We start from the raw sequence: 273,486 nt of genomic DNA, 5'->3' as shown, positions 1-273,486 counted from the left end.
CTGGAGCCTCCATGCCCTGGCTACTGGCTTTCCCTCCTGCAAGTGGCCACACGCTTCAATTAGGCAAGAGGCTGGCGGGGCTCCAGGATTGAGAGAAGGGGGGGTTGTTCCCCACAAAACCCGGCCAGTGCTGCAGGGACAGGCTGGAGCTTGCCTGGAGTCCCATAGCATAGCTCCTCCAGCGTACGTGTTTTTTTTTTTTCTGCAGCTGGGATGGGTTAAGTGGGGTTTTAGAAGCAGTTTCTTTTCTCTTGGGTGCTTAAAACAACAAGAACTAAAAACCACCCCAGCGAAACAGGCCAGTGACTCTGCAAGGAAGGAAAGATACTGCTCTGCTGATTTATGGGGCTTTTTTTATCTTTATAGGTCACTGCTAGCATTTGTGGAATTGGCCTTGCTGCAGGAAAAACTGGTTTCCAGCTTTCCCGTTAGGAAGAAACTTCTGTGATCGTGTAATTAAAATGCAGGAGAAAAAAAAAAAATCCCAGGGCAGCTGGTTGTGGTGCTCACAGCCGGGTCCTTGGGCGGCTGTGTGTGTCCTCTGCCTTGCTCTGTCCTTGGCTGTGCTGCCTGCAGACTGTGACAGAAAAAAAGTCTTTTTTTTTTTTCTCCTTTTTCTGGTCTTTCTGGCTCATGCACCAGCCTGGGGGAAAAAAAAAAAAATCTACATTTTGACCATGGGAGTGTTTTAATCCATCTTGAGGCAGTTTCCAGTACTTTTTTATCACCTTATCTGAGCTGGTGCTGGTACCAGGCTGGACTCCTGATGCGCTGGGAAGGTTGGGACCGTGACTCCCCCATCCCATAAATGAGGAGTCATGGGTCCAACTCTTATCCCCATTACAGCCCCCTTGCAGCAGGCAGCAGGGCAGCATCTACCTGCAGGGGTTCATCCCGGGGGCCCAGTGTCCCAAGGGATGCCTGAACTTTTTAGGTGGGAAGGAAAAACCTTGCCTCCATGTTTTTGATTATTTTTTTGGATTTTTTTTTCAGTTTCCTCTTTGCTGCCAGGCTGAGAAAGGATGCACCATGCAGACTTAGATATCTAGGGTGGTGATGCTCACTCAGGATGGAGGGAAAGACCCCCTGCTGTTTGGGGCACCTTGAACCCCAAGCATGGCCATCAGGAAAAAAACCATCACAAATAGCTTTGGTTTTTAGGGATGACTAAAAGGAGGTCCCTGAATGACGTACCCCATGAGGCTCGCCCAGCCTTTCTAGCCCGCCCCCCCTTTGAACCCTGTGGTATGTGAATTTTTGCTGGTGTCAGAGGGTCGGCGGCAGCAAAATCCCTCCCGGTTAAAGGGTGGGAATACCAGTGTGTGCAGCTTGGGATAATTACCAGTTGTCAGCAAAACAATAGTGGCATTGTAGGGAAGGAGCAAAGGGAGAGGGCCCCGGTCCTGAGCGTAATGTTACTTTTCTATTTACGTTGCCATAGTCTTTGCTGAGAAATGGCCCTATTCTCTCTAATCCTCCTCTTCAGGCATGCCTGCTGGATTTTTTTGTGTGGTTTGGTTTTTTTTTTTAACCCTTGTTATCCCAGAAAACAGCTTGCAGACTCATCTTCATGGCTGTGTGCCCGTGGTCTGGCCAGCTTTGCTTTGGGATGCCAGTGCTGGGGACGGTGCCTGGCCATGGCATTGTCCCTGTGCTCAGGAGGGAGCAAACCTGCTCCTGAATTCCCACCTGCATGTGAGCAGGAATCTATTACAGCCATCCTTACTCTTGACATCTGTTACATTATAGATGGTAAACTCTGGTGCATTAATGCTATTTTACTGACATACTTTGCTTTAAAACCAAACAATTTGTTGAAAAAGGGAATAATCGGTCAATTGATGGCTTTTGGTCCCCATCTCCTGCTTGTGCTGGAAACAAGATCTCTTGCCTGGCATGTTCAGTTGTTGGTTGAAAGGGATGTGTTTTCTGGCCCCATCCAGGGCCTGTTGGCTTTCCCTAGTGCTGAAGGAAACTAAGATACCTTCTCTCCACTTGTATGGAGCAGCAAAGTAGCCACTGACAACATTGACCTGTTTGACCCCTTTAATGTCTGCCTCCAGAGGTGCTTGGACTCTCTCAAAAGATCTAAATTTTGCTGCTTAAATACTTTCTGTGCCAGTGGAGACGGAGACTATTATCCTGGCAGGGAGTGGGGGATTTCAGCCTCGACTGACATCAAGTTGTCATCCGTCAACTTAATTTCAAGGTGTTCAACTTACTTTTCTTTAGCACTGGGACATGTGCAGCTGGGTAGGTTCAAGGGCTGGATGACACTTTTCCTATATAAGTGGTCCCTCATTCAGGCTGCTAATGAAGGCATTAAATAGCTTTGATCCCATCCGACCCCAAAGGATCTACTGGGCATCTTATCCCCTTGTATCTGCACCTTGAGGGACCAAAAGCTATGGAGAGGTCTGGCGTGAAGTGTGGTCCCCAACAGACAGCCCTGAGATGGGATGCAATACCAAAGTGGGATGACCAAGCTTGGCTCCCTTATACAGAGGAAACTTTGGAAAGAGCAGGGAAGTGATGCCAAAGTTAGCAGCACAGGCAAACTATTGTCTGAGGAATACAGAGAGGTGGAAGGGCCATGGAGCGAGTGAGGGGTCTTATTACAAGCACAGCCAGGGGCTTTGAGAGGATCCAAGCTAAACAAAGTCCCCTGCGCTTCAGGGGGGCAGCATTGACAAGACTGAGGCTGGTTGGATGAGCAGGAGATTGTAGCTGAAGTCCAAAACCAAAAACCCCTCCCAGATCCCTCTTTTCCATTCCCTAGCAGAATAGTGTTTCTTGCCACCTGGTCCTGCAGCAACCGCAGGAACTTGGATTTTGTTTGCTGCGAGCCGCACTGAAGATGAGGTAACTGAACTGCCGGGTGGGTTTTCCTCACCATAAAGCTGTGGAGAGCCTCTGTAAAGCATCCACAAGCTGTGGCAGTTGCCTCTTGCAGCAGCAGGGACCAGCTAGCAGCACCAGCTCGTGGCAGATGCAGGAAGGATGCTGTGGCATGGCATGGATGCTGTACTGCTCCATCACAGCTTCAGGTACTCCTTTGTTTGGCAGCTCTTCTATGCTTTTTATGGTGAATAGGTTTGTTGTTTTTTTGGGGGGTTGTTTTTTTTTTTTTTCTTTCTGTGCTGGTATTTTCCTCTGCACTAAAGTCCTGAAAAACATCTGGGAATGGGTAAGACCCAGATTTTGTCATGCAGCCTTCTGGTGGAGGGCTACACTCTGGCAGAGCTCCTTGACATCAGCAGCTTAGCATCTTTGAGGCATGGGCAGGGTGTCCTGTGGGCCCTTTCCCAGTCCTTCTTGGTGCCCAGCCCTCTCTGTGGCTTAGAATATGCTCGTGGGAGTCAAGTCCTGATGTTTTGGGCTTCACTGGCTTCTCTGCTGTGTGATGCTGGAAGGCTTTGTTTGAGCTCTGGGGAAATATACCCCGCCTGGGTAGATTGTTGTTCTCTACTTTGCTTTGTGCAAATGAGCAGGTTGTGATGGCACTGAGTCAGCTCACAAACCCTTCATCCTGACCCTGATCTCCCCTCATCCTCTGGTACAGCATCCGTCTACAAGCTGGGATGCCGGGTACACTGGTCTCCCTGTATTTTTAGATAAATAGGTGCCTGAGAATAGGGATGTGGTCCCCAGCTGCAGACCTGCTCAGTTCCTTGCAGAGATGGAAACCGACCCCCACCTCCCATAACTGGGATAGACCCCCCCCCCTCCCGTGCTGCCCAGATGGTGGTGGCTGGCAGGCGCTGCCGGAGCTCCTTCTGCCCTTCGGCTGCGTGCAGGGGCAGGAATGCCAGGAACGCGATTGAAATTCGGGGCTTCTTGGGAGTGTGGCTCCCAGGCTGAACCGGGGCCTTGGTGGGGGGGTGAGGAGGGGGGTGAGTCTTCCCCCTCCAAGGAGCAATTAGTCTGCAAGGTGATTTATTAACGTGGCAGAGAGTGAGTGAGGGGGTCGCATTCCTTCCCTCGCCTCTCCTCACCTTATCTCCTGGTTGCTGATCGGCCCTGGAGGGAGGTGAGTGATGGGAAGCAGAGCTGGTGTGCCGTGTGGAGGCAGGGCAGGGGAGGGGACACCAGTGGTGGGGCTGGGGGCTACAGGTCACATCAAGCTCATCTTGCATTTTAAATACCTCCTTGCACTTTTAAAGACCTCCCTTGGGTTTGACTGTGCCCAGAGGTTGATGGCCCCTATCCACCATCCCCTGGGGTGGCCAGGGGACCTCACAGGGTGGCCAAAGTCACCCCAGCCCCAGTTCCCTGTCCCTGCTGCCTTGTCCTACTGCCCATGTGGATGGGGAAAAGGGGGACACCAGCATCTCTTGGCTGTGCCTTCTCCAGCTTGGGCTCTCAGTCTTCACCAAAGGGTAACAAGTTACAAGGCAAACTCAAGTTGCCTTCAGTGAGACCTGCCCCTTCGCACGCCATTCCCAAGGGGCTTGACCCCCGTGGGTATTTTTAGCCACACTTGGAAGGAAGGCTGTTTGCTTTGTGCTTTGCTTGCACTGCCTGTTGCCATTGCCTGCATAATTTCCCATGATTTCTGACAAAAATACTCCTCAGATGAGCAGGATAGATGCCCTGGCACAGCAGATGCCTCCATCTCTGCTGAGTTCAGGAGTGGGAGGAGGGTGCAGGTAATGGCAGGGGTCTGGGCACTGCCACCCTTCTTACCCCCTGGGGTTATTTGGTGTCTCACTGAGGCAGTCATGACATTTTGACAGTTTATCTTATTGAGGAATTTGCTGGGAGGATGTTTCTGACTCTCCATGAGTAAATGTTTAGGAACACTCTGGTCCCAGGGACTCAGTGGTGTTGCGCAGCCAGAGGCAGAGGAAAATGCTGGCCTGGAGGCAGGTCCCAGCAAACTGGCACCTGCATCATTTTTGGGGCTGTGATGGGTGCTGTCACTCACGTCGGTTTGGCTTCCATGCCTCCTCGTCCTCAGCCCCTGCCTTCCCATCTCCCTGGCTGAGCACCTGTCGATGGGCACATGTCCATGGGTCTCTCCCAGGAGGTTGTCTCTGCATGGGAGGTCAGCAGCTCGGGATGTGGCAATATCCTCGGCATGCGACTCGATGAGGGCCGTTTAATTGTTTGGGCTTTTAGTTGAAGAACGGATTAAAATCCCAAACATCGATAGGATTTATAGATACCATCTGCCACTGACAGTCACTGAATTTTTCTTCTCTGTGCATGTATGGATGGAACAGCAGCAGCAATAACAAGTGCTTGCTCTGCTGCAGTTTTGTGCCTTTTGGAGGTAGATGCTCTCTTGAGCACCCTATGGCAGTGTTGCCGTCACTGATGGTAACCTGGCAAGCTGTTGGCAAGCTGCTGAAGTGAAGCAATGAGGAAAGGTCATGGACCTTCAGTTTGTTTACATCCCAGGGCTGACGCCAGATATCCTTCCTACTGGCCCCAGGGAGGCCATTTCATGGAGTACTCCACAACGAAATGCTGCGTGTGGTCATTGTGGCTGCTCTGAAGGGACTGGGGACAATTCTAATGGTGTCCAAAAGCAAGAGATGATATGCAGCCATCTTGCCTGCAGGCTGGGAGACTTTCCCTCGAAATGTGAGCAGGGGGAGAAAGGAAGTTGGAGGTCATAAATCCCTGCCTGCACCCTGCAAAAACCACTGCCCATTACTGCTTGGATGTCAGTGACCTCTGGGCTCATGGCCAGGATAGGGCACTGGGATGGGTCATCACCTCTGATGGGATGCAGCAAAATGGGTGTCCTGCGCTCTGACCAGCCTGAGGCTCCCTCTGCTGTCCGTTTGCCTGTCTGTCTGTCTGTCTCTGCTTGCTCAGCTCTTTCCTTGGACTGTGGAGGGAGGCTTTGCTGAACTGGGCTGGGGCAGGGTCCCCATCCCCTCCCAAAATGCAGTGGGGAGAGCAACCCAGAGTTGCCCCTGGTGAAAACTCAGGACATGGGTTGGGGACGGAGCACACACTACAAAGCTCAGTACATTCATGGCCAAGTTTGCCATCCCCAGTCGCTGCTGTGGGCTGCTCCCACGGCACAGGGACACACATGGCCTGGTTGCTTGAAATCCACTCATTCGGCTCCACTTTGGCCCCTGGAGAATAACATCGTTATTCTTTAACCATTGGTGTCATGCTGCAGGGCTGCAGGGCTGAAACCTGCATGACAGGCTTTTTTTTCTCTTTTTTACCTCTTGCTTTCCCCCTTTCTCTTGCTTCCCCCCACCGCCTCACTCCTCCCCCCTCCCGCCCCCCCCCAACTTGTCCCCTCTCTCTCTTCTCCTTTTCTTCATCTCTTTTCTTCTGGGACAGGACTGTGAGTCCACAGTGACCAGGGCAACCTCATCCCCCTTTTCTGGAGGGACCAGGTTGCACCAGAAGATGCTGGATGGTGGCAGGAAGACACAGCCATCCTGTTCAGGAGGGAATTAGAATGAGACCGAGGGCCCAATTTTATTTTTAAAGAGGTGCAAGGTTGTGATGAGCTTCCAGCAGCATTCTCTGGAGTGTGCAAAGTGCTTTTTGGGAGTCTTTAGCCTAGAGGAGACTAAAACAAGGGGTTTCCCCTGCTCTGCCAGCAAGTTGGCTGCCATGGCTTCTCTTTGGGGAAATACTTATACAAAATATTTCACTGGCTGGTAATTCCCTGTCCCTGCCTTGTTGCTTGGTTGATGGCAGAGCTGGGCACACTGGGTCAGGATGCTCTAGTGCCACCCATGTCACTGGGCTATCCTCCGAGCCCTTATTTTGGAAATCCCGCTGCTGGGAGGGGGTCAGCAGCACAGCCAGGGTACATGGATACTGTGGCTTGTGGGGACGCCCCAGTCCTGGCTCCTCCCCTGGGAGCTGCCAGCATGGAGTTGTGCAGTGAAATGAAGATCATTGACTTAATGAGGGCTGGCAGCAGCAGCCCTGCGCGTGGGGAGGTCCCGCAGGATTGCTGCTTTGCTTTGGTCTGCTATGATGAGCTGCCTAATCCCAGTGGAAGGGAGAAATGGGAATTTTTTCTGGCTGGGCATCATGTCTGCACACGCTTGGGACACCCCAGCGTGGTGCTACTGCCAAAACCTTCCTGGCTGAGATGAGGCAGCTCACTGGGGCTCGTGATGCTCCCCCATGGCTCTGGGAGCTGTCCTGGTGATTGTGCAGCTCTTGGGTGCTTGGATCCCATCCCCACTGCAGGCTGTCCCCTCACATATCTCCCCCCAGTTTTGGGGAGAAACTGTGGGAACACTGAGCTTTTTCTGTCCTCCCCACCAGTGGGAGAGAAGCAGCAGTCACTGGCATCTGTGTTGGGCGTCCCGAGGACGTGGAGAGGGGATCCCGCACCCTACCAGGATACTGCGCCCTCGCCCCAGGGAAGCATTGCTGGGCGCAGCAGGGTCCCGTCCGAACATGCCAGGAAGGATTGCCAGGCTGGCTCCTTTCATCAGGTTGATGGGAGCACATGAGCTGGGGGGGGGGGGGCATATGGAAACTCTGACATACGGACAAAAACGCATCTCATATTCAATTAGTTGTGGGCTGTTCCACCACATGCGCCCCTAACAACATCAGTCATGGGGCAAGCCTATTAGGAACATCATCCTTGCTGTGCAAGCTACAATTTTAAGGGGAAAACTCACCCATTTCACTTAAAAAGGAGTGTGGGAAATGTTGCATAAAGCGAAATAGACTTCTGAGCATTTGTTTCAGTGCTTTTCCTGAATATTTTAAAACTGGAGCATGGAGAGAGATACATCCCTTCCCACTCCATGTTCTGGGACCACATTCCCACAGACTATGGCTTGCCTGGTCACTCAGCATCCCAGCTTGGAGAGCTGAATTTGTCGCCTCGCCCCCCATCTACCTTCTCAGGAACACTTTTTGAGCCATGAAGGTGACTTGCTTGGTGTCACAGCAAGAGCAGCATGAGGTCCATGGGTGTGCTCAATCCCTGTAGGGGACCGGGGATTAGGTGGTCCCTAGGAACAGGGGTCATCATCTCCAGAGTGGGGCATCACTGACATGGGAAAATGGGAAAGAAGTGGATTTGGGAGGATTTTTTTAAGCTGAGATGAAAAGCAACTGAATTTTGGGGGGCATGGAAGAGTGCCAGAGCTGCTGGGGGGAGATTTTCATCCCAGACTTCAGGAAAACTTGAGTGCTCAAGGCTGTGATTGCTCAGACCTTTGAGACATCACTGGCATATGTTGTTTGTGGCTGGGGGGGATTGCAAGTGTTCCCCTCACTGTCCTGTAACAGCACCTGGGGGGTCCTGGCTCTGTAACCAAGCTGGGAAAGTGGCTTAAAACACTTGACTTTTGGGACTTGTGTTTCCAGCCAGTGGAAATCTTGGAAATGTTTTCTGGAATTTTTTTCCCCTCCTCATTCTGTTTTGCTCTGAGGTTGTAAACTTTTCCTGAGACCTGGAGTGGGGGGACCTGTGTGTCCCACCAAAGCTGGGCATCCGTGGGGACAGTGTCCATTCATGATCCCCCTTCCGCCCCAGGTACGGCTCTAGATGCTGGTAATTTAACCAGAGCCACCAAGAAGGGAGAGAGGATTTAGGATTTTTCTGGGCAGGAAGGAGTTAAAAAGCTGGCAGCAGCAACTGAGATAGGGAACAGGGTGCGTCTGAGGGCTGGCTTGGCTCCCAGAGCTTTGGGGGGCTCAGGTGGGTTCCCAGCAGGACAGCGGGGTCCCTGATGGGCCGTACCGGGTGCTGGGAGGCTGGCGCTGGGAGAGGAGGGCTTGGCGGGGCCGGCGGTGTGGCCGCTCCTCCCACTGCTCCAGTCTGGTTTGAAGGGTGGTGTGCTGGAGCAAGGGAGGAGAGAGCAATGTGAGTGCTCCGAGAGTCCGGCCCAGAAAAAACTCCTGCTTCTTCCCTCCTTTCCTTCCTCTGGCTTCTCCGTTTCATTCTCTGAAGCAACGGGGCTCGTTTTCCCTTCCTTATGGCCCCACCTCGCCTGGGTTTTCTGCTCCTCCTGGCTTGCTGCTTCTCCTCCTCTGAAACGCAGCTTCTGGACTGGATTTGGGGCAGCACAAAGACCATGGGAAGTCCAGCGGCACCCGGCAAGGGAACCACAGCACCAGAACTGCTCACCTCTGAGGCAGCTCCTACCCCCAGCACGTCCTTGGGGACATGGGGTAGCCAGGTGGTGGGAGACATCACCACCCCACAGCCCCAGGATCCAGATCCTGGCACAACAGCACTGGTGGGTGAGGGGACTGTGGCCAAAACCACCGAGCAGTGGGACAGGAATGCTATGGGGCTGGTGGAGAGCACGGCACAGCCAAGCATCGCTCCTCCCCACAGCACGTCACCTGCTCCTGGCCAGGATGTGGCCAGCAGCTCCACCGAGGACTCACAGCTCCTGGCAACAGGGACCACTGAGGACCCACAGCTCCTGGGGACAGGGACCACCGAGGACCCACAGCTTCTGAGGACAGGGACCACTGAGGACCCACAGCTCCTGGGGATGGGGAACACTGAAGACCTGCAGCTCCTGGGGACGGGGACCCCTACAGCAGTGGGGACACGGGTGTCCTTGCAGAGACCAGCAGGTCCCCGGCCAGGTAGTGCCCCTTTTCCTTTCTCACCAGGTGACAGTAACCGTGAGCAGGTGATGTCGCCCCAAGACCCCATGGCACAACCGCCCCGACACCGCCACGGAACATCGCCCGCCCCACAGATCCTGCGGCATGGCACCGGCCACTGGGGGCTGGTGCTGGCTGGCATGAACAGGAGCCAGAGCCCACCTTTGCCTAACAGGAGGGCAGCTAATGGTGTGGATCCTCCTCTTGCCAGTCCTCTCGAATTTGATTTACTAACCGCTGCTACACGACTCTACAGTAGTAGCGGCACAGGGCTAACATCCTTCTTACCTGGACTGATGTTGGCAGACGGCCATTGCCTGCCCATCCCAACACACCTGCCCTTCTGCAGTGTGCTAGGCACAGACCATTTCAGATTACCGAATTACCTCCGCCACAGCAGTGAGGTGGAAATTTGGGCAGCTTTGCATGAGTGGGAGGGGCTGCTTGAATCGCGGTGCCATCGCTACGTGGAGTGGTTTCTCTGCTTGCTCCTGCTCCCTGGGTGTAGCGCCTCTGTCCCTGTAACCCCCCCGCCATGCCAGGGCTTCTGCGAGGCCGTCAGAGACCTGTGTTGGATGCACTTGGCCGGCGGGCGCCTGCCTCTGCCTTGTGATGCTCTCCCTGAGGAGGATGAAGGGTATTCTTGTGTCTTTATTAATGCTTCTGCAGGTAATGTGGCTGGATGATCTCCATGTGTTTGTGTGTGTCTCCCCTCCTCAAACTCCCCCAGGGTTTTAGGTGCTGAGGGATGCTTCTGCCTTGGCTCCATGGGATGTTGCTGAGTCCAAAATCGCTTTCCATCCAGCCTTGGCTGGAGTGGGTTTTGGCTCCTTCCACAAGGCTGAGCATCACCATCCCTTCCTCGGGCTGTTTCACCCCCGGTGAAACACTGTGGCCATCTTAAAAGACGACGTTCCAGTGGCCAGGACAAGAGATGCTCCCTGAGCTCATCATGCTGGCATTTAGGGCTGGTTTGCAGGTGCTGCAGTGCACAACAAACGACTTCGAGGTGTCCATCCCAGGAGCGGAGTGCTTGCAGAGCTGGCAGCTCCCCGCAGGGACAGGGGGAGGACCAGGACCCTGTGACCACCCAACTGCAGCAGCATCTGGGGCCATGGCAGTGAGGAAGCTTCAAGGTGACCCCGTGGCCATGCCCACATGCTTCCCTCTCCCAGAGTGGGCCTTTGCTTTGAGGTTAATTATTTACCTAACAGCTAATGTTTGATCCTCTCCCTGCTTGGCAGGCGGGAGAGGTTACTTCACCTCCAGCTTCACCATTTGGTGGTTGTGACCCTTCTGTATGTCAGCCAGGGACCAAGATGTGCCTCTTTGGTGGTGGGGGGGTGGAAGGAAGGGAGGAGGGGATACTAGCACTCAGAGAAATTCGTATCGGGATATAAGAGCAAGAACGCAGTTTGGGATGAAAGCGGGAGCTCACTGCTCCCCCCGCTGAGCCCTCTGAATGAGACTGTGTTCCTGCGCTGGCCCTCTGTGCCCTCGGGTGATGGCCTGGGGCTGCCGACCAGGAGCAGCGAGACGCCCATTGCCATCAGAGGAGCGATTTAGCAGGGGCCAGTATACAAGGGTCGCACACATGGCATCAAAGCGGCTCTGTTTGCCAGCCGACCCCAGGGCAGCACGGCGGGATCATGGGGATGCTTGATGGGAGGCGCATGCTCCTGGATGGGCAGCATTGGGAAAAGGCAGGGGACATGGGGACTCTGTTGCACCCCATGGAGTAACCTGAGATGCTCCTGCCTGCCGATGGTCCCCTGTATCCCAGCTAGGACAGGATGCGCAAGTCCACACTGGTAGCCACGGCTTGGGCCAGCCAGGAAGGTCATGGCGGAACAGGAAGGTGGCTTGCAACATCCCTGGGGCCTTTCCAATGGCAACAGGAACAAATGGCTGGGTCTCTGTGGCCAGAGGCATCCCCACAGCCATCCTGTGACAGCACTCAGAACAAAACCACTGTGGCCTCTGCCATTTCTGCCTCCCCATGCTCTGGGTGCTCCTGGTTTGCTGCAGGGATGAGGGTTGTGACATTTGGGCTCTGGGTGCCCTTTGGAAAAAGCAGGCATGGCCTGAAAGATTTGGGGTTGAGAAGGGACACTTGGCTTTTGCAGGGGAGCTGCTGTTTGAAGGGATCTCCCCTTACATCCCCCTGCTCCCTAGGCCCCATCCAGCCTCATAGCCCTGGCGTCTGCCTGCTTTGCATGTTGCACCGGGGAAAGATGTGTCCCTGTTTGCTTGGGGAAGCACTGGCACCCAGCTCCCACCCCAGGCTTGGGGGCGAGTGGCATGTTTGGAGAGGAGGGGAGATCTCAGAGCCAGCTGAAATGTGAAGGGGAGTGTGGTTGAAAATTGCATTGTTAACAATAGCCTCTTTCAGCCTGTCCCCCATCATCCTGAGCCCTGGGGGCAGGCGATGGCTTGTCTGGTTGCAGAAATTGCATTGCTGGCTCTTGCACCCGTGCAGACCCCCGTGAGGAAGCGCTGGTTTCCTCTTCCCTTAAAGCTGCTGTGAATCTGGCCTCCTCCAGCCCAAGATAATCTCCATCCCTGCATCCTGGCATTGGCCACAGCCCCCCGCAGGGTGGCTGGAGCGACCGGCGATGGTGCAGCTGGGGACGGAGCAATGGCAGTGAGCTTGTGGGGTGTCCCAAGGGTAGGTGCCAGGCTGGGGGCTCACTGCCAGTCCAGGGGAGCCCTGCTCACTCACCCCATCGTTTTTAGTGTAGGGTTGCACACATCTGGGTGGAAAGGAGTGTTAGGCTCAAAAGGATGCTAGGGTCCAGGATACAGAGGTCCCCACAGCTGATGGGGCAGATGGGCTGCACTGGGCCCTTCCCCTCCAAGCGGGCTGGGGATGCCCCACAGGATAGCCCAATCCAGGTGCAGGGTGGATGAGAGAGTCAGGACAGGCACGACCCCAGGAGGGAGGTTTCCTCCTGGCTGGGTGCTCAGGTTTGGGGTGCCAAGCTTGGGAGGGACTGGGGTCTTGAGGGAGCAGAGTGCGCATGGAGCAGTTTCTGAGCAGCAGGCTCAGGAGAGGATCAACAAGTCTGGGGTCTGGCAGAGAGAAAACTTTCCTCCATTTCCGTGACATTTCTAATGTTGAAATGACCCAGTGGGGACTGCCTGGGTCCGTGTCACAGGGCCGGTGCTGGCATCAGAGCTTGGCAGCAGGGTGAGGCTGGGGATGCTCTGCATGCACAGGTACCCTCAGGCTTTGGAAGAGGCATCCAGGTTTTCATCTCCTCCCACCATCCTAAAACATGTTTTCCTTCCAGGCTGGGCAAGACTGGGCTGATGTCTGTCTTTTTTTTTTTTTTTTTTTTTCCTCTTCTTTTTATTTTTTTAAAGAGCTCTGGAGGACAGTGCCTGGCTCCAGAGTAGGGTGGAGGTTCCTGGCTGGCCCTCCTGGGCTCAACATACCTCTCATAACCCCCTATTACTCACGTGAAACATCAGGGCTGGAATTGGGGACATGGAATTGTCTCAGCTCCTGCTCCTGACTCAGAATGGGGCTGAAATCAGCACTGGCCATCTGTTCCCAGTGCAAGCTATCAGCTGTTTTGGAGCCAAGGTGATTGGATTTCCTTGCTCCCAGGAAACATGGAGTTAAAAAGCACCCGAGGTGCTCGCTCCCATTGAGTTGGCACCCACCCGAGCAGTTGACATAGGAGAGGAGGAATCCAACGCCCGGTGTGTGGGCGATGAGGATGTGCCTGCTGCCAAAACAACGGGAGCTGGCGTACAGAAGGCTGGCTCGCCCCAGCCAGATGTTCAGCTGCGTCGTGTAGGGGAGACCGTCCCGAGCAGAAATTCCCCAAGTGCCTTGAGAAAAAGGAGTCGGGAAAGGAGGCAAGCTCCAAATTGAGATCATCTGGGAAGCTGACAGGCTGCACCGTCTCGAGCTCCGTTCCCAGGGTGTTGCAAGGGGATGGCTCTGATTTATTCCCAGCTGAGGTGACCCCGTGAGCTTGTCCCGGGATGACGTGGGGGGTCACCATGACCCCAGAGCGGGTATGGATGCAACACACTTCCTTGCAGCTCCGTGGCTGTTCAGCATCCTGGTGCTCCAGCAGCATCCCTGATGTCTGCACGGGCATGTTGCTACCATGAGCAAGATCCTTTTGGTTTTATCCCACCTTAGGGATGTCCCAGCTGGAGACCCAATGGCAGGGGATGGGTGGCATTTTGGGAGTCACACTGAAATGGTGTGGTTGGAGCAGCTCAGGGAGCCTGCTGCCTTGACCAGTCCGCAGCCTGAAAGAAAATCCCAGGCCATGGGGAGGGAAAATGGAGAGAGCTGCTGAGGAGCAGTGTTTGGGGGAAGCATGACCAGACGTGTGCCCCCCAGAGGTACCTTGCTGAGAGTGATCATCCTCACCAGGCTGGTTGTGACTGTCCCCTTTCTGTTCCTCTTGCAGAGAACCTGAGCCATGAGGTCAGCCTTCTGGAGCTGATTGGAGATCCCCCACCGGAGGAGATCCTCAAAATTTATGGCCCTGACAACAACCCTGGCTATGTCTTCGGCCCCAATGCCAACACAGGCCAAGTGGCCAGGTACCACCTGCCAAGCCCTTTCTACCGGGACTTTTCCCTCCTGTTCCACATCCAGCCTACCACCCCCCGGGCCGGTGTGCTCTTTGCCATCACGGACTCCTCACAGAGCATCATCTATGTGGGCGTCAAGCTCTCGGAGCTGCGGGCGGGCAAGCAGCAAATCATCTTCTACTACACGGAACCAGGCTCACCCAGCTCATATGCAGCAGCCACCTTCACCGTGCCCACCTTGCTCAACCAGTGGACACGCTTTGCCATCAGCGTGGAGGAGGATGAAGTCATCCTTTACCTGGACTGTGAGGAGCACGAGCGGGTCCGCTTTGAGCGCTCCCCAGATGAGATGGAATTGGAAGATGGCTCTGGGCTCTTTGTTGCTCAGGCTGGAGGAGCTGACCCAGATAAATACCAGGTAAGACCTTAGGTCACTCCAAGGAGCATCTCCAAGAAGCCTGGGTGAGGCTAGAGGGACATGACACCAGTCTGTGCCTGTGGAACCAAAGTCTTTGTCCAGAAGTCAAACCAACAGTCACACTCTGTGTGTGTCCCTGAGGAAGGAGACACTTGAGATGAGGGAAAAGATGCAACCAACTTTATTGTCTTGTGTCTCACCAAAGCAAAGCTCTCAGGTTGGGCTGGCAGGAGATGGGGTTGCACTACAGCAGCCACTGTTGCCCATACCTTTTCCAGCAAACACAAAGAGCCTCTTCAAATCTCCACATTGTTAAAAATACCCAATTCCTTTGATGGATGAGCTGGTTTGGCTGGTAAAATGTCTCTCTTAGCTGGAATAAATGCTTGGACCAGAGCATATCTTTGTTAGCAGACATTGAGTGATATCTGCAGGAAGACTTTGGAAAGCAAGGGGAGGTGATAGCTCAGCCTGTGATTTGAGCATGACATGTTCTAGATAAGGCATATGGGAAGTGTGAGGAAAATGCACAGCTGACATGGAAATCCCCTGTGTTGCTTGAGAAGAAAGTTCAGGATTGCACCTCCAGGTTTCTCCTGTGTTGAGTATGGTTTACCCAGCAACAAAGGCACTGCCAAGTGGAGTGATGCTTTTCACAGGGAGCTTTGCAAAGCACATTTCTGAATTTAAACTTCATGTTGACTAACGAGCAGTGCTGCTGCAGTCCTAGTTAAATGGCTTTGGGCAGGAAAAGCTCCCCCGGGAAGGGGTTAATGATTAATGGGCTAGAGACCAGTTTGCACTGGGATTTGGGTTGATCCCTTGAAGTCTCAAAAAGCAACTTTTTGCTCTTGAAGAGTAGTTTTTTGCTCTTGAACATGCTGGGAGGGCCAGGTCATGGCTGTGGTGAGCTCCTTTCTCCAGCTGGAGAGTGTTTGGCACCATTTGGAAGGCAAAGCAATAGCCCAGAGCAGAGAGAAGCGCTCCTGCCTTTCTAGCAGGTGGTGTTCCTGAACTCTCCTAACACCCGATCCCACCATTGCCCACCCCCGGTTTTCCCGCGGGGCATAGCTGGTCTGAGGGAAGGAGGCTGTCTGCCTTGGCTGGCTGAGAGGGGAGCGGGGAACGTGGGCTCAGACGTCTCCTTGTCATCTGACTGCCTTGTGGTATTTCCATCGCTGACTAGCCCTGACTCGTGTTATCTGGAACTAACGGGGCATCAAGCTGATTAAAGCCTGGCCCTTGGTCAAGCCACAAGATGAGCAGCTTGCGGGCAGCTGGAGGGCTGCTGGTGGGATCTCAGCTGGCAACTGTGCTTCTTTCGGAGTTGCCCTTGTTGTAATGGCATGAAACTTGGAGGAGCAAAGCCTGCAGGTAATGCAGAAGCTCCTGGGAGCAGAGGTCTCAGCTGGGGTCTGGCAGGAGGGTTTGTTTGCCGTTGGATGCATGATAAGACCTGCAATGCTTCTGCCCCTTTACTGAGGCAAACGGGCTGCAAAGGACCCTTATAACCATCCCTCATGCAGATGCCTCAGTTCCGGGCTGGAACCAGATTATTTCTGATGCCTCTGGCAAGCCCCAGAACCAGGAAGGCCAGGCTGCATTTATCAAATCTTGGGCTCTGTGGGGAGGAGAGGGATGGATTAGAGCCAGCTGTCACCAAGACAAGCAGCTGGAGGAGGTCACCTGGGGGGCACTTCCTTGTGGGAGGGATTTTTAAAAATTATATATATAAAAAATATATTTATAATATATTTATCATATATCTACAATATAGTATATTTATAATACGTCATAGCTTGCCTGGCTGAACTGCAACTGCCCATGATTCCTGTTTTCTTAAACCCATTGTGTTTCCTGAGTACAACTCTCTTTCCTGGACATGGTGCACTGTGCTTTCAGGCAGCCCAAATATTATTTTAGGTGTCTTTCCCAGAGAAGAGACACCTAGCAGGAGGTGTCTGCCCTCTCCAAGCTCACTTCCCAACGTGGTTCTCAGCATCTCCCTGCTGGGATCAGAGGGATGGGCAGCATCCCGTCCCAGCAGTATCCCACCCCAGCAGCATCCCCGTGTCCCATCCCAGCAGTGAGGACCTGGGCTGGGATCTGAGATGCACTGGATAACCTCACTCACTGTGGGTGCTGCGGGATTGAGGCTGGTAGCCATGCAACCTCCCCAGCCAAGACGGGGATGCTGCCCTCCTGGGCAGTCCCGGTAGCTCAGTTACAGGGCTTTGTCTAGAGGCAGCATCCTTAGGAAGGAATTTGTGGTGGTTTCTTGTATAAACAAGCAGCTTGGATGTGCACAGTGCTTGCAAAACCCAAATAAATGGTAAGGAAGTATGGATTAGCCTAAGAAACACAAAACCGGGCCTGCAGTGGAATGGGACCTGCCAGACAGGCAGTCTGTGGCTGGGGAATGCTCCAGAGTGAGGAAACAAGGAGCATGGCCAAAAAGGTCCCTGTAAAAGCATTGCTGTCTGGCTAGCCAGATCCTGGCCACTATCTCCACTCAGCTCGCCTGGTGCCAGAGTTTGCACATGGCTTTTTCCCATGAGTTGTCAAGCCATGATGGTGGCACTGGGCACAGGGGCTGCAAGGTTGAAACCTGCAAGTGCTGAGTTATGGATGGATGTGTAGGGGGAGAGCACTCTGCAGCAGATGAGAAAGCCTGATGTACACAGGGCACTCTAGGACGTGGTGGCTGGGTGGCATGGGAGGTCACATCATGCCGCAGGATGGCCTGTGACATGTCTCCATCCGTGGCACATGTCCATTCGTGGCAGCCCTCAGCGTGGTTTCCTTCCAGGGGGTGATTGCTGACTTGAAGCTTCAAGGGGACCCGCAGGCAGCCGAGCGCCAGTGTGAGGAAGAGGAGGATGACGCTGAGGTGAGTGCCAGCAGCTTGGCTAGGGCAGGACAGGAGGCTGCCATCCCCTGCTCCCAGCTCACCCCTTGCCCCTTCTCCCTGGGCAAATGCAGGTCTCTGGCGATTTCGGCAGCGGGGCAGAAGGTGGACACCAACCCTTGGGGAAAGTCAGGGTGAGTAGGTGTCCACAGGCATTTCACTCTCCAACAGGACACCAAGATTTTAGGGATGGGGAGGGCTAAGTGCCCCCCATGGTTGAGATCCTGGGATTCCTGATGGGGTCCTGGCACCTGTCTCTTTTGGGAGGGCACCAGGAGGTGAATAGTGCCATGATGTTCCCTTGTTGTTGGCGCAGGGTGTTCCGGGGCTGGTGGATGCCGTCCCTGTCACCTCTCCCCCCGTGGTGGTGGGCAGTGAGCCGAGGAGCGGTGGGGGTTCCCCACAGCAAGCTGAAAGGACCAGAGTGGAGGAGACACGGCAGGTCTCCACAGGAGGTAATGCTGACAGGTTTCCCCTTCCCCACCATGCCGGCCAGCCCTGAGGCACACCTGTGGGGACACTGTGGGGTGGACATCCCCAAGCATGACTGGGTCCCTTTTCACTTTCCACAGGCACTGGACCCAAAGGTGAAAAAGGGGAGAAGGGTGAACGTGGCCTGAAAGGGGACTCGGGGACTGGTGGCATCATGGGTTCGGGCAGTGTCAAGGGTGACAAGGTGGGTGAGAAAGTACTCCAGGAGCTCGAGGATGCCAGTGACATGTCCGCATTTCACACCTGCTCCTTTCTTTCTGTCCCACAGGGGGAGAAAGGAGAGCTGGGCATTAAGGTAGGCATCACTGGGGGAGCTGGGGCAAAGCCATTCCTTTCTGGGCTGCCACCCCTGGGGACATGCCACCCATCCTGGATCCCTCCTGTCCCCAGGGCAGTGCTGGATTTGGCTACCCAGGCTCCAAGGGCCAGAAAGGGGAACCAGGTGAACCCGGCCTTCCCGGGACCCTCTCACGGCATGCTGATGGCTCGGTGGTGGAGCAGGTCACCGGTCCCCCAGGGCCACCGGGGAAGGATGGAGCCCCTGGCAGGGACGGCGAACCTGTGAGTTGAGCCCCTCACCTCTCGGGTATCCCACTCTCCCCCAACCCCTGACTGCCTGCCTGTACATTGACCTCTCCCCTCTCTGCCATCCCTCCCTAGGGTGATCCTGGCGAGGACGGCAAACCTGTAAGTCGGTAGGGGGATGGTGGGGTTGATGCATGCCAACCACCCCCTTGCCTTGGCACCCTCTGACTCCCGACTGCTCCCCTTTGCAGGGTGATATGGGGCCCCAGGGGTTCCCTGGGACACCAGGGGAGCCCGGTCTGAAGGGGGAGAAGGTGAGTGCTGGTGCCAGTGTAGGGGGACAGCACATGCCACTGCCCCCCTTTCCTCTCACCATCAGCTTGGCTGTGCTCACAAACTGTGCTCTCTCCTCTGTGTCAGGGTGACCCAGGCATGGGACCAAGGGGACCCCCCGGACCACCTGGCCCCCCAGGACCACCAGGACCCTATTCCAAGCATGACAAGCTGGTGGGTGCCCCCTGGGACACAGGGATTTGGCGGGCGGGTATCCATCAAACCACCGAGGTGTGGGATGCTGCCACCAGCCCCCCGGCAGCATCCCTGCACTACTGGGTACCCTAACCCTGCCCGTCAATGCCTGACATCCTCGTGCTTCTCCCCCAGACCTTCATTGACATGGAGGGCTCTGGCTTTGCCGGTGACCTGGAGAGCCTGCGGGTGAGTGCAGGTGGGTGCCTGTCCTGTTGACAAAGAGTGTGGGGATGCGCTCAGCCATTGTCCCCTCCTTCTCTTCTAGGGTCCGCGAGGGCCACCTGGTCCCCCAGGGCCACCCGGCGTGCCTGGTTTGCCGGGAGAGCCAGGACAGTTTGGGATGAACCGCACAGACCTGCCAGGACCCCCAGGGCTGCCAGGCAGGGATGGGATCCCTGGACCCCCAGGGCCAGTGGTAAGTGTATGGGGTGGCCAAGTGGACCCATCCCAGGGCCACCCCGTAGCAGTGGGGCTGTAACTGCCCCCTGTGATGGTGGTGGGCTCAGTGCCCACAAGCTCCGTGGGGTTTCATGACACTGGATCCATCTCATGGGCATTCTGCAGGGTCCTCAGGGTCCTCCTGGAAGAGATGGGGCAGCTGGGCCGTCAGGGCCCAAAGGAGAACAGGTGAGTGTTTCCTATCCCATGTCCCCCAGGAGCATGTCATGGCTTTCCCCCAGGGCACCCCTGGCACATCTCTGGGAGGTCCCAGCTTCCTCCATCCCCAGGCTGGGGAGCATCAACCTGCTCCTGCCTGGAACTGGGCAGCTTCTTTATACCCTCTTCTTCCTGCTCCTCCTCCCCAGGGCGACGTGGGCGACCTTGGCCTCCCCGGTGCACCAGGACCCAAGGTACTGTTGCCTAGGGCAGGTTTCTTGGGGCAGGAGGTGTATCCCATGTGCACTGCAGACTGGAGGCAGGAATGTTGCTTGGGGGGCCACTTGTGCCGGAGTGGAAAGTGCGGTACTGGTATTTGGGTTCCTCCCAGAGCAGAGCAGTGCTGTAGCTCGAGAATGCATAGAGTCACCGAACAACCCCAGGATGCACACAAGGCTCCCGCCACCCTCTCTTTGCTTTGCTCTGGGTGCTGCTGCCTCGGAAAGCAGGCAGGAAAGCTGAGCAGGGTGTTTTGAGGCACAGAAGAGGGTTTTCTTGGGGGATTTTTGGTGCCCACACCCCACCCCATTTCTACGCATCACTCTCCTGCCTGCCTGCTCGAGCTTTTTTCCTCCCCGCATCCCCAAGGGTGGAGGTGAAGGGATTGCTGGGATACACACGCTTGCACTCCCCTCCCTTGGGGACCAGGACTCTCCTTGGGGTAACCCAGCCACTGCAGCCTGAGCTGGGGGCAAGAGCTTCAAGAATTAAGGTTTCTTAATGCTGCCATCACCGAGAGAGTATAGATGGTGTGGCAGCGGATATAAGGACCTATCATGCCGCTCAGAAACCTCTAGCAAAGCGCAAGGGTGCTTGCGAGCATCCCCCCCTCGGCGCTGAGCTCTGCTGCAGCATCAGACAGTGACGTATGCAAAACAATCCGCATTTATGATTTTAGACGAGCCTCTGGTGGCCACCGTGCACATTGCAGGGGGAGCCGGGGCCGTCCAAGGACAGCCAGCACGAAGGATGCCCGAGCTGGGCAATGCCCCTTCCTGCCACTGTCCAGGAGAGAGGGAGCATCCCTGTCCTGCTGTCCTGTCCCAAGGGGCGATTTGGGAATGCGGGAGGGAACGTGTTGCAGCCCGCTTTGCAGGCTCCAGGCAGGGATCCTTGTCACCTTATCTGTCCCCTTGTTTTTCTTGTCACCTTTGCAGGGCAGCAAGGGAGAAACAGGACCAGCAGGAGCCCCTGGAGAAATGGGCTTAGCTGGCCTTCCTGGGCCCATCGGACCTCGTGGGCAGCCGGGACCCCCCGGTCCCCCAGGACCACCAGGGCCAGGCTATGAGGCTGGATTTGTAAGTGATCATCCCTGAGATGAGGAAGTGGGATGAACTGGAGTGGGGCACAGATGTGGCTCAGCCCCTTCTCCCTCTCCACCCCACCTAGGGTGACATGGAGGGCTCGGGGCTGCCATTCACTGCTGGCTCCCCCGGACCACCCGGACCTGAAGGACCACAGGTAGCTCTGCTCTTTCCCCTTCCCTGCCCTCCATCCTGGGCTCCCTGGGGGGACCCTCTGCCATCACATCCCCTGCCATCACCCAACCTTCATGGTGCACTTCTTGTTGCTTGCAGGGGGTGCCGGGACTGCCAGGGGTGAAGGTGAGGACCCCTTCAAACACCTTCCTTGCCCTTTGCTGGACCCAGCCGTAGGAGCCTGGCTCCATCCTTGCGGGATGCTAACAGGCAACCTGTGGGGATGCTCCTGTTCTGACACCTCTTTCCTTGCAGGGGGAGGTCGGCAGCCCTGGGCAGCCTGGCTTGCCAGGACCAAAGGTAGGACCTTGGGGAGACTGTGATGGGCTGTGTGTGAGCACCTGGGTTTGCAGGGAGCTAGGCACCCCTGTGCTCCCCATCCTGAGTCTGTCAGGAGGATGCTCCCTACTGCATCTTGCCCTTTCCTGTATCTCGTTGCAGGGAGATGCTGGTGTACCTGGCATGGACGGCCGCCCTGGCCTGGAGGGCTTCCCCGGACCGCAGGTAGGAGGAGCATCAGCCCCTGCTTTGCAGAAGCCCCCTTGCTCCAGGCAGGGTACCCTTGGTCGCTGCAGGACCACTTGCAGCAGCTTCGTCCCCAGCAGCCAAAATTCACATCCTCCCGATGCCTTCAGCTGTTCCCCTGCTCTGCACTGGGCTCATTGCCTGCCAGGGGTGTCCATGCTGCTTGGGACCCTGTCCCCATTAGCTTGCCTCCCTGCTCGCCACCACCTCCACCCAAAAACATCCAAACCTGGCTCACTGCCTGGATTTTGCGGAGCAGCAGGCAGGAGGGGGTCTCTGCTTGTGAGCCAGGGTCTGGTTGCATGTGGTTCCAAGCAGGAAGCTCACCCCTGCTTGCTCCTCCTTCCAGGGACCCAAAGGTGACAGAGGCAGCCCCGGCGAGAAGGTAAGTGCCACCGGGCTGGGGATGGGGACCGGCTGACAGTGGCCCTGGAGCTGATGGCTTGTGTCTTTCAGGGTGAGCGAGGCCAAGATGGTGTGGGACTGCCTGGCCCCCCTGGTCCACCTGGTCCCCCTGGACAGGTCATTTCTATCTCCAGCGAAGATGTAAGTGATGGCACCTGGCTTCACTGCTGCTGGAGGAAGCTAAAATTGGGGGGGGTGGGCGGGAGGGCCTTCCCAGCACCCATCATGTGGGGGGACTGAGGGAGACTTCTCCAGGAACTATGACCTCTTCAGAGCAAGTATCAGGGTGAAAAATATTGTTTTCTCTCTTTTTCCAGAAGTCTTTGGCAGCTTTGCCTGGTCCCGAAGTAAGTGCTCCCCCCTGCTAGTCACACCCCCTCAGCAGTGCCAGGACGGCACCCAGTTTCTTGGAAAGAGAGGGTGTGCTCTTACAAGCATCTCTGCTTCTCTGCAGGGCAGACCAGGTCACGCTGGCTTCCCGGTGAGTCAGTTGGCAGGGCTGGGGACCACAAGGGTGGCCCCACTGAAAGCTCCAGGCACGCTTTGGTGAAACCTCTGTTTGCTGGTCCTGCCGTGATTTGCTGCAGTGGTGCTGGGGTGGTGGTGATGGAGGCAGGGTCTGCCTTTGGTGGGTCAGGGCTGACGTGGGCTCTGTGCTCCTCCCTGCAGGGCCCAGTGGGACCAAAAGGAGACCGGGGATCATCTGGTCCCCAGGGCTCGCCGGGGTCGAAGGTAACTGCTCTGGGCCACCTCCACTCTGTGGGGTGATCACCTGGTCCCCATCCTGCCTGGCCACCAGGTCCTGGTAGTGATGCCAGTCCCACCATGGGAGGGAGCCTGGTCCTTCCATCTGCCCCTGTGCCTCCTCCTCTCTTACAGGGGGAGAAGGGGGAGCCCGGTGTCATCATCAGCCCCGATGGGACTGTGGTCACTGCAAAGGTGAAAGGAGAAAAGGTGGGTGTGTTGCAGGAACTGGGGGTGCATCCCCATGTGACAGGTGCCAGGTGGTCCCAGTGGTGATGCTCTTTCCCTCTCTGCTGTCCGTAGGGGGAGCCGGGGCTGCGGGGACCAGTGGGACCCTCGGTAAGTCACCAGCACCATACTCCTCAGAGCCCATGGGGAGGGCCAGGACTGATCCAGGGTAGAGGGTATGCTCCCACTCTGAGCACAATCATTCTCTTTTCTCCTCTTTAGGGTCCCCAGGGACGAGCAGGGATGAAGGGAGAGATCGGCTTTCCAGGCAGACCCGTAAGACCTGCTCCTAGTTTGTTTGTCCCCTCGGCCATCGCCTCCTTCACCACATCCCCCCACCCCATTTGCACTACTTGCACCCGTTGAACCCCAAACCCTATTGTGTCCCCAAGGGGTGGGGTGATGCCAACATGTTGGAGGCAATGCCAGGGTGTTGGAGGTGACTCCAGGGCATCAGAGGTGACACCAGGATGTCACCCTGGGTTTGGCAGGGAGACGGGGATGAGGCTCATCTGTGCTGTTCATCCGTAGGGACGTCCCGGTATGAATGGGCTGAAGGGCGACAAGGGTGACCCCGTGGATGTCAGTAGCGTGCTGGGCTTGCGGGTGAGTACTGTTGCAGCCCCCGTGGCTGCTGGTCTGTTAGAGTAGGGGACATACACTGAGGGTCTCCCTGGAGACCTGAATCCCTTTGGCAAAGGGCACATGCCTCCCTCTTTCAGGGACTGGTTGCTCCTCTGGGGCAGGGCATGGTCTCAGTGTGTCCCCCATGGGAACTGTCCACTTTCCCTGACACATCTTTTCTCCCCCCGCAGGGTCCCCCAGGACCCCCAGGGCCCCCAGGGCCCCCTGGGCCACCTGGCAGCATAGTATACGACAGCAGCAATGTGAGTAACAACACGGTTACTGTGATGTGGGTGCTAAGGGCTGGTGACATAGTCCTCCCCCCAGTGCCCCCTGCCTGGCTGGAGGGGATGGAAGGTGTTCTGATGGCATCCTGGCCAGGACTGGCATGTGGGGCTACCATCAGCATCACATTGAGGGAGGGATGCCTGAGGATGCAGCCGCTCTCTCTGCAGCCACTTTCCTTTGCATCCCCACAGGCCTTCAGCGACTCCAGCCATCCTGTGCTGCCAGCCTTCCCTGGTAAGGGGGTGTCCCACTCACAGCTGCCTCAGAGCAGTTCAGGGACACCCAGCAAGGCAGGGCAGGGTGGGGAAGACCCCCTCCATTAAAGCTGGGGCTAGAATGCTGCAGCACTGAGATGGCATCTCTCTGCTGCTCCCCATAGGTTTCCACCAGTTTCCAGGACAGAAGGGAGAGAAAGGTGATGCTGGAGCCCCAGGACCCCCAGGTAGGTGACTGGTCCCCACAGGCAGGTACAGGCGAAGGTGGCTCGTGCCCATCCCAGCTTTCCTCTCTCCTCCTCTCCCTCTCCACAGGCCACTTCCCCTATGACCCGAGTCACTTTGGTGCCAACCTGCGGGTAAGCCCTTTTCCCCCCAACGGCGGCTCATAGGGCTGGTACCCAGCATGATTTGGGGTACTCGGGTGTGCCCCAGCCACTCACTCTAAGGCTGTGCCATCCCGCAGGGTGACAAGGGGGATGCAGGTCCCAAGGGTGAGAAGGGTGAGCCGGGCAGCACCCCGCTCTACGGTCCCAGCGTCTCTGGGCTGCCAGGGCCTCCAGGGCCCCAGGGCTACCCCGGGTTGCCGGTGAGTACCCCATGGCACAGGGGCAAGGGGGGGGGCATGGGAGGGGCAGCATCCCCAGGTGCTTTGCTCCAGGGATGCTCTCTTGAACTGCCTAGGGTCCCAAGGGGGACAGTATTGTTGGGCCACCAGGGCCTCCTGGACCTCAGGGCCCCCCCGGTATCGGATATGAGGGGCGGCAGGGCCCTCCTGGCCCTCCCGGCCCCCCTGGTCCACCCTCCTTCCCAGGTCCCCACAGACAAGGTGAGTACCTGCCCCATTGCATCCGTCCCTGCCACCCTTACATCACTCCCTGCACCCACCATATCCCTCTCCATGCTGCAGCCCACCCCATCTCACCCTTCTCACCCTCCCAGCTATGAGCATTCCTGGACCCCCTGGACCACCAGGACCCCCTGGACCACCAGGCACCAGTGGGATGTCCTTGGGGGTGAGTCAGGGCTCTGGACAGGGGGTTGCCCATGAGCTGGCTGGCCAAGCCCTGAGCCACCCTCCGGGCTCTGCCCCGTAGCTGCGCACCCTGCCAACGTACCAGGTGATGCTGAGTGCTGCGCAGGAGCTGCCCGAGGGCAACCTCGTCTTCCTGACCGACCGGCAAGAGCTCTATGTCCGACTGCGTGGGGGTTTCCGACGGGTGCTGGTGAGTGGGAGGGGGCTGGAGGGGCCCCCCATCTTGGGTTGCACTGCCTGGCCCTAGGGGAGTACAGACTGTACTGCCCTGGGGTTTCGGTGGTGTCTTTTGGCAATGCTTGGGGGTCCCTCCACTCATGTGTGAGGAAGAGGAGAGGGGGACAGCTGGGATATGATGTGTCATGCTGTTGCAGCTGGAGGAGCACACCCTGATCCCCAATTCAGCTCTGGTGAGTTCTCTGTCCCCCATGCCCATCCTCATCCCTATCTCCATTCTCCATCCTCATCCCATCCCCAGCCATCCCAATCCCAACCTTCTCCATCCCCATATCCATCCATATCATCAACCATCTCCATCCCTATTTCCATCCACCCCCAACCTTCTCCATCCCCACCTACAATCATGTCCATCCCTATCCCCAATTATCTTCATCCCCATTTTCATCATCATCCTGGTCCGCACTTGGGAAGCACCAACGCTCAGCCTTTCTCCCCAGGACAACGAGGTGTACGACAAACCGCCCAGCGTCCACTATGCTGGCCCCCAGCCCCCACTCCAGCCCCGCGGACCCCTCCACCCCCTCCGCAACCACAGCCCCCCCCCCACTGCCCGACCCTGGCGTGGGGACGAAGTGGTGGCCAACCAGCATCGCCTGCCCGAGCAACCCCTGCTTCACCACCAGCATGAGCTCCTTAATAGCTACTACATCCACCACCGGCCAGATCCAGCCCCTGTGGCTGCCCACGTGCACCAGGACTTCCAGCCTGCTGTGAGTGCCACATGCCAGCTGAGGGGAGGTGACGATGGTGGTCAAAGTCATGTACCTCAAGCCCTGTTATCCCTTCCTTGGCAGCTTCACCTGGTGGCCCTGAACGCCCCGCTAAGTGGTGGAATGCGCGGCATTCGGGGTGCCGATTTCCAGTGCTTCCAGCAAGCCCGGCAGGTCGGGCTGGCTGGCACCTTCCGTGCCTTCCTCTCCTCCCGCCTGCAGGACCTCTACAGCATCGTGCGCAGGGCTGACCGTGCCACCGTGCCCATCGTCAACCTCCGGGTACGTGCATATCTCCGTCCTCTTTCTGACACCTCGTGAGCTCTGAGGGCTGCAGAGCATCCCCCATCCATCCACGTGGCAGTGTCTGTGAAGCGTCCCCTCCCCAGAGGCAGCTGGGGCTCAGAGCTCCTGTGATGCTCTTGGGGTGCAAGCAGGGCTGACAGACACCCCCCTCCTCTTTTTCCACCCCACCTTACCAGGACGAAGTGCTCTTCAGTAACTGGGAAGCCCTTTTCACGGGCAGCGGGGCCCCACTGCGAGCCGGTGCCCACATCCTCTCCTTTGATGGCCGGGATGTCCTACGGGATGCCGGATGGTGAGTGCAAGATCTAGTGATGGGGAAGGAGGGGAGATGGGGTCTGGACTGTTGGGGGCAGCGACAGACCCCCACCTTTCCCCTTCCCAGGCCACAGAAGAGTGTCTGGCACGGCTCAGATACCAAGGGCCGGCGCTTGCCCGAAAGCTACTGCGAGACGTGGCGGACAGAGGAGCACGCCGTCACCGGCCAGGCTTCCTCACTGGGCTCTGGCAAGCTGTTGGAGCAGGTGGCCAGCAGCTGCCAGCATGCCTTCATCGTCCTCTGCATCGAGAACAGCTTCATGACTGCCGCCAAAAAGTGACACCCTCCCATCCCTGGATACCCCATGTCCCCAGGGAATGTCGAGCCAGAGCCAGCCTGCAGCCTGGCATCCCTGTGGTCTTCAGCCCTCCCCATGCACCTGCCCTTGCCCTGCAGGGTTTTCTTCTCCTGCAGACCTGAAGCCAAAGAGTATCACCATCACCCCTGCCCTGGGTTGGCAGGGGCTCTTATCCCACCTGGGGCAGGGCAGCCATGGGCTGGCTGCCTTCCTCCTCCTCTTGCTCCAATTCTCTTCTAACTCCTAATATTTAACCACTTCAGCTTGCATCCCCCACCTGCTCAGATGGTCTTTTCAGGGTGGCTGGGTGGGAGGATACTCGGCTGGGAGATTTTGGCGTTGCCATGCAATCTGCCATCCCAGAAAGCCTGCAGGGGATTCTCCGACCCCTCACCCAGCCCCGCACTGTCCTCGCTAGGAGCTCGGGTTTGGACCCAAATCCCCACTGCTGAGGGCCACGGGGTTTTCTCCAGCCAAAACCCTGGCATCCCACCCCAGCAAGGGACCGTCCCGTGGTGGTGCCAGGGCTCCCCTTAGATGGTCTCCGTCCTCCCCAGGTAAGGACCATCCCACCCAGTCCCCCATCATCATCTTCACCTCCGCCTCCCAGCCAGCAGCTCGTGAGCCCTGGGGGGGTCTGGTCCCTCCAGCCCCTCCGCACACCCTCGGGACCCCAGGCCATTCCCCCACACCCCAGGGACAGCTACACCCAGGTGAACGCAGGGACTGGGGTGATGGGGTGGCTCTGACACGGGGCAGGCATGCGCTTGGCATGCGTTTACGTACATGTGCGTGTTGAGCACACGTGGTACCGAGGGCAGGCACCGTCATCGCCCCCCTCCCCGTGCCACCTTTGCTGCACAGTAAGGGCCAAGGCACAGCAAAGCTGGTTTGAATTGGTGTGGGCAAATCCAAGGTGCTAAAAAACAAAAAAGAGAAGATAAATCTGTAACTAGCTTTTTATTATTGTATGGAAATTATTACCATAAAAGCTGTGCGAGTCACATGGTCTCTATTTCTTACAGTCTACTGTATTTTGTGTAATTAATGCAATTTAAAGCCTGTGGATCTTTTTTTTTTTTGTCAATTGTGTCCTATAAACCATTTTCTAAAGGCACTGAATAAAGAAATGTTGTCCTCTTGTAGCCTGGCTCTGCACCATGATGGGGAGCTGGTGGCCAGGAGACACCCCGGACCCCATCTCTATCCCTGTGTGGTACCTGGCAGCAGCAGCCATGGGCATCCTGCCCCTGCTCTGGTTGTATCTGGGGCTGAGGTGGGGGGCACAGCCCAGCCCCCATAAAGCAGAAAATTGGTCCTAAGGGGTTGTGTCCTCAACAGGCCGGTGCCAAGGACCGGCAGTGGGACAGGAGACTACGCACGCAGTGATGGTAACGCTCACTTATGGAGCTGAGACCTGGCCACAGTGGTCATGGTGCCGGTGCTCAGGCTTGCACAGCACCTGCCTCCGGGCTCTTCTGTGCTGGCACCTCAGCAGGGAGCTGGCACAGCTCCTTGGCCAAGGCCAGCTCTGCCGCCTGCTTGCGGCGATTGTACCGAATGCCCACACCAACGGCCAACAGCAGGTAGACCACCGCCAGCAGTGTGAAGTAGCCGAAATACACATAAAACTGCAAGAGAGTGGAGAGAGAGAACAACAGTTGCAGTCTCCGCTTCATCCCACAACATTAGGGGACCGCCTCCAACCTAAATGCCCCCCATCCCTACCTGGGGATGCACAGACAAGCCCAAGCCCCTCTTGTCAGCCACGATGATGGTGATGATGGTCTTCAGAACAGTGGCGAAGAAGGTGTTGACCCCGAAGACCAGCGCACAATGCTCTTTGGAGAGGGAGGTAGCGATCTGGAAACTGGGAAAGAGGAGGCCACCAGTGAACCCCTGGTACCAGCCCAGCTGCTGAGGTGGGAGCAGGTCCCCAGGGGTACAACACACATGGCAACAGGCACCAGGAACTGGTAGGAGCCACGGAAGAGGACGTAGGCAGCATAGCACAGCCAGATGTTGCTGGTAGTGTTCATGAGCAGGAGCAGCCCCGCCTGGAAAGCTGTCACCACCCCAATCACCAGCTCTGACCACAACGTCCAGCGGATCTTCACGTAGCCAGCAGCGAAGGAGGCACCAGCCCCTGGGGAGGAGATGAAGGATGATGTGAACACCTCACAGCATGGGAACACCTTGCATCCCCCAACCTAGCAATGCTCATCTTATGTCATCTCATGTCATCTCTCATCTCATCTCCACTGCCAAAACTCCCCCTGCATCCCCAAAAATGTCATGAGGACCACCACTCCCAGGGACGCAGCAGGATGGGGTTGTCCCTCTGCATCCCCGGTATCCCCAGCCATTCCCAGGGGATGCAGCGGGACAGGGGTGTCCCCCTGCATCCACGGTGTCCCCAGCCCAGGCAAGCGTACCCAGCAGCGTGGAGGCAGCGTCCACCCCTCCGTTGTACACTTGGCGGTTGTCCGTGGAGGGGTAGATCTCGTTCCAGAGGATCTGCACGTAGTACAGCATCAAGTAGTAACCGGCTGAGTTGAAGACCCACCACAAGGACCAGAGCTGGAGCTGGGGCTGCTTGGCTAATGCTCCCACCTCCCGCAGCATGCGGCACAGCGCGGCCTCCCGCCAGCCCTGCGTCCCCCCACGGACGTCTCCCCTGGCCATCTTGTCCAGCTCGGTGGGCACAGCCCCATCACCAGCCCCCTCAGGCCGGTTGAAAAAGAGACTGCGCTGGGGCTGCTTGAGGAAAATGGTGAGGATGAGGCCGAAGCTGACGAAGCCCAACGAGACATAGTTGAGGGTGAGGAAGGAGACACCACCCAAGGTAATGCAGAGCTGGCCCAGCACCGAGCTGGTGAAGACGCCCAGGAGGACGGCGGAGCGGGAGTAGCTGGCCATACGCTGGTAGTGTGATGGGGTCACGAGGGAGAAGATGTAGGAGGAGTAGGCGATGCGGGTGGCCATGGTGACACCGTAGAAGAACTCCATCAGCTGCATGGCCAGGACCGAGGTGCCCAACACCAGCAGCAGCCAGATGGAGATGTGGCTCAGGCTCTGCAGCACCAGTACCGGCTTGTAGCGCAGGTAGTCTGTCAGCAGGAAGATGGGCACCAGCATGGCCATGTAGGAGTAGGTCAGCACTGGCGTGATCATGTTGGTCACCTGCCATGCATGCAAGGAGGGGCTGAGCACAGGACATGTCCCTGGGGCTTCCCCCAGCCTGGAGGAACACAGTTTGGGTGGGCACCAGCTGCTCACCCCCATCACGGCACTTCCTCGGGGAGGAATGTGGCCTGTGGCGAGCTCGGATGGGGGCCTGGCTCAGCCTCGGCCCCCTCCCGTGCCGGGAACGCAGCGTTCCCACGGACACAACAGCCTGCCGGGACTGAGGCCAGCGTCCCTTTCTTGGGGACAACAACATGTGGCCCCTCCTCACCTAACCCCATCGTTGCCAGCAGCCCGGCAGTGCACAGCCCTGTGCTCCCCACTGCACCATGCCAGTGTGGGTGGGATGGGATGAGTCTCCTCCTGGCTCGGCACCCCACCGCCATCCCACTGGCTGCCCAATTGGGCAGGGGTCAGGCACAGCCCCCCCAAATTGGTTGCCAACGTGGGCACAAGGTCTTATGTCAGGAAAAGCTGAGCCTGGGCCTTAAGAAACAGAGTGACCTCGCAGCCCACTGAGACAGGTACATGCTGCCAGCTAGACCCATACCACACCACCTTCTCCCCGCCAAAAGCATCCTGTGCATCACTACACGCTCAGGACATGGCATGCCTGCACCCCTCCACACCCGAGGACCGCAGAAGGATGCTCTGACCAGCCCTGGGGTGGTGACCGTGTCCAGAAAGGGGGACATCAGGGGGGACAGGCTGCCCGCGGCTCACCTCTGCCTGTGTGAAGTTCTTGTCAGGCCCCAGGAGACACGGGGTGATGAAGCTCTCCCCAGGCCGGACCTGCGTCATGAAGCCATAGAAGCAGAGGTAGAAGACTTGCAGTTTCCAGCGCTGGTCTGGTACCGTCTCCGACGCTGGTTTTTTGGCGTCGTCATCCTTCTTAGGCATGGCTCCGCTGGCTCTGCAGCAGGATGGTGGCGTTATCCCAGGGACTGTCAGCTAGATGGGCTTTGCCGGGCCAGGCAGCCCCTCTCCGGCCGCAGGCGCTTTCCAACGCATTGAAAGCCACGTCGCTGCAGTTTCTGGGGAGAAAGCAGCATTTGGCACAGGCTCAAATTCCTCCATAATCGCAAGGCAAATAAATACCACTACCTTCTCCCCAGGAGATGTTCTTGCAAGAAGAAAAGCAGCTGCATGTCTCACTGTGCAAAAGCTGGGGGGGCCCATTTAGGGCGGCATTTGTAAATCCCATGTGAAAAAGCCTGGATGCATGAAGGACCCGGCTCTGCGGCTCCTGGGCTCCCACCACCTCCTTTTTCTCCCTTTTAAGAGTCAGTGGGGTTTTAACCCCTCCCCGAAGTGACACTTCCCTCTGAACCAAGTCACTGTGCTGCAGACTCGGAGGCAGAGGGATGCAGGCGCCCAGTGCCAAGGATGCTCTGGAGGAAGATGGCAGTGGTTGCGGGGACTGCACTGGTTGTGAAAGGGAGTTAATGTGCACACTGGGTGCAGGGCCACTCATGTTATACATTAGTTGGGTGGTTGGCAGGACTTTAGCTGAGCCGCAGGCAAGTGACTGCCCTTCGGCTCTCCTCCAGCAGGACACGATGTTCAGGTGGCATCGCCCAGCCTGGGGAGAATGCAAAATGCCATGAGGTTCATGGTCCAGAGGGGGATTAAATGCTCAAATCCTGAGGTTTGGACATAGTTAAGCTGGCAGCGCCGGGGAGGTCCGATTAGCAGTCACGGGATGAGGGCAGGAAGGAATAAGGCCTGGCCCAGGCGTCCTCTCAGTGCTCCTCACTCCCATAAGTCACGAACGGCGCTTTTCGAGCCATAAAAATCCACGTGTGCCAATCCAGGCTGCAGGAGCAAGGTCTAGAAACCTGATTACCCTGCTAATTGCAGGACACCAAATCACAGTCATTAAAAAAGAAGTCCATGGTCCCAGTTCGTGCCCCCCACATCCCTCCATCCTGCGTGGCAAGGCTGGGTGGCTCACCTCTGAAGAACCCCCTCCCAGCCCCTGATAACACAGGCAGCGAATGGGGAAATCCTACGGGATTTCAGCACTGGTGCCTGAGCATCGCCAGAACGTGCACATCCTGGAGCTCACAGCTGGACAAACAGCTTGTACCTCTCAAATAGGTCCCTGGGAAAGGAGGCAGGGATTCAGGGCTCACTCACTGCCAGCCAGCTACTGCCCAGACCCGGTGCCGGTTTGAGTGCTGGATGGAGCTCCACAGCCCTCCCACTGTGCCAGGAAGGGCAAGGGTCAAGGAGCAGGTGCTACAGCTCCCCCCAACACCCACCCAAGCACTGTGCCATGCCCACCCTGGGCCCCTGCCAGCCATGACTGCCTGGACTATGCCCCATCACTCGCTTGTCCCCACGTCGGGCTGTGGATGTGAGCAATCATCACCTCTGCGGGGCAGCCCCTCGCCATGTATGCTGGGACCCCAGGGGGCTGTTTTCCACTCTCTGCTCCAAACATTTTTTGGAAGCAGATGCTCCCCACTTCCCTTTGTGTCTATCCAGGATGGATACGTGTGCTCATGCCTGGCCCAAAGGAAACCATCTGCACGAACCTCAGGATGCAGATCCATGCATCTGCCTCGGTGCCACTGTCCCCAGGAGCACCAGGCTCCTCTAACGCCTGGCATGTGCATTCCCACACATGCAGGGACCCGAGCCTCAAACCCATCTGACCATCCAGGGAGCTGCCACCGCTCAAGGTGAGCAGGCACGAGTCCCAAGGGATGCTCCCAGCTCGGAGCTATTGTCCCTCTGCCCTGGTGCAAACCAGGCAGAGGAGAGGGAGCAGAGCACGGGCGGTTATCACCGTGTGAACCTGGTTATCTCCGGGTTATAGCAGCATGACCTTGACGAGGGATCATGGTCACACTACACAGTTGTCAAGCCAGGGCCACGGGTGCTGAGGGCCATGAGCTCAAGCACAGCTCCTCGGGGAGCCACGGCCACTGAGGCCCGGAGGGGACAGCCCTGGAGGGGATGCTCTCCCCGCAGCCACATGTTGATGGCACAGAATCCAGGTCACCGAAGCACGATGCATTTTGTAGGGAGCTGACAAGCGGGCAGGAGATGGGGGTGTGCGAGCCCCTGGAGCACCTTCCCCAAAACAGGGAGGGAAGCTCCCTAAAGTAGACCCGTGCCCACCGTGTGGGCAACACAGGTACCCCGGGACACCCCACATCCCCGGTACCCCGGGCACCCCAGGGACACCCCAGATCGCCGGTACCCAGGTACCTCAGCACCGGGAGCACCCCAGCAGCCCGTACCCCCCGCAGCCCGGACCGTACCTGGGGGCTGGCGCGCATGGGGGCAGCGGCCCGTACCCGCCCGGGCGCCGTGGGGGGGTCCCGGGGCTCCCCGCGGCCCCGCTGCCGCCGGAGCCGCAGCCGCAACCAACCCAGGAGGAGGAGGAGGAGGAGGAGGAGGGTTTGGGGGGCCCTCGGGAAATGTAGTCGTGCCCCACGTGCGGGGTGACCGCAGGACTACAAGCCCCACAGTGCAGCGGGAGGAAGGAAGGGGAGAAGGAAGCGGAGGAAGAGGAGGAGGAGGAGGAGGAGCTCGACTATCCCCGGGGGCCGGGTCACACCGGCACGTGGTTGTTTGTCTGAGAGGGGGTGTAGTCCCGACCCCCCGAAAGCATCGCCTCTCTGTCCTGCCCTCGCAGCCCGCAGAGTGGGGGGTCAGCTCCCCGCCCATCTGCCGTGGCCTCTGGGCTGCAGGGCCCCGCATCCCCCCACGCTGGCTCTCCAGCACACCGCGGGGGACGCTGCCCACCACCTAAGCTCCCCCCACCAAGTGATTGAACACCTCCTCTTCCCACTCCCCACTGCCCGTAAGCCGCTTGGGTTTATTTCTGCCCCCCAGTTTTTAGAGGGGGGGAGGGAATTTGTTAGAGCCCGGGCTGTGCCACATCCCCGAGGGTCCTGGACGTGCCGCTGCCTGTTGGGCTCGGAGCAAAATCTCCGAAGCCCCTCTTCCCCTCCAGCACAGCCGGCAGCAGCCCCCAAAATGCATTTATGGGGTAAGACCCAAACATCGGGGCAAGGGGGACTGCACCGGTCCCGGAGGCAAGAGCATCTTCAGAGGCAAACTCAGCAGAGGTGGAGACCCTCGAGGATCAAGCCCTGGAGCTGGTGCCCCCACCTCCCAGGAGATGACGCATCTTCTGGGAGCATTTTCTCTCCCTGCCTTTCCTCCCCCTCTCCCAACACTTACCCTGCCAGAAGCAAATGCAACCTGACAGGTCTCAGCTACTCCGCTGAAATATTTATATGTTCCTGCCTGGAAGCGTGGCAGCAGGATCCCAGATGTCCAGGGATTGTCCCAGCCCCCTGCCCAGGGCTGTGAGGGGTCCAGGCAGCCGCACCCCAGCCTGGGGTCTTCCCACCCAGAGGCCTCCCATCCCACTGAGTCCCCCAACCCGATGCAAAGATGCTCACCACCAAACCACTGTGGTAGGGGCTGGACCAGCATTTATTTCACTTGGGGGTTTCTCCTTCTTTTCTCAGCCAAACAGTTAGAGCCTGGGTGTGTCATTTAGGTGGGGGACATCCCAAATCCTTTCTTACATGATGGCATGTTTGCTCCCCGAAGATGTTTCCTCCTTAGGGTGTCCTACCAGGATGGCTTTGACACTGCAGGAGAGCCAGCTCGTATCCCCTCCAGGTGGGCGCTGGTCCTGGGGAGGATGGCGAGACCACAGCAGATGTGGCTCCCTGTGACTCCCAGGCAGGGGAACAGCCCTTGGTGGGACCTGTCTCTCTGTCCCTTGACGATGGCAGGGTTGGGTCCCTTCTTTATGTGTAGCAGATGTGTAGCAGGACCTGGGTGCAGGAGCACCCCAAGGTGCGGGTCAGAGGTGATGCTGTGCACCCGGGCAGTGCTAGCTGCCGGGGTTTGGGGCTGGGGCAGGGGCAGGAACTGGGGCAGAGGAAGAGGCAGGGGCTGGGTAGGGGCAGAGTGGGTTTAGGGGCAGAAACTGGGGCAGAGGAAGAGGCAGGGGCTGGGTAGGGGCAGAGCAGGTTTAGGGGCAGGAACAGGAGCAGGGGCTGGGACAGGAGCTGGGGCACGGGGCTGGGGCAGAGCAGGTTTAGGGACAGGATCAAGGCCAAGGGCTGGCGCAGGGCCAGTGTCAAGGCCTGGTGCTGGGGACCCTGCTTGAGCAGGGACTGGGACATGGGCATGGCCTTGAGCAGGGGCAGGAGCATAGGCAGAGGCTGGGGCCGGGAAGGGACAGGGGCAGGAACTAGGGCTGGGGCAGGGCAGGGACCAGGTCTGGGAAATGGGCAGTGGCTACAACAGAGAAGGGCAGGGACAGGGAAAGGTCAGGGGCTGAAAAGGGCCAGGGGCAGGGGTCTGGGCAGGGGTATGGGCTGGGGCTGCGGCAGGGGCTGGGATCTGTCAGAGGCAATAGCCGAGGTGGGGAAGAGGCCGGGGTAGGCTCAGGGGCAGGGGCAGGGGCGGGAAGGGACGGGGCAGAGCCTGGGGCAGGGGCAGGGCGCGGTGGGGCGGTGCGTCGGGTGGGCCGGGCAGAGCCGGGGGGGCCGGGCAGGGCTGCGGGGCCGGGCAGGACCCACCGCTCGGCTCCAGCTGCCGCCTCCCTCGAAGCGAGCCCCGCCGCGCCCTCCCGGCCCCCAACTGCGCCGCTCCCCTCCTCCTGCCCAGCCCTGCCGGTCCCTGCCCGATCCCTCCCCGCTCTGCACAGCCCGTCGCTCCGTCCCTCAGTCCGTCCGTCCAGGGGCAGGTAGGGGTTTGTCTTCCCTGGGGCGCTGGTTTTTGGGAGGGGGCGGGCTGGCGGGGGGGCCCGGGACGGAGCCTTCGTCCTTCTCCAGCCGGGTCCGTCCTTAGGGCGAGGGGAGGCTGGGTTCCCCCCCGCGGGCACCCGGGTGGTGGCGGGGAGGGGGACGGAGCTCCTCCGACGAGGAAGCGGCTGCCGGTGCAACATCACTCCGGGAACCAGTCCGGGAGCAGGAGGCAAGCACCCTTCGAACGCAGGGTGGCTCTGCAGAGCGATGGTCCCCCGTGTCCCCATCCCGAGGGGCTTCCCCCCCCCCCCCCCCCCCCCCCCCATGCCTTGTCACCTTCCCGGGTGTGTGTTTCTGCGAGGCTGCTGAGAGTTTTCCGTCCCTGACTCCCAGCCCGGGATGCTGTTTGGCTCAGCGGGGGCTGGCCTCTACCAAAACAAGCTCCCTGCGGCCCCGACCCACGAATGGGGGTCCCCAAAGGAGAAGGCTTGCCGAGACCCCCACCCGCCGCTGCAGGGAGAGGTGTGCGTGTGGACAGGTGATGGCAGCGATGCTGTGCAGGCAGCTGGCTTTTGGGTGGTGACTTTAACGCTCGAGCATCCCGCGGTGGCCCACTGTGTCGGTCCAGCAGTTGTTTCTAAGCCCTGGCTCCGGGTATGCCGGTCACCAAGCACCCACCGAGCAGCTCATCAGTGCATCCAGCTGGGGCAGATGCATCCTCCAGATAAGGGCCGGGGGGAGGAAGGGGGCCCAGGCCTCGTTTCTGGAGCTTGCGCCTCCAATCTGCCTCCACAGTTGGGTGAATCATCTCCCGGGAGCCTATTTCCCCAGCTGGGACCTTTCTGTCCTTCCTCTGAAATTGGGCTGGTTCATCAGCATGCGCCTCAAAAGAGCACAGGGTGCCCTGTGCTGGGGTTGTTCCTCCCTCCCCTCTGGAGCTATCACCCCTCCTCACATGGAGCCACTTTGAGAGTGGTAGGATTATTTGGGTATCGACCCTGCGGCAGTGAGCAGCATTTATTGCCCAGTTCATCCTGATGAGTCCCCCTGGGGTCTGGGTGAGGCCTTGCTGAGCCATCCTGGTGAGTGGGGTGTCCATACCACCCTCCTCGCAGCAGCCCAGCCCTGTGAAGCATTCTCTGGCGACCGCTGTGCTGCAGAGCGTCCCCACCCTGGTGCGGATGCTGCATGGCCCCCCGGGAATGGCGCAGAGCCCCACACCACAGAGCGTCCTCCCCCACCTTGTGGCACGGTCAGCCTGGGGACAGATGGGGCAGCTGGGGGCTGTAATGCCCCAGGGGCTCCCATGATGCTGTGGGTGTGGGGTGAAGCCAGGGGCCGCGACCACGCAGCACGGTACAGGCGTCCCAGGCTTTCCCGGCCTGCAGCCGGACGGTGCACGCTCTCCATCCTTGTGAGAGGAGAGAGTGACTGTGCATCCTGAGGGATGCGGTAGCAAAGTGGAGGGTGGTCCTGGTGGGAGATGCACCAACCACTGCTCTGTGCCAAGGTCTTGGAGGAGCTGGGAGGTGGACAGGGGTCCCCCAGGGTGGAGGGGATGGATAGCAGCACCTTGTGCAGACCGGCTCCAGCTGTAAACAAGCAGTCTGGGGATGGAGACCCCCATGGGAGGTGACAAAGGCACCCAAAATCTCTGTGGCCTAGTCCGTGCTTTCTAGGAGCATTTCCACAGTGGCCTCTGGGAGGATGCAAGAGAGAAACCTGTGTTTGGGCTTGCTTTAAATGATGGCGGAGGAGGTGTAGCTCTGCTTTGAAATTCCAAGCAGGCCCATGTAGGTGCCAAAACTGCTGCCAGACACTGCTGGGGTAGGTTGAGCAATGCTCAACCTCTGTGCTGCCTGAGCCCTGGGTCCATGGGACTGTTGTGGGAGGCTCCAGCCCAGGTTAGCGGGTATAATTATAACCCCTGGCTCCTTTTTCTTCTCTTTGCAATGGCCCCGGGAGACCATGGGCTTCTTTTGGGACAGGAGCTGGCCCCCACCCAGCCATTCTTTGTGCCTGCCCCTGAGAAGCTGCACAGTGAGGCTGGGGTGCTGCTGACACCCCTGCGTACGTGATGTCCCTCCCATGGGGCAGAGCCTGGGGAGAGGGAAAAATGTCCTCAGAGCCACCCCCTGCTGCTGCAGGACTTCTGGCAGTGCCCTGCTCTGGCCCCCGGGGGAAGCAGGCACAGTTCAGGCAGCTGCTGGCAGCGCTAATGGCAGCACTTCCTCACGGCTTCGGTGCTCTGCCAGAACCACTGCTTCTCCGCCCTGCTAATTGTGGAGGTGAATTAACGTCACTAAGACATGGCCGGCATCCCGTGTGGTGCCTGCTGGCTGTCCTTCCCTGCGCCAAGGCTGCGGGGACGCTGGAGACGTGCTGGCCTGGGGGACGGCGTTATTGTACCCAGGGTGGACCCTTTGTTCCCAGCCGTGGGACAGTGATACCTGGGGCAGGGACAGGGGCATCCTTCATCTTTCTGCCCCATCCCAGTGCACGGCCATGGGTGGAGGCTCTTGCCTTTCCACACTGCAGAAATAGGTCTGCTTTTCATCAGGTTGGCAGGCAGACTGGTGCTGGCACCTCTCAGATTGTGTGCAGGGAACCCAGAAAGAAGAAAAATTCCCTTTAACACAGAAAGTCCCTCCTCTGGGTGTCCCGAAGGGGCTGTTTTCTGTCGAGGAGGGAATATGGTATTTTTGGGGAAAACACATTGAGACTTGGCACACCAATAAATGGCGAGCCCTTTAGAGGAGCTATGGATGGTTGGTGACTTCCTAAGGAGTCAAAACCCAAACGCTTTCCTCTGAAAATGGCAAAATGAAGTGCTTTGAATTTTTACCTTATTCTTTCGGTTGCTTCTTCCCTTTGCTGAGCCCCAAATTCTGGCCTGTTTGGGCAGGCTTTGTGAGGAGACACACAGAAGAGAAATGCCATTCCCCAGCTGGGGGGAATGTGTTTTAAGCCTCCTTTGATCTGGCAGCAGCCCATCACCAGGGTCTCGTGGTGTGTGCCCCCCCAGCCTTGCCAGGGGAGTACAGATATCATGTCCACCAGCCTGGTGGGCACACATGGTGGGGAAATCCAGCATGGACCAGAGGAAGAGAAAGGGGGGGCCACATGCAAGGGCAACCAGCCAGCATCTCCCAGGAAGGGGTTAATCCTGTAGCTCCGGATCTGGTATCCTATTGCTGGCTGCTTTAGGTAAAAGCTTTTTTGGCTCAGTTTCAAGGGCAGGCTGGAGGATGACTTATGCATCCTCCACCAAGGAGTAAACCCTCTTGTCCAGACTTTCCTAGTCTAAGGTGATGGTTTCCTGAAAATCCAAGTGCCCTGGAGGGCCCCAGTAAGCTGACCCAGGGTTTGGGAAAAGCTGCTTCCCAGCAGTGCTAGGACCTGCTTGTCCTCAGGGAATGGGGGCTGCAGCACCTCTGGCGTGGGTGCTGGGTGATCCCCTGGAGTGGGGACCTGCTGTGGTGGGCATGGGGTGAGTGACCAGCACCAGCACAGCCTGTCCATGCTCAGCTCGAGGTGGGAAGGGAGCAGAGTCTTTTCTTAAAAGCCATTAATGATTATAACTCAAGCAACACATTTGGAAACATAAGCGACGTGCTGCTGCAAGCAGAGGTAGCAAATGCTTGCCTTATTCCTGCCGTTAGCTGCTGCTCATGGAAGGTTTTCTCATCTGCGATGTGCAGCTTTGCTATGTGCATCCTTTGGAGCTCCCCGCAATGTGTTTGCGGTGAACACTGCATGAACATGGGACTCAAAGAAACACCGAACCACAGCCGGCATGGGGCTGGGGGTGCTGCCAGGGGTCTCTGCCTTGAAACCTTGAAACCTTCCCCCTTGTGCACACACATCATGACATGGGGTCTGCACTCCAGGCTCACCCCACCCCGTGACATGGGTTCCCCCCCCCCCCCCGTGTCTCTGGTTGTGACATCTTTGCTCCATCATACTTGCAAGGATTTTGAGGGTTTTGCCACTGGGCAGCCGAGTGCCTTGCTCTGTGTCAGGGCGCGTTGTTTGGAGGATGCTTTCGCCCCGGTGCAGCCTGACTCTTATCCCTTTTGTCTGCAGGGCAAGGGCTGCCCAGCTGGCTGCACTGTCACCTTCCCAACGCCACCAGATGTGCCTCCGAGCCGCGCTGTGCAGGGGACCGGCCCCAGGGGTAAGGAGGCAGGAACGGTCCCACCACAGGTCCAAAGATGCCCAGGGTACTCCAGGCATGACAGTGGCATGTAGAGAGGGTATCTGTGAAACAAAGCCCTTTCCTGTGGAGGTGAAGCTCCATGGGGCAAGCGAGCCTCTCTGCTGTGGTTGCCCGTGGCCACTCCATGAAACGTACCTTGGGAATCCTGGGAAGCTATGAAGCCCAAAGCCAATGGGCAAAATTCACGTGTTTCTGACATCTCATAGCTTTGGGAGAGATTCTCCTGATCTGGCTATGTTGGATGCTTTGTGTTAGGGGAGGAGGATGCCTTGGGGATGCTCAGGGTGAGCTCAGGGGATCCCTGAACTTGTGCTGGGCAAAGGATCTTGTAAAAAACAGGAGGCTGTAATGGGGAGGATGGTGAGTGCATGGTGAGGTATAGAGAAGCAGCCTTGTAGCATCATCAGGGGTTTTAGTGTCTGCTGAAAAATCTACCCATGGGGACCTGTTCAGGCACCTCAATGGTCTGGACAATTCTGTGACTCAGTTTCCCCACCTGAAAAATGTGTTGCCCGTCCGGGGGATTTTGGGCACCAGTGCATGGCAGGGGATGGATGAGGGAGGGCCCTGAGGTTGCCTGTTTTTACTGCACAGACGGGGTGACCATGGTCCCCAGGGACACGCACTGATAGCTCACACTCTCTCTCCGGGAATATTTCCTTACATGTGGACTCTGTGCTGGGGGCCTGGCTCCCCGGGTGAGTGATAAAAGTAATGCTGTGCCATGCTTATGCGTGTTACAGCTCAGCCAGGGCTTAACTGGGCTCTGCCGGTCACCCAAGCACCTTCATCAGAGGACTAGGGTACAAACTGTGCCCAGATGCCATGCATTCCACCCTATATGGTCTCTGTCCTTGCCCTGGGTTGCGGCCTCCTCCTTTCAAGTTTTTATGAGAACTAACATGCCTGTCATCAACAGCTCTCCCTGTCACAGCTAGAAAACACCCCACAGTTTTGCAAGTAGAGCTGACATTATCCGGCAAGATGTTTTTCCCTTGAAAGCATGCAGGAATAGTTTTGCCAGCCCTTAAGCAAGGGAAGAAGGGCAATAATAAGGGAGGGAAGGAAAAAAACCCAACCCAGAAGAACAGATGATGGCACCAAATTTGCTGACCTCCTCACTCTCAGTTGCCTCTGGAGCAGAAGGAAAATTAGTTGGAGGGGGTTGGCTGCTTGCAAATGGCCCCGGGAGCAGGACTGGGCTGTGCAGATCCTGGGGTCTCCTTAGGCTGACCTCTGCTCTGGGATCTTTTTGGCAGAAACACCCTTCTGAAAGGCATGGGGTGGGCTTGGCCATGGGTGATATCGTGGGGAGCTGCTGGTGGCATCTGCTGCTGGGGCTTGGCTCTGGCTTGACTGCTTTGACATCAGCGCATTACATCACTCCTAATCCTTTTAGTGATGGATTTGGAGAGAACATGTTTGGCTGAAGACTTAAACTAGCCCACTCCAATGGACCTAATTCCCATTTTTCCCCAAAGGTGAGGAAGGATGGGGGATTCCACTGTGGATGGTCCATCTCATCCCAGTGGGTGCTCCTAAGGCTTCCTTAACCCACCAAGGACTTCTCATGTGCAGCAAAGCCTCAGCCCTTCATGGCCTGGGAGCACTCTGGAAGTTTTAAGAACTCACCAGATGTGGTTTCCCCCAAGGAGACACCAGCTGCTGGATAGTGCACTTACGGCTTATCTTGCTGTGTCCTAAATGAAATGTCTGCTTTTGGGAAAAAATAGGTCTCCACCAGGTACCCAAGCCCCTGGCGCTGCCTCCTCTGCCCTCAGGTGTGCTGGGGTCCCTCCAAGCATGCTGGATGTTGCTGGCATTTGCTGGAAGAGGGAGGAAAAGGTGAAATACCAAGCTTCCCCCCCCCTTGCCAACCGATTTGTCCTCTAGGAGATTAGTCTTCTTCCCTGGCTTACAGGGGGATTTGCGGCCACTCCATCTGCTTGAGCCCAGCAGGTCAGCGGGTGCCGGGGAGGAGCAGCCAGAGCCCAGCTGCTGTCCCTGCTCCCGGGCATCCCGGGCAAAGCCACCCCTGGGTTTGCACCATGGGCTGGCAATTTCTGGCTATATCTTTAGGAAAGGAGTGAAAAACCCCAGAGCTACGTGGGTGAAAATTGCACTTTCAATGTGGTTTAGACCCGAGGGCGTTTGTTGATGGAGCTGATGGAAACTGTGTGGAGCAATGGCAAGTTTTTTAAGCTGTTGTTGGCTGGTAGGAAGCTTTGAGGATGCTCGAGGAACTCCCCTTCCACCCAGGACAGTCCCAAGGTGATGATTGCCCTGTAAAACCCACTTGACCTCTGGGAAAGAAGGCAGATGGGTGGGGATGAAAGCATCTCAGTGGGGGCTTTCCCAGGTTGACACACAACGTGGCTTTGGGGGTAAGTGAGGGGAGTTTGCTGGCCAGGTTTTCTGGAGAGGAAAACCCGGAGGTGATAGGGGTGATATGGTCCATTGCTCCCCTCTCGTCACCAGGCACCATTTGAAGGTAGTGGAAAGCAAAGAAGCTGGAGGTAAGTTAGGGAACTGCAAATGACAAATGGACTTACAGAGGCTGGATTTATAAGGACTGACTGAACTAGGTTTGTGGAAGCAGCAGGAGGGGGGTGCTGGGTGATGCTGGGGGCCAGGGATTTGCTGAGTGCCATTCTGCTTCCAGGCTGTGGGGACTGTGGGACACAGGAGCCTTTGTCTGTACCCAGATACCAGCCAAGAGCGGGTCTGATGTGCTGCTGGACCCAGGAACATGCTCTCCCCATGCCTTTTCGGCAGGCATAGGGCCATGTGAGACCCTGCCAGACCTCCCCAGGGATGATCCCGTTGGGGCAGCTCTCAGAAAGCACCAGTTTCTCTTCTAACGTGGTAGAAAAATCACAAAGACGGTTGCTCCGGGCAGCAGACAAGATGCTGAGACACCAACACCACCCCCATCCCTCTCACTCACCACTGCGGAGCCCAAGGAAGAGACCAATTTTGGCCCCCCATCTCCATTCTCCTTCCCTTGCCATTTTGCCAGGAATACCAATGGAGGCTGCCAGGTGTCAGCTCTGAAATCTTTTAACTTTACCTCGTCTCCCCAAATGGACAATGTCTCCGCTCATTAGGTACCCGCCCAGGGGGCAGATGTCAGCTTTGCTCATGGCTTTTCTCAGCTCATCTCTGCTGAGACTCTTGACGGCTTCAGAGCGCTCAGGTCCCATCACGTCACGCTGGCTCCTGCCTGCAGGGCTGCCCGCTCTGCTTGCCCGGTGGCTGCGTCGTCCTGGTGGCAGCTCACCTACGGCCCCCCCACCTTGGGCTCACCACCTCCCCCTCCTGAGGAGTGCGGTTTTGAAGGATGTTTTGTTAAAAGGCTGGAAACTAATGGGCACCAGTGGCACACACGTGGCGTGTGTGTGTGTGTGTGTGTGTGTGTGCAGAGCTGGAATTGGTTTTCCTTTCCCAGGCAGTGCCTGGGAGGAGAAGCTATCTCTGAAGTCTGCCCTTTGAGGCTGATGCGTCCCGACAGCTTGTTCACTGGGACATTAAAATCATTGCCTCTCTCTGCGTAAAACACCCAGTAAGGCGGATGATGGGAACACAGGTCAGGGGAGGATCGTTCTCTCCCCTGCGCAATGAGCGATGGCACTGAAAACCTCAAACAGCAGAACAAAGCAGATCCCAGTGGTACAGGGTCTGCTTCACCCCAACTGGATGGGAGTGGGGTCCTCTACAACATGAAGGGGTCCAACAGCCTGGAGGGACAATGCTGATGAAGCCATTTTGCTGAGTTTTCCATCTATAAGGTGTATTATAGCTCAGGAAACTGATGATATGGTGGGGGAACATCCCCATCCATCCCATCCCATCTGGTGCATCCCTCACCAGCTGCACAACACATTTTCCAAAAGAGTTTGAGTTTTCCCTGGTGGGGTGGGGTTGCAGCAAAGGATGAGGACATCTGCAAGCTCTCCATACTCTCCATACTCTCTGCAGACGTTGCACCCCACACAGGTGCCCCATGGTCCCAAACACAGGGCCAAGTGAGATGTCCTATGGGCACAAACATCCAGGTACTCACAGGTGAGGGAGAGCTGAAGTCCATCTTGGCTGGCTGTTTGCAGGAGAGGCAGGCTGGGTGTTGGAGCAGACTTTTTTTTTGCAGGGGAGGTGGTGTGTGGTAGGGGATATGGGAGAACCTGCTGATATTTGGGATGGTAGGATAGGGCAGCCTGCCAGGGTTGTCAGGGGGCTGCTGCTGCATCTCCAGCCCAGAGTAGGCACAGAGATGGGGAGACTATGCGCAAGGCTGCTGAAAATCTGGTTTTGCCTGAGCAAGCTTTGCTTTGGGGGGCCCTTAAAAATGATTCCTGGTGTGATCTGCTGGTTTGGGCTGGGCAGCAGGGCAGTGTGTGAGCTGGACACCCACCAAGGCAGTGCAAGGGACAGTTTCCATGCCTAGGTCCTGCTTTGGATGCCCACAGATGTCCTCAAGAGCAGTGCTCACCAGCTTGCTCTACCTGAGCCAAATTGGGGAAGTTGTCACAGCCACATGGAACTGGGCACAGGACATGGAAGTACCCGTCAGCTCACCTCCGAGGCTGCGCACGAGCAGGGTGCTACATACAGTTTGTTCATCTTTGCATCCTGCTGATGCCAGAGGGTCAAACCCTCCAGAGGATGTTTGTCCATATCTCTGTGATTCCTCCTTACCCACTCAAGACTAAATGCTGTGAAATTTTGAGCCCTGTGGAATGAAGTGGTTGAGCTCTCCAGTGCATGTAGGTGGCATCAAGCTGAGGGTGCTGCCAAGCCCCTGGGGAGTGCTGTATGGGGTACAACACCCTCAGGGCTCTTGGTGCCCCTCTGGCATGAGTTAAAGATGTTGAAATGTCATAGCCTACAAAGGCTGACTTTTGAGGGGACTGGCCATATCAGTGCTTTGGAATTCATTGCATTCTCAGGTTCTTTTATCTAGGAGCAATAGGTGTGGTTTTGCTGGGATCTGGATACCTCTGCTGCTCTGCTCTTCACAAGTGACTCCTTCAGCATCCTGGGTGACCCCTCATGAACACTGCTGATCAAATTTACTAATGGGACCTAGTCCATGAGAGCTAGTGGATGAGCTGGCCATGCAGAGATGGAGCCACGCTTTCCACTGCCATGAATCATAAGGCAGAAAGCTTTTGGTGTGATAAGCTTGCTGGTGTCTTTCTCACAGCACCCGTGTGTGTTTCAGGGGAGAGAAACAACCAGGAAAAAAAGTAATTGACTCCTCTTCTTGTATTGACAGAGCAGACACAAGATGCAGGGTCTTTAGCCGTGCTGGAGTGATGATGGTGAGGATGATAGTCTACCAGCAGATCAAAAAGTTGCTTGTCCATAAGCTTGTGATGCTGTCTTTTAAGAAAATTCCTGACTGCCTTGCATTGGTCACTGATGAGCAAGATACTGCTGTTGGGTGATGTGGGGACACAGACAGCTGCCACAGCCAGGGCCAATTTGGCCACGGTGGATGGCTGCACCTGGCAGAGTTCTTCTGGAAATGGCCCTTCAGGAGGAGTCGAGGGATGCTTAAAGCAGCTGTGGTCAAGACATGCTTGGGAGTCCTGAGGTTTCTGCTTGGAGGCAACTTTGGGATTACTTGGGGTGCACTCATACCCATGATGGAACTGAGGTTGGCCCCAGCACAGCACCAGTCCTCTGGGAAATGCAGGCATGTCCGTACCAGGAGGTGACGTGCACCTTAATCACAGAGAACACCACTTAGGTGTCTAGGCAAGCGTTCAGCTCCTCTGCACAGCTTGACTCACCTGCTCCTGTGCATCTCAGAAGGCCGCAAGACATAGAAACAGAAGTTTTGGAGACTGGCTTACAATTCTATCTGCACCAAACATTCAGAGGAAAAAGCTGTTCTGGAAGCAAAAGTTTCTGTGGGTGGGTGTACATGTGGTGCACAGTGAAAGACGACAGGGTCGTGGGTGGGATCTTACCATTTAGCATGTTGCTGTAAGGGTGGACGGATTGTAACATAACAAGAAGCAGAGCTGCTGGGAGACAGACCAATATTTGATTAAGAAAACTGCTGACAAATTCTTTAATGACACATTTCCTGAATGCTAAGCCTTGTCTTGGGATAAACTCAAACCTATGACCTGGAAGACAAATAAAAGTTTCTTTCCTCATGAATTCACAGGCTGTGGGTCGCTGCTCTGTGCCTGTGTGGGCAGCAGGGAGGCAGGACGTGCCCGTGGGGCTGTGGCAGAGGGGCTTGCCTGCGCTGGCACTGGGGAGAAGGAAGTGGGTTTTCTTGCAACCCCTTGTCTTCCAGCATCCTGGATCCTTGTCTGAGCCCCCTTGTTCATGTGTATTTTGATGAAGCTGGTGCCATGGTCAGTTTTTTCTTCCTTTTCTCAATACTGGAATCAGTGACCAGAAGTTTTTGCTGACTGGCATAAAAAAATTACCAAGGATTCTTCTGCTTGAGGCTGTTTTGTCCTGTTCTCTGGGTTACCTGTGGCCATGGAAGCAGTGCTGGGAGGAGGCTCTTGTGGGTTCCCAGGTAGGGGGACTGGCCAGGCACCCTGGGGTGCTGAGATTTCGTGCTGTCTTCCAGGTCCTCCCCTGCCACCTCAGCTGCTGATCCCCAGCCATCTACCCCGCGAAATCCCTGATCTGCGCCTGCTGTTCCTCCAACGGTGAGTCACAGTTTGGGTTTTCCATCCTTTCCAATTTTTTTCAGCTATTTGGATTTGTTGGGGGGGTTTTTTGTTCCCTCTCTGTTTGTTGAGAGTCCACGAGGAAGGATGTTACGATAGTGACAGTAGGATTTAAAATTTATTTTGCTTGTGTAGGCTCAGTGGAGAGTACTTAAGTGCCTCAGGGTCCATCCTGGGACCTGTCCTGCTTGCAGGTGACACCAGCTGGGGATGTAGTCATTACCTTGGAGGACCTGGCTGCCATTCAGAGAGTCATATAGAGTATTATAGGGAAAAAACATTAATTCTGAGGACAGTTGGTCACTGAGAGAGACTCTATAGTCCCTGTCCTCGGAGGTTTTCAAGCCCCAAAGGGATAAAGCCCTGGACAACCTGCTCTGATCGTAGTGCTGATGATGTTGTGAGCAGCAGGCAGGACCTGAAGACTGACCTCAGGGGGGTCTCAGGGACTCCCCTCCCACTGATGTGCTCCTTCCCATGGCATCAGCCCCTCATGCTCAGGTCGCTGGGGGTAAGTACAGTGGTTGCTGAGTCACCAGGAAGAGGAAGGTTTCCCATTATAATTCACAAGCTGCCCCAGCACATCAAGGCCAAGCAATGAGTGGGGCCTGCAGCTCACCCACCCCACTGCCCAAAAAATATTTTGGGAGATGGAGAGGTTTTTCTGCCCTCTGGCACTCAGCTTATTAACAGCTCAGGCTTCTGGATTGATTTTATTGATGGGTAATGCATGCCCCAGTTAACTAACTGGAAAGAGCAGCAAAAATAAAGCAATAAAAATAATGCTGCACCTATGTCACTGAAACGTGCTGGATTATTTCCACTGAGGTTTGATTTCTGGATGAAGCAGACCCTTGGCTTGTGCTCCCTCTGTGGTGCTCAGAGTTCCCACAGCCAGACCATTGGGCTGTTGGTCACCTGGGAGATCTTGCTGGGGTTGTGTCTGGGGGACCCCCTCCTCCACAGCCCAGCTCTTTAGTTTACTTCCCTTGTTTAATGGATGCTGGAGCAGGACCTGCCCAAATCTGGTCTGAGTGTAGATAAAAATACAGACAGGGCTTTGCTGCCTGCCCCATAACCAACCTGGAGGTGATGCTCCTGAACATTTTGTCCCCCCCAGTACAAACCATGTTTTAATTCTTTCTGAAATTCACTTTTCCTGGACAGTAAGCAGCCTTCGGGTGTCCTTCCTCTGTGCTGTGCCTAACCTCTGCCATGTCCTGGTTTGCAGACTCGTGCTGTGGACTGCTGGTTGCTGCCCTGTGCTCAGCATGCCCTTTTCTGGTGCAACCGGACCCTCCAAGGAATCGCTCTGGAGCTCGAGGCTGGCCTGCAGGGTAAGGTAAGGTGAGCTCAGACACTTTTCCAGTCCCAGGGGTCTTTGCGGATGCACCGTGGTCTCCCTTAGGCTATAAAATGCCTGCAGGGAGGATGTGGTTAGGCTCTACAGAGAGACATACTGCTGGACTGCAGGGACCCAGCTCCTTGTGAGGGGCAATGCTACGGCATGGGCAAAAAAAGGGAAGGGGGTTTTGCTCCCTGCATGGTGCAATCCTGCTAACAGAGCTTCTGTGAGAGGTGTATTTTGCTGCTGGAGGGTCTCTGTGCAAAGGGGTTGGGACAGTCATGCATCCGTGCAGGTGGCCCATCCTGCCGCCGCTGCCCTCATTGCACTCGTCCGCCTGCTTTCCACCACGTTGGTCATAGGGGTCCATTAAAACCAGCTAAAGAGTTAAGCTGGGAAGTGCACAGATGGGGTCATTCTCATCAGCCACTCTGCTTTTGTTACTAAAATAGATTTGCTTTGGCCTGGGGCCATTGTGTTGTCCCAGGCATTGACTATCGCAAATGGACGACGAGGCAACATTTTCCATTAGTGAAGAGGAGAACACGCATCTCTGAGTGAGAAGACAGCTCCATAAAGCAGAAATGTTGTAGCAACAGACAAATCCACCTCTCTTCTCTCCCCTTCCTTTTAAAAGTGTCACTAATTGCTGTTTTCTGCACATAAAACCCTGAGAGACACCAGGCAGAGCAACACCCTATACCTGCAACAAGATGGTGCGTTTTGGGTAAGGGGATGAAGGTTTCTCAGAGGAGCTGTAGGTAACTCACTCAGGTACACTAAGGGTAGAACTTGCCCAAAAACCTGTGAGGAGGCTTGTCCATGATCACTGGTGACGTGGTGGGTACTAGTTACGCCTGATCTTAAGCATGCATCATCTGAGGTTTCTTCCGTCACCGCCTGCGGCTCCTGTGTGCCTCTTACAAACACATCCATCTGTAGAGGGGTTTTTTGGGGGGTGGAGGGAAGCTTTTTTTTTTCCTGCTGGTAGTCTGGAGGCCATGAGCTGAAGGAAGGATGCGCTTCCTGCTTACTGGCATTTCCCTGAGCACACCAGGTCTTGGGGAAGGGGTTCCCATTACCAGCCCCAGGAAAACTGGTCCATGTCCTTGCTGGGAGAGCTGAGTATCCAGCTGGGGACCAAGTCCCCAGACTGTCCTCCCACAAGCACTCTTAAGCCCAGTCTGTCCAGCAAGTGCATTTTGTTGTCTGGCTTTAGTGAAGACACTTTTCTGCAGTAAGTGGTTATTAAAGCATCATTTGGGCGAACATCACGACAACTCACATCTCCCATCTCCTCCAGGGAGGTCTCTGACCTCATTTTTCTGCCTTCACATGCTCCCTGTCCAACATCCCATCCCTTCTCCCAGGCCTGTGCCCTGGCCTCTCTACCACATTTGCAGTCAAGACTGAAGCCTGGTTCCCGGCTCTGAGCAAGCCAGCAGCTTCTGGCTTAAAATGCAAAGCAAGGTGTGGTTTTCATTTTAAATGCTAACCCCTCTTCAAGGCTGTCTTGGACCTCTTGCCCCATGGGACTTCATCCTTAGAACTCAGAGGTGATCCTGTGTGTGTAGTACCATGACTACTTAATAGAAAAACTACAGGTGCGAAGGACACCTGGAAGAGGACCCGGTTTTTGGAGACTACTTGGCACTGGGAGACTGCTGCTGCTCCATCTTGCACCCAGGTGATGTGACGAGTGGTCACTGCTGATGCTGGGGGCCAGAGATGCTGTGAGGTTAGCAGGGGGCTTGGGTGGGAGGTGTCCATGCCAGCAAGGGGAAAAGGCTGTGACACGAGGCTGTGGGGGGTGGGTGGGGACGTGCCCGCCAGTGGCAAACAATTTCCCAGTTTGACCCTTCTGCTTAATCTGAACTTGAAGGTGAATGAGCAAAGCTAGTGGCATCGATCTGGGATGTGGCTGATGAGCGCCATGCCCTGCGGCGGGCTCGGCCCCCAGCATCAGGTCCCTGTCTCACTGGTTTTTTCCTGCCTTTCCTTCACGCCTTTCCAAAGCCATCAGTCAGAGCGGGGCCTGGTGTGGCACCCCAAGCTGCTGACCTTGCTGGGGGCAAGGGGGATGCCATATAGGCACCTGCAGAGAGCTGCCCCACTGCGTGATGGGCTTCTCCCAGCCACGGCTGCCTCTCTACCACTGGTAAGCTTGGTGTCTGCCTACCATCAGCTCAGGGGTGCAGGGAGGCACATACTAAAGGCAAAGACGTCGGTACCAATAAAGCCCATGCTGTGTGCCAGGAGGCATGTTTCTCATAGGTAATGAAGTTGTCTGCCAAGCTGCCTGCTGATTCTCATGACTTGGGTGGTCTGATGTCTTAACAAGCAGCAATGCATTGATGGCATTCAATTCGGACTCAGGTTGCAGGTCAGAATGTAACTTGAAGCATCTCCACACTGCTCTTAAGTCTTTACATAAAATGCCATACGAACTGGCAAATTGTATTTATTTGACCCATTGGGAAACAAACCTGAGTGTAGGTTGGAAACCTAGAATTTACCTTGGCTGATATGTAGAAAGCTTGTTTTTGGGGAAAGAAAGATGATGCGCCTTCCCTCAACATCTTCTGTGCTTTAGCCGCAGATTTTCCACAGCTGAAAATAACAAACCATTTTAATCTAAGTATTGCTTGTTCTGATCTTTTAATCCAGCTTGCTTTCTATTGACAGAGCAGCCTAAAATTATTTCTATGCCTGCCTCTATATTATATAATTATTCAGAAGATTACTTGGGAGCCAGATTTAGCTGGGCATCACTGGGGAAGGATGAGGGGGCTGCAAACAGGGAGCTGTGGGGCTGGAAGATGGGGATGTTCCCTCTCTCCCTTTGCACACTGGCCATCACAAAAGGATGTGGGATGGGAGGGGAAAGCAGCAAGATGAGCACTTTTGGCTGTGTCCATAATTTGCATTTGAGCGTGGCAAGTTTCTCCCTCAGCTTGTATTTGTTGGACTAAAATGCCCCATCATCTGGCTGGTGGATGGAGAAATATGACCCTCCAAGCCGCAGAGGATTTCAGGTGAAACCCTGCACTTCTCTACACCATTTGAGGCATTTTACGGCTGTATTTCTCTTTTTGATAACAGCATGGTAAGACAGTCTGGCCTCAGGAAGGACCTGGAAATAGGGACTGTGCTCCTGATGCTTTCTGTCCCCGTGCAGAGCCATGTGCAGGGGAACAGTCACAAGGGAGAACCAGCAGTCGGGCTGTGTGCCAGATCAGGATGTGGTGGTGATTCCAAGAAGGCGTGGAGGTGGCCAGAGCTGTGTTTTTTCACCAAAGCCCAAGTCTAGCTGGTTCTTCGAGGAGCCTTAGGTGTTATCCTTAGATAAGAAGGGCTTGAGCCCCTGGATAATAGGATGGCTGGGGACAGCTGCTCTGCAGGAATAACATAACTGAAATTCCAGGGCAGATGCCAGAGGTAGATTCACTTAGGACTTTCTGTTGGCAGGGATGACGAACAGGCATATCGCTAGCATGACAAGATGGCACAGTTGAGGGATGTGCCAGGTGGGGACTTAGGTTGCCAGAAAAATGCACCTTCTGACTGGCGTGACACACGGGCTTGAGCTTTGATAGGAAATGCAAGAGGATGTCTTGGGCTCCAAAAATTCCTTTGCCTTTCCCCAACATGAGCGTCCTGAGACTGATGGGCTGGTACCTGCAGTTACCAAGGGAAGGCCAGGATCTGCTTGGCCTGTGGACCATGGCTGGCTGGGATGTGGTGGCTCAGATCTGCTGTCCCCTGGGAAATAGAGAGCTGGGGCAAGGAGGGACCCCCAGCACCTGTCAGAGTTAGACGCTGGGAGCTTGGCTTGTCCTGCCTTGATCCATGGGGCCTTGGGCACCCTTCTGGGGAAGAACATCCCCATAATTGTGCTGCGTTTTAGGTTTAGTGAGTGTCTGTGGGGGAACACTTTGAAATGCCCTTTGAGCCTGGCATGGCCATGTGGTGGTGAGAGCAGGCAATGCCCACCCAGAGCATGCCGTGCTCCCTCCACTGCCCTTGGTCTTTCTTCCAAGAAAGCAGTTTCAGCAGACCCTCTGCCTCCAAAGCAGACTTATCTCTCAGAGAAGCTGGTTGCTGCAACCACTGTGCAATAGCTGGTAAGGCACCAGAGGACAGGATCAGCCTGGGAGAGGTCAGAAGCAATGTAAAGGCACAAGAAAATTTTTTTGGTGATGGAGCAGTTGTAACACATCCCCTTCCTCTGGATTCTGCAGTCCTTCAGCCTGGTCCTTCCCTCCGCTGCTGCTTCCTCTGAGATGGATGGTTTAACACAGTCCATTGCCAGCAGCCAAATGTGCATTGCTATACGCCTTCCTCCCCCCCCAAAAGGCTCCATCCCTGGGGTGGGTGAGCAGGCACTGCTCTGCCGGTACCCTGCTAAAGCATTTCCCAATTTCTCCCTGCACACGGGCAGTGCCCTGGTGCTCGTCTCATACCCAAGCTCCTTTCTCCTTCATGTTGAAAGCGTTGGCTGGTTCACCCTCATCGCCTTGAGGCAACTCGATTTGTTCAGTGGCCTTTAAAAAAATAATAAAAAAAAAAAAAATCAAAGCCCACTGAAATGACAAGAACATCAGCAGTGGGTGCATCCCCCTTTCCAGCAAACTGAGGGATTTGGGAGAAAATAGGTCACATGCTCTTCATCCTGTGCCACGTGGTGGACCTCCCAGGACCAATGAGGTTTGGAGCCCTCTGCGCCGTACGGCGAAAAAAACCACTGGGATTTTTTCCCCCCTAGCATTTTTCATCCTTTCCAAACGTGGAAAGACTGGCCATCTGTCCGGACCCCCCTCACGCCAAATCGGCACTAAAGCAGCTCTTTGGGGAAGGTAAGAAGATTTAAAAGATTGTGTTGGTGGAAGACCACCTGCCGCATGCAACTTTTCCTACCTATGAAAATCAGGGAAGAATCAAGAAATGAGTCGGGTCTGGGGATGCAATGTGGGTTAGAAGAGCTGTGGATGCTTAAGAGCCATCTTAAGTGAATCTCTCGTAGAGGAAATTTAAGTCTGTGTCGGAGAGAGGTGGGATTATGGGAGAAATAGGTGCGCAAGCAAGGGGGTTAGCTTAAGTTAACACCTGCTCCTCAAGTCTCTTCTATATTTGCAATATATTTTTGCCAGATTTGTTTTGCAAAATTGTCATTCTCTTTGTGTGCTTTATTTTGATAAAATTCAGTTTTACCTATGCCTTGTGGCTAAAGCCAAAGAGTGTATCCCTGGGTAGGGAAGCATCCATCTTGGCATTAACCAGAATATTCAGCCATTCCTAATTTACCTGATTTACAGTGCAGGCTTTGGACAGTGTCATTTATGTATGCGCTCAGGTGGGAATAGCACAAATCAAATTGCCTTAAAGAAATTGATACTAAAATAACATAGACGTTAATCACGTCTTAGTCTGGCAATGTAATAAAACCCCTGACCCTGTTTGATTTGATTTTTACCTTTTGGTTCTATTTCCATTAATTTTTTTTCTTGTGCCAGGGAAATTTGATTTGGAGAGAGGAATACCTCTTGTTATGGGGCTCGCTTTGTTTTTTTTTTATTTTGCCTTCAGATATCCATTTTGCTCTGGGTGGCTAAATTATTTCTGATACTGTCATGTTTCTGTTGCATTTTCTTTGGTTACACCATTGCTTTATAAGTAGAATAGTGAAATATTAGTTGCAAAGGTTATAGAGGACTTAAATACTGTTGAACTCAATCCCAAAATATCTTCTCCTTATTATAAAGGGAAAATGTTCTCGGACGTATTTTTCTTGTAATCTGAGTTTTCTGGGATAATGTAATGTTAATATGAACCATATTAGAAAATCTTATTTTATTAGTCAGAAGTCACGTCCAGCTTAAAAATAAACCAGAAACAGTGGAGCAAGGGCGTTGTGTTTAAGTTTCCATAAAATGATTGACCTTTGTTTTGACAGATGCAAAGACAGATGCTAGCCTGCATTTTGATACAGAAACTAAACCCTGAAAACTGGCAGTTTTTCCTGATATCTGGAGTTTTACTTTTAATACAGAATTCCAAATCTCAGACTTTCCCCCTCTTTTATAGATTTATTTATGTAAACATATTTAGTATTCTCAGGTACAAAAGCAAATTTGAAATTCTTTCTTCCTGAGAAATACCTGTAAAAAATGTTATTTTAATCTTGGTTGAATTAAGACAACATTTATTTCTGAAGAAAAACGAACATCTCAGTGGTTAAAAAAGGCTACTGATCAAGACCAAGGGGGAAAAAACCTCTTGAAGTGGTTTCAACATTATTTTAATGTTTATATTGCAGTGAGTGCAAATTCTGCTTTCAAAATGCATTAGAGAAACCGTGGGGTTTTACTACATAGGATCAGAAAATACAAATGTTGTCAGAATCAGTGGCACGGGTTGTGCAGAGCACACCAAGCAAACCACCTCCGCAGTGGCCAGCCCCGATTTGGGGTGGAAGCGGAGGGGACCTGGATGCTTGCACAGGCAGACACTCACCACCTTGCAGGATGCTCTTCTGGGTAACTACCAACGATGCTTTTACCTTTCCTGGTTTGGTGGTCCCAGAACCACTTTTCTCAGGCGATGATTTTTTTTTTCCTCCAAGCTGGACACTGGCTTGGAAAATGGGCATTTTCTGTGTGGCAAGTGGAGCAGGCACCTTGCTGGTGGCACACTGCTGGCCAGTGTGGCTCCCTGTGGCATCAGGGCTCATGCCCAGCACACAGGGAGAAGCTCGATCCCACTGGCGGCGGAGTGCTTGCAGCCCCGGCTCTGATCTGTAGCGAAGAGATGTGTTTGCTTTTGGCGAAGCAGAGGATGCTTTCCCAGCCCTGGGACATGCTGCGCAGGGTGGCACCTCTGGCATCGAGTCCCCGTTCCTGCAGTGTGAGGGTGGGTGGTGGCCTACATGGCTTGAGTTTGCCAGACCTCTGTAGCTGCTTTTTGGACAGCTGAAATGGAAAGTGAATTTAAATGCTTCACAGATGGATGAGGGCTGTCCCCATCCCTGTAGTGAGCTTTTTTCAGCTTCTCAATGAATGCACTCATCCTGGTGCTGCAGTCAAGCACACACACATACCTGGTTTAATTTCTTTATTCTATTTAGGCTTTGCTAAATGAGCTGGTAGCCAGCAGTGGGTGCCAGCGCAGAGCACCCCGCTGGCAGCAGACCTGCTCCACCCCACAGATGCACGGTCTGCCGGAGCTGCTGGGGTACCACCCGTGGCAGAGGCAGGTTGGGAGGTCGGTGGCACATCCCGCCCTGGATTTCAGCAGAGACCCACAGCCCCTGGGGATGGGACTGCTGCAGCAGCCGTGCCCTTGCAACCAGAGTCAGGTTTAGGGACAGGGGTTGTCATGGCCCCTTCCCCAGCAGCCCAGATTCCCAGCCGCGAAAATTCAACAATTCCCTCACCGTTGTGTTTTGCTCAGTGTTTAGACCTGAGGTTACAGAGGACCTACCATGGGGAGAAGGAGAGAGAAGGCAGCTCTCCTTGATTTTAATCGGGGTTGAGGTTTAGCTGAAGTGAAAACAGATCGGGAGTGACAGTTTTGGAGCCTGCTGTCAGGGTCTGAGCGTGGCGCAGCGGCGATCCACCCCCAGCCACCGAGAGCCCCCGTCCTCCTCCTCGCCAGCCAAACCCGGGGAGAGCAACCACCGCTGAGCACAGGATGGGGGCCATGCAGCCCGGCTCCACCGCTGACACGGCTGCCGGGTGGTTTTGTCACACACTGCCCCTGCATCCACCTTCCTTGTGGTACTTTTGGCTGGGAGCAGCATCAGGCAGGACGTGGCCTTGTGGTGGCCACCGAGCATGTATTTACCCCCTGCTAAATCCAGCCCGGTGCAAATGGATGCTTGAAAAAGGAAGGATGGGGTTAGTGCTGCATCCCGACCGAACTGCTTGGTCCTGACAGAGCAATGCCAAGTTGCTTCTCCAGGGCAGGGAGAGACCCCAAGTGTCTCCCTTTCCATGTCTCCCAGCAGTCTCCCATTCCCAAGGAGCACCTATGGCCAGGGTGAAAGTCATGGATTTAGGCTTGTGGAGAAACCCCACAAGCAGAGCACTGCATCCAGCCCTGAGCCCCGTAGGAGCTGGGATTTATGGGGCCAGGCTGGTCATGGCTCCCCTGTCAGTCTCACTTGGTGGCCACACATTTTGCGGGGAGGGGACCAGCAGAATTATACTGTACTTATGTCCCCAGCATGGTGGGGAGTGTGGGCCAGGGAGGAGAATGGGAAGAACTGCCTCTTTCCCCCATGCCTGGATGAAGAGGGGGTAGGACCTGCCCCAGGTGCTTTGACAAGTTCAGTGGCATTTATGAGAGCAGCCCCAAGCCCCCATCTTTCTTACTGTACACAGCATTGGGCTGCCATCTACTTTAAAAAAAGAAATAAATCATCAGCTAAATCTTGTTTTTTGTAGAGACTGAGAATGGGCAAAATAACAGGCTCTTTGCCTGTCTTGACCTGGCACCTCCTGTTTGCCCCTGTGTGCTCTGAGTTGGTCTGTCTGCCTGTCCACTGGCACCTGGACAGTCTCCTCCAGGGCAGCCCATGTGCTGTGAGCCTTGTCCCTGTTTCCAGGGATTAGAGAGAGAGAAATGGAGATGGGATGAGATGCAGTAGATTGCTTCGCTCTCGGGATGAAGGGATTTGTGGACTGTCCCCAGATCAGTAGATTGAAAACAGGGGGAAATTATTGGGATGATGCTGCCTGCAGGATTAAAGCCAGGGCAGGCAGCAGGCTCTGGAGGAGGGGAATGAGGTGGTCATGGATAGGGGGGGCCACAGGATGCCTGCTGCTCTGAACTGTGGGAGATGCTCCTGGTTGCATGCTCATCTGTTTTGGAGGACGCACTGGAAGCAGATGCCCCCCCCCCCCCCCCCCCCTCCCCCGCCCCAGCTCTCCAGGGTGCCTGAAAGGGTGTACAGCATGATGGGCCAAGGTGGAGAGAGGGATGAAGGGACTAGAGCCATGTTCCTGGTGGCTGGGTCAAGAAAAGTAGTGATGGCATGGTTTGGTGCCTGCTCTGGGGGTGCTGAGGCCATGCATGCATCCATACAGCAGTGGTGTAGAAACAGCATGGGCAAAAGTCTTGTGCTGTTTAAGTCCATCCAGCTCTTTTAAGTGAGGGCTGAGTTACCTCCTCAAGGTTATGGTTAAGGCTGTGCAGTCTCTGGCATGGCAGTGGGATAAACATGCCCATTGCTTTCTGCTTTCCCAAGACCCCGAAGGTGCTCTCCTCTCCGCTGCAGCCTCCCCTCCCCATTAAAAGGATGCCAGGAGTGTGCCTGAAGCTCTTTGCAGAGCAGTGCCCTCTTATTTCCAGGCTGCTGGAGGACAAGCCACTTGTCCTCTGAGGCCCACACAGCTCTCCGTGGTCTCTCCTCCTTTATAAACAGCAGGCATGGATGTATGGCTATGAGCATCCGCTTTTTAGACGTCCTTTGGACTTGCCCTGAAAAATGGCCTGTAAAAACTGACACATGGGGGACTGCTATCTGATTGTCTCACTTCTTTATCTCCAGAGGGGTGTCTTTCCAATGCTGGCTGCACTGGCATCCTTTGGACAAGACACGGGTTCTGCGGAGATGATGCATGGCCCTCACAGAGCATCCCTGGGGCATCTGTTGAGGCATCTCCCTGTGCGAGGCAGTGTCTTCTGGGTCCTGTTCCTTAGCCTCTGTCTGGGGGCAAAAAAGGATAAATCGGGTGCATCCCTGAAGCATGACCCACCCTGGGCATAGCTCAGAGTCAAGTTTATGAGTGCAGTTGTCCAACAGATATAAGCTTTATTTGCAAACACGGGAATGTTTGTGAGATTTAAACAATGATGACTGCCAGAATAACATTGTCACCAACAGCACATAGCTGTGGGGAAGCTCTTTTCCAGCACCTGACCTGGATCTTCTTCACTGCAGATTAAGTCCCTCACTCAAGACCATTGCCCTATCTCCCACCACCCACCTCTCCTGCAGAGCCTTGGTTCCTCCAGCCCTTCCCTGTGGGCCATGTTTGCTGATTCCAGGATCTGGGTTTGCTCTTTGCTGGCTGGATCTCTTGTAAAGACCCACCTTGTTGTTCTTGGTTTCCTTCTGCAGATCCTGCAAGTTGAGTTGTTACTCCCAACCATTTTCAGGTGAATGGAGTGCTCTTCCTCCGTTTCTGTGCACTTAATTGCACACAGCCAAGCTCGGTACTTTGCCTGGCTGAACTGCATCTTTTTTCTCCCTTTTGCCCAGCTCACTTCGGCCTCTTGCTCTGCTCTCCAAGAGCTTCCCCAACCTGGGTTGTCACCTGGCAGTTTAACAGGAATGTTGCTGATAAATATTTCATGGGGGGTTGGAGCATTTCCCAGCCATCTTCAAACGATTTCATCTGCCCCAGGCTTCCCTGGCTCTTTCAGGACAATGCCGTGTAGGATAGTATTAACAGCCTTGTTACTGCTACGCCTGCACTACCAGTCAGGGCATTTCCCCGCTCTGTGAAGGCTCATCCCAGGGGGTGTTTATTGCTGGTGCTTGCAGAAATGCTGGATGAAGTGCCATGGCTCCCTTCACATCACACAAGTTTCTCCATTCCCCAGCAGTGTGGCCCAGCTGCCCTCAGCAGCACTGCTAGTAGTGTTTCCTATGTCCCACTGCATGTTCATGCATGCAGATGTGGAACGTGGCACTGCAATAGTCATCTTCCTCATCTCCACAGTGTAAGGCAGTGCTGTTTCAGCCAATTCATGAAAGCCTTGGGATTTTTTTCCTGTTGCTCAGATGCTTCAACAGAATCCACCTTGCTCTGCAATGCTGAGCCTCACGGCAGGGTCCAGGCTGCGGGTGCAATGCAGTGCTGCTGGCTCTGCCTTTCCTGAGATGGCCAGGGCACCTGGGCTGAGCGGAGACTGAGCAAACACTTGGTCCTCAGTGGTCCAGCAGTAGCTCTTGTGGGGCCCTTGCTTCCAGCCTCTCCAAAACATTGGCCTGGGCATGGAGGAACAGCCAGTATTCAAGAAAAACCTGTAATAGGTAATTTTTATCTGAATCTTCTGGCAGACCAAAAGAGACAGAGTGACCTTCCTTATCCCAGAAAATGTTATTTTCTCAGCACATAGGATCTTGAGTGCACCCAGCACTTGCTGAAGGCTCACAGACACCTGAGGATGCTCTTGGCCACTGAGTCGTAATGGACCCAACTGAGTAGTGCAAGGAGCATTGGTTCTCATCACCTCATAGGGCAAAATTTCTGATGTACTTCACAGAATCACAAAATCATCTAGGTTGGAAAAGACCTTGAAGATCATCTAGTCCAACGATTAACCTAACACTGACTTAAGCAGCTTTACATTCACAGCAAATACTGTTTTTATTGGCACAATCAAAGAGCCCTGAAGTCAGCTCAGACAGGGTTTCCTGGCTTGCACAAGGACATCTAATAGTCTGCTCCTACTACACTGAATTTCCCTCACTGTTGTGTTGTCCAGCCTCTGCTTGTAACACAGCAGTGGCTCATATGAATGAATGGAAATTCTGCAGTCTTTAGACCTCTGCAGATATCTCTCTCAATGTACAGCTACCTAAATTTCCTCCAAACCTAGTAATTAACATAAGCCTCCAAATTTTGTCTCCTGCAGATGTATCAGGGCAAGAGGTAGGTGCTATCACCCTCATGTCCTGTCGCATGGGATGAAATTATGTTCAAGACCTTCATCCTGGGAAGACTGATAGAGAAAACTGCAACTTTGTTTGCTAGCCTTCACAAAAAAGATTGCAATAATGGCACTGCCATTGCAGCAAAGCCAGTCATTCTCCTTAGACTGGGCTTGCCTTAGAGAAGGTGGAGACTAACACCATCTGACATGTGGGGCCTGATTTCACGCATGATTGAACATGTGTGCACCAGCCATGCCAGGGTTGCACTTCTGTGGGTGGCTGCTGCTGGTCTTGGTTAACTGTTGCGGAGCAGCAGGCTGTGATGAACCACACAGTGCTCAGAGGATGAGCAGACACTCTCACTGAAATCCCTCCCTGGTTTTCCAGTGTCCACGGGCTGGAGCCAGGGGTTTATGCTACTCTTCGTTATAGAGACTTGCCAGCTTTCCTGGACTGTGCTGGAAGTATGCGATACTGCATTTCTATTCCACTTGGTCTATCCATCAGGTCAGAAATCACTCTGAAGTACATGAAACCCCACTAAAACCCTACAAATATAAGGTGGATCAGCAGACGCAAATGAGGTTGGTATGGTCAACACCCAAAGCAGAATGCACAGCCTGATACCAGCTTGTGGGTGCACCAGATGAAGGAGAAACCCAGGAAAGCAGCTGGGAATTTCCTGGAGGGGAGAACAGGCTTAGCACATCTTTGGGCTGGTCTGAGAGCAGAGGTGTGCATTTGGCTGGGATGTGGCTGAGCCCACTGCTGTGTGACAGGTCTGGAGTGATGAGTCATCGTACCAGTTGCTCCTGAACTCTGCTAATAGCAATATCTAGATTCAGTGTCTCTCCCAGTGTAGAAAACCAACCCTGATCTTCAGAGGGCAGAGTATTTGGGGAGAAAACCATACTGACATGAAGGGTGGTAGGAGATAATTGTTTAGAAATAGAGAAGAGCTCCCAAGAGTTGCAGCCACCAAAGAGGTTGGTGGGAGAAGCAAGAGTTAGAAGACCACCTGATGCATGGAGGTAGCAAATGAGGAAGCAGGAGAGGTTGCTTTGGTGATCCTGGCACTGCATTTGTGGGCAGAGGAGCCAGCAGAGCAGAGAGGGGAAGGGAGGTTGCTGAGGGTCCACAGGAAGGTTCATTTGCATCCCTGCAGTAGTAATTAGGGTAACTGGCACAGAGGTGAGCAAGACTGGAAGAACCCTCTGGTGCACACAAGCAAGGAGAAGGCAGGTTATAACTGCTTGTCAGCAGCCAACAAATGACAGCCTGGGCCATGAGTGGAGACACCCAGAGGAGAGCGGGGAAATAGGAGCAGGTGGCAGAATGAAGCCTCCAGAGATGCCTGCTGTGAGGGCAGAAGCAGGGACATTTGTCTCCTGTGATGCTTGGAAAGATCAAGGGCAGGGGAGCAGCAAGGATATACTGCTGGCTGATGTATCAAGTTGGCATGGGGGATATTTTTTTCTTTTTTGATTAGAGATATCTAAGATATTTTCACTGAAGCTGGAAAGTAACAGGAAAGGTCAACCAAAATTGCTACAGTCTGTGGAAAATGGTAGCAGCTGGAAATGCAGCTTTATTGCAAGATGGCATTTGGTGTCACTCATGTAGATGGTGTTGCTGTCCTCTCACGGCTTCGTCTTCTGGCAGGCAAAGCCTGCTGGTGGCTGATATGTTTCCAGTTGGAGCCTGAGTTTAAGGTAATGCTTGACTTTGGTTTTCTGCCGTAGCGGTTTTTCTCCTTCCACCCCTGTCCTGATGAGGCCAGACTGTGTTGTCGTCATAATCCTGAGCTCGCTGCATCATGGTGCTTCCCAGCCACTAAAACATAATGCTGAAATCGCCGGATTAGGTCTTAATGGCAGGATCAAGTCACTGGGAAATGAGTGGGGAGAAAGCTCCTGTGGTGGACAGGCAGTGCTCCTCAGGAAAGCAAGCTAAAAAGCATAAAATATTGGAAAAGCAGCCTCTTTCCTGGCTTCCCCTGCTTTTCTCTACATTTGGCACATCTTTCATTTTCTAAGGGTCAGAAAATGCTGGTCTGAGTCTTGTGAAGGAGGTATTGAGAGGTCAGAGGTGTTTAAACATTACCTCCCCCGCAATGGAAAATGTTGTCTTGAGGGATGGACTTTCTGGACAAGATGTTAATCCCCAACATGAAAGTCTGCCAACCACATCAGAAATCTGGGCCGTGCCATAGCATATTGCAGTGTGCTGAAGGACAGTGAAACTCTGTGGCTGTCTTCAATACCTGGCATTCTGCTGGTGGGGCTCCTGAAACACCAAAGAGCCTGGGAAGCATGTTGGATGTTTTTTAGGGTAGCATTGCCATTGAGCAACCACCAGGATGCTCCAGGGTAGGGTCTTGGGGCAGGTGGCACAACATCCCTGTACAGACCGGTACCACGGCCACGCTGCTCTTTACCTGCACAGGTCCGCAAGGGTTCTTGTCAACAGGGCTCCAAGGTTTTGGAGTTTATTAGCCTGCACTGACCAAACTTGTCAACAACATGTGATTTTCTGGAGGCCATGTGATGGGCAAGGGGAGTGACGGAGACTTTCTTCTTTGAGTTTGCTTGGCAGTGCCTGTGAACTTTCCATCCAAACCTGTCGGGGTGGGGGGTGGTGTATGCCTTTGGGACATTTTTGCAGAGTTGTCCTCTCTGTTTGTTTTCAGACAGCTTGAAAAAAACATTGCTGTTGCCCAAAACAAATACTTAGATGAAGCAGTGAAATTTGATCTTCGTAAAGCTGATGAGAATATTCCATGACAAGATCTACCAAATAAGCTCTACCTTGTGTGTCTCCTGTCTTCTGGCAGGACCGTATGTCGCAGAAGCACCAGGGTGACTTTAGTGCCGATAAGAGAGACCCTCCCTCTGGAGTTGGGATCTGCAGGCAGTAGCAATGCTAGCGCCAAAGCAAGAGGAACCGTTCTGTGATGGAGCTTGTTTATGCGAGCCTCAGCCACCTTGTCTGACACGCAGGCTGCTGCGGCTGCATTCTGGGACAACGGGGACTGTCTCTGGGGAGCTGCCCCCCAGTACTGGCAGCAGATGCCTTGGCTCTCCACTGGGCATTTGCAGAGGAGGCGCAGGCAGCGTTTGCTGGAGCTGCGCCGCAGGACTTGCTCGCGCGTGGCTAACGTGCCCGGGGACCCCAAGGGGATGCAAGGGAGGAGGAAGAGGAGGAGGAGGAGGAGGAGGAGGAGGAGGAGGAGGAGGAGGAGGAGGGCTGGCTTCAGCAAGCACAGAGCCAGCAGTGTCTCCCAATGCCTGCAGAGGGACTGGCTCTGCCCGAGCTCAGCCAAGCCCCCTGCTATCGCCTGTCGGGAGGGGGCTGTGGGGATCCCAGCATCTGCTTTTCCAGCTTCTGTTTGGAAACCCGGCTGGAGAACAAAGTCCAGCCTAGAGCTCGGTCTCCCTCCCCCTATTCTGCTTCACATGCTGTTTCCCATCTGGGAGGTGATCATGGTATTAAATTAATTTAATACACAACGTTCAGAATTCCCCTAATTAGAAAGTTTTGTTCGAATTTTAGGAGAGCGTGAGTATTTGTGAGGTATCAGCAAGCGTAAACGCAAGAAGACCAACTCAGGCAATAGCTGCGACCTGTAAAATGTTGGAAAGGATAAAAATCAGTGTATATTTGCACATGGAGAAAATTTCTCCTGTTCTGGGTTTTCATTTTCCTTCTTCTTCTCCTCCTTGGTCACTGTTACCTAAGCTGCTTTTTCAGACATAGGGACTTTCAGATAGACTAAGGAAATTTCCCAGAATTTAGTGTATTTAATCTTAAAACCAAGGGGAAGGAAGAATTGGATTGCTCTGAGTACTGATGATGCCTTCTCCAAGCACTCTCCCAAAATGCAACTGCATTTAAAAAAACCTGTTTATTCTGCAGTAGGATCATCCTTTGAAATAACATTATCCAGCTGTTTTGGTGCACATCGGCACCAGACACCATGTTCCGCACCTTGCAGCACTCTCCTCACTGCAGTGCAAAGACATTTGACTGCTCCTCGCAATGGCTGTGCATGGAGGGATGCTGCTCCAGTCCTCCATCTGCAGTTGCCCAGGCATGGTGTTTGGCAGAGCCTCACTTGGCTCGCTGTGCAACTTCCATTTTGGGGCCAAACACAACACTTCTGTCTCCTAGTGCTGTGTCTTTGACTTCTGCAGGGCTACACCTGCTTTGCACTGGGTTGGAGCTGGACTCTGGATCTACTCTATCCATCAGACTCAATGTAATGGTGTCCTCAGGGCTTTCAAGTAGATGGACAAAGAAGCCATTTCAGAGATGCTGTAAAGTAGGCAGAATATGATGGTGAAGAGGAAGGGTCCGAGATGGGTCTCTCTCCAGGCAGGGAATGCTCTGAAATGCTCAAAATGGCGTTTGGGGGATAATTTTTTTCCCAGTGCTTTGTCTGTGAAGAATGAGGGCTGTGGGGGGAGGCATGCACCCAGGGTAAATGCCTCGGCTCTATTGTTCCCATCATTTCCATTGAGGTTATGAACCCCCATATAAAAGACTTACCTTTCACTAGTATGATTAAGAAAAGGCCAATGTAGCTTTCCCGCTCACTGGAGCATGAAGCGTGTTTAATTTAATAATGCTGATAAATCTTAAAGCCAGAAGCATTTGACTAACACATGACCCACTTTTTCAATCAATTGGAAACATTTACATAATGGTCTGATGCAGGGTTCCTTCTGTGAGGGATATGGAGCAGGGGATGGCAGACACTCCCGTGATAAGCACTACCACTGTAGGAAAGCAAAATGGCAAATTTGGCTGGTCCTTAGCAGGCAAGTCGTGACCTACGTCATTGGGTCTGCCAGCTGTCCTGCTGCCACAAGGATGTGCCTGGGTTTAGAGCACCTCAGCCACCCAGCTGGGCTCTGGGGTCCATCACCCTGGTGGCAAAGCCACTGCATGTGAATATGCCTTGACCATCAGCTGTGAACAGCCTCTGCCTTCCTCTGGCTGTGCTGTCAGAGGATGCTCATCAGCCGGGAAAGGGAGCTGCAGAAACTGTGTTGGTGTGCACAGCCCTGTGGGTAGCTGCAGAGGTGTCATGGCTTTGTTTCTTTCCCTGTGGCAGAGCTAGGCTGCTCCTGGGGCAGGACATGCCTGGGGATGGCTGTCCACCTGTGCGATGAGGGCACCTCTTTGGTGCAGGCACTTTGTCTACTGGTACATCAGGAGCACTAGCAACGCTGACATCCACAAATCAGCCCATTCAACCTTTTCAGCATTGCCTCCCATGCACAGGAGTCAGCCTGGGGTTAGCCAACACAACCAGTTATTCATTTTCCTTTATTGTTCACCTGCAGTGGGCTCAGTTTTGAAAGAGAAAGTTCATGATCTTGCACATTGTGCTATTGTGTCTCAGCTTGTTCCCATTACTCTGGTACCTAACGTTGTCACCTTCTTCCTCAGAAATGTTGTTCTCCTCCCCAACCTTAACAGTGCCTTTTGGCTTGGCATCTTCAACACATTTCTTACCCTTCTTGTGAGGATTTTACTTTTTTTTCATTTGTAACATCCAGTGGCCTCAAGATCAACGTTTGCAAGTAGGTTATAAGTAAACTCATTATCAGTGAGCTGGTCTTTTGTTAGGTCGGTGGGAACACCGTCTCCCAGTTAACCATATGGGTTTTATCTATTTTGGGTTTCACAGTAGTCCTTTGGAAGAGGCTTTACATCAAACCCATCTCCCAGCCATGATCTGTGCATTGCTGCATGTTCATTCATCCTGACTGCCTCTTTGCACTAAAGTAATACTTGAGAACTGGTTTACCTCCCATTTTTTGGTCACAAAAGTCCATGTCTGAGCAAAGGAAAATTCCAGATGCTTGTGACCAGGATGAAAAATCTCCCATCTGATATATACTGAGAGATTAAACAACGTGGGGGAGAATTGCTACAGATCTCTCAGCATTGCTTGTAGAAGGGTGCTGGCACCTCCCTCTGAGACAGGACTGGGGACCCCTTGCAGCAGGCTAGGTTGCTCCTAGCAATGATGCAGACATGCTACTAAATGCAGAGACATTTCATATGCCAGGTCCACACACAGACATGCTACCAAAGAGGTATCAGGAAAGAAAACGGAAGGATTTGTTGCTGTTCTGCGATTTTTTTCCCCTGCCGTCAAAATATAAGTGGCATTTTTCCCTCTAGAGGGCAGAGGAGGAAAGGGAGAGAATGGGAAAGGAAACGAACATGACAGCAGAGGGAAAACTCGCAGAGGTTTGTTTCGTTAGATCCATGCAAAGCACGAATGCCTGGAAATGGCTTGATCCTGAGACCTAGTGCCCAGCTAGGGTGCCCACAGGTCGGGATGAAAACGCAGATGTGTAGCAGTCGGGACACCAGCTCCATCCTTCCCACTCTGTGCTCCTGGGGTCAGATATTTCCTGGTTACTGAAAAACTGGCTTTTGATTTTCTAAATGCCCATTCACATTTGAAATGGTGAATTTTGGTTTGCTAGGTAGGTGCCCTGGGTCTTTTAAGTCCCAGTCCAGCCATCAGTCTTTGGCCAAGCTGCTCCACTGACTCCCTGCTCCTTCATCCACATGCTCAGCTGGGCACAGCTGCTTTTCACCTCACGCAGGTGTGGGCTAGACATCTGGCTGTGCCATCTCAGACACTTGAGCCTTTGATCCCACAGTAGCTTTTGCATAAATCTGGTAGCAAAGCCACAGCAGAGCTACGGGCTGTCCCCAGGCTCGCACCCAGCATAGTCCCTGCACCAAGCAGCCAGCCTGCCCTGCACCCATGAAGGTGCTCAGCCAACAACATCTCCCCACAGCTCCTCCAGCTGTGGCTTTCCCATTCTCTGCTGCTCTGCAGGCTCCATCCCACATCAAGAAACCTGCCTATTTTGAGAGAAAACCTTTCTCCCTCTCTGTCCCCAGGTGATACGGCCGTGGTGCTGTCTCATTCTGCGCCAGGGCTGCCCTCCCAGCTAACACACGTCTCCCGTCCCCTGGTAGGAAATGGAGTCCAAGGTCTCCGAAGGCGGCCTGAACGTCACCCTCACCATCCGGCTGTTAATGCATGGCAAGGTAAGGGGCTCTGTGTGAGGGAGTCTCCTTGCAGCTCCCTCTCATGCCTCTGCTCCAGCTGTGACCAGGTCCAGCCAGCCCCATTCTGCAGGGAGCAGGCATCGTTCTGCTGATGGGGAGGGTGCCACGGTGGCACAGCGCTCCTGGTCCCTCTCGTGCCTATCCCCCACCCTGTCCTTCTGCTGGGGACACTGTGCACCAGGTCTTTGCTGCATTATGGGGTTGGGCTGGGTTGTCTTCACTTTTTGTAATGTCAGTTCATTTGTGTTTGGCTTTTTTTTTTTTGTAGGAAGTTGGAAGCATCATTGGAAAGGTAAGGGCGTCTTTTAAATGTATATTTAATGTTATTGCCTGCACGATTTGCTGCCTCTGGTGTGGTAGATGACAGTTACCTCTTCCCTGTAATGTCCCTTAAATGTTCGGTGTGCATGAGCTTGTCTGTGGGTTTGAGACAGAAGCAATCAGAGACCCACAGAGGGATCAAAGACCATTCCCCTAATAAGAAAAAATCACCACCAAACTTATCTAGTGCTGTTTCCAGCTGCTTTATTGTGGTGACAAATGGGTGTTTATGATCATGTTGCCCTGATGTGTTAATTAAATATATTCATTAAGAGAGATTAAGAAATGTCATGCAAACCCATTTAAATTCCCTTCCCTCTGAGGCCACAGGATGCCATTTAGCTTGTGCAGAAAAGCTTTACAAGGTGCTCTGCTCCCTGGTGCTTGCCGTGGTGGTTTGGAAAGTCCTGGTTACATAGGATTTGTGTTTTGGTGTTTTTAAAAGGCAGTTTTGTGGTAGCAAAAATTTGCGGTACAAACACCTTCTTCTATATGCTTGCACCTTATTTTTCCATCAGCCTGTCCAGCCCTGGAAAGATTCACAGTTGTACCTGCTTTATATCTGGATATAAAGATACTAGATCTCTCTGTAGGTACTAGATAACTGCCCTTCAAAGCCACTCTGAGGTGCCAGCTTTTCTCAACACCTGATGAGTTTCTGAGCTTTTCCTGTGCATTTTTCCTCCTAACAGGAAACATAGAAATGGAGGTGGAAGCTGAAGTTGTGCATTAGTAGCTGTTTGTCTGTCATGTCTTACAGACACAGGGTGCAGGACTACAACAGCTTGCACCCTCAGCTCTGCATCTGACCATCACGTGGGGATGGAGGACCAGGCTGCCCAAATGTTTGGCTACGTGTTGCCACATATTAGAGATGCATGTTTGGAAGGGTTGTTTTGAAGGTAGAAGTCTTGAATTTTTAGTAATAGCCTGTGTTTCTGCTTCTTATTTCAGAAAGGAGAGACCGTGAAGAAGATGCGTGAGGAGGTGAGGAACCTGATCTGTAAAATTATTTGTAGGAGAAGGGGAGAGGAGTAGGAAGGGCTGTTGAGCTGTCCTGTCCAGCAGCGGGCAGCACAGCGGCCAGAGCTACACATTGCCCTGTGCAATACGTGCAGTAGGTCCCAGGGTCAGGACATGCAAGACATCTGTGTTCAGAGGTCTTTGATCTAGTTTTCTCACTCCGTACTCAACAAACTCCTATCACATTTAATGGAAATTTTCCAGAGCCAAGAATTCGCTCTTAACGAAACACTGAAATTAAGTCACTTGTAAGATGCTTGAGTTTGTCCAAGGTCTTTGTGCCTGCAGCTACCAAAGAGTTATCAGATCTGTAAGCAACACTCTTCTTTTTATAATGATGCCATGAGCTTGTCTTACCTTGATTGTGTGGGTTTGCATTGCAGTAAAAGATGCAAAGCAGATGCTTGGAAACCCTTTCTGAGGGTCAGGGTAAGACAGCGCTGAAAGCACCATGGGGGGCAGGGATGGGAGTTTTTAAGGTTAGATGGGATGCCATGAGGCTGGCACAGAGGATGACTGATCTGGGACAGGACCTGACCCAGAGGAAGGACTGTGCTTCCCGCACATCCCCGTGGGTTGCCTCGCTGTGGCTATTCCAGGGCTGCCCTTCTTTTTCCAGAGTGGAGCAAGGATCAACATCTCAGAGGGAAACTGCCCTGAACGAATTGTGACCATCACTGGCCCCACTGATGCCATCTTCAAGGCTTTCGCCATGATTGCCTACAAATTTGAGGAGGTGAGCAACATGAGCCCTTTCCCTCAGGGAGGCAGAGTAAAAGGGCCTGCATCTAGACCCCTGGGTGGCCCACCAGCCGAGCAGAGTTCCAGTGTGACCACTGCTGGGGCCAGCAGTGCAGATGGACATGGGTACCTCCAACGCATGTGTGGTGCCTGGCTGCACAAAACCTTCCAGACATCTCTAACTAGACAAGAACAGAGCTTCAGTGAACTGTCCCAGAGATCTCGTAGTTAATTAACTGCAGGGATGCACAGTGATGCAGCTGCAGACAGAGACCAGCCACAGTCTGGGGACCATGACCCCTCTTTTCTGGCCCAGGGAATTTGGGTTGGCAGGGTCTGCTTGGGTACCAAGGGCCGATGAATTGCATTCTTCCTTCCCAAGGACATAACCAACTCAATGAGCAACAGCACTGCTACCAGCAAACCTCCAGTGACACTGAGACTTGTTGTGCCGGCTAGTCAGTGTGGCTCACTGATCGGCAAAGGAGGCTCCAAGATCAAGGAAATCAGGGAGGTAAGTCAGACTTGATTTCATCATTGCATGTAATCACAGCTCCTCGGAGCTGATCTTGGATCCTTATTCTGCGAGCATCGTGCATCATGCTGCTTCCCAGGATGGTCCTGCTGATGTAGGAGCAGCATCGCCTGGGACCTTTCCAGCATGCTCCTGCAGATGCAGGAATCTGGGCTCGTGCAGCGCAGTGCAGCTCTTGGGAGGCATGTGGCACTGGAGCTGGAGCTGGCTGCAAGGAAAGGCACTCAGCTGTGGGATTTCTCCTCCTCTCTCTTTCTGTCTCCAGTCAACAGGTGCTCAGGTTCAAGTGGCGGGGGACATGCTGCCCAACTCCACAGAGCGGGCGGTGACAATCTCGGGGACACCCGACGCAATTATCCAGTGTGTCAAACAGATCTGTGTGGTGATGCTGGAGGTACAGTCTGTAACAAAGGGGGTAAAGTACATAGGAAAAAAACCCAGCTGGAACCACAGCAACGCTGGGAGCTGTGGGGTGTGTCTCTTGTACACTTCACCATGTGTTGTCAGACCACTCTCATTTCCTGGTACCTCCGTTTGAAACCCACCTAGTGTGTTTTCCCCACCATTGTCCACTGTTTCTACAGTCCCACACTGGAAACCTGCCTGGTCGGGTGCCCCAAAGGAGACGGTTTGTGTCGCAGAACAGGGTGGCTTTGGGAGAGAGGGGTACTGGAGGAGGCTGGGAAGGCTGAGACAGACATATCCTGGTGTCCCAGCAGCTCCCAGAGCGCTGTGGGAAGGGGATGTGGGCTGCAGCCACTCCGCCATGTGCCTGGCCTCCTCTGCACAGGCCTCACAGGGCCCCATGAGGACCATGGCTGGGAGAAGGCCAGTTCATCCCCTACACTGGGAGCGCAAATCCAGGCTTCAGTGAGGCACAACAGGAAGGGTAGTGAGGAAGGCTGCTGTAGGGTGCATGGATGTGTGTCCAGGGTGCTGTTTTCTGGGAGAAATGCTGATGAGCGGAGCTTGAAGCTCTCTTCCATGGAGAGATGCTCCTGTACCAATGGCTTATTGCCAGGGACGACCATGGTCAGATGCCCCACGTCCACACCTACTACTTCAGATGGGAGAAGCTCCAGGAGGAAACACGTTGGGACAACAGGATGGTGATACCTTCCACTCCTGGTGTCGTTCAGAGGTAGACAAGCACAGACTGATGTCAGGCCCCTCTGCCTTGCCACACAGCCTGCGCACCACTGCCCTTTCATGGCAGGGAGGAGCGCATTTGATGCTGCAGGAATTTCAGACAAAGACAGCAAGGCTTGGTGGAGGAGAAACCAAACCAAATGGAAGCAACTTCAGTTTGGCAGCAGCACAGCTAAGGAGGAATTGCCATGAGCCACATTACACACTGCTGTTGGTAGTGATGCTCAGGCAGGTACACTGTACTGCCAGAGGAGTGCAGTTTAGCTGCGCAGTGACTCCAGTTTATGCTCTGGACTGCAGCAGAGATGGGCCCAAGGTGATGCTTGCAGGTGTGTATTCAGTCTTTCATGACTACTGTTCTGACTGACCAAAGCAAGGGATGCAGCTCCTCTGTATGACTCAGCAACGAGAAAGAGAAAAACTCATGAATTTTCTTGCAGTCTGAAATATGGGAAGTCTCCTGACTTTAACAGTTCACAGAGATGCTCCTCATAACCTTTTAGTCTTAAATTATCTTACCACAGTAATCCTCACTCATCCCTTCCAAGATTTCTAACAGAATAAAAAAAAAAAGCAGGTTTGTGATTATAGAGGCTGTGCTTTGATCGTACAGCTTTCCTTCAGACATGTGCTTAAGCAAGAAGATTTGGATATGTCACTTGGCTACAAGTGGATATCTAGAAGAATGTACAGAAACAATGAAAAATTTTCCATGAGATAGTGTAATTTATATTGCCTGTCTTTACATAGCAGTATCTTGGTCATTTCACTTCGGGTAGAACTGAGAGGCTTTTATCTGAAAGTTCTTCTGATCCCTAGAAACCTCTAAAATCTCTTCTATGGCCTGTTATGTTCAAGAGAAAACTGACAGAGATAACTTGGGTGAGAAGAGCCCATAACTTGGGTGAGAAGAGCCCATGTACTGTGAAGCAAGATGTATCACTACAGTTTGATGTGCATCAAATACCATCAAGCTTCTGCTTGGACCTACTCAGGGACCGGTCAGGCCACAGCAGCAAAGAGCAAGATGTCCTGCCCAGCCAGAGTGGGGCTGCACTGGGTCACACTGACACAGGAGGAGGTCTGGGAGTGGATATGGATCAGTGCCTCTGCTGCTGGTGTCTGTCTGCTCACAACGAATACTACCACCATGCAGCTCTAGGACAAGATCTCTGGAAATTCTGGTGTTGCCATCTGAGAGGGGTTTCCAGCCTCTGGCTCCTCCAGAGCTCAGCACTCTGGCCAAAGTGATCACTGCCACTTGTCTTGCCAGGGCATGGAAGGTCTAGACAACAATGAAGGTGATTTGCAGCATCTGCTGCATGGCCACCCACATCCCATCTTGAGTGGCAATAGACCAAACCAAGTCCTGAAGGTGACCCTGTCCCTTGAGGCAGTGAGGAATATGAGAGGGGTCAAAGAGCTTGAGCATCGTGCCGGGTCACTTGGACTGGCTGCTCACTCCTTCTGACGCCCATGCTCACGATGCCACGCCACAGCTCCTGGTGCTCAGTGGGACTGGTATGACTCCAGGGCAGGCCGTCAACGTGCAAGAGCTCTCAGGCTGCAGAGGAAGCCACCATGCGAGGAGCCTCCTGGCAGCCAGGGATTAAAAAGCCTGGTCTGTGAGTGTACCTCCATATCTTGCTGCCTGAGGGTCTCCTCAGGGTGTTTTGAGGAGGGTACTACATTCAAGCATCAGGCTAGATCTAGACCAGTTTTCAGAGAGCAGAATGAAGGCGAGGGAGGCAGTGGAGGTCCAGGAAGTGATACAGGGGCCTGTGTCTTGTCAGGGGATTTCCCGTACCCCAGGTTGTCCTTGTTGTCCATTAAACACCAATTTCCCCCCATGTCCTCCTGTCCAGAAACGCGGTTTGCCTGGTGTGGGTGTTGCTGGTGGTGGCCCCGGGGGCCGTGCTCTGTCGGGTGCTTTCTAACACTCTTTTTGCCGCCGTTTCAGGAAAGCTCTTCTAATGTTCTCTCTCCCTCTCCTTGTCCCTTTTCCTAGTCCCCACCAAAAGGTGCCACCATTCCCTACCGCCCAAAGCCCGCCTCCACCCCTGTCATTTTTGCAGGTGGTCAGGTAAGAGCCGACCCGCTTGCAGCCTCCACTGCCAACCTCAGCCTTTTACTGCAGCACCAGCCGCTGCCCGTTAGTGCACTCAGGTTTCTTGCCTTCTGACTTGCATGGTGTCATCCCATCCGTTGTGTGCCACGGCAGGTGGACTGAAAGCTCTTGGCAGAACCACTGGCAGTTTACAAGCCCAGGCAGATGGCTTAGATCCTGTGATGGCTATTGGAGGATAAGAAAAGGGCCAGCCAGGGAGAACAGTATTAGCTCTGCTGGGTGCTTGTGCACCAAGAAGTTTGTGCACTGGAGTTTTCTTCAATAGACATTTATTAATTCGAAATTCAGTATTCACCAACAGTTACCACTGTAAAGGAGGAAATGAGAAAAGCCTCATTGAACATGAGGCTGCAACCATGCTCTCACAGTGGCTCCAAGTGTTTATTTTCTGGCATCCAATTAAAAATAACTTTGCATAGTTGTAGTTGATCCAAGACAGGAAGGGCTCGTCCAAACCACCCCAGGACTGTGCTGAGCCTCCGTTCAAGGACAGCCTCCATGAAAGAGTCATGTCCACATCACTGGTGCTTCTTCCCCTGAAATTCCCATAACCTCTGCTGCAAAGCTGGGCCTTAGCTCTGTCTGCAGGAGAGCCTGCATTGCATTGCTTTCAGTGACATTGCACAGTGGTCGGCTGCAGGCTTGCAGTCATGATGTGGTGTTTCTAGAGACCTTTAGGAAGCAATGGCAGATTTTTCCTTTGCAGGATAACCATAGCGCACACATGCCATGGGAGCTGGTGGTTGTTCTGCAAACAAAATCAGCTCCTGCAACCTGTGATTTATGAAATGAGCAGTTAAGCAGGCAGCTGCTTTTAAAGAGGGGACTCGAACCCTTGCTTTTTCCACCTCATCTACTCACCTCACCGGCTGACTGAGGACCTGCCTGTAGAAGCCACCATGCCGTGGTGCACCAGCAGATACTTTCCCAGGAGCTCCAGCAGTCAGGTAGAGCCAGCACCACGAAGCTACAGCTAATGACATCCAGAGCAGCTCCACACAAGTTATTTCATTTCTCCCCAACCATAATAAATAGCAGAAGGGCAAAGCCCAAAGCACAGGCTATTTCAGGCAGCATGCTGAATTGGTATCTCTTAGTCACTGCCCCAGCATCAGGAGGAGTGTGTCGTTGGTCTGATCAGCCATCCTGGAAAAGAGCTTTGAGTCCATCTGCTTGGTGAACTTATCTTCTCAAAAGGGAGAGTAAGATGGAGGTAGCATTTCTCCTGGTGAATGGTTGGTGTCTTGCACAGAAGTGATGTTACGGGAAGAAGCAACCATCTCTGAAATGAGAGCTCTTCCCTGCTGCTCCTGAGGGAGCACTGGCTCTGCCCGAGGGGTGGCACAGTGCGGGTGGGCAGAGAACATCAGGTGATAGTCAGTGGTGCTGCGGGGTGCTTGGGGTGAGTTGAACTTGCAGGAGCTCAGCAGGCTGAGGGACATGGTGGCCAGTGGCAGCTGCCAAAGGGATCAGCCCCATCGTCCGTGTGCAATGTCAGAAAGCAGAGGGTCGTGCAGGCAGGTCTGCATCTGTCCAAGACACCTTCCTGTCTTTAATTAGCTTTTTCTAATCAATATTTCTAATAAATAAATCAAAAACCAAACCAAACTAAACCAAAACAAACCAACCACCAAATTAAACTGCCAGGAAAGACTGAACTTTTTAGAGTGGCCTCTGCCACGTCCCCATCGAGCTAGGATGCCAGCAGATGTGGGGATTGCATGGGGCTTTGCCTCCTTCCTCCAGGAATTCAGGGGTTTTCCTCACAGAGTGCTTTGCTCTTTGCAAATGATGCAGCAAGTCTGAAGAAGGTTCAGAGGAGATTTTTAAATTTTTCTTGGCTATCTTTACTCTCCCTTTTTAAAGTGTTATCCATCTGTTCTGCCGTTTCTTTCAGAATCATCTGAATAATGTGTCAACCAGTGAGATACGTTTTGCTAGCTGGTTAAGTCCTAAATATTAGGCTCTCTAGTGTCTGGCTCTGTACCCACAGTGATGCTTATTTTCAGGTTATTTACAAAAGAGAAAGGATTGATACAAATGATGGGAAAAACACTAAACAATTTGCCTAGCAGACATCTGCATGGATTTGTCAGCTATAGCTGGTGAAAGGCATTGTAGTGCAGGCAGTCTGTCCCTGAGCCCTCTCCACACTTGCTGATACAGCAAAGTGCTGCCCAGCTGGCTTTCTGCGCAGCAGTGCCTTTCACTCAGCAGAGCACTGGAATATACTGGGTAGATGTAAAGCATGTTAAGAGTTGTGCACCTGAAAATATGGAGAGACTCACTGCACTGGTTTGCTTTCTAGGATCTCATTTAGGTGCAAAGGTGATGTTACTGTGCATCCACTACACAGATAATTCTGTTTTCATGAATATCTTTTGTACAGAGAAGCCCAGTCTTCCCACTCCATGCAAATCTGGTACCTTTAAAGAGATGTTTACATCCTTTTGGAAAAGCCAAACTGAGCCCAAGCCCATCAAGTTAGGTAGCTCAGCGTGCTCCAGCTATGATCGAAGGAGTACATCTCCCTCCCATCCCAACAACTCGCTGGCCCAGCAAATTTAATGCAGCATGGGGGGTCTTTCCTTGGGCTAGACAGGGGGGTGCGCATGGAAAGGGCTTCTTCCCTCATGCCCTCCAGCCTCAAAATTAAACTGGTTAAGTCAAAATTCAAGATCCCACAGTGGAGTGAGGGGAGAGGTGTGCTGGTGTCACAATGCTCAGCTCCCCGTGTTCCATTATTTGGGGGTAGCACAGCATCCCAGGCAGAGCAGGGTGGGACCTGAGCTCCTCTTTAGTCCCTGCATTCACAGCTTTTAGCCCACGTCAGGCAGAAAGGAGCAAATCCTGGGGACAGCAGTCCCTGTGGAGGCATGGGGCTTTGCTACCACCTCCTACCAGCCCTAACAATGTGTGTTTTTTTCTTTGCAGGCCTATACAATTCAGGGACAATACGCTATTCCACACCCGGATGTGAGTTTTACCCTTATTTTTCTTATACCCTTTTATGTCACCTGCATGCTACTGTTAATTCACATAATATTAATATTAGACAATAATATTAATAGCACATTTTCAAAGTAACTGGCCGTGTGTAGTATCCATAATACCTTGAATAGTCTTTTAACCTGTTAGCACTAAACTTTATTAATTGTGAGGACTTGGCCTGATGCTAAATTGTTTGCATTGTTCAGTGCTATCCCTTTGTTCTGAGACAAACCATACTCTATGCATTTTGTGCCTCAAAATGATCAAAACATGCAAAGAAAGGGAAAAAAAAAATACTTTCCCCTCTATTTCTCCCCTGTCCTTAAAATGTTGGTAAGCCAAGAGCTTATTTGGGTGCTGAGTGCCTTGATGGGGTGGGGAGAAGCCAGAGCTCCAGCGGTGTGTGCTTTCTTACTTGAAGCCTGGGCAGGGAGACATGCCTTCTGGGGGTCCTCCTCTGGGTGACTCAGAAGCAGGTGCTGAGTTGGGCCGAACACCTCCGTGTCCCCCAGCAGGATGGAGAGGATGCGGATCCTGCCGTGGTGCTGGATCTCACCATGCTGAGATCTCTTCACCTCAGACCAAAGTGGTTACCCTGGGTTTGATGGCTGCCTCACCAGGTTTGGCTTTCAGTCGCCCAGGGAGGGCGGCATCGTGAGCATGGTCTCCCCTTTGTCTGGTGTCGAGACAGGTACTGCTCAGACTTGCAGTGCCAGAGGGCTTTGCTGATGCTTGTGCAGGCTCCCGTGCCTGGGCTGCGTCAGGGAGCCACAGCACATTTGTGGGGGGACATGTAGGGAACAACTGCTGGCATGTCTGCATGTAAAAGTACCAAAAGAAAGAGAAAATTAGTCTATTTTAAAGGATTTCTCTATGAAAAGCAACAGCGAAGCACTGCAATGCCAGCAGCTCCTTTGCATCAGCGGACAGCTGCTCAGCCTCTGGAGCTGTCATGGCTGACACGTGCAGAGGAACTCTTGCAAAAAGCTGGGCTTTTCTAAATGTGTTTCAGCGGGGAAAAAATACCTGGCAAGTCCCACTGCAGAGGCCCCTTCTTGCTGGCACACCTGTGAGTCAAGTGGGCTCTGAGCACAAAGTGCCACTCTGGGGATGCGGCTTAATTGTAAGGGGTGTGATCTGGGTGGAGAGCCTTCTCCAGTCATCCCATGCATGGGAAGAGTTTGACATAGCTTGGTGTTCCTCTTTCTGATGGGCGTGTTGGGTATTAAACCATGGGATTACTTTTTGCATGATTGAGAATGGGGCAAGGTTGTCCAATACCATGAATGCACGCACCCCGGGAGTGGTTAGGAGCTGTAGACTGGATTTTGATCTTCAGGGCAGTGATTTCACCCAATTTAGTTGAGGCTTTGGCTTTCCGTGCGACACCAGTACGAATGTACTTTCAATAGTCTGACGTGATGTTTCCTCAGAAATATTCTTAATTGTGTGGGCTTCACTTTTGCTCCCTAAGTGGAATATAAATAAATAAACCTGCTTATTTAGTGAGGGTAGATCAATATATTCTTTGTCACAGTTTTTCTTTGCAAGTGGTGTTGACAGCTTAGTGTTCTCATTGTTATTATATTCCTCAGTTAGGTATTACGTTAGTTATTAGTTATTATATTAGTTATATTCCTCTGACAGGAATAAAATACATTTCATACATTTGTTGGCTGTGCTCTGCCCTATTCCCAGCAGATATGCCTAGATCTGGAAGAAGTTGTTTGTACAGGGGCCATGTGCTCCATCCTTACTCTCATAGTTGCCTCGCAAGGACTGGTCATTTTAAACACTGCTCAGTGCACTCTTGAACATGATTTTAGGGCATTGCCCTTGCTGTCACAGGTGTCTGTGTTTAGCGGATGCCTTCTGCAGACCCATGACTGCAGAGCGGGCAGAATTTTGAATGCCAAAGCTAAAATGCAAACTCCTGCCTTGGGAAAAGCAAGATCCTGTCTTGATCTTCTCAGCTGGGAAAAACCCACCCAGGTCCACAGGAGTTCTGACTCATGAAGGACTTTGGCATTGTCCAGGTACTCGTAAGACATTTGGGATGCGATGTGTAGCTACCTGCCTTCACAAAATTTGCAGTGAGAGATGAAAGGACAGCCATGGCAGTCGGGAGTCAGGTGCATTTGGGAGTGAAATAAATTTGAAGCGCAGGAATCCTCCCAAACCAGGTCATCACTCCTGGGTATGCACCAGGCTGGCATCCAATGAGATGTAACCAGGCGTTGCTATGGGTACCTAGGGATGCTCGGTTCACTGTATGTTGGTCCCAGTGCTGCTGTCCTGTCCTGTCCTTTTCTGTCCCTCCCAGCAGTGCCAGTGGGGGAACTCCCCTCTGATGTGTGGGGAAAACCAGAATTTGAAGAAGTGCTCTCTGGGTTTTGCTTTCAGCTTTCCACAGGAATTGGGAGAGGAGGTGTTTTATGCACTGCAAGCAGCTTTCACTTTAACACCTAGATGTAGCCATCCTCTCATCTTGTAGGCTTTTTTATTACTGTTATTACAGGCGTTTGCTAAATACCACTATCCAAAGTATGTCTTAAAAATATTCTAGACCACAGTTAGAAAGGATTTTCGTGTTTCCTCTGTCAGGCAATGTGGGACTGCTGCCCCACAGCACAGCTGAAGCCCAAGGAGCTCTGCCTCCTGGGTGCTCTGCAGCAGTGCCAGCAAAGAGGCGGGAGGTTTTATCTAGACTCCTGCTGGTGGGACTGGTTGTAACGAGGAGCTCCACCAACATGGTGTGTATGGGTTTAATTTGGTAGAAAACAGGGTAGTTCTTAAATTAAAACCAGCAGATGCTGATGTCCCTGCTACCTGCAGGAACAGTGGCATGCCCGGCCATATGCGGAGCTGACTTTCTTCAGGAAGGTGCCATAGCACACCTTTCACTTATTTTCCATGCTGCACATGGAGAGGTGGGCGTGTTCCTCTTCTCACGGGGTGGTGAGACCTCTCCTCTGAGCAGGCAGAGACTGGAAGTCCTCACACCTCTGCCAGGCAGGGGTCCCTCAGGTACCTCTCTGCGGACGTGCAGGCATTCCCCCTCTCCTCTGCCTCCCTCCAGCCTCTTCCCCGGTGTGGTCAGCCCCCCAGATCTTCTCTCTCCAGTGTTTCTCCCTCACTGCTGCCAGCCAGACCTGCCTGCGCTACCTCCCTAGCCACGCTGCAGGAGCAAGGAGGTTTTTCAGTATTGTTTACCCCCAAAACATGGAAATTGTAACTCCTGCCTCTCCCTTGTCGGGGAGGGGACAGGTGCAATGAGTGGTTTGCATTTGGGGGATGATGAGATCCTGGCAACCCTCTAAGCAGCTGTGAAATTTCCCAGCAGGAGGTGATAAAGACCCCCTCCTGCTCACTGCTAGATTGCAGCCCACTTTGTTTTGTTTTCTTTTGGTTTATTGATATTTTTATTTTTTATTAATTTGGAGCAGTGAAACAGAGCACAAAATGTATTCCAAACAAACTCCTCTGTATGCAACCGCTTCCTGACGGGGCACGAAAATCTACCCAGCACAACAAGGGATACAAGGATCTGAAATACCTACTGGTCATGGCTGAAGCCCGTATTTCCTCGTACTGCTAAGGGACTTGCTCTTGTAAGCTGATGTTAAGAGCCAGTTTGTCTGCCTCCAAGAGGCATTTTCCATCTGAGGTGCAGCTCAAGAGTGTTTGCTGGGGGACAAGTTGTCATGCTGCAGCTCCAGCAGCACAAAGAGGGTCTTCTGGCTTCTGGCACACAATGGCCACCAGCCTGGCAGTGCCTTTGAGATGGCTTCTCTGCTCTAAAGCTGCCCTGAAGTGAGCAGCAGCCTCTTGTCACAGGTTGTGAAGCCTGGGAGGGAAAGGCAGCGGCTGGAGGTGCCGTAGGCAGCAGCCTTGCCACCGCTGAGGCAGCCGGCCATGCGCTGAGGTGGCCACTCACTTGCGGCAAAGGAGCTGAACCATTTGGCAAGGGGCGGAAACTAAGAATGGGCTTCTTGATGGTATTGTACTTCAGACCCTGAGCAAGCACTTCTGCAAAAGATTTGGGCTTTATTGCATTTTACCCAGGCCAAGTCCTTCTGCTAATGTTTTTGCCATGTCTCACCATGGCTTCCTGGTTTGGTTTTTTTTTTTTGGTTTGTTTTCTTTTTCTTCTTCTGTTATAATTTTGCTCTTGATTTTCAGTGTGACTTGTTGTACTCTATGACAATAACCTTCTTAGCTCTAATGTCCCTCCTACCCCTCAGCAGTTGACCAAGCTCCACCAGTTGGCTATGCAGCAAACCCCCTTTACTCCCCTTGGACAGACCACCCCCGCTTTCCCTGGTACGTACCCACACGCCCTTTCTAGATATCCTTCTCTTCTTACCTGTAGAGTTTCTCTCTCTTTCTAAACTCATGCTATTTTATGGAAACAAGCAGGGCAAGTAGTAAAACTGAAGTTGCAATATCTGTGGGGAAAGGTTAGCAGGGAGACAGGATGAATGTTTGGGGTTATGGTCATCAGGGGCAAGCTCTCAGCCATTAACCATGCACGTCTGGACTGCTCCTGCGAAGCCACGTTTACCTTGCTTCCAGCTTTGCTGGCTTTCTCAGCAGAAGCTATGAGCACCAGTCTCACACCTTCCCCAGCCAAAGGAGGTAGCATCTCCCACCGTGTGCTGATCTGGACCCTGGTGGGACATCCCCATTTTCCCAGGGGGAACGGCTCAGCACCAGCTGGGGATGCTGCCCTGGCACCTGCAGGGAGTGGTGCTGAGCCAGGCAGGACGGCACCCCCGCACTGGGGAGAGCGATGGGAAGGAGCCACAGCTGTAGAGAGCCGCATTGATGGGAGGACAGCCAGATGTGATGTGGCTCAGCAGCCTTGTCCCCAGGGCTGGCGTTTTCATGGTGACCTGGGAAGCAGGTAGAGCTCAGGGGATGGAGTTGCTTACAGTACCTTTTCTTACTCAGTGGTCAAAGTGCTGGTTGGAAATGCCTTTTCTGACAGTATGTTCATCATATTTTGAGCTTCCTAGATGAAGTGACATTGCTTATCTCCTCGAAGGCAAAAGCATTAAACCTCTTTCTTCTTTGCTCTTCAGGAGAAAAGCTGCCCTTACATTCCTCCGAAGAAGCTCAAAATCTGATGGGCCAATCATCAGGTAAAACACAAAGCTACAGGGAAATAAGCAGGTGTCTGCTGAAATATGTTTCTTAAACAGGACTGTGCCATCGTTGTGCTCCTAGATAAATTGTGGTATTTGTGGAGGAGACGTCAGATCTTCTTGTTGAGCAGGGAGAGACTGGGCAGCACTGTGCCTGCCATTCCCCTTTGTACAGCATGTCAAAAGAGAAGTGCCTGGAGTTTATTGCCTAGTTTTTTGATGTTTGTGTATAACTGTCATCTGTGTAACAGAAAGACATCAGAGACATTGCCCTTATTCTTTCATTTAATTTTGTGTAAAATTTGCTCAGAAACAGTAGAAAAATGCCTGTGGGAACAGAAACAAGACACAATTCTAAGCCATTCAGGGTGAGCTGTATTTTTAGTGGGAGAGTGCTGTAAGCTTGGAGAATTTTTGATCTCAAATGTCCCACACATTCATCCATATGTGCCAATCATGCTTATCTTTTACAACCTACCATTGCTTAGAGCAGTTATCCTGAGACCTGGAGGCTCATAGGTGATGTGAGCCAGACCTCTCCCTGGGGGTACCTGGGACACACAGATGCTCTGCAGCCATCCAGGGCTCATGACATACCTGCCTTGAAAGAGTCTGGGGACATGGCCTAACAATGGAAGCAAACGTAGCCCAAGTAAATAGAACCCACAAGACTAGAGCAAAGATAGATTTCATGATACCAGCCTGCACAGCCTTGTTTTCTGTGTGCCCTGCTTTGCCCTTTACAGTCACCCAAGGCATTAATCCTGCCCTGACATCCCAACATTACAGCTGTGGGGACTGCATGTGCATATCAGAGAGGGAGATCTGGTAGACTAAAATAAACTGTCTCCAGGTAATGGAGAGAGACATGGCCATTCCTCAATGGCCATTGTGATGCAGGGGTGGTGCAGTACCAAAGCTTGCCCCAGCTTTCAGCAGCACCCATGCCATCTGAGCATCAAGCAGGGAGCCCTATCTAAGAATCTGAGGAGCCCAGCTTGCATTTCCAAATACCTCTGGGTGCCTCAGTGCTGCTCTGAGCCCATCTCCAGTGCTGTTCTCCCTTCATAAGACCTTTTCTGTCATACCCAGGCTGGTACTGAGCTGAGCCTTGTGTGGCTGAGAGACAGGGCCTACTGCATGGCTGAGAGACAGGGACACCAGCCCCCTGAGGGACGTGTCTTTGTGTTAGGTGCAGTCCACCTTGCCCCAGACGGTGAAGAGGTTCAGCATGAAAGATTATCCAGGGCTGGTGAAATGTCTCTTCCAGTGCAACTTGCTATAAAGTCAGCATTAAGCATTGCCCTCTGTGTAAAATCTGGGCAGGAGCTGTTTTGTGCAGACTTCAGCATTAGTATACCCAGCAGAGGTGAAGGAGGGTGTAGGGCTGCCGGGTGGAGGATTTGCATCCCCATTCCCTGCCTTTCTGTGTGCTTCTGAGTGAAAAATGTGGTAGAGAGACCTCCTGCAAGTGGGTGCCTGGGCAGGGTACCCAGGCATTGTGTCTCTGTAAGGGAAGTGCATGCGGGAAAGCACAGGAGTCATGCAAGAGTGAAGTGAGAATACCTGATATTGTCCTTTGTAGGGGCGATGCTCGAATGGGATTGCAACCTAAGGCTTCATTTTAGTATTTTAAAAATCTTCCTTTGACAGTGCTGGTACCCAGACAGACATCAGTTCAGACCTGCTGCGTTCTAAAGCCTGGGCAGCTCTTGCTGGCAAAACTGCAGGGAAGCTCCTCTTCTACAGTGCTGAGGGCTCTGATGGAAATGCAGGCCAGCAAAACTTCGCCGTTGCTTGGAGGAGCTGCTCAGCATGGTTAAGGCAGCGGCATCATGCTGTGCAGTGTGAAGAAGCCCTGCTGGACTGGGTGACCAGGAACTTGGTGCTGCTGCTGGCTTGTGTTGTAGCAGCCCAGCACTTCCAGTCTCCTTGTGCTTCTGCCACCCTTTACTCTGCACGCGCATCTTGGACTTTTGCACACACTGCTCTTACAAGCCTTCCTCAGTGGTTCATATCATATGGATAAGGGGTTTTTCGAGGTTACTGCAAATTCCTGTTAGCCACCAGACAGCTTCTGTCTTGCAGATACTTCAGCATTGAGGTGATTTAATAGGGAAACCTTTTGAAGAGGCAGGCTTTGACCTGGCCTAGGAGCATCATGCACAGGGCAGCCTGCTGGCTCCAACCTTTCCCACTGTGGAGGAGAGTGCCCTCCCTGGCCCGGGAGAGGCTGGGAGGAAGCATACTGCTGCCTTCACTCCTTGCCATGTCATTTTGTAGGGAAGTAGGCTCTAAATCTTCATACTCTTTGCCACGCTTTCCCTTGAGAGTAAGAGAGACCACCAGTCCCGGGTCCAGCTAGCCTGCATGTCTTAGTGGTCAGTGTGCAAGTGTGTGGGGCTATAACTTGCAAAATGCTTTGCAGGTTGTCCTGTGCTAGCACTGCCGGATCCCCCAGGGAAACTGGCTTTGGGGCACCAAGCAGCTGTTGTAACCGAGCAGCTCTGTGCTGCTGTGTCCAGAGACGGCTGGAGGGTGCATGGAGAACCTCCGCAGCTGGCAGGCTCTTTGCCTCTTGGGTTGGGTCTCCCAGCCAGCAGGCTGTCTGCTGCTGTGTGGAAGAGGGCTCTGTGGGAAGGTGCTTTTCCCACATCTCTCTGGCGATGCTGCAACCTTGCACTGTAACGCACCCTCCTCTGAAGCCATTCTCAGTGGGAGGATGGAGGATGGGAAGCAAGGCACTCATGAGGCAGCACTTGCAAGGCCAGCTCGAGGGATGCAGAGGAAGGTGGCACCCAGCTCCAGCAAAGTCAGGTAGCAACCGTCTTCCTCCTCCTTGTACCAGCGTGTGTGATCCCCTTCCCCTCCCGTCCTGGTAGGTTGCAGCTTTTGCAGTGTTGACTGTTGCAGGAAAGCAGCGGAGCTCCACCGCGCTGCCTCTACAAGCTATAACCATTTTCCCTTGCATATGCCCAGGTTTGGATGCCAGTCCCCCGGCCAGTACTCATGAACTCACCATTCCCAATGATGTAAGTAAATCCAAGTGCTTCCTTGGCATGTGTGTGTGTGTATACACATATATATGTGTATGTATATATATATAGATATATATATAAAAGCTGCAGGCATATGATATTGTTAAATATGTTTAGAGATGCCCCTTCACCAGGTTCACTCATGTCATGTGTGGTCTGTTGGGAATCAGCCTGCAGCATTAAAGCACCTGTTGGACTTTACTCTGTCAGTAGCTTTCCTAGGTACAATCCTTAATGCTCCTTTTCCCTTTCCAAGTGAAATCAGTGCTCATGAAACACTACCAGTTGACAGCACTGGGAAGGAGGAGAGCTCCTGAGCCAGCCCTGATTAAACTAAATTGTTTAATCTAGCACTGGCAGATCTGAGATGATGTTTCAGCTCAAGTGTAGTTACTGGGGCAGGGGGAATTGAAGAGGAGGTAAGTAAATAGTGTTTCTGATGACACAAAGCGTCACACAAAAATCTGAAGGATGGTGCGTCTTATCTCAGTACTGGAGGCAGGCAACTTTTGGGTCTTATAGATGAAGGCATTGTGGTAAAGTAGATGTTGGACTGGGATATTCACTGGGAGGAGGCTGCAGTGATGCTGGGCACCACATGGTGCGAGGTGGGTGTTTGGGGATGCTCAGCGGGGAGGAGGTGGGATGGAGAGCACAACACAGCAGCACCTGGATCCATGGGTCTCACTTGCTTCTGGACTGGCCCACCATTTTCCATGGGTTGATAACCAGCCTGCACTCAAACCAGGATCAGGTCAAGTGGGGGCATGAATTCCAGTCTCCATTCTCATCTCCAAGAACCTTCAGCCCACCCTTATCAGGAGTTTCTAGACCAGGTCTGGCAGCTGTTGATACTTCTTCCTGCTGTTCACCAACACATGGCAATGCAAGGGAAGGGCAGCAAGCCTGGCTGCAGCTCCTTTGGGATGCATGCTCCAGCCTCCTTCCACCCAAGAGATGTGTCAGGGAAACAGCTTCTCAACATCTGGTGGCTGAAGCCCTTGGAGATGCTTCACACCAAGGCAGGGGTCTGCAGGGAGATGGCATCAGGGCTGATCCCGAGTCTGCTTCTGTTTGTCCAGTGACAAGCTCCCTCCGGGAGGCTGTAGGGAGCTCTGAAAATGCTCCCAAGGTTGCAACAGCCACGTCTGTCAAGCATGGGAGATCATAGCCCTGGCAGCAATGAGGACATCTTCAGGAATATCAAGGGACTCCTTGCAAAAGGGCCCAAAGGGGAGGGAAAGAATTCCAGGGGACCTCCCGGAGGACCTAGGAGCATTCAGAGCATTCGCTTGCCAGAAGCCCAGCTCTCATCAGACCTGCGCCACATTAAATGTCATCACCTGCCTTTTTCTGTCTGCTGAAAATGCCTCCTTAGCTCTGCCTCCTGTTGTTTTGAAGGCTTTTAAGTCCTCACTGCCACCTTCCCTGGAAGCAGAGGACGGGTTTGGATTTCTTAAAGCAAAAGGTCTACAGGCACGTTTTAGTGGTGTAGATCAGCTTGGGGTTGCACTGCAGTTCAAGGAAGTCTGATCGTATCCATCTGGTTGCTCCTCTGACTATCAGGAGAAACTCAAATGCTGTTCAGCTTGGATATTGTTGAACATCTGTCTAAATAGTTTGGCTCCTCAGGTCTCCCCAGCAGGTTCCCATCTGTAAGAGATTTTCATTTGCTGAAGCATGTCTGAGTTATTTCTGTGCCATGAAGACCAGGAAGGGCAGCTGTTGGGCTGAACACCACACTGCAGCCCCTGGGATAGTTGATACCCTTCCAGCACTGCAGTGGGGTGTATATATTCAGGTTCACATGTGACAAACCACTAGCAAAAGGAACAGTAAACATTTGGAGGAGTAGCTGTCTCCTCTTCTACAGTGACAGAAGTTTAGCAGCTGCCAAGATGAATGTCCCACATATAAAATTCCCAGGTGCAACCTTGGAAAAGAGCTCAAATGTTGATGGCCAAGAAAGGCATGCAGAAACACCTGATGACTGTGTTGGTAAAGCTGGACATCTTGGTATGTGTTATCAAGCTGCAGAGGTGCTTGAGGGGACCATAGTTTGATGCACAAATGAGCAAGAGCAAAGATGAAGACTGTTGAAGAAAATCAAACCAATGAGGACCATTGAGAAAATTCAAGGCACGGGCAACTGAGGAAATTCAAGTCTCCAGCTGGCTCTAATTTTTTCACTATAGTGTAAAATACATGTTTAAGTAGGATTCTCTTCTGCTGGTGCTGCAGACATGTAGTGCTCTCCTGTCAATGGTGTGCACGCTGGCGAGCCTTTGCATTGTACTGAAGGAGCTGAAGTGGGTAGCAGGCAGCGAGTGTGTCCCAGCAGGGTAGAAGTGTGGAATGGGGCAAGCAATGTGAAGCTATCGATCATGTGTGGCTGCACCAGCTGATGAGGGGGCTCTTGGAGCTGGGATTTCCCTAGGGAAGCTGGCAGGCTTGTTTTCTTCTAGTAACATGTCCTGTATAACCTCCTTCAGGTTTGCTGTGATTGGCAAGGGGATAAGTACAGACCATGGTCTGAAACATGACTTATTCCCATACTTGCAAAACACTGACCAGTTATTAGACCATGAAAATTATTATTACCAAAATGAGCCCAATATAACACCTTCTTGAAGCCCTCTGAGGCTGGGTGTCATATGCAGATAGTTGAAATTTGTCCCCGAGGAGCAGAGCAGGGCAGGCTGCTGGACGTGTCGTGGGAGGACCGTGCTTTTGTGCAGGTGGGATTCACCCCCAGGCTGTCCCTCTCCTGTCTTCATGAGCGTTAAGGTCACTCATGTCCCAGGGCAGAGGGAGGAAAGCTTCTGGCCAGCACTGTGTGGTTGTGCTTGCATCCCGCCGGTGACTGCCAGAGCTGCCGCTTCTCAGACGTTCCCTCCGTGCTTTTTTTCTAGCTAATAGGCTGCATAATCGGACGCCAAGGGACCAAAATCAATGAAATTCGGCAGATGTCGGGAGCGCAGATCAAAATCGCCAACGCCACGGAAGGGTCATCAGAGCGCCAAATTACCATCACAGGAACCCCTGCAAACATCAGCCTCGCTCAGTACCTCATCAACGCCAGGTGAGACCCCCCCGCCGACCTCCGCCGCCTCCCACCACGGCCAAGTTCGTCCTGCTGGCGTGGTGGGAGCAGCACTCGCTCCCGGCACTGCAGGCCAGGAGGGGCTTCCTGAGGCCGGCTGGGATGGATGGTGGCTTGCTGAGACCTCTGAGCGGGGACCAGATGTCACCAGCGGGATCTCTCCCCCAAGCTGGCACTTTGGCTGGTGACTGGGAGCTGCTTCGCTGACGGCGGAGTGGCTGCAGGTTGCGCCGGTCACCTGACCACTCATCACCCTCACTCGAGGATTTTGCTCGTGGGTGGGCAAAATTGCCACTGACTTTACCTGTGGACAAGGCAGGGGACAGGGACAGGGACAGATATGAGCTGGTGGTGGGGAGGTATCACTTGGGACCTGCTCACTGGGATCCCAGCATCGCTTACTACCACTTCAGAGCCTCTTCTGTGTGCTTCCAGGCCTCCCAAGGCTTTCCTCCATTCAATGAAAATAATCAGTCCAATAAACTCAAGACATGGGAATGGCCTGATTGCTTCCTTTTAATGACAAAATGCTTGGTGCAACAGGACTTTACAGGGTTCCCGACGCTGCCTCCAGCTGGGGGGTGATGCTGCCTGTGCTGTGGGGTACTGAGGGTCCAGCAAGGGGCTGCGAGGGGAGTGTACAGGGGAGATGTAGCTGGAGAGGGGTTGGGGACTATTTCCGTGCCGGTGGTGAGCCATGTCTGGGGTGCTCACACAGACCTGTTTGCCTGCGTCTATGGACTCATGGATGGGGAGCTAAGGGAAGAGAGGGCCTTTACTGGCTTCGCACTTGCCTGGCACAGCCATGCAAGCCAAGGCTGTCCACGTGTCCATGCCCTCTGCTGCAGGCAGAGTTGGTGATGTGCTAACCTGCTGCTAGCCCAGGGTGCGTGTGGCTGCGGGAGGCTGCTGGTAGCGTTCTGAGGATGGGGGCTGCTGGCAGTGACTCTGATGTTTGTTGGTGTGTGGGCTGGGAGCACTGGTGAGGTCTGTATATGCCTTCTCCTCCTTGCACCCAACCCACCTCAGCCCTGACCTGCAACAGCCCTCCACCATCCTGCCCCGCTGCCCCCACCCATGGCACCTCTTCAGTCGCTCAGGAGAGGGACAAGGCCAGCCCCATGCCCAAGGGCACAGCTGAGCAGTTTTTCCCTCAGCTCCTTGCCAATTCCGCCCCCCCCCGCCCCCCCCCCCCCCCCCCCGCCCCCTTCTTGAAACAAGAGAGAGAAAGAAAAGAAAAACGAGTGGCTCTTCCTTACTGGAAAGGGCTAGCTGAGCTGCAGCCTGTGCTGTGGCAGAGATGACCTGGCAGGCGGCAGGATGGGGCATGGCTCAGCCTCTCCCATAGTTTCAAAATCCAAAGCAAAATGAAGACGACGGAGGAGCTGGGACAGCTGCCTGTCCTCCCTGAGAGGGATGCTGGTAGCAGTGAAGCCATGCACTGGTATGTCTCCTGCCAGCACCCCTGGTGGGTGGCACCACTGCCATGGTGCAGTGCCAGGGACTGGCAGCAGCAAGGAGAGAGGAAGGCAGCTGGCCGTTGAGCTGGCTCTCTTCTCCAGCCCCCTGTGCCCTCCACAGGGACCTCCAAGCCCCATGTGCTCAAGCAACCCAGTGATGCTCTGCCCCCGTCCCAGCGGGGCGTAGGCCAGAGGAGGAGCACTCTCCCACAGGGTCTTCGTTTTCTTTTCTGCTCTGGATATTAAGCGCTTGTTTTTGTCTCCCCCTCACCCCTCTCTCTGTCCCTGTCTATTCTAGGCTGACGTCTGAGGTCACTGGAATGGGCGCACTCTAATTTCCACCCACCATCCTCCACTCCGCACCACCCGACCCTCTCCAGCCACCGGCACTCCACCCAGCCTGTACTGCCTGTACATTTACCGTCTTCCCTTTGCCTCCACAGATACTCTTTTCTTTACTAACAAATATATATATATATATTTAAATACACATGCATATGCACACACTGGAACATTTCTTTACGAGTTCCTTACTGTGCTCCTGAGGCTGCTCCCAAACTCTTTGGTTATGGTCCTTGTTTTCAGCGTACGGTGTTACTACTTCATCTGCTTTTCGGGGGGTGGGGAAGGGGGGGTTGGTTTTTTTTCTGCTGGTGAGACTTCAGAAGATGACGGGGTCTCTAGTGTCAGCCTAGAGTAGCTACTTACATGTTTGAGTTGAAGTTGGCGGTACTTGCTGTAGCATATGGACATGTGACGCCACCCAGAGCTGTGCGTGCTTCAGAGTACTTACTTTTCTCACCCTTCTTCCTTTGATGCTCCCTTATCGTTGGCTTTGCTTGTCCTGGCTCACCTTTGTGACCTTGCATCCCTGCCCTCAGGGCAAGGCATAGTTTCCACCCCATGTTATTTGGGAAGCAGAACATGCAGGGCCCAAGCTGACAGACACACATGGGTACACCTGCAGTCTTCTCTCTATAAAACATGGCAGGGTCCAGACAAGCGATTTTTCATAGTAAACGAAGGGAAACACACACACACACACATACACAAAAATGGTCCTCTTTTTTTAACTAACAAGCAACTGGAAGTGGGAAGAATTCAGCTGTGTGGGATTCACACCCCCAGGGGCCTTTGAAAGCGCTGTTTTGACAATCCCCACGAGCAAAACCTTTGGACGATAGCTCAGGAAGCTCTGTGAGCCGGCTGTGTTTGTCGTTGTTTGTGTTCAATAAATGTCTGTGCAGCTCTGCTACCGATGGGCTCTGACTGTTCTTCTCCTGGGTTGCCCTGCCATCTCCAGCCCCATCCTTCCCTCTGCATCCTTCTGCAACCTTTTTAGCTGCTTGGAGGGAAGGTGGGGATTGTATGCAAACCTTCATAATTATTATTATTATTATTATTACTGTATAATTATTATTATTATTTTATTTAGAGAAGGTCCCCATGAGTGATGCACTTCCTGAGTGATTCCAGGCTTTCTTTTTTTAAAAGGGAGGGTACTTGGCTTGCATAATGCTTTGATTTTCCCTAAAATTAAGTTACAAGTTACAGTATGACAACAAACATCTCTCACTGCCCCCTTGTCTGGATGGATCTACCATGTCTGTGCCTCACGCCTTTCCCCAAGACCCTCTATGCCCAGCCCTGCCTTCTGCTTCCAGGCTTTACTTCTCTCTCCTACCTCTCAAACAGGGAAACAAATATATTTTCCATCTGTTAATTTTCTACTGTACAAAACATATGGTACATGTTTTTCCTGTATTGCAAAGGAGGGGATTGTGATACACTGTGTCCCCAGGCAGCTAAAGCAGCAGATATATTTTGCACTGTACCACATGGGAAATATATTGTTTTTTCCAGGTGAGCCCCAAGACTTATTGGCCTCTCTTCTACCCCTACTGCCAGCAGGTACTGCTAGCAGCTCCTCTCCCTTCTCCTGCTGGGATGCAGGACCGCTTCTCCTCCTGTCACCAGTGCTGACTGCTCAGCGCTTACAAGGGGCTGCAGTGGGGAACTCAGATGATACCACTGCATCCATTGGGCCAGAGTTGGGCAGAGGGTTATGGGATCCAGCCCCAGCATGGGGGCTTGTGCAGCTGCCCAGCATCTGGCAGGGATGGTAGCATGACTTGGAGAGGGCGAAGGGAGTGAGTTTGCGTGAGTAAGACATCATGTGACTGTTATCTGCATGTACCGAGCAGCATCATCACCTCCCCTTAGAGGTCCATTCCCCCAGCCCAGGACCCCACTGCTGTCAAAGCTCCAGAAAGGTGGATGAGGCTGCCAGTCCTTGCCACTGAGCATCAATGATTGGCTCAGCCTAGATGTCATAAAACCCATGTGTGCTCAGCACTCTGGAGCATTTCAAGCCTCTGCATTTAAAGGTGCTTCCAGTTCCTTCATAAGATGCTTTTCTGCCAGTTCCCAACACTGCTCTGCTCTCCCTGGCAGTTTGGATTCAGCAGTGCCTTTCACGTGGTCCAGTAGCCAAACATATGCAAGAGCATCCCTTTGTCCCCCCCCCCCCCGCCACCGGGGGGTGCAGAGGTGCTTTGGGAAGTGCTACAGGGGCTTGGGTGGAGCCAGTAACCTCCCCCCCATCAGCATCCCTCCCCTTGTATTTGTGCTGATGCTGGAGGAAGGAGAGAGCCCAGGCACCAGATATTACCTTCCCCGCATTGCTGACTGCCCAGAGCAAGCACAGAGCCACCTGCAAAGGTGGTAAGTCAGCTGTGGGCAACCGGCACTCCTCATCCTCTCCTCTTCCTCACTCTGGCCTAGCCAAGTATTTTTTTGTGTTAAAAGAACAAAATATCTGTGTGTGAGACCCAGCATGAAAATAACCACCCATCAGCCTGTCAGAGCCACCCCTGTGGCCTGGATGGTGAGCTGGGGCGTGTGCTTGCCAGCAAAAGCTCCACATCCCACTGCCACCACCCTCGAAGCAGCCAGCGGCCTGGGGTGATGTCCCTCTCAGAGGGGGATGACACATAGAGGGAACAAGGCCATCCTGCTGTGGCTCAGCTCTCCCATGAAGCTGCAGGACAAGCCAAAGCATGAGCAGATCTTGCATGTGATGGAGGATGGAAAGCAACCCAGGTGCATGGCAGGAGCAGCCTGCCTCTTCTTGCACTGCTTGCTGGGCACATGGAAGCACTTTAAAACTCTGGCATCAGCAGCAATCATCAGCAGCAGCATATTAACCAAGACCAAGAAACCCATCACAAGCCAGTGCATTTGTGGGGTTCATACATGTGTTGGGTGCTTATGCCCTGAGGAAGGCAAGGGACTGTAATAGTGTGCTAATTGCAATGAATGTGGAAGTGGCTTTGCACGGGGACCTGTGGTTTCTGCTGATTGCGTCTGCTCTAAATTTCTTTGCTGTGTGTGTGCCATGCTCCCTGTGCTATTCCCCACCACCACTGAGACAGCGCTGCCCAAAATAGCAAATGCCAGATTGGATCTGCCAGATGCAACCAAGCTCAAAGGCTACTAGAGAGGAGGAGCAGGCTGCAGCAATACCTCTACATGCATCTCCATGCCAGTGAACCCACAGATAACTTCCCCCTCTGGCTACCATCCCCATCCCAGCCCACTGTGGTATGTCCATCACCCAGCGAGACTGTGCCTGCCAGTAAAGCCACTGCAGGAATCCATGGTGAAAGAGGGGAGGTCAGATACGAGCATCGAGCTGTTGTGCCAAGCCACACACTGCAGCAAGGACCCAGGCTCATGGGAGCACTCTGGGGAATGGTGCATCGGGCTGTGGGGTGGCAAGGGATGGTCCCAGCGGTAGCAGACAAAAAACAATGCGTCTTGGGATGTGGTTTTTAAGGACTGTCACTGAAATGTGCTGTCCTGGGTTTTGCCTTCTCCCCATGGCACTTCAGCCTGCTTTATCTGAATGATGTCTGCTTATGTGATCGTTAAATCTCGAGGTATTCCCAAGAGACTTGAGGAGGCAAAGGACCCTCGATGTACAAAACTGATCACATGCCTGCTTTTTGCTCTGACACAGGATGCTTTTTTGTTTCAGCTGTCTGGATACCATTTATTACAGAAAAATCCACTTGAGTAACTCTACTTGGGAAATGCCAGCCCTCCTGCAAATGAAACTGGGGGTTTCTCAAACCAGGCATGCAAAAAATGATAACTCTATACTGAACTCCTACAAAGCAAATGCTTATTTGCCTCCTGTTGCTCAGGAATCACCTTGGCAGAGGGAGTGCTACAGCCCAGCCTGCTGCCTGTCCCTGCTGTGCATTTAGGTTTTAGAGGATGTGGGGAAGAGTGGAGCCCTTTGCTGTAATGCTGAAGGGAGGGGAGCCTGCAGAAAGCATCGGGTGGGAACCTACAGGAGAGGGCACAGTGAAGGATGCGGTCATGCTGGTGTGGTCAAGGTATCCCTCCTTCTGACATTACCCAAGCCTTTGACTTTGTGACTTTTCTTAGGGGTCAGGTTATTTTGCAAAGAAAAAAAAAAAGAAAAAAAAGAAACAAAATTCCATTGTTATGTGGGAATCTAGCAGCTTATCCATCATCATCTGGGCTTGAGCTAGGCCTGGAGAAAGAGGTGTTTAAAAAATTGTAGCATCTCCTGGGAACATGTTGATAACAACAGTGATAACAACAAAATCACAAGGAATGTGTCAAACTTGGCTTTGATTTCCTTGATATGGCTCAAAAGGAGATTTGATGGTTTATTTGGAAGGAGCCTCAATGTTTTGCTTTTACTTGTGATATGTCTTGGGTTTGCATTTTATATGATCTTAAAATGCTCCAGTGATGTACCCACAGCCATGCCACTGGGAAAAATATATGCACATCTCTAACATTGGAATGAATATTCAATACAAGGTGAATGTCCCATTTAATCAACAGAATAGCTTTAGTGCATTGCTTTTCTCTCTCAGAGCAATGCATTTTATCCAGGCAGAATGATTCAACATTTCTGGAAGTAACTAACTCAGTATTACTCAGTCAGATTCTTTGGGAATGTGTTGTTTTGTGGGAAATTGTTACTTTGGCAAGAGAGTACTGGTCTGATGCCTCCCCCCACCCCCATAGCACAGTGGCTCTCCATCAGCGAGGGGCAGCTGAGGACTACACTCGGCCATTTGGACCTCAGCTGAAGGTCTCCACTCCCCCTCCCATTATTCCCAGCTAATGCTCTCAAAATTAGGTGTTTGAAGTACTGTTATGTGCATTTTTTTCCTAGACTGTCTTTGCAAATCTAGTACATAATGGGGTTGAAAAAAATAGTTTCTCCTAAGGGAAAGTGACTTTTACCAGGCAGACTCTTTAAATGTAGTACTTTCTTTTATTCATAATTCAGGGGGGTTTATGTATTCATGCTAGTCACTTTTAATTATGCTGATTTCAAGCTTATGGTCCATTAGCAAGTTTAATTTCACCCTTCCAGTACTGACAGAGGTAGGGTTTCTGGGGGTTGCTCTGTGCTGTGGGAAGGATGAATCCTTAATCTCATTTTCTCCTTGGCCACAGGGATGTCAGGATGGCACCGACTTGGCGCCAACCCTTTCCGACACCTTTCTCACGCTGTTCGCAGAAGATGAGAGCCCCGCAGCCCATCTGCCCTAAGCCTGCCTGGCTGCAGCCCCCTGCCCCAGGGAGGTACAGGGGTCCCCAGCCCTGCGTGTCCCCCCGCCACCCGGCTGGTCACTAGGTGTCCCCCTTGACCAGCTTTTTTCGTGCATCCTGCTCCAGCATGGCGTGGGCAGAGCATTTGGATGTCGGGTGCTCCCAGCCTCTACTCCAGCCACTTGCAGAAGAGGTGCCACGCCGCTGGACGTGAGAAGGGAGTGGGGTATTTGTGTCCCTTCCCCCCCGGCGACATCCACCTAGCAGGTGGCTGGCACTGTGTCCCGCTATAGGAAGGGTCCCATCAGTGCTGGGACCTTCATGAGGACACCCTAGCCCATCTGGGTAAGCACGCATGGCTAGCAGCTCCCTTGGCCATGGGTGTCCCCACGCTCTCCGGTCTCCCTGACCCGGTGTTTCACAACAGAAGGATAAGGTTTTGCTAGAGAGGTCCCAGGTGTCCCCAGCCCTTGCTGTCCATGGGGAGGTCAGCATGCGCCGTGCCTCAGCTCACTGCAGGACTGTCTGCAGCTGGTGGAATGACTTGCAGAAAGGTCATAGTCTCAGTGTAATTCCCTTACTCCCATGTTGGATATCACGGGGAGCTGGGGTTGTGCTGAGGGTTATTTTTGCTTTCCCTTCAAAAAAAAAAAAAAAAGCAGCTGTGGATCTCAATCCACTGTGCTATGCATCAAGCCCCAGGCCTCCATCCAAAGGGTAACGTGGCAGTGACTTTTAGGAAGTACTGGATGTACCAGATGTGCAACTCCTTCAACTCCAGATGTGCAGCCCCCCACTCCCGCTCTGCCTCAGCACAGTTGTCCTGCAAAAAGGAACAAAAGACACCAGATTGCTCAGAAAGCAGTCCGCAGACTAAATCTAGCCAAGTACAAAACCAGACTGTCTCTGGATTCCCACACCAGTGTTTAGGCAGTTTAACCGCAGAGGTTTCTCTTCCCAGAAATGATGCTTGTGTCGGCTTCGCACATGGGGAGAAAAAACAGCTAGAAGATGAGCAAGATAAAAATGAAGCGGCAGGAGGAGGCTTCGCTGCTGAACCCCATGCTGAACCGTGGCCTGTTGCTGATTTAAAACACTCGTGCTGTTTCTAGAAGGAACTTCTTTGATCCTGAAAGGGAAAGCCAGGATGTGCATGAGGAGTCAAGTATTTGAAGCACTCCCACAGCGCTCTATTTGGGTTCCCCTGTGAGCAGCATCTCAGAGGCATTATTTATGCCTGGAGGAAAGCCTATGTCTAAAAGCATTTGCATCTGGAACAAAAAGGGACTAGTACCACTTGGCTCTGGACCCTCTCTGAGTTTTGATGCTTCAGATGAGAGTCTGAGGCATGGGATGCTCTGGGGAAGTGTGGGCATGGCAGCACGGTGGTGGTGAGCAGCTGGCAGCATGGCCAAGCACAAAGAGCTTGGGGAGGTGGGATGGAGGGATGGAGCAGCGTTACTCATGGATTCAGGGTTACATGCATGGCTTAGGGTCAAACCTCAGCAGAAATCCAACAGGATTTCCCAGTGCAAAGGAGAGCAACATAGCTTCATGATGTGCTCAGTCAAGACCTCTGATTTGGTGGTATGGGTTTTCTTTTTCATGGGGTCCTTCAGGGAGGAGCTCCCACTCAGACATTGCAATGGCGTAACCTGAGGCTACTGCTGCAGCCAATGGATGGTTTTCCCAATGGATGCTGCTGTGAGCTACTCAGTAGAGGAATGGTGTGCTGCTTCTCACTGCCTATGAAAAGCTAGTTAAAGACGTAAACCTGACACCCCAGAGAAACCACCATCTCTATGTTTAAACCAGATTTTCAGTTGTATACTAGTATTTCTTTTCTTGCCTCAAGTAGATTTTCCCTCCAAGCATTTCAGGTTGAAATGCAACAATTGCAAGATGTACAGGACAGCACAGTGTATCTTTAAATGCAGCAGTGCTTGGGGTGGGGGGTTTGGACCGAAAAAAATATTTATGTGCTCATGTACCTAGGATACAAGATTCAGCCTGTGATGCTTGTTCCCTCTGTGCTGGGGCAGCCAGAGCTGTGTGACAGTGACTCCTTGTTGGCCAGAACACAGGCAGGGTGTGCTTTTTTCCCCTTAGCACAATGCCAAAACCTACTCACAGGTTTTCTACTGTTCACAGGCAGAGGTTGGGCAGGGGTGTGCACCCTTCCCCAGTGTTACCCTCCCAGCTGCTGCCTCCTGTGCATCACCGCCAGTCCCTCAATGCACTTGCCCTTGCCCGTTGCCCCCAAACCTCACTGCCTGAGCTGATGGGGGCCAGCAGCACCAGCTGTCCTCAGTCACCACCCTCACAGCCATGTTTGCAGGGCAGAGAGAGGCAGGCATAGGAAGGAGGGCAGGCAGGCAAGCAGCCAGGGGTGATGCTCAGCCCGGGGACAGCCCACAGCATGTGGCATGGGGTCAAGGCATTTTACCTGCACAAAACCTGTGGTCTCAACACGTTCGGCTGGCTCCTCTGGATCTCCCAAAAAGCTGCTCACAGCACCCAGTGAGAGCCCACAGGGCAAACCCACAGCACACTGGGTGACCACCTTGACTCACCCAGCAGCCCAGGACACTCATGTAGGATGTGTTTTGGGTGCGAGCTTCAGTGGCAGAGGGAAGCTTATGTTGGTGTAACAGAGCTCAGCCTGGGAACAGCTCACCCAGGCTTGGCCTTCAGGGTGCAGGTGATTTCAGCATTACACTGGAGAGTTGCTCAGGGCGTTGTGTGGAGCCATGTGTCCGTGTAGCCGAAGGGGATGGGAGGGGGAGGGACTGGTGTTGGAGCCTCAGCTGAGCCCTGACCATCTCCCTTGATTGACCCCCTAGCTCTCCAGACCCTGATCCCCATGGGAGGAACACCTTCATCGCCTGACTGGATCACCACAGCAGACATGGTGCCAGTGGCTGACACTTGAGCCTCCCCCGAAGATGCTGCCGGCTTTCCATGAACTTCTCCCTCTCCTCCGTGGCACCCTGCAGGCTGACTGCCCAAAGTCCTCTGCCCATGGCTGCACAGACCCTGCTCCCTCAGCTGTGGTACAGGACAGCAGCAGGACCAGGGGGCTTAATCAGCAGCTTGCAGGAGAACAGCAGCTTGCAGCCAGCTTGCAGCAGTACCTGCTTCTGCAAGCAAACATTTCCCCACCACCCCTCTCTGCGCTTCTGTATCACCCCTCACTCCCCTGCTGCTTTGCAATGTATTTTGTGGCTTATTTGTGTAATTGCAATAAAGCTTTTGTTGCTTGAGATACCCTCCATGGTTAGCAGGAGGAGGTTGGGGCGCCACCAAAAAGGGGGTCCCCAGTGGGTGCACATGCTGCTCAGCTGGCACAGCCGTGGCTTGTGGAGTGGGGCATCAACAAGGGAGGGTGGTGGGATGCTGTGGGGGGGCCCAGAAGTGCAGAAGCCTCTGTCCCCTTGGGAAGGTTAATGGGGAAACTCAGTGCACACAGCCTGTGAAACAACCCACGACTGGCTGGAAAAAGGGCCTCATCCACTCGGCATCAGGAAACGATCCAGTGTGGGAGCAGGGCTGCCCAGAGGGGAGGGAGAGTGGGACGGGGGGAGCACTGCGAAGAAAATCCAGAGCTTTCCCCAAAGGCAGCGACGGCTGGGATTCATTATCTGTCAGAATATCTGTTTATAGAAAGCATGAGTCACTGCCAGGCCCCTGGATGGGAGCAGCCCACCACCAGGACTGCCAGCAATTCGGATGGGGTATGTGCTGCCCATCCGGCCCTACACAATGGCAGTTCTCAAACTGCCCCCGCCCCAGACTGCCACACGCCAGCCCCAGACCTTGGACCAGACCCAGAACTATTTTGGTCTGCATCGGAGCACATGTTTTCTCTAGGATGCTTCATTTCTTACTCAAGAAGTGATGCCAGAGTGCTGCCTCTCCCTGCCACACCACGAGCCCCGGCAGTTCCCCTGCCATGCCCACATGTGCCCATGCCCTCGGGTAAAGACAGTCTCAAGCAGGGGTATCATCCTGTGAAGCAGAGCTGCTGACTTCGCCCATGGCTCTGCATTTTGCCCCAATGCAGCAAGGGTCTCCAGTCCCTAGCCAGTCCAGCCCCAGGGCTGAAACACAGCCAGGCAGCCAGGAGAAGCCAGCATTGCCTGTCCAGACCTCTGCCCCATGGGGAAATGAAGGCAAAAATGCCCATTTAAACCTTTTTTCCATTTGGAGTTGTATTTTCCACAGTGCATGTGACCCCTGCTCTTGTTTGGCCCTGCAAAGAGGCTGTGAGCAGGCAGACTGACCCTCTGGGTTTTGGCAGCTGGCTGAGCCCAAGTGTTGCGTGAGAACCTGATTTTCACCCCTGCTAAAACCAGTCAGCACTAGTCCCAAATCTGTATGGGTGCGGGTGTTTGCCCCAAGTGCTTCCTCTGTGCCATCACACTGGTCCTGTACAGAGGTGTCAGCCTGTGGCACTATGTGGAAAGGTCTCGGTCAGCTCATTTGCCAGCATTATGGGCCCACTGGCAACAAAGGTGCTCATTCCCACCCCATTCCAGCATCTGTACCCCACAGCACCTCCAGGAGGAAAAGCCACCCTTGGCAACTTGCAAAAAGCCAGGGATCTTCTGTGGTAAAAAATTGTCTGGTGCAATCCTTAAAAGCAGGCTGTTATCATGCCCGAGATGGGAATCTGACTAGGAAAAAATCATATTGCTCCTTCACTAATGTCTTTATTTGGAATGAGGTGACACAGCAAAGGCAACACCTGCTGGTGACTGAAGATGCACACTGCTACCTGTGCTGGCTCCCGCGGTGTGTTGGTGCCCAGGGTGCCAGCAGCCAGCCCAGCTTGATGCCTGGCTCAGGCAAGGCACAAAGCCACCCACAACATGCAGCTCTAGACCTGGCACCCACTTTTCACTAAAAGACAGGTTTTCTGTGTTTCTCCTGCTCCGTCAGCTGGTCCTATGCTTTGTCTTAGAGAAAAACCCATGTCCCCACTCCTCTCCCATTCCTCACAGCAGCAGCACTGTGGAAACCCTTCCAAAGCAGGGTATCACCAGCTGAGATCAATGTGCTGGGAAACATGGATCAGCCCAGCTCAGCGATCCTTTCCCACCTCTATGAAGCCATGGGCCATCCATGAGCATATTGCATGGCCATGCACCCTTGTCTGGTGCTGGGAGACACTGCCAGAGACAGAGACATCCCAGGGTAGGAACAGTCCCAGGGAAGGAGCCAGTGGATCTGTGAGCGCAGACACCTGGGGATCAGCCCCAGATATTGCCACCCACCCACAGGGCCTAAATCCCTGCCCAGGCTGGAGAGGTGGGTGTGAAGGGATATTAACCACCCACATCCTCCATCTACATGCACTGGCTTTTCCTCTGCAGGATGCATCCACTGAAACATGAAGCATCATTGCCTCTGTGAAAGGCATTAAGGGATGCAGATGCCCCACACCCCTCCCCATTGCCTCCAGCCCCCTGCTGCAGGGTAGCTGGCTGCAGCGCTCAGTGGCTTCCTCCTGAGAAAGTGTGTGTTTGGAGATTTGAAACAGCCTGTTTACCTTTGGCTGTTCCTCTAAAAAAATAAAGCAGTGAAGGAGAGATGCTTATCTTTATGACTTTGCTGCAGCTTGTGCTGCTCCTTTCCATCCTGCGAGAGGGATGTGCTAGATGTCTCCCAGGCAGGGTGTGTGTCTGCAGGACCAAGGGCCATCCTCCAAAGGGTGTTGCTCCTCCTCAGTGGTGCTCCTGAGGGACAGCTTTCTCCTCCAGCTCAGCATCGTCACTCCTGTCTCAGCCACGGCTAAACACAGATGGGGAAATAAGCTTGAGGACAGCAAAATGGCTGGATGGTTTACATTTCCTCTTCACTATCTGCAAAAGATCCGAGGAGGATGCTTGGCACTGCTTGGTGTGTGCTGGGAAGGTGTCCTTGTCAGGAAGGGCAGCTGACTTGTTTTAATCTTCTAGGAAAAGGCTGCAGGCTGGATCTGGCTCTGGCATAAAGAAAGCTCATCTGCAAGCCTTGTTGCATCCTAGGACTGCTCTCAAAGGGCACAGCCACCCCAGAAGCTGTGATGGTTGCTGGAGTGGTAAAAATAATGAGTATAAATGATGCATGCTAAAAAAAACTGGGAGAAGAAACGGTCTGGAGAAGAGGTAACAGGGACCTCAAGGAGTCTGCCAGAAATGTGCAAGCCCCTCAGCTGGGGTGGATCATCTCCCTGGAAAAGCATGGAAAGGGGTCAGGCCAGCTCTGCACTGCACTGCGCCCTGAAGCCAGCCGAGAGACATTATCTGGAGGGTGTCCAACAACCTCTGTGCCTTCCTAGGGCTTTGGGGCTTGCTGCCTACACTGAGGGAAAATGACAGCATGTTCAGGGGAATGGAGGGCACTTGAAAGCAGGAGGAAATGAAATGAAAGCATTTCAGGGTGGTCTTTTGTCTCCGCAGAAGAGATGAGCTGTGCTGTAGCACCACTGCAGCTTGAAAGATGAGACAAGCTGCTGGAAAACAGGCGAGGGGTGAAAGGAGAAGCACAGTGCCATGTGGGCATCGGGGGTTTCTCTGTGCTGCTTCAGAAGAGGATGGGGAACACTGCCAGCCTCGTGTCACCCCTTCCACCTGGGGCTTGCTGGGACCAGTCCTGCTCACTGCTGTGCACCAATAAGCTGCTGGGCATCCGCACAGATGCAGAGAGGCAGGTTTGGAAGTTGTGCTGTAATCCATGGCAGCAGAACACCAGGTTTCCTACCTGATTAGCTCATCTCTTTGCAGTTTGGTGACAAAAGCTGGCTCAGCTTCTGCAAACTGCAGGGCAAGAGAGCCCTGTGCCACCCCCACTCCATTATGGGCCTGGGGGGGAGGAGCCAGTGCTTCCAGTCCCCCCAGCTGGAGCCAGGGCTGTGTCTGGCGGCTGCTCGGCTGTTCCTCGAGCGCCTGGTGCCTCCCTTTCCCAGGAAGATGTGGCCAGCCTGGAGAGCATGCTCCACTCCCTGAGAATCACCCAAGCAATGCATTATATTGCAGAGGAATGGAAAATATTCTCCGCCCAACTGCCAGAGGGTTTAGCGCGTGTTTTTCCACCCAGTTTTCATGCTGTGCCTGCTGGATGTACTCCATGAGAGGCTACGTGGGAGAGGCGGGTGCTCTGTCCCCTGTCCTGGCAGCGGTGTCGCCAGGGCTGGGGGTGGCATGTCCCGGGGTGCTGCTGACACCATGTGGGCTGGTTGGGCCAAAGCACAGTTGCTTGCCAAGGGTTTGGTCAGGAGCTAGCAAGCAATGATTCTCGGGAATCAACGCCTCCCATCATTTCTTCTCTAGCTTCGTCAGAAAACCAGCCCCCCACCTCGGTTTTGTTTTCTACAAGAACAGAAGAATAGTGCAGGTGTTGGCGATCTTCCTGTTTTGGGCCAGTTTTATCCCCAAACCACAATGCTCCCAGCCCCAAAAAGCCTACGCTTTGGGTTGTTTCAATTTTCTGAGTGTAAAATGTACATTTTCCCCAGAGAAAAGGAAAAAAAAAAAAAGAAACCTGAAAGTGAGTTTTGCTTTGTTCATCTTCAAGCCTCCATGGTGGGGCTCTCCTTCCCAGGAGCATGCAGGGAGGGCCTTCCCAATATCCCGAATGCAAGACATCCCAGCATCCTGCAGCACCCCCATGAGGAAAGCAGCCTTGCGAGAGCTGGGGGCCAGAAAAAGGAGCCTGAAAGCGGTATCTCCTCTCCTACAGCTCCCATGCCGCATCTGCAACCTCCCCTCTCACTCGACCCTCTCATCTTTCCTAAGAAGCTGAGCCAAGCTTTCCCACAGACCCAGACAGCTATTAGAGAAATATTATTACCAGATGGCTTGTTTTTTCCATAGGACCAGAGGCCAGCATGAGGTAACAGGGAAAATATTAACTCATCCCACACCAGCCTGGTCATGGGTTTGTGGCTTTGCTGGTGGAGCTGTGCCGTGTCTCAGCTGTGCCGGCACACAAGGGGTCTGCAGAGCTGGGTGGTGACGGGGGGGGGAAACTAGCACCCAATGTATGCTGGACCAGTGGGGTAGCTGGAAATCCCACCTTGGACTATCGATGGCCCTGTGGGGGTGGCTTGGGGAGGTTTTGATGGGGAAGGGAAGGGCATGTCCCCAGACGTGCTGGAAGGGAGGGAAGGGTCCCCCCAGGACAGCTCAAACTTGTAGGTGCAGAGCCCAGCTGGCAAACTGCACAACGGGGATGTTCGCGCCAGGTCAGATGAGCCATCGATTCAAGCAGAGGAGAAGCTCCACATCCTGGCTGTCCTGCCTCTTGCAGGGTTGGCAAAGAAAATGTGTCCCTTTGAGTAGGGCTGTCAAGGGATTTGGAAGATACTGCATGGCATGGGTTGGCTTTTCCACTGGGTCTTTTTGCAGGTGGGTGGGTGAGTGTGAGACCTTCCTCTGGTGCTGCTGAGCCCACTCTACGCCCATGATAGGATGCTTGCAAAGCACCACCCGCCTGTGCTGGGAGAGAAGCTGCAGCTGTGCTGGGAGAGGTGATGTTTTTCCTGCTTGGAGGGGTTTCTCCACTGCCTCCTCCCACAGAGATCCACTGTGGGAAGATAAATTATCGTGTGCAGAAACACCACAAGCCGCACTCTTTCCAGCAGGGTTTGTGGTTGGCACAGCACTCAGTCTGGACCACTGCTGCTCCTGTTGTTCAGGTCTGACCATGGAGATGGGCCAGCCAGTGGGGATGCATCTGAGCCATAGGCAAGCTGGGTTGTGCACCCTGGGGGTCCAACAGCCAGCCCAGGGAGGTGCAGTCTGTGGCAACCAGAGCACATGGAAACCTCTCTGAGCAAACTCCTTCAACATCCCAAACGCTTGGCAAATCTTGGGCACTCATATCCCCAGGAGTGGTGGAAGGTGACACAGCCAGCTGTCAGGATGCCAGTGTGCTTCATGGGGTTTCAACTGGGGAAATTTCAGTGCTTGTTAATTGTGGCATCTCCCGGGACCATGTGAGAGGACAAAGTAGCCCCAGCTGCAGAAGATGGAGCTGGAAACCTGATACTCAGTCCTTCCCTGCTTTCCAAAGCACCCTTTGGTTATGAGTGTGCTGGTAGGTTCAATCCTGGTTTTTCCCAGGGGAATTAATTTCAGCTCATTTCCGTATTTCCTGTGGATGGAATGTTTTCCATTTCTAAGTGGACTTGATTAAAAGGAAGGAAAGGTTGTGTGAAAGAGTTAATAGCAGGAAAATGGAGAAAACTCATTCTTCTCTCAATCTCTGGGAAGAGAAAAAGCAAAAATTCTGTCCCAAGTGCACTTTTTTTCTGCACCCCAATTTGGTCTGGAATTGAACTAAAAGTTATTGCTTGCAGTACTGTGGGCTGGGACTTGGGATGGGGAGCACGTGTCCCCCAGGGCATGCAGCCACTGTGGAGGGGCTCCCCTTGTCCATCTGGAGGAATGCTGGTAGATGAAGGGTGTCTGCTGCTCCTGGGGGACCCGCTGTGCCAGAGCCATAGGGGTCAACTTCCCTGGCCTCATCTGAAGAAGGGAAAGGGGACGTCCTTCACAGGCACGTGTCCTTAGATTTTTGGATGCGATGGCATGCTGCTAGGCCCAATGATTGCAACATCCCTGGGGTCAGCCTGCAAACTGCTGCCCAGCTATCAGCTGGATTTCTACAAAACTAGCCCACACTTTTCCAAGGAAACGTCCGTTCAATGCCCTGGGGACACTGCTGGCTGCTAGCCCTGGTTTAGCACCGTTTTAAAATGCTTTTGAAGCTGGACACAGATCCAAGCCTGTGGCCCAATTGGACAGCAGAGAGGATGAACCTGGGATGTTGGGCCTGATAACAGCCCCTGGGGCTGGCGGCTGGGAACGGGGGTCCCCAGCGGCAAGGGGGAACCCTGACTTGCTGGTTCCCCATACTGGAGTGCACGGGGTCGGACAAACTGCAGCTGTGTGGAGCCATATACGGTCAGCAGGCGCCTTGCACAAGCCATACCATTATCATTAAGTCTTTGCTGGCGCAGCCAACCAGCCTCCAGCTTGCAAGGCTCTGTAGAGCAGCCGGGCTGTTCCTGAGATGGATGTGCGGTTCCCTTCCTCCAAGGAGGGGGAGGGAATCGGCTCTTCTGCTGCTCAGGGTAATTGCCTGGGAGGGAAGAGGGGAGAGGAAGAGATAAAACAAAGAAGAAATGTCTCTGGTGTGCAGATTCACAAGATGCCTCGGCTGAGCTGAGGTATGAAGACAGGTCCCTTCCCAGCACCCCCTTTCCTGGGGGCCTCTGGCTGGTTTTCAAAATCCCAGGTGAGCTCCCTCATGGGGGCACCAAGGAGGCATGTTGGAGAGCCAAATCAGGTCTGATCCCCTGTGAACTGTCACACAGCAGGATTTGTCCCTCAACACCCTTGCTCTCTTGGAAAGCATCTTTAATAGGTTTGAAATGCCTTGAAAATTTGCCTTTTGGTGTCCTTATCTCCTGGTGCTACATGCACAGCTCTGCAAAGTCCACTTATCTCTATGCCTGGGCAGTTATTTACACCCACCAGGTTCACGCTGGTTCTAAAGCTTTTAAGCTGCGGAAAAAATGCTTCCTTCAGCACACCAAACTCCTGGCTCTTTTGTGGCTGGGGCGTCTCTTCCCACCCCCAAAACACACAGAGTTTTGTTTCACTTTTTGGTGTCACCCCCCCACACTTCTTGTCTCCTCCCTGTTGGTCTGGCTGCCCCTCAGCCAAAGCACATGGTACCCTGAGGCTCTCCAAATGTCCAGAGGAGATGCAGGGACGGGGTGTAGGGGTGCCCAGCAGCAGTCCTGCCTCTCCTTGAGATCACCAGCTTCTCCCCTTTCCTTTGTTTTAACATCATCTTCCACAGATGCACCTAAATTTGTGTTGGCATGAAAAACAGCACCTGTTGTGCTGTTGGGTTTATGAGGTTTCAGTTCAGCACAGTCTGCAGGTTTTTTTCCACTGACCTTGGATTTTGTTTATCCAAAGAGTCATTATTTGATGTATCTGCCTTGATAGTGTGGACAGGCCCCTCCACTGATGTAATTTGTAATCAGTGGAGCTATAGCTTTTTTTTTTTTCAGTTGTCTCAACTTGAGACAACTTCCTACAGCCAAGCTTATGATATTTTCTCCTGATCATTCACACAAAGATTCTGTCAGAGAAGCTGTGTGTGAAAGGCAGGGTGATGGAGGTGGCAGCCAGTCCTGCACAGCCCCACAAAGGGCAGGTCTCCTGCCTTTGTACAGCCAACTTGAGTGCAAACCATTCGTACAGGCTGGGTTTGTGCTGTCAACTGTTTGTGCTTTGGAGCCATCCTGGACAATCCATCAATTTGCTATTTAATGACAGGTCTTGGTCCCCTTTGGGAGCAGGTTACAGCTGCAGCTGTAGTAGCATCAGCCCCCAGGCATTTTGCCTCTCTCTCTCCAATAGCAATTAATGCTCCCACTGTGATGAGGGGTTTGGCAGTACTGTTTCTGGGTCTGAGTTCAGCAGCATGGGATTCATCTCCAGTGCTGGCCATGGAGAGCAAATGGTCTACAATACTCTGGGGGCCTTGATGTGGGGGTCCAGCTCCCCACTGCTACAGGTCCTGAGGCTCTCCTGCCATCCTGCAGGATGCAAAGATGCTCATCTCCAGGCATCCCTAAGGACTTGCAATCCTGCTTCTACCTTCTGGGCTTGACAGCTTTGACCCCATTCCTGCTCCCTTCCCTGAGCATGGCCCAGAGGAGTTGTTCCCAGTCTGTAGGTGTCCCTGTGGGATTTTTCTCAGCTTGCTCCTCAGGTTCCTGACTGGGTTGAGTAGAAAGCCCTGAAAGTCAGGGAGGAAGGTGCTTCTCCAAAAATGTGGTGCATTCATGGTGCACCATCCCTGGGTGGCTATGGGACAGCTCCAGCTCTGACCTGTGGTGAGGACTCCCCTGTTTAGCAGGACAGCACAGGCCAGCTCACACAGGTGGGGATGCAATGGGAATGCATGTCCCCCTGCCCCAGCTTTCTTGCCCCAGGAGCCAGGAGGGAGCAGTCTGGCAGGTGCCCCAATCACCCCTGCCCCACAGAGAAGGCTGAACCCCAAGTGGTATGCTCATGCTGGGCACTGACTGGGCAAGGGCTCCCTGCGTGAGGCTTGCAGAGATCCCAGGAACCGGTGGCCAGAGTGACATCGCAGGTACAGCCACATCCAGAAAATGGGTAAGGAGAAATGCCTCATTTGTTTCTGACTCACAGCTGACAGCTCCTGATCCCTCCCTCCATCCTCAGGCTGGAGAAGTCTCCTCCTCACCCTTACCCTCCTGCCTGCTCTTCCTCCCACAGAAACCAAGGGGAGAGTGGTAAAAGATATCTTCAGTGATTCCTGCCTCCGGACTGCAGCCTCTCTGTGCTGCTGGGTTCTTCTTCCCTGCTTTTTTCCTTCGATCCAGCTTGATGTTAGTCTGAACCAAGAAAAATGAGGCTGCGGGACTTTCTATTCACTTTGCTGCTCTTGACCGTCTTCCTGGGGGGGGGCTCATGGGCTCAGCGCCCAGAAATCACCACCCGGGTCGCAAACGCAGAAGGTAAGCCTGGGCTGCTTCCAGAGTGTTTTTCCTCCCCAGGATCGGCAGAGAAGTCCGGCTGCTGTTTCCCTCCTGGGCGGACGCCTCCACTACCGCACACAGCCACAGTTTTGTCAGGACATTTGGGGGAAGAGTTGTGTTTGAGGAGAGCAATGTAGGATTAGAGAGGATCTGCAAGACATACCTTCTTTTAATGCTTTTTGGGTCTTTCTCCTTGGCTGTCTTGTTAGGTGTTACCAGCAGCTCTGGGATGCAAGAGATGGGGATAACAGCTGATACTAATTTAGCTTTCTGAAATATTTTGAGTTTGGCACTGCCCGTTAAAGGGCATTTTCATTTTTGCTCTCCTCTGCAATGATATTTGTGCCAAGATGTGTCAGAAAATTATTAGTTTCTCATTATATAAATTGCTATCATGTCTTGGTTTTATTTTTTTAAGTGATTGCTGCAGCTGCATGTTATTTTATATAATAACAAGTATTGGTCTTGCAAAGATATTCTGTGAATGTAAATGGAAAAAAATGTATAGGAAACTGTTAAATGCCACAAAGTTATGTTTTCTGAATATGTGCTCGATCTGGCTTACCCCTGATGCCAAAACAGAAATAAGCAACCTCACCAGTGTGTGTGTCCTTCTGTGTCTTGCATGGGGTTAGGATGTGAACGTGGTCTCCTCAGCAAAGATTCGGGGAGCCTGGTGGGAGGGAGGGGAGCTGAGCTGCAGGCAGGCGGGTGTGGGGAGCCCCATCTGGGGAGGTGATGCCGTGGAGCCGCCTGCTGACTTCTGCCTCTCCACTTCTTCCCAGACTGCCCTGTGGACCTGTTCTTTGTCCTGGACACCTCGGAAAGTGTCGCCCTGAGGGTGAAGCCCTTTGGGGACCTGGTTGCCCAAGTGAAAGATTTCACCAACCGGTTCATTGATAAGCTGACAAACAGGTACATGTCCCCGGGGTTTTGTCCAGGCTGCTTTAGGGATGGAGCCTGGTGCCGGGTGGGATGCTGAGACCACCTGGTGTGCCATCCAAGGAGGGAGAGTAAGAAAGCAGGGATGCTGGAGAGGGGGGTGGGAGTGTCTCATCCTTGTCCCGGTCTGCAGCCACCCTGTTTCTGCTCCATCAGGAAGGCAAGGCCTTCCTGGGGCTGCAGACATGGCACCCCATCCTCACCACCTCCAGCTGGCCTGGCTCGCCAGATGGTTATCCTGTAGGGCCAAAATGATGCTGATCCCCATGCCACTGGCTGCTCAGGCCCAGGACAACCCAGATGCTTGAGTGGCAGCAAGGCACCTGTGATGTTAAACCCAGTGCTCACGGGCACCCTGCAGAGCAAACCCTCCCTTTCAACTGGCATCCCCCAGGATGATCTGCAGCACTGAATCCAGCTTTGGAGGCCCCTGTGGAGTGACATTCATCCACCCCACTGCCCAGCCCTTTATCTGCCTCCTCCTCACCCAGCCATGTTGTCACCAACCCAAGTTGACCCTGTCTTTCCCGGGGTGAGGGCACCCAGAGGCACCAAAGCTCCCAGATCCTGGAGGGGGGTGATGCTGGGAAGAGGTGAAGGCAAAGGCCATGGCTCACCTGCTGTCAGGAGACTCAGGGATGCACAGGACCACCACAAGTCCTGGGGGCATGTGAGTCCTGGTCCTTGGGGCAGCAGGAGATATGTGCTGTTGCTCAGAGGGGCACTGCGGGTATGTCCCAGTGCTGCATGAGCTGAAGGGGCAAGGTTCCTGTCTTGACAGATGTGGGGCAGTCAGCAGCTCACCTCCCCATTGCCCAGGTAGGAGAGTTACCACTGAGTCACCAGGAGCCTCGCGCTTGGGAATAACCTGCCAGGCCTGCATCAGTGTAACATAACTCTCTCCTAAGCAAGGCGCTGGGTTTTGTTCAGAGCCCCCGCTGCATGCAGACAGATGGGTGGACCTCCTGAGCCCATCCCAAACACCCCTGTGCCCACCCTACTGCTCTCTACCTGCTTCGGAGACATCGCCCTGCAAGCCACCACTGTGCACGCTATGCTTCCAGGCACCCATGGCATGCATGGCATCGCTGGCACAGATGATGGTGAGGCAGCTGGCAGCAGTGGGGTGGAGGGGAGAGAAGTAGGCAATGCTCAGGTGGCTTTGGGAAAGGTCCTGCTGGGCAGAGATAAAATGAGCTTGGGAAAGCGAGGGAGCTGTGCAACCCACCGCTTTGGGATTGGCCCAAGCATCCTGAAAATACTCTTTCTGGGACACTGGCCAAAGCATGGGGTGTTGTGATGCCCCTGTCCCAGGGGGTCACAGGTGCAGGCTCTGTCAGCACACAGGACTTCAGCACATGCTCACAATCCTCTGAGCCAGAGCACCCTTCAGAGGGAGGCATTCCTCTTTGATTTTAACACATCTTGCAGAGGAAAACTCACCCCGGTCCCGTGTGGGGTGTTTCGGTGGTTACCTGTCTTGCACACATACACCTGGCTGTCTGGCTCAGCACCTCCTGCTCAGCTCCAGCCACTGCAGCCCAGTACCTCTTTGGGAAGCCTCACTGCCAAGCAGTCTGACCCCTGTGGACACCCACCAGCTGCACCCCTTTGTCCTTCCACCTGCTGAACAAACTGCCCTGCTCCAATGGGAGGGCTTTGCATGTGAAGCACACCCCAGCCTTGCAGGAGAGCAAGGAGCCCTAGAAAAGCCCTGAAGTGTTTGGCAGAGGATTTGCATTTTGCATGGCAGGCCAGTGTAAGTGAAGTGGAGGTGGCAGCAGGGCATGGACAAAAGTGCTGAAAGCACGTGGTCCTGGTCTATCCATGCAGGTACTACCGCTGTGACCGCAATCTGGTGTGGAATGCTGGGGCACTGCACTACAGCGATGAGGTTGTGCTCATTAAGAGCCTCACCCCTATGCCCAGCGGCCGGAATGAGCTGAAGAACCGTGTCTCATCCGTGAACTACATTGGGAAGGGCACATACACTGACTGTGCCATAAAGCGGGGCATTGAGGAGCTGCTCATCAGGTAAGGCAGTGGGGCTGGGATGGGCAGAGGGAGTGATGCTGGTGGTATGGCAGTGGTGGATGGAGGCTGGGAGCTTCTGGGTTAGGACATCCCTGTGCATCGTGCAGAGCCATCCCCAGGGTGGGAGAAGAGGTCACCTAGGCATGAAATAGGCACGGGGGTGGCAGGTTGCTAGGGCTCCAGCTTTGCTGGTATGAGGCATGCTCTCATGATAGGCTGGGGCACCGCCTGGGGTGAGTGCCCGGAGATGCCCAAGCCACTCCTCTTCATCTAATCTGTTAAATTCTTGCAGTGTTAAATCCTGTGTTTAAACTGTTGCAGTGGCTCCCACCACAAGGAGAATAAATACCTGATCGTGGTGACTGATGGACACCCCTTGGAAGGGTACAAGGAGCCCTGTGGAGGCCTGGATGATGCTGCCAATGAAGCCAAACATTTGGGGATCAAAGTGTTCTCTGTCGCCATTTCTCCCAACCACCTGGTAGGGACTATGCAGCTGGGATGCTCCCTGCAGGGGTCCCAAGTGGGCCCACAAGACCCCCAGCACAGCGAAGGAGGCTCGGAGTGCCCTTCAGAGGCCCTCTATGGAGGGAGGGTGCAGGGTAGTCTCTGGTAGTCTATGGGTGCCTGCAGATCTCACTCTGCCCTCCCCACCCTCCCAATCCTAGGACCAGCGTCTCAATATCATCGCCACAGACCATGCCTACCGCCGCAACTTCACTGCCACCAGCCTGAAGCCAACCAGGGAGCTCGACGTGGAGGAAACCATCAACACCATCATCGACATGATTGTGAGCGTTGTCCGTCCCTTCCCCAGCCCGGCCCCTTCCCAGGCTCACCCATCCCTCTCAAATCCCCTCTCTTTGCTCTCTTGTCTTGCAGAAAGCTAACACGGAGCAGTCGGTGAGTGTCTTTGCTCCCCCTCAGTCCTGAGCCTGAACCCATTTCCTGCGGGTCACCCACAGCTAAACAAGGGCTCGGTGGCACAGCCCTTCCCTGCAGGCAGCCCCTTCTTGGCCCCTGCCAGCCTGGGGAGCTCCCCCCAGCTAGGTGCAGCCTGGCCCTGGTGCTGCCTGCTGCCTCTAATGCTGTTTTCTCCTTCTCTCTGGGCAGTGCTGCTCTTTTGAGTGCCAGGTGAGTCAGGCTTTTGAGATCCTTGTCCCCTTCCTTCATATCCCCATGGCCCCAGGCTGTGCCTTGGTGACTAATCTAACCCATACGTCTCTCCTGCAGCCTCCCCGAGGGCCCCCTGGACTTCCTGGCGACCCAGGCAATGAGGTGAGGGACCAGCTGCAGCCATCTTGCAGGACCAGGGTGGTGGGACGGGCTCACTGAGGATGCTCAGGGACCGGTGGGGCACGAGTCCTCAGCACCCCGCCACTGGCCCATGGAGAGGTGGATGAGGACCCACACCATGCTTTCATGAAGCCAACATCTGCTTCCCACATCCACGGATCATTACTGCTATCATCCTCCCTGATCTCCTTTCAACAGGTCATCATTCTGTTCCTGAGGACGATGAGATAACTTTATTTCTGTCCTGTATTGCAGGGAGAAAGAGGCAAGCCAGGTCTTCCTGGCCAGAAAGGTGATGCTGGAGACCCAGTAAGTAACAGACCAGCCCTGTTGACTCTGCAGCAGCTAATTTTTGGCCACTTCTGGCCAGACCTCTCAAGTGCATCCTCACCAGTCCTTGCCCCTGAATCACCCTGTTTCCATGGGGTAGTCAGTGGGGGGTCACAGCCAGCTGTCCCCCTCTGCAGCCACCCTGCTGAGCGATGGCTCCTGGCGGGCAGTGGAGTGGTCCCCTCCTCTGTTGCTACAAGGCTTCCTTGTTCTTCACCCAAAATAGCCATTCTTCCTGGAGGACACATCTCTGACTCATGTATGCCAGTCCAGGGGTGGACTCTGGTCTCCTTCCTGTGTCCTCTGACATGACAAGCACAGCAGTGTTCCAGGGAAACCTTTGCTAAATAATAAACTAATAGCATGAGGAAACTATTTCCCTCCTCCTCCCCTTTTACTAGGTGTGCTTATTTTGGGGAGGTGCATTTCCCACACACATGTGAGTGTGCAGTTACGCAGCTTGTGCATTCCCAATTTGGAAAACCCATGTCATGCACATGCAGATTTTTCCTTCCCAAGGGTTTTCTGCCCTTCCCTTTCATCCCAGTTGACATGTTCCCAAGCGCCCAGTTTCCCTCACCCCCAGGAAGGGCTGGAGATGGTGGAGGTGAAGGCAGGTCCCCTCTGCTCTCCACAATGATCCTGTGCTTCCGGACTGGGAAAATGAGGAGCATTGTTAGGGGACAGCTTCCTCCGGGATGGTATGGCAGCTGGAGCCTGTGGGAAAACTGTCCCCTGGCAATGGTAGTGATAATATCTGCCTCGGTAACACCATTTTCTGTCCTCTAGGGCAGGCCAGGGGACATGGGACCTGTTGGCTACCAAGGAATGAAGGTACAAGGGGCTGCGGGGTCATGGGCACTCTTCCTAGATGGGCCACAGTCTCTGTGCTGGCAGTGTTTTCATTTTCCCATTTTTCTCTCCCCTTTCATCTCTAGGGTGACAAAGGAAGTCGAGGAGAAAAGGTGAGGATAGTATGGACTTGATGGGAGGGGGAAGGTTTCTCTGTGTCCTCCTGCTTGGTTAGACTTGGCTGACCCTGCAGCTGCACAGTGTTGGGGTCTGGTACATGTCCATGCCCACACATCTGTCCCTCCTGCCATCACCACTTCTGCCAGGAGCAAGGATCCAATGGGAGGAGAACATTTGCAGCTGATGTGGCCTTGGGGCTCAGGCAAGCACCATGAAGTGGGCACAGCTGGGCAGAATGGGAGGGACCAGCTGTGTGCAGGGGCATAGTGATTGCCTGTACCCTCAGACTGAGCTAGCACGGGGACCACAGCATGGTGGTGGGATGGATCTGCTCTGCATGGGGGCCTAACTTCTCTCTCCTTCCCTTCACAGGGCTCGAGAGGAGCCAAAGGAGCCAAGGTCAGTTTCCAGTTTTTCACCATTTATTCTTTCTAGTTGATGCCGGGGAGTCTTTGGAAATTACTTCTTCACGGTCTCTATTCTTCCTTTCAGGGTGAGAAGGGCAGGCGTGGAATTGATGGCATTGATGGCATGAAGGTAAACCTTGGCTCTGGGGCATTTTGCTTAGACTGAGGACCCTGACTTTTGCTCAGACACCCCTTCAAAACCATCGTGGGGTCCCAGACCAAAGCTGGTGTTCCATGTGGGGCAGTGGGGATCCCTCCCTGCAGAGGCCTCCACCTGCCAGCCGAGGACAGGGCTGGAATATCCCTCTGGGATGATGGATGGGGTCTTCCATGGGCACTGCTCATGGAGACCCCTGCTCTGTCTGACAGGGTGAAGCTGGATACCCTGGCTTACCTGGCTGCAAAGGCTCACCTGGATTTGATGTACGTACCCTGTGGGCGCTCCTTGCATGCGAATGAACCAGTGCAGCAGGTCTGCTGTGATGGCGCATGAAAACTGGGAGCCCCCCAAGAAGGGGAGCTGTGGGAGGGAGTTGCTGTGCTTGGAAATACACCTCTTGACATGTGAGGTTCATCCCAGGCGTGGCACCTCAGGGGTGTTCCCGGGTCTGCCTTGTCTTTGCCTGAAAGCTGTCCCCCATTGCATGGGGCTGCCTGGGAATCTGCATGCTGGGGGAGCATTTGGCTGGAGGTTGGGCACATTGCCACAGGGAACCTGGCAAAGAAGATCTCAGTGCCAGATAGGAAAGCCCAGGATTAACCAATTTCAGCCTGCTCTGACCAGCCACCCAGGAAACGTTGGAGATTTTGGAGAGCTCTGGAAAACATTACTCATTTATCCAGTTTCCCTGCTTGTTTCCATACTCCCAGGATGAACATTCATGGCGTCACCAGTATCACTGCAGTCCAGCCATAGCAGCCCAACAACCACCTTTTCTACCATTTTTCTATAACCTGCAAAAGCACACTCAGTTTTGCAGTGTTTCTGCAACATGACTGCAGCATTGCTTGCACGGCTCCATGGTGCAAGGTTACCTTGCCATCCCTGCATTGCTCCTGAGTACATGTCCCTCCTGTCCATTCTGCTGGGGAACTGTGGGCCAGGCTGCTGGGATTCTCGGTTCGTGCCCAGTTTCCTGCAGACAGTGTTACCAGCTTGGTTATTAGTGATGTTGTCTTTATTTTCAACAGGGAGCTCAAGGCCCGCCTGGACCAAAGGGAGATCCTGGTGCTTACGGACCCAAGGGAGGAAAGGTCAGCCACTCTGCCCAGCCTCACACAGAAGGAGGGTTGCTGGGGCCCCTCTCCTGCAAGAGGGAGAGGTGGCAATTGACCCTTCGCTGGCCTCCTTTGCACTGCATGGGGGAAAGCCTGTGCTACAGGCCCCTCACCCACAGTAAGATCCTGCTGGTGTGACTCCAAGTGTGCCCAAAGTTAGTGGGTACCCACAAGCCTGGCACAAGCATCCCTGAGATACTGGGGGGCTACTGTAAAAAGGTGGCTCGCACTGGGCGGGTGGAATAGTGGGTGAGAGTCTGCTGGGGATGGGGAGTTCCCTGGGGAGAGATCAGAGCCCAGAAAGAGGTTCGGGGTGCACCAGGGCTCCTGACGGCCTCTGCACCACGGGAGCCAAAATCCATTGCTGTAGTCTTGACAGTGCCTTTTGTCCTTGTGAAGGGGGAGCCTGGGGATGATGGAAAACCTGGCCGACAGGGGATTCCCGGCAGCCCTGGAGAGAAGGTGGGTGAAGTGTCTGTGCACAACCATCCTCTGCCCTCTGTGAGAGGGAGAGGCCCCCTGTGTCAGCCTTGATTTCAAAGCAGAGCTTGCCCAAGGCTCTGCGAGTGTGCGGGGCTTTGCCTCAAAACCTTCTGACTTGTCTCATTTGCACCCCTGTGGCTTGCTCATCCAGGGCATGCCTGGAAACCAGGGTGAGCCTGGACCTGCAGGAGAGACAGGCGATGAGGTGAGACCTCTGCCCATGCCCGCCATGTTCCCCATGCATTCTTATTGGCCATACACACTGCCTGACCACCCCTCTTATTTCTCCACAGGGTGCTCCTGGCATGGATGGTCCTCCTGGAGAACGGGTAAGTGAGGGCTCCACTGCCAGGCACCGCACTGGCAGGGTGCAGGCTGGTACACTGCTGTGGAGGAGGGCTGGGGGAGAGCCTGCTGAGAGGTGGGAAATGAGGGAGGGCTTTGCTGCTGCTGGGAGCAGGTCTTCATTTTGTGTTCCTGCCATCTCCTTGCAGGGCAGCAATGGAGAAAGAGGACCCCCGGGCTCGCCGGGTGACCGCGGGCCAAGAGGAGAGCCGGTAACTGTATCTTCAGGGTGGCTTTTGACATCGGCTTACAAATGTGGTGCATTTGACAGCCAGAGACTAAAAACAGGTGCCCAGTGGCTAACCCCACTGGCCTGTGGACCAGCAGGCAAGCTCAGTAGCTTTAACTGCCATCCCAGGGGGGACTTACTCTTGTCCCCCAGCAATTGCCCCTTTACACTGGCAGCTAATCACCAAACAGCCAAAACCCAGAGGAGAGCATGCCCAGGAAGCCGAAAGTAGGCAGAGGGGGGATGGGTCAGCCCCTGCCTCACAGCTGCAAAACCAGCTGATGAAAAGTCAAGGTGTCCTCCTCTTGAGATATTGGGGGGCTGCATGGGGTACTGGTGACTTGGGAAGGAGGGCACAGGTACCATTAGCAGTACCAGCAGCATGTGTGGGTGTAGATGGGAGGGGGAACACCCTTCTCTCCACTTTAAGGTGGGAGTCACTAGGAAAGTATTTTTCTTGCCTTCCGAGGGTGAGTCACAGAGCATGAGCGTGGGAGGGACAGGCAGTAGCCCTCAGCAGGCCAGGACAAACATGTGGTGAGTGACAGAGGTGCCACGCACACTGAGGGACTAGGGGTGCTGCTGCTCAGGGTGGGGGCAGCGGGAGTCAAGGCATCCAGCAGCAGCATCCTGGCAGGTGGCCATCCATGTCCTGGCACTGACAGGCAGCCACCACACTTCTTTTCCCCTGTCCCTGAAGCGAGGAAAGCCAATACCCACCACCAGCTCGGGGACTGGGGGCAGATGTCCACCCTGGGGAGGGGGCAGCTCTGGCAGGGGGCTGCTGGCAGCCTCCCCCTTCCTGTTTACTGCTCAGGGAGCAGCAGCACGGCTGCACGTGATGTGTGGGGCAGATGTGCGCAGGAGATGAAGGCACGCCAGTGTCCCGGAGTTAAATTGTTCAGCAGGCAATGGGCTGCTTCCTTCCAAGTTTTAGTCCAAGCACAAGGCTGTGTAACCTCGCCAGAAACGTCTCCACTGGCGCTGAGGGTCCTTTGGAAGTTGTGTTTTATATTCACTGTTTGGCTTAAGCATCTGGAAGCTTCTAGCTTGCAAACAACAGCTTTATGTCAGCAAGCTTTCAACCTCTTTCCTCAAAGTTTTAAGTCAGGTGTGACTGTCATGGGACATTCCTGAACACCTCCCTTCCTCGTGGACTGGTGGCTACCTAGCCCCACGTCCCCAGGCTGCAGGCAGAGCAGCACCTTGTGCACAGATCCTTGTCTTGCAGCACTTGGTGCTGGCTGATCTCAGGGGTGGTTTGACTGTAAGGTGCAAAGCTCTGTGTTTGGCGGTTGTGCAGCCCTGTAAGGGGTAATGCTCTGCTTTGCAAGAGGGAAAGCTTGCAACAAGACTTCAGGCTGCAGGGATGGGGGGCTGTGCCTCCTGGCTCTCCTTTTGTCTTCCTGCTTGCTCACTCCTAGCCATGGGTCTAGATGGGGAAGTGCCCTGGAGCCAGCCCAGGTCTGACAGACATGCTGCCCTGTTGGGAAGCAGCTTTGCTGGACTGGTGGCAGGCTGTCCCTTTCTACATTGTTTAAGTGAAAGTAGAACTGGGCTGTGTCCAGGCCTTGGCATTTCCTTCTACTGGAGTTGTTGAGGTGTCAAAAAACCCAGACTCAGTTTTTTCCAGGATTTCTTGGGCTGTCAGTTCTTTGCAAAGAGCTCTAACCCAGCTCAGGGTGCTGAGTGTTAGTAAGGAGAGGGGAGAGCATCAGCAGTGAGAGGTCAGGATGTCCCTTCCCATGTGCTGGCTCATTCCCTTGGAAAACCCCCTTGGCTCCACAGGGATGGCAGGCCCGAGGAAGAGGGGGAGGAGGAAGGAGGCTGCTAACCTGGAGTCTCTGCCCATGCATGGGGATAGCAGCTCCTCTCCATGCAGACTGCCCGGGGCATGAGCTGCTCTAGAAAAGCAGTCATGATTGCAGAGCATGGCTGGGAAAAGCCACTACATGGTTTTGGGGACAGGTCCAGGTCTGTGTATCTGTAGAAGACTTGCAAGATGGATCGCTTCAGGCATTTGATTTTCTGTCACAAAATGGGCTGAAACATGTCATCCAGAGGCGAGCACTCTCATCTTTCTGAAGATCTTACTCTTAGGGCTATCTTCTTGACTGCAAGGTGGCCACGCTAGCCTCTCTCTCCCCATACCTCTGTTTCCCACCCAGCTCCTGAATCTGCCTCAAAACCTCCCTGTATGGATGACTGCATTTCTATTCAGCATGCGCTATCTGTGCTGTATCACCACTCCCATCTGCATGCAAGGCCCTTTACACCCTACGCCTGTCCCTCTTTGAATTTCTCATGGCCTCTGTGTGTGTTTTCAGGGAGAGCCTGGACCACCTGGTGACCAAGGGCGGGAAGGACCCCTCGGACCACCTGGTGACCAGGTAGGAGCTTGGGTTAACCTTCTGAATCCCAGGTGGAAGTGGTTGGGGCAGAGGGGAGAGTGGGGTAGGGGCTTGACTGATGCCACAGCATCTTGGGGCAAGATCTCAGCATCTTTCAAACCAGGTAGAAAAGCTGGTGAAGAGGGGCAGGGATTTCTAGGAGAACCCAGAATAGGAACAGGGCTGAAAAAAATGGAGACTTGGCTGCTGGGCTGGGGACAGAGCAACCTCCACGCCATTTCCAAATCCCATGGAAACAAATGTCAACACATCTCACAGATTTGGAAACTGGCAAGTACAAGCTGCAGTAATGCACAAAATGTTCAGGCCTGGGGCCAGACACTGCTCACCTCGGTCAAAGGAGTCAATGAGACATCTTGTGCCAGTGAGGATAGCCTGACAGGGCCCCAGTGCCGCCCCTGACACCATTGGCATCTTCAGAGACAGTCTGTCCCAAGGTCAGCGCTCCTCAAGTCTGCTTGCTGCAAGGTCTGGCCCTCCTGCTCTGGGTCTGCTTGTCCTCATGTGCCTCAAGGAACAGATCTCAGACCCCACGGGCTTTCTGGAGAGCAGAGCTGGCTACCTCCAGCCTGAGGATGGCTTCTGCCCCTGCACAATTAAAGGCTCTTTCTTCCCAAAGATGTACCCAGGTCCCAGTTGATAACTGGTTCTGGAGTTATTGCTGGTCAATCCTCCATGGTGATACCACTGTTTGCAATGCCAACAGGGTCTCTGCAGCTGAGCAAGCATGCTTTGACATCGTCTTTGGACAGGGCTCTGTGAGACAACTCCCCTCCTACCCATACTGTCAGAGTTTTAACAGAGCCCAAGATACAGGAAAGTATTGAGATAAACATCCCCACACTGGTGGAGCAGGTCTTCCAGAAGGGGTGAAGCATGGAGACCAGCATGCAGACAAAGAGGACACAGCTTCTGAATTCTTGTTATGGTTGACCAGTTGTTGAAGAGCCCTGAAGGAGATCCAGAGGGCAGGACAGCCATGAAGGGGCCACATTATCCCCACACAGGTGATCCCCATGGCAGACCTGCACCATGCCACAGCCCGGGGAGAGGACATGCTTGTGCCAGTGTTGTACTTGCCTGGAGTCGGGTTTCTCTTGAGCCCGTCTCATGCTAGTGAATTGCACCAAATTCACACAGGGGGATTGTCTAGATCTTACTGTCTGTAGCTGAGCTGAGCTCCTGCCGCAACCAAAGAGCATCTGGCAGCATCCAGCCTGCTCAGCACTGCAGTGGTGAGAGGTGTCATTTTGGGAGGGGGCCCTGGTAGGAAGGCAGCTGTTTGGATGTGTGCATGTAATGGACTGGTGCTGCAGCCTGACACCAGTGAAGGAGGAAGGACTGGAGCTGCTGTCTGTGTGGCAGAGGCTTATTCCAAGTTCAAGGCAGGAGAAGGATTGTGCAGAAGAAGACAGAATTAAGGTGAAGATTTGATGCAAGCCTGGAAGACGAAGCTGTACAAGCATGGTGGGGATCCAGGCTGGGATAGATCCTGCCTTCAGCCAGCCTTCCCTAGTGGGGAGGAGGAGGAGAAAGAATGGTCTCCCTGCTGTCACTGAGTCGCCAGTTTTCCCTCCCCAGCACTGAACTTGAGTCAAACCCCTGTCAGAGAGGGAAGCATTAAAGCAGCTCCCATGCCTCCCCATACCAGAGACTACCCCAGAGCCTCCCCGGCTCCAGGAAGATTTCAAAAGCAGTTGCAAAGTGAGGACATTTTTTCCACAAGCTGAGGAAGAATGCTTTTGTTTGGCCAAATTAAAAATAAATGCATAATTGGGCTTGGGCAAGACTAGGACTTTGGCAAACACAAGTGTTTTTCAAGCCGTGTTATCTGCAAGCTCTGGCTTTTGGAGTGTGTTTCTCTTGGCAAGGGGAAAGGGCTCCCGCTAACCTGTGACTCCCTTTCAGCCTCTTTCTATCCGAGAGAAGCTGAAGGTCAGCACACTGGGCAGGTTTGCTGGTCCCTCTCTATTCCTGGCCATGGTGCCCATCCTTCCTGTGGTTCCTGTCACCCCCAGAAAGGTAGTGGACAAGGAGCTCCTAACGATTTCCCAACCCAAAATCCAGTATCTTCATAAATTCCTCCAGGGCCATGAGGGATTTGCACTGTGTGCTACAGTGAGAACATGTACAGCCATCGCAAGCCAAGGGTGCCGTGGATCCAGCTTTGGCTGATGTGAACAATCATGAGTTCTTGTCCCTTCTTCCCAGCTTTCTCTCGTCTGGGCTTCTGTGCAGAAGGTCACATGCCTTTGAGCAGTTTAGTGCTCTGCACTGCACTGTGTAATTTTAAGTCTGCTGCACCTTTCCTTGGAAGAAGGATGTGTGCAGCATGCATGGATATTTGGCACCAGATTCTTCCAGCAACTGTCATGTGAAGAGGAGCAGGGACGACAGCTGGAGGAGATTTCAGCTTCTTCAGCCTTTGGGGAGTGAGAGAGAGGCTGCAAAGCTGGGCTAGGCTGAGCCACTGCACTGAGGCAGCTCCCCAGAAAAAAGCTCAGAGGTCCTGCTGGTGTACTGAGAACATGGAGGAAGCTCTCAGGCATGTACCACTGTGATGCTGAAGCCGAGGTACCACTGAGCAAGTGCTGTCTTCTGCCTGCCAGGACACTGCAATCGTGTGGCTTGCCACAGTGAACATTTCAGAGACAGGGAGTCTTCAACTGGCGTGCCCACTGCCTGCAGCAGCGATGCTGGAGGAGCCAATTGCTGAGCAATTGCTCTCTCCCACCACAGATTGCTCTCTGCCTTCCCTCTGCCTACCTCTGTCACCTCCATCACCTGGGCACTCGTTGCACACCCAGTTCCACATGAGATGCTGTCTTGCTCAAGGATTTGGACCCATGAGCAAGAACATCATTACCCAATCTTTACCGAGTATCATTACCTGGCAAGTAAACCCTGTGAAGGGCTGTTGGCACCCAGAAAAAGGTGGAGGGGCTCCCTTGGACATCTGTTGAAGCTCTCAGAGAAAAAAAATCTCCTTCTACCTCCTCTCTTATCTCTGTCTGCCTCTGGCCAGCCCCGCAGCTGATGGAGTGAGTAGCCGCTGCCCAGATGGGATGTGGCAGAGTGACAGCTTTGGTCTGTTCCAGCACATGCTTCCAGGGCTCTGCAGCCTCCTGAGGACAGAAACTCCCCAGAGCCACAAAAGGGCCTCTGCCAGCCCGGATGCAACCCAGACATGTCCAAGCTCCAAGGGATTCTGTGGAGGGAGGTCTGTGTCACCTTCAGGTGCTCCATCAAAGACTGTTCTCTGCCCCGGCGACACCTCTGTCACAGCCGATGAGATGCCACTACACAACCCAGCTGTGTTTTTCTGCTCGAAAACATCATCCCTGCCTCCCTGCTCCTCTCCCCCATCAGGTCCTCTGTTACTGTACTGAGATTTGGAGGAGAGGGATGGCTTTTAGGGCCTTAGAGGCTGTGCTCAGAGACTGCTCCCACCTGCAGCCTGGCTGCCACTGAAAGTGTGTGGTGTTCAACCCGCTCCTGCAGTGTCACACCTTGGCCCAGAAAGCCTCTTGTTCTGGCTCGCAGTCAGCAGGGGTCTGGCCAAAGCTGCCTTCAACAGGGCTTTGCAGAGAAAGCAGGGCATAGGGAAGCATGGGGAGCTGCAGCCTGTGCAGACAGAGGAGGCAGGGAGGCACGGGAGGAGCCAGGCACAGGTCCTGCAGCATCTCCCTACCTGCATTAACCCCTGTCAATATGCCCTTTACTGTGAGGCTGGCCAAGGCGGAGATGGGTGTGAGGCATGAAGCGGATGCCCCCACCCAACACATCACAAAATGAAGGGACCAGCCCTTCGGGGCGGGAGCAGCACCAAGAGAAAATCCCTGTTATAAGAGCTCTTTCTGTTTCCCTAGGGTGAGCCTGGACCACCAGGACCCAAGGGCTACAGGGGAGACGACGGCCCTCGCGGCAATGAGGTCAGTGCTACTTCATCACCACAACTTCTGGGGGGAGGGAATGAAGGCAAGACCAGGAGATGCTGCCCATTAGGGCTGTCCCCAGATCCCTCAGATCTTGGAAACCTGTTGCAAGTACAAACTCGGGTTCTAGCTTCCTGGCAGACACATCGAGGTATTTTTCATGGGTCTTTAAGGCGCTCGCTGCCTTTTTCTCCAGAGGCCATTTCATGGAGAGAGTATAGCCACACCAGAAGCCATGTGACTTCCCATCCCAGAAGCTGGAGGAGCTGCTCTGTGAGGGCACTCACCTGATCCCCAGGGCAGGGAGTAAGCTGAAGTCCAAGCCCAGCTGTGGGCTTCGCGTTGCTCTTGTATAAGCAAAATGCATCCTGTGATGGTAGCTGATTGCCTCAGAAGGCGTCATCTTCCCAGCTCGAAGGATGGTATACAGTGCTTGACTGTTTCTTCTGTTCCTTCCAGGGCCCAAAGGGATTGCCTGGAGCACCTGGGCTGCCTGGAGACCCTGGCCTGATGGGAGAAAGGGTGAGTGGTATTTGGTTGGGGGCATTGCAAGCCATGTGGAGAGGATATACAACATGCTTGTTCCACACAGCATGATGCAATGCAGGAGAAAAGAAATCGCATTCATACACAGCTGAGATACTGGGAAAATGTGCAAGCAGCCTGGTTTTGAATATGCATCATGTCTCTAATGCTCTAAGAGCTGTATTTTGGGGTGTACTTTCCAGCGACAGAGACTTGATACTTCCCAGTTTGTTCCCAGCCTGTGGTCATATCCCCAGTCTCTGAGAGGGACAGTGTCACTCTCCTCTTGGTGGTTGTGCAGGTCACACACAAGCAAGATGGTCTTTTTACCTGCCTGCACCAGTGTTCAACCCACTAGTGACTTATTTTTGGCACAGACATACTACTGTGGAGATAAACCGTCCAAGGAGGTCAGGATCCTGCTGCTGTGCTATCTAAGGGGTCTGCTTTACATAATCTCACATATTTCTCCCTACCTTTCCAGGGGGAGGATGGCCCTCCTGGGAACGGCACGGTTGGATTCACAGGTGCCCCGGTAAGTTTTTTGTGCTGCTTTGAAAGTACAAGACCATTATTTCTGCTTGTCTGACCTAACACGCTTGCTTTCCTTCATCCCCAGGGGCAACCAGGAGACAGAGGTGACCCTGGAATTAATGTAAGTGTGCTGCTTCTTCATACTCCCAACAGAAATTGTCCTGGCTGGTGGTTTGGCTTCTAGAGCCTCTCCATCAGCTGCATGGTGAAAGGAGCTCCCTGAAGCATCCTGCTCCTCCAAAGACCTCTTTTCCTTCTTCCCACCTCTCCCTGCAGAGGATGCTTCTGGTGGAAGTGTCTTGCCTTGGTGTACTGGTAGTAACACCCAAGGGCAGCAGCCTGGGTTGAGTGCTTTCCGATGCCAGAGCCAGAGTTTGTTGTTGGGAGTGCCACTCAGGGGGAGCTGGATGATGCAATAACAGTGAAAGCCACCTAAGAAGCTCTATCCTTCAATAGCACTGTAGTTTGGTGCTAGGGAGTCTATATGCTGCTCTTTACCCCCTCCCGAGCCAGTTCTCACAAGGTCACTGCATGCCAGCACCAACTTCACCACACTAACAACTGTCCAAGAAGTAGTCTCTTCTGTACTGTTTTTCAGGGAACGAAAGGCTATGTTGGTCCTAAAGGTGATGAAGGAGAAGCTGGTGACCCTGGCAATGATGTGAGTAATCTGTATAAAACTGAATATTCTTTCTCTGTGAACACAGCGCAGGAGCTTTGGGCTGGGTCTTTAACACTACCTTGATTGTGGGTCAGAGCTCATCAGACTTTAAAAGTCTGCAAGCACCCTTTGTCAATGAGCAGTGTCTGATGGCAAGGGGAAGTCCCTCCAAATGTTCATTGTGTCCTACAGCTTATGACTGTCAAACCTCCAGGTCTGTTAGGCTGAGATGGGTATAATCTCTGCAAGGTTCTCTATGTTTCCAGATAGCTGTGCTGCTGTGGAGGAAGATTTTCCCAGTCCATCCCAATCTTCCCAAGACCTAACTCCTTTTGGTTGGGTACAGAAATTTCCGATAACATTTTTGTGGCTAAGCAGAGCTCAGCAGACATCTGGAGGGGAAGGTGCTGCACCCTGACACCAACAGATTTGTGGATTTTGGTTTTGTTTTCATTCCAGAACCTAACCCCTGGCCCCAGGGGCATCAAAGGAGCGAAGGGCCACAGGGGACTTGAAGGCCGCCCAGTAAGTAAGGATCCTGGCAGGGTTTGCACCGATAAGCGCAGCATGCCAGGCTGATGGAGCTCCCAACAGCAGGGCTTGCCGCAGACTTGCTGTGCTTGGCCCTGCTCACAGCAGGAACAAGGCAGTTTGCAAACCCACTGCTGCAGCCTGATATATGGGTCTCTGAAATCATGATCATCCCAAGTCAAGGCAGAAAATAGAGGCATTTGTGCTTTTTCATGATCAAAACATTCTCGTATGATCAGATTCAGTAAGGGTAAGCAGCCTTTTGGGGTGGCCATCCTGAACCTGAAAGTGTTTCAGTTCATGTTGAGCCGCCACTTGCTTGTGTTGCCCTACGTTGGCCTGGAGGATACAGGAGAGGCATCTTCTAAGCAAATGGCATCCATCTGTCCATCCCCTGGGTGCTCTGGGGGAAATGCCAAGCCATGTCACACATGGTGCATGTGCTCGCTGCCTGCAGCAAGAGCTTGCCTTCCCAACTCAGTGGGCATGGCATGCATGGAAGTGGGTCTCCTTCCCCCAACCCCCATGCAGCCCCAGGGCATCATGCAAACAAGTAGATGTACCTGCTCAAAGACCAGTTCAGGGGCCAGCAACTGGGAAGCCAAGAGACTTTTCCAGACTCTGGATTGCTTAGCAAGGTATCGTCAGAGTATGCTGCAGATAGGACTGGCTGCTCTTGTAATTGCTCTCTCTACACTTCTGTTTGACAGGGACCACCAGGACCTGTGGGGCCTCCAGGACCAGATGTGAGTGGGACAGGATCAGGGCAGTGCTTGCTTACCTGTCTGTGCTTTCCCTACCCCACATGATGGCTCCTGGGAGAGCGTCATTGCTGGGGAATTCTTGTCTTCCTGGGTTGGGTGGTGGCTGCCCCCCATTACTGTCCCAGCGAGTCTCACTGACCAGATTTCCTTCATGCCAGTCCATTGCCAGGCAGTCCCCTCTATAGTGCACTCCACTTGCACATCACTCATTTCCAGATCAGGATCTGCTCTGAGGGTACAAAGCAGCAGCGGGGTTGTGGGCAGCACCTGGGAGCCAGGAAGCTGCCCTCACCATTACTCAAACGTTTCTTTACTTCTCTTTTCAGGAATGTGAAATCTTGGACATCATCATGAAGATGTGCTGTGAGTATCCCTGTACTGCTCCTCCTGCCCTGCTCAGGTCCTTGCTGAGTAGGAGACAGCTGCTTTTTCTCTGGCCCTCAGTAAGCAGAGCCATCCCTGGGCAGCACAGAGAGGGATGCCGTGGGCATCACGCCCCTTCCACAAGTCACAATTAAGTCAACAAGCTCGGGGAGAGGTGGAAGGCTCTCCCTGCAGCCAGGACACCAACCTAAAAGGGGCAAATCTTTTGTGTGGTGTTGACCCTTCTCTTGACCCAGGGACTTGCAGCTCGATCTCTAGAGTAGATCATGCAGCTGTGTTTCACTTGTGCATGCTGCAGACTAGTTTGCTATGTCTATGGCTCTGTAGATACACGATTACCCCTCAGTGAAAATACAAGCAAAGTTGAAGTTGCGTACAGTCCTTGTGTGGACCATTTTACAATGTTTTTTTCTTAAACAGCAGTTCCTGGCTTTACCCCTTGGGAAAGGCAGGTCTGTTCTGGGGTGTTCTGCCATGGGGAGCAGCAGTACACATGTGCTGCAAAGGGTTTCTGGCAAGTAATGAAGCGGTGGAAGGACGTAGCGTACTTAAGGAACTGAGTTTGAGCTCCATACTCTGATGATTTACTTAATCCCTTCAGGATTAGCTTTTATTTTTATTTAAATAAGAATGCGTCAGCACATAAACAGGGCTCTGTTACATGCAGTGCTCCAGGTTGTGGTGTAACAATCTGAAAGAGGAGAGAGATCTGGATATTTCAAAGGGGAGGGAAACCTCTATGAGCTTGACTTGTCCAGTCCAGGTGTCCTTGGGTTTGCAGAAACACAAATCTGCAGTCTACATTAGTGTGTGAAAAAAACTTCTGTCAAGCATTTTAACATTGTCTCTTTCTCTCCCTTGTCCTCTAGCTTGCTGCGGTGAGTGTTGCTTGGCAAAGTTGCTCTGCAAACATTTGCTAGCCTTTCTCCCTGCTTGCACGCCTCCCTTTCCCTGCTCCTTGCCTTCTGCTATGGAGATGTGGTGAGAGCCTGGGAAGGAGGACCGAGCATTAGCAAGGCAGGGGAAGGCAGAAAGCTCTCCCCAAGGGTGCATGGATTCAGAGGCTGGGTCCTACAATTGGAAAATTGTTGTCAAGGTGCCCTGTGCCAGCAAACTGCAGGCGGATTTTCTCCACCCTTTTTGCAGTTGAAAGGGACGTCACTTCAGGGCATGCTGTGGATCCAGCTCTGTCCTCCTTCCAAATCCTGTGCTAGTCTGCAGAGAAATGTGCTGGGCTTTCTTCTCTGATGCTGTCCCGATGGGTTGGGTTTGTAGTCCAAAAGCTTGAATGAAGAGCCAAGGGCACATGATGTCCTTCAGTCATGGGGAAGAGGGGAGAAAGCTGAGTGAGCCTCCTCCAGCTCACCAGTATCACCTCTGTCCTCCTGGGCTGGGTGAGTGGAAGAAGTGTGAAGGCTTACGAAGAATCAGGTTCTGGAATAATTACTGGGTGTTTTAAGGGTACTCACAGCTTGGAAACGTTATAAGGGATGCTGAGCAAAGTGCAAATGGAGAAATCAGTAAACTGACTCTTAAGTCTCCTGTGCAGCTATTTTACTGTTTTACTTTACACCATGCTTTGCAGGTAGATAGGGCACAGGCACCCACCCAGTCAGGACTAAGAGCAGACATCAGCTGCTTGCTTTGGTATGCCTCTCTGCAAAATGCGCTGCTCTGAGCAAGATGCTCAGGTAGAAAACACAAGGCCCTTCACTCCTGTGCCTTGCTGCAGAGTGCACCTGTGGTCCCGTCGACCTCCTCTTCGTGTTGGACAGCTCGGAGAGCATTGGCCTGCAGAACTTCCAGATTGCCAAGGACTTCATCATCAAAGTCATTGACCGCCTGAGCAAGGACGAGCGTGTGAAGGTGAGATTTCCACCTAGTGCTGAGATACACTTGTGTACACTCATTTTTAACTGCAAGCAGAAAAACAGGCAGATGCATCCACTCCAAAGAGCCTCCATAAGGCTTAGCTTCAAGTGTGTAACTGGGGTGGATCTTGATTCCTCCCAGATTCATACAGTGGTGGAGATGACACAGCAGTTTGTTGTCCCAAAATATAGACATTTTACTCTTTCTGCACAAAGGGACTCTGCCTGCGGTGGCTGTGAATTCTTCTTCCATGCCCCAGAGCAGATGGCTCATAAAGCATTAGCCTGATCAATCAGCCTCTCAGTCTCTTCCTGATGAGCACTTCAGGTGGCTGGAGCACATTACACCATGAGGTGTGTTGTAACTTACTCAAGCTCCCTGATGGTCAGCCCCCCAGGTGACCTTGTCTGCACACAAGCTTGGGTTCAGGTTGCCAGTTAGGCACACTACTAAAAAGGACCTTTGCAGCCCAAAACAGCAATATTGTCCCAGTAGCAAGTGTTCCAGTCTCGTACACAAATGGTTACTCTCCCAACTCTTCCCTGGTAACCAGCTGTGCGCAGGAAATTTCGTTTACCTCTGTGATTTGGAAGGAATGTTTGGGATCCGGTCTTTCCTTAAGGTATAACCAGAGACATCTGTAGCCCAGGGGCTATAAAGCCACAGTGACCTGCTGTTGGACACTTGTGTGGGCATACACGTCTCTCGTTGGCTGGCAAAGAGATGATAACAAGCAGAAAGCCTAGAGCTGGGCAACAAAACTACTGTGTTGGGAAAAAACCCAGAAATTTTGACAAAAGATCTATTCCTAGCCACCCCCCATGGCCAATGGCTTGTGTTGAGACTGCTGAGCCAGGTTTGGGTCTTGCTCACTGAATTTGTCCTTATGTGCATCCACTCCTGTTGGGGCTTCTTCTGCCTGGAATAAGACAGAGGAGAGATGGCAGATCCTGCTATGAAGGCATTCAGTGCAAACCACCAGAGGATTTCTGAGCTCTGAAGGGCCCCCTGAGGTATCTGACCCTAACTTGCTTCTTTTTTTTCCAATAGTTTGAAGCTGGGGAGTCCCGTGTGGGTGTTGTGCAGTACAGCCATGACAACACGCAGGAGCTGGTGGCGATGGGTGATGCCAACATAGACAACATCGGGGCACTCAAACAGTGAGTCTGTAGGGTCTCAGCCCGTCATGCAGAGACCTGATACAGGGACACCTACTCACCTCCCATCCTCCATCTCCAGATCAGCAGCTCCTGCAACTGCAAGGACGCTAAATGTTCTTTGGCAGAAAGTAGAGGCTGGCGGCATTGTAAGTGGTGCTGAGGCCAAGGAGCTTGCCAGTTTTCCACCCAAAACCCCATGCAGGGATGTCGTCCTGTTTCGCAATCATGTCAGAGATACGTGTTACCAGGGGCTCCTTCTCTATCCACAGGGCAGGGCTTGAAGGCTAACCAGCGTCTATTCTTGCAGGGCAGTCAAGAACCTGAAATGGATAGCTGGTGGCACCTACACTGGAGAAGCCCTGCAGTTCACCAAGGAAAACCTGCTGCGGAGATTCACCTCTGACAAGCGCGTTGCCATTGTCATCACGGATGGACGCTCTGACACGCTGCGGGACCCTACCCCTCTTAACTCTCTGTGTGATGTCACCCCGGTAAGGGCACAGGGGAAGCACCCTGCCTGCAGGGAACTGCCACACAGCACCTGTGTGTCAGAGCAGTTCAGGCTCTCTGGGAGTCTCCATGTCTTTGCTACCCAAGGCTAGGGCAAGGGGGGACACATCACTGTCATAAACTGACAAGCTTATGAATGCATCAGCTGAGGAATCATCTGGTGATGGACTCTAAACTTCACTGCAGGTGGTTTCCCTTGGGATAGGCGATATTTTCCGGAACCCTCCAAATCCAGATCACCTGAATGACATTGCTTGTTTAAGCAGACCGACCAGGCCAGGACTGTCCATTCAAAGGGACAACTACGCCGAGCTCCTGGATGACACCTTCTTGCAGAACATCACCTCATATGTCTGCCAAGGTGGGTGAAAGATTGTGGCTGGAGGCAATCAGGTAGTGAGGATTGCCTCAGCCAAAGGGTGAGGGATGCAGGCTGCCCTCCCTTGCCTTTCCCCAGACATGCTATTAAGCAGGTGTTGAGTTAGGAGACCAGCATTCAAGTTTTAGTTAAATAAGGGACAAGCTCATGTATCAGAACACTTTGCAGGCAGGTCCAGGTCCTCTCCTGCTGCAGGACACCTCCGTCCACAGCATTTTTCAAGTGCGCACCTCTGCGCTTTCTGGTGCATGTTTATAACCTTTGAACAGTGCCTTGTGTAATGCGCCTGTGACTGAGGTGAGCATTTGCTCCTTCTGTGGCTCAGTGGGAAGCTATAGCAGAAGTGGTTTTCCTGGGTGAGCTGGTGACATTACTCTTTCTAATTTTCTTAACAGAGAAGAAATGTCCGGACTACACCTGCCCAAGTGAGTACTGACTCCTCATGCCACCCGAGGGGGTTGTGGGTGCTGTGGTGGAAGAAGCGGGACTTTGTATTTATGGGAATGCATAGCTTGGAGACCTCTTGCAACAGGGAGACCCCTGGGCTGGAGAAGGAAGCAACTAATGTCAGAAGTTCACAGAGTTTCTCACACACATGCCAGCCCAAAGCACCTGGGGGAAAAGCCTAGAGAGTTGCTTTTCTGGAACGACAAACCTAGAGAGAAGGCTGTGCCAGATTTTAGCCCTCACAGGCTTTAGCTGAGGCAGGTAATGAGATCAATTGCTAGGTGGTGGTGGGAGCACAAGGAAAAATCAGCAGGGATATTTAAGAAAGGTGCCTGAAAAGTGAGTTCAGGGAGGAATTTAGTGGGGTACACCTCCAAGTCAGAGGTGTATACAATGTGCAGACTTATGATGGAAAGAAACCAGCCTTGGGAGATGAAGTGGTTCCCCAGACATTCAAGGACACCACTGTATTTAAACAACAAGAGTCACTAGATTATCTAAACCAGATAAGTACCTGGGAATGCAGCCTGCCGTAAACCAAATAAAAGAAGGAATGAAAAGGTAAAAGGACAAGTGTAGGACAGCACTGGTGAAAACCAAGCTAGCAAATACCCAGAGAGTGGGGATTTCCCAAGTCTGAAAAGGCAGGAAGCCTGCAAGACAGCTGGTGACTTTGCTGGCTTTCCATGGAGGAGGCAGGAGTTGAAATGCAACATAACAAGCCCTGGCCTTTCCCCTTGCAGTCACCTTCAATGGGTTGGCTGACATCACGCTGCTGGTGGACAGCTCCACCAGTGTGGGGAGCAAGAACTTTGAGACCACCAAGAAGTTTGTGAAGCGGCTGGCGGAGCGGTTCCTGGAGGCTGGCAAGCCTGCTGATGACTCTGTGCGCATCTCAGTGGTTCAGTACAGTGGCAAAAACCAGCAGAAGGTGGAAGCTCAGTTCCAGTACAACTACACAGTCATTGCCAAAGCCATTGACAACATGGAGTTCATTAACGACGCCACGGATGTCAACGCTGCCCTGCGGTATGTCACGGGGCTGTACCAGCGGTCCTCCCGTGCTGGGGCAAAGAAGAGGGTTCTGGTGTTTTCTGATGGCAACTCTCAAGGGATCACTGCGAGGGCCATTGAGAGGGCGGTGCAGGAAGTTCAGCAGGCTGGCATCGAGATCTACGTGCTGGCAGTGGGCAGCCAAGCCAACGAGCCCAACATCCGTGTCCTGGTCACAGGGAAGAGCGCAGATTATGATGTGGTCTACGGGGAGCGCCACCTCTTCCGTGTGCCTGACTATACCTCTCTGCTGCGTGGCGTCTTCTACCAAACTGTCTCCAGGAAGATAGCTGTTGACTGAGTGTATGGGTGGGTTTCTGCCAAGGCCACGCCCATGCCTGCTTCTGTCTTGCCTAAAAATGAAAATCAACAAAACAAAAAAAAATTAACGGTATTCTTGACCTACCTGAGGAATTTGCGTCTATGCAGATAGCCATAGTGTCACAGCCTGGCTGTGCATAGTCCCCTTCCTTCTCCCCCAGCTTCATCATTTGCATTGCTACTCTGTTAGTCTTGAACTTCCCTCCCTGCCCATGACTGCGTTTTCCTCCCCACAGCAGGCAAACACAAACACACCTAATAATAAGCTGACAGAACACCAATAGCAACCTCATCCCACAGGTTTCTTTGCTAAGAAAGAATTAGGATGAGGAATTTTGTACCACTAAGGACTAGCCTGGTTCTCATAAGGCTGATTATGCTCTTTTCAGATACTGGTGGTTTTGTTCATTTGCTTCTTTCTTTCATACATCAGCTGAGCACTTGCCCAACTCACAATGGTCCTAACCCAATGCTGTGCTTCAAGTGAAACACTCAACACTTCAGCAAAGCTTTGAGAGGGGATTGTTGTCATGGCTGGCAAGTTTGGTTTGTATCTCCCATGCCTGGGGGGGGCGCAGGGAGGGCTGGACTGCATTACCCAAGTTGGGTGGAAGCATCTCTGTCCTCCAGTGCCATGGGATGGGGCACCGACTTCCCAGGGATGGTGTGGAAGTGGGTGATAGAGCATCCCTCAGTGATGACACTCCCATTCAGGGCAGGGACTCTGAGCACTGACCAAATGAAAGACAGACAGTAGCCACAGGGGAGGGGGGAAACCATTGAAGAAGCTACGTAACTGCACTCCTTCACTAACAGATCTCATGGTCCTACAGTGAAACCAGGAACCTCATGAATAACCTGATGACTTGTGTTATAGTCCAAGCTCCATTCTGGAAAAATCTCTCTGAGCCCAGTTAGTGGGATTTTTTAAAATATTTTTTTTCAAAAGTGCCAAGCTGTCTAATTCCCAGTAAGCTCTCTGGGAGTATTGTTTATATAGGACCACCTAGGAGTTAGGCACCTGGGCCCTAGGGAAACCCACTAACTGTACTATATATATTGAATTAGGGCCTCATCCACAGCCCAGCAAAGTCAAGGGAAAGGCTGCCATTATCTATCAGGGTTTTTGACTCACACCCTACGGATATACTGACAAAGGTGCTATCACTACGTGGGTGATATGGGCCCTTGGTGTTTACACAGTTGTTTCCAGGACCACACTGAAAATGTGGTTTGGCTGGGTGAGATTTTGTTTCAGTGCTTCCATTGGTGCTCTTGCTATGAATTCATGCGCTTCTGAGAAAGCAATAGTGATTGCCAGGTATCGGCATTCCAAACTCTTTACTTTGTATCCAAAACCCCACTGTATGAGTTAGTTTTATTTTATGCCTGTGTTTTACTGAAATTGTCCACTTTGGAAATTTGTCAAATAAACGGTTTTCCACAATCTCGTTGGAAGTTTATCTGACTTGAATTTCGAGGTCTCCAAATGTTCAAATAATCACTCAGTAAGATAGAGGTTGCTGGGATCTGGGAAGACTGTAGCAGAACTTCTCATAAAAAACTGCAAGTAATAGAAGACGAAATCTATCGCGTTTGTATCACAAATCTGGCTATTATTGAATGCCATGGATTTGGGAAACACTGTGAATTCTCTTCATCTATTAAATGGTGCATAAAAAAATTTCTGAGAAGAGCACCAGTCTCTCAAAGGGTGGGAAATGCTTACGCAGCTTCTGTTTGCCTTCTGGTTTGAAAAAAACCCAAATAACTACACAGGTAGGTACTGTTGTTTCCAGAAGACCAAGTACAGAGGGATGGTGATCATCAGGTGAAGAGGTAGCTGCTTTAGCTTTTTGCTTATGTTCAGCATCTCTCCATAGTACCTCATTTCCTGGGCACATGGGGATGCAGCTCTTCAGACAAGGCTAGTGGTGGAACTATCAAACATCTCATCCAGCCTTGTCAGGCTCAGTGCTCCTCAAGCATTGTTTTACATCCTAAGACAGCTCTAAAGGGTGCTTATCTCTGGGAAAGATCCCAGGTCATACCTGTACATCCCAGGGGCTTGCTGCAACCTTTCACTGTGTGTGGATGCATGCACACTCACTTGCTCCCCAGACAGAAGACCACATTCATGTCCTGTTTCTGTAACAGAGAGGCTTCTGCCTTGTCTCATGTCCTCCTCTTAGTCATGCTCTCTCCTGGCCAAGCACCTCAATTGAGATGGTTGTTGGGATCTCTGGCTGTCCCACAGCACTGGGGACACCTCACAGCTGGAAAGTCTGAGGAACACCTCTGGGGAGGCTCTGTGGGTGGCTGGTTTTGTCAGTTGTCCTGCTCTCCTCTCCATGGAAAGATAGGAAAAAATGCCTTCACGTCTGCCCTAATAAAGGCAGTTATTGTTACAGCTAAAGAAATATTTCTTAATGGCCTACTGCAATCCTCAGTGTGAATCATCCACAAAGGAAGGGAACATGATACACACAAGCCCACGGGTCACACACCTACTGCTGGGACTGCCCGGCTGGCGAGATGCCCTGCTGCCACCAAGGAGGGGTGGGAGAAGGCAGCTGCCCCTCCATGCACCATCCCAGGGGTATGCCCCTCTCAGATGCACGCAGGGCCATGTCAAATGCAGGGATAGAAAAGACACCCAGGGAAACCTACCTCTGCCTTTGGGCTGCTTTATGCTAAAAAAGCAGGTGGCAGGATGGATTCTTCCTGCTTCTGTGCATTTCCCCCAGCCATGGCCTTGTTTTTTCCCTTTACTGAAAGGGGAAGAAAATCCCAAAGTAGCAAAAATTGTCAGATTCTAAGCCACAGTTCTGGAGTGTTCATCAGTTTTCCCCATGAGAAAAATCTAAACATTCCCTTTAAATTCCAGTTTGTCCCAAAGAAACATAGTTTTAAACAGAGCCTAATGGCAAGCTGGCTTCCCCAGCAGACAGGGGCCAGCATGGATTTTTCAGCAGTACCCAACACCTTGTGTTTAGGTGTGTTGCCATGTCTCTCCCCACGCTTGTGCACTGTCCAGGCAGGATTGCAGGAGCCCTTGTTGGGTGGTTGGGCCAAAGTCGGCCCTGATATGCTGGACCCATTTTGTCTTCCATTTCTAGTTATATTTACTCCTCTCTTTTCAGTCTCAATTTCTATGCTTCCATTACAGGAAAGGTCAAAAATGCCTCTGCCTGCAGGCTCGCTTTGTTAAACTTCAGATGTTCTCCAGATGTTCAGCAAGGGGGTTTATGTAACAACATCAGAATTTGGGCCACATTTCTCTCTTTTCCTCTGACTAAATTCTCCTCATTTAGGCAATGCTGATTCACAGCCCTTCATGGGAATGTGATGGCTGGTGAAGGAAGGGATCACTGAGGCCACTTCTAATGTTGCAGGACTCCTAAAACACGTCCCCAACAAGCAATGCTAAAAACCAACAACGTAACAGGCTGGGATAGGCCTGTGGGATTGCAATCTTAAAGGACAGAGCAAAAAGTGATGTAAGAGAGGTAAACTGGTAAGCAAGAGATAAATATCCTACCCGGTTAGCTATTGTAAATGAGAACATAAGACTGCTTGCACTTGGGAAACCCTAAGAGGCTCAGTTAAACCCATTCACTGGCACTGCTCATCTGACCTGACCTACTCAGCTTTGCAGCTGCAGCTGTGGAGCAGGTCTGCAGATTAGTTGACCTCCCCAGTGAATGTTTCTCCATGGACATCAAGTACAGCACAAGGCCCTGCCTGGCACCACATAGTGTACCTTTAGAGCCCCAAGCTCTAATTAATTTCCCTGGGCCCTGGCCAGTGCTTGCTCTTGCTGCCAAAGGGAAGGCACACTAGCATTGGGAATGCTACCTCTACACCCTTGGGCAGATCCATCCCCCAGAGCCATAGCTCTGGACAACACGGGACTCCCGGAGACCACAGGGCTGTCAGGGTAACTCTTCCCTTAGCCTGCAGCCCTGTAGCCCAGCCAAATTACTGCTGACGATGCTAGCGCTAGACCTCAAGCTGTGTAACAATAAATAGCTGCTCCAGGATGATTTTGAATTGTGTTTTCAGAATTATTTGAGAACCTTTCATGTGCCTATGATTTTCCCGAGGAGCAGAGGTCCATTGTCTAGCCTCTCCTAGCTGTAACAACAGAATAACTGAACGTTAAAATGCCTCTTGCTATCCTGGGGTTTGAGGTTTGTTTTAACTCTATTGCTACCAAGTGTGTTTTAGTTTAAGCTTGCATTATTTTGTCCAATTACATGGATCTCCTCCTTAAAAGAAATCATACTGTATATGGAGAACGAATCATGGTACACACATAGTTTGTGGACTAACAGCAGAAGAAAGACTGTAACCCATTAAGAAATACAGGGTTGACACACAGATGTAATTCTAGGCAAACTCAAGACCATGGAGGAAGACCATCCCCTCCCACCCAAAACATACTATCATCATCATACTTCATCAGGTAAAGGATTTGAGAAGCTGATGGCCTCCCATAATGTTACATAGGATGGGGGAGCATCACCAAAGCATGGTGCAGCTCTGGGACACATGTATATAACAATTTTAGGTTTTGTTAATTCCTATCAATAATTATCATTTAGATTATAGGTACCTATATAATAACTGGACTAAGTTGTTGTACTCTGGCTAGGCCAAGATGTTAATTAGACAACAAATTTTTAAATCTACACTTAACGGTGTCTTTTTTGGCTGCCCATAGCTAAGCCCACACACAACAAGCATGCTCTGCCAGGGTCTTTCCCTCAAAAATTTCTCCTTACTGTCTGTCAGAAGATCAGGCTGGGTCCACAGTCGCTACTTCCCATGACTGTCTGCAGAAATTATATGTTGCATCAGCTCAGCTCCTATGGAAGCAGAGAGCTCTGGAGGATGGATGTCAGGAGGGAAGCTGCAGCCAGGTAGCCTCACCAAGAAGTCGAGAGGACTGAGCAATCGATGCTGTTTAATTTCTATATTTTTTTTTTTCTTGTTTCATTTAAATAATTTCTCATACACATGGTCATCCCTGTCAGACATGGAAACTACTGAGGTGCTCACAGGAGTACCCTGAGACAATGATACGGCCTTTCCAGTGAGGACTGGGAATGCGTGGAGTGACTTATCCCCATGAAATATCACAACAACCCTTCTACCTTCCCACCATCTCAGCAGAGCAGTGCTTCCATTCCCATCCATTGCTGCAGACACCCACATGAACACTTCTCAGCTTTGTCATCCCTGTGAAAATGTTAGAGTTTAACGTCCAAGCCACTGAAACAAAGAAAAATGCAGCTGGGGTATCTCTTCTTGATGTTATTATATTAAAAGGGAAAATAAAATGAAATAGCAGAAGCTGGAGGCAATGCAGATGCATCCTACCCCTTACCTCATGCTTCTGGAGAAAATGATTCTTTTTTCTTCACTTTTGATTATGGCACTTTCTTTAGGTCTTGGGAGATAAACTGCTTCTTGAAATGAATTTTCTAGTGGGGAAAAAATCATGCAAGAAACTTTGGGGGCCATCTGTTTTTACAGTGTCATCTGATTTGACTGCACAAAGCATATGCTGTAGCAGTCCTGGTATAGCCACGGACTTAGCCTCTGTCTAAATTTTTTTTTTTTTCTTCACAATCTGTTGGTCAAATAGAAGATGCTGTCTTAACCAACTTAGGTTTCTTTAGTCACTGAAGCACCAAAAAATAAAGAGGTCATTAAGCCTGTTTTCTATCTTAAAGGTATGTTTTACCTCACAGGCTACATATTTGTTACCCTGTCAGATGGGTGTTTGTCAAATCTTAAAGAGCTCTAAACATGGGGGCTTTACCACATCAGTAGACAGTGTTTTAGGGCAAATCTCTGCTGCTATTTACAGTGCTGCAAATAATGCAGTCAGTGTTACTCTTGTTGACATTAAGCCTGTTACTTCTTGTCATCTGCACTGTGGACACAGAGATCATTTCCTCCTTCTCTTACAGAGTCATTTATCAGCTGAGGTCTCTTATTTGTGTTTTTTTTCCTCATGACCTGGACACACAGTCCTTGTTCATGGTGCCAGAAGCCTGTGGGAGCACTCAAAGGTAAAGCTACGGCAAAAAGTCTTGCAGCAAGTATGTTCATCCCATGGGCAATCTGGAAAACCTTCTCCAAACTGGTAAAGGGTCTGACAGTAGTGAGGATCCCCTTACTCCTTGGTCGTGGTTCTGTTTGGAGTTGTTTTCATGTTATCAAATAGTCTTCACAGGTAACCTTTCTTTTCTACTTGGCCCACAGGGTAGTTATGGGTTATTTCACTTTGAGACCTCTACCTATCATAAAGATAATGTAGGGACAGGACAAAGCCTTTCTGAGCCCCCATGGAGAAGATTAAGAACCCAAACTACACTTCTGGCAAGAGAACCTCGAGACATTTGTTTTGTACAGTTATTCTAGAGACCAGAAAGGGATTAAGGCACAAATTTTCTGTATACAGACAGCTTCGAAACAACCTTTGTGAAAGGCAACCTCTGGTTTTCATGTGGATCAGCAGAACATGCCCAGAGTTAGCCACCTTCAGTAACAATCTAATGCCAGGCAGCAGCAAATCATTTTTGAAGCTGAAATTTGAAATCTGACCTGTTATCCTGGAAAATACGGGCCTCAGAGAGCTCCCAGTCACAGAGGTGAGGCCAGAAGATGCTTGACAAAAAGAAATAAATAGCATCCTTCCACATCCTTCAAACTGAGGAGAGACATCCTGCCAGACCTTGCGGTACCCACATCCCTCAGATGTGCACCACAATGCACAGGCGAGTTTGGCTGCTGCAGCATGTAGGGATGATGCAGCCCAGAAACCAAGGATCAAAAGCCATCAGTGGACTCTGTGCTTTCTGAATCACTTAGTTCCAAAACGGCCAGCCAGACGTTTCAGTTTTGCAACGACTCATGTCTGCCAACACTCCCTCTCCCACCCTTCAGGGCAGGGTCTCCTGCTGGGGCTGTGTCCCCTGGGGGAAGGAGCACAGGCTGGTATGGCATGGAGCACCACCACCAATGGCCCCAAAAGCCTCTGCAAAGAGGACAAACTCTTCATGAAAGGGAACAAAATATACACGTCTACAAGAGTTTGTACATCAGCATGTGAGAGCCCCAAAGCCTCAAAGTAATTTCAGGCACTCACCATGGCTTGTCCTTCCTAAGCACACCAGTTTGTACTCTGACCCCTCAGGGAGATATGAAATGAAATACCAAAGCAGACATATGTGTTTCATAGACCAGCTGGGACAGTCATTGGCAGCTACCCACTTGGGCCTCATTCAGCATCTCAGGTGTCCTTCAAGCTCCCTCCCTGGAAGAGCCTGTCCTTTCTCAAGATGATCTCAGGATCATCCCTGCTACTGCTTCATTTTTTCCTTTCACTGAGGATGATCCCTGTTGGCTGCCAGGCTGAAAATACTAGAAGCAGGTAATTTTGTTGTTAATACCTCCTTGTCCTTTGCATGGGGTGTAAGGGCTCTTTGATGTTCTTCCAGCTTTCCAGAAACAAGCTTTTCTTATGTTAGGATTGGGACATTAGCTCCTACTGATATACTAAACCTCAGATGCCGCTGTAAACCAGAGAAGGATTTCTGCAATATCACAAATACATGTCTTGCAGTCAGACTGAACCAAATCAGACCTCAGATGCCTAGCCCCACATTGCATGACCTCATACCACATTCGAGGCATATCCAGTGCAGACACTGGCTAGCCCTGGCGGCAGGAGGTCTTTGCCCACGGACATCAGCCGGCAGTTTCAAGATATGTCTTGAAATAGATATTGCAGGCAAGGAAGGAGCCTGCAACCACCTTCGCCTGTGCTGCTACTGCCCCGGTCCTGGCCTGAGACAGCTGATGGGGACAGGCAGTGGAAGGACAGCTGCAGACAGTGTGGGTCTGGACACCCCATTTTGAAAGTAGGCTTTTCTACATGGCACAATCCTGGTGTAATGTCATTCTAAACGTGATCTTAAATGTGATCCTAAGGTTATCCCTAAAGTTTTTCTCTGCCTCTCTTTTCTTCTTCCCCAATAACCAAATCCTATACTCCTCAACTAGCATTTTTCATGGCTTAAGAGGAAGTAAACAAGGCAGGAATAAGCATGCAAGGTTGGCACCTAGATCCCGCAGATTCACTGCTCCAAAAGCACAGAGAAGTATCTGTCAAACCCTGGCTGGTGTTTCTTTACTGGCTCAGTTCTAGAACGCAATTTAAACCTTCATAAACATGGATATGAGCTCAAAGTGCTCGTCTATAGTTTCTGAAATCCTGCAAATCCCTCTCTTGCCCTAAAAAAATCCAAATCCTCCGGAACCACAAAATGTTTGCTCCTTCATCTGAGTCGTATTTATTTCTACATTAAATGGGAAAATCAGCCCAGAGTGTTTCTGAGGGTTCTGGATTTCTGATAGTACTTCAGGTGATAAAATTATTCCGGCATATAAAATGACATCTTGGTTAACGTGAGAGCTAAACAAGGTTACATACAGTATTTTCCACGGGGCCTGAAGTACTTGAGATTTTTCAAAGGCAGCTTGTAAAACCAGCATGTTGCTTTTCTAGGGCAAGTCTGTCCCGGATAAATCTCAGGCCATGAGCAGCAGACTGAAGTTTTTTCTGGCTCTGAGAGCCTAGCATGGAAGCACTGGGCACGTACTTAACAAGATGCAGCCAAGGACGGCTGGATGAGTCCCATCTGGAGCCTCACAGCCCCTTTGAAAAGTGTGTCAAAAGGGGTCTGGCATGCGGGGGAAATGAGAACATGTGGCAGATTACTGCACTTGAAACCAGCCGTCCGAACAGCAGCCTGGGATGCGACCCGAACACCGCCCCCAAGGCACAGCGGGGCCCTGCTGAAGTGTCCTTTGCTACCTTTCAAAGCAAGGCAGGATCAGACTAGCCTTATGCATAAACTTCCCTCTGCAACATTGCTGGGTCTCACAGGTCCCATCCCATGGGAAGACCCATGCTGGGTGTTAGAAGACCCCGTGCTCCCCGTAGTGCAGGAAGAGGACTGCATGGAAAGATAGCAATACTGCTCTGAGGCCACACGTGCTTCAAGCTTGTGCAGTCTGGACAAGGGTCTCAGGGACCCCACGGTTTCCACTTTCAGCTGACATCTCATCTAGCCCACGCTGTCCCCTTTGCTATGCAAGACAGATGTCTTGCCTGTTCATTTGCAGATGGGTGGGCCTGGGAGTTCAGTGTTATCAAGCCCAAATTGAGTGGCTCCACTCTTCATAGCCACAAGGGGAATTGGGATTTCCTGCATATTCAGGGTCCCTTGGGCTCACATGGTTGTATGTTTTATGCAGCGACTGGGAAGAACCCTCATGCATGTGGCAAGACATGGCCAAGAAATACTCTGCTGGTAGATGCTGCACAACTGAATGGTGAGTCAACTGTGGTGTTCTTCATGCAGAAGTCAGGCATTGCCACATCCCAGGAGCTGTCTCATCCAGTTGACAACAGGCTGCTGTGTGGGAATTCTGGTAGATTCAGTCTGGCTGCCAGACAGGTACTACTCACTCAAGCATGGAAGGCAGAAAGTGTGCTATCTGGGAAGCTTTTCTGTATCATCTTTGGTGCAGGGAAGGGAATTTGCAAGAGAAGGCAATTTGGTGTGAGAAACTATAACACAGCAGCGTCTGACCTGCATAGCAAAGACAGATATGACCATGTCATATCTGCATGGAGCCACGGAGACACCACACAATTTAAAGGTTTCTACTTTGAAATCAGAAAAATCATTTTCCCATCATCTCGTGCCTGGTCTACAGGCAATGCCGGAAGATACTGAAAACATTGCTTGACAAAAAGATTTGTGTAATATTTCTTGCCTGTGATGTCTGATTGGTTATTAGGTAACGAAAAGAGCTAGAAGAATATTATGGGAGCTATTTTGCTGTCAGGGAGTTATAAAACAAAGAAGTTAAGAGTTTGCCCAAGACTATAGCTCAAGGCTGCAAGAGATGTAGTAACTGAACCTCTCTCAATTGATTCTTGTGTGCAAGGGATTCTGTGAAAATCATCCTGAGTGCACAGGGGGCACAAGACAAAGGCAGTGATGCACAAAAACGTCAAGCTCCTGTTCAGGTACACTTCTGACATAAAGTTTTCTTTCTGCATTGTGCATGGAGCATGAGAGCACCCTACTGATCAACTATACTGGCTGAATCTTGTACATCACTGCCAGGGCAGATGCCACCTTCTATAAGATTTTTTGCGGGCTATTAATTTCCTATAGTTTGAGCTATCTTCAGTGAATACACCTCAGTCTAAGCTAATTATTTAGGACCTCTTCACAACACAGACAAAAAGCAAGCACATCTGGAGCAAAATTAACTGGAACCATATCAGACAAGTCAGAAGGTGACAAACTGGTCCATACAAGACCCATTTCTCTCCACCATTTATAAAGGGGGTCATGGTGGCTGTTTCAGAAGTGCATGGTTCTTTATGCTAGCAATAGACACTCACTTCAGCTCTTGTATAGTGTTTTCATGTATTTCTGGTGCAATTTTTCATAAGCTTAGATAGTTGAATCAAGCCTGCGACAACTTTGTCTCCAGTTCCTTTAAGTCCATTGATTCTAATAGCCAAATTAGAAGCATGTGTTCACTGAGCAGTTGCAAAATTGGAACTCGGGTACTCAGCTGACTCACAAACACTATTTTTTTATTCTACTTAAACTAATGATTGCTTGTTAGCCACTGGATAGGACATGTGTGCTGTATTAGTAAAAATGGATTTATTACTTTGCACATTTTTTCCAGGAAATTTGCATCAAAACTGTCCAAAAAGTCCCTTTAATTCTGTTAAAACATTTGAAACGTAGTCATATATGTTAAATAATCAGTAAATGAATAGGAGGCTGATAGTTTTTACTGAAATGTGAGGAGAAATTTAGGAAGCAAGTGATTTTAATAGGATGTCATAAGGAACTCGCTGCTGAATTGAAAATAATTTTTTTAGCTGAATATTTCTGTTCATCTTCTTTCCCATCCTGGATGGTTTCTACCAGAGTTAGGTCTATGTCATGTACATACCAATTCTGGTTTTAAAGTTGCCCAACATGATGTGATGAGTTTTGTAATTGAACATGACCCAGCAATCACCCTTGCAGCCAAAGCCAACAGCATCTTGGGCTCCAATAGGGGTAGTACTGTGGGACAGGTCAAGAGAGGTGAACCTTCCTCTCTGCTCAGCACTGGAGTGCTGCGTTCAGTGTCGTGCTACCCAGGGCAAGAGAGAGAGTATGTCCATACTGGAGAAGGTTCAATGAAGGGCCGTCAAGATGATGAAGGGATTGGAGCATCTCGCATACAGGGAGACGCTGTGAGAGTTGGGACTGTTCAGACTGGAGAAGTCTCAGGAGATCTTATTCATGTGTATAAATACCTGATGGGAAATAAAGAAGTGGTGCCCAGTGACAGGACAAGAGGTAACAGGCACAAACTGAAACATGTGAAATTCCATCTGAACACCAGGAAACAGTTTTTTTACTGTGAGATAGTGGAACTGGTTGCCCAGAGATGTTATGTGGTCGCCATGTGTGGAGATACTCAAAACCCAGATGGACACTGTCCTGGGCAGCCTGCTCTGGCTGACCCTGCTTGAGCTCAGGAGGTTGGACTGGATGATCTGCAGACCTGCCTGCCAGCCTCAGCTGTGATTCTGCTGGTCCCCATTTCACTGAAGGCAACAGAAGGTCATCTGCTCTGCCTCCCTGCAGAATCCTGAACAATCAGGGTTTCAGAGGAAAGCATTCTGCAATCATTGCATGAGGTAGTGGAAAATTAAAGAGGAATCTTGTCCCCTCTTTAGTGCACCACCTCAGCTCAGAAGGGACTCAGAAAGTGTGGGTAAGGTTTATAAACTCTCAAATGGTTCCTGACTTCATATTTCAAGGTAATCCTGCTGGATTTGGGATGACCCCTGCTTCAGAGCACCCAGAGACAAGCTTCAGGAGCTGGGCATCCCACTGCTTACTAACTCCCAGTGCCTTTGTGTTCCTGGTCACCACGCTCTAGCTGGGGATGGTGGAGGAGTAGTGCGTGCGGAGCGCCATGGGTTTTGTGTGTGAAAGAGCAGCAGCTTACAGAAAGTACAGTATCTTGTGCTGATTTTGCTGCTTAGTCATACTGCAGTAACTGTAACTTGGCAGCTGGTCTTACCCTGTTCCTTGCAAATGTTTCCATTTATGGCTGGGATTATTTCCCTTTGCCTCCAAACACCACACAGATGGAAAGTCTCCAAAAGAGGAGGCCATAGATTTACATCGGGAGAAACCAGCTGTGTGTATTCATACCTTGTATTTCAAGCATCTTTTATGGGAGCACGCCACCCAGGATGCTCCAGGGATTCATTAGGGATCATTTTGTCCAGAAGCAGGCGTTGCACCTATTTGGTGGCAGGAGAGCAGATATTATTCTGGTTGTCACAGGATGCTCCAGGGATTCATTAGGGATCATTTTGTCCAGAAGCAGGCGTTGCACCTATTTGGTGGCAGGAGAGCAGATATTATTCTGGTTGTCAATATTTTCCTTACCCAGGGCTCAGATACACCGTGCAGGACAAAGGTATGGCCATTTGACCTGATTGTCCCTGCTAGCAGCTGTGTGTCACGCCTGGTCCGGCCAGGGATACTGGAGAAGGGGCATCCACATGAGCAGGCGGTGCTGGAGACCCTCAGGGCTGTGCCCATTCTCTTTCCAGAGCCATAGCTCCTGAAATCTCCTTTCTGGCCTCCAGGAAGAGAGGATCCAGTTACAGAGAGACACAGCATGTGGGATCCAGGTTCCCTCCACGCATTACAGATGTGCAGGTTTACGAAGCACTGTACTCCATCAAGACTATGGAAAAAAAGCATTTCCAGCTTATGAAGACCTTTAGGGCAGATAAAGCAGAGTCGTGACCTGAGCTGCAAAAGAGATGCCTGCTGCAAGCTTATTGCTTTGGAGGGGGCTAGAGCCTCTAGGGGAACAGCACTAGGATGCTGCACCCCCATCTTGCTCTCGCACCATGTCTTGCTTGCCTGTTCCCCATCCCCTGCTCCGCTCCATACTCACATGCCTAACGTGGAGCAGCAGGCTGAGAAGAACTGAGAAAAAAAAAGTTATTTTCCTTACCCAGGGCACCAGATTGGAAAAATAACTGATCTTTTGTATAAGGCCCAATTTCAGCAAGGCACTGAAAACCCCATGTTTTTTGCTCCCACTCCATGTAGTTTTGTGGAAATTAAGCACATGCCTCAGTGAAACCTGGACTGACTGGCCAGAGGTGGCTGCAGGTGGAGTAGGGCACCTTTGGGGCACTCACCCCCTTGGCAGGGCAGAAAGGATGCAAAGACTGGAGCACTGACCTGGCAGCTGCTTCTTCATCAGGTTACAGATAACCTCTCCATGTCTGAATTGTTTCCTTTCAAACATATGTCTGGGTTCTGGGTATTCTGTAGAAATATGTGATTTCTGGAGAAAACTTTTGAAAACAGAGCATAGACTTTTCCAGCCAAAAAAGCCTAGTCTTTGCCAGAGCCAATTCCTCTACAATCAAACCATTCAGCTCCTATGAACAGGGAACCACCATGGGAAGAACAAATGTGTTGTTACTGCCAGGCCCCGCTGATGAAGTCCTGTCTGCAGTTTTCTGGCCTGTGTTATGACAAAGATTCAAGAAAAGAAAATGGGAGCCATCTAAAACCATCATATCACAGGATGCAGAGAGTATGTGCGTTACCCCTTTCTCAAGAGCTTGAGTCCTACCCAGTCCTTTCTTTGCCCAGGCAAGGAGAAGAACAGGAGAGAAGCTCAGAGTCATGTGAGACCACAGAGTGCTCGCACCAGATGGGAAGCCAGTCCCGGGATGGGTCCTGCTCCAAGCCCCTGCCCTGGTGGCCTGGGTCTGGGACTTTCACCATGCGCAGGATCCAGACACACCAGCTCAGAAGCTGCGGCAGGGCTGTGCTGAGCACCAGTACCAGACCCAGGTAAACGTGTGCTGCTCCCCTGTGGGGGTGCCCACAGTTGCCCAGGGCTTCTGAGCAGGGCTGGAGAGTCCAACCGATGGCCTTAGGGGGTGCAATGAGCTACTAACAAGGATACTAGTGGGGCTGCTGGATGGGAATCAGCACTGAAGCTACCCCCAGAGCAGATGCAGGAGCAGATGGAGATGGGGGGAGTGACACCACTACTCCCCCCACAAAGGGGGACCCTAACACTTGGGACAGGGAAATGGGGAGATGCTCCTGCAGCAGCTACAGTGGTGGTGGGACACTGGAGCTGGTGGGATGTAGCTGATGGGTCATGAGAGCAGCTTGCTGGGGCCCACGGTGTCCTGTGCAGGGGAGAAAGTCTTTGGAAGGGACCAGTGGAGTGATATGTGGAGCAGTGGATAAATCCTGCTGTTCCCACAAAGAGACTACCCCTGTGGAGACACAGCACATGGCATCTGCTATAGGTGAACATTCAAGTGGTTGTCCTGTTCTGGGATGTCTGTTCTGCACCAGCAAGGGATGGAGGTTATCACAGTGTAAACCATCTATCCTGATCCACAGGGCCAAAGGGTGGGGATTGTCACATACATGTGTTCAAACTTATAACCTTAATTTTGGTGTTCTGTAGGGTGAGGGCGTTGTTTACTGAGTGCATGGACATAGTGTTATTATGTCCATCTGATCTGTCTGGGGGAAAAGGTAGAGTTTGTAGCACGTGTATGTTAAGGCTGTGATGATGTTAAAAGACTTTAAAATGAATATATGTTCAACTGACAGCTCTTAAATATGTGTTCCTCTGAAATACAGACTTTGGATTGCATGAAAGCAGCTCCCTGTTCTGGAAACATGTTTTCCCTGAAAACAGGGCTCTTCAGTCAGCATGATGGTATTGAAACTGAGGCTGGTGCAGCTCATGGATATCATAGCTCAGAGGTAGCAAACACAAGCAGTAATCTTTACTGGCATTTCTGGTTCAAGTTCTCTCCCGAGTGCTCTGTAACAGCCAGCACCAGCCCCTGCTCTCACCATGGGTGAGGAGGGAGCCCACACGGGTTTTCTGCAGCAGCTGCAGCATCTACAACCAAGGCGGCAGAGGGGTCAATGTAGACCTGTCACCTCCCGTGCTCCCACACCCCTTCCCAAAAGTTTCAAGACCAAAACCCTGGACTGGAAGCAAGCTTGCTGTTTCCTTGCAGAGACAAAATATGACAGAGGCTTTGCCAAAACCAACTGCTGCCTGCTGTCTCCTGTTGTCAGAAACTGCCAGCCCCCCATCCTCCCCCAAGGAGACATCTTTTCACTGCTGGCCAAGCTGTGGTCTCTCAATGGGATCCATGTGTTCTCGATGAGAGACCAGGAGAGCTTAATTGTTCCTGGTCTGGGGTGTTCTGTCAAGCACTCCTACAGCCTTCAATTATCTGGATTCCCCAGAAGGGATGTGGAAGGCTGATTTCCCCACAGGGTTTCCAGCAGCTCCTGCAACTCCTTCCTTCTCCATTTCCCTTTTCCAGCACCCTTCATCCTTTCTCACTGTGCTTGTCCTTGTGCCACCCTGAGGGTGGGCTATGCTAGACTGTATCTTGATCACAGATGAACCTTTTATTTTTTCATATCTGACAGAGATGCTAAGCAGACAGGACATCTATTTTGCCTTTGTGAGGCATCAAGGTGTGCAAACATGAACGGATTGCTTTTTAGGATGTTCACGTTTGCCTGCTCTCATGCATGGTTCAGCTGTTAAGCCTTGAAGCTTCTGCTGTGAGCAAACTGGTGAGCCTGCCACAATCGCTATCATGATTTTAGGACAGGCACAAACAATTTTGTGATTTCATGGCAGGGCACACTTTTAATACAATTATACTAGTGATGTTGCTGTGTGAAGAGGCGCTCAGATAGGTAATGTCAACAATTTCAGGAGCCTTTAGACGGCCAGAGTGATGCAAGGGAAACGTCAATGTAAAATGAAAATCTGGTTTCTGCGCAGAGGAAGATAATTATAAAAGAAACAAATAATTCATGTTTTCTTTCTCATTTCTTCTTCTCTCTATATTTTTATCTTTGTAGATGGAGGCTGTCAGAATCTGGGTAGATGAGGGACAGAAGAGAGAGCAAAGAACTGTATGAAAAGAAGAACTGTATGTAAAAGACAGTAAGTGCATGCCTGCACTTTCACCTCCCCACTGTTAATTTTGTTTATCACACACTGAAGCTGGAAAATCTCAAGCCTCTTTGGACTGAAGATAAGACTCTGAGTTCCACTGGCAGTCTTAAGGAAAAGCAGTATAAACATAAGATGTTATTTATTGTGCACATGTGATCAAAATGATATCATTTGATGTTGGAGGTTGGGCTCACATTAATGCTTAAATGAAGAGCACAGATGTTCAGTTACTGGTAAACGGGGATGTCACATCCCTGGCAAAAATATGTCAACTTCCTTGTGACTCTGATCTCTTGGGCTGATTTAAGGTGACATCAAAAAAGAATCCAAGGAAATATGAAATATTGCTCTCCTTCTGTACCTCTGTATTGCTAACTTGCTCTGCATAGTGTCTGCTTGTTTTGTCTCAGAGGAGTACAAGTTAATAACGCAGCATATTTTGGGGGGTTGGATTTTGTTGTTTGTTTGTTTTACTTTGTAGAAGGACCTCTGAAACAAACTCAGATGAGAATCTTTTTCTTAACACTGACTCTGTAACTAATTATATTACATTTCTTACATGCATAAAACTCCTGTTCGCATTTTTATGACTCTGTGCAAATACCATTTTCCTTGTCAGCAGCAGCAGATTCACATGACAGTAGAGGGGAATTTTACTGTGATGATGTACTTGGTCAGGAGGACACTTTATTACAGAATTATATTATGCATTTCTTGAGCATCAAGCTATAGCTACAGATGAAATGAGGGCCTTTAATGTTTTGTGTTAGAGCAAAAATTCGACTGTGTGCGTAAGGGAAGGGGAGGTGTTAAGTGTTGTGCCAAAAACAGAGAAGCAATGCTCTGCTGTACGTGACCTGGGAAGCTGGGCCGAAATGCTGCACAGGGTTCCCTGGATTCACATCAAATACGTGAAGAACAGCAGCCATCGAGCAGTAGGAAAGTTCTGCAACCCAAGGAACAGCAGCTGGGTGGCTGCCCACCACACTCTCCAGGACAGGGATGTTCAGGGAGCTAGGCACATCCTCACAGATGGAAAGGCAGACAAAACCAAGTCCTGGGAGGGCTCAGCACATAAATTCAGTCCAAGAGGGCTGGAGGCATGCTGGATTTTTGCTTTGTGACTTGGTGGCTGAGGTGGGCGCAGATTTCAGAGGTCTTTATCACTCCAGTTCAGAGGCATATCTGTACACCTGTGGCATATACTATTAGCAAGAGTTGAATTACCTGCAAAATTTTGGTTTTGCAAATTATCTTGCAAATTATTATGATTGCAAATGTGTGCAAAATTTTTGTAAACTATTGTTAGTTTAACCTGTGTCAAATTTGGCCCTGCATTCAGGTTGTGAAAGGGGTCATGATGGAAGCCTTTGCTCCAGGACTGCATTCGACTTCCAGAGAATTTGGGGGCAATGTTGTTAGTGAGTAGCTAGATACTTTTCCTTAACACTGCAGAAACTCCAGAAGATATTACTGTTTGGTCTTGTTTGCTATCATTTACCTGTGCAGAGTCTTTTGTCCATCAGTCCATTGATTCACACAAGCATGGATCAGATGCTCTTCTAGACCCTTGTTGGACTCCTTGCTGCCTGCATCCAAAAGGTCCTGTGGTTTGGGGAGGAAAGGATTACATTTTCCTTTAACCTCTATAAGATAAAAGCTAAAATCTTACTGTGTAGTTAAGGAGAGACTCAGGGAAGGCTTTTCAGTGGCTTTGTGCTCCTGGAAGGCAAGACAAACCTCCCTCAGGCGATGCTGGAGATACTGCTGCCAGTGTACCAGCATGGTGCTATGCCAGTAGATTTTACCTGCTCTCTTCAGTATTGACCTGGGCTCATATTTGACTGCTACACTATTGCACCCTGTGCTAAAGCATCCCAAGTGAGGACAGCCAAGCTCATTTCTCAGCAGCGCCTCCATCTCCTGGGGGTTTGTGAGGATTAGGGCTTTTCAAGAGGCTAAACTTCATGCTTTCTCTTGGTGAGCATTTTTAGTTGCAACCTCGAAGACGCAGATTTTTCATCTAGAACCTGAATCACACGTCCCTAAAGCCAGTAAAAAGACTCTCATTGGCTTCAAGGGATTTTTTTTTTTCCATATTTCCTTTCTAATTCCTTTTTACTGGTCCCATGAAAATGGGAATTACACATAATCTGTCTCAAGGATTCAGCTCCATACAAGAGTTGGTGTGGAAACATTTGTTTAAGACCTGAGGGCAGGAGAACAGTGTGATTACAGAGAGACAAAACTGGGATTAAAGACAAGATTAGCATTTCAAATAAATCAGATCAATTGCTGAGCCCTAATGTGTCCTTGCCAGGCCACCAGACTCCTGAGGGTAGTCACTCCAATCAGAGCCAACCTCCTCCCAGTCCAGCAGCCCACACTGCTGTACCCCCACATTCAGAGAAAAAATGTTTTTTTCTTATCTGATCCCTTTCAGCCCCCTCTTTTCCCAGAATAAAGCACTAATTAATTCCTTTCCTTTCTATTTATACCCATTAGTCACTGCAGAAGTGTTCCCCAGTAGATTTATGGTTCAATATAATGAGTATGTCTTGAGGGAATAATATTCATACAGTTAGCTGAAATCTAACAGAGAAAGTCTATATTTTATTTGTAACCTTAGCCAGAGTAGTCATTACGTGGGGAGGCAGTACCTCCAGGCTCCAGAAGTGAAAAAAGCAAATGTTTAGACAGGAGTTCACCAGCGGAAGAAGGAAACTGAAATCTCTTTCTTAGGTCTGTACATGGCATTAAGGACTGTGGGTGGAGCGGGATGTGACTAAGTTTCAAATATGTACATTTTTTTGAACCGTCACTGGTAACAGGCTGGGGAGGGGAATGAGGTTTCCTCTATAAACTATGTGGGTTTTTTCTCTTAATTTCATGGAAACACCACTGCAAGTTTTTCCTTCTCGTTTCTCTGGTGACAAGAAAATAAAACAAATGCAGCTGGGTCATTCTGCTCTTGCTGTATTTCACCACAAAGCCCCAAATACGCAAACTGTGTTTTAACGCTTTCCCTACCATGGGCTCTGAAACTAAAGCAGGTTTGAAATCTCCACAAAGATAGCTCGGAATTATCCAGCATGTACTGTGGACCACAGAGGCGTCAGTTGCCTCTCCAAGATCTATCTTGCCAGAGAGCTGGAATGCAATCACTTCACTATGCAAAGGCTCTTCCCAGTGAGTCAACAGATTTTGAGACTCAACCGTCTTGTCTAGCTGCATGGAAAAAATATGCTGCAAGAGACGAAAGCATGAAAAAGCAAGGATTGTGAAACTGGTAAAAGGGGAAGTATTCTGGGAGAAAGTGTTTCAGTTCGTCCTTTTCTCCACTTTCTCTGCTCACCCATTTTTTGCTTGTTAGGTTCATGTATGGTCTTGTGTTGCTGCTACCTGGCACCTCTGGGAGAGCCCTGGGCACCTTCACTTCCCCTGGTATTAAAATGGCTGAGATGACTTTTCTATCCAGTGCATGGTAGCAAGGAGACCTCAAAATGGTCAGCTGGGAGCCCTGGGTTTTTACCCTGTTGGGAGGGAGCAGCTCCAGAAGTGGTGAGCCATGGGGGCACTGTAGAAAAGCTGACTATAGACAATAAGCCTGGACTGAGCAACTGAAGGTAAAATATTAACAAGTTCATAAGTATGGCCTCAATTTTAAAAGCGCAAACTTCAAAGACACAAAGAAATTGTGCGACAAGAGCAGCTTGGCATGAGATCCCCAGAGCATCCCTGCTGTTTCTTCAAGCCAGCATACTGAAACCAATCCTGGCAAGGAACATCTTGAGCAGAGGGGAAATAAACCTTGGAGCAAGCATCATCACACTAGCAAGGTCTAAACAAACACTTCAGGAGGATTATTAGAAATAGTGGGGAAGCAGGCTCACGGCTGGCTGTAGGAGCAAAGCCTCTGTGAGGAGCAACCTGCAGCTGGGACAGAGAGCCAGAAGCACACCGTTCCTTTAGGTGGTCTCTCACAATGAAACCTCTGCTGTGCAGGTTCTGGGCCCATCAACAAAAGCAAGCTGCATCTTGCTAATGCTCCTCTGGTGGCATTAAGGGTGGCTCCTGTCAGCTTCTCTGGAGTCTGTGCAGCATGGGACCATCTGGAAGATGGGGGACTGCCACCTCCACTTCTGGCTGCTCGTTTTCCCACCACTGTATCTATACAATGCAGAGTCTCTGAGATGTCATCATCCTCCAAGGATCTTGGGCTCTAGCGAAAAAACACAAGGTCACAGATATGCGCCTCCGTCTGGCAAGGCTTCAATAATGCTGTAGGTTGGGAAATCTGTGGGACTGTTTAAAAAAACCCTCTAGAAACTCCAAACAGTACCTTCTTACATGTTAGCAAACAACAATTTATGAGCACACAAATGCTGTATATAAAAACAAGGTGATAAATAAATATGAACTGCAATAGCATAGGGGACTTAAAAGTTAACCAGAATATTAAACTAGGAAAAAGTATGCAAAGCCTCAGATTGTGTTTGTGTGTTCATGATTACTCTCTAAACATCCTGGAGCAGTGAGCTTTAATAGCCTAAATCCCAGGAAGTGCTGCTAAAATATGGTATCAAATGAACATTTACATTTTTCTTCAGAAAGATTCCCCTTTGTGTTTCATTTTACCACAATTCAAGATTGCCAAACACAATGGGGGCTGTTCACATACGTGACTTGAGTTAATCTAGAAAACCAAGTGGGTTTTCTTCTTTTGTTTCTTTAATACATGTCCTCTCCTGGGCACTGGTGAGGATGAGAAAGATCTTCCAGGGACACCTCAGAGCCAACCAAGCCTGCACCCAGTGCCTGCACAAAAGGCAGTGAGGATCAGAGGGCAGAACAGCACAGATGATGTAGTAGGGGGCTTGCTGTAGACCACCTGATGAAGAAGAGGAAGTAGATAACGTTTTCTTTAAGCACTTGGAGGAAACCTTACAGCCACAGGCCTGGGTACTCATGAGTGGATTTGACCACCTCATCATCTGCTAGGCAAGCAGTTGTGGCTGGGCACGACCACCACAAGAGGTTTCTGGAATGGGTTGAAGGCAATTTCATGATGGAGGTGATGAATGAACCGACTCAGAGAGATACTCTTTTGGACCCAGTGCTCAAACACACAGAAGAACCGGCTGCAAATTGGAAGGCTGGAGGCAGCCTTATCAGCAGGGACAAGAAGACTGTGGCACTTAAAGTGCTAAGAGAAGTCAGCAAGGCAAACAGCAAAATTACATCAGAGGATCAGGGGTTTGCCTGTTGGGGCAGAGGAATACAAATGAATTGTACAAATTGAGTTAGGAGGCAAGAATTTCAGAAAATGGCCACTACAAAGGGCATAAAATCCATCCTTCCATTTGTCATCAGTTAAAATGCTGAGATTAACAACCACATACTTACAAATATTTGAAAAGTAGCATTCATTGTTTTTACTAAGCACTTAACAATCTTGGCCTCGGCTTTGGTTCTCTTCACATATTTAGAAAACAAGACCCTTGGAGACCACTGTGTAATATCAGAATCACATGAAGAGTGGATGCAATTGCAGACAGACACAAAGAAACTACAGTAGCTGTTTTCCAGAGAACCGCAGAAGTCCCATAAAGCTGTTTCAGATGTATGTATGTGATTTAAAATCAGGAGTTTGCATTTTATTGGGGGCTACAAGTCAGATGTAAAAAAAAAAAAAAAAAGAAGCAGCTACATAGTTTACAAAGTAACAGCTAAACATACTGTAAATCACATTTCAACTTCAAGGAGATGTAAATGAAATAGTAGCCATCCGTGCCTGACTGGCTCCCTTACTTCAGACTCTATAGAGGAGAGCAGAAAATCAAGCAGCTTTTTCCTTCTTTCTTTCTACTCTTCATCTTCCTCCATTTCCTCTCTCTCCATTTTAAATATAATTGAATATTAAGTATCAACTCAGTATATAGTGAACAGCAATAATAGTATGCAGGTCAGAAACATAGGGGATGAGCAACTAATGCATGCCCATGCACATTCTCTGCAAACATGTTTGCATGAGATTTGTAGTTCCACAGAAAGAAGGAAAAAAAAAAAAGTTGATTTGAGGATTAGGAAGAGGAGCCAAAGAGAGGACAGATACAGCGAATGAGGCTCCCCTGAGTGAAGGAGAGTGATTCCTCACCTGGACAGACCTCCATATACATATATAGCAAGCACAATGTATAAAAGAGGCTCACTGTGCACAGAAAGAAATGTCTTTACCCATCTTGATTCCCTTTACAAAGAAGAAAGGAGATGCTAGATAAAATTTTGGTAGTCTCAAAGAGTTCCTGCCCTATATCCATTTTCCTTTAGAGCTTCCTATTACATTCTAATCTCATTCACAACAAAAATTCAATTACAAAGAACTAGCTCAGGCTTGTAATGTCTCCAATTATAAAAGAAGAGTGTAAAAAAGCCCCAAAAATCCAGAAAAAAAGCAGCATCTTGTTTTGAGATTATTTGTCTGAATTCCTATGTAAAGAAGACATACTACCGCTTCAATGGGCCTGTATGTCAGAGCACCCCGACATAAGAAATGAACTCACCAGATGTGTTAATCTGTGACAGAGGTGTGAACATAATATTCCTACAAATGTAATGAAAATGGGTGCCTGGGTAGGTGAGAAACACCAAGTTAGGTTTTTTTTTTATTGAGGGAGAGGTTGCAATAGGGGGCTGTTTTGTAAAATATATGGAATCCTTATGGAGACAAAACATGTCGTGTCAAGCTGCAGGAAAAGGTTTTGATTTGACATGAGAAAGTTCAAGAAGCACACATAAAAAGTTAAAAATCTGTAGGTCCTTTGGCCAGAAAACTGCAGACAAAAGACAAGTCTGCAAGGAGGAAGAGGGAGATATGGAGATGTGGCCCTGTGCTCTGCTTTCTACACTTCAGGCATTCAGCAGCAATGTAGGAGACAGATGTGCTGTCTAGTTGTTTGCGATACGTCATCTTGCTGGAGAAACAGCTTCTACAGGGGCAGATTCACTTAGAAATAGGCATACTGAGTGTGGATTAACAGCAGTGTTGATGGGTACTCATGGACACAACAAAGCTCAGACACAGCAGCAAAGCAGGCAAAAGAAATGGCCTGGTCATGCGGTGTGTTTGCTGGATTACTGGAAGGTGAGTGTTTTGCTTAGACATCTCATGATCAGTGAGAAATGTCTTATTTCTCAGGTATGCTTGTTCTTCAGTGTGCCCTTGCTCCAGAATGAGTCCTGCTTCTGTCACAGGGCTTTGAGATAAACGCGAAAATGGGCACGTAAAATTCTAGCTTACGTCTGCGCTGCTTGAGTATCACAGAATCATAGAATCCATAGGTTGGGAAATACCACTAACATCATCGATTCCAACCATAAACCTAATACTGCCAAGTCCACCAGAGTACTTCTGGTAAAGATGCTGACACAGAAGATACTCCAGAAATGTACCTTTCTAAGCACAGCCAGCTACACAGAGTAGGATTTATTATTTTAATCTGATAGTTCAAATGTTTTCACAAACACAAACAGCCCAGTCAACGTGATCCATAGATCAGGACTGGTGGTTAGCAACTTACTTCAAGATCTCTTGAGACAAACCCTTTGCTTTTGTCACTACTTGGGGCCAACAGAGTTAAATGAGAGTTAAATTGGGTTTCCCCATTGCGATTACCTTGTCTGGCAGCTGTGGCCTGGTTGTGGTCCCTTCACACTGTCCATTTACACCAGAGTTTGGAGACAGAAAGTCATAACTCAAGAGATAAAAAGCCATGTTCCTGAAAGTCATTGCCGTTCTCCATATTTTGTTGTGACACTTGCCCCTATTTTTCATTTAGGAAAGCTAAAAATTGCCTGTTAAATTAAAAATAGAATTTAAAAAAACCCAAACAAAACAAAAACAAACACAAACAAAAACCCCCAAAACAAACCAAAACCCAACCCAACAACAAAAAACCAAAACCCAGAAATAAACACAAAGAGGTAACACTCAGACTTGGGTGACTCTGAGCAAGACTTGGATACTGGCAAAGGCTAAGATGCAAGCTGCTCTTTTTTGAAATGTTCTTGTTTTATTTGTTCCAGTCAGGACACGTTACTAGGATGGGAAGGGGAAGGGGGGGGGGGGGGGGGGGGGGGGAGAAATAGGAACACTCTCTGAAGGTACAAATATGTGGGGCAGCAATGCCAGCCACGAAAAGGGACTTCTCATCATGGAAAAAAGCGATTTCTTCCAGCTCGTGTAAAACAAAACTGCCTTCAGCTCGGAAGATGACAACCTCGCCCCAGCCCAGCATCCGCCCCGGGCGGGGAGCGGGTGGGAGGGGACTGGCCCGAGGTGTCGGTGGACCCACAGTGACTCTCCGTGGATGTCTGGAGCTACTGCAAATGAGGCTCTGCCTGATTTTGAAGGAGGAGGAATATAGAGGGCAGTTCCAGGCAGCGAGGGAGTAAAGGGACTGTGCTGGAGACGCCTCTGCTGCTCCCGGCCGCTCCTCCGCACCCAGCGCCCCGAGCCCGGGAGCTTTCCCTTCCAGCTGGGGATGCAGGAGCCTTCCTGATACGGGCCACTTCACAAACTCTTTTCCTGGCATTTTGGAGGCTTTTTGGAGGCAGTTTGGATGACCTCGTTTTCCAGGTAGGCAGTTTTCCTCTCCTTGTACAGTGGTTGTGTGGCGTCTCCAGTTTAGGACCAGCAGAGCCAGGCTCAGGGGTCCCAGCATGTGCCTGGGCCCCTGATGCAGCCCACGGGCTCTCCAGCGAGGTGCTCGCCTCGGGCACGGCGTGTTTGGGCAGTGCCTGCCCTAAGAGATCTGATTTGCTTTCAGCTTTTAGGTAGTTCAGGAGTTTTTCCAAGATTTTTTTCCAGGTGCAGATATTGTGAGCTACACACTCTTCATCTGCCAGGGCTGGAGGTGTAGTTTGTTGAACCAAATCCTTCCTTGGGGCAACTGATTTGAGTTCACCGGCCACAACAGAGAGAAGCGGTGCCTGCACCAGCAGCACGGTACTTGCTGATCTGCCGCATGATTCCTCTTTGATTTTTGGAATTTCAGAATATACGGATTGGACTAATCAGTGATTCATGTCTCCTAGTTAAACTGAGTTTCATAAACGCAAGCTTCTCTATAGCTTGGGGGTGGGTTATCTCTATAGGGGCAACAGCACATTTGGCAATTCCTGAGAGCTCGTTGTGCTTGCCTCCTCGGTTCAGCTATTTTTTTGGTGGCAGGGGTCCACACGAGTGCTGTAAATGGAGGTTTCTATCTGCCAGAGCCAAAGCTCCAGGGGGCTGCAGCATCCACCCGGGGGTCAGGCACAGTCCTGCAGCCAGAGCACCTTGCTGCAGCCTGGGCTTCCCCTGCCTGAAGTGCCCAGATAGTTGCAGTTGGAGAGCTGGAGAATTGCTGGGCTCCCTGTATCTGTCAGGAAACCTTCCCCTTGTGTGGTGTGCTGAGGGACTAAGCGACAGGGCACGTTTGGGTAGTGACTGCGAGAAACACTGAAATTTCCCTCTGCCGCAATGTGCAAACCACCGTGGGCACGCAAATGATAAAGATGAGGTGCATTTATAAGAGATTTTGTTCAAAATTGGGACACCTTTTTTTTTCCTTTTTTTTTTTTTCTTTGTTTTCTTTTTTTTTTATTTTTTTTTCTTTTTTCCCCGGGTTTTATTTAGCAAACATTTGAGTGGAGCAAAATGCTGCCTGCACAAGTGGGTGGCACCAGAGACACTGCCCACTGAGCATAGCCATGAAAAAGTTGGGACTGGGCCCATGTCAGAGCGGCAGTGGAGTTTCAGACTTTATTCTGCATATGTCATAGCTAATACAATTCTCCTTTCTTGGGAGTAATTCAATTTTTGTGCCTTTAAATAAGCTCCTTGCAGGCAGAGTTAGTTTAGAGAGCAGAGAGCCTGAATTTTGTAAATCTGGGATCAATTTGCTCAGCATAGGTGTTGTGGTATGGAAGGAGAAATACACAGTGCACCAGGAGGAACTTAAGAAATGTCAGTGTGTGGGATAAGACAGACCATAGCTCTGCCCAGCCAGGCACATGAAGTGATCTTTTTAGTGCATTAAAATCTGATCTGATAATCAGATGTGAGAGTGCAAATAAGTTGACTGTAATTTGCACATTTGAAAGAGTCGTTGCAAGTCATTTATTTGCCATAAGATTACATTTGGTTCAGTTGCTCAGGGTGGAAAGAAGTACCCATAAGCAGAGAACTCAGATCCTTCTGCAAGACCACTGTTTTTTTCAGGGATCTGTGTAGGTAACTCCATATACTTTTGCAATTATGTGAGCAATAGCCAGGTCACCTGGGATCTGAGTGTGGGAGCAGCACAGACCATGCATTTTTTTCTGCTGAGCACCTGAGGCATTAGGTAGGAGCATAGACCCTAATGCAGGGAAGATGATGCAAAGCAGCGCCCTCAAAATCTGTTCAGAGGACCCAAAACCACTGCTTGAGATTCCCTGGTGGGTTTTTTTGGGTTGTTTTTTTTTTTTTTTTTTTCTTGTGTGCATCTCATGCATCACTCAACAGTACAAATACTGAGAGAAGGAAATTTCAAGGGAAGGCCTTGTAAGGCCTTGCTCTTACAGTATCATGGTCCTGCTCTTGCAGAGAGAGAAAGGTCAAGGAAGAACAGGATGGGCAGACCCTAGTATTCAAACGTAATGAGTCAGCTCCTGGTTTGCTCTTTCCATTAGTTTTCTGGACTGTCAGTGTTCAAAAATTGTCTTCAACATCCAGAAAATGCATTAGCCCCCTGCACAGCCAATGCAACCCTTTTACTGGTGAAATCTGAGATTTTAATTTGAGAATTTCGTGGCAGGGGGCAGGGCTTTAAAGTAGGGCTTTATTGAATATTATGAAATTTGTGAGAGAATTGCAACAACTGATAGTTCTCTGAGGATTACAAAATAGGCACTGTTGCCCACCCCAACCTTGAAGACCCCTTAGGGTGTCCTCCCCCTCTGTGTGTCCATTCACTGTTATTGAGCAGGTGGGATGGTGGCAGAGCAGAGAACTAACATGGCTCGAGGCACAGAGATCCCCTCTGAGGGAGACAGAGTGCCTGTGACAGAGTGTCCGTCTCTAGTGTTTTCAGCTGTCACTTTTCTGCTGGTGTAGAGACAAAGGCCATGGCGCCTCACTGATCCAGTGCAAAGCCCCGAGAGGACGGCAGGCAGGGGCCGTCCTGTGGCAGAGCTGGCCCTGCCTGCCTCTGCAGTTTGACTGCTCCTCGCAGCTCTGCCAGAGAGCCGCAGTTCTGCACAGCGCCTTTCCCACCCACACACACATGGCGGGAGGGAGCAAAGGAGGGAGGCGGTTAAACTCGGGATGCGGTGACCTGTGAGTCAGACACTTGGCCAAGGACTCCAGTGCTCCCAGCCTCTCCAAAAGCTGATGTCTCCAGCTTCCACAGCCATCACGGAAGACTAGCTCTAAAATGGTGCTGTCTGAAGACACAAAGCTGTTGTGTCTTACAAGAGATCAGGCTCTCCTGCAGCTCTGCTTTGTGGAGGGCAAACAAGGCGACGGAAGCCTGTAATAAGGCTAGAGGGAGGAAGTCTTGATCTTAACTAAAATACCCCTTTATCATTACAGTATTTTATCCTTACGGTACCTCTTCTGTTCCCTGCAGCACAGTGTGTACTGAGCCACACTTACCTATGCAGGGACTTCATAAGGCCACAGTCAGGTCTCTTTGCAAGCAACTGTGCAGCCTTTCTGAGCTGGGTTGGGGAAAAGGACCCACAGACTGCTTGGTAGGGACATTTGGTTGCTGAGCTGGAGGCACGTGAGAGGCCCGCCATGTCAGAGGGCTTTGCTGAGCCATGTTGGTGAAGCACCTCAGGTTGGTGTTCCCAAAGCTTTCGGATCTCTGTACATCTTGTCCCCTTCCCCAGGAGATCTCCAAAGAGCATGAGGGTTTCTCCTTCCCCTATCTAAAATCCAGCCTGAGCTCTGGCTCTCACAGGCCTGTTAGCATATGCACAAGCCTTAGTAAGGAAGAAAGGCTTTCACTGTTTTAAGTATATAGGCAGCACTGATAAGAACCAGCCTGTCTTGCATAAACCAGTCTGCAGAACCCTGTGATGTGCTGCAGCTTGCAGTGTAAACTGGAAGAGGACAGTCCCACCAGGGAGTAGCTGGTCACCATGTGGAAAGAGGTATCTAGAGAGATGCAGGAGGAGCTGAGCTGTCTGTATTCTTCAGGTAATGCTGTTTCTTGTGCAACTAAGGCAGCAGCTCAGGTACATTACTAACGTGCCCTCCCCCTGCACAGCCAATGCAACCGAATGCACTCTCAGTGTCCATTTAAGCCTTGGACTCTTCCAAGAGCTACGCAAAAAAGCCATTTAAGATGCTCTCTGACTGGACTTGGACCTTCTTTTCCTAACAGAAATCACACATGGCCCTTTTTGTTTTGTCTTGTGGTGACCACCAAGCAGAAAAGTGTCTATGCTGCTACTTGGCCCATGTGCCATCAAGGGGCCATGCTGGTTAGTGCGATTGTCATCTAGACGTAAAGGCAAGTGTTGCCTCGTCCTCCATATTCTTTGCTGTTGATAAGTGTTGCTTGGGTTTTGTCTGTGAATATCCTTTCAAATCCTGGGTTCCTCTGAACACTTACACACATTCCCAAGAACTTTTCAGACTAGAGCTCTAACTCTGCTTCTGCTTAAGTTATCATAACCCTACACAAAATATACTCCCATGTGCAGCTGGACATTGGAGGCCCAGTGATGGGTTGAACGCTAAAGATGTTCATTTCTTCAAGTGCTTGTTTATTCATCCCTTCACTCTATGGTTTGTGCAGGCTACAAAGCAGCATGCTTAAGCATAGGGTTTTGTACCTTTTCAGTGTACACAGGCATCACCAAACCCATGTGGTGAGTTAGAAGTGTAAAGGATTTGCTGCACACCTTCACTAGTGGTCTGACCAAGCAGAAGAAGAGAGGAGCATGGATGCTATGTCTGCATGGATCAGGCATGATGGATTCAGTATGGGCATGGGGCAACCAGAGACACACCTGGAGAGAAACCAGGAAATAAGAAGATCCTGATCCACTGTCCGTAGCTCCATCACCTGATCCCTTCCTTCAGACTGACAGAGAAGCTAAAGCAGTTTTAAATCATTCGCCAACTCACAGTGATGGAGAGGTCATGTTTTTCACGGACAGGGTTTACAAGGAGCATGGGCTAGCTTTGCATCTTCTTATCAGAGCTAGGAGGTTGTATATTGTGCTTAACATGTAACTTGTCTTTTCCCGCAGGCATCTAAATATCCAGAGGAACTACTAAGATGTTCCGACAAGCCTTTTTTTCCACTCTCCTTTGTGTGGCTCTAGTTCCTCTCCATGCTCAGCTTGATGTGGATCCTGGAGATGTCAGTCCTGTCTCCTGTGCAGGTATTAACCAGATAACTTGGGTTTCTCTCTTCTTTGTAGACAGCAATTTTGCCGAAAGCAATGGCCATTCTCAGTTGTAGAGCCTGCTCCCAAGGAGCTGACAGTGGCACGTTATACCTCTCCTGCCCTTTTGCACTCCTGGGCAGTGCCCTGGGGTAGCGATCCATCTGTAAGGAACACCATCCTCCATCCACCAAAACTCCCATTTCCGGGTTTACACTTGAGTGCAGAGAGGTAGAGATTGAAGAGCTGGGGTCTGTCAGTGGTGGCTTCTCCCAGATGATGCAGTAATAAATACCAGGTAGCTCAGGTCTGTATCTGATGTCAGAAAGTAGCCCACTTAGAATTTGATGATTTGAGAGCTGTTCACTCGCAATGCAGAGGAGGTGATTTACGTGTCCATCCTGGCTTTTACAAAAAATTGCAAGATTTTGAAGATTGATTCATTACTCAGCAGATCTTAGGATTTTGAAGTCCTGGGCACTGGAGAGTCATCTGACCTGAACACAGATGATTCTGCTAGAGCTGGGTGGGACTTGTGCTTTTTCCAGTGTCACACTTGGGTATGACCTTTTTCAAAATGTTTATAAATCAGAGAGCAAGCAGCAGCCTGGCAGGTGGAGCATTCATTTAGTGCAGGAGAGCAAGTCATAACCTTGTTCTTCTTTGTTTAATCCCAGCACTTAGTCCTCAGTTTCCTCATTTCCTCCAACCCAGGTGGAAATAACTCCTGATTAGTAAGAGCTGCAACACACTCGCAGGAAGCTGAATATCAAACCTCATGCTGTTGTTTGCTCTCTTCACAACTCTATGTGCTGTCCTCTGTGTGCTGTCTATATACGCTTCTCAGTCCGGGTTTCTGGGGGGCAGTGAAGGTGGTGCAGTGGTGCGTGAAGTCCTCTGACATGATCTGAATAATTGTCTCCCTGCAGAAAAGAGGAACTGCCCCATCAATGTGTACTTCATCATTGACACCTCAGAGAGTGTTGCTCTGCAGACTGTGCCTATCCAGAGCCTCGTGGATCAAATAAAGCGGTTCATCCCTGTGTTCATCGATAAACTGGAGAATGAGCTCTACCAGAACCAAGTCTATATCACTTGGCAGTTTGGTGGACTTCATTACTCAGATGTGGTGGAAATTTACAGCCCTTTAACGAGCAGCAAAGACATATACCTCCCCAGGCTGTCTGCCATTAACTACCTTGGCCGGGGCACCTTTACGGACTGTGCTATCTCCAACATGACGGAGCAGATCCAGACACAGATGGCCTCAGGTGTGAACTTTGCAATAGTCATCACTGATGGCCACGTTACTGGCAGCCCCTGTGGGGGGATGAAGGTGCAGGCTGAGAGGGCGCGAGACATGGGGATCAAGCTCTTCGCAGTGGCCCCCAGTGAGAACGTCTATGAGCAGGGGCTGCGGGAGATCGCCAACCTGCCGCACGAGCTGTACCGCAACAACTATGCCATCACGCAGAAGGACACCCTGGACATCGATGTGAACACCATCGACAGGATAATCCAAGCTATGGTACGGAGTGCTGTCTGAGGTGCAGGGAGTATAACGGGGGGACAAGAGAAGCAGCGCATGGATCAGGGGGGATGTTTTCCAAGTGGCCCCACAGTGGGTTTTGGCAGGGCTCTAGAGATCACTTGTAGTAGAGAAAAGCCTCTGTTTTTTTTCTCTTCCTTTTTTGTGTCCTTTTAGCACTTACAGGCCAAACAGAGTCTTGAGCATCTCTGATTTCTCTGGTTAGGTGCTTAACCAGGACTCTGTTCCACGGTACATCTGGGCAGGCTGCCACCCTAGTCCTGGCTTGCTGAAGGCCAGACCCATACCCCAGGCTACTCCCCATCCAGGGGTATGTGAAAGAGTATGCAGCACTGAGACATGTGCTCACCATCAGCATGGTCTTCGAGGCCTCACCTTTTAATTGGGGACTCTGCTGAGGACATCTTTAAAGCCATGGGACCTTTACCACCTTCTCTCCCTTACCATCACACACACCTTCAAGGCCGTGATGCTGGGGATTACCACCTTAACTGATTCTGTTCATCCTCTTTTCTCCTTTGCAGAAACATGAAGCCTACGGAGAGGTGAGTGAGCAGCATCTTTACATCACTGCCACATGACACAGGTTTAAGTTGCCTCACTTAGAGCAGACCAGCTTGTACCCCGAAGTATCAGGCCAGATTTTGCAGTGAGCTGCACAGGGTGGGTCTCTGTCCACCCGTGGATTAGTGCAGATCCTGGGGACCTGTCCCCTTACCCAGTGATTAAAATGCCATACACTGGACTCTTCACTCTCTGCCTCCCCCTCACCTGTCATGAATTCAGGTCTGTTGAATAGACTAATTGAATCACTTCAGAGGCATATTTTATAGGTGCTGCACAAGCTGAAGGTCCTGCCCTGCTGGTATCACATGGACAGGCATACCTAGGGATGACTGTGCAGAGCAATGCTCCAGAGGGCATGCACAGCCCATGATGGCCCCAGAAGAGCAAGCCCACACCACCTCACCTGACACTTAGGAGTCCTGTTCCTTCAGTTTGAGCCCAGAGCCAAGCCATAATGAATGTGCCTGTGGCAACTTTCTGCTTTTAATTTATGGGCAGCATTTTTTTGCATGCTTGTTGCTGCCTCAACTCTGAGCCAGCTGGAGCCGTAGTACTTTTTAGCACTGCAGTCACAGGGAGGGGTGCATGGAGAACCATGGTGCAGAACCAATCTTCAGGTGCACACTGGCTCAATGCATGAAGCAGCTGGCACGCTGCAGCGTGGGGGTTACACCTCCTGTTTAATTTCTTCTGTATTTCAGTGCTACAAGATGAGCTGCCTGGAGATTACAGGTCCACCCGGTCCCAAGGGATACCGAGGGCAGAAGGTAAATCACCCTAACCTGTGGGAAGAGAATAATGCCAGTGCCTGCCACAGACACTGCAGAATGTCCTAGATCCCACCTCAGCTGCAGCAGCCTTCTCAGGCTTAGCACCCAGGTGGGAAAGAACTCTCCAGCATCTCTCCTGGCCCTGAGAGACTGCCATGCTGCAGTGAACAGAGCGCACAGCCAGCACCAGTGTCTCTTTGTGTCCATGCCAAGGCTGATGCATTGACACCAGCACAGAGAGGCAGCTGGGCATCGCCCATATTGACACCCAGCTTATCTGGTTATGGGAGGTAACACTGACACCTCCAGGATCCCCATCAAACTGAGCATAGAGGGGAACTAGAGACACACAAAAGAGCGTGGGAGAAAAGGCTTGTCTGAAGATCTTAGCAGTTCCTCTGGATATTTAGATGCTTGTGGGAAGAGACAAGTTACACATGAAGCACAAGCACAGAAGTGAGGCAGCAGTTGTCTCCAATTCTCTCACCCTCAAGAGAAGAGCTCTTACATGTACAGGGTGTGCCGTTCTCCTATCCCCAGCTCTGTGTGCTCCCATCCCCATACAGCCTTTCCCCAACTTCCCTGAAATAAAGCAGGTCCCACTCCACCAGCATGCTGCCCCAATCTCTGTAGGAGCACCCACAGTGAGCCCAGTGCTTCCAGAAATTGCCATTTTCTCACAGTTAGCACCAAGCCCTGACTTATATTGGGTTTTTTTCTTTCCTTAGGGTGCAAAGGGGAACATGGGTGAGCCAGGCTCCCCTGGGCTGAAGGGACGACAGGTGAGTTGTGGAAAGTCCCCCCACCTGCTACAGCCATCAGTGCTGCCCGTGCATTAGCTGGGGCTGCAGCACTGCTGTGCTCAAGCTAACTCTCCATGTCTTCTTCCCTTAAGGGTGACCCAGGTATCGAAGGGCCGATCGGATACCCTGGTCCCAAGGTAAGAACCCTGTAGCTGGTGACTGAGCTCTTTGCATTCGTTGATTTTTGGTGAAGCGGGCAGAGCACTGCTTCTCCCTCTCCACCTGGTTGTTTACCACACAAGACCCCGGCACGCCGGTACCTCTGCTTCTGCTGATCCCCGAGCACTAACACAGCATTTTTCATATTTTCTTTTTGTCTAGGGTGTCCCAGGGCTGAAAGGCGAGAAGGTGAGAAGGAAGAGACTAAATGACTCTCTGGGCACTTGGCAAGGGACACACACCTTTCTGTTGCAAAGAGGGAGAGTTTAGCTGTAATGGGGAGAATAACAACCCTATTAATATGTAATTGAGGACATGGAGGTGGGTGGGGATTTCCAGGGGCATCCCAAAGACTGTCTCCTTCGGGCATTGCTCATGATCTTGGGAAGTGTGGATGTTTTCACTGAGCTAAATGGGTGGGAGTGAGGTAGGCAGACCAGCTGACGCCTGTTCTCTTCTCCCCCCAGGGCGAGATTGGATCCGATGGACGGAGGGTAAGAAAGGACATTTTCTAGCTTGCATGTTGTTCCAGCTACCAAGCCTTGAGTGTGTCAACAGATCACTGATCCATCTTTTTTCCCCTTGATGCCAGGGTGCCGCTGGTTTGGCAGGCAGGAATGGCACCGATGGACAGAAGGTAACACCATTTGGGAGCACCTTGTAATGTCATTCCTGCTGTTCCATTTCTTTACCTACCCTTGTCTCCACAGGCTGTTTTGCTTCTCCCATCCCACACGCTAGCTATTTGTTCTGACTGAGGTTTCTATGAACTTATTTGCAATTATTCTGCATGTCCTGTAGAAATACGTGAGGTAGCTGGAGGTGGATTAATTCGGGTCACAGAAGTGCTATCGCTTCATCAGCAAGCTCTCTGCAGGAATTCGGTGTGTAACCCGGGCTGTGCTGCTGCAGGAGGTGATATGGCCAGATCATCTGGGTGTAGATATCTTGGGTGTTAGTGACCCCTACAGGACATGTACACAGAAAGTTTTGCAGAAATTAGATTTTCAAGGCAGTCCATTGCAGATTTCATCTGGGATTTAATCTCTAAGATACTGCTTGTTCTTAAGACTAAAGCCCTAAAGCCAGGTTCAAGTACCTTGTAACAAAGTCCCTGAAGTCCTCTGTCCCCTCTGTAGTAAGTGTAGAGGGCCACAACCTCCCTTAGATCTGCATGCCATGCAGATGTGCCACAGCAGGATAGTCAAATTTGAGATTATTTCAGCTGGCTTTGTCTGCTGGCCAGCACACGTTGGTTTTGCTCTGCACTTGCTCGTATACTCAACCAAGTACATCTGTGAGATAATACCAATTCTTCCCACTACTAAAAAGCCACTGATGCTCTAAAACACAAAAGTCCTTCAGTCATCGCTGCTCTTTAGCCAGGGCGAGCTGTTTAAGTGCTGCTGGCAAAGCTGTTTCATGGCGCAGGGCAAGGTGGTCACTGCCTCAGGTTCCTGTGAACCTGAGCTACTCTGACACAAGATGCACAGTGGAGGACCATGGGCGTGAGTGATGACCAAATCCAGCCTCAGTGAAGGGACGTGTCCATCAACCAGGTCATGTGTGTGGGATTAATGTGCTTGAATTCCCACCAACACCTGTGCTACCACTTGGGGTGTTTCAACTACTTTCTCCTTGTCTGTTTGACCCTGCACACCACACTCCTGTTTAAAGGAAGACACTATTTATTCTTTAACTGATTGCAGGTATGGTCAGTGAATAATGTTAAAAATTAGTAACTGTTAACAGGAAAGCTGTATTTTCCCTTCAGACACCTACAGCTTCTGTGTCTTCTTTTGAATGCTATCTCTCTAGGGCAAGCTGGGGAGAATTGGACCACCGGGCTGCAAGGGAGACCCTGGTGACAAGGTAGGAATGCTTCCTCTTTCACCAGGCACATCAGAAGTATCACCCCAACTTTAGCTGCTGAATGAGCTGCATATGCAGAGAGATATGGCCAACAAGAGGTTACTGGCCCATTTTCCAACCAATTGCATGATCTGATCCCAAGTCTGGGATCCCCAGAATGGGGAGCACAGCCTGAATATTTTGTGCCTTCTTTCCATGGGCAAGTAATCTGGGATCCCACAGTGTCCCTTCCCTCCACACAGAGAGGAGGAGCTGCTTCTTTCATCAACACTAGCAACAAGCAGAAACTATTTTAGTCTCTAGAGCAACTCTCTAAGCCAGTTGGTTTGTTCTGCAGGGAAAGTGCATATTGTTGCCACTGCAAAATGTATGGTCCCTTGTCCTTTCCCTCCCTAGGGCCCTGATGGCTACCCAGGAGATGCAGGAGACCAAGGTGAAAGAGGAGATGAAGGCATAAAGGTACAAGTACTCTGAACAGTGGGCAGGGTGTGGGCAGAGGCCACCAGTGGGGTCAGCTAAACACCATTGCCTGTGTTTCCTCTTAAATCCTTCGCTACTCATGGACCCCTTAGGCTCTGTCTGCCTGGGGACTGGATCCCATCACCAGACACAGGAGCTGAGGGAAGAGCCTTGCTGGCCCTGCTCCTCGGACTCCTCATGGCACGTGTCAGTGGTGCACAGCCACATGCTGATGGCACAGGCAATGAGCATTTCTCTCTGTTTCAGGGAGATCCTGGTCGGCCTGGTCGCAGTGGACCCCTGGGACCTCCAGGAGAAAAAGGAAGCCCGGTAGGTTCATGCAGTGTTCAGATGTCTCCAGTGTCATACTGGGGTCTTTTCCACAAGGAACCAGAGTAGTAACCACATGGGGCAGCTGCACCACAAAGATGACTGTTTGCCAAGGAATCCTGGTGATTTTGCAAATTAGCCCACCAGTGCAGAGAAAGGACAAGCACCTGGGTGTTCAAGTGAGCTCTCCTGCCATGTGTGTCCCCACCAGTATAGTGGTAAACATCATGTGGGCAACAGGAGAGGGGACTGCACAACATCCCTGAAGCTGCCCAGAGCAAAATGAGAATGGGTCTCGAGCATCTGTCCAGAGCAGAGCAAAGCAGGCAAAATAGACTTAGAAGGATTTACCTTTCTAGCTGATACATTGCACTGCATCTTTCCTTCTCTTCCCATCTTCTCCTGAGTAGAAAGGCCCTGTTTGGCCATGGTTTCCCCTGCCACAGTCTCATGACTTCCTCAGTGTTTGTGGCAGTGCCACTGTTTGCAGGCTGGTTTTATTCATGTGAGTAAACTTTAACGATTAACTGATCAGAGATCTATCACAGGCTTTACCCACTGCACTCAACCTTATAGCCCAGGGTTTGCTATGCTGATGGCCAGATACTTCAGACATAGTGGAAGAGGCTGAAATAGCCCTCCCACTTTGGGCAGGGCTGAACAGATGCTGTAAGGAAGAGTTGATGAGCTTTTGCACTGGTTGACGGAGGAAGGGTGACACAGCATCACACTGCTCCAAGGCTGGAGCCTGTGCACATAGCTTTGACATGTAGGCGTGGTGGGTGTGTGGAAGCATAAGCTGTATGCTCATGCACATGTCTGCTAAAGGGTGGACTGCTTGACACAGGACAAGAGCTCTGTGTGTGTGACCTTGACCTCTCTTCCGACAAATTGTATTTCTTTTTCTTCTCCAAGGGACTTCCAGGCAACCCTGGACCTCAAGGGCCTCCTGGAAGTAAGGGAAGAAAAGGTGAAACGGGACCTCCTGGACCCAAAGGAGAGCCTGTAAGTGTCTGAATGGAGCCTGATGGAGTTTCATGGATGAGCTCTGAGAAACTGCCCCATTTAGCCTGCCTGCCCTGCCTTCTGCATCCCAAAAGATGTGTAGATGCTGATCATGTCTCCCTGAACTTCACAGAGCAGTACTTCCATAATCCTAAACCTGATAACCATTTCACCTTAGAGAAGCATCCTGTATTCCCACATAACCACAAATGCCTCTGCTCAGAGCCCCTTTGCCTGTAGTCTGGCAAGTTTCCCAAACCTCTGGCTTCTCACAGGAGCTCAGAGTTGAGATCTGGTGGATGTTACAGTAAAGTGCTCTGAAAAGGGCAGCATGAAATCACAGCTGTGTCACAACATCAATGGCGCCATGCAGACCCAAGCTAATGTGATGGGGCACTGCAAAATTTGGGGAGTGGGTTGAAGATGATGTTCCCTGGCAGAATACAGCATCGTGGCTCCACCAGCACCAGGAGGCCAGAGCCCAGCTGGCTTGCATCCTTGTATGAGATCTGGTGGGGAAAGCAATGCCGGATAAGCTGGAAGTAAAGCAGTCTTTAACCCTGAGGGAATGAACCACAAGTGTTTGTGGTCACTGCAGTGACCACTCTCCTGAAAGAATAGTCTGGCTATAGCTTCCCAAAAGCCAAAGGCAAGACCCCCCACGCAGTGCCAGCATGGGCATCCCTGTTCCCCTGCTGCCAAGCACATGCTCGCTAAGGGGGCAAGGGGATGTCTCAGGCCAAGAGGGAGAAGGCAGAACAGCCAGGAGTCACTATTTAGGTAGCATCCATCTTTGCATCCCATTTACGTGACTTTCTGTGTCTGCCAAGGGTCGACGTGGAGATCCAGGGACAAAAGGCAGCAAAGGTATTCCTGGAGCCAAAGGAGAAAGAGTGAGTAAAACAACCGTCCAGACCATTGGGAGTGAGCCTCAGATGCACAGGACCAGTGCATGATGCATTACTGCCCAGCCACACAGCATCCATCGCCAGAGCTGGGAATTGCAGATCCCAGTGGGCTCTGCATGTGTGCTCTGCTCCTGCTGTGCCCTGGTGGCAGCAGGTACAACCTCTTCTTCCAGGGCTTGATCCAGAGCAGGGATAAAGGGTAGAAAAGCTCAGAGATAAGAGAAATGTTCAGAGTGCAATCTGCCCTGACACCGTGATTTTTAGCCAAGAAACACTAGATTTAAGAATGGCATCATGCCTCCTCACTCTAAGGAGCGCTGCCATGCACACAAACAGCATTGGAGACATCCCTGACCAGAAATATCTTTACCCACTTCACAGGGAGATCCTGGTACAGAGGGTCCTCGTGGCCTGCCCGGTGAGGTTGGAAGCAAAGGAGCAAGGGTAAGCACAGAGCAGGGGCTGGTGACAGCCAGGAGTGAAGGAGAGCACTGCTGCTATCCAGGGGCAGCTCACCTGGCTTTCCTTCTCATGCACACCTGCCTGAACCTGCTTCTGTACGTTCTTTCTTCTTGATTTGCTTTGCAGGGAGACCAAGGACTACCAGGACCCCGAGGCCCTTCAGGTGCTGTAGGAGAGCCAGGGAAGATAGTAAGTCACTCTGTGTCCTCCCTCTGCAGTGAGAGCTTGCCCCACTGACATAAGCTGGCTTCACCTTCCCTCCTGAGGGCAGCCTGCCTGCCTTTTTCTCAGGGATGCTCAAAAATTAGCCCAGAGACCCCTTGCTACCCCTTTCTGGGACAAAGAGAAATTGCAGGAGCCAGGACTCCCTGCTTCTCCATCAATCTCGGTCCCAGGTGTTCCTATGACAATGTGGAAGGGATCATGTCAGAGTGGGTCATGGAGCGAGGAAAGATGAGGCTCCCTGGGTGCCCATTTGTCCTGGGTCTGTGGTTAGTCCAGCATCCCACTGTGGCAGTAGTGCTGTGACATCCATGTGGCTCCATGGAATGTGGGAACCCACATGCTGAATCAGTCACTGTCACAATAACCTCATCTGGAGGGGAGATGATCTTGCAGAATCATCTCAAGAGCTGGTTTCTCCAGCATGGTCACCTGTGTGGCCAGGCAGCTGCAGGGACCATCCTCACCCACTTCCTCCACTCCCCAACACTATCCTGCAGGGATCGCGTGGGGACCCTGGTGACTTGGGCCCAAGAGGTGATGCCGGACCACCAGGACCAAAGGTAAAGTACATGAATGCAACTCTGCACCTGAACGTGTATTTTGATGTCCTTTTTTTTTAATTATTAAAAAAAAAGGCAGTTTCCACTGCAGAAATTTGCATGCCTCAGAAACAGAATGGCTTAAACCTGAGCCTTCCTATTGGGCAGAGATATAGGTCTTGCTCTGGCCAAGGCAGCTCTGATTACACTCCTCACCCTGCACAAATTCAGGGGTGTCCCTGGCATGTGATATCCCCAGGACCTTGCAAAGCCTTGCTCTGCACAGCTGTTCCCAGTGTTTCAGGGCCAGCTGCAGAAGTCACAGCTCCTGGGGATGTCTCACCCTGAGAGAAGATAAAAACAGCTCAGGCTGTCACTGGCATCACCAGAAAGGCCTGTTTTGGTTTCTGATGCGTCTTTTTTTTTTTTTCTCCTAAAGGGTGACAGAGGCAGACCTGGCTTTAGCTATCCTGGACCCAGAGGACCGCAGGTATGTATGCCTTATCCAGCACAGATGTACATGCTGCAAGGAAGCCTGGTTCTGTGGAGGTTGCTGTTGGAGCTGAGCAGCCTGAGAGAAGAGGGAAAGAGGAATTAAAATTATCAGGGTCACAGAAACACGGAACCTGCAAAGGGAGTGATGGGGGTTGAACACTGGGACTGAGCGAAGCCACAGCTCCATCAACGTTGTGACAGAGGTGCTGGGGACCCCAGCCTCAATGGTGGTGGTGGGGAGGTGGCTGCACCCACCACCCCAACCATCGGTCTGAAGCTATACCTGCTGTTCAGCTTTCTGCCCCTCAATGCAAATTTCAGATGTATGTGTGCGCGGTGTGGAGTTGGTACCGCTCAAGGTGCTGACCTCTCCCTTCTCTCCCTTTGCAGGGTGACAAGGGTGAGAAGGGTCAACCAGGACCCAAGGTGAGTGTATTTGTCTCTAGCACCTGTTTTTTGTACTGACTGAAATGCTGAGTAGTTGTCACCCAACCCTATTGGTGCATGGCCAAGGAGCCTGTCCTGCCGGCAGCTGCCCTGACTATTCCCTGAAGCTGTGGAGCCTGGGTGTATCTCCCAAGCCCATCTCCTTTTGAAACCATCTGAAATATGCTCTGCAAAACTTCTTTATTCTTAGTTAATGCCTATGTAAACATTTCTTGTTTGCTCTGCACTGAGCAGCTGGTTTAGAGGGTGCTCTCCCAGGCACACATGTGTTTTTGACGGGCTCGTAGCCGCAGTCCCTCTGCCTGAGCACATCCAGATGTGCTCCATGCCAGATCTGTTTCTCCTTCCTTTGAGCAGGGAGTAAGAGGTGAACTTGGGCCAAAAGGAGTGCAAGGGACCAAAGGACAGAAGGGGGAACCGGTAAGCAGTCTTCCCATACTGTCTCTGGGGTCAGCATCCCCCTGCCACAGGGATTCCCCTGCCAGGTGTTCTGGGGATGGTGCTGCCCATTGTCCTGCCTGCTCTGTGTCCCCAAGCTTTGCTGGGGCAGGCTGGTGACCACGCTTAGCAGGGCTGCAGCTGATGAGGGGATCAGGAGGAGCCCCAAACACCAGCAGCTGCATCACCAACCTTGCCACGGAAATACTTGACCCTTCTCTGTTTCTTCCCCAGGGTGATCCTGGCCCAGGAGGGGAGCCCGGACTCCGCGGTCCAACTGGTGAAACAGGCCTCGAGGTATAGTACCATGCCATTGTGTCTGAGCAGATGCTTTAGCTCCCTCCTCTCCTCCCCACTTCTCCTTGATGCTCTAAAGTCCATCAGACCCCAGCTGGTCTCCTCACAACAGGACTTGCTGGAGGGGACACCAGCTGCCAGACATGTCTGCTGGATCCCTGCGAGGCTTTCCTACCCTTCCTGTGGCAGACCTCTGCAAAAAGCCACGTTTTTGATGGCTCTGGCATCTAGTTCCCAAAAAGGGAACTCATGGGAAAACTGCCTGAAATTCCTGTGCTCTTCTTACAGGGGACCCCCGGCCCACCAGGAGATCCTGGCCTGACTGTAAGTAGCACTGCTCTGCAGCCCCTGGTGCTCCTCTTCCAGGGGAAACCATGGCTTTGCTGTGCACAGCCAGAGAATGAAACAGGGCATCAGGTCCTGTCGCTGCCCAGCAGATCTGGTCTGTGACCTCCCATGGGAGCCGAGGAAAGAGGAGAGGGGGCCAGCTGGGTGGGAAGGGAAAGGGAAACCTTTCCCTTAGAGAGAATGGATGCTGCATGAGGGGAGGGAGGGAGGCATTCACCCTGCACCCTTTTGCTGGCAGGACTGTGACGTGATGACCTACGTGCGAGAGACGTGCGGATGCTGTGGTGAGCAGACCATCACCTCTCCCCTGGGCAGGGGAATGATCACTCAAGGGATGGGGAAAGGGGGTCACCGGAGACTGCCTCCTTCTTCAGGAACTCCTTTGATGGAGCTCTGCCCCGTGAGCTGCCCTTTGCATTGAGCCGCTGGCATGATGGGGTCTTTGCCTCTCTGCACAGGGCTGCACCCTGCAGAGGAGACTCCATGGGAGGTCCTTTCCTGCTCACCTTGGTCCCAGCCCACCAGGGCCAGTGTGGTAGCACTGCAGGGGCAGCCTGGCTTACCTCCCAAAATTTAACTCTGCCATTGCAGGAGCTGTAATACAGAGTTGCATGGTCCAGATGATAGCATAGAGTGTATTACACAGCAAGAGTAAAAAGTTTTCTTTCAATATACATCATTAGAAATATGCATCTAAAGTCCTCCCTATGTTGCCAGCTGCAGGCAGCACCACAAACACTGTGGATGCTTGATGTGATGCTAACTGTCTCCATGTTCCCATAGATGATCTCTTCTGCCCTGGTGACTCTTGTTCCCACCATCACTGACCTTCATGTTTTCCTCCTTCTGTCCCTCTCCCCAGACTGTGAGAAGCGCTGCGGTGCCCTGGACATCATGTTTGTCATAGATAGCTCGGAGAGTATTGGCTACACCAACTTCACCCTGGAGAAAAATTTTGTTGTCAACGTGGTCAGCCGGCTGGGCTCTATTGCCAAGGACCCCAAGTCGCAGACAGGTCTGGACTGTGTGAGGACAGAGCAGGGCATGGGGAAAATAAAAGGGTCTTGGATCCCTCCAGCTTCCACGTTTGTCTGTAGCTGCCCTAGGCTACGATCCATCTGTCCAGCAGTTTCACAGAAGTTTCTGCTTTTCCCCCTTCCCATCTTTGTAGGGCAAAAGGGCAGCTCTTTGCTGACACAAAAGTTGGCTGACTTTCACTAAGGACAGAAAGCCAAGTAATGTCACACTTCATTGGCAGGTGCCCGTGTTGGGGTGGTGCAGTACAGTCACGAGGGGACCTTCGAAGCCATCAAGCTTGATGATGAGCGCATTGATTCACTGTCGAGCTTCAAAGAAGCAGTAAAACGCCTGGAGTGGATTGCTGGAGGCACCTGGACACCATCTGCCCTTCAGTTTGCCTACAACAAACTCATCAAGGAAAGCAAGCGAGAGAAAGCCCAAGTGTTTGCTGTGGTGATCACAGACGGGCGCTATGACCCCCGGGATGATGACAAGAACCTAGGGGCTCTTTGCGGTAGAGATGTGGTTGTCAACACCATTGGCATTGGAGACATGTTTGATCAGCCAGAACAGAGTGAGACCCTGGTCTCCATTGCCTGCAATGAACCCCAGCGAGTCCAGAAGATGAGGCTCTTCTCAGACCTGGTGGCAGAGGAATTTATTGACAAGATGGAGGACGTGCTCTGCCCAGGTCTGTACCTGTCCTTGCATAGTTTTTACTGAAACTGGAGTGTTCACCCCAAGGGTTTAAGGTGGGGGGCACATATGGTGCATTACAACAATTTTAGAGACACTGTGTTCCAGCAGGTTGGCCAATAGCTCATAAGCTGCATCATTCATGGTGGGGGTTGACCTTTATGTAGCCCTGAGTAAACAGTCCTTCCTCAGATATGGGCCAGCCTTTTTGGGCAGCCTTTTGGAGTCTTTTCTCCCTTGCCACCCTGACTGTGCAAGCCGTGAAGGGGGATGGCAGCACATCACTCAGTTTTCCTTGTTTTTTTTTCTTCCAGATCCACAGATTGTCTGTCCTGAGCTGCCCTGTCAGACAGGTAAACATTACAAGTAGCTTCATGCCATCTGCACAAAGTGGTAGGTCTGGGGGAGAGTGCACAAAGCTCAGGAGTGGGAGAAACCCTGTTCATTCCCTTTGGATGGCAGGTGTTTGGTAAATAGTGTTATTTTACATGAGGAGAGGCTCAAGGGTTTAATCTCCTGCTCCTTTCCTGTCTCTCTGGGTTCTCTGCACAGGTAGGTACAAGTGCACTGTATTAGTGCACCAGCATGGCTCAGCCCTGATATTTCTTCCTGTCCCAATTCCTGGGAGCTGCCAGGTTTTGACCTCTGAACTCAGCAATTAATTTCTCACTTGTTCCATGTCTCTATAATACATCAAGTTGAAACCCCCTTGCTAAACCATCCCACCCATGTGACCTTTGAAATTCAGGGCCCAACCTGCAGCACTGGGCAGGATGCTGCTTGGGAGTGACAAGGACAGAGCAGGGGCCAGGGACTGTTTGGAAAATGACACTATAGTGGACCCAAAGCTTTGGCTTTTCTAACGCTGGCTGTATTTAATTAACAATTAACTCAAGGTGTTGTATTAAAGGAAAAAAGGCTCTAAGGATCCTCTGGTATAAAAGAGATGGCTGCTGCTCGCTGCAGGTAGATCACATTTTGCTTGTTAAGGGGCAGATCTGAAACCTGAATTACTTGAGATCCCATCTGTCTGAGTCTCTGTGCCTGCTTAAAAACAGTAGATGCACTATATACACAAGGCTTATAGGGGAAAAAGTTTTGCCAGTTCTTGCAACTTTTATCTCTACTCTTGCCATGAATGTTTTTGTGAAAGTCCTCAGATTCAACTCAGTATTGAACAGAATCTCAAAGTTCATTTTCAAAGAAGTCCCTTTTTTTCCATACAAAGCAAAGGAAAACTGGTCCCAGGATGCTCAGAAATCTGAAGACAGAAAAGCTGTAATTATTCCCTTCTAAAATATCTTACAAGTATTTAGAATATTTGCACCCGGCCAAGCAGAGAGCGTAATGTCCAACCGTGACGCTGAGCTATCCACATAGGCTCCTCTGCAAGGTTCTCTGAGAAGCTTTGACCTGGCGGATCCATGCACAAGGAGGCAACTTACCCATGGCACTCTGGTGACTACTCAGGTCTCTTCAAAGCTTTTGGTCTTTGCAGCTTCCCTGTTTCTGATGAACACTGCAGGAGAGAGACTGACCCAAGCAGTGGCGCACTCATGTTCTTCTAGGCTTGGGCCATCAAAGCCCTCCAAAGCAAGGCGAAGTTGGCAGTCCTTTACCTGTAGTGCACTTGGGTGTCTCTTTTCCTGGTGCAAGGTGAGAATGGTTCGCTGGTACTTGACAGGCCTGGGAACAAGAACAGAAATGGCTTGAGGAGCTATCTGAGGGGATTCTCTCTTGGGTGAATCCCTCAAGCCATGCCATAGGCAGGCCAGGTCAAGTGCAGGCCCTGCACCTGCACCCCAGAGGACATGGGAGGTGGAGTGATGTGACTGGATAGGTCTGCGCCTCCTGTGAAAGTGGCAGTACACCCATCTCAGTATGGGCAAAAGTTGTCCTGGTGTGCAGGGATCTGTGCTGGGCCCAGTAGACCAAGTTCTAACTGGTATCCAGGGATTCAGGGGCCTTTAGGCAAAGCACCTTCCACCCACTGCACTGGATGGTCCACAATGCATTGCTGCCATCATTTAGAAGGATTTGCAATGATAATACTTGCCTAGTGGCAAGGGAACATGTTGAATAGGATGTAATGTGAAGTGTTTGACAGCCTCAGGCTTCTCTGCTCAGTGCTCAGCTTCCTCTGGTTCTCCAAGAACATCTCAAGACTTGGTGCTAATTCACATGCAAACCCTTTGGATGGAGGCAGTGCCCTTTTCAGGGTATGTGCGGGAGCTTCATGCACATTCAATGTGTGTGTCCAGATGTAGACAGGCCAGACCGGTTCAGGTCAGGGAGGCAGCTACACCCAGGGCTGTTCTTGGGACCATGACTGTCAGAGTTGCAGTCCTGGTGCTTCAAGGAGCAAATCAATTTCTCATGTCAGGTGGCCGAGCTCCAGACTGGGTATTGTCAGAGGAACACAGAGAGTGACAGGTATTACATACACCCTGGCTTCCTCCCTGCTGCCTTGGAGATCCAGGCACATCACCACTTCGGGTCACATCTGCAGCTGAAGGTGTGCTGCCTCAGTGCTTTGCCTAAGGAAATCCAGGTTTTCCTGTTTTCAGGGCAGACCCTTGTCTCCCTCTCCCTGTTACCAAGCATCGATTACTGTGGTGCTAACAGGCTGCTGGAGTGTTAAATCCTGAGCAAATATGAACTGGCTACTCGCTTCGATAGAAACCGCATGACGCTCTGCGCGGCTCTCTTTAACCCACGCAAAAGGCTTTGCTTTGAGCTTTGGGATGTTATCTGCAGCCAGGTGGAGATGGAGGCTCTCAGGGTCCTGACTAGCCTGTGCTCCACACAGGAGCATTGCACACTGCAGGGCAGTGACTCTAGCCAGAGCGCAGCAGGGTGAGTGCCAGACAAGTTCACATAATGCTGTCCCTTAGATGTCTTTCTGGCTGCACAGCATCATGTGCATAGTTTGCACATAGCAGAGTTCAAGGCTACATACATGATGGCTGAATCCCATATGCAGAAATAAGTTGGACCTTGTGGCAGTCTTCCTGAGCACAGCTGTGCTGGATGAGTTGGAAGGAACTGGGCAGTTAAGGTTTCATGTAACTTTCTGAGGTCTCTTGGTTGATGTGTGAGTAATTTCAGTACAAATCCCATGATTCCTCAGACATAAATGTGGCAGAAAGATTTAAAATCTAGCTTTGGTCTTTGCTTCTCTGTCCTCGTTAGCTCTGTTCTTTGCTGGTGCAGTGCACATAGGAGAGCCAGGTAGCTTTCAGAGACACAGCCATTGCTAGCAAGCCCTGAAAATATTCTTTTGACGCTCACTTGCAGATGACAGGAACCCTGGGAACGTAAACCCACTTATTTTCCGCCCCATGGAAGAGGGAATCAACATAGAATTCCCCAGCACCATACAATCGATCGCCCAGTTCCTAAACGCCACGCGGGAAACCCAGGACCCCAGCATGTACACCCAGCTGGTGGCCACTTTGGCCTTTACCGCCGAAAAAGCCAAGTTTGCCACTGGAAATGAGCGGCAAGAGTGGATGGACTTGTTCATTGACACCTTCAAAATGGTGCACAGCGAGATTGTGGGGGACCCAGAAACCGTGCTAGGGCTTTGCTGACATCTCTGTTGGAGATCATATGTAGCAGGTGGAGGCAGAGGTTGAGTGGAGGTGATAATCATCTTCCCTTGAGTGCCTGTTTGGCAGAGGGGATAGGTACATTGGTAGGTGCTTTTAGTTTAGGAGAAACAGGCAGTGAAGTGGCTTGGTTGCGCTCAGTCAGGGATGGGACTCAAGGGGCAGATGTCTTGGGCTGGGCTGACTGATGAGCACGGTAGCTTTCTCCAGTGATGTCAAGAGATGTTCTTGCTTTGCCCGCTGCTTTCCTGCAGACAAGCTGTGTTGCCTCAGTCTCTGAGCCAGCCATGCTGCTCCCCTCCCTCGCTCCTACCCTGCCCTGGCAGGCTAGCATGCCCTGGCCCTCAGCCACACTCCAGCCCTGGGCCCCACCAAGGAGGCTGCTGGGATGCATGTGGCTGAGGGCCGGAGCAAGCTCTCATTTGCAGAGAGCCTAACGATGCACTTTTTTCCCATGCCTTCCTACATATATATTTGCTGACTGCCCCTGAAGCATCTTCTGCATCCGCTCACTGGGTTACCATGAGGGTCTCTTCAGGTCTTGCAAATCATTTGTGTGGCAAGACTGGCAAGGCAAGATGTATCCCCTCTCGCTACAGCGAGTGTCTCTGTACAACCATTCAGTGGGAAGTTGGGGATACTGAAGGGAAGAAGCAAGTAGTACAGGGGAGGAGGCATCCTCGAGAGCACCAAAACCTGGGGAGTGCTTCACTGAGAAGCTGTATGAGCTCCCTCTGCCTTTTTCTTTGCTTGTACATTTGTGTTTCTTCTGTCTTAATTAGCAGCATGTACCTGTTCATATCCAGGAGATAGAGGTTATGGTAGGGCCAGGCAGTTCAAAGCAAAAATCCATGACCGTGCAGTTAAACCTCTGTGATGTATTACATGAGCTATTTAAAAGCAAATATTTAAACCTGATGTAGTATAGCCCATTCAATCCATATCCAGTGCTGGTTTGGTTCAGAGAGACTACAGAGCCACCACTTGCTCTGCAGGTATGTGTGTTTTCATGAGGAGTGATGTTTCCATGAGCTCAGCTGCCCCTGGTTTTCACCAAAAGTCAGGCAGATGACTGCCATTCCTGCCTCCAGAATAACTCCTGCTTTCTCAAGCCGTAAGAGAAAATGTCATTTTGTGCGCAGACACAAGAGTGGAAGTGTTTACTACCAGCAAGTGAATTTTGCAGCCTCTCTGACATGGTGTTATTGCAATAAAGTATACTGAGCAAATGTCATATTTAATGGGCAGAAAGGAGATGTATGGTCTTCAGAAATGCTGTTGGGCTGTAATGTTTCCAGATGTGCAAGGTGGAGCTAGCTGCTGAGCTCAGGCATGGGAATTGGAACGAGGAACTTGCCCACTTTGAACTTACTGCAGTGTTTTCTTCCAGCTCTTCTTCAACATCTGGGGCTTGCCCCTCTAGGCTAGAAGCCATGCGGCAACGGGCACACAGGGGAGGTGTTTGTGTCACTCAGCACATGAGCAGATCAGACACACTGCACAAAAATAGTTCTTCTCCCACGGTTTCAGCACTTTTTGGTCCCAGTCTATAGGGATAGGTTGTTCAGAGAACTCTGCTGTTGGCATGTAATAGAGGGAAAAGAGTTCAGAGAGCTTTACGTGTTGTGCTCCACAGTTTAGGTGAAGGCAAAAGGATCAGCCTGTATCTGAGTCCACAGGCTAATGTCTGTTTGTAATCCACATATTCTGGATAGTCTGTGCAAAGCCAATCTCCCTACTCTGTTTTGATTTTTACCCCCAAATTAGCGTGTGACTTAGCCTGTTGGGATCCAAGGAAGAGGACTGAACTCAGAGTAGTTAAGCTGCTTCAGCCATGATGCTAGAGGAAAAGCTCAAAAAAAAACCTGATTTGAAGAGCACAACTCAGGGCTGGGACATCTTACTGAACAAGATGAGGATTTGGCAAGACTTCAGCAAGTGGGAGTTTATTTCATTTCCTTTTGAAATATTTCCTAGCAATGCAGTATAACATTGGAAACAAAGTTTTTACCTCTCAAAAACCTTCAACTCACTTGGGGGGTGTGGGGGAGTGGGGGGTGGAGAGAAGAAAGAAAATGTCTCTTTGCCTGAGCAGTATTTGCCTTGGTCCTTATTAGACAGAAGCAAATTGGTGTAGTCATGTTTTGCTAAAATAATCCTGGCTAATCCCTCTGATAAAGCCAGATAGATTTCATCACAGCAGTGGTTCCTTCAGTGAAGTTCTTGGGCAGAGGAAGGACACAGATATGGGAAGGGACAGTCCACACCTTCCCAGAGACACAGGAAGTGTTGTGAAAGGGGAAAGCACCAGAAAGGGGGTCCCCATCTCACTGTTGCTTTCATCTCCACTGTCAAAGTTGTGAAACAGTAGAGGAAATACAAGTTACCCAGGTTTTAGAAGAAGTAGGAACATGATGTGTATGGGTGGGGTTACTCTGCACATGCACGTAATTAGATCGGTTGCTAATGGCAGAAAAATCAATGTTATTTCTGCATTTTGGGCTTGCCTCTGTTAGACATCCTCATCTGTGTCCTAGCACATGGTATGCAGTGTGATGAGCTACGGGCATTCATGCCTTACTGTAAGCCGCATGAGAAGGACCAGTGCGCCAACTAAAAGCACGACATGAAGACTTTAGTGGACCTAATTCATGGTGGTGCCTCTGAGAACTTATCTCCCAGTTAAGGACTAGAATCTAGAATGTAGTTACTTGCTGAAGGAAAGGGTGCTTGGGTCCTCAGGCTCTCAGAAATGGGAACAAGCTGAACCAAAGCATGACAGACCCAAGGTTTTTATCCGCTGCTTGCATCTATGCTATGTTCACATGGGATGACTCATATGTAAAGGCATTTTATCACACAGCTCGAAGGTAGTGCCCTCCAGCCATGAGGGCTGAGCAACAAGTGGAGTGTCTCTGGGGAGTGCTCCTGCAGTAGAGTCTGCCTGGAGAGCGTTACACTCTTGCTGAAGCTTCATGGAGTGATGCTGCTCTCAGCCCCGGTCTGCTTAACTAGGAGTTCTTAAGGCTTGCTTCGAGTCATGTGGGAGATGAGTGGATCTTGCTTGTCGTCTCAAGAAACATGACTACACGTAGACATTGGGGGAGACAGACTGGTAACCCTTCTCCAACACAATACGCAGGCCTCGCTCCCACCCGCTCATTTTCACCTGCTTTTGCAGACCCCCTGCTTAGATTTCAGACTGTGTGGTTGCAAAGGGCATGCCTGCCTTCCTTCCTTTCCCCCTCCATGACTGCTCAGAGCACGTGAGGACCAGAGGCGCAGGTGCTGCCAAGGCAAAGTATCCTTGTGGCAGCAGCACCTGTGTACCAGGAACTGCAGCATCAATGTACCTTTAGACAACATTTCTCAAGGAAGGTTGAGCAGAGGTGAGTATGTACCTTTATTGCTTTAAAGGAGTGGAGTATCACAGTTGAATTTGGAAATGCGATATTCAAAAAGCTTGTGAGAGAAAGAGCGTCACTTAGAGATTAGTTTCTACTGCAGTCAGAACTAGCAGTGCAGAAGCCTGTTGTTCACAGTAAGGCAACGTACAGTAAGCACCATTCAAGGTATGCCATCATTGTAAATATGTTTTACAGTGTGGGCTAAGGAGAAATGCAAGGCTCCAAGGTCAGGGAATAGGATAGAGAAACAACCATGGACTTGTCCAGTGAGTTGGGTTAAGCCACAAGTACCAGCAGAAGTTCCTGCATCAGGTTTGTTTTATGAATGAAAGTGCTGCCAAATGATCTGTGAGCTCAGTGCTATGCACCATCAGAGCTTCTGCTACACTACCTTGTGCTGTTGGATTCATGCTGGACACTGTCTCTCTAGTCTCAAGAGTGCATTTATCTACTTTGCTTAAAATGTAACTGCACTATTTGCCAAATGTTGACCACACACATAGTACTCATGTACTGAACAGTGATTCATTTGTTGCTCAGCTCATACAAGGAATTAGACCCATTCAGCACCCCACCATGCTGCATTCAGCAACTTTGTCAGGTTGGATTTGCCCGTAGTACGAAAAGTCAACCTCATGTGATACTCCTATTCCAAAAGTTACCTCTCATTGCCAGAAATGGATGCTCAAACTGGGGCTGCTCTGGAATCTCCTATTCTTTGCCAGTCATGCAGCACAACATGACATCAGCTCCAGGACTTCACCCTTTTGAGATTCAGTCTTAGAGCCACAGAATTTCTTGGCAATAATATATATGGCCACTGCCCTGCTGCCAACTCAGGGGGTGGTACATCACAAATCAATATTGCTGTTGCAGTTGTATTCCTGATTAGTGCTTTCAGCAGAGGAGGAAGCTCAAGAAGAAAATTCAACAATGTAGAAATGGAAGTGTTTCTCAGAGAAGCGGTGCACATGGAGGAACACCAAATGCAATACACTAACTACTGCAAAGGGACACAATAATGGTCCCTAACTAACAGCCAATTCAAAGGATAGCTATTTTTGTCTCCTTTTTTTTCATTTACTGTGTATATTCATATGCTGACATGCTCGCTTTGTGGACAGGTGCTGTTCTGAGTGACTGAAAAACAGTGTCCCACTGTGTTTCACTCAAATATTGGTCTTTACTATATTACAAAAGCTGTTTTACTATGAACAGGTGCACTGACAAGCATAGTCTTGTTTTCCAATCATATGACCCAACCTTTATAAGCTCTTCAAGAATTAGTGATTGCTAATTAAACTAATCTGGGTGAGAGGTATGAAAACAGCTTTCATCCTACAAATCTGTGTGTGAAACTAAACCACTCTCCAAAAGTAACAAAGAGGTGTGCAGACACTGCCTGCCATTAGTCTCTGGGTATTCCTCTTACAGATAAGATCTGGGAACTGCTGTAAGAAGGTGGATGTAATTCTGGGACTGAAATGCACAGACCTGTCTAATTTCATGGAGGTCTGTTGTAGGCCCAGAATTAACATTTATTAAGACCTAGTACCAGGGGCTGAGGACATCAGAAGCAAAGTTCCCACATTACCAGCTGCAAAGACAGGCTTTGGCATCGGAGTGGAGCTGGTCCTTCTTTGGACAAAGCTGCTTGGAGGCAACTCCAGCCCAAACTGCCCAAGACAAGCCCCAACCTTATCCTGTAGGTTTTCTTATGCTCCCAAATCTTGTCGTCTTCTTTCTCCTCAGAGCTTGCAGTGGCCCAGTGCACGCAGCGCCCTGTTGATGTTGTTTTCTTGCTTGATGGCTCTGAAAGGATCGGGGAGCAGAATTTCCACAGAGCCCACCACTTTGTGGAGGACGTGGCCCGACAGCTCACGTTGGCCAGGACCAACAGTGACAACATGAATGCCCGGATTGCGCTGCTGCAGTACGGCAGTGAGAGGGACCAGGATGTGGTCTTCCCACTGACCTACAACCTGACGGAAATTTCCAATGCCTTGGCACAAATCAAGTATCTGGACTCATCCTCCAACATCGGGTCAGCCATCATACACGCCATCAACAACATCGTGCTCAGCCCGGGAGATGGGCAGCGACTCGCCCGTCGCAATGCTGAGCTCTCCTTTGTCTTTATCACTGACGGCATCACAGGAAGCAAGAACCTCGAGGAGGCCATCAACTCCATGAAGAAGCAAGATGTCATGCCCACAGTAGTGGCCCTCGGGAGTGATGTAGACATGGACGTCCTGCTGAAGCTTGGCCTCGGGGACCGGGCGGCCATCTTCCGGGAGAAGGACTATGACAGCCTCTCCCAGCCCAGCTTCTTCGACAGGTTCATTAGGTGGATATGTTAAAGGGAGTGCACATGGCCTCCTCTCACCAGTATACACACCCCTGATACTACCTGTTTTATTTTCTTCCCTCTGTATGGTTGCTAGCAACTCTGAGCTGGGCCAGAACAGATGCCTTCTGGGTCCTCCTTTCTAGCCAAAATTCAGAGCTCTTTTTTGATTTTCATGATGAGAAGTCGTGTATCTTACATTTATGGTGCTAATTAAAACCAAGATTTAAGCAGGATACAGAGCCATAGGACATACTTCTGTAAAGCTATACACACACACAGACAAGACTTGTGTACATACTGTAATCATAGGAGGGCTTATCAGAGAAGTGAGAAACCTTTGTAACAGGACAAATGATCATCTCTAGTTTTCAAAAACTCTCAACATCCCTCAGTATCCTGTGAGCTTTACAGTTGTGACATCTCCCGTTCTCTAGCAAACCGTTCTCCAAATTATCTCATGGGTTTTGTTCTCTCAGTACTTCTGCCCTGAGAGGACCCAGGGAGTTTATGACACATCACATGCTGCTTGAAATGGTCAGCAACTTGCTTGCCTTTTGCATGGCCCTCGGTGGCTTGCTCCTCTTTCCCATGAGCAACAGGATGGTGAGAGGTTTTGCTGCCTTCTGCAGTTGTCTGGAGATGCTCCTTCTGGGGCTCTTATCTATTCTAAATTTCACAGATCATGTTTAAGATCTTTATTTTCCTGTGGGCCATATCTCCCTTGCTTCCTTCTGCCATTCCAACTTGCATCAGAACCTGTTCATTTATTACTGCACCCAAAATCCTGTCTGAGAGGAGCAGCATGCCTCCCAACATCTCAAAATACTGGGCAGCCACCAGAGCTGTCATCCCAATGTGCTCAAAGTAACCATGGTGCCTTCTTCCCACCGGTATCTGCTGAGCAATGCCCAGATTTGAACTTGAATTGTGCTATCTGCAAAAATAAACAAATTCTTTTCACCCTATCCTGCAAAAGCCTCTTTATTCTGTAGTTATTATTTTTAATGAGCAGTTAATTCTTTCGGTGCTAAACTGGTAAATCCAGATAAGTTTGTCTTCTGCCTCTCCCCCCAAGTACTGGAGCACAAAGCTGGGCGTCCCTGCAGCACAGGGGTCACTGCTGAGGGCCTGAAGGACCACAGGATGCTGATGGGGCTCCTCCAGCCCTCCCCTCTGTCTCCAGCAGTACCCTTGCAGACGTGTTCCTCTGTCCCCACACCCTCCCAGTGCCCATCCAGACCAGCACAACAAAGACCTTGTCTTCATTCCTCACCTGCTTCATGTTCCTCACCTGTGCATGGGTGAGGAGAGCTGAGGTGCCTCTTTTTGAGAGGGCTGTGCCTTTCTCCACAATGAAGGTGACATTACACCTGAGTCGGGCTTGACCCGTGCTTTCTTCAGCCCCTCTTGCATCCAACACTTGGGTGTCTCAGGCCAGGACAGCAGGGCATTTCTGTAAGGTGGAACCCTCCAAGGACAGGGGCATTTCTGTAAGGTGGTGGAGGCGGGATGGGGAGGAGAGGCCAGGCAGGGCTTGGGTTGTCCATAGGGTCCCCTGGGTCACAGGGTGCAGAAGAGACAGCAGTGCAGATGCAGGGAAGGGCATGGTGGTGGGGAGCTCTGGCCATGTGTGATGCAGCATGACTGCCATGTTTTCCCTCTTTCAGAAAGGAGAGCTGTAGGGGAGCTTTGAGGGTCACAGGACAAAACACAACTGCATCCAGAGAGGAGCTGCAGGAGTGAAATCCCACTGCCCCAGCACACATATATGCACAGCCAGCAGTGCAACAAGGATGAACAAAGCTGCGCTGGCAGTAAATCTGGGTGAGATGTCCTGCACCCCCTCTTTCGGAGATTCCCTCTGCCACAGTGAGCTGCTTGTGTTTGTGCCACTGGATCCAGTAGCCAGTCACACCATCTGGCAGCAAAGCCTTCTTGATAATGGGGCTGGGAAGGCTCCTCTTGAGCCATGACAGTGGGCAGAACAAAAATAAAACACCAGCAAAAGCAGCCCCATGTTAAAATTTTTGCGGTGAAAGCACTGCCGGACTTTTTACCTTACCTAGCAAGCATGCTGCAGTGGCATGGCCACGGCTCAGGGACTGCAAAAAGAGAGCTCACTACTTTTTCCTGTCAATTATTACTGTGGTGTGGAGGATGACAACCCATACACCTCAGCAAGGGGAAAGTTATGGCATTCCTTGGCCAGGCCCCCTACTACACCTGGGAAAGCTCATGTGAAATGTAAGGACTTCTATGGGTGGTGGGATCCACATCAGCAGCCAGTTTCATTTCACAGGAAAAAACACACAGACACCAGCAGACTGCAAACCAGCATGTGATACTCCCCACATGGCTACCTGCAGCCTCGGGGATGACTTTCAGTGGGCTCTTCTGAAAGACAGAGGATGGAGCTGCTGCCCGTCATCTTACAGCAATTCCAGGTCAAAGAATTTACAAGCTAAAACCAAGAAAATCATTCAGCAGGCAAAACACTGCTCTAAGAGAAAGGGGAAAGGAGTGGAGCAACATGCAGATGGTTCCCATGGGGCATTCTTCGTGTTTCATCGTTTCACTATCATGTGGATTGGAGATGTCCTCTTCAGTCAGAGTCGGAACTGCTGCTTGAGCTGCTGGAGTGCTGGAGGAGATAAAAACAGCTTTAGGATAGCACAGAAACAACCCTCTTGTTAGTGATCCTGTGGTGGGCACCCGTTCCCATGCCCATCTGCATCCAGGCCAAGCTTGCAGCAGTGATGGCTGCAGACCCACCTCTCCCCATGTGCCTTGGCACGCCAGCAAACGGTGTGCCCTCAGGTTTGCACGTGGGCTGGATTGCAAGCCAGTAATTAGCTAATGTCAAGGCCCCCAGGGGGGCCATGCAGAGAGAGTCAGCACAGCACCACAGCCTCAGTTAGCAAATGCCAGCCAGGTTTTCCTGACTTGAAGATAAAATAGCTACTAATAACATCACCACAATGTTTATTGCAGTGCTGTTACAAACTGCTTTTTAGTTTGGAGCCATTATTTTTCTACTTGGAGAATATAATTGCAGGCATATCATGAGAGGGCTGGGATTTTTATTATTATTTTACAAGGCTGTTCAGGCCAATTAAGCAAAATCCAGAAGGGTCCTGCTGTCTGCCAGCAAGGGCAAATGTCAAGGCAGTGTGCGTTCCAACCGTTAAACTTCAAGAGGAGCTGATGGTTTGCTTTGTTTGGGAAATGCTCCTACCTCCAATTGTGGAATTGGGGTCTTATTTACTCACTCAGACCTACTCCAGATGATGCCTGTCCCTGGAAGGGCATTTCCTGCAGCATCTCCTTTTGCATCTCTTCCATTGCTTTACCTTTTTTTTTTTTTGTTTTTTCTTTTCGTGTTTTTTAAGAGGGAAGTAAACTGCTCCTCTGCTGCGGGACACAAAGACATGACTCACTCTTGCGTGAGCAGGACAAAGTCCTGGGATTTAATATAGCGGCATGGTGCACTCTGTGTTGTGTCACCCTTCTGAATAGCTTCAAGGAATTTCACGGATGATGTCTCAAGAGACTCACTTGAAATGACTCATGATTGCCTATTTATTAACCAAATGGGAGTCTCCACATCTAAAAAAAGCCACTGAGGTCTTGACAGCCCACTCCAGCCACCCAAGGGTGGAAGCGGGGAGCCCTAGCTGCCCAGGGTGGATGCTGTGGCATGCGAGAGGGGATGGGAAGGACACAGTAGAGATTTGGAAGGGTCCACTGCTGCCCCACTCTTACCTTGCCTCCATGGTGCTTGGAGTGCTTCTTCTTGTGCTTCTTATGGTGCTTCTGATGGCACTCAGGGCGGCATGGTGTACACCCTGGATGGGGCTGCCCATGGGGATGATGCCCTGGATGAGGTTGCCCATGGGGATGATGCCCTGGTGGGGGGTACCCATGGGGATGCTGCCCTGGTGGGCAGGGACCAGGTGGAGAGGGGCCACAGGGATAGCCACCTGGGGGTCCCGGAGGACAGGCCCCAGGGGCACCAGGTGTCACTGCAGGGTAGCCAGGGTAGGGACTTGCTGGAGTGTTGGGACCAGGGTATCCTGGAGGGGCAGGTGGGCAAATTTGCACTTGTGGTGGGGGCACTCCTCCAGGTGTGCCTAGGAAGAAGAGGGGGGCTGTTAGCAAGCACAGTTAGGCTCTCCCCAGGCAGGCAATGCAGGGAACTGGTGTATCCATGCACCCAAAGGGCCCTTCCCAGACTACCCCCTCCTCACAAACTATGCCTCACTCCCCTTTGGTAAGCAGATAATTCCCCCAGGTGACTGTGGTGATTGCACTGAGCCCCTCTCTGAACTCCGATGGCTGTGCGGTACCTGCAGCCCTGCCCAGCCTCATGACCACTCACCTGGGTTGGGGTTCCACATTTTCCACAGTCCTTGAACTGCAAAGGAAGGACAGGCATTGTCAGTGCTCCCTCACAGCACCTCCTGTCATGGGGACGTCGTCACCCTGACAGCAGCCAGGACCCGGCTCCTCTGCCCTGGGCTCAGAGACCATGCTTGCTTCCCCAGGAGTGCCATTCCCCCACAGATCCCAACAGCAGCCCCATACTTTTGGGTGACACTGCTGACCCCAAAAGTGATTCTTCCTACCTCTGTGCACCCCCAAAGCCCAGGCATGTAGTTTCCATTGTTAATGGAGACAATAAACCTACTCTAGCTGAACCTGGAACATGCCCAGCCCATGTCCTCGTAGACCGTAAGGGACCAGGGACACCATGTCTTTGTGTAGTGCCAGCCCTGGGGACAGTGCACCCTGACCCACGGGTGCCCACGCTCCCACTGCCCTGCCAGGCACTGCTGCCTTGGAGAGATGCTTTCACTCACCGAATCTGCAGAAAAGGTCCCAGCAGAGGCAATGTCAGCAGCACCCCTGATCGCTGTCCTCAGCACAGCTCCCCTGGGGTGGCGGGCACCCGCTAAATACCAGGGCCCTGCCCGGGTGAGGAGGGGTGCGGTGGGCAGGAGTGACACCACCAAGCTGTGGAACCAGCCACACCGCTCCCTGTGCCACGGCCGTCACCATGGACACATGGGAAATGTCAACACGCCGCTCCCAGCCGGCACAAAGGTCCCAGAGGGCTGATAAAACCCGGGGACAGAGGGTGGTGGTTTCACCTCCCAGCATCAGGTGATGAGGTGAGTCAGGCGTCCCCACCATGATCCCTGGCTCAGTGCTCTCAGTGCGGGCACAGTGTCTGGGGGGGCTGGAATGGGGGGTGCGTGTGTGTCACCCTCCTGCAGGCACTGTTGTAGGACAGCGGGGCTCAGGGTCCAGATAATGACTCCCTGTTGACGCTGCCATGGTGTGTGGGTGGAGGAGGTGATATCTGCCGTAGGACCCAGTCAAGAGAGATAAGAGGCACGGCTGGATGCACCAGTGCTCAGCTCTTCCTCTCGGAGGGTCTGTGAGGAGGGGGCAGAGCTCCTCCTGTCCCCTCCTGATGCTGCCCTGCGTTTGGCAGCTCTCCCTTGCCAGGCGAGTGAGCAATGCAACAGGCTGGTCTCGTCATTCAGGCAACATCAAAAAGGCACCTCACAGAAAGGGACTGAGACAGGTCTTTCCCCTGTCTCAGGGGGCAGTTTCTGGGCTGAGAAACATACAGGAGTGTGCAGAGTCAGGAGGTACCCACAAATGAGAATCTCCTCCCAGGCAGCTCCATTGGGATCCCTGTGGTCCCAAGCACTGCCAGACCAGCTGGCTCCTTCTGTCACAGGGATGGGGGGATGAAGACTGGGGTCCAAGCCCCAGACAGCAAAAATCAACCTTGGCCGGGGAAAGGCCACCAGGGGACACATCACTGGGATCTGCTTGAGTGGAGCAGCTCTCCCAGGGCAGATACCAAAGGAACCCAAGCAGGGATGAGTGTGTTTCCCATCTGTATTTGCCACTGCAAAGCCCCCAGTCCATTCACGAGCCCCTCTCAGGCTGCCCGCTTCTCCAGCAGCTCCAGCACAAGCGCCGAGCCTCGCTTCGCCTCCTCCAGCAGCCCAGAGACCTTCTGTGACATCTGCACAGGGAGGGAGAAGATGCATTGTTTGCCACTTGGCAGGACAGGAGAGCTGTCCACCATCTACCCCATCCTGGTGGCAAAGGGAGGGGGTGCCTGGGCATGAGGGGTCCCAAGGGGCTTCCTCCCCACCTCTCTCCTACCTTATCCCCGCTACCAGGGATGGGGCACATACATGGCCCCTGCTTACCACAAGCTTGAACTTCTCATCTGTTATGTCTTTGAGGTTGATCATAACATTGAAGTAAGCTCCGAACACAGCTGCTTCCAGCATTTTGGCTCCCACCTAGGAAAAGAGGCTTGCAGGAAGCTCTCCTGCTGAACTGGAGCACCAGCATACGGTCCTGCAGCAGGGCAGACTCTTACACTGCAGGGCTCCCACCCTGTCATCCAGCGGCATGCAACACCTTCCAACCCAGTATTTTCAGGATGTAAAGTGGGAGCCATTCATTGCCTTGCCACACAGGTGGGAAAACTCAGACAAGGGCTGTTGAAGGTCAACTCGCCTACAAAGGTTGCAAGCTGTCAACAAGTTAGAGGGTGGAAACCACTGGCCAGTTTGGGAAGTGTAGCTAGAGAAATGCATCCTGGAGGTCAGGACACAATGGGACACCTTTCAGGGAAAAGAGGTGAGCCCAGCAGGCTCCAAAGCCCCAGCCAGGGCAGTGTGTGAGCCCAGGGCTGTACCTGGATGTCGGATTTGCAGGCCAGGTTGCAGTGGCGTGCCAGCTCCTTCAGAGCAGGCCAGAGCCCGCTCACCTTCTCTGCCAGGGCACAGGGCACCTTCACAGCTGTCTTCAGCCCCTGTTGCATGGCAGCTGTACGTCTGGGAGGGGGAACAGCCCGAGAGTGAGTGCTGGGTGGCCATGGTCCCCCAGTCTGCAAGTCCTCACCAGCCCAGCTTACCTCTCCCGCTCTTCAGGTGTGCTTTTTGGCAGCTTCATAGCTTCCTGCAGGTGAAGAAAAGCAGATTTGCTGCTATTTGCTTCAAGATCCCATTTGCCTTGCATCAGGGGCCAGAGAAGACCCACTAGCTCCCATAGTCTTGCACAACTTCTTTAGGTGATGATGTCCCTTCCCCTGGCCCTGACTTGGGCCTTGCCTCTAAGGACACTGGGGTGCAGCGATGCTGGCCCCCTTCCCATCTGGAAAGTCCTCCACTTCTCATGGGACATCTGCCAGCAGTGGGACCTCACCATGTAGCTGCTGAAGGCACAGGAGTCAGTGTCTACCATGGCCACCAGCTCATCCATGGCCTGGTGGAAAGGGGGGATCAACTTCCTCATGACAGGGTCCAGCTCCTCAAACTGCCGCTTCCCATAGCTCATCAGCCCCACCATGCAGCCCAGTGCCGCTCCCTGAAAGGGCACAGTAGTAAATCCTTTGGTGGGACACAGCTACCACCGTGCTGATTCCCCTCAGGGGCTCAGCACACCCAGAGGACTCCCCAGGCAGGCACCCCATCCTGGTGTGGGGCACATACCAGGGCAGCTGCAGCTGCAGACACGGAACCTCCTCCCGGTGCTGCCGACCTGCCACCAACTGCTCGTACAAAGGCACCTAGTGGCTTGGCCACCAGCCCCCTCTCCACCTCTCCTGCCTGCACCAGGTACCTGAAGGACAGTGGTCCCACTGGTCAGAGCCCCCCAGATGCAGGGATACCCACCATCACCAGCTGCTCCCTTCTGACCCGGCACTGCCCTCTCCAACAGGTTTTCATTCGCCCCTTGGTTTGGCAGGTGGCCGAGAAGGGGACTAGCACAAAAAAACACAGCGTAAGAGTGAAGGAGAGGACAAGGAGACCCATGGGGACAGACGGACAACTTAGGAGCACATGTCCTGGGGAGGCAGGGAGGGGCGTTGATCAGCATTAGGCAGGGTGGGCTCATGCAAACAGCATTTGGTGGGACAGAAACATGCCTGCAGCCACATCCCCAGGAGACAACGGCAAGGATTTAAAGTGCATGTCCTGATTTCACCTTGGCATGGGTGGATTTCCCTTCCTCTCCTCTGGTAGACGTGTGTTTTACACTGGGCGCTGCAGCACAGCATCTCTCCTTGGAGGGCAGCATATGAGCTGGAGGCAGTGGAATTTGCGCTGGGGTGGATGATCTAACTGTACATGCTCAAGTCTGGCCATGAAACCTGCTCCCCCAGACTGTTTGAGCGACCTGGGGTCCCCCCATTTCTCACTGATAGCCATCAGCATTTGGGAGCAGGGGTCACACCATGCCTGCACAACGCCTGGCAAACCCTGGGCATGAAGAGGAGCTGGGGGCAGGCACCACTCCCAAAACAAGCTGAGTGTGAGATGCCAGCAGTGGGATCCCCCCATCTGGGCAGGGGTGGGCACTGTGATGAGAAGCAGGATGGGGGTCCCTACTCGATGATGCGCTCCCGGGGGTGAAACGGAGACAGGGAGTCCAGGCCCAGCCGACTGATCACCTGCAAGGAGCAGCATTGCAGCATCAGCCTCGTCACAATAAGTCCTGTTGCATCCTCATTCCCTGATGTTAATCAACCATGGGTGATTCAGCCCTAGGACAGAGTTGCTCAGGCCACCACCCGGGGAAAGGACGGCTGGCGTCACCAGCTTGTCCCATCTCAGACTTGGGGGCGGTGTGCAGCCACCTACAAATGATTGGAAACTGCACCAATAAATGATTACCTTGCTCTTATCTAGCACGTTCCCCATAGGGTGGAAAAGTCCCTCCCTCCAGCAGCTGAAAAGCAGAGCCCGTCTCCTCCTTTCCAGCTTACACTGGTCCTGGGGCAGTTGCCCATAATGCCATGCACTGTCCTTGAGCTCTGGGGAGGTCTCCTTCCCCTCCTGCCCTCCCTGCAGGCAAGCTGGGCAGCTGCTGCCCACACTCTGTCCTCATGGGATGGTCTCTCTGCTTCCTGATAATCCCAGCATCCTCAGGACAATAAAGCAACTTTTCCCACTTGCTGTGCTGTCACAGCTTGCCAGGCACTGTTCCTGGAGACAAATGTCAGGCCTGGGGGCTGTCATGCTCCCAAATCTCTGCTCAGTGCTACTTTGAGAGGCTGGGGGGCAACAGGGGGCAGTGTGACTCTTTCATGATCCAACCCTTGTCTTAGTACCAGGAGGAGCCACCTTACCAGCCTGATCTTCTGTTCCTCTTCCAGGATGAAAAGTTTTTCCTTCTTGATGTAAAACTCAGCTGTGTCCAGCATGGCCTGCTTGGGGACAAGCCCCACCAGCTGGGACCCCACCACAGGGAGATTCAGTGCCTGCAAAGGACATCAGAAACATGACTATCTCCAGAGCCACCTGCCCTGCTACCACTACCACCCCAGCCTGGTGGTCCTCTTTCCTTCCTAGGACATGGGGAGCTCATGGAAAAGCCTTCAATGGAGGAGATGGGGGCTACCAACAAGTTGCTGAGCTTGTCTGAGCTGACCGTGAGATAAAGCAGAGCCTAACCTGGGGCTGGGAAGTAAAATTCGGAGGGAGATGTCCTCTGTGAAGTCCCCATTGACGTGGCATGCTGCCCTGCGCCACCCACCTCTGCATCTCGACAGACCTCCTCGTAGACAGCATGGAGCGGCGTGGTCTGAAAGTCCAGCAGGTTCGTTGAAACCTGGGCGATATTCTCTTCCTCCAAATACCAGCCGATGCCCTGCACCCTCTTCAAGCGCCCGGGCTGCCAAGAACTGCCACGGTCAAGGCATGGCCCAGGAGGTGCAGGGGCAAGCAGATCAGTTCCCGGCATGCCGCCGGCATGGAGGTACCTGGTCAGCGCCACGACCCTGCTCACGGAGGTTGAGGGCGATGCGGTGAGCCAGCTCCTTGGTGCACAGCAGGTTGATGTTGTATGCGATAAGGAAGGTCCGGGCACCTGTCACTGTGGCCCCCCACCGGGGGACAAAGGTTGGAGGCCCAAAATCGGGAGCCCACTCTGGTTTAGCAAGCTGGGGAAGAGGGAGGAGAGTGCATGGGCTGGCACCACCAAGCAGCATGAGACATCCTCCCAAGGACAACATCTCCCTCCCCAGATGGCATCTGCCACAATCACCCCCATGTTCAGGAGCACCCAAAGTGTTTCATCAGCTCCTCTCAGTGCAAAGGGACTATGCCAGCCCCTGTCACTCTCCCTGAAGTCGGGAAATGCAGCTTGGCTCTGCCCGGCCCATGCCACCCAGCCAGGTGCTGCCAGGCTCACCTTCTCAGGGAGCGCCTCATACTCGCCCGCGCGAATGGCAGGCAGGGCTTTCCTGCTCTCCTCCCGTGCTGCCTCTCCGTACAGGTAAACTGCAAGACAAAGCTAGGGTTGAGCACTACCAGGCAGGGGCTAGTGGCACATTGTCTAGCAGGGTCTGGGTTTGCCCATTTGGGATCAAACCCCATTTGGTTAAGCTTTAGCAAAAGGTATGCTGGAAGCATGCAAGGTCAGATGGGACAGGCAGAGGTTCCTGGCCCCACTCACCAGGCACCCCCAGCTCCACTGCCAAGCGCTGCCCAAAGATGTGGGCACAGGTGATGCACTCCTCCATGCTGACGTTCATCACTGGCACAAAGGGGCAGACATCCAGGGCTCCCATGCGAGGATGTTCACCTGGTGACAGGGCAGATACAAGGATGGGAGCTAGGAAGAGCAAGCAGACAAGGAGGGAGGACAACGCTTTCCCAGCCTCTTCTGCAAATAGGATACTGCCACCACATGGAAAGTTGAGTTTGCGGCAGTAATGTCTACTACAGCCTAGGGACAGGAGAGATTAAGCCTCTCTGGATTGGGAGGATGAGCAAGAATTTTGCACAGTCCCACCAGCATCCATCCTGGCAGCTCTGCTTGCTGTAGGTGCAGTAACGAGCTGTGCTTGGCCACCAGCAGCTGATTTTAGCTCCAGCCATGCAAGGTGCAGCTAGAGCCAACCACACACCGCAGTCAAGGGATGCTCTGTGACACATCAGCTCCCACACCCCCCAAGCTCACCAGTGTGCCTGCTCATGTCAATGAGCTGCCCAGCCACGCGGGCTGCGTTCAGTGCCCCTTCAACGATGGCCTCAGGGGAGCCCACAAAGGTGTAGACGGTGCGGTTGGTGGAGGCACCAGCATCCACGTCCAGCAGCACGCAGCCCGGCGTCTGGGAGATGGCCTGCCCCAGCGCATCGATCACCTGCCAGACAGCAGATGGGGGCAATAAGCTGAGCCAGCCAGATCCCTGCCACAGCCCCAGCTTCACAAGGTGAGAGACACCTTTTCTCAGCTCTCCCCCTTCCCACTCATGCTGGGGTCAGGGATGACCCCACGATCAGTGGGGATGCAGCCCTGTGATGCAAAGGCATGAGCATCCCACTCCTACCCTGGCCCCCAGCAAGCCCCAAACCCGCTGTGGTGGGGGAGATACGCCTGGCTACTACTGCATGCTGGAGAGAGACTGAGGATACTGTCCCCTACCAGATTCAAAAAATGTTTGGTTCTACAAAGCTTGTTCCCTGGGGGAAGCGGTGGTTTTACTGTGATTTTGGGTTTGCTGAACTCCCCTGTCCCCAGCAGGGCCAAATTTCAGCCTAGGGCTAGTGACCAGTACAGATCCCATTAACCTGGACAGCGTGATTTGGCACAACTGCAATTGGTATTTCTCTAAGGGGGTATGCCAGACCACCTCAAGCCTTGGTGTTACAGCAACCTGCAGTCTGTGGGGACGGGGGGGTCTCTGAGCCCTCACCTCAGCAGGGGCTGTCTTTGGGCATTTTTAGCATTATCCAGGCAGGGAAAGGTGCACAGCACTTCAAAAGAGGCAGGGCAGAGTTTGACAGTGGGTGCTCCCTGCATGGCCACTCCGCTGAGGCAGCCCAGCCATCTGCACCATGGCAACACCCACCACTCAGCCCCTCCACGCGCTTTCTCACCTCCTTGTTATTCCCCTCTGAGAAGTTGGGGACGCACTCCACGAGCTTGGCCATGGTCCCAGGGCTTGTCTGCACCCCGCAGCCCCACGCTTGGCTCCTCACACCCTGTGGGGGTTTGCCTGCCCTTTCCCGTCCCACCGCAGAGCAAAATCCTCCCAGGACACACCACCCATTGCCTCTTCCCCAAGCCAGGGTTTCTCATTAACTACATTGATCGGTGGCCAGGAGTCAGAAAGGGTCTTGGATAAACAGCGTGGTACTAACCCTTCTCTGCCTGGAGCAACTCCAGGCATATGGGCTCTGCCTGCTCACCAGGGCCAGCCAATAACACTAATTAAATACAAGCGCCAGCTAATTGCTAGAAGGTAAGGCCACATGAAAAAAGCATCTGCTGCGCCCAGCAACATGCTGTGGCTACCTGCAGGGACAGCCTGCTCCTGCCTAAGGCACAGCAACAGCAGCTCTCTGTGATGTGGGGTACGAGAGGTGCTCCCCAGGCCTCCCAGCATGGGGCAGCAGATAAAATCCGTCGCTGTGAGCAGGATTCGAACCTGCGCAGGGAGACCCTATTGGATTTCGAGTCCAACGCCTTCACCCCTCGGCCATCACAGCCCAGGCGGGTGCTCCCCAGGGGGACACCTGCCCCCACCCCGTCCCGCCGCGGGCACCCCCGGGCCCCCCGCTGTCCCGTGCGGTGGGGAAGTGTCCGGGGTGGCCGGTGCGTCCCCACACCCGCCCTCAGGCCGCGCTGCTCCCCAGGGGCTGGGGGCAGGGCCCAGCCGCAGAAAGCGGCTCCTGGGGCACGGCGTCCCTGGGCAGCCAGTGCCCCCCAGCACCCCAGTGCCCCCCCGCACCCCAGTGTCCCCCCGCACCACAATGTCCCCCAGCACCTCAGTGCCCCCAGCACCCCAGTGCCCCCCGCACCCCAGTGTCCCCCCGCACCACAGTGTCCCCCCGCACCCCAGTGCCCCCAGCACCCCAGTGTCCCCCCGCACCACAGTGTCCCCCCGCACCCCAGTGTCCCCCAGCAGCCCAGTGCCCCCCGCACAGCCTGGGGGGGCCGAGGCACTGCACGCCCCGGCTCGTTGGTCTAGGGGTATGATTCTCGCTTAGGGTGCGAGAGGTCCCGGGTTCAACTCCCGGACGAGCCCTCCTTTTGGCCACCCACCAGGAGATAGGGTACATGGGGAGACCCCGACCAGCTCCTCTACCTCATGGCCCCAGACACTGGACAGGCTAAGCCATGCCCACGGCAGGTGGCCGCTGCCCTCTCCCTCCCCTCTGGTCTCCAGACATCGGACAAGGCACAGGGACATGACGGAGAGCCAGGTGCCAACTCAGCAACATGGTCCACACCCCCCCAACAAATGGCTTTCCCTCACCTCTCCCAGCTCTTCGAGACCTGGAAAACCCCAGGGGAACCTGTGCCCTTCCTGCTTCAAGGCCATCACAGCCCCAGCCTGGGATACTGTGGGGCTCCCTGTGCACTCCCGGCTCCCCCTGTCCCAGGCTGTCCTCGCTGCCCCCGCTGTCCCGTGCAGTGGGGAAGACTCCGGGGTGGTCGGTGCGTCCCCACACCCGCCCTCAAGCCCCGCGCTGCTCCCCAGGGCTGGGGAAAGGGCCCAACTGCAGAAAGTGGCTCCTGGGGCACGGCATCCCTGGGCAGCCAGTGCCCCCCAGCACCCGGCTCAGGCTGCGGGTGCCCAGGCACTTGCACATACCGGCTCATTGGTCTAGGGGTATAATTCTTGCTTAGGGTGTGAGAGGTCCTGGGTCAAACTCCCAGACAAGCCCTCCTTGTGAGCACCCACCCTCCTCCCACCACCACCACCACAACTCACCCCAAGAGACACCCTGAGCCCCGTGGGCAAGGGACACAACTTGTCCCCACACCCCTCAGTGCCCAGGCAGAGGACAGAAAGGGCCACAGGCATTTCCCTGCAGGCCGTGGGTGCCAAGAAGAATTCCCAGGACACACCTGTGCCTGCAGGCAGCCCCAGAGATTTTCTAAGGGCTGTCGGGGGCTCTGCCAGCCCCACAGCCAGCGGGGAGGGGCGTCTGGGATAGCAAAAACTGGAGATGCTGGGGGTTGAACCCAGGGCCTCTTACATGCAAAGCAAGCGCTCTCCCGCTGAGCTACATCCCCCTGAAACAGCCTCTCACCTGCCTTTCTCATCACTCCCACTAAAGACCTGGCACTTCACCAACCTCCTGCAGATGCTCACCCTGCCCTTCAGGGCTTTATGGACACTGCCTGGCCCGCCGGGGCCATGGGGCCGCTGACGCACCTCTCACTGCCACCATGACACGGGGACACAACGCGCACACGCTCTTCTGCAACAGGCCCCCACGCACGCCTGAACCACTGCGGAGCTGCTTGCCACACCACACACGATACAGCATCCCCCGCTGCCCTGACAGACCCTTCCCCGCACACATGGCGACCACACCGCCTGTGCCTGACCTCTGCCTCTCAACACGGCACCCCGGCTGGCACCTCGCTCACCACACGGCCGGCACCTGCCCAACAGAGGGGACGCGGCTCACCTGGGGAAGACGCCCGTCCCCCATGTGCCCCGCAGCGTCGCCCCATCTGGGACACATCTGTCCCCACAGAGCCTCTGCCCGACACTGCTGCCCAAAAGGAGGGTTCGTCGGCGCCTTAGACCGGGGACCTCTCGCACCCTAAGTGGGAATGGTGCCCCTAGATCAAGGAGATGGGATGCGCAGAGGGGACCCAGCCCAGACCCTGACCCCGCACCCCAGTGCCCCCAGCACCCCAGTGCCCCCCGCACCCCAGTGCCCGGCACAGCATGGGGGTGCCGGGCCACTGCACACCCCGGCTCGTTGGTCTAGGGGTATGATTCTCGCTTAGGGTGCGAGAGGTCCCGGGTTCAACTCCCGGACGAGCCCTCTTTTGGCCACCCACTGCCCCGTGCAGCCCCTGTGGGCACACACGGGGTGACACCCCAGCTGGGCTGCTCTGCCCAGGGCCGTGGTGCCAACGGTGATGGCGCTTCCAGACGGGCTTCCCTCAGCGTCTCGCCTGCCCGCCCTGGCACAGCTACTGGCAGCCCCTGACCAGTGGCCTCATCCAGAAAATCAGGCCACTGCTCTACCCTGGAGACATCCCCCTCCCCGTCCTGGCCTCGTTGGCACCTGTGGGCACCGGAGGGATGCCCAGGGCCTGCAAAGCTCCATGGTCAGCAGCTGCGGGGGGCTGGGGAAGGAAGCAGTGGCAGGGATTTTCTGGGAGTGGTGACAAAGCCAGATGAGAGTGGGACATCTGCTTTGGGTGATGCCCCATGGAGGAAGAGGCTGCTGGGTGATGCTGCAAAGCACCAGCCATGTCAACCTTGGCAAGAGCCAGGGAGGTGGTTTTGAGGAGAAAAAGCCCTGGAAACGGTGAGACTTGGAGATGCTGGGCACCAATGTCCCGTGGCCACCTCCAGCTGCTGGATCCACTGATGAGGGATGGCAAGAGGGACCCCCCTGCTCGCAGAGTGTGCCAAGAGTCACACACCCCCTCAGCTGCCCCATGAGACCCCAAAACTGCATGGAGCACAGGGGCTGGGGGCAAAAGGGAGTGCAGCACCCTGGCTCGTTGGTCTAGGGGCATGATTCTCGCTTTGGGTGCGAGAGGTCCCGGGTTCAACTCCCGGACGAGCCCTCCCTTTTGGGCACCCCCCCTTCCCCTGCAGTGCCCGCAACTGCGGCACAACTGGAGCATGTGAAGGGCAGCAGTGTCCAGCACAGAGGGGGCAGTGCCACGGCCTGCCTGGCTGAGTCCCCCTGGCAGGAGGGACGCCCAAGATCTGCCACTGAGTGCCCCGAGCGTCTGTTTTTGGTCTCAGGGCCCTGGAACGCAGCAAGGTGGGCACTTGGGAAGTGCTGGGGGATTCCGGGGATTTTCCCAGGCCCCCCACCCCTGCCCATGCAGAGGGGATGTAGCTCAGTGGGAGAGCACTTGCTTTGCATGTAAGAGGCCCTGGGTTCAACCCCCAGCATCTCCACTTTTTCTCTCCCCACACCCCTTCTCCCTGACAGCTGTGAGCTGGCAGAGGCCTTTAAACAACCCCTTAGGAAATCTCGGCGTCTGCTTGCAGGCACTGCTCTCCTGGGGATGCTTCTTGGCACCTGCAGCCTGCACACAATGCCAAAGGCCCTTTCCCTCCCCTGCCAGGGCACTGCAGGGTGTGGGGGCACCTTGTGTCCCTTCCCTGCAGGGCTCAGGCTGTCTCTTGTGATGAGTTCTGGTGGTAGCAGCTGTGTGGGAGGTGGGTGGTCAGTGTCCAAAAGGAGGGCTCGTCTGGGAGTTGGACCTGGGACCCCTTGCACCCTAAGTGCTAATTATACCCTTAGGCCAACAAGATGGGGTGTGCGGGAGGGACCCAGCCCAGCTCCTGTCTCCCACAGCTCCGGGCTCTGCACAGGCCAAGCCGTGCACAGCGCAGGTGGAGGGAGCCCCAGGGCGCTGCCCTCTCCCTCCCGACATCGGACAAGGCATAGGGCCATGATGGAGAGCCATGTGCCAGCTCAGCAACATGGTCCACACCCCAGTCCCCTTAATGTTTCCACATCTCTTCTGGCTCTGCAAGACCTGGAAAACCCCAGGGGATCCTGTGCCCCTTCTTCTTTGAGGCCATCACAGCCCCAGCCTGGGGTATTGTGGGGTTCCCTGTGCACCTGCGGCTCCCCCTGTCCCAGGCTGTCCTCGCTGCCCCCGCTGTCCCGTGCAGTGGGGAAGTGTCCGAGGTGGCCGGTGCGTCCCCACACCCGCCCTCAGGCCGCGCTGCTCCCCAGGGGCTGGGGGCAGGGCCCAGCCGCAGAAAGTGGCTCCTGGGGCACGGCATCCCTGGGCAGCCAGTGCCCCCAGCACCCCAGTGCCCCCCAGCACCCCAGTGTCCCCAGCACCCCAGTGCCCCCCGTACCCCAGTGCCCCCCAGCACCCCCCCCAGCACCCCAGTGCCCCCCCCACAGCCTGAGGGTGCCCAGCCAGGGCACACCCGGCTCGTTGGTCTAGGGGTATGATTCTCGCTTAGGGTGCGAGAGGTCCCGGATTCAACTCCCGGACGAGCCCTCTTTTAGGCACCCACTGCCCCGTGCAGCCCCATGAGCAGAGAGAGGCTCACGCCCCCCTGGGTGGGGAAGGGGCAGTGGGGACTGCTGGTGATGGCCCCTGCTGCCACTGTATCTCCAGTGGGCAGCTAAGCCTGAGTGCAGAGACAGACGACTGGGAAAGAAAATAGCCACCAGGATTCCAGGGAGCAAGTGGGAGTAAAAGCCAGTGAGAGAGAGAGATCAGCTTCAGCGATGTGCCATGCGGCAAGAAAGGGGATATTTCCTATGGACCTTTTCAGGGCAACAAAAGCTGGAGATGCTGGGGGTTGAACCCAGGGCCTCTTACATGCGAAGCAAGCGCTCTCCCACTGAGCTACATCCCCTTTCCTGGAGATGCCAATCCAAGGACTGTCCCTTACACCGCAGCAACAGCATCCAAGCTTGCTAAAACCAGGGTCTGCTGAAAGAGAAACCCTATGGCCATCCCTCAGATTGCCATTTGCAGGCTTTTGAGGGATGCCATGGCTGACCTTCCTCCACGGGGTCTACCGAGAGGAGCAGGGATGCAGTCCCCAAAGGAGGGGTTGTCCCTAAAGGAGAGCTTGTCCAGGAGCTGAACCCAGGACCTCTCGCAGACTAAGCCTGAATCATACCCCTAGGCCAAACAAGTCCAGGTGCTACTTGCTTTTTGCACCCCCATCCTCTCTGTCCCACCCCCAAATTTTGGGGCCAGGGGTGTACCTGGGCTGTGTTTTTCCCCAAACACACCTGCAGGCTGTGGGTGATGGGAAGCATACCCAGGTCAGCCATGTCTACAGGAACCCCCCAGAGCTTTTCTAGGGGTCTGGGGTGCTCTGCCAGTCCCTCAGACAGCATGGAGGGTAGATTCTGGGGAGGCAAAAGCTGGAGATGCTGGGGGTTGAACCCAGGGCCTCTTACATGCAAAGCAAGCGCTCTCCCGCTGAGCTACATCCCCCTGCACCAGGAGGACCTCAATGACAGTTCTTGGGAGTCCACCCTGCCCAGTCAGGTTGTGCCCACGCAGAATGTGGGATGACCCCACTGTGCCAGGCACTGCTGCCCTAATCACAGCCCTACATGCCACCAGGGAAGGTGGGTGGGTGGCCAAAAGGAGGGCTCGTCCGGGAGTTGAACCCGGGACCTCTCGCACCCGAAGCGAGAATCATACCCCTAGACCAACGAGCCAGGGCAGAACTATCTCCCCTGCCCTTGGCCCCTGTGCTCCATCTACCCATGGCCTTGGGCAGAGGGTGATGGCTCCTGGGTGCTCCCTTCTCCCACTGCCACCCCTCAGAGACCCACTTCATGTGATCCCAGGGCTAGCGATCTCCCTCTCCCCTGCCCCACAGGTGCCAGTGTGGCTTTCGGACAAGGGACAGGAGCTGTGAGTGCCAGATTACTAGCAAATTCCCTCAGCCATCCTTTTTTCCCAGCCCTCGGGAGCTGCCAACCATGGGGGTCAGCATAGTGCTGGTGCCAGGTCTCCCATGGGTGCCATGAGGGGCAGGACTGGGAAGACAACTCTAGGGCAGGACAGTGGAATTTTTTCTGGACACAGTCCCCGAGGGCTGCCTGTAGCTGTGCCGGGTTGGGAAGCTGAGTTACTGCAGCTGGTAGGGACCCCCTCCACGCAGGACTGTGACAGGGGGAACAGGGGGAACAGTTGATTTTCAGACAGCCTGCCCACAGCAAGTCTGTGATGCTGATTATATCACATTGCATGCTGTGCCAGAGCAAGGGTTCCCTCCTTGGGGCACATTCAAACCCCATGAGCTGACCTCAGGGAACCTAGAGGATGGATCAGCTATAGGCAGTGCAGGCAAACCTCACTCTTCTCCCCCGCCCTGCAAATCACAGGCCGGGGAAGCACTGCACCCCCATGACATCCAGGTCATATAACCCTCCATGGCTGCCCAGCTCCTTCAGCCCCATGTATCCAGTGCTAACACCAGCCACCATATGCAGCAATAACCAGATCACCCTGGTCCTCTTCAGGGAATGTGCAGACATCTAATTCTCAGCAAATGTGAATCGACAGCCTTAGAATATTTAATTGAACAATTCTTCAGTTTTAAACACGAATCCACAAGTATTTCACTCCTGGGACCTTGTAAACCATTGGGATTCAGGCTCTGCTTTCTTTGCACTCATCCCTGTCTCTCCCTGAGGTCTGCCCTCCCCAGGGGAAGAGGCTCAGAGGAGAATGAGATATAAGACAGCTGGGAGAGGTAGTGTCTGAGATGATTTCAGCTCAGGATGAAGCACGGCTCTGGCGGAGCCAACAGGGCTGTGGGTTTGCTGGGGTGCGAGTCTTGTGTGCCTCGCTCCCACGGGCAGCACCAGGAGGGCAAGACAGGGATGCCAGTGCCCTTTGATTTGCATGCTTCTTCCACCATGACTCACACATGTGAGCAGCCTGTTATTTTCCTGCTTTATGGGATTTCCAGCCCTGGGGAAGAGCCAGAGCCTTTTCAGGAGCCATTGCCTGTCTGGCTCCCCAGGCTGGCACAGGGCGCTTGCATGGCAGGGAGGGCACCCCAAGAAAGAGTGGCAAGCCCCTGCCCTGCAGTCAGTCCATGGGTGCATAGGGTGGGATGTCCTCTCAGTGGTGCCCTCTCCTCCCTCTTATCCTGGCCATGTAACCAGTTTCTCTCCCCTTCCTAAAGCCTAAGAGCAGGCGTCTTCTCTGCTTTGGTGGGAAATTTTGTTGCAGGCTTTAGTGTGTGAGGAAGGAGATTTTAATTGACAAACAAGTGCCATCTCAGTCTGCCATGCCTGTGGGCTCCCAGCTCCAGGGGCTCTGTCCCTCCACCTGGCTGGCTCCAGGGACACATGTCCCCACCCAAGTGCTCTGGCCAGGAGTGCTTGCCCCAGCTAGGAGAATGACGGACGCTATCTGTGGATGCCATCTCACCCTCCTGGTGTTGCCCTCAGGTTGGTGCCCAGGTGCTGCAACCCAGCGAAGGCACAAGCAGTGGATCTGTCTCTCCATCCCATCCCACTGCTGTGAGTCACAAGGATTTTTGTCTTCTCATCTGGATGTACAGAGAAGCCACAGATTGATGTGCTGGGATCTTGCTGACCCAACAATCATTCAGTCAATCCCTCCATCCCTAGCCCCATGCTGTCCCACACATTCACTCCTGATGGTCCCACCCACTTGCTACTCCAACCAGTCCTCCCTTTTCCATGACAACTCTCTATGCTTTTCCATTGTTCCATCATTCCAAATCAAACCACGACTTCATCCTTCCTCCCCACCTCCTCCATCCCCAGGAGGGGAAAATTACCCACCACCATACAAAATGGTCACTGGCTGCTTCTGTTGGCTTCCCCAAATAGGCAAATGCAGAGAAACATGAGCAAGTCCCTTTGCCACATGTGGTGGTGCAGGCTGAGGTGTCCCCATGGTTACAGACACCCCAAAGAGGAGATCAACACCCCCTTAGATGTGACCCTGCAATGAGGAGCTACCACCATCACTTTGCCAGGCCCTGTTGATTTGTGCACTGTAATTTCTGCTGGTGCAGCTGGCTTCACTAAAGCAAGGGACAGAAGAAAGAAAATGAAGGGGAATAAGGGACTCCAGAAAGCAGCGGCTGCTGCCAGAGGAGGATGCTGAGAGACAGCAGGGAGAAGCTTTCCTCTAAGGACAAGAGCAGGTGAGAGAAGATGGGAGATGAGCAGAAGACATGAAACTCAACAGGTGCAGGCATGGCCAAAGGGCTATGCTCCAGGCTTTTCTGAGAAATGCTGCTGCTGTTGCTGTTTTTGAAAACCATAAGTACGCAATGCTGGGACCAAACACCGGGACCCAGATATTTCCCTCCATGTGCATCCTTCCAGCCACTAAGCATTATTTTTCATCTCAGTCTTGGCATGCAGTTCTCTGTTTCTCACCAGGGCCTTTGGCTGCACTGTCTTTGGAGGAACCTGTATTTTAGGGCCTGATCAGCAGGTCTGTGGGGTCCTGCCCTGGGCAAGCACTGGCTGGGGGGATACATGGTGGAGTGAATTCAGAACAACTCTTGAACTGGGAGCCAAGACAGCACTGCTCCCAGACAGGTGTCACAGCACCCATGGGAGACAGGGTGCCAGGTCCTTTAGGACAGGGAGCCCTGCAGCACTGAGATCCTCAATTTCCCGACTCTGTCTGCACTAAGGCATCGCAATTTTCAAGTCAAATCAAGGACTCCATGGATTTTAGTCTCCTTTAAGACACTGGATCTTCAGGGGGGGAAAAAAAATCTGTATAACCTCACCAGTGGAGTTGTTCAGCAAACAGCCATAAAAAATGTCATTATTCTTTCCTCTGGTTCCATCCTGACTGTCCTATGCAAAGGACTGATGGAAGATGGTTGCACAAGCTCCAGATGCCTACAGCTTTCTAATCTTTATTATCTATTTATCTTTTGCTGGAAATCCAATGCTTTTCCTCATTGCAGTGTTCAGGAGAATTTTGCATCCTAACTCCACAGGCAATTTCTGGAGCTGGGATAAAAATATCTGAGCAGTCCTTGGAAGAAGGATGTGAAGCCACACCTCTCTTCTGGTGCTCTGACTGCTGAGCAGTTGCCACATAAATATTCTCCAAATTAGGAGCACCTCCGTGAAGATCTCCTGAGCAATAAAACCGGTTGAGCTTGGTTAAAGGCTTTTGAAGACTCAAGCTCAGCATAATCCTTCATTATAAACACTCATTAGCTTTATGCAAATCGTCACACTACCAAAATGCATAAGGTATGAGAGAGGATTTAAACAATACCCATGTAGGAGTCTCATTCCTCCTTTCATCAGCTGAAAAGGTTCTGCTTGATGATACGTGGCTTTACTCAATGCCTGACATCTTTTTCCAGAAACACCTGCATCCCCTCCCTGTAAAACAATTATTCTCTGATTCTTTAATGTGTTCAACTGAAGTCTTTGGGAAGAGCTCAGTATGAAGCTCACTGTGCTGTGGCTGGGGATGGGAATGGGGTTATCCTTGTGCTCCTCTAACTGACCAGCTCACAAGCACAGGACCTGCAGGGATCTTTACCCAGCAACATAGCAAAGCTCCCTGCTGCGTGCTGGTCCAGCTGTTGCTCTTGCCTGTATATCTGGAGTACACAGCTAAATTATAGTTGCTTCTTCATGTCATCGTTATTATGTTTCTATATCTGTTCTGATGGCATTACCACAGGTCTGAGTGTCCTCAGGCTTGGAGTCTCTGAGAAATGTTAGGATGCCTCTCCCCATGACACCTCTGATCCATCAGTGCTCAGTTACAGGTCTCAGCAAATTTGGGCTTCCAAATGTCTGTGTCCAGAGGAAGCCTGGGTAACCCTGGATCACATTTCGCATCACAGGCACCCCTCTTTCTCTGAGGGGGCCGGGGATGCTACTACGGACATGGGCTGCAGGACAAGGTGCACCTGCATGCAGGGTGAGATGGCGTTCCCTGAGCTGTTACACGGAGCTAGCAAAGGGACACGGGTATATTCAGCTCATGTTATTCACAGGACTTGCTCAAGGCAAATGTTGCAGTCATGCCTGTACATAGGCATGTCTAGGTGTGCAGGTGGCAGCACAGAACAAAATGTTTCTGCTGCTTCCTTAGGAGATACAGCCATATGTAGGCACACCACATGCCTCACTGGCACCTGGGCTATCTGGGTTTGAGTCAGTACATATTTATTCGTATAAGGCCCCTTTTGCCACATGCTGTTGTAAAGATTAAGAATAAAAGCCTAATGCTTGAGGCAGCCCTGATATATCTTAGGATTTTTTTACTTTTAATTGTCACGCATAAAACATTGGATGAGTTGGGCATAGGATGACCATCCAAAGAAGCATCTCAAAAGAAGGCCACTTCTGCTTTTTTTCCTTGACCCCACATCCATCGTCCTTAGCTCACTCAAAAAAAATTGCTTCAAAAGGCAGGGTAAATGCCATTTGGAAATGTCAAACCTTAGTGCTCCCAACTCCTTGAGGGAATAGGCAACAAGTCTGCTCCTGTGGGAAGTCATCCCTAAGATGGCACTTGTTATAGGGCAGCAGGAGAGGTTTCCAGGCTGAGAAAATTGCCTTCAGGCTGGTCACAGCAAACCACACACTTATGTCAGTACAGTGTGGAGCTGAGCAGCAGAAACTCCCATTTCAGATGAAAAATAAACCTCCCTCCTCCAGCAACAAGTGGCCTCCAGAGCAGGTTACCCCTCCAGACCAGAGGCACAAGGAACACCAGAAGACTCAGGCTATGATGTAGCATGACTTTAATGAGAAGGAGAAGGAGAACAAACCAGTTCAGAGTATGAAAAGTGCATTTCCAGCGCTAGATAAAGAAATGGATAAAACCCACTCCAGGACAAGCCGATCCCTACAAGGTGTTCTTCTGCCCCACTGCCCCATGACTATCATCTTCTGTCTACAGCCCCCTATAAGCATTTTTGCCCAGCCAGCAGCAAATGTTGTGTAGCACTGCAGGGTGTGACACCTACGTGGGAATATAAAGTAAGGCTTTAGTGAGATAAAGGTATACAGAGGCACGGTCTCAAGTGACATGCTCACATAGCTCTTTTCCTTCTGGGGGGGCTGCAGGTGCCCCCCCCAGCTGGGAAACCCGTGGGCATTTCCTTAGTCCTCTTCCCCAGTCTTGGTCCTGTGCTTCGTTTGTCCTTCCCCAGGTGGCCAGGGACACCCCTACAGCCCGCTGCCCAGGCAGAGCAGTCCTGCCTTCCCCAGCCCCCGGGTACCACCAGAGGCCACGGGGACCCCGCAGCACCGGAGGTAGCTCCCAACCGCTGCTGATGCCGTGGACCCCACTGTCGTATTTTGCGGGTAGGAGCTGAGGATGGGCCCAGGAAGGGTGACCACGACGGTGGGCGGCTGGATGACGGCAGTGGAGTCCCCGCAGCGGCGGAAGCAGGGCTGGTTGCAGCTGGTGGCCAGCGGCCGGGGACCACAGGAGGAGGGCAGGCACAGGTCGTAGCAGGACATCGCACGGCGAGGACGTACACCTGAAAGCCAGAGCCAGGGCATAAATGTAAGGCAGAGGCTGGTCCATCTCTGCTGAGCCCTCATTCAGCGGCTCCCGTAATAAGAGGTGTGGGAAAACTAGCTAGAGGGTGAGTTTGGATGGTTTAGGAACGCTGAAGGAAGGCTTTCCAAATTGGCAGGAGCCAACTTCTCCCTTTCCTCACCCCATAACCTGCTCAGGAGAAAGTGAGGAGTTTGGTTTGGACTGCACGCCTGGGGAAGCTTGAGGCACCAGACTGAGAGCACTGAGAACAGACCCCCTCCTGCACACTGCCTGCCTTCAAGCTGACAGCAAGCCTTCAGCAAGCAAAATGCTTACTGAGATGCATCTGGTTGTAGCAAAACCCACATAAATCAATATGATGTGAGCAAGCTGGACTTCATGTGAGCTGAGCTATCCCATCCCAAAATATAAGAGACTTCTGATGCCCTTCCATAAACAGGGACATATCTATCCCTGCAACCTGGGTAGGTTGTTTTTTCCTTCAACAAGAAAAGCCATCCAGGATGCACCCTGCGATGTGGTTACAGATCCTGCAAGCCCTGCATCCCGCAACCCCTCGCACTCCTCATTTTGAAGCAGAAATACACCCTTCCCCAGCACCCTCCACTGGCGGGAGGGAGGCAGGTAACAAACCTTGAACTCTTGCGGAGGACTGGGCACAAGGCATCAGCAAAAGCAACAGCTCAGTGAGGAGGAGATGGAGCCTGTCTCGACTTACCCAGGCAGAGGCAACGGCAGCAGCTGGGAGCAGGTGGTGGGGCCGGGTGTCACATGGGGTTTTATAGTGTGCCCCATGCCCCAGGGGAGAGGGTGCATACCTTCCGCCTGAAACTTCCCAACAACCAACAGTTTTCTCCTGGAAAGCTCCCCCGGCTGATTAAACAGTTCCCTCTTTCATCTGTCATGTTTTGCTTCCATTTAATACTGAGTAAGATTGAAATGATTTGGGCTACAGGCATTAATTACCTTGCTTCCTAAGGCCAAAGTACAGTTTTGGTCTTATGCCACCAGGCAGGATGGTGTTTCAGCAGAATTTAGGGCAGGCACATCCCCTGGTGCATTGCTCCCCACCTTCGTTCGAGCACAACCAACTCAGCTCCCCAGTGCACCTGAGGTGAGCTCGGGGACATAGGCTGAACACAAGAAAAACATGCATTTACCTCATCGATGGCAGGAAAACCAGGGGGCTGCAGGGGTGAAGGTGCTGGGGGACCACACATGGCTGGAAGAAAAATGCCAGAGGGCATTTCTCCTGCCCCAGATGTCCATGTACTACAGACAGACACACAGGGACTTGAGCTATCCTGGCATGAGCAAATTGTTAATGCTTTTGGATCCACTTTGAGCCTTTTGCCTTTTTTTGTTACTATTCCTCATGCCTGGGGTATGAATTCTGCTTGGAAGACACATCAAATTTTAAAAGCAAAGTAATCATGGGCTCTGGAGTCCACCCCTGAAGATGACACACACCAAAACTGACTAATTTTGTGCAGTGAGCTAATTTCTGAGGCCAAGAGCCTTTCCATTCTGATCTTTGGATATGCTAACAGTGGTGAGCCAGAAGTTCACAGCTATGCTTTCTTGTGATGGAGTGACATCATCAAGACATTTTTAATTACAGGCTGCAGCATGACACCGGATTGCTCTGCTGAAAGCCTGTTAGCTGCTAAACAGCCGGGGAGTAGCAAAAGTCCTGACCTGCACTTAAACATGAATCACCTGCACATTGGGGAGAGGGAGTCACTGGCGTGGTCCCAAGCAGGGGAATGAGCCATCAGGCTCTAGGGGCAAGGAAGGTTTGAAGAAGGCTTTTCATTTTATGCCAGCAGAGCCCAGATGAAGGCACAAACATCTTCTGCCCTGGAATAAACCATGACAGCACTGGGGCACATGTACTATGCATGTGTGGAGCTGGAGGTTGTCAGCATCACTGTTAAAGACACACCTTGTAGGGTTTTGGGGGTCATTTTAGTTCCTAGGGTGATCTGGCCTTGCAGAGCCATGGTTGATAGCACTGAATTGTCCCTAATTACTCCTCCCTGCCCTGCCTGCCAGGGCAAATAGGCCTTTCAGTGACACTGGAGTCAAGCCCAGCTATTTTTAACATCATTCTGGATGGTGAAAGAGGAAATCAGCTTTTTTGAGGTGCAGCAGAGTACACATGCTTCAGACAGAAGCCACCATGCAGCCTGCTGGAGTAAGTCAGGAGGCTGTGGTTCATCACAACCTCCTAAACAGCAATTTGGTGAGCAGGAGGAGATGAGGCTTTTTTTTAAGCTTTACTTTGCTGCATTTTGCACCACTCTTGAATGAGAAAATGATGCCACAGGTGCACCTTCGACCCACAGCCTAAGAATTGAACCTTTCTTTTGCCGGTCAGGGTTTCTTCCACTTCACTAATCATCTTCCATCTCTCTTTTTTTTGTGTGCACCCCTGTGCAGTCCCATGATCCCAGGGAAAACAGCCCTTCCTGAAGCACTCCTTTCCAGGCTGCCAGACCCAGGCTGGGATCTCTGATTTGCAGCCTCACTGCGTGTTTTTCAACCCAGTTTAAGTGTCCCAGAAGATATCCACAGATGCAGTGGTGTTTGAAATAAATGCACGGGAGTACTTAGAGAGGGCATGTTGCTGAATGTGAGTGGATCTGTATACTGAACAAGACCTTTGCCTGAAGAAGGGGAAAAAAATGTTATGTGTCAGGAAGTTAAAATAATCAGATTTGTGTAATGAATGAGATTAAAACATAGGAAAACCAGAGGTGAAAGAGCTCTTCCTGGAAATGCAGTTATCTGGAAGACAGACAAGGACTGTTTGTTCCAAGCTCCTGTTTGTTCCAGGGAATTATGGCTTTCTGCTTGACACACGACTTTCTCTGGAGGAACCACAAAAATGAGAAAACTTCACCAAACCAAACATGGCAGACCCATTTTCTTAACTTTTGCAATGGATCCAGGATGTGTGGCCATCTTCCCCCTGCAGATAAGGACATGAGAAGAAACACATCCCAGGACCAATACTCACTGTTTCCCTTCTCATCACCAGCCCCAGCAGCACTCTGCAACACCCTTTTCACCACTTTACATTTTGATTTCCAACAACCCAAGAATTAGATGTCTCTGGGACCAGCTGTAGGGTAGAAGCTGGCCCCTGCCCCAGAACTTCACCTGAAAGCCAAAGGCACATTTTGGAGCAGCAACAGACCCACTGCATCCCATCTCCAAGGGACACCTGCATCCAGCATGCTCACCCAGGGCCACAGCTGACCTGCCAGCAGTGGGACATGTGGGGACTGCTCTGAGGCGGCTGAGTGCGAGTGGGACACACCAGTGCCAGGAGGCAGCGTCCTGCCACAGACAGACCCACTGGGGCAGCTGCCCCTCCACACAGCCACGGAGCATCCTTGGCTGCCTGTGTCCTTGCCAGGGCAGGCTCGGTGTACTCCAGGGCCACTGTGTACATCCCAGGGAGCAGAGCCCAGCCGGTGCCACTGTGGAGAGCTGGGCCCTGGCTGCCGTGTGCCACCCTGGGGCTGCAGATGATCTGGTTTCATCTCACCACACGTCCCCTGTAATTGCCAGGTCCCCGGGTGGGCTGATGCTCCACAGCGCCACTGAGGCTGGCACATTCCCCCGAGGAGGCCTCATCACTACACACCAGGGCAGAGGGACACATATGCCAGGGTGGACAAAGCTCAGCAGGGTTGAAGGGTGTCCCAAGGGAGTCAGCATGTCCCCTCTCCTGTCTGCCTCTGCCTGGCAAGCCCCCCAGTCCCATCCTGCTGCAGCAGCGCCCCCATGCCATATACCACCACTTGAGGAGGAGCCTGCGCCCACCACCCCTTCCCATTTCACCACATCCAGCTGTGAGTTATGGTTTCTCAGGGGCTGTAACCCCCGTGCACCGAAAGCAGCCAAGCCAGTACTGTAGTGTCTCACAGCAGCGGGACAGGATGAGACCAGTGTTTCACTGCAGCCTGATCACTGTTTCTGGCTTGGGAGAGGCTGACAGAGGGAAGAAGCTCCCAGCTGTCCCCAGGAGCACCTCCCCAAGGCATGAGAAGGAAACGTAGCCCCAGGGAAGGTCAAAAAGCCAATGCAGGGCTTGCAGTGTGGGCAGCCTGAGCATCCTCGCCTTGCCTCCAAGGCACGGCACTGCCTGGCCACATCCTCATTTGCGGAAAGAAGGGGTGGGAGTGGGTAAGGCACCTGCAAGGCTGGCACAACACGTTTCCCCAGCTGCGTCGAAGCACAGACACGCTCTGAGGAATGCAAGGCTTCCCTCTCTGCAAGATCGCTGGAATTTCAGCAGTTAAATACCCAGCAGGTGAGGTTTATTTTTTACCTCTTTTCTCTTCATCTTGCAGTAGCTTGCCCTCTTTGTTCCCCAGCAACTTTCACAGCCAGCACTGCTGCAGACACAGGAGGGAGCTTGCCAGCACGCAGCAGCTATGCCATCCTCAGAAAAAGAAGCTCTAGGATGTGGTGATGGCTCAGCAAGACACAGCTTTGTCCAGGGATGGCTTTTGGCTCCCATCAGCATGATAGGGATGCCCAGAAAGGAATAAATTGGCTGACAGAAAGCAGAAGGAAATAAAGTAGAGCACAGGCTTGGGATGTGCCCACATCACTGCCCAGCCAGCCTGTGGCTGACGTTCTCTGGCCATGGTTTGGTGATTTACCTCCTGGAGAAAGACTTAGTGAGCTGGCAGGAGGGCTCAAGAAATGGAGAGGGTCTGTACCCTACTCCTGCATGGGAACATGGGGCCTGGCACATTGCACTGAAGGACAACCCAGCTCCCTGAGCAACTGGGAGCAGGTTCAACAAGTGCGAGCAGAAACCCAGGGGCAGACAGGTATTTGACATGGCAGAACAAAAAAGAAGCAGAAGGAAGCTACCCACACTGGGTGATGCATGAAAAGCTTCACCCCTATCTGGGTGGGGGATCCCCACAGCCCCGACGAGGGTGGGATTTGAACCCACGCGTGCAAAGCACAATGGATTAGCAGTCCATCGCCTTCACCACTCGGCCACCTCGTCCCCTGTTGTAGCTGCTTTTCTGGGGATTTTTTTCTTTTTTTGACCAAAGGCCGCAAATCTGTGGCTGGTTGTCTAGAGTGTCCCCTGGAGAACCAGGCTGGGCAGGCAGAGCCCTGGTAGCTCATCTGCCTGGCCGTGGCAGCCCACTGCCCATCTCCCTGTCACAGGGCAGCAACCAAGTGCTAGCAATTCATTTGCCCCCCACCATGGTCCCTTCTCTGCCTGTGTTCAGAGGATGGCAGAGGGCAACGTGGCATTTATTTTTGTCGTAAAAGTGTGTGCCCCAGGACCTTGTTACTTGCTGCAGGTCTCCACCACCCCCAACCGCACACACCCCACCCTAATGTGTGTCCAGAGGGTTTTTCTGCATGATTCAGCACCATCTGTGCAAATAAATGGGGAAGATAGTGGGGCTCCAGCCAGCATTGGATGTACCACTTTATTTCCCAAATCCCCTGGGGTCTAGAAATAGTTTGGTTCATCTCTTCATTGTGAGCTCCCAGGGGAGAGGCTGAAGCAGAGGGAAACACTCCTCCCCTACAGGGTGGGGGTTCCCTGGGACAGAGGGGTGGGGGCTCCACTGTTTGGGGGTGGGGCAGGGCAGAGACCCCAGAGGTGCCCCCAAGCTTGGGGCAGGGAAGAAAAACAGCCGCCAGGCCCAGGCACCACTGGGAGTCGAACCCAGATTCTCCTGTTTACTAGACAGGTGCTCTAACCAGCTGAGCCATGGCGCCCACCTACCTGGCAGACATGGGGTGCCCCCCCAACACACCTGACCCTCTGCCCACCTGCAGCCACACACCCCCTCCCCATGCCCCACACTGCTGCCCCAGGTCTGATGTACCCCACCCCCAAAGCCTTTCTATCTGTCAGAGAGCAGCCCCAGTTCTGATCCAGTCCCCTGGCGCAGGGAGCCCAACACATCCCCTACCACCATCAGCTGGGTTTTGGGGTCCCAGCCCCTGCAGGAACTTGCTACCCCCTCCTCTTTCCCTGTCAGAGCCCTGCCAGCTGCCCCAGCCCCTGCACTGCCCTGAGGCCACTGCCTCTGCCTTGGGTCTCTCTCTCTGGCTGCTCAACTCCCCCCAGCATCCCAGGGGTCCCCAGGACATCACTCACCTGCCCAACTTACCGATGAGTGCCAAAGGCCAACGCAGACAATCTCAGTGCAGCCTCTAAGGACTCAGGCACCCCTAAAGTCTCCAGTTTCTTGAGAGGTGTGTGAGACACACTGAGGGAGAGAGGGGCTGTGAGCAGCTCCCCAGCACGGCAGGTGTTGGTGACACCTGTGCTTACTCAGCCACATTTGCCTCCTCCTGGCCCAGCTCAGATGGGCTCCAACACTGGGAAGGGGTCTTGGGAGTGGGACTAAGCCTGCTCAGCCCCAGAGACCCAGCAGGAAGGCTGAAACACGGAGGATGCAACACAGCTCTGCAGTACCCTCCAGCCGTCCCAGCTGCCAAAGAGGACCCTACACAGCAGATGTCCCTAGCACAGGACCAGGTCCAGGTTCAACTCCCTGACAAGACCCCCTTCTGGGCACTCCCTGAAAAAAGGCATGGAGATGCTGGGGGTTGAACCCAGGGCCTCTTACATGCAAAGCAAGCGCTCTCCCACTGAGCTACATCCCCCTGCCCAAGGGCCTGGGAAAATCCCCTCAACCCCCACCACTTCTCCACTGCTCACCCTGCTCTGTTCCCAGGGCCCTGACCCCAGAATCAGACCCTTGGGGTACACACTATCAACACTTGGGGGTTCATCCTGCCCATGGGGAAGCATCTACGAGGTCCCACGGGGAGACAGGACCTGGCACGGACCCCTCTGCTGGACACTGCACCCTCGCCCTGTCCCAGTAAAGCCATGGTCCCAGACAACAGTGGGGAAGGTGGGTGGCCAAAAGGAGGGCTCGTCCGGGAGTTGAACCCGGGACCTCTCGCACCCTAAGCGAGAATCATACCCCTAGACCAACGAGCCGGGGTGTGCAGTGGCCCGGCACCCCCAGGCTGTGCCGGGCACTGGGGTGCGGGGGGACACTGGGGTGCTGGGGGCACTGGGGTGCGGGGGGACACTGTGGTGCGGGGGGACACTGGGGTGCGGGGGGCACTGGGGTGCTGGGGGCACTGAGGTGCTGGGGGACATTGTGGTGCGGGGGGACACTGGGGTGCGGGGGGGCACTGGGGTGCTGGGGGGCACTGGCTGCCCAGGGACGCCGTGCCCCAGGAGCCGCTTTCTGCGGCTAGGCCCTGCCCCCAGCCCCTGGGGAGCAGCGCGGCCTGAGGGCGGGTGTGGGGACGCACCGGCCACCCCGGACACTTCCCCACCGCACGGGACAGCGGGGGGCCCGGGGGTGCCCGCGGCGGGACGGGGTGGGGGCAGGTGTCCCCCTGGGGAGCACCCGCCTGGGCTGTGATGGCCGAGGGGTGAAGGCGTTGGACTCGAAATCCAATAGGGTCTCCCTGCGCAGGTTCGAATCCTGCTCACAGCGACGGATTTTACCCACCGCGCCGGTATCCGTGCTGGGAGGCCCAGCTGCTGTGGGTGATAGCTCCTGCGTCAGGAAACGGGCTCTATGGCTGAGTCCCCAGAAATGCCCCAACTTGGAGCAGCGATGGCCTCAAAGAAGAAGGGGCACAGGTTAGATTCCCCTAGAGTTTTCAGGTTTTCCACACCTAAGAGAGGTGAGGAAAGGGCCATTAAGGGGACTGGGGTGTGGACCATGTTGCTGAGCTGGCACATGGCTCTCCATCATGGCCCTATGCCTTGTCCGATGTCGGGAGGGAGAGGGCAGCGCCCTGGGGCTCCCTCCACCTGCGCTGTGCACGGCTTGGCCTGTGCAGAGCCCGGAGCTGTGGGAGACAGGAGCTGGGCTGGGTCCCTCCCGCACACCCCATCTTGTTGGCCTAAGGGTATAATTAGCACTTAGGGTGCAAGGGGTCCCAGGTCCAACTCCCAGACGAGCCCTCCTTTTGGACACTGACCACCCACCTCCCACACAGCTGCTACCACCAGAACTCATCACAAGAGACAGCCTGAGCCCTGCAGGGAAGGGACACAAGGTGCCCCCACACCCTGCAGTGCCCTGGCAGGGGAGGGAAAGGGCCTTTGGCATTGTGTGCAGGCTGCAGGTGCCAAGAAGCATCCCCAGGAGAGCAGTGCCTGCAAGCAGACGCCGAGATTTCCTAAGGGGTTGTTTAAAGGCCTCTGCCAGCTCACAGCTGTCAGGGAGAAGGGGTGTGGGGAGAGAAAAAGTGGAGATGCTGGGGGTTGAACCCAGGGCCTCTTACATGCAAAGCAAGTGCTCTCCCACTGAGCTACATCCCCTCTGCATGGGCAGGGGTGGGGGGCCTGGGAAAATCCCCGGAATCCCCCAGCACTTCCCAAGTGCCCACCTTGCTGCGTTCCAGGGCCCTGAGACCAAAAACAGACGCTCGGGGCACTCAGTGGCAGATCTTGGGCGTCCCTCCTGCCAGGGGGACTCAGCCAGGCAGGCCGTGGCACTGCCCCCTCTGTGCTGGACACTGCTGCCCTTCACATGCTCCAGTTGTGCCGCAGTTGCGGGCACTGCAGGGGAAGGGGGGGTGCCCAAAAGGGAGGGCTCGTCCGGGAGTTGAACCCGGGACCTCTCGCACCCAAAGCGAGAATCATGCCCCTAGACCAACGAGCCAGGGTGCTGCACTCCCTTTTGCCCCCAGCCCCTGTGCTCCATGCAGTTTTGGGGTCTCATGGGGCAGCTGAGGGGGTGTGTGACTCTTGGCACACTCTGCGAGCAGGGGGGTCCCTCTTGCCATCCCTCATCAGTGGATCCAGCAGCTGGAGGTGGCCACGGGACATTGGTGCCCAGCATCTCCAAGTCTCACCGTTTCCAGGGCTTTTTCTCCTCAAAACCACCTCCCTGGCTCTTGCCAAGGTTGACATGGCTGGTGCTTTGCAGCATCACCCAGCAGCCTCTTCCTCCATGGGGCATCACCCAAAGCAGATGTCCCACTCTCATCTGGCTTTGTCACCACTCCCAGAAAATCCCTGCCACTGCTTCCTTCCCCAGCCCCCCGCAGCTGCTGACCATGGAGCTTTGCAGGCCCTGGGCATCCCTCCGGTGCCCACAGGTGCCAACGAGGCCAGGACGGGGAGGGGGATGTCTCCAGGGTAGAGCAGTGGCCTGATTTTCTGGATGAGGCCACTGGTCAGGGGCTGCCAGTAGCTGTGCCAGGGCGGGCAGGCGAGACGCTGAGGGAAGCCCGTCTGGAAGCGCCATCACCGTTGGCACCACGGCCCTGGGCAGAGCAGCCCAGCTGGGGTGTCACCCCGTGTGTGCCCACAGGGGCTGCACGGGGCAGTGGGTGGCCAAAAGAGGGCTCGTCCGGGAGTTGAACCCGGGACCTCTCGCACCCTAAGCGAGAATCATACCCCTAGACCAACGAGCCGGGGTGTGCAGTGGCCCGGCACCCCCATGCTGTGCCGGGCACTGGGGTGCGGGGGGCACTGGGGTGCTGGGGGCACTGGGGTGCGGGGTCAGGGTCTGGGCTGGGTCCCCTCTGCGCATCCCATCTCCTTGATCTAGGGGCACCATTCTCACTTAGGGTGCGAGAGGTCCCCGGTCTAAGGCGCCGACGAACCCTCCTTTTGGGCAGCAGTGTCGGGCAGAGGCTCTGTGGGGACAGATGTGTCCCAGATGGGGCGACGCTGCGGGGCACATGGGGGGACGGGCGTCTTCCCCAGGTGAGCCGCGTCCCCTCTGTTGGGCAGGTGCCGGCCGTGTGGTGAGCGAGGTGCCAGCCGGGGTGCCGTGTTGAGAGGCAGAGGTCAGGCACAGGCGGTGTGGTCGCCATGTGTGCGGGGAAGGGTCTGTCAGGGCAGCGGGGGATGCTGTATCGTGTGTGGTGTGGCAAGCAGCTCCGCAGTGGTTCAGGCGTGCGTGGGGGCCTGTTGCAGAAGAGCGTGTGCGCGTTGTGTCCCCGTGTCATGGTGGCAGTGAGAGGTGCGTCAGCGGCCCCATGGCCCCGGCGGGCCAGGCAGTGTCCATAAAGCCCTGAAGGGCAGGGTGAGCATCTGCAGGAGGTTGGTGAAGTGCCAGGTCTTTAGTGGGAGTGATGAGAAAGGCAGGTGAGAGGCTGTTTCAGGGGGATGTAGCTCAGCGGGAGAGCGCTTGCTTTGCATGTAAGAGGCCCTGGGTTCAACCCCCAGCATCTCCAGCTTTTGCTATCCCAGACGCCCCTCCCCGCTGGCTGTGGGGCTGGCAGAGCCCCCGACAGCCCTTAGAAAATCTCTGGGGCTGCCTGCAGGCACAGGTGTGTCCTGGGAATTCTTCTTGGCACCCACGGCCTGCAGGGAAATGCCTGTGGCCCTTTCTGTCCTCTGCCTGGGCACTGAGGGGTGTGGGGACAAGTTGTGTCCCTTGCCCACGGGGCTCAGGGTGTCTCTTGGGGTGAGTTGTGGTGGTGGTGGGAGGAGGGGGGTGGGTGCTCACAAGGAGGGCTTGTCTGGGAGTTTGACCCAGGACCTCTCACACCCTAAGCAAGAATTATACCCCTAGACCAACATGATGGGGTACGCAGAGGGGACCCAGCCCAGCTCCTGTCCCCCACAGTCCCATGGCCCCAGGCACCACACATGCCAAGCCATGCCCAGCACAGGTGGGTGCTGCCCTCTCTTTCCTGTCTGCTCTCTGGACACCAGCTCCCCCAGGGACAAGGCACAAGGCGATGCAAAGGACTCCACTCAGCATCTCAGGGAAATGCCACTTCCCTACCTATGCCAGGGTGCAAAACCTGGAACATGTTGGAGGGGTCCTGTGTCCAACCTGGCCTGTGCACCTGCGGCTCCCCCTGTCCCAGGCTGTCCTCGCTGCCCCCGCTGTCCCGTGCAGTGGGGAAGTGTCCGGGGTGGCCGGTGCGTCCCCACACCCGCCCTCAGGCCGCGCTGCTCCCCAGGGGCTGGGGGCAGGGCCCAGCCGCAGAAAGCGGCTCCTGGGGCACGGCGTCCCTGGGCAGCCAGTGCCCCCCAGCACCCCAGTGCCCCCCAGCACCCCAGTGCCTCCCGCACCCCAGTGCACCCCAGTGCCTGGCTCGTTGGTCTAGGGGTATGATTCTCGCTTAGGGTGCGAGAGGTCCCGGGTTCAACTCCCGGACGAGCCCTCCTTTTGGCCACCCACCACCCTCCTCCTACCACCACCAAAATTCACACCAAGACACCCTGAGCCCCCATAGACAAAGGACACAACCTGCAGTGCCCAGGCAGGGGAGAGAGATGTCCACAGGCATTTCCCTGCAGCCTGTGGGTGCTAGTAAGCATTCCCAGGACACCAGTGCCAGCAGGCAGCCCCAAAGAATTTCTAGTGGCTTTGAGCGGATCTGCCAGCATTGCAGCTGACAGGGAGGAGGGGGACTGGAGAGGCAAAAGCTGGAGATGCTGGGGGCTGAACCCAGGGCCTCTTACATGCAAAGCAAGCGCTCTCTCACTGAGGTACATCCTCTCTCTATGGACAGGGCTGGGGTCTGAGCAATTCCCCTCACTGCTGCCTCACTGCCCCTTCCTCACCCTGCACTGCCCCCAGGGCCCTGACACCAAAACCAGACACTCCATCGTCCCAACTGTTGCTTCTAAGGGGCTCCATCCTGTCCGTGGGGACATGCCCCCTCCAAACACTCTGCCTATCCCCACTGCATCAGGCACCAGTGCCCTCACATCACCCCAGCCCTCGTCCCACCACGGGCTGGGGCCACACACGGTAGCCAAGGACAGTGAGTGCCCCAAAGTAGGGTTTGTCTGGGAGTTGCATTTGGGACCTCTCGCACTCAAAGCAAGAATCATACCCCTAGACCAACAAGCCTGTGTTCTACAGAGGGGTAGGACCCCCTGCTTGTGCTTCAGTACACAGGGAACTGGTTGGTGTGGGATGGGACCTGTGCAAGCTGGTTTTGGCCCCAGTGGACATTCATAGCTGGAGGGTCCCCCTTGCTCTGCCCTGTCTGCAGGGCTGGAACCTGGACATGGCCACTGACTCTAAAAGCCACAGGACCAAGAGGACTAGGGTGCTCAACAGGAACCTCAGGTGCTAGCAACTATGAGTGAAGGGGATGTAGCTCAGTGGGAGAGCGCTTGCTTCGCATGTAAGAGGCCCTGGGTTCAATCCCCAGCATCTCCATTCTTTTTTTTTTTTTTTTTTGCCTCCCTGATACCCACCACCTCCACAGGGCACTGGTGATAAACTCCACTTGTACTTCTGGAAGGCATCCCCAAATCAGGGGAGGATTCCCCATGTGCCAGGCACAGCTGCCTATAGGGGATGTGGTAGCAGCAGTGCCACACTCTGCCATCCTCCCCTGCCCTCCCGTCTCCACCCAGGAGAGGATGAGCCCGGCCATGGTTTGGCAGTGGTGGCACCATCCCAGCAGAGGAGATGTGGCTGAGGGAGCTGCCTGTCCCCCCTGTGCAGGGCAGGTCACCCTTTCCATGCCCAAAAGACAGGCTCCCCTGGGACTCAGACCCAGCACAGTAGAAGGGCAGCAAGCTGCCTTCACTCTCCAGCTGTGGGGTTCCTGCGGGCGGGGGCTGCGTTTTGACCCCACACCCCATCCCGCCGTGGGTAAAATCTGTCGCTGTGAGCAGGATTCGAACCTGCGCAGGGAAACCCTATTGGATTTCAAGTCCAACGCCTTCACCCCTCGGCCATCACAGCCCGCGGTGCGTCCGTGTGGACCACTGACCGCCTGGCTCTGCCCTGCAGTCTGCCCCTGGGGGGAAACTGTCCCCCAGCCTGGTGTGGGGACATCTGCACAGTCCCTCTACGCCTTGGTAGCCCCAGTACCCACACTTGCCAGGGTTGGGAAAGGGGAACATCTAGGGGTATTCATAAATAGCTGGGAACAAATCCAGTTACAGCTGAGAGCCTCACCACAGGCACCAAAGGGAAACATCCTCCAGTAGATGACCAGGGAAAAAACAACTTTTGGGGTCGGGGGGGAAAGGACTTGGAAGAAACCCAAGGTCTCTTACATGCAAAGCAAGCATTCTCCTACTGAATTATATCTCCTCTGCATGGGCAGGGGTGGAGGCCCGCACAACTTCCCTCACCCGCCACCACTGCCCCACTGCCCCCTGCTCACCCTGCTCTGCCCCCAGGGTGCTGACTCAAAAAACAGACCCTCAGGGTGCGCAGTCAGCTCTTGGGGGTCCCACCCAGGACATGTCACCGACCCCTCTCTGGTGGGCACTACTGTCCTCATCATGCCCTGGTTCTGCCATGGTCCCGCATGCCAGCCAAGGCAGGTGGGTGGCCAAAAGGAGGGCTCGTCCGGGAGTTGAACCCGGGACCTCTCGCACCCGAAGCGAGAATCATACCCCTAGACCAACGAGCCAGGATACTGTACCCCCATGCACCCCCAGATCCATGCCCCACAATTTTGGGTGTTGGTGAGGGTGGCTGATGCTGCCTTTTGCCCCTGGCACAGACCGAGCAGGGAACTCCATCTTACTGTGCCCAGGACGTTGGGGCAGTGTCTGGATGTGGCCACAGTACATAGGTGCCCTAGCCCCAGCGGCCACAGAGGCAACTGGACCACAGGCATCAGTGGGGACCCCTGCGTGCAGACCTGTCCACGGGCAGGGGGATGTAGCTCAGCGGGAGAGCGCTTGCTTTGCATGTAAGAGGCCCTGGGTTCAACCCCCAGCATCTCCAGCTTTTGCCTTCCCAGACCCCCCTCCCTGCCAGCTGCAGGACTGGCAGAGCCCTCCGGACCCCCCAGGAAGAGTCCTGGGGCTGCCTCCAGGCACATCTGGCCCAGGGTTGTGGGGGACAGCAGTGGATGCTCGCACCCAACGTCAGGACCCCTAAGAGAGGGAGCTGCCCTGCTCGCCATGCCCAACCCAAAGCTGTGGTGATTGTGGGGGGACAAGGGGACAAAAGCCAACAGCTGACCCCAGGTGAACTCTGCGCTTCCCAGACAAAGCCTAGGCAAACTTTGCCCAAAGGGAGACCTCCCCTGGGAGTTGGACCCAGATTCTCTTTTCCTTGAAGGTGGAACTGTACCCCAAACCTGCATTGGGTCCAGCCCTCCCCATTTGCCTCACAGTCCTGGGCTCGGTGTGGGTCCCACTGGTAAAAGCATCTGCAGACAAGGCCACAACTGACACCCCATGACTGTGGGTCCCCAGCCTATATGGTTGTCCCTCCACAAAGGGGAAGATTTCACCTGGCCCCAGCGCAAGGGGCCATGGCTCTCTGCCATACTTTGCCTCACTCTCCGGGGAGCAGCAGGGAAGAGGTGGGGTGCAGGGCTGGCACGGCTGTAGACCCCAGCTGCCTCCCACTCCTGCTCCCCCAGACGGCTCCTATAAGCAGCAGATAAAATCCGTCGCTGTGAGCAGGATTCGAACCTGCGCAGGGAGACCCTATTGGATTTCGAGTCCAACGCCTTCACCCCTCGGCCATCACAGCCCAGGCAGGTGCTCCCCAGGGGGACACCTGCCCCCACCCCGTCCCGCCGCGGGCACCCCCGGGCCCCCCGCTGTCCCGTGCGGTGGGGAAGTGTCCGGGGTGGCCGGTGCGTCCCCACACCCGCCCTCAGGCCGCGCTGCTCCCCAGGGGCTGGGGGCAGGGCCCAGCCGCAGAAAGCGGCTCCTGGGGCACGGCGTCCCTGGGCAGCCAGTGCCCCCCAGCACCCCAGTGCCCCCCCGCACCCCAGTGCCCCCAGCAGCCCAGTGCCCCCCGCACCCCAGTGCCCCCAGCACCCCAGTGCCCCCCAGCACCCCAGTGTCCCCCCGCACCCCAGTGCCCGGCACAGCCTGGGGGTGCCCAGGCACTGCACACCCCGGCTCGTTGGTCTAGGGGTATGATTCTCGCTTAGGGTGCGAGAGGTCCCGGGTTCAACTCCCGGACGAGCCCTCTTTTGGCCACCCACCACGCCCCTCCCCCCTGCCAGCGCGAGGTCATCTGGGACCCAGCTGTCAATTTTTATCCCCCAGAGACACCCCACAGTTGTCCAGGCTTCAAGCATTGTGTGACCACAGCACTGTCCCCCATCTCTGGCATCCCAACCCTGTTCCCAGGCCCATTGGTCCCGCAGGGTTACCCTGGTGTCGGGGTGGCCATGGGATGGGGACAGGGGCTCAGCAGGGGCCATAGCCATGGCACAGACCTCGGGTGTGGAGCACCCCACACCTGTGGGGTAGGTGGGCGCCATGGCTCAGCTGGTTAAAGCGCCTGTCTAGTAAACAGGAGATCCTGGGTTCAACTCCCAGTGGTGCCTGGGCCTTGGGGCTGTTTTTCCTCCCTGCCCCAAGCTGGGGGCACTGCTGGGGTCTCTACCTCAACTAAGGGTCACCAGTAGCCCCACTTCTTTCTGCCCCATCAGGTTTTCCACTAGTTCCCACAGCCTCCTGTTCTTTTGCCCTTCAAAGAGGGTCCAGTGGTGACTTCTCAGTTACCCTCTTCAGTGGGGGTTGCATCCCCATGTCCTGGCAGGGCCAACAACTGCTCTCTACTTCTCTGCCCCAGTTTTCCCCCTCCCATTGATGAAACTGCCCTGGCACAGTCTGGGTGCATGCTTTTACTGAAAGTTCATTTCAGGGTAGGGATAGGGACAGTCCTGGAGATGCTGGGGAATATCTGGAAGTCTAGGTGAGGGCAAAAAGGACTTGGGAGCACCTCTGGGGAGCAGAATAGGTACTGGGGGGCTGGCAGCAGCACTTGTTCAACGATGGAGCCCAAGGGGATGAGAGCAAGGTGCCCCCTGAGTGTAGCAGGGCTAAGGCATCTCCTGGTGGATGTGGGGTCCTGGGAGACGGGACTCTGGGCACCAGGTCTGATGAGGGGCTGCATCATGGGATTGGGTGCCCTGCAACAGGTTTCCAGCACTCATTATGGGCAGCAGAGGAGACACAGATCATTCAGGGCCATGTTGTCCCTCTTCAGCCCCTGTGCAGGATCCTGCTGCATCTGAATGCCACACACTGCCCTGGGACAGTGAGGGCTCCAGCTGCCCCACTGGCTCCAGGTGGACCCTGACTCCTCCAGGATGTGCCCACTGGTGGCGGCCACTTCATCGCTTAGGAGCCTGTGCTGGGACGCCTGGACCCGCAGTGTTCACACAGGTGCCCTTAGGGGGGCACCAGTGGGCCTCTGACTGGTGGCCCCAACTAGATGGGGGAGAGACACGGTCGGTGCAGAGGCCAGGGGGTGCAGGAGGAGGAGGCAGCCACAAAGGAGGCTCTCCAGCCATGGAGAGGGGACGGGGACTGATGGAGGCTCACCTGCCGCTCTGGGACTCGGCTGTGAAGCCAACACAGGGGTCTCTGCCATGGGAGCAGTGCAGCTGAATCCTGTTGAGCGCCATGTCTGTCCTCCATCACCCCCTGGGGAGACTCTACCTGCGAGGGGGTGGAGGTGGGGGGTTAACTGCCCACAGGAGCAGGAACCCCAGACCAGTCGTGGGCATCATCACAGCAGCTGCACCTTGAAGATAACACCACTGGCATAGGAGTCCTTGGGACACGTCTCTGGTCAGGCCCAGTCTCCCCGGGGTCCCCCATTGGACATAGTGATGACTGAGGCATCCCTCCCACCCAGGTCCCACTCCTGCCTCCGCCCTATGGCACCAGCAAGCCCCGCGGGCAGCAGCAGGACCTGTCCCCCCAGCATGGCTGCCCTGCCTGCAGCCGGCCCGCCAGGCTTCTTATACCTAGCAGGGCTGGCAGAAGGGACGTGACAGCATCTCAGTTACCTTCCCAGGGTGCCCGGACCTGTCAGACAGGCAGGATTAGCTGCAGCCTCTACAGAGAGCCCCACACCCCCCCTGCCATTTAGCACTAAACAAACCCATGAGCAAACAATGCACCACACTGCGGAGCAGGCTGCACACCCACCTTTAGCCTAGGAACAACGACACAGCACATTGCCACTCACTACAAATTTATTGGATACAAAAAGTGTTTACAGCAGGTGGCCTGAAACCCGTCCTAAACTTGGAAAAGGATGATCTTGGTTGGAGGGTGCACACAGAGTGAAGTTTCTGTTGCCTTTTTTAGTTCATTTTGTTAGCTGATTAGCATACTAGACGAGGAGGAGCAGGTTTTCCACAAACTCATTTTCATGAGAGATGAGGGAAAAGGTGAAACAGGGGTTCCAGTTGAGTCAGTGGTCCTTGCCCAACTTTGTTTTTTCCTCTGTTCCCAGAGATTTTATCAGTCTTCCCAGAAATGATCCCCTCTTACCAGTTCTTTTTACCACTTCAATGGCAAAGGCACCACAAAGTATTGGGCACAGTCACACTTGTGCTTGAGGGGAAACATCTGGTTTAGTCCATGTCTGCCCCTCCAAGGCTTATCTAAGGAGTATGTCAATACAACTGCAAGGGAGTAGGGGGTGCATCCTTCAATCCACTCCCACTTCCTTGGGTGATATTCCTTAGACTTATCCAAAGGCTGCAGCTTGTCCTTGAGATTTTCTGTGTTTGAGACATTCCTTCAGTTCCTTACACATGGCAGACCAAGCACTTGATACTAGATGTCCCCTGGGGCTCAGACACCACTGGGAGTCGAGTCCAGGGTCCCCGTGTGGGGCAGGAGTTTGACCCAACCCCAGTGATGTAGTGAAAACTCAATAACTGGAGTTATTAAGCAGGTATTCCTTTATTACAGCACCGGCTGTGTGTGTGTGTGCATTAGGAGGAGAGGTCCCACACTCCTAGATACATATAGATACATATGCGTGTTAGATACATATGTATCTATGTATAGATACTTATGTACCTATACGTATGTAGATACGTATAGATACATATGTGTAAGTTTTCCAAGAAAAGGCCAGAGTGTTCAAATGATTTTCTAGAAATCGTTACATAGTTCTTGCCCCAACCACACATGCTCTGTAAAATGTGGTGGTGGTCATTGCGTGTTCTCTGGTGGTCATTTGATGAAGGCTTGAAAACTTCCTCGCTGGTAACTTCCGACCTTTTGCCAGTTTGTGCTGAGCTGTGTGCTTCAGGTGGTCAGAACCACTCTCTGTACAATCCCATTATCTCTAGGCACGGCTCTATCTTCCTTCTCTGCAGGGATGTGCTGTTTTTATCACAGAAACACAGAACTGTTTAGGTTGGAAAAGCCCTTGAAGCTCCTCCAGTCCAACCATGAACCTCCCACTGACCGTTCCCAACTCCACCAGATCCCTCAGCGCTGGGTCAACCCGACTCTTCAACCCCTCCAGGGATGGGGACTCCCCCCCTGCCCTGGGCAGCCCATTCCAACCCCTAACAACCCCTTCTGGGAAGAAATGCTTCCTAAGAGCCAGTCTGACCCTGCCCTGGTGCAGCTTGAGGCCATTCCCTCTTGTCCTGGCGCTGGTTCCTTGGCTCAAGAGACTCATCCCCCCTCTCTGCACCCTCCTTTCAGGGAGCTGTAGAGGGCGATGAGGTCTCCCCTCATCCTCCTCTTCTCGAGATTAAACCCGCCCAGTTCCCTCAGCCGCTCCCCGTACGACCTGTGCTCCAGACCCTGCACCGGCTCCGTTGCCCTTCTCTGGACACGCTCGAGTCATTCAATGGCCTTTTTAGAGTGAGGGGCCCAAAACTGAACCCAGTCATCGAGGGGCAGCCTCACCAGTGCCAAGATCCCTTCCCTGTCCCTGCTGGCCACGCTATTGCTGACACAAGCCAGGATGCCATTGGCCTTCTTGGCCCCCTGAGCACACTGCTGGCTCCTGTTCATCGGGCTGTCAATCAACCCCCCCAGGTCCCTCTCTGACTGGCAGCTCTCCAGCCACTCCTCCCCAAGCCTGTAGCGCTGCTGGGAGTTGTTGTGGCCCAAGGGCAGCCCCCGGCATTTGGCTTTATTGAAACTCCTCCAGTTGGCCTCAGCCCATGGCTCCAGCCTGTGCAGGCTGTGAGTCTGAAAAGCACCGCTCAGTTCGGAACGTCGCCCCGCGCGTGGGCCGCAGGCCAGGCCATGCCGGGCTGCCGCCAGCTCTGTCCCGCCGCAGCAAAAAGGCTCCGACGAAGGTGGGATTCGAACCCACGCGTGCAGAGCACAATGGATTAGCAGTCCATCGCCTTCACCACTCGGCCACCTCGTCCCGGCCCGGGCGCGCCGGGCCCCGCCCCTGGGTAACGGCGGGGCCGCCGCCGCCCCGCGGGGTCCGGCCCGGCCCAGCGCCCGCCGCTCGCTGGAGGCCCGGCCCGGGCCCGGCCCGCCGGCGCCCTCTTAGCGCAGCCGGCAGCGCGTCAGGCTCATGCTCGGAAGGCGTGAGTGCGAGCCTCAGAAAATAAGGGCTGGGCTTTTGCCGCCCCGCCCGGCGGGGCGCGTTCCGCCGTTTCTGGGCCCGGCGCAGCGGCGTGCAGGGTGTGTGCGGCGGGCGCAGCCCCGTGCCCCCTGCGCGGTGCGTGCTGGTGGGTTTGGGGTGCAGGAAAAGGTGGGGGGGTCGGTCCGTGTGTATTTGCGGGCTGGGCGGGCCGCCGGTCGGGGCAGCAAAGCCGCTGCCCTCTCTTACACTCGAAGTGTTGACCCTGCGCCTGTGCGGCGGGGGCCGTGTCGCGGCCGGCCCTTAGAGGCCCCGCGGCGGCGGGCGGCGGCGGGCGCCGGCAGGGACCGGGACGCGCGCCCCGCGCCACCCGCCTGCCGGCCCAGTGGCCACGGCCAGCCGCGCCTCAGCCCTTGTGCTCGCTCCACACGCCTCGCTTCCAGGCCCACCCACGGCAATCACCGCGTCTCCTGCCGACACCCACCTGCTGCGGGAGCACACGCAGCCACAACACCCTCCACAGACAGCACCCGCAGCCCCGCACACTGACCGCTAAACAACGCCAACACAAAACAGCCCAACGCGCTGCACAACAGCCTGCGCCAACACCTTTGGCCGAGGAACAACCACACAGCACATCGCCACATGCTAAAAAGTTACCAGGTACAAAAAGCATTTACAGCAGCTGGCCTGAAACCCGGCCTAAACTTGCAAAAGCCGAACAAGCAATGAGGTCTCTTATAAATCTGTAGCAAGGACAAGGGAGAGGGAAAGAAGGGAGGGAGGGAGAGGGAAAGAAGGGAGGGAGGGAGAGGGAAAGAAGGGAGGGAGGGAGAGGGAAAGAAGGGAGGGAGGGAGAGGGAAAGAAGGAAGGGAGGGAGAGGGAAAGAAGGAAGGGAGGGAGAGGGAAAGAAGGAAGGGAGGGAGAGGGAAAGAAGGGACAGGGGAGCCAATGAAATCTGGATCACTAGCCCTGGATCCAACATTATCTCAGGTCGGATAATCTTGGGTGGAGGGTGTGCACAGAGCAAAGTTTCTGTTGCATTTTAAAGTTAATTTTATTAGCTGATTAACATACTAAACAAGGAGGGGCAGGTGTTCCACAAAGTCATTTCCATGAGAGAATCAGGAAAAGGTGGAACAGGGGTTCCAGTTGAGTCGGTGGTCCTTGCCCGCTTTGTTTTTTCCAAGGCCTGTGCAGCTGCCTCTGCAGCTGGGTGGGCCAGCGGGCTGTGAGTCTGAAAAGCACCGCTCAGTTCGGAACGTCGCCCCGCGCGTGGTACCGCAGGCCAGGCCATGCCGGGCTGCCGCCGGCCCCGTCCCGCCGCAGCAAAAAGGCTCCGACGAAGGTGGGATTCGAACCCACGCGTGCAGAGCACAATGGATTAGCAGTCCATCGCCTTCACCACTCGGCCACCTCGTCCCGGCCCGAGCGCGCCGGGCCCCGCCCCTGGGTAACGGCGGGGCCGCCGCCGCCCCGCGGGGTCCGGCCCGGCCCAGCGCCCGCCGCTCGCTGGAGGCCCGGCCCGGCCGCGGCCCGCCGGCGCCCTCTTAGCGCAGCCGGCAGCGCGTCAGTCTCATAATCTGAAGGTCCTGAGTTCGAGCCTCAGAGAGGGCAGCGCTTTTGCTGCCCTCCCCGGCTGGGAGCGGGGCCGGCGCCCGCAGCACCCCCCCCCCCGCGCATTGACCGATAAACAACACAAACACAAACCAGCCCAACACCCTGCGCACCAGGCTGCACCAACACCTTTTGACAAGGAACAACCACACACCACATTGCCACGCACTACAAATTTATTAGGTATAAAAAGCATTTACAGCACCTGGCCTGAAACCCGTCCTAAACCACCTCTGGGTTTTCACAGCTGAAATGTAGGTAAATCAACACCAGCAACAGGAGCACTGGCTTAAAGCACAGCAGAGAACAGCACAAAGGATTCACTTTTCATGCAGCTAGCGAAAGTTAACTCTGCCCAGCAAAAGTAGATGTAGCACGAACAGTCTCACAGCAGTTTGTTCAGTTTAAATTTCTTATTTCAACTTAATATTAAACCTAGAATAGCAATAGTGGCTTAAGAGAAATAATACAAATGCTATTAAAAAACTAACTATAAAATTATTTTTGGAAAGTAGCTGACAGTTTTGGAGTACTGAAAATTTCAAATGACATTAGAAACAAGTCAGACAGCTGATCTCTGACAGGCAAGATCATCACTGTTTACTGCCAAAGCTGCAGCAATTTGCATTTTACCAGGCAGAAGTTTGTCAGCAGATCTTTCTCAGGTATTATAAATAATTTACAAAGACTACTTGTACAGGAGTACTGCAGACATGAAGTTTATCTTCATACTGTTTACTGGGAATCAAACCACACTGCTGCTGCAAGGTAGCTTCTGGATGAAGCAAGCAAGCACTGAGCTGGGACATCATCTCAGGGACTGTGTCTATTGAGAGCAATTGCTTTGATGTTCCCAGGGCCTCTGCTACCTTATAGTTCTCTACAATTAGAGCTGGTAAAAAGAAAATAAAATTTAAAAAATCACCACTAAGTGTCAATGTAAGGCCTTCCAAAAAAAGGATTTGACTCATCTCTGTATCTGAGAAGCAGAAAAGGAGGGAGTCCCAGACCAACCAGAGTTTAGTTGTGAATCAAAGGGACACAGTGAGCCCAAGGCAGCCATGCTACGAGGGCCCAGGCCCCACGTGTGCTCTGTTCTCCCAGAAGTACACCTGCTTTTTCTGAAATGCTCCCCAGGACCTTATCTGTTCAATCAGGCAGACCTGGATTTCTCTGGCAAGTGTCTTGGTCTGCACATGTATCTCAGCTCCACTCAAATATCCACCATGTCCACCAGAGCAGACAGATGGAGCTCGGAGGCAACTTCACCCTCCTTGGTTGCTCTGAGGAGCCATTGCAAGTGTTTCAGTCTGTCCGACAGCATGGGGCTTAGCTCCTCCGCCAAAAGCTTGCATTCCTCTTGACTCCCACCCTGGGCAGAAGGAAAAGAGAGGAGACTGAGAAAAAAAACCAAGGAGCTTCTTAGCTCACTGGCTGTTCCCCCACTTTTGAGAACCATGGAGGTCAGCACCCCCCCACCCCCACTCCTGAAAAGGTAAGGCAAAAATGGCATGTTCTATTTCTGTTCCCAGCTTCCCTTTAATGGGGGAAGATAACGCACAACAGCGATTCCCTGCGTTACAGTGTAGCACCACAAGGGATAGTATTATGACTGCCAGCAGCAGAAAGCATGAACACCTGTGAAGAACTCTTATTCCAGATCCCTCCCTGGAAAGAGGTTATTTCCAAGGCGTAGTTTTTCAATTCTTTATTTCCCAAGTCTACCCAGTACCGCACACTAAGGTAATTCCCACTGAAGGTTTTGCGACTGCAGCAGGTTTGGCACCTGCACTCCTCAGAACTAGTTAATTCTCAGTACCACCCTTTCTTACCTCTTGAGCAGATGATGCAGGATTCTTCATCAGTGGACAGGTGACAGCTGGGGTGGAGACCAGAGACTGGGGGAGGTAGAGAGGAAGACCTACAAAATCACCGAGGGGCTCAATGTTCTCAGCTAGACATTGGTGCAACTGTTCTTCAAACCTGGACAGAAAGATCAAGAGCACCAGTCAGATTACAGCCTGGCTTTGTTCTTGTAACTAATGGGTTAAGAGTTTTGAGTTCAGAAACAGCTGCAAGAAGGATCTGATGCTCAGTCATTTCCAACATGGTGTGCCATATGCCACTGCTATGACGAAAATCCATCATAGATGTTACAGAAAGGAGCCACACAGACGGAAGATGACCAACTGATGGGGAAGGCAGCAAAGAGAAGAAAACCTTGTGCAACCTCAAAAGCTTTAGTTCTTCAGCTTTGTCATCTGCATTGCTACAGGCACCATACTGACATCCCAAAGTGGGCGTCATAGATGTCAAACAATCACAGAATGGTTTGGGTTGGCAGGGACCCTAAAGATCACCTAGTTCAACCCCCTGCCACGGGCAGGGACACCTTCCACTAGCCCAGGTTGCCCAAAGCCCCATCCAACCTGGCCTTGAACCCTTCCAGGGAGGGGGCAGCCACAGCTTCTCTGACTTGTTCCTTTGTCTCGTCACCCTCACAGTGAAGAGTTTCTTCCTTACATCTAATCTACACCTGCCTCTTTCAGTTTAAAACTGTTACCCCTCATTCTATCCCTACACGCCCTGATCAAGAGTCCCTCCCCACCCTTCCCATAGCCCCTTTCAGTACTGGGAGGCTGCTCCAAGGTCTCCCCATAGCCTTCTCTTCTCCAGGCTGAACACCCCCAACTCTCTCAGCCTGTCCTCACAGGGGAGGTGCTCCAGCCCCCAATCATCTTCATGGTTCATCTTCAAGGCACCCATCTGCCAATCTGACACACTCTCTAGAGATGACCAGTTTTCCTGGGCCCCTCTTCCCTCCAGGGCTTTATCCCCTGTTACTCTGACAAGCAGATCCCTGAAGAGGCCAAAGGCTGCTCTCCTGAAGTCCAGGGTAGCGAGCTTGCTGTGCACCCTCCTCACTGCCCTAAGGATCTTGAACTCCACCATTTCACAGTCACTGCAGCCAAGGCTGCCCTTGACCTCCACACTCCCACCAGCCCCTCCTTGTTGGTGAGAACAAGACCCAGCACATCACCCCTTCTCATTGCCTCCTCTATTACTTGGAGAAGGAAGTTATCATCAATGCATGCCAGGAACCTCCTGGGTTGCTTATGCCCTGCTGTGTTGCCCATCCAACAGATATCAGGGTGGTTGAAGTACCCCATGAGGACCAGGGCTTGTGAACATGAGGCTGCCCCTATCTGTATATACATAGCTTCATCCACTCAGTCTTCCTGGTTGGGTGGCCTGTAGCAGATCCCCATGATAACATCTCCTGTCCCTGCCCTCACATTAATCCTAACCTACAAACTCTTGGTCAGATCCTCATCCATCCCCAGGCAGGACTCCAGGCACTCCAGCTGGGCACTGACATAGAGGATGAACCCCCACTCCTTGTCCCACCTGCCTGTCCTTCCTAAAGAGCCTGTATTCTTCCTTGTCACCACTCCAGCCACAGCTCCATGATGCCAGTAAGACCATAGCCCTGCAGGCATGCACACATCCAGCTCCTCTTGTTTCCTCCCCATTCTACATGCATTTGCACAGAGATGTTTAAGTTGGGCCCCCAGTGAAGCTGATCTACTGGCTAGAATTCCTTTGTGCTGCTCTTCAGGTGCTCTCCTGCTGCCCTGTGACCCTTCTCCATGCATCTATTGCTGGCACTGGCATCAAGGTGGTAGGAGTGGGATGAATCGAGGTTCCCCTCCCCTGGCTACTTTACCAGATTGGCAAGCCTGTGGCTGAAGATGCTCCTCCCCTTCTCTGACAGACAAACCCCATCAGCCCAGGTTTCTCAAACCAAGTCCCATGGTCTAACTAGCCAAACGCCTGGCTGTCGCACCAACCCTGTAACCAATTGTTGACTTGCCAGATTCAACCAGTCCTTTCAAACCACTCTGACCAGGAGGACTGATGAAAAAACCACCTGTGCTCCAGAGTCTCTTACCACCACTCCCAGAGCTCTGTAGCCCTTGCTACTCATCAGACTGCTTCTGGCTGTATCATCGGTGCCCACGTGAAACAATGGCAGTGGATATCAGTCAGTGGACTGTAGGAGGCTTGGCAGCCTCTGGGTGACATCTCAGACATGAGCCCCTGGTAAACAGCACACCTCTCTGGAGTGCATCATGTTGGCAGATGGTGCCTCAGTACCTCTCAGAAGTCACCTACTATTACCCACCGCCTTTTCTTAGTTGCACTAGTTGTCATACAGGAGCAGACCAGGCTGCCTTACTCAGCTCCAGTGTCTCTCCTGATGTGATGAATCTTTCCTCTTGTTGTGGAGCGGTGAAGCGGTTCTGCAAAGGCACCTCAGGCTTCAGGGGAAGTCTCTCCCTCCTGCAGGTCCTTGCTGTTGCAAGCTTCCATTCTTCTGCACTATCGGCCCCCCTCCTTCCATGTGTGCTGGCGCAGTTTTTGGCTGTTTGGCCATGGGCTGTGGGATCACTATCACTGCAGACTGCGCTTAGAACCAGCTATCTAACTCCTCAGCCTCCCTGATGTTAAGGCAGCCTTACCACCACCTCCTGCAGCTCAGCCAACCTGCTGCAGGAGCTCCTCCACCTGGACATACCTTTTGCAGGCAGGTCTGCTGCCTGTCCCTGCCCCAGGAGAAAGGTCCAGGCACTTCCTGCGGTCCAAGGCCTGCGCTGCTGCCTCTGCCCTCAGCAGCTCCGTCTGGGGGGATACATCAGCCTCTGCTGGGGTAGATGGCACAGACCAGTGCCTACCATCCTGCCCTGAGGGTCAGGTAGGATGAGTGCCCTTTGTGACTGCAGGAGACACAGAATACTGTACACACGGTACTGCTGTAATTTGGGTGGCTTAATTGACCACAGTTTCCAACCGCTCCTCAAAACTCCAAGTATGTCTACCATCCAGTTAGCAGGGAACCACACTGCACTGATGTGCTTGATGAAATGAGGTGAAACTGGAGATTAGGCTGTTTCCTAGCACTGCTGGACTTTAGCTTCCCATTACAAGCTGAAAATTGTTTACAACCCTCGGCTGGAGCTACAGGAAGAAGATGCTGCTCTGAGAACTTACCTCCTGCTTTCCATTTTCTCTAGCTGCAACTGTGCCAACAGACGCTCTGGGAGAAGCTCCTGAGCTGAGGCTGTGCCTGTGAATTCTGTGAATTCATCTGTACTGGGAATGCTCTTTTCTTGACCTGACAGCATGCTCATGCCAGAACCATATTGACCTGGCATCATGGAGACGCTATAGGGCTTCTTAAAAGAGTTGGAAGATTTTACCCTTGACCTGAGGGGGAAGGGAAAAAAAAAAAAAAAAAAAAAGAGACAAAAGCACAGAAATTGTATAAGCGTGTTGATTTTTCCTTTATTAGCTTGAAGTCTGGAAATAGCAGGGAGAGAGAACTGATCATTTGGAGACTAATTCCCTTGTACCAGGGTCCAACAGACCACCACTTGTGTGTGGGATTTAAGAGGAACTAATCTGACAGGGAGCTGGGATTCACCCCGAAGAAAGATATCTACACATCTGCTACACAGAAGAGCAGCAGCTAAGCTTTCAGGAGAGAAAAGAACAAGGCTGGGGAAGAGCTAGACTTCTGAGATCTCACACAGCCCTAAGGCACCCTCCCTGCTCAACCTCTTATCATTTTCTCTTATCAGTAGTCCCTTCCTGATGTCCTCCCACAAGTTGGAGACAAAGCCTTTTTTTGAACTCAAAACACTGCAAAATGGGCATGTAATTACCAAAGAGTAAATCCACAAATCATTTAACATGTCCAGGCTGCAACTGAAGGTGAATGTAAGGGAGGGGGCATTATGAAATAAATCATGAGCGTGCCCTTTATTCCTATGCTCTTCCCCAGCCTCACACTGTTTTCCTTCCATGCTTTGTCTACCTAGAGTAGAAGTCTCATCCCAAAGCCTCAAGAATATTTTCTTTGGGAGAAGCTAATATCTCAATTTATAATACTTAAGCATCTCCCAAACAATCCATTTCTCTGAAAGCTGAGTAACCCTACAGAAATAAAAATCTACTTACTACCGGGTTTCAGCACAGCCTTGTACATTATTTCAAGGAGATGTGCACAAGCACCTTCTGGGAGGATGTCATATGCTGGTTTTCAGCATCGTGACAGCACTATATGTTCATCATAGAGGCCCTGAGCAACCTCCATAGAGTTCACCAAGCAACCCTGATGGCACAATGGCCCGCTGAATGCTACTCCCACAGGCAGTGCCAGCAGCCACCTCACCTCTCATGCCCTTGCCGGATCTCCTCCTGTGTGCGCAGTCTGGCTTGTTCCCAAGAAAAAGGGAGAGTGAAGTTCTTTAAATGCTCCCTGAAGAAGTACACACGAACCTGACCATCTTCACTTACTGCTTCTGTGAATAAACCCAAAACCAACATATAACATTAGAACAGACTTTCCCCTTCAGAAAAGCTCAGTACTGAAAAGTCAATTTGAAGAAAAAAAAAAAAAAAAAAAAAATCACACGTTCACTTTCAAGTAGTTTAAACAGTAATCTGCATGTAAAAAGGAGTTGCCTGGGAAAGACTGTAAAATGCAGCTTTATCTTCATTTTAAAAATCCTAGTGCATCCAAGTTCAGCATTCAGTGGATTAAGTAGTCATTTCATTAAAAGAGGCTCCCTATAGTTAAGCCAAACACGCTTGAAACTGAAAGCAAGCAGAATCTGAGACAAGCTTCATTAATCCATAGAAGTGCTCATTAACAGTCACAGCCTGCCATCTCAAGTGACTAGAGCTTACATGACCTCTGAGGGACAATTCTTGGCTTTTGGTTGAATGTAAACCCTCTCCTACTGGGAGAGGAGGGCTAAAAGACTCTGACTGTATCCCTTCAGAGACAAAACTTGAAACCACAAGCTCAAGTCAAGTCATAAACACTAAATACACACTCTAAAGAAAAGACAGATGTGCAGTAAGCACAGCGTCATTCTACAAGAGGAGATCGTGACCATAGTTCCCTCCCTGCCACAGATAAAGCCATGACTGTCAAATTATTGAACACAGTCATGTCAGAAGTATCATCCATGCTGCAGGACACAAGATACCTGGAGTAATAGGCAGTTTGGGTGGTTTCCAGTCTCTCAGTTTATGATCAATGCAGACTGCCAAAATATCATCCCAAGGGATCTCATCAACAGAAGGTCCTTCTTCATCAGAGTTCCCAGATGTCCTGTTTTTCCATTTCTGATAAGTTTTGCTCAGCAGATTCTCCACTTGAGACTGGATCAGTGGTTGAGTATGGGAAGAACTAGCAATCTGAGACACATACTGAAAAATCATGTGGCAAACAGGACGCCAGGGAGCTATGGGGAAAAAAAAATAAAGCAAGTTAATTGCAAGAACTTGTGACAGAGCAAAACTATCCACCTTACAGGCTGGTAGTTCAACATGGCACAGGCACATCAGAGAATGACATGGCACCAGGAGCATACTGCAGTGTGAAGTACGTACCACCTAATGGAGGCAGATCCAGGTACGGGATCTGGAAGGATAGCACAGCCTTCTTCAGCCAGGCCAGGTGATCAGGCATGTTCCAGTGCAGGTGGGGCAACAGCTTGTTACCCCCAGGCTCTGAAAACTCAGTAACAGGCCAAGACAAATCACAAAGGTGCTCTGATGATGCCACATCTGAAAGAAACTGCAGCACGCTGTTGTACAGCTCTATGATGATCCCAGGCTCCTGAGATGATAGGCCAGCTAACCGCCTCTCTTTCCAGTCATGGTAGAAGCGCTTGCCAAATTCACCATCAATCCCATCCTCGACATACTCCCGAAGGGTCTGACTGCAGAGCTCAAGGGAGTCAGGGCACTGGGAAACCAGCCAGCCAACAGCCGCAGAGATCTAACAACACACAAAACATCCATAGCTGGAAACTGCTTTGCAGCAATCAGGACACAAAGGACTCAATCCTACAACCTTAAGTTTGATGTAACACTATTCAAGATACTATGCAGCAAAATACAAACAAATAAACAATCATCCCAATATTTGCAACACTAACTCTCCAACTGGGTGGGGTCAAGGTAAATTCATGTGCAGCAGGCTCAGGAACACACAGAAAGAGGCTGTTCACACCAAGTGCAGTCACGCAGTGGAATTCCCTGCTGCAGGATACTGGGTGAAGGGAAGTTGCTACATTTAGTTTTAAGTTAGACATCACTTGTGTTTTACTAGCTTTTATTTTTCTCATATTTTACTGTAGTGTATATAAATTCATTTATAGTTTTTCCTAACTATCCTCTGTAGTCATTACCCACTTGTAAGATGCTTTGAAGCCTGTAACTCCTTGCCTAGTGGAGATAAGACAGACCTTGGACAGTCTGAAAAACTCCCTGAGTACATCCCTGATAGCACAAACCTAAAAAACAAGTGCCTAAGAAGACACCAGTGTCAAGATAAGCGACTGGAAGCTGGTCTAAACTAAGCTCCTTGGAACAAACAGGAGCTGGAGGATGGATGACATCACTCTGTGACCATGTGTGGACACAAGAAACCTAAAGTTCACTAACAGACAGTGTGAGAAAGGCTGTGAGGATGCCTGAGGGGAGAAGACCCTCACTATTTTTACTATGCATGCTCAGACTATGTAAATGAATTCTGAGAATCTATTAGCATAAGACTGCCTTTTCTAGGAAATCTGATGCATATGTGTGCTTTTTGTGTATATTAGTCAGAGAGTTTTGTTAGTAGGTGCAGCCCTTGTGGTGGAGCGATCCCCAGTGCTGCGAATAAAAAATCCCTGCTGAACAGTTACACTCAATCCTGACTGTTGAGTGAAGCTCTTTGTTTCACGGGAATGCTGAAAACTTACCTGGGAGAAATTAGAAAGTTTTACAGAAATTAACCCAAGGTGACTGTATCAGAGAAGCCATGTCTGATACTGGCAGTCCTTAACTGCAAAGAGATGCAAGCTGTGAGGGTGTGTGGGGGAGCATCACTCTGGGCTTGTCTTGTTCTCACCTTCTTTCTTATGCACCTTCTTCAGACACCTTGTGAAGGGAATACAGGGCTAGAACTGCTTTTGGTCTGAGTCAACTCAGCTGCTCTTGGCCATTACCCTCTCCCACCTCTCCAAACTACCCCGCTGCAACTCACACACAGAAAACTGGTTTAGACTTGTATCATTTTCTATCATGAGCTTTTGAGTCATCTCCAGGTCACTATTACCAAGCACACAGCAAACTGAAAGACAAAGAGAAAAGCTGGTGTCTGGAGTCTGTCAGGGAGAGCTCTGTACAATCTTTCTTTACATATGTGAGAGTGTAAAGACATCCACCAAGCTTGAAGTCCCATCCATCAAGACGGAATAATACTGGGTGATCTCACAGCAGCTAGAAGACCTATAAAGGGTCCTTTGTATTTTAGGGCTGGCAGCTTAAAGGTACAAAGGCTTAACTATCACTAACGCTCATCCATTAGACAGCAACTGTACCCCTGCTAGTCAAGGCAGGTGGGACAAACAAGAATGACTTTACATAATTCACATACTTTGGTCTCAGTGCAGTTTTCAGTATTACACGGGTGAAACTATGTTTCATGTAGGAAATGCCATTGATCTCTATTCAGTCGAAATACAACAGTCTCAAGCAATGGAAAATTAGCAGAAATATTTAATTTCAGAATACTTCTGGCTGTTGTTGGAATCACTATTAACAAGTGAGCACCTGACTTCAGCAAATTCCAGGATGTGAAAAGAAACTGTAAGAGAGCTTTTTGAACAAAAACTGTTACAGAAACTTCAATGGAAAAAATATCCCATTACACAAGCCTTGGTTGCAATTTAAGCTACTGAGAACACAATCATTCTTTACAAGGCATTAGTAATTGAGAGGTTAATCATAAACCAGTCAAGTATCTCTTCATGTGAGTTGCTGTTCTTACCCTTCTGGTGCCTTCTAAGTCATTGATAGAAACTGGGAGCTCAACAATGGTGTAGTCTGAAATAAGCTGGGCTGAAATCAAGTCCTGCAGCATCAAACCTTAAAAATAAGAAAACATGCCATATATAGAGAAAGAACAAATGGGTACCTCCTACTCTGACCACACTCTCTGCATACATTCACAGCATCACTTCTCCATCCTTGCCCACAGACTCTCAGGATCAAATACTGTGTGGAAAGGGCAACTGGAAGCCAAAAGGAAGTTCATCTCTTCCCATACTGATCAATTCTCAAGGCCCCAGGTTTTCTAGCAAAGCTTTAAGGAGTATTGTACTCCACAGTCTCTCCCTTTACTAGATGCTGCATTTGAGAGGCTGGGTAGTCACAACAGTTCTACTTGGGACAGCCCTCAATATTCACATTCTTTTTTCAAGGCACAGAAGTAATTACATACCTTCTTCTACTTCTTTCTCTGTGGCCTCCTCTTCCTGACTGGGGACTAGAACCACCAGGGGAACTATTGGGTGGAAAGGTTTGGCCTGGAGCAACTGTTTCAACTGTAGCAAAGCTGAAAGCCAATAAACATCATCATCTGCAACATCTTCACTCCTAACTCGAGGGGGCAGGAGAAGAATGAGACCACTGGTTCCAAGCAAGTCTTTTTGCATCTCAGCCATATCAAGCTCAGAGTCAGAGAGCACGCCATGTGCCACCTATACAAGTAACAAAACCGACAACAGTAATGTAGCTAAAGCTAAACAAAGCTATTTTCATACTGAAATCTGCAGTTTACTACATTAGCATTCAGCTTTGACATTTGTTACCAAGAGCTCTACAAATCCTAAGACAATAAGCTGTGGGACAAATGTGTTCAACAGATGCTACAAAAGTGCACTTCACCTGATCTGGCATCAGGAATTGATATGACTGATGTTTTAACTATTGCACTGCATTTAGGCAGATTATTTACTCAGTTGACTGGAAACAAAGACAAAATCCATCTTTTTTCAGACCTTTTTGACAACCCCATCCCTCCCAGTATCATCTTCCTCCATCTGACAGGAGGGTGTCAAAAGCCTCTGCACAACATCCACTGGCAAAAAACCACACCCTGCACTTATGGCCTGTTAGGTATCATGAAATTGTTCTCACTTACCTTTATACACACACTGATGTTGATGTTTCTGCTGCCTTGCATGCCGGGAGAATTAAATAACGTCAGCGTTTGAATTCTGCCTTCTGTATGTGAAGTGTTTTTCTTCCAGTTTTTGTCTCCCATAAATTTGGCTTTTAACCAATCCAACAGTACCCTGGCAAACAAGAAAGAGTGGGCTTCTGGGTTGTTTGGGTTTTTTTTTTTTTGTTTTTTTTAAATGGCATTTTAGGGTTTTAACACCAGCACCTCTAGGACACCACAATCTATTATAACCCCAACCTTCATATTGCTTGGATTTTAGTAAATAGCTATTAAATGTCCTGAAATGATCCACTGCTACATATCTCAAGGTTTTCTGTTTTCAGTATGAGCAAAAGTAATTCAATGAATAATGTCAGAAGACAGAGACCACTACAATAAACTACAGCTATATTCTTTAGACTGCTCTGGAGAAAAAAAAAACAAAACGCACAACTGGAAATTTGACATGGTACAGGGAAAAAAAAACAAACCAAAGACTGTATATAACTACTCTTCTATTTGACTGCTCTGTTTGAGAAAGTGACCCAGCAATGAACTCTTACTCACCTGTTGGGATCATCCTCCACATATTCATCATCATTTGGCAAAACCAACAGCACCTTCCAAAAAACCTGTTCTTGCTGAACTGGAGCATGTTCAGTGATTAATGAGACAAGATCCAGGGGAATCCAAGCAAAATCACTTAAAGAGAGACAGAAACTGGTGAAAAGACCCCCTAGTGCTCATTTCCCATCTGGAGAACATTTTTCTTTGAACAAGTTACAATACTGTAAGTAGCTACCATCCAATTCAAACAGTCAAAAGTTAGAGCTAATTCTTTAGATCGGTTGCCTTCACATCTATTTCACTACAGCCCAGACACCTTCAAAAACTGCAGCTACTAGATGTGTTGTATGAACCTTACTTTGGGGATTGTGGGACCATTTGTGCATTGCTTCACTTCCACACTGCTTCAACACCTGGCTCCAATAAACACGCAGGCCATGCATGATGAGCTGTGTGAAGGCAGACCTCCTGCTGCATTTTAAACATCTAAATCAATTCCTTCCCGCCACAAGCCAGGCCAGTAACAGCTCATTTACTCCTCTCCTCCTATACTCCAGCCCAGCCATCATCCCACCCAGGTACAAAAACCCCATAATATCCATCAGATCCTTAAAGTTACACCCATGTCAATAGGATCAGATGGCCTGACACTTCCATGAATTTACTCTTCAGTTTCCCTTATCTGGAAAACTGAAGGAGCAAGGCTGCAAGTGGACAACTGAGTATGATTTGCCATTCCTTACTGGTATTTTCAAGATTTCTGGCATTTGTTACAATTTGCTAAAAAAACAATGATCAAATGCCAACATACCTTAACAATTGCTGGTAGAAGTGCTGAACTTTGATGTCATGCACTGTTTTGTTTCTCAGCCAATTCAACCTGGAAACAAGAGATTCTCGGTTGTAATTTTGGGTACAAAACAGGTACTTTAACCAAATTTAAGAAACACCAAGACCTGAAAAGTACTGCGGACACTGTAGAAAGCTGCCAGAAAGGGTTTCTTTACGTCTGCAGCCTTCATCACAGCATTTGTGCAGAAAGGGTATTTTTGGGGGTATGTGAGAGCAGTTTTACAAAACCATTAACGTTCACAATGGAGGTTCAAAGAGGACTACTTTGTAACTTACCTTCCAAAAATCAACCAGATTGCCAACTACTGTCACTGTAAGTATCCTTACCTAGTGCAAGAGACTCCCAGCTTTCCTCCATTCCCCAGGTTTACAATTCTCCTGGACAAGTTCTCCATGGTTATAGGCCACTCAGCACTGGGGGACAGTGCTTTCAGTTTATTTTTTGGATCTGCACAATAGGGAGCAGCTGGAAATGCCCTCATTTGACGTCTCAACTTTGTTCGAGCTGCCACTGCCTCCCTCCACCTTTGGAAGAGAATAGGTCACATTAATAAACCCTTCTGCAGACCAAACAAGGTTTTCTCACCTTTCCTCTGTAGACAGCCAAGTCCCAGGGGTCAGTGTGAGGTGGTGCAGTGGGCCGAGGCTGTTTCTGCACACAGCTGCAGAGTCAGAGCTCAAACAGAGCACACAGAGGACCAGACCTGCCAGCTGTACACATGCAGCATCCAAATGAAGCAGCCTTGTGCCCCATTCACAAACCAATGCAGACAAAAGGGAGCAGCCTTCTGCTCAGCAAGCTGCACTTGCTCTCAGTGGCCAGAGAGATGACGGGAGGGAAACAGGACTACCACTCTTCTATGTCAACCCATCCTCAGCTGGCCTAGCCATGCTCCCCAGGCAAGACTTCAAGTATAGTTTTCCTTCACCTTTTTCAGAATGTTTATTCCTAGCCCATAGAGCATTTTACAATGACCCATTATAAAGCTTCTCTGTTACCTCGCTTGCTGAAAATACTTTTGCAATACCTATTGCAGTAAGAAAGGTAAGCCTCTCTTTCTTCTTGTTCTGTTTAAAATGAACATTTAAAAAGGCAATTCACCAACAAGGAGACAACATATAATAAAGCCTTTATCATCAGATGCTAATTTATTTTTCTATGACCAAATAATTCAAAACATATACACCTAACAGGTTTGTAACACAAAGAATTATGAAATGAAATCTTTTATTACATTTCCTCAAGTATTTTCAGGACTCAAAACACACTCCTACATCATCCGGTTTTCTTGACTGCTGCATGTACATCTGTTTCACATATCTTTAGGCTCCTTAACCTTCACTATCACACTGAAGGCAATTTACGCATGCTCTGAAGACACACAAAACTCAGTTTTAGGACAGAAAGAATTCTGCAAGGAAAGGTGCTCCACATTAAAAAGACTAGCCCACTGCTTCCTCTTTAGCAGTGATAAATGCCACCTGAAATGCACCTCACCCTGACTGCACTGGGGCACCACAGCACAGGAAGAAATGTATCTCTGCCTTGGGGAACCACAACAGCCACTGAGCACTTAGCACACACCCAGAAAAAACAAGCATACAATATAAAGAAGGAGAAATTATTACAAGTTTCTAGATAGCGAAGCTGAAATCTACCAAGCTCATTACCCAACTCCGATGAGGTATGCTCCCCTGCCCACATATAGCTGAGTAACTTCCTAGAGGCTCATAATAAGCCCCTAAGTGCACTTATAGTTGAGAAAAGACAACAGCAAAAAATGCAGCCGGACAGCTCTAAGTTCAAACTCTATTAACCACTCTGTGCCAACACTCCCAAGAAAAGCAGTTGTGTCAGAGTGGTAACTCACCGTTGCAAGTACTTGCAGAAACACTGGAGCTCCTGAAGGGTTTCCTTAGCAATCTGGAAAATCTCATCCTCCAGAAAGAGGTCCATGACATGACCACAAACTTCTTCTGAACACCGGGCAATACGAGCTTGACGGTCTCTTTCCAAGGCACATCTAGTTCAAAATGAAACAAACCAAGATCTCTAGCAAGGTGGAGACCACCACAAATACCAGCACAATGAGATGAGGTGCAAATAGGGAAGACCATCACATTTAGCAAAGGGGAGGGATTTTCCGCACTTGTATGTTATTGCCCTTCTAAATAAGACTCGTAATGAGTCAGAAATCATTCGAGTTTTACACTGATCATGGGCTTCCAAAGAAGCATCTACAATAAAGGCCGCAGCTGAGCCATAAGGGATTCAGAAGAAAAATTAGCACACAGGGCAGCCTTGTCCTTGACAAAGCCTTTATTCCCTCCACCCCAGAGGACTGCTACGACCTGACACAGTATGACTGCAAACAGGCAGCCCCCTGTATGACCCAGCACACTTACCCTCCCTTTAAAGCACCTTATTAAAGATGAACTCAGAGAAGGGCAAGCAAGAAGCCCACCACTCCCTAACAAACTCTTACCCTTAGGAAAGCATACAACAGCAAAGTATAGCATACAGTACGTTGTACTTACTTTAACTCACTGGCTGAAGCTTCTTGAACACTCTCCTTTATTACTTCTTCCATTAACTCCATACCCACCAACTGGCTCAACTGCTTTACTAACTGTTCTCTTTCTTGCTTTTGCCTAGAAAGACAGAGAAAAGATTTACACAAGTGGCAGGATTTACACAGGTGAAGAGATTTACACTGGTAGACCTGCTGCTTAGTTACACAAGCACTACACGTGGTGTCAGACAGTTAATTCACCTAAAACTCAGCTGGTTTCAATCTTGGAACAGCTTTGCACAGATGCAGGTTTCCCTCAAAAATGGGACAACATTGGTGTTATTTTATTCTTACCCCAGTAAGTTATAGAGAAGTACACATTCAGATGACCAAGTTCCTGCATACAGCAGTGCCAAAATGCATCTCCCTCTCTGGAAGCTCTGGGTGAATAAAAGTTTCCAAAATTCCACCATTTTCATAGTGGCTCTGGGAGGTCACCAAAACACTAACTAGCAGATCACCAGAGAACATAAAAAGGACAGCCTGACTGCACGATCCCAGGGCAGTTCGAGGTGAGACAAACTGAGTGCTATTGGTGTGGCAAAGACACAAGGCCTGAGCACACATGCAAGGACCCAGGTTGGCACCAGCTGTCGTTACATTGCCTAGGAGTTACGCTGCCTAGGGGTGTATACAATGCTGCCCCCCAGCAAAATCTGCGACTCACCTCTCTTCCTCCACTCTGCGCCTCTCCTCTTTGACACGCTCCCTTTCTGTGCTAAGCACACTCCCAGACACTTGTCTGAGGATCTCCCCCATCACTTCGGTCACAAGTTCCTCCACGGTGGCCTCTGAGGTGCTGTGCAGAAACACCAATTTTCTTTTCAAAAGCTAAAAAGTTTTCATGCAAATCCCTGTATCTGTGCTTTCTCCAACATACCCTTGTTCCATTGTGATGAGCTGGCTCCAGCCACCAATCAAGCACCCACACTGCTACTGGCTCACTCCCCCACCCCACATCAGGACAGGGGATAAAAAGGGAAGAACAAAAGCAAGAAAACTTGTGGATGGAGATAAAGACACTGTAACAGGTGAATGGAAAAAATCCCCACACCTCCACCAAACAAGGCAAAGGCAGTCAGCCTCCACCTCCCTCAGGCAGACCAATCTCCAGACAGTCTCCAACCAGTGGCCACCCTGGAAGTCAGAAAACCCCACAACCTTCTTCCTCCAACCCAGTTTTAATGCAAATCATGACATCACATTGTACAGACTTTGATCAGTCTGGGTCAGCTGTCCCAGCTGTGTCCCCTCCCAGCCTCTGGCACACCCCCAGACTACTTGCAGAGCTGCAGAATGGAAAACAGGAAGCCCTTGACCCTGTGCTATTCAGCAATGACAAAAACACTGGTGCATTAATAACACTTTTTTTGCCACAAACCCACATCTATGAGGGCACTAAATGCTTTGGAGAGGAAGCATTTATCTGAAGAGCAGAGAAGCAGCCAGATCCCACTTTACTCCTCTTGTCCCCGTTCAGGCATCTTTCCTTCCACAACACGTTTGTTGTGGCAGCGGCATGAGTGCCACGCAAGGCACGGTTTACAGGTTTGCAGTTAGTGTTCCACTAGGCTAGCAAGACCTTGCCTTACTTAGTTTTATGATCTTCCCACTGCTATGGCAAATTGCAGCTTTGATGACAGACTCCAGGAGTACCAGCAATAAATGGTCTTTACCAGATGGCGGCAGTCATGTAAGTCATTCCTGCTCTGGCAACTTCTCTGCACTCTCCTTTGAGGACATCGTGCACAAGCTCATCCACCACTTCATCAATGTCCTACAAGACAACAGAGAAGCAAGATAACAGTCCTGCTCAGGACAGCCTGGGCACACATGTGAATTAGGCTTTTCAGCCTTGTTTAACCGACTGTGATTGGCAACATTAAGTTAGGTTATTAGAAATATAGGTAAATATAACAGTGTGGAAATTTTAGATTAAAAGGTTAGTAACAGCCCAGAAACAAAAGCAGCTTTCTCTATAAAAACAGGCAAGCCAAATTAGGAAATAGCAGCTAAGAAAAGTGAATTTTGAGGGGAATTTATTTTCTTGAGAGTTTCTCTCATTCTAGCTCATTTAATTCCAAATGACCAGGTCTAATCTTCACTGAAGTGTAGCCACATTTAAGTAGAATATGGCAGCTGTACTTTACAAAGCAATGACACACTCTGGGATGGGTTCAGCATTAGAATATATCCAAACATGTGGAGGGAGAAAAAGGGGAACGGCACAGATACACGGGTTACACACTTAAGACCCAACATTAAGAGTCATATACCCACAAGAAGAAACTTTGTCATGTCTCATTTGAAATATGTGCCATTAAGAAACAGCTCAGTATTATTCACTAAACCAAAGTTTACCTGCTAAGTAAAAGATAATAACTTTCTACTATCACTTTTTGACTCTCTCCCTAGAGGTTTCTCAAATAAATACTAAACAGACAGGACTGTTTATCCTACGAAGGATAAACACTGACATTTCAAGCTTGCTTCTAAAAATCACTCAAGGCCTTCTCTTTTTAAAATAGCCCAAGAAAACAACTTCTCAAAGAATCCAAAGCACTGAAGTGTCTCCTTTTGCCCTACTTAACACATGCAGGTTCTGGAAAACTAAAACCACCTGAGAACTCAGTTACCGTATTATATTTCACAGATCTTTCCCAAACACTTCAGGATGTGTTTAAATTTCCTTACTGTGTCTGTGTAGGCAGGCTGAGGCTTTGAAGAGAGGGGCTCAGGTTGACCCGCAGGTTGGGAGATTGTCTGCACAGGAGGCAGCACTGGCACAAGCTGACAAGGTAACAGTGAGGGCAGAAGATGAGCTGCAGGCTGGACTCTCACTGCTGCAGCATCTAAATCCACACCTCTGCTTTCCCCTCTTCCTTCTTGGCAAAAGGGGGAAGAGAAAAATTAAGGAAAACAGGTCAGTCACAAACCAAAGCAAAACAACTCTTATCTTCAAAAGCTGGCTTGTCTGAAATCTCATCAGGTCATAAAACAAATCCATAACAGAAGCTTGCTGCCTTAAAGTTAAAAATGGAATTACATCATGGAAACTAATTTATATTTATGAGTATTTTATACAAAACGTGAAAAAAATTTCACTGCACATTACCTCCAATACAAACTACATTCGTTTCCAATAAAACAACTGTTGAAAGTCAAGTACACCTAGCACCTACACACACCTGTTGAATAAATGCAAAATATCTGTACTTTCAACAAGGACCAAAAAAGCATACTTTCAGCTAACCTGATAAACAACGTGACTATATATACAGTGGGAACAAAAGTTGCAATACAAAATCTGCAAACTGAAGACAGAAGCTGATTGTCTGAAGCAGCCAAGTATCTAGTTATTTCACCTATGTTGGCAAAATTCCATTCATTTCTATTAGTACATTTCCTATACTGGGAAATATGTTTTACGAATCAGGTCACTTCTTAGATTGTACAGATATATAAATACATTTAAATCAAAACATGCTTTCATTACATCCAAATTTCTGTGCAATTTCAACCCACGTGAGCCAAGAACTGATTCTGCTTTGTAAAAACTACTTATGGAGTTGACTCAACAGTTCATTACTGAGCAGCGTCTAAAATGCATGTTTGCTCTTACCTGTTGCTTCCACTCTGGATTTTTGGCTACTACTAGCTTGATCCACAGGGGTGCTTCCGCCGATATACTTATTCTGTCCGTTGAAGCTGGACACAGGCACATGGTGAGGCACCGAGGGCAACGGCCCACCATTTACAACTTCTCCAACGGAGACAGTTAGCTTCTGGCTGACAAACACCGACTTACGTGGTTTGAGTAACCCGTCTGGCTCCAAGAAAGCCGAGCGATTCAGTTCCACGTAAGCGCTGGGGAGAAATAAACAGGAGTACATCCTCACAGATCCAGTAACCTACAGGTTTTCAGTCAGACAGCTTAGCAAGGCAAAGTGAGACAGGCATTGGGCACTCAGGATTGCTCCCTGTAGCCTGTATCTCAATCTTTGGCTGGAACCAGATCAGGGAAGGCAGAGAGCACTTCTTCACAGCTATCCTCCCTGGACAGTGTACAAGCTGAACTAACATTTTTGGGCACCCTTTTGGGTGTATTCTGTCTGTTTCTCCTTTTAACCTTTATCCACTGTGTGTATTATCCATGCACATTTTACCTAGACTACATCCCACATGACAGATGCCACAGCTGTCTATAGAAGTAATTTTAAAAGCTGCAATCTTCTTCCAATCTTGGCACCTGTAGTCTGGCTAATTAATTATTTCAAAACAGAATGTTAACAGTATTAAATAGAGTAACTGACATGCTCAAGTTTTTTGCCTTCTCTGATTCTTGAGATTGCAAGTCTGCATGAGCACACCTTAAAACATATCTATTTCCTTGTCAGACACTTATCTGCAAACTACTGGCCTCCAACACCCTCTAAATTAAACTGCTCTGCACTGTTCGGCTTCACCCTACCCTAAAGGCATCACCATAATGCCAGTTTCCTGAGAAGCAGAACTGTATTCTCATTTCCTATGGAGCTGCAATTTACTACAATTCAGCTGCAAAAGAAGCCGGCAAAACAATTTTTTTTTTCTACTGCGTTATCCACAACATCTCTTTGTAGGGAAAAAATCCCTGGAGGCCAATGAAGACTGAGCTCAATATACAGTCTCTCCTTTGGGGGAAATGCTTCTCTCATTTTTCCACCAGCTTCCAGAAAGTTTTAAGGAATTTTGTATCCTCAAAATCCCTTGTCACCCTATCAAACCAAGTAAAAAAGATGTACAAGTGAAAAAAAAGAAAAGCTACTGTGGGAAGTTGTTGGAGAACGGCTTGCAGAGAGCAAGGCCATGGGTCTCTGCAGAAGCTGATTGCAGCCATCTGAGGTAAACAAAGGAAAAAACCCAGGGTACAGTTATGCCAAACAACAGACTGTTATGTTAACAAAGAGAGAAACTGAGGTATATTATGACCTTGTATATGATAAGGGAACGGCCCTGGGAGAAAAACAGGTTCAGAAGAGGGAAGATGTTGTGACATGTCTGAGATGCCACAGGGGGCTGGGACATTATAATGTAGCTTTTTACATGTATCCAATAGATTTGTGAGTAGTATGCATGATTATTGTAGAGTGCTTATATAAGGTGTGATTTCTTTCAATAAAGTGGAAGCTTGCTCTATCATTCACATTGAATCGGCTGCTTGCTTCCTCCGCCCGCCGCAGGAAGTTACAGTAGTTACAGGGATACAAACCCCACTTCTTGAGGGAAAGATGCACAATTAAAGAACTTTTCATAATTACAGCAATAAGATATTATTAAAATTTGCACCCATCACTATCCTAGTGCTTTGCTTACAGAGCCCAGCCCCTACCCTTCCCAAGTTGGTTTTTTTTTTTTTTCCTGGTTGCAGACTGCAGGAGCAGCCCATTAACACTTCATGTAACTTCAGTCTAACTGCACTAGGCATCTTAAGGCACAGGCACCCTTTTCCTTACACTTACCCATCAGATACACTCAGGCCATAATAACTGATAAAATTGGTTGCTTCCTCACAATCTTTGAACAATAGCATGCGGACCAGGTGATCCAAGGGAAACACTGTACATCTTTGGGTGCTCACAGTGTAGGCAATATTGAGAGATTTGAGAGCATCTTTACGAATCTGGGGGACGATAGAAGAAAAAGCCATGTAACTACTAAGTTAAAGACCCAAAAATGTACTATAAACATGAAAAATTATGTTTAAAAGAAATCAGTACTTTGTCATCAAATAGCAACACAAACATCTATTCAGATTTAACTTTCTTTTTAAATTCTATGCACTTGCTTTCTAGTTTCTGCTCCTCCTCAACACTGCTCATTTTGATATCACATCACTGTGATTCTTGTACAGGAGAAAGAGCTTGCAAGGGCTTCTGAAAGTGCAGGTTGACATTTCCTTTGCAGAAGTCTCAGGCCTGCTTCTCTGTTTCCCAATTATTTTTAGTGGAAATAACATGTATTTGTACACAGTTATGGGAAGAAAAATGTTAAGAGTAGCATTTTAATATTTGCCTTTTATATCACTGCAGAAAACTCTTGATAAATTTTTAATCACTTCTGAAGAAGCAAGCATAAGATTATTTTAAAGGCTAAACATCTACCGAGTTTTCTGCTAAGAAGACTTCCTCCCAAAAGGTCCAGACTGTTTTACTGATTAACACTTTACATTTACAACATCCATTTGCCTTTTTCTCACCTGGCTGAAATAGCAGTGTAGGAGACAGGCATTCAGATAGGAAGCTGCTTGCACTAACTTGAAGAACCTCACAAAGTTGTTGCTGTTTAAAGCAGCAAAAGCTTGAACTGCAAATCTAACTTCAGGAGAGTTTCTAACCTCTGGATGAAACTGTTGTACTTCTCTGTGGAGACAAAAAGACATACACAAACCTTTTGCTTCAATATTAACAATTACAATTCAATAGCAACCTGTAATAAAACAGAATTAAAAGTTAGGAGTTTTAAGACATGCAACTCCTGTTCAAAACAAACGGCTGTGAATTAAGTTTGTGGCATTATTTACAGATCATTAATCTTCTAATGATGCTTGCATAATCAGCATGTTATCTAGGTACATTGCCCCAGCCTCTAGGGAGGAAGGCAGTTAAGAGATTGACCAGAAAAGCAAACTATGACTCTGCCCACAAAATGTTTTTTGCTTAGTCCTACTGCAGATAAAGCAGTGAAAATTGGATACCACTATGCAAAAAGAACAAAATCTTCCTTGTTTGAGAATAGTGAAGGTTTAACTTTTTTTTTGGTTGGTTGGTTGCCTTTTTTTACCACCTGCAGAAGCTCTAGTGAGTTATTCAAGGGGATAAAACAAAGCTTATTTTTTTCTTTTCTTAAAAGATAAGACTTAAAATGACCTACTGAAAAATTAAAATAAAACATACCTACAGTACACTTTGTTTGGCAAAAAAATTTTGCAACTAAGCACTTCCATTAGAATTTGTCTGGACTTAATCCTAATCTCAATTCTTCCCATAGGTAAAAGGGAGAAGTGTTATCTGTTGCTCCCACCTGAGAATATCACCCTTGTTGAGATTCAGCAAGACATTATAACCTCTGAACTCTGCTTCACTCTTGCAGTAAATCCCCTTGTTAGCCAGGTCCTGATACATCTCCTTCAAGCTCTGCAAGCATTTAGTCATGTTCTCATTGTTGATTTTGGCATCAAAGGAGGACATGGGCTCTTCACACAAGTGGTGAGCACAATGGATGTGAAAGCGAGTGCACTTCTCAATCAGAGACACCATCAGAGGGTTGCAGAGATGTTGCTGGGTTATATCCTAAACAGAATGATAAGGAAAGCATTGCATGTATTTTTAAACTGCTGTTGAAGAGCATAGTAATCTGGCCCTACCTTTGGAAAACTCATTTCAACTGTGCTTTGAGTCACTTTGCAATTCAAAACATTTGAATTACTACTGCTTTTTGCCTCACTTTTTACAGCATTATGTGATCTTTTGCTTTCTATCATCAAACACCTCCATTCACCAGTGCTTACCTTTCTTATTCCACGAGTTCTGTTCCAGACAAAGTCATACCACTCTCGGTAGTTTCCTTCTCCTTGGTCCATAATGTTTGTCACTAAATAGTCCATGGTCATGCTCAACACCTCAGAGGGTCTCAATTCATGGGGCAAAGGTTCCTCCTGATCTGCTGAAGACCTACTATATTCTTTGATTGCTGCTCCATGATCTACCTGCAAGACGCAGAGAAAAGAATCAAACCCAAGGAGTACGTTCAGCTTTTCAGAAGAGGGGATTTCATCCCATCCATGCCTCTAGTCTAGTAAGGAGCAGACTGTTAAAGCAGTTCTTCCACTGTTCACACCAACAGCCCATGTCCATTCTGCTACCATAGCAAATGTTTTCTGTTTTCTTTTACAGCAGGATCCTACATGTTGACTTAGTCTCAAACTCATAACCTTCAAGGCAATGTATACTGCCACCCTACAGTTTTAGAACTATAGTTCTAAAAGCCTGTCTGTAGCTAAATAAAAGACATTACTTAGACTGAAAAAGCAATTCTCTAGCCTTGTTGTACAACAGGGAATTGAAAGACATCAATTACTGCAATAGCCTCCAGAATTTTTCCCCCAGAATTAACCCTGTGATCAACTAAATACTGACAGCTTTATATGAGCAGCATGCAAAGAGATGTCCTGGGAACAGCAAACCCCTGAATACCTTGTCAGATCCTAGAAGCAATTCAAAGATACTGAGCTGGTTTCTCGTCTCCCTCATGTAGCGTTCCTTTTCAGGACACATGTCTGGGCAAGTGCCAACAACAGTTTTTGCTTTGCCAAGATCAGTCCTTTTTATTCGAGCTAAAAAAAAATTTAAAAAAAAAAAAAAAATAATCAACAAACACTAAGCATTTCTCATTTTTGTTTTCATGACAAGCTATTACCCTGATGTGCCAACACAGCCCTAAGTGTGCCACATGCCTCAGCTGCAGTACGTACATTGGTCAATGGATAGATGTCCAGAAGTATGATGCTAGAGCAACAGTTCTCAAAAAAAGCTAGTGAGACAAGGTCTCTAGATATTCTCACCCTACTCTACTCAGAGCAAGGCTGTACCCATACCTTGGCATGGTCAGAAACACACAAGGATTGGGTTCCCCCACTCTGGAGCCTGTCCCAGAGTTGCACCACTTGTTGTGTTACTGTCATTAATTTGAGTGATTTTAATTATTTGGATTTAAGTAAGGAATGATTTAGACTATATAATCAGTTATATACTGCTACAAAGTTCCTCTTTTAAAGACCTAGGCTGAGGCCACAGACTAGTGATAACCATTAACTAGATTTCTATCCAAAGAATAAGACTTGCAATGAGGTACCGTTGTTAGACTGTCCGGTCAGGATGATTTATTGCCCTACAGACCAGGTACTGTAAAAGTTACATTGTGAAAGGCCCTCAAAGCATGTTAAAATTACAATGTAAGACAAAAATCCTTGGGTCAAGAGTATTGGAGGGTCTTTTCTTTTAGGTCAGTAGTCCATGGTGGTCACAAAAGCAGCCGCCTGATTCATTTCAGGACTCAAGTGCGCATGAAGGGGAAGAAGTGAGAATATGAAAAGGAGTTACAAGAGTTTACATGTGTATGTATGAGAACCTGATTAATATGTATGACTGTATCCTCTATGATCAGTGCGCTACACCAGTTAGGTGTGCGTTGTTGGTGAGATGACTCCCCTGCACACCCAGCCATTAATAAAGGAGTGTCTGCTTATCTACATCCCATCGGTGTCGATAAGTTCTTTTATCCCATTTTGGTGACACTTTGGGGAAGTTTCTCCTACCGTCCCACCTGGATATCAAGAGTATTGCTGAGAAGACTGAAGCCTCTAAAAGATACCCAATTTTTTGTCTCCTAACTAAGCACCAGAAATTCCACATCAAACAGACAAGAAATCTATTTGCTGATATTAAAAACAAGATCTTAAATTAAAAGCAGGGTCAGCCTTGAAATGGCAAGAACAGGATGGAAGTGTTTATGACCCAGCACTGTAAAACAAAAGGCCATTTCTTGAAACAGTTACTGTGTAGTAGTTTGAAATTACAGAAACACAGTTAGGCTTTGGGTAGCCTTCTTCAAAGAGCCTGTAGGGATGAAAATCTCCCCACATAGCCTCGTTCACAGAAGATGAACTGTCTGCTACTCACTTTCCACAAGAAATATGCACATGCAGTAAGTAAAACAGATTTTTGTGTGTTCCACAAGAAATTAATGCATATATGTACAACAGAAGAGTATTTTATAAACTAGTTCATGTTAAATTCTCTCTTTAAAGCAACAGCTTTGCAACAGACACCAAACACTTTTCAGCAGAGATGCAGATGTTACACTCATTAACTTGTGTAATTACCTTGTCGCATGATTTTGTCCCTCTGGTCCAAAAGACGGTATCTTTCTTCAGATGTCTCGGCCACTAATCCTACCAGGTTACTGAGAGATGACAAGGCCTCCGAGCTCTGCCCTTCAGAACTAGAATCAAACAGATCTGCTGCATGCTGCAGTGTGGTTCGAAGACCAGGCTTCTTTGCTGGAGAACTAAAAATAGAAGTTTGGGGGTTTTTATCACTAATACACTAACACATGCCCCAGCCTTCATCAGTTCACTGCTCCTTTAGGACTTCAACATCTCTGTTTAGAAGATTATTTTTTTCACAAGGCAATGTATCAAATAAAGTACGTATCAACATACTAAGGTTTTTATGAGCTAACACTAGCACTGGGAGTTAATCTGGTTAAGTCCTCAGCACTGCCTTAACAACGCAGCCAAGCACTCGACTGTAGTGAAAGCCTCAACCTCTGTACAACAGAAATGGTATTACTGAATCTGTCTGAGAGTGAACAGAACCAGAAGGCTACATTTTTCCATTACTATGGCACAGCAGTTTGCATTTTAAGCCAGGAACTAGTCTGCTGTTTGGTGTGGAAAAACACCTAATGCTTTTAATGCAACAGAGATTATCAAAAGATTTTACAAGGGCCCAGATCCAAACATATTTTTAAGTCAAGGAACATTTGTTCCTTCACATTATTAATTTTATAATCATATAACTGCACATACCAAATTACTTTTGTCAAACTAGTCACACCATTAAGGTACCATAGAAAGATGACAACCTTGCCACGAAACAGGATTCCTGTACAAAGAGCATTCACTTGAAGTGAGACAAGATGATGATCCAAACTTACCAGCTACTCTGAAAAGGGGATTCTCATTCCACAGAGCTGTCATTAACGACAAATGAAGCTACTCACTTCAAAAGCTCATTTAATCATGACCACCAGTGTCCTTACTGCTAGGTCCTAGTTTGGTTCTGCACTCTTTCATTCAATTCCCTTACACCTCACTATTGCAAGTGTTATTTGCTGTTATGAACAAAATATTCAAAAGAAATAGGCAGACCAAAGTAAAAAACCTTCATAAGCCGTTAGACATATCTTTCTGACAAAATGCAAGATCTAATTCAGACAAACCAAAAGGGAAGCACACTCCCTGATAAGAACATGACTATTTGGCACACATCATTTTTCCCCATCCACCCCATTTCCTGCCAGATGGATTCCCAGAGGAGCAGACATACCTTTTACCAGGCATGACACTGCTGGCAGAGGATCTCATTAAAGGCTTCTGAAGAGAGGAATGCTGATAGTTTTGCTCTTCACTGCTTTGCCTTCCTTCATCTTCACCTGCTTTCTTCTCCTTGGGTGAAAATTCTCTTTTTGCTGGACCTGATGTAACATATAAGCGTGAAGCCAGGTATTTGCCTAATAGTTTAAGCAACAACATTTTTTTCCCACAGGGGGTGTGGTGGTGAGCAGTTTGTTTAAAAAAATACTATTAGAAGATAAAACTAAGAGTCACAGTTTTCTATATGTATGCAAAACTTCCAGGACAAATTGCACTAGAAGCTGTACCAAGTAAATCTACCAATTGCTAGTCAGCCTCACTGTTCTATAAAGAATATTTTACTGAAAAACAGTTGTCACTTAGCAATAACTATAATCAGTCAGCAGATTGTCAGTAAATGAAGTCTGATCATCATCCAGATTTAAATTCTCTCAGGTTTGGGATATAATCCACAAGTTGTAACTCCCTACAGGATATGAAATCCATTTCATCTACGTAAACCACAATTCCCAGTGCTCCTTCTGAAGCATTTTAATAATTTATTTCAGAATCCCAAGCTTAGACTGAGGTTGGCATTCCTTCTCAAGAGTTACATCTACACCTCACAGGAAGAGAGAATTTCTTCTGCCAGGAATAAATTTTCAGCCAGTCGGATTTCTTAAATTATCTCAGATTGGTTATTTCAGAATACTGCTATTCACATTTCTGCAGACACATAACACCACAATAAAATGTCAAAGGCAAACAGGCACCCCTATAGCTGCTGCTACAAGATGTTACTTTTCAGGAAGACAAACTCTGCAGCTGCTCATTTTCTGAAAGGCAAGTTAGAGGTTGGTCAATGCTGTGGTGAACCGTTCATTTGCTGACAGCTGAAGCGCATCCCCAGGCCAGGATCTCAGAGGTACACACACAGCATTAAGCTAAAGAAAGGGAAGCACCTGACAGTTCAGGTAGTTGCCTAAGGGGTGAACAGCCAAGGTTCACATCTCCTCTTGCCCTAACCCCAAACAAGGTCTGGAATCCTAAACTCAGTTCTCTTTTTGGTTTAAGCAGCACATAATTGTTGACAGGCAGAACAGCAACCTCAGCAACACTGACAGTCACTCCAGGATACTCCATAACAGTTCTCAGAACACTCTCCTAGGCCCTGGAAGCCCACATCCCAGACCGTGCTCCAAAGCAGGCAGCAAGGCACTTGAAGCTGAGTTTTCCTACATCCCCAAAGAACATTCTACTTCTAGACAGGCGCACAAAGTTAACATCACCATATTCCTATTGTGTGGCTGCATGAATGGTTTCTAATTCTCACGTACACTGTCATTTCAAGTGTCTTCAGTTCTTTCATATGGCTGGAACAGCATTTTGGCTCATATAAAGAAAAATGTTTTTAACAACACGAATTTAAGAAAGAAACAATGCAATTTCCAACTGTGATTTGCAGTTGCTCACTTAAAACTTTCCCAACACCAGAGGACGGTACTGTGGATGCTGGAAGTTTACACACCTCACAAAAACAACTGGGTAACTCCACAAGAGGAAAATTCTCCAAGGTCTAAGAGACCCCTTCAGGCACCCAGGTCTCCCCAGCCATAGGCTGTTAAAGGCTGAGAAATTATTCTGGAAGGAATTACTTGCTTTACGCTGTTCTTTTTTCCCCTCCCCTACATATTAACTATTAGCCTTTGCCACAGACAGAGCTAGGCAGGGTGTCACATAAAATACAGAACAACTATTCTTATGTTTCTGCAAAGAATAACCTTCAACGCTGCCATAAGCTCTGCGCACCAAACAATCTGACAAGCAAACGTCAAAGAAAACCATCCTACTTCTGGAACTGTAACATCCTTACTGTGATACAGAGATGATCTCCAATCTCAGCACATCAGGAAACAAGAACAGAGCAGATGACATGCCATTTACGTATCACCCAGTAAACATATTCCAAAACACAGACTTACTCGTTTTCTTCTTTTGCCAAAACGTTACTATGTCTTTATGCAACTCTTTTGCTTTTTTTCTGGCAAGAACTGCAGAGGCCTGAAAGAAAACAAAAGCAGAGTATGAAAACCTGTTAGCATCACAACACCAGATGGGCAGTGCAGTTTTTGCCAGAGAACTATTTACCAATTTCCATGAAATTCTGGTTACTGCACTTTAATCTCTCACTCAAGACCTACATGCAACCAGCAGTTTCCACAAAAATTGCTGCTTTTCTAAGAGCTACGGGAAGCTTAGAGCACCTGAGCCAAAGGTGAGTTTTCAAGCACAACACAGGAACAGACCGCGCAGTCTCTGAACTAGCTCCTCAACACACCTCAGCACTGATGTAACGGCAGTATTTCCAGCGAGCAGGTCACCCTACAAGGCTGGCATGAGCTCACCTTGCCCTTGGTGCTGCCGAGCAAAGAACACAGCAGCGCACATGACTCAGGTTTGGGTGACATGAGACAACAAACAGGGAAGATCTGTTCGTTATCTGAGCTGGACGCTAACAGGACAGCCAAAGCCAGGCAGAGCTCCGGCAGCGACCACTTCTACGTGCGGCTCTGCACACTTCTGCCCCCGTCTGTAGCACAGCGCCCGTGACACAAAACCTTCCCACAGGTGAAGGCCACCCTGCCTTACCAAACAGGGGTGCAGTTCTCACCAGGGCCGGGCCCATCACAAGCACTCAGGTTTAAGGCTGCTCCGGCACTCAGTGCTTCCAACACTCACATGATCAAAAAAGTGGAGAACGGCCGTTTTTTTATTGCGCCTGGTCATGATCCGTCGGACTTTGACGAACTGGCCGAAGTGCTTCTCCAGCACCGTCCTGTCGTTGAGGTAATCGGGGATGTTCTTGCACTGGATGGCCGTCAGTTCGCCGGGGGACAGGCCCCCCAGCCCCTCCGTGCTCTCGCTGCCCCGGGCCCGGCGGGCGGGGGTAGCAGGGGCGGCATCTGGAAAAAGAGAGAGAGACCCACCTCAGAGCGCGGGGTGACACCCGGCCGCCGGGGGCCCCGGCCCGCCCCCCGCCCCAGCCTACCTTCCCGGGGAAGCTCCCGGGCCTCGGCCGGCGGCGGCTCCTCGGAGGGTCCCCGCTCGGCCTCGGCGGCCTCTCCGCGGTCGCGGTGCCCGCGGCCCTGGCTGCGCAGCACCTCCTGCAGCATGCGGCCGAAGAGCGCTCCGCCGCGGGGCCGGCTCAGCACCACCGCCCGCTTCTCCGGCGGCGGCGCCAGGGCCGCCCGCCCGCCCCCCGCCGCCGCCCGCCGCGGCGACCGCTCCCGCTCCTCCTTCCGCTTCAGGCACTTGGGCGCCGACTCGCCCGGCTCCTCGAAGAGCGGCCGCGGGCCTTTCTCCTCCAGCCGGCCCACAGCGGCGGTGGGACGCGAGAAGGAGAACGGCCCCCCCGCCGCCTCCGGGCCCGCCTCGGGCGCGAAGCCGAAGGGCGGCGAGAAGGTGAAGGCGGCGGGGGCGGCCGGGCCCTTCTCCGCCTCGCCGCCCGCCGGCGGCTTAAAAGCGGCGGCGCTCTCGGGCGCCTTGAAGCGGAACTCGGGCGCCGCGAAGGCTCCGCCGCCGCCGCCCGGCGCCTCGCCCGGCCCCGGGAAGCCGCCCAGGTTGGTGGGCGGCTTGAAGCTGAACCCCGCGTTGCCCGCCGGGGCGCCGCTGCCGCCTGCCGCCGCCGCGAAGGCCGACGCCTGGCCTAGCCCGTAGGGCGGCCCGAAGGCGGCGGAGGGCGCGGGGGCGAAGGGGAGGCCGGCGGCACCGCCACCCTGCCCGAAGACGGCGGCCTGCCCGAAGCGCAGCGGCGGCGGGAAGGCGGGCGGCCCGCGGAAAGGGCCCCCAGCGTTCATGGCGGCGGCAGCCGCCGCCTCTCCGGGGCGGGTGGGCGGGGCGCGCAGGCGCGGCAGGCCGGGGGGTGGAGTCCCGCCGCCGCCGCCGCCGCCATGAGCGTGGTGCTGCGGAATGCGCAGCGGGCCGTGCCGGTGCGCCGGTCCTCGCTCCGCCGCGCCGTCTGCGCCCTGCGGGCCGCCCTCGGCGCCTCCCGCTTCGACGTGGGGCTGGTCTGCGCCGGTAACGAGCTGATGCGGCGCCTGAACGGCGCGTACCGGCAGTGCCCGGAGCCCACCGACGTCCTCTCCTTCCCCTTTCATCGGGTGTCGGCGGGGGAGCTGCCGCGACCGCTCAGCCGCGACGAGTACAACCTAGGGGACATCTTCCTGGGGGTGGAGTACATCCACCAGCAGTGCCGCGACACCGGGGAGGACTTCGACAGCGTCCTGGCGGTGAGCCCCGCCGCGGGCAGTGGTGCCCCGGCCGCACGCTGCGGGAAGGGACAGCTTGGGGGGATCCGACGGGGACGGGGGAGCGGCTGCCGCTGTCCCGCCTGAACTAAAAGAGAAGGTGATGATCACAGAGTCACCGAATCATCTCAGTTGGAAAAGCCCTTGAAGCTCCTCTGGTCCAGCCATGAACCTCACACTGACCGTTCCCAACTCCACCAGATCCCTCAGCGCTGGGTCAACCCGACTCTTCAACCCCTCCAGGGATGGGGACTCCCCCCCCTGCCCTGGGCAGCCCATTCCAACCCCCAACAACCCCTTCTGGGAAGAAATGCTTCCTAAGAGCCAGTCTGACCCTGCCCTGGCGCAGCTTGAGGCCATTCCCTCTTGTCCTGGCGCTTGTTCCTTGGTTCAAGAGACTCATCCCCCCTCTCTGCACCCTCCTTTCAGGGAGCTGTAGAGGGCGATGAGGTCTCCCCTCAGCCTCCTCTTCTCCAGACTAAACCCCCCCAGTTCCCTCAGCCGCTCCCATCAGACCTGTGCTCCAGACCCTGCACCAGCTCCGTTGCCCTTCTCTGGACACGCTCGAGTCATTCAATGGCCTTTTTGGAGTGAGGGGCCCAAAACTGAACCCAGTCATCGAGGGGCGGCCTCACCAGTGCCGAGTACAGGGGTGAGATCCCTTCCCTGTCCCTGCTGGCCACGCTACTGCTGATACAAAATGATGTTACAGCTGAAAGGTTAACTCTTGGTGCTTTAAAGCTTGTTTCTTTTAATGGGTGAGTCGGGACACTACCTGATCTCTCTCGTTTTGTGGGCAGAGTACCGGCTTTTCCCCGCTGTTTCCCGGCAGGATGGGGTTAGCCCTGGGCACCCCTCGCACCCCGGTTCGCGGAGGGCAGGCCGGGGCTCTCCGCCAGCGCGGGGGTCGGGTTGGTAATGCGTGTGGCTTGTTCTCGTCTCTTCACGTACAGGTGACAGCAGCCCACGGGTTGTGCCACTTGCTTGGCTACCAGCACAACACCAAAGCCGAGTGGCAGCAGGTACGGCGGTGCCCTGGAGCTGGGGAAGGAGTGCGGTGACCCGCCCATGTCGGGCCGTTCCCGGGTGGGAAGACTCTCGCAGTGTCCCGTGACGGGGAACCTGCGGGTCCGGCCCCGGGGCGCTGTGCCTGGCATCGATGCCGGCCCGGCCGCGGGGCCAGCGGCGCTGACCGCGGCTTCTCCCCCACAGATGTATCAGAAGGAGGTGGAGATCCTGGAGGAGCTGAACCGCCTCACCGGCGCCAGCCTCCGGCCCCTGACCGCCGGCCTCTTCTGAAGAAGCCTCTCCGGGGGACGCCGCGCCCGCCGCTTCCCGCCCCGCCCGCACCGAGGGGCCGGGCCGCCGCCGGGGCCGCCCCGGACGTGGCGCGGGGATGGCGGCGCAGGGCCGCGGCCGCCGCTTGGCGCCGCCGGTGCTGCTGCTGCTGCTCGGCCTGTCCGCCCTCGCCCTGCCGCCGCCCGCCGCCGCCCAGCCGCCGCCCGCCGCCCTCCGTGCCGGCCACGCCGCCTCTTCGCTGCCCGCCGCCGCCGCCGCGCCGCGCACCAGGTGAGAGGCGGCTCCGCCGCAGCCACCGCGGGCCCCGGCCGCGCCGCGCCTGGGCGGCAGCCGCCCCCCGGGGCCAGCCCCAGCGCGGGCCCGCTCGTCCCGAGCCGGTCCTGCCTGCCGGGGGCAGCCCCTGCCGCCCCCGGGACCCTCCTCGCGTCGCGGGCCCCGGCGTGGTTCCCTCGGGGCCCCCCGAAGCCGTCGGCCGGTTGGTACGTGAGGGTCCTCCTTACCCTGACGGGGCTGTTGGGGTCGTTTCTGGAGGATGCCGCTGTCACAGCTGTCCGGGGGCATTTCCGCTCTGAGTATGGTTTGGGGGCCCCCACCCCGTGGCGGGTGACGCGCACCCCCCCTGTCCCTCATGAACGTGTCCTCGCGCCTTCCTATTCGGCTCACGGGAGTTTGCCTGAGTAACGTGTCAGTTATTTCACCATTCTTGCCGCACACCCCATTACCCTCAGGATGAGCAACGCATCTGAGGGGTTCACTCCCTGGCCCCCCGTGTCCTACCCCGCCGCAGGAAGGGCATGTGGCACGTGCCGCCTTGGTGACGTCCAGCCAGGACACGCGATGCTCCCACAGCCTCTGCACCACACTGCTGCCTTCCCCTACTTCATCCCCTCCCGTCTTCTGAGCACCACAACCTCACGAAAAAGAAACAGTTTCCTTCCCAATTAGTTGCATCACATGATTGTGGGGTAAAATAAAAAAACGTGTAAAAGTTTTAAACTTCCCCAAGTAACTACATTGCGTTGTCCTCCCCAGATACCTTTTATATGATGTAAATCCTCCTGAAGGGTTCAACCTTCGCAGAGATGTCTATGTTCGCATTGCTTCCCTTCTAAAGACCTTGCTGAAAAATGAAAACTGGGTGTTAGTTCTGCCTCCCTGGGGACGCCTTTATCACTGGCAGAGCCCTGACATCCTTCAGGTCCGGATCCCTTGGGCCAGCTTCTTCGATCTCCCAAGCCTCAACAGGAACATCCCTGTCATTGAATATGAGCAGTTTCTTGCAGGTGGAGTATGGAATTGTACAATCTACAATTGACTAAATATTTGAGGTGGTTTCTTCACAGGTTTAGCCTTATATGTGCTTTTATCCTTATATGTGAAATAAAAAAAGGTGGCGAGAGGTGGGATGGGAAAGAATAGTGCAGAGTAACAAACCACTAGAATGAAATAACCCAATTATTTGGCAGCTCTTTTGATGTAGCACCATCAGCCCCTCGACTTCCTAGGGACCCTGGAGAAAGACAGTTAATGCCTGTGGTTAAAGTCACAGGTACTTCTGCAAAATTCTGGCTGTAGTAACAAACCTGTAAGGAGAGAGTCAGCCTGCAGCTCTCTGTTGAACTACAGACAAGCTGCCTTTTTCTGGAGGTGGTTGGACAGTAAAAGCTGTACAGTAGGTTCTCCTGTGAACTCTTTCATCGTCAGTGCTGCACATAACTCAAAATACTTACCCCCTGCTTTTTGTGTACAAAATGGTATATGAGAGAAAGACTTTCTCTAAGAATATGGAAACCGTGAAGTTGGTCCCTTTAGGATTTAATGCAATGTTGAGCTAATCACCAAATGCCAGAATCTGAAGCAGTGTCACGGGCTTTTTCATCAGAGGAAATAAAGGTGACCAAAGGTCACACCTCTGCAAAGATCTCTGAAGGGATCAGTTGTCCCTTATCTTTCAGGAGAAAGCATTTACAAACCCTGAAATTTAGGGGAAGAAGGGCTTGTACTTGTCATTTTCTTGGAGGCACTCTTCCCATAGCAGCTACCTCCAGCACTGAAAACCTCTGTGCTTCATGGTGTGGTTTATCCAGCTTTTAAATTTACATTTTCATGGCAGTTCAGTTCTGTTTGGCACATTAAATCACGCATGGCTTGGTGGGAGTAGCAGGTTGTCACATCCCCTGACCCTTTTGGCTTTTCTGGCTTACACAAGACATCCTTTCCTTTTTTATAGGGAAAACATGGAAGAGAGAGAATAGTGTAATACTAGCATTTCTAGCCGATTTTTAACTGCAAGTAATGCTTATTCATACCTTTATCATGTGGTTTTTCATACTCACAAATGCTTTGCTTTGCCTTCTGCTCAGAGTCAGGTGGGCCCTTTATTGAACAGATTTACGTCCTACAAGGCTACGCAGAAGGATGGAAGGAAGGAACCTGGGAAGAAAAAATAGATGAAAGGCCATGCATTGATCAGCTTATGTACTCCAGAGACAAACACGAGTACTACAGGTAACATCTCACAGTCCTTAGACAGACTAACAGAGCAGAGTTGTATGGTTGTTGTAGTGTTGTCTGTGAATCTGTGGATGCTTGGGGTTCACTTTGTTTTTAAAACTTCATCAATCATGTACTGGTACTAGAAGATCTAATTTTAGAAAGTTGTTGTTTCACACAAAAACATTATAAAGGAGCTGGCTGGTTTATTTACGTGATATATTATCTTTTTAGGGTGTACTGTTTATTTGTTTCATTATATGTGTCATTAGTTTAAAATACAAGCCTGTGAACCAGTACGTTGTGTTCCTTTTCAGGGGATGGTTCTGGGGTTACGAGGAAACACGGGGCCTAAATGTCTCTTGTTTGTCTGTCCAAGGATCTGCCTCTATCGTGGCTCCCATCCTTTTGAAGAACACTTCAGCACAGTGAGTTGCCTTGTATTACCATTTGGTGTTGTACTGCATGCTGACAAACCCATTGCCAGGTGGGAGGAGCAGGGGGAACTTACAGGCTATGTCTCACTTCTCATATTTCATCGCTGAACTAGTGTAAACTGTTAAAATAATTACAAAAGGAATTTACACTGTAAGAAACACCTAACTGTAAATTAGGTTAAATGCTGCAGTGCTAAAACCTAAAAGGAGATAGCCATGAGCTCCTTCATATTCTCTCTCATGTAGCTAAATGTCCTTGCCACCCTGTGTTTACCTTTCCTGCCTTTACCCTTTGATGCTGGGTCAAGAGGGAACGGACAGAGTGGAATCAGTGTTTCCCAAGCTCACATCTCAGATCACGAGATGCAGTGCCTGGTCTCCTGTGATGTCCATCCTCAATAGTGTGAGCTGGGTTCAGAGAAAGCAAGCAGCATGTTTTGTCTTTCTGCTCTGAGATGCCACTAGGATGATCAGAGAAAAGGAAAGCTCTTATATGAGAGGTGGAGCACGCTTACATTATCCCAGTAGCAAAGTATTTCCAGTCAGCTGTGACACTGTAGCAAGAGAAGACATGGTAGCGAAGCAAAAGCTGCTGGGTTACAGGGGAGAACAGGAAGAGGAAATAAGCACTGTCCATGAATGCATCAGGGGAATAAATCCGTAGGAGAAACACAGACCGTGTAAGCTCAAGTGCAGTTTTGCTGTGAGAACAAAAACATCCAAAAGTTTGACATCAATACGATTTAATTGAAAATGAGATGAAGGTTCCTCTAAGCAGAGCAGTGGGGATCAGTAGTACCTCCTGCTGGGAGCAGAGGAAGCAAAGTCCTGTTTTTTAACAGAGATGTTGTTCTCTTTATAGGAGTTATACCAGAATATTTGCAGTGACAGCAGAAAACCGGATTAAATATGCCATAGATGTCTCCATTTTTAGCCCTACAGTTAACTTTTTCATGGCAACTGTCAAAAGGTCTAGCAATGAGGAAAGTCAAAGGAAAAATTAAGAGTAGTGCCTCCATATTCCTAACACACAGACAAGGTGCTTTATACACAAGATCACATTTCTCAGATACAAGTACAAAGAAATACCAACATAACAGAGATGCAAGGGCAGGTACAGTGTTCATCTTAAAACTAGTGGTTCATGTTAAAGTCAGTCTAGTTTAGTGTGTGAAATCCAAGAGCGGCTAAAATCAGATGTCTGGGGGAAGAGTATAAGAACTGAGCAAATGTGTGTAATGCCTTCCCTGAGTCCTGACACACCCTTCAGATTTGTGATCATAGGGACCTTCTGAGCCAAAAGTGATCTTCTGATCTTCTGTATCCTTCAGTGGTTCCATGGATCTGTGCACGCTTCCCTTTGAACCTCCATGCATGCTGTTAGTATCCACAAAATCTTGGAACAAGACCAAAAGGTTTTGCACCTTCACTGTGCATCCCATGAAAATCCACCTCCTTTTGTAACTCCTGCCTGCAGGTTTCATTTAATGTTCCCTAGTTCATGTAGTAGAACAGCTCTTCCATATTCACCTCCATGCATGATTTTACATTTCTCTATCCTCTTCTCCCTCAATTGTCTCCTCTGCAGTGTGAAGAGTCCTGGCTTCATTAGTTGTTTTTCTAGTGAAAGCCTTCCCACGCCTTTGGTTACCTTCGCTGCCATTCTCTCAACCTTTACAGTTCAGCTGGATCCTGCACACTGAGTGCAGGTAAACCCATTACCTAGTGGTGCAATGACATGCCCTGTTTAGTGCTCTCTTCTTTTTCTGGCCATTCCTACTATACGAGTTCCCCTTTTTGACCTCTGATGAGTGCTGCCTTGATGTTTTCATCAAACTGTCGCTCATTCCTGAGCATCGATGGTAAGCATGGAACCCTTTAGTTGAAGCCGGTATTTGTTTTAGTAGATGCACTCCTACATTAGATTTTATTGGCCAGTCATCAGACTTCTCTAATTCTTCACAGCTGGCCTTTGTCCTTGCTGCTCTGAGCAATTTAAAGTGATCAGAAGGCTGTGTCACCTCAAAGTTCATGCCCCTTTGTAGTTTGTTCAGGAATACAGTGAAACGCAGATCCCTTCCACCTGTGACCTCCTTCTGCAATGGCAACTGGACGTTTATCCCTGTATAAACTTCTTTTTAATCTGTGCAAGGACCTTCTCTTGTGTGCCATTTCTGTTAAGTTTTCTTAAAAGCCTTTAACGAAGGCTGTCAGGAGATCCTGGTAGGCAGTGTCAGTGAGGTTTCCCTTATCTGCATGTGTGCTTGTGTCTTCAGACTACTCTGATTGTTCAAAGCTCTGTGCAGATGCTTCCCCAATTTACTTTAGGTATCCATTTATTTCTGTTTTTTTATAATAGTTGCTATTAAGTTGTCCTGTACTGACATCAGGTTTAGTGCCGTGTTGCATCTCAGACCTCCCCGAGTGCATTTCTAGAAAATTGACATCACATTTGCTGTGTTGAAGTTCTAAGAAAGATGTTGCATACCAGAATTAGTGGCACAGCTGCTTCATCCTTGAGTTCCTTGACAACTGTTGGGTGAATACTGCCTGATGTTGGCCATTTGTTGGTTCATTTTGTCTCACTGTTCCATCGCTAGACACTTCTTGAGGAGACCTCGGTTTGAGAACATCCTGTGTAAAATATGAATCTTCCCAGCTCCTCCACCTGACACACAGCTACAAAAAACTTACGGTAGCTGTTTCTGTCGTGATGTTACTGTCTCCAAGTGCTTGTTAAGCCTTTAATTTCCTTTTTCTTTGGAAGAAACATCTGTCATCAGATTGAAGGCCTTTATGTCTTGTCATTCAAATTCTTTTTTGACCTTCTTTATTGTCTTTTTCTGTTTAAATTCTTGCAGTTTATGAGCCTTTCTGTTTTCTTCACTAGTACAGTACTTTTGCATTTTTGCATAGTCCCCTTTTTGAAACTGAATGCAACTGCAGTAGCTTTTCTTTGGGCAATGTTGATCCAGTAGGATGTTGAAGATGAGTATGTTTATGGCCACAGTCAGAGAGTATCTCTTTCACTGTGAGATTTTGGTCTGTGTCTTGCTGCTGCTCAAGAAATTGCCAGGAGCTACTCCCTGCTCACTTGGTTCATGGAACTGTCTTTGACACTGTCTCAAACTGCAGTTGCTTGGTCACATCCTGCTAGGACACTCTCCCAGCCTACCTGGGGATAGTTGAAATCTCCAGGGGCTATGGTGACTTGTGCGCCATGGCCTCTCTCATCTCCTGTATTGCCCTTTTAGCCAGACAATCAGTTATATGGTCTTAATACCGTATTATTAGTCTTCATGTGTGGTACCTATGGGAATATTCTTGATACATTTAGATTATTAATCTATTTTCACATCCAAGCTTCTTGTTAATGCAGTGCTGCTTCTCTACCAGAAGAGTCTAGTCTATTTTCCAGATTATTTGTAGCCTTATGTGCAGGTGTCCAGCTGATTTTCAGCAGTGATCATCTAAAGTTGATTGGTTATTTGCTTCTACTCATTTTAGTAGAAGAAGGTCCGGATAATGACTTTGACTCCCTTCAGCAGAAGCATTTCTCTGTGTGTTCACTCGTATTCAGTGTGCTCATATCCCATGTGCTCTTGAACACTCAGAACTCTCAAAATCTCTTCTGTTTCTTAGAACTTGGACAGTGCAGTTATGTTTCCAGTACACAATCTTGAACTGTGTGTATTTTTGAAAAGCATGGACTATTTTCGTGTTAGTGAAAAATTTTCATTTTAAAATTTGTGCTTAGTGGCTAACACGTGTCTGTGTGTTCTTTGATCTGTCGTTTTACTGTAGGACGTTTTATTCCACATGTGGAAAATACCTTCCCTGGTTTTGCTTTTGTGAGCATGACTCCTGCTTCCTCCAAGGGGCTGTCATGTGCTCCGAGGCTGAGCATCATCTCATAGGTCACTTCTCCGCTTTGGATCACTCTCCCCACTGGCAACCTTATTTCTCCAGCAGCAACTACTGTGAGGACTATTTGAGGGATTATTAATGCTTCTTTGTGTTTAACTGTCAGAATTAAGAGTACCATTTATTAAAGAAGAGAGCAGGAACATGCAGTGGCATAGTTCCCCTTTCTCCCCAGCAGGCTTTGGGTGACAGTTTGCTTTATACACAACAGACTGGCAGCCCATCCCTTATTCCCTGTGCTCCCTTTGCAAACAGATCATAGTCTGTGCTTTGTCCTGGCAACTGTGTAAAGAAACTTCGTAATGTAAATTATATTCCTAAGGGAACTGCACTCAGTTTTACAATTTTTACTAGGTCAGTGATGTTAGACAGAGCTGAAAACCTTCTTCATGACCACTACGGAGGGAAAGATTATTGGAATGTGAGTATTTTCCAGTTAGCTTCTCTAGACTTTCTACTTGGTTCTGATAAAAATTCAATAACCGATATGTGCTTCAGTTTTGCCTTGGGTTTCTTTTCTTAAAAGTTAACTTGTGTCTTATATTTCAGCAGCGTATGCTAACGACCGTCTTCAGGTCACTGTAAATTAATGTAATGCACGAGTTTGTCCTGGGGCCTTAGTGCTACAGAGTGTGGCATTTAGAAGGACCTCCCCTGTCCAACACACGTGCAGTCAGAAGGGAACTGCCTTTGTGCAGTTGCTTGTCTAGTCAGCTTCAAGATTAGACTTTTCAAAAGAATTCCCAGAAGTGCTCAATATTGTCCTGTCTCCCTGTTGGCTTTGATGTCAAAATTCCCATGGGTTTTAAGGTAACGCTGAGCACTTTTGGAGACCTTTGGAGCACTTTGATCTGATGGTAAAATAATTCCTATGGGAGAAGTTTTAAGACAAAGGTAAAGGTTGCAGGAAAACAGAACACAATATGGAGTGCTTGATATAATCAAAATTTCTAAGAGAAAGTGACTCTCATGATATTATGAAACAAGTTACATAGACCTTGGTCTTGTAAGATGCAAACATTTGGCTATTCACTTGGTATATGGCATATTTTTCAGAAATGCACCAAGCAGTAGTTTGCTAACTATGAATTTTTCATTGAGAGTGAATTTCCAAACAGAGAAATACAACCCACATATCATTTCTGAGTCTCGACTTGTAGTCCTGTAAAAGCAGACTATGAAATCCATATGGATCCATAACATGCATTTCTTAACAGTGGCGATTTAAACATTGTCTCAACAACTTAAACGTCTCTCAAAATTATTTAAAACTTTCTCAAAAATATTATTCCTTATTTCAGTTTTAACTATCTGCATGATTTTTGGTTGTTGCTTTTTTTTCTTAATAACTCTCTGGATAACATCTGAAGTTCTTTATAAATCTTACTAACAAATGCCCTTTTGTCTCAAAGAAGCTTTTAAATTGTAACAAGCCAGCTTCCTTTTCTAACCAACCTATGTCTTTGTTGTCCAAAAATGTTCAAATTTAATAATGAGCCACGTTGCTTTCACTGTTGTCACCATTCTCGCCTAGGCTTCCCTGCCGCTGCAAGCTGAAAGGTATTGTTTTGGGATTCTTAATGGTTGAATGACCACGGAGCAGGAAAGACCTCCCAAAATGGTTTAGACACAACTATTGAATCCCTTGAAGAGCATCAGTGTAGCACACAGACCACATGAGCGTTTTACCATCTATATGGAAGCAGAAAATTCTCTAAGGACAACTCTAGACAAGCCAGGAGTTCTGTGTTTGGTTTCACCATTTGGAGGGGGACAGTCTTAAAGAATTAGAGGATCTGTACCATTAATTCCATTCATGTACACAAAAGGGAGCATAACCAACACTGATTGTGTTTGTTTGCTTGTTTGTCTTCCTAAATTTAGAATCATACAAAAATTTAGGTGGGGAGGTGTCTTGGGAGCCCTGCCTCCAGGTTTGCACTCCAGAACTTGACCTGGTGGTCTGGGGCTGCGTCCAGCTGAAGGTGGAAAGTCCCCATAGGTGGAGATCTGTCACCTTTCTGGGGCCTGTCCGGTGGCTATGCCACTCTTGTGGGCAAGAGGTTTTGTCTGATACCCAAACAGAAGTTGCCTTGCTGCAGGTTAGGCCCATGGCTTCTTTTCTTTTTCCATGCACCTCTGAGAAGTGTCTCTCCCTTCTCTGTTGTTTGTTTCCTTGCAGACAGAAAGGGAGAAGAAGCAAAACTTGGAGGTAGTTGGAAGGTGTGACAATATTGCACGTGCAGGTTTGAAACATATACTTTAAATATGAGGATAACCAGATACAGATAGCATCCACTTCAGAAAGTGTATCAGTGGAGGTTCACACGTTCATCTGTTTTCTCTTTTACATATGCTGTTGCAAAACAAGTGTTCATCCAGAACAGCTGCTGTCAGAGCAGTGCTTTGTGCCCAGGAAGAACTTGGCACAGCATGCTGCGTGGGTGCCAAACATGCCATGGCAATTGCACAGTCTGTCGGGATGAAGTTTAGAGGTGTTTGACACCAGCATAGCATTCGAAAATGTTTATTGTCCTCCCCAGTGCACTGCACTGCCATGGGTTGTGTACACCTTTGCTGCCTCTTGGGCATACTGTGCTCATCGTATCTTGGATAGGGTTGCCAGTGACTTGACTCGATGGGATCATATTGTGTTGACATAGTACAAAAAGGAGGGAAAATATCTTTCTGAACTGCAGCGTGACTGTTTTGCAGCAAACAGCGTGTACATCTTCCCTTAATATAAATGTTTTGGTGGAGAATTTGGGATGGGATTAGAAAGTCCATCTCTTTAAAGACGTTAGAAGAGCAGGCTTTGTACTTCCATTAAATCTTTAGATGTGCATGGATCTCCAGCTACCAGTGTGATGGATCTTACTGAAGACTAAATTGTTCTGTGTCTTGTTGAATGATACGGAGGAGGAACCATTTCAACCACAGTGAGTTGGGCATATGGAGAAATAGCTGCTCTGGGAAAAGGTGAAGAAAGGCTGACATTCGAGTGCCTGTCCCTTTGCTAGAGCAAGGCAAAGGCGATTGGTGCGGCTGTGTCTTGGAGTACCATTAATGCTCTGCCTGGCCTCTCTGCCGTGTAGACTCTGTCCACTGTGGGCTACACCGTGCTGAGAGATGAGAGGCCTTTGGAAATGGAAGTGTTTTCATTGCACCTTCTTTGGTGCTCATCACATGACAGACGACAGACTTGTATGCAATCAAGAATTAGACCAAATTACCAAGTGTCCTTTGAGAGCAGTGTAAGTTACATGGGATTTCCTTAGTTCTGTTGTGTGTGCCTGTTAATAAGAAGGCTGTGTGTGACTGCGCAGGGGTAACTGCCATCACAGAACCTTTGAAAGAAGTTGTTATCCACAAGTGAAGGTAATCTTTTTTCATCACTCTTCTGCTGAATTTGATAGGAGTGTCTATGGCTAGATGCATGATTTTTTTAAAGCAGGTTTTGTTCTTACAGGTGTTTTGCAAGCTAGTCTTTGCCCAGCTCTTGTTTCCAAAGGTGAAGTACATTGCTAGAGTGTTTAATTTGTTAAATAACTCCAGTCTACTCTGTACACCTCTGTATACAGACAAGGTCAGACAAGTATGCTGGTTATAAATGTGGTAACGATCAGGATTAAACAGTTAAAGCTCAGATGAAAGGTTAGAAATTGCTGCTCGTAGCACTGCATAGATCTATCAGAAGTAACCCCATCCTGGAAGCTCTGTGTATATGAAACTATCTCCATTTAGTCATTTTTAGCTCTTCCTTTTTTTGACTCAGCATCTGCTCTTATTCCAACAGACCCGTCGGAGCATGGTGTTTGCTAAACACCTCCGTGTAGTGGGAGATGAGTTTAGAAACAAATATCTTCAATCCACAGATGAGGCAGACAGGACTCATTACAAGGAGGACTGGACACAGATGAAGGTAAAATGATAACAGTCTGTTTCCCATAACAAATACGTTTTTTCTTTTGTTTCATTTGTATACTCCTGGCTGTACACTGCAGGGAATGTTGGAAGAATGTGTGAATCTAGCTCTCCCTGCTCAGATTGAGGTGGACGTGCATGTTCCTACTGTACCCTCTTCTCCCTGTGTGACATAAATTAATGGAGCCTGTTGAGATGTGGCTGCCTGGTTCTGGGTGACAGACTTCTCTTACCCTTGTTTCACTAAAGGAAACTTGTATTTTATCTTGTATTCAGCATCATCTGTGGGTATAAAGTTCAGCTGCAAACTGCTAGTTGTGCAGGTCAAGTAGAGCAATTTTTGCTTACAAAGATTTTGCACTCTAGTTTTTCTTGTATAATGCAGGCCACCCAAGATCGAAATGTTGCAGTAAGTGTCCCAAAATACTGCCAATCCATGCCTTAAAATTACTTTATGTAGCTAGAGTAATTCAGTGCCTTATCCAGAGATTCAGGCTTTTTCAGTATGAATGAATAGTGGTGCTTTCAAGTTTTGAAGTTTATTGATCTTTCTCTCCTAGGTTAAGATGGGCACAGCTCTAGGTGGTCCATACCTTGGGGTTCATCTCAGAAGGAAAGACTTCGTTTGGGGTCACAGAGAGGACGTGCCTTCCCTGCAAGGAGCAGTAAAGAAAATCCGCAGCCTCTTGGAGATGCACAAACTTGAAAAAGTTTTTGTAGCCACTGATGCTGTTGAGGAGGGTAGGCAGATTATAGTCAGTTTAGGAATGATAAATTTTGACAATGAGAGCAGCTATTACCACTTCGTTTTTATGAATGACTGAAAAGTTCTTTCCGTCTGGCTTGAGCAGTTGGTATCCAACCATTCATTTGGTATTTCCCATAGGAGGTTTGATGGTCTCTACAGTGGGAAATCTGGAATTGAATTTGCCTGTTCCTCCTCCTCTTCCTTCCATCCCACCTTTTTTCTTAGTATTTCAGAGACTCAGACATGCTAGTGGGAAGGGGGTCCTCTGGAGTCTCACACCCAGCCTTCCCCTTGGCTGCCCCCAGCACCAAACTGGGGGGGACCTGGCTGTGTGTGGCAAGGGCTTAGAAACCCCCAGCAGTGGGCTTCCCCCGCCCAGGCCTGCACCTCCCTCTCAGTAGTATCCCGGGGCCTGTTTCAGTGCATGATGTTAGAATAACCCTGCGAGGCATGGCATCTGCGACAACTCACCTAAGTTTTTCTGTCAAGAAAGGCCTCTTGGGCCACCTAGCCTCTAGGATTAGACAGCGAGTGTAGTGGTAGTGTCTGTTCTACCCTTGGCAGGCTTCCCCAGCCCCTCAGAATTGCCCCCCTTGGCGCCGTGTCTCTGCCCCACTGGCTCCCCCCATGCCTACAATACTCTGACATTTGGCAAACGTGTTGTAAAATTTGGTTTTGCTTGCTTTGTAAATGTTCACCCAGGGTTTTCTTCAACGCTTATGTTTTATGACAGCAGCAAGCTGCTGTTTATAATGTAAAACTAGATTTGCATCTTTCCCTTTTTCAGAGATTGAATTGCTCAAGCAACTACTGCCTGAGATGGTGAGGTTTGAACCCTCTTGGGAGGAGCTGGAACTCTACAAAGATGGGGGCTTGGCTGTGATTGACCAGTGGATCTGCGCCCATGCAAGGTAGCCAATTTGACTTTGAGGAGACAGATCTTACTGTTCTCACTGTCACAAAACAGAACATTGTTTTTGACCCAGATATAGTTGTTTACAAATCATATATGACATTATATTATATAATTGATATATATATATAAAATAGATATATAATGGTGATATTGTGTATATAATATATGTGATAATTTCATATCATATAATTTCAATGAATGTTAAAAGTTCATTGGACTGAAATCAACTATTTGCCTTTTAAGAAACTGGCCCCCTTCACAAACCTGTTCTGATTTTTTTACAGGTATTTTATAGGCACTTCAGTTTCAACATTTTCCTTCCGGATCCATGAGGAAAGGGAGATCTTGGGATTTGATCCAAAAACAACTTACAACCGGTTTTGTGGTGAAAAAGAGAAAAACTGTGAGCAGCCAACTCATTGGAAAATTGTATACTAAAATACAGAGAAATCCAGGGACTGCAATACTGATGAGCTCGAAAGAATAAGGAAAAACTACGGGGAAATACCTCCTGTTGATCAAACTACAACTCAGTTCTCTACCCTCTTCTCAGCATTTACTTGACATTTGGGTTTTGAAGTACAAGCAATATTCATCTTCTTAGTCAGGCATTGATGGGAGTGAGAAAAATGAAGTCAGGCTGGGATCCAGTTCTCAGCATAGCTAGGATTAAAGGACAACACCAGACACTGCAATTGAGACTTGAAAGGCAAAACTCTGTCCTGAAACTGAGTACCAAATGAAGTAAGTCACGGGTTTCTTTGGACTTCTGAGAAAGACAAGGAACAGTTTTAACTTTTACAAATGTAACACAGCTGTGATCTGTACTGCATTTCTGTCTTTATTTTTTGTTCTGTTTAGTGTTGGCCCCTCTGATCACAAAAAATACATCTTGGTTTTGTAACCTGCACTATGTGAGCTGCAGATTGTGCATAAACTCTGCTGTTCCTTGGGGGAGTCTTCCCCTTTCAGATAGTAATTTATGAACATTAAAATTGCCAGTGCTCGATAAAGAAGAGGAGGTGGTGTTTCTACCTGAACACCAGCTGCTTCTAATAGCAGTCTCAGTGGGCCTGTGCTGAGAGAGGCACAAAGATGGGGCTTGTAGGTTGGTAAAAGAAAGGTTGTTCCTTCTTAAGTTTTACATTCACAAAGGAAACTTGTTTTTTCCCCCATCATTCTCCCAAAGGCCTCCCATCAGTTGGACTGATGCAAAAGTCAGCACCCTTTGGGGATCACCCAGTCACTGAATTCAGTGGTGCTTTGCTTGGGAGCATGCTAA

The 273,486-nt window shown here is 51.7% G+C and overlaps 9 protein-coding genes, 1 long non-coding RNA gene, 30 other non-coding genes and 1 pseudogene across 69 annotated transcripts in view; 19 read left to right on the top strand and 22 right to left on the bottom strand.

Moving 5' to 3' along the window:
• COL18A1 (collagen type XVIII alpha 1 chain) overlaps nt 1-28,231 on the top strand; it is a 41,858-nt gene extending 13,627 nt beyond the window's left edge. The window contains exons 1-42 of one of the 3 annotated variants that reach the window (XM_074910217.1): nt 8,919-10,248; nt 14,016-14,560; nt 17,370-17,450; nt 17,543-17,602; nt 17,785-17,923; nt 18,041-18,144; nt 18,229-18,255; nt 18,351-18,521; nt 18,621-18,647; nt 18,737-18,799; nt 18,906-18,992; nt 19,149-19,202; nt 19,282-19,431; nt 19,581-19,643; nt 19,823-19,867; nt 20,831-20,971; nt 21,063-21,134; nt 21,251-21,277; nt 21,407-21,451; nt 21,593-21,655; nt 22,026-22,061; nt 22,133-22,222; nt 22,399-22,428; nt 22,536-22,562; nt 22,751-22,813; nt 22,961-23,035; nt 23,129-23,164; nt 23,276-23,329; nt 23,585-23,659; nt 23,869-23,940; nt 24,157-24,199; nt 24,345-24,407; nt 24,496-24,539; nt 24,647-24,769; nt 24,865-25,009; nt 25,123-25,196; nt 25,278-25,406; nt 25,591-25,626; nt 25,894-26,166; nt 26,251-26,448; nt 26,649-26,764; nt 26,855-28,231. In XM_074910217.1, the coding sequence (XP_074766318.1) occupies nt 8,934-10,248; nt 14,016-14,560; nt 17,370-17,450; nt 17,543-17,602; nt 17,785-17,923; nt 18,041-18,144; nt 18,229-18,255; nt 18,351-18,521; nt 18,621-18,647; nt 18,737-18,799; nt 18,906-18,992; nt 19,149-19,202; nt 19,282-19,431; nt 19,581-19,643; nt 19,823-19,867; nt 20,831-20,971; nt 21,063-21,134; nt 21,251-21,277; nt 21,407-21,451; nt 21,593-21,655; nt 22,026-22,061; nt 22,133-22,222; nt 22,399-22,428; nt 22,536-22,562; nt 22,751-22,813; nt 22,961-23,035; nt 23,129-23,164; nt 23,276-23,329; nt 23,585-23,659; nt 23,869-23,940; nt 24,157-24,199; nt 24,345-24,407; nt 24,496-24,539; nt 24,647-24,769; nt 24,865-25,009; nt 25,123-25,196; nt 25,278-25,406; nt 25,591-25,626; nt 25,894-26,166; nt 26,251-26,448; nt 26,649-26,764; nt 26,855-27,068 (5,295 nt within the window). In that variant the 5' untranslated portion in view covers nt 8,919-8,933 and the 3' untranslated portion in view covers nt 27,069-28,231. Of the gene's footprint in view, nt 1-8,918; nt 10,249-14,015; nt 14,561-17,369; nt 17,451-17,542; nt 17,603-17,784; nt 17,924-18,040; nt 18,145-18,228; nt 18,256-18,350; nt 18,522-18,620; nt 18,648-18,736; nt 18,800-18,905; nt 18,993-19,148; nt 19,203-19,281; nt 19,432-19,580; nt 19,644-19,822; nt 19,868-20,830; nt 20,972-21,062; nt 21,135-21,250; nt 21,278-21,406; nt 21,452-21,592; nt 21,656-22,025; nt 22,062-22,132; nt 22,223-22,398; nt 22,429-22,535; nt 22,563-22,750; nt 22,814-22,960; nt 23,036-23,128; nt 23,165-23,275; nt 23,330-23,584; nt 23,660-23,868; nt 23,941-24,156; nt 24,200-24,344; nt 24,408-24,495; nt 24,540-24,646; nt 24,770-24,864; nt 25,010-25,122; nt 25,197-25,277; nt 25,407-25,590; nt 25,627-25,893; nt 26,167-26,250; nt 26,449-26,648; nt 26,765-26,854 lie in introns of those variants that run through there. The other 2 variants (XM_074910218.1, XM_074910219.1) reach the window with 2 other exon arrangements.
• SLC19A1 (solute carrier family 19 member 1) lies at nt 27,136-33,666 on the bottom strand. 2 transcript variants are annotated; one of them, XM_074910220.1, is made up of 6 exons: nt 33,545-33,666; nt 30,996-31,306; nt 29,522-30,269; nt 29,040-29,232; nt 28,815-28,956; nt 27,136-28,717 (listed from the first exon to the last, which is right to left on the bottom strand). In XM_074910220.1, the coding sequence occupies exons 2-6, from the start codon at nt 31,170-31,172 to the stop codon at nt 28,532-28,534; spliced, it is 1,446 nt and encodes a 481-aa protein (XP_074766321.1). In that variant the 5' UTR covers nt 31,173-31,306; nt 33,545-33,666; the 3' UTR covers nt 27,136-28,531. The 2 variants fall into 2 exon arrangements, with proteins under 2 accessions (XP_074766321.1, XP_074766322.1); XM_074910221.1 differs by having other exon boundaries at nt 28,579-28,717; nt 29,054-29,232.
• A 2,113-nt stretch (nt 33,667-35,779) lies between these two features.
• On the top strand, nt 35,780-97,514 carry PCBP3 (poly(rC) binding protein 3). 21 transcript variants are annotated; one of them, XM_074910122.1, is made up of 16 exons: nt 35,780-36,000; nt 46,819-46,900; nt 48,153-48,258; nt 66,943-67,014; nt 67,304-67,327; nt 68,311-68,343; nt 68,999-69,115; nt 69,503-69,634; nt 69,921-70,049; nt 72,813-72,887; nt 75,867-75,908; nt 80,171-80,246; nt 81,008-81,067; nt 84,050-84,102; nt 87,021-87,190; nt 97,119-97,513. In XM_074910122.1, exons 3-16 carry the CDS (start codon nt 48,193-48,195, stop codon nt 97,162-97,164), a joined length of 1,095 nt encoding a protein of 364 aa, XP_074766223.1. In that variant the 5' UTR covers nt 35,780-36,000; nt 46,819-46,900; nt 48,153-48,192; the 3' UTR covers nt 97,165-97,513. The 21 variants fall into 21 exon arrangements, with proteins under 21 accessions (XP_074766223.1, XP_074766221.1, XP_074766214.1 ...); XM_074910120.1 differs by having other exon boundaries at nt 80,168-80,246; XM_074910113.1 differs by having other exon boundaries at nt 72,813-72,956; nt 97,119-97,512.
• Nucleotides 97,515-106,588: 9,074 nt separating this feature from the next.
• Nucleotides 106,589-132,096, top strand: COL6A1 (collagen type VI alpha 1 chain). The gene is made up of 35 exons (XM_074910823.1): nt 106,589-106,825; nt 107,632-107,761; nt 109,622-109,822; nt 110,144-110,303; nt 110,491-110,613; nt 110,705-110,725; nt 110,936-110,956; nt 111,056-111,100; nt 111,374-111,427; nt 112,238-112,282; nt 112,387-112,413; nt 112,793-112,819; nt 112,913-112,957; nt 113,197-113,250; nt 114,019-114,081; nt 114,505-114,567; nt 114,740-114,793; nt 114,882-114,917; nt 115,083-115,145; nt 117,490-117,552; nt 121,443-121,505; nt 121,968-122,030; nt 122,518-122,568; nt 122,653-122,688; nt 123,166-123,228; nt 123,688-123,753; nt 124,470-124,505; nt 124,850-124,886; nt 125,777-125,785; nt 126,640-126,773; nt 127,830-127,939; nt 128,247-128,430; nt 128,636-128,810; nt 129,224-129,253; nt 130,019-132,096. Exons 1-35 carry the CDS (start codon nt 106,717-106,719, stop codon nt 130,627-130,629), a joined length of 3,072 nt encoding a protein of 1,023 aa, XP_074766924.1. The 5' UTR covers nt 106,589-106,716; the 3' UTR covers nt 130,630-132,096.
• A 23,175-nt stretch (nt 132,097-155,271) lies between these two features.
• Nucleotides 155,272-184,173, top strand: COL6A2 (collagen type VI alpha 2 chain). 2 transcript variants are annotated; one of them, XM_074910480.1, is made up of 28 exons: nt 155,272-155,463; nt 160,116-160,250; nt 161,183-161,781; nt 162,327-162,347; nt 163,071-163,136; nt 163,868-163,921; nt 164,035-164,079; nt 164,264-164,290; nt 164,569-164,595; nt 164,694-164,738; nt 165,920-165,973; nt 166,370-166,432; nt 166,700-166,762; nt 167,678-167,767; nt 168,598-168,660; nt 169,057-169,119; nt 169,264-169,326; nt 169,860-169,922; nt 170,341-170,391; nt 170,787-170,822; nt 171,201-171,263; nt 171,516-171,578; nt 171,867-171,902; nt 172,165-172,210; nt 172,789-172,941; nt 173,185-173,637; nt 173,957-173,995; nt 182,413-184,173. In XM_074910480.1, the coding sequence occupies exons 2-28, from the start codon at nt 160,145-160,147 to the stop codon at nt 183,018-183,020; spliced, it is 3,060 nt and encodes a 1,019-aa protein (XP_074766581.1). In that variant the 5' UTR covers nt 155,272-155,463; nt 160,116-160,144; the 3' UTR covers nt 183,021-184,173. The 2 variants fall into 2 exon arrangements, with proteins under 2 accessions (XP_074766581.1, XP_074766583.1); XM_074910482.1 differs by lacking the exon at nt 182,413-184,173 and adding an exon at nt 176,940-178,707.
• A 1,106-nt stretch (nt 184,174-185,279) lies between these two features.
• Nucleotides 185,280-188,099, bottom strand: LOC141962822 (uncharacterized). The gene is made up of 4 exons (XR_012633991.1): nt 187,870-188,099; nt 187,389-187,424; nt 186,773-187,140; nt 185,280-185,651 (listed from the first exon to the last, which is right to left on the bottom strand). It is a non-coding gene; the product is annotated as an uncharacterized LOC141962822 (long non-coding RNA).
• An 867-nt stretch (nt 188,100-188,966) lies between these two features.
• On the bottom strand, nt 188,967-194,985 carry FTCD (formimidoyltransferase cyclodeaminase). Its single transcript, XM_074911060.1, has 14 exons — nt 194,932-194,985; nt 194,012-194,195; nt 193,505-193,633; nt 193,241-193,329; nt 192,810-192,989; nt 192,584-192,721; nt 192,177-192,308; nt 191,437-191,498; nt 190,537-190,666; nt 190,250-190,411; nt 189,960-190,003; nt 189,741-189,879; nt 189,244-189,339; nt 188,967-189,053 (listed from the first exon to the last, which is right to left on the bottom strand). Exons 1-14 carry the CDS (start codon nt 194,983-194,985, stop codon nt 188,967-188,969), a joined length of 1,626 nt encoding a protein of 541 aa, XP_074767161.1.
• Nucleotides 194,986-195,461: 476 nt separating this feature from the next.
• On the bottom strand, nt 195,462-195,543 carry TRNAS-CGA (transfer RNA serine (anticodon CGA)). The gene has a single exon. It is a non-coding gene; the product is annotated as a tRNA-Ser (tRNA).
• A 467-nt stretch (nt 195,544-196,010) lies between these two features.
• TRNAP-AGG (transfer RNA proline (anticodon AGG)) lies at nt 196,011-196,082 on the top strand. The gene has a single exon. It is a non-coding gene; the product is annotated as a tRNA-Pro (tRNA).
• A 923-nt stretch (nt 196,083-197,005) lies between these two features.
• TRNAA-UGC (transfer RNA alanine (anticodon UGC)) lies at nt 197,006-197,077 on the bottom strand. Its single transcript has one exon. It is a non-coding gene; the product is annotated as a tRNA-Ala (tRNA).
• A 695-nt stretch (nt 197,078-197,772) lies between these two features.
• On the top strand, nt 197,773-197,844 carry TRNAP-AGG (transfer RNA proline (anticodon AGG)). Its single transcript has one exon. It is a non-coding gene; the product is annotated as a tRNA-Pro (tRNA).
• Nucleotides 197,845-198,529: 685 nt separating this feature from the next.
• Nucleotides 198,530-198,601, top strand: TRNAP-UGG (transfer RNA proline (anticodon UGG)). Its single transcript has one exon. It is a non-coding gene; the product is annotated as a tRNA-Pro (tRNA).
• A 271-nt stretch (nt 198,602-198,872) lies between these two features.
• On the top strand, nt 198,873-198,944 carry TRNAA-UGC (transfer RNA alanine (anticodon UGC)). Its single transcript has one exon. It is a non-coding gene; the product is annotated as a tRNA-Ala (tRNA).
• A 995-nt stretch (nt 198,945-199,939) lies between these two features.
• Nucleotides 199,940-200,011, top strand: TRNAP-AGG (transfer RNA proline (anticodon AGG)). The gene has a single exon. It is a non-coding gene; the product is annotated as a tRNA-Pro (tRNA).
• A 292-nt stretch (nt 200,012-200,303) lies between these two features.
• TRNAA-CGC (transfer RNA alanine (anticodon CGC)) lies at nt 200,304-200,375 on the bottom strand. Its single transcript has one exon. It is a non-coding gene; the product is annotated as a tRNA-Ala (tRNA).
• Nucleotides 200,376-200,896: 521 nt separating this feature from the next.
• On the bottom strand, nt 200,897-200,968 carry TRNAA-UGC (transfer RNA alanine (anticodon UGC)). Its single transcript has one exon. It is a non-coding gene; the product is annotated as a tRNA-Ala (tRNA).
• Nucleotides 200,969-201,126: 158 nt separating this feature from the next.
• TRNAP-CGG (transfer RNA proline (anticodon CGG)) lies at nt 201,127-201,198 on the bottom strand. Its single transcript has one exon. It is a non-coding gene; the product is annotated as a tRNA-Pro (tRNA).
• Nucleotides 201,199-211,990: 10,792 nt separating this feature from the next.
• Nucleotides 211,991-212,072, bottom strand: TRNAS-GCU (transfer RNA serine (anticodon GCU)). The gene has a single exon. It is a non-coding gene; the product is annotated as a tRNA-Ser (tRNA).
• Nucleotides 212,073-212,732: 660 nt separating this feature from the next.
• TRNAT-AGU (transfer RNA threonine (anticodon AGU)) lies at nt 212,733-212,806 on the bottom strand. The gene has a single exon. It is a non-coding gene; the product is annotated as a tRNA-Thr (tRNA).
• An 825-nt stretch (nt 212,807-213,631) lies between these two features.
• On the bottom strand, nt 213,632-213,703 carry TRNAA-UGC (transfer RNA alanine (anticodon UGC)). Its single transcript has one exon. It is a non-coding gene; the product is annotated as a tRNA-Ala (tRNA).
• Nucleotides 213,704-213,974: 271 nt separating this feature from the next.
• Nucleotides 213,975-214,046, bottom strand: TRNAP-AGG (transfer RNA proline (anticodon AGG)). The gene has a single exon. It is a non-coding gene; the product is annotated as a tRNA-Pro (tRNA).
• Nucleotides 214,047-214,475: 429 nt separating this feature from the next.
• TRNAS-CGA (transfer RNA serine (anticodon CGA)) lies at nt 214,476-214,557 on the top strand. The gene has a single exon. It is a non-coding gene; the product is annotated as a tRNA-Ser (tRNA).
• A 764-nt stretch (nt 214,558-215,321) lies between these two features.
• On the bottom strand, nt 215,322-215,393 carry TRNAA-UGC (transfer RNA alanine (anticodon UGC)). The gene has a single exon. It is a non-coding gene; the product is annotated as a tRNA-Ala (tRNA).
• Nucleotides 215,394-215,664: 271 nt separating this feature from the next.
• TRNAP-UGG (transfer RNA proline (anticodon UGG)) lies at nt 215,665-215,736 on the bottom strand. The gene has a single exon. It is a non-coding gene; the product is annotated as a tRNA-Pro (tRNA).
• Nucleotides 215,737-216,421: 685 nt separating this feature from the next.
• On the bottom strand, nt 216,422-216,493 carry TRNAP-AGG (transfer RNA proline (anticodon AGG)). Its single transcript has one exon. It is a non-coding gene; the product is annotated as a tRNA-Pro (tRNA).
• A 696-nt stretch (nt 216,494-217,189) lies between these two features.
• On the top strand, nt 217,190-217,261 carry TRNAA-UGC (transfer RNA alanine (anticodon UGC)). The gene has a single exon. It is a non-coding gene; the product is annotated as a tRNA-Ala (tRNA).
• An 870-nt stretch (nt 217,262-218,131) lies between these two features.
• On the top strand, nt 218,132-218,203 carry TRNAP-AGG (transfer RNA proline (anticodon AGG)). The gene has a single exon. It is a non-coding gene; the product is annotated as a tRNA-Pro (tRNA).
• Nucleotides 218,204-219,141: 938 nt separating this feature from the next.
• Nucleotides 219,142-219,213, top strand: TRNAA-CGC (transfer RNA alanine (anticodon CGC)). The gene has a single exon. It is a non-coding gene; the product is annotated as a tRNA-Ala (tRNA).
• Nucleotides 219,214-219,665: 452 nt separating this feature from the next.
• TRNAS-UGA (transfer RNA serine (anticodon UGA)) lies at nt 219,666-219,747 on the bottom strand. Its single transcript has one exon. It is a non-coding gene; the product is annotated as a tRNA-Ser (tRNA).
• Nucleotides 219,748-220,354: 607 nt separating this feature from the next.
• TRNAP-CGG (transfer RNA proline (anticodon CGG)) lies at nt 220,355-220,426 on the bottom strand. The gene has a single exon. It is a non-coding gene; the product is annotated as a tRNA-Pro (tRNA).
• Nucleotides 220,427-220,674: 248 nt separating this feature from the next.
• On the top strand, nt 220,675-220,746 carry TRNAA-UGC (transfer RNA alanine (anticodon UGC)). The gene has a single exon. It is a non-coding gene; the product is annotated as a tRNA-Ala (tRNA).
• Nucleotides 220,747-221,423: 677 nt separating this feature from the next.
• Nucleotides 221,424-221,505, bottom strand: TRNAS-CGA (transfer RNA serine (anticodon CGA)). Its single transcript has one exon. It is a non-coding gene; the product is annotated as a tRNA-Ser (tRNA).
• A 375-nt stretch (nt 221,506-221,880) lies between these two features.
• Nucleotides 221,881-221,952, top strand: TRNAP-AGG (transfer RNA proline (anticodon AGG)). Its single transcript has one exon. It is a non-coding gene; the product is annotated as a tRNA-Pro (tRNA).
• Nucleotides 221,953-222,242: 290 nt separating this feature from the next.
• TRNAT-AGU (transfer RNA threonine (anticodon AGU)) lies at nt 222,243-222,316 on the top strand. Its single transcript has one exon. It is a non-coding gene; the product is annotated as a tRNA-Thr (tRNA).
• A 611-nt stretch (nt 222,317-222,927) lies between these two features.
• LOC141962254 (vitelline membrane outer layer protein 1 homolog) lies at nt 222,928-223,707 on the bottom strand (annotated as a pseudogene).
• A 2,345-nt stretch (nt 223,708-226,052) lies between these two features.
• TRNAS-GCU (transfer RNA serine (anticodon GCU)) lies at nt 226,053-226,134 on the bottom strand. The gene has a single exon. It is a non-coding gene; the product is annotated as a tRNA-Ser (tRNA).
• Nucleotides 226,135-227,640: 1,506 nt separating this feature from the next.
• Nucleotides 227,641-227,722, bottom strand: TRNAS-GCU (transfer RNA serine (anticodon GCU)). Its single transcript has one exon. It is a non-coding gene; the product is annotated as a tRNA-Ser (tRNA).
• Nucleotides 227,723-227,844: 122 nt separating this feature from the next.
• On the top strand, nt 227,845-227,917 carry TRNAM-CAU (transfer RNA methionine (anticodon CAU)). The gene has a single exon. It is a non-coding gene; the product is annotated as a tRNA-Met (tRNA).
• Nucleotides 227,918-228,081: 164 nt separating this feature from the next.
• Nucleotides 228,082-258,018, bottom strand: MCM3AP (minichromosome maintenance complex component 3 associated protein). 2 transcript variants are annotated; one of them, XM_074910381.1, is made up of 28 exons: nt 257,206-258,018; nt 256,896-257,119; nt 256,139-256,217; nt 254,131-254,278; nt 252,903-253,087; nt 251,215-251,354; nt 250,530-250,727; nt 250,043-250,311; nt 249,219-249,381; nt 248,482-248,642; nt 246,603-246,847; nt 245,675-245,865; nt 244,657-244,757; nt 243,648-243,779; nt 242,946-243,059; nt 242,279-242,431; nt 240,735-240,932; nt 240,367-240,435; nt 239,556-239,690; nt 238,968-239,121; nt 238,266-238,524; nt 237,813-237,910; nt 235,382-235,772; nt 234,976-235,233; nt 234,153-234,282; nt 232,970-233,185; nt 229,750-229,900; nt 228,082-229,289 (listed from the first exon to the last, which is right to left on the bottom strand). In XM_074910381.1, the coding sequence occupies exons 1-28, from the start codon at nt 258,011-258,013 to the stop codon at nt 229,131-229,133; spliced, it is 5,529 nt and encodes a 1,842-aa protein (XP_074766482.1). In that variant the 5' UTR covers nt 258,014-258,018; the 3' UTR covers nt 228,082-229,130. The 2 variants fall into 2 exon arrangements, with proteins under 2 accessions (XP_074766482.1, XP_074766483.1); XM_074910382.1 differs by having other exon boundaries at nt 245,675-245,862.
• Nucleotides 258,019-258,095: 77 nt separating this feature from the next.
• On the top strand, nt 258,096-259,852 carry YBEY (ybeY metalloendoribonuclease). 5 transcript variants are annotated; one of them, XM_074910716.1, is made up of 4 exons: nt 258,107-258,169; nt 258,284-258,445; nt 259,417-259,485; nt 259,676-259,852. In XM_074910716.1, exons 1-4 carry the CDS (start codon nt 258,107-258,109, stop codon nt 259,760-259,762), a joined length of 381 nt encoding a protein of 126 aa, XP_074766817.1. In that variant the 3' UTR covers nt 259,763-259,852. The 5 variants fall into 5 exon arrangements, with proteins under 5 accessions (XP_074766818.1, XP_074766815.1, XP_074766816.1 ...); XM_074910717.1 differs by having other exon boundaries at nt 258,096-258,316; XM_074910714.1 differs by having other exon boundaries at nt 258,096-258,445.
• A 7-nt stretch (nt 259,853-259,859) lies between these two features.
• Nucleotides 259,860-273,114, top strand: POFUT2 (protein O-fucosyltransferase 2). Its single transcript, XM_074910713.1, has 9 exons — nt 259,860-260,032; nt 260,795-261,045; nt 262,126-262,270; nt 262,573-262,683; nt 266,971-267,037; nt 270,413-270,538; nt 271,101-271,281; nt 272,076-272,199; nt 272,489-273,114. The coding sequence occupies exons 1-9, from the start codon at nt 259,860-259,862 to the stop codon at nt 272,640-272,642; spliced, it is 1,332 nt and encodes a 443-aa protein (XP_074766814.1). The 3' UTR covers nt 272,643-273,114.
• The last annotated feature ends 372 nt before the right edge of the window (nt 273,115-273,486 follow it).

The sequence above is a fragment of the Athene noctua genome, chromosome 7, assembly GCF_965140245.1.
Source record: "Athene noctua chromosome 7, bAthNoc1.hap1.1, whole genome shotgun sequence".
Lineage (NCBI taxonomy): Eukaryota > Metazoa > Chordata > Aves > Strigiformes > Strigidae > Athene > Athene noctua.
Note: the sequence above shows the minus strand (reverse complement) of the source record. Positions and strands in the feature narration are given on the sequence as shown.

Bases quoted from the DNA above. Each gene is read 5' to 3' on its own strand.
- SLC19A1 (XM_074910220.1), bottom strand. From the start codon at position 31,172: ATGCCTAAGAAGGATGACGACGCCAAAAAACCAGCGTCGGAGACGGTA. The intron at 29,233-29,521 runs GTACGCTTGCCT...TCTCCTCCCCAG, and splicing joins CGCTGCCTCCACGCTGCTGG to GGGCTGGTGCCTCCTTCGCT. The intron at 28,957-29,039 runs GTGTGTTGTACC...CCTCTTTCCCAG, and splicing joins TTCCTGGTGCCTGTTGCCAT to TTTCCAGATCGCTACCTCCC.
- PCBP3 (XM_074910113.1), top strand. From the start codon at position 48,193: ATGCCCTTTTCTGGTGCAACCGGACCCTCCAAGGAATCGCTCTGGAGC. The intron at 67,015-67,303 runs GTAAGGGGCTCT...TTTTTTTTGTAG, and splicing joins GGCTGTTAATGCATGGCAAG to GAAGTTGGAAGCATCATTGG. The intron at 67,328-68,310 runs GTAAGGGCGTCT...TTCTTATTTCAG, and splicing joins TTGGAAGCATCATTGGAAAG to AAAGGAGAGACCGTGAAGAA.
- COL6A1 (XM_074910823.1), top strand. From the start codon at position 106,717: ATGAGGCTGCGGGACTTTCTATTCACTTTGCTGCTCTTGACCGTCTTC. The intron at 110,614-110,704 runs GTGAGCGTTGTC...CTTGTCTTGCAG, and splicing joins ACACCATCATCGACATGATT to AAAGCTAACACGGAGCAGTC. The intron at 115,146-117,489 runs GTAACTGTATCT...GTGTGTTTTCAG, and splicing joins GCGGGCCAAGAGGAGAGCCG to GGAGAGCCTGGACCACCTGG.
- COL6A2 (XM_074910480.1), top strand. From the start codon at position 160,145: ATGTTCCGACAAGCCTTTTTTTCCACTCTCCTTTGTGTGGCTCTAGTT. The intron at 164,739-165,919 runs GTAACACCATTT...CTATCTCTCTAG, and splicing joins ATGGCACCGATGGACAGAAG to GGCAAGCTGGGGAGAATTGG. The intron at 172,211-172,788 runs GTGAGCAGACCA...CCCTCTCCCCAG, and splicing joins AGAGACGTGCGGATGCTGTG to ACTGTGAGAAGCGCTGCGGT.
- FTCD (XM_074911060.1), bottom strand. From the start codon at position 194,985: ATGGCCAAGCTCGTGGAGTGCGTCCCCAACTTCTCAGAGGGGAATAAC. The intron at 192,309-192,583 runs GTGGGTGGCGCA...TGTCCTTTGCAG, and splicing joins AGGTCTGTCGAGATGCAGAG to GCACTGAATCTCCCTGTGGT. The intron at 190,004-190,249 runs GTGAGGTCCCAC...CTTCACCTGCAG, and splicing joins GTGCCTTCAGCAGCTACATG to GAAGCTATGAAGCTGCCAAA.
- MCM3AP (XM_074910381.1), bottom strand. From the start codon at position 258,013: ATGAACGCTGGGGGCCCTTTCCGCGGGCCGCCCGCCTTCCCGCCGCCG. The intron at 251,355-252,902 runs GTAATTACACAA...ATTTTTTTTTAG, and splicing joins GGACAAAATCATGCGACAAG to CTCGAATAAAAAGGACTGAT. The intron at 249,382-250,042 runs GTGGGAGCAACA...TTGTCTCCACAG, and splicing joins AACAAGGGTGATATTCTCAG to AGAAGTACAACAGTTTCATC.
- YBEY (XM_074910714.1), top strand. From the start codon at position 258,107: ATGAGCGTGGTGCTGCGGAATGCGCAGCGGGCCGTGCCGGTGCGCCGG. The intron at 258,446-259,416 runs GTGAGCCCCGCC...CTTCACGTACAG, and splicing joins ACTTCGACAGCGTCCTGGCG to GTGACAGCAGCCCACGGGTT. The intron at 259,486-259,675 runs GTACGGCGGTGC...TCTCCCCCACAG, and splicing joins CCAAAGCCGAGTGGCAGCAG to ATGTATCAGAAGGAGGTGGA.
- POFUT2 (XM_074910713.1), top strand. From the start codon at position 259,860: ATGGCGGCGCAGGGCCGCGGCCGCCGCTTGGCGCCGCCGGTGCTGCTG. The intron at 262,271-262,572 runs GTAACATCTCAC...GTTCCTTTTCAG, and splicing joins GACAAACACGAGTACTACAG to GGGATGGTTCTGGGGTTACG. The intron at 267,038-270,412 runs GTGAGTATTTTC...TTATTCCAACAG, and splicing joins GAGGGAAAGATTATTGGAAT to ACCCGTCGGAGCATGGTGTT.